This window comes from Orcinus orca, chromosome 15, assembly GCF_937001465.1.
Source record: "Orcinus orca chromosome 15, mOrcOrc1.1, whole genome shotgun sequence".
Classification (NCBI taxonomy): Eukaryota; Metazoa; Chordata; class Mammalia; order Artiodactyla; family Delphinidae; genus Orcinus; species Orcinus orca.
Window position 1 is genome coordinate 81,795,094 of NC_064573.1, and position 282,587 is coordinate 82,077,680.

The 282,587-nt window shown below is 49.6% G+C and overlaps 8 protein-coding genes, 1 long non-coding RNA gene and 1 pseudogene across 39 annotated transcripts; 7 read left to right on the top strand and 3 right to left on the bottom strand.

The window, feature by feature from the left end:
• The first annotated feature begins 10,727 nt into the window (after positions 1-10,727).
• Positions 10,728-59,544, top strand: TMEM120B (transmembrane protein 120B). 7 transcript variants are annotated; one of them, XM_049698108.1, is made up of 12 exons: positions 10,735-10,961; positions 32,068-32,186; positions 33,954-34,070; positions 38,091-38,150; positions 38,774-38,869; positions 44,628-44,717; positions 52,018-52,083; positions 52,598-52,659; positions 53,815-53,907; positions 54,776-54,840; positions 55,197-55,265; positions 55,859-59,544. In XM_049698108.1, exons 1-12 carry the CDS (start codon positions 10,893-10,895, stop codon positions 55,943-55,945), a joined length of 993 nt encoding a protein of 330 aa, XP_049554065.1. In that variant the 5' UTR covers positions 10,735-10,892; the 3' UTR covers positions 55,946-59,544. The 7 variants fall into 7 exon arrangements, with proteins under 7 accessions (XP_049554064.1, XP_049554063.1, XP_033296787.1 ...); XM_004276706.4 differs by having other exon boundaries at positions 10,738-10,961; positions 55,795-59,544; XM_049698109.1 differs by lacking the exon at positions 53,815-53,907 and having other exon boundaries at positions 10,734-10,961; positions 55,795-59,544.
• RHOF (ras homolog family member F, filopodia associated) lies at positions 57,489-81,940 on the bottom strand. Of its 22 annotated transcripts, none has more exons than XM_033440906.2 (9): positions 81,675-81,940; positions 81,222-81,264; positions 79,723-79,827; positions 72,059-77,768; positions 71,243-71,412; positions 70,866-70,953; positions 60,412-60,521; positions 60,190-60,324; positions 57,489-59,076 (listed from the first exon to the last, which is right to left on the bottom strand). In XM_033440906.2, exons 4-9 carry the CDS (start codon positions 72,369-72,371, stop codon positions 58,912-58,914), a joined length of 981 nt encoding a protein of 326 aa, XP_033296797.1. In that variant the 5' UTR covers positions 72,372-77,768; positions 79,723-79,827; positions 81,222-81,264; positions 81,675-81,940; the 3' UTR covers positions 57,489-58,911. The 22 variants fall into 22 exon arrangements, with proteins under 22 accessions (XP_033296797.1, XP_033296796.1, XP_033296803.1 ...); XM_033440905.2 differs by having other exon boundaries at positions 81,556-81,940; XM_033440912.2 differs by lacking the exons at positions 81,222-81,264; positions 81,675-81,940 and having other exon boundaries at positions 72,059-74,128; positions 75,411-75,480; positions 77,678-77,768; positions 79,723-81,055.
• Positions 81,941-82,029: 89 nt separating this feature from the next.
• Positions 82,030-105,768, top strand: SETD1B (SET domain containing 1B, histone lysine methyltransferase). The gene is given in 18 exon segments (XM_012535559.3): positions 82,030-82,264; positions 82,761-82,948; positions 83,202-83,300; positions 83,934-84,204; positions 86,321-86,433; positions 87,640-88,878; positions 92,477-92,671; positions 92,673-93,305; positions 93,761-94,022; positions 94,109-94,446; positions 94,534-94,639; positions 95,177-95,650; positions 97,012-98,271; positions 99,138-99,304; positions 100,445-100,576; positions 100,663-100,782; positions 100,862-100,999; positions 103,090-105,768. Coding segments are annotated over 17 exon segments (5,895 nt in total). The 5' UTR covers positions 82,030-82,264; positions 82,761-82,774; the 3' UTR covers positions 103,264-105,768.
• Positions 105,769-110,090: 4,322 nt separating this feature from the next.
• LOC125961271 (uncharacterized) lies at positions 110,091-136,285 on the top strand. Of its 2 annotated transcripts, XR_007471728.1 has the most exons (4): positions 110,091-110,230; positions 114,211-114,401; positions 117,102-117,296; positions 132,543-136,285. It is a non-coding gene; the product is annotated as an uncharacterized LOC125961271 (long non-coding RNA). The 2 variants fall into 2 exon arrangements; XR_007471727.1 differs by lacking the exon at positions 132,543-136,285 and having other exon boundaries at positions 117,102-117,633.
• HPD (4-hydroxyphenylpyruvate dioxygenase) lies at positions 110,101-119,710 on the bottom strand. The gene is made up of 14 exons (XM_004276703.4): positions 119,668-119,710; positions 119,522-119,548; positions 118,923-118,985; positions 118,479-118,583; positions 117,805-117,847; positions 117,530-117,612; positions 116,454-116,543; positions 115,412-115,515; positions 114,941-115,018; positions 114,243-114,405; positions 114,037-114,108; positions 112,078-112,200; positions 110,286-110,402; positions 110,101-110,211 (listed from the first exon to the last, which is right to left on the bottom strand). Exons 1-14 carry the CDS (start codon positions 119,668-119,670, stop codon positions 110,101-110,103), a joined length of 1,182 nt encoding a protein of 393 aa, XP_004276751.1. The 5' UTR covers positions 119,671-119,710.
• A 3,758-nt stretch (positions 136,286-140,043) lies between the features above and the next one.
• PSMD9 (proteasome 26S subunit, non-ATPase 9) lies at positions 140,044-162,671 on the top strand. 2 transcript variants are annotated; one of them, XM_004276701.3, is made up of 6 exons: positions 140,044-140,298; positions 144,123-144,225; positions 148,102-148,313; positions 150,381-150,482; positions 161,876-161,964; positions 162,285-162,671. In XM_004276701.3, the coding sequence occupies exons 1-6, from the start codon at positions 140,161-140,163 to the stop codon at positions 162,310-162,312; spliced, it is 672 nt and encodes a 223-aa protein (XP_004276749.2). In that variant the 5' UTR covers positions 140,044-140,160; the 3' UTR covers positions 162,313-162,671. The 2 variants fall into 2 exon arrangements, with proteins under 2 accessions (XP_004276749.2, XP_033296781.2); XM_033440890.2 differs by having other exon boundaries at positions 140,086-140,298; positions 144,126-144,225.
• LOC101278422 (60S ribosomal protein L6-like) lies at positions 153,131-154,047 on the bottom strand. Its single transcript, XM_049698113.1, has one exon. The coding sequence runs from the start codon at positions 154,035-154,037 to the stop codon at positions 153,183-153,185; it is 855 nt and encodes a 284-aa protein (XP_049554070.1). The 5' UTR covers positions 154,038-154,047; the 3' UTR covers positions 153,131-153,182.
• Positions 162,672-162,807: 136 nt separating the features above from the next.
• Positions 162,808-232,101, top strand: CFAP251 (cilia and flagella associated protein 251). The gene is given in 24 exon segments (XM_033440886.2): positions 162,808-162,948; positions 165,301-165,680; positions 166,333-166,743; positions 172,191-172,331; positions 174,705-174,814; positions 179,857-179,968; positions 180,287-180,367; positions 188,716-188,793; positions 190,082-190,132; positions 193,083-193,297; positions 196,042-196,236; positions 196,961-197,211; positions 197,547-197,698; positions 198,766-198,939; positions 199,952-200,136; positions 207,588-207,637; positions 207,640-207,701; positions 208,332-208,454; positions 208,456-208,496; positions 214,037-214,127; positions 214,338-214,481; positions 229,218-229,446; positions 230,552-230,653; positions 231,840-232,101. Coding segments are annotated over 23 exon segments (3,495 nt in total). The 5' UTR covers positions 162,808-162,948; positions 165,301-165,320; the 3' UTR covers positions 231,977-232,101.
• A 10,219-nt stretch (positions 232,102-242,320) lies between these two features.
• Positions 242,321-273,995, top strand: BCL7A (BAF chromatin remodeling complex subunit BCL7A). Of its 2 annotated transcripts, XM_004276699.3 has the most exons (7): positions 242,321-245,694; positions 246,138-246,233; positions 253,187-253,268; positions 256,724-256,820; positions 261,414-261,581; positions 268,696-268,880; positions 272,162-273,995. In XM_004276699.3, exons 2-7 carry the CDS (start codon positions 246,142-246,144, stop codon positions 272,231-272,233), a joined length of 696 nt encoding a protein of 231 aa, XP_004276747.1. In that variant the 5' UTR covers positions 242,321-245,694; positions 246,138-246,141; the 3' UTR covers positions 272,234-273,995. The 2 variants fall into 2 exon arrangements, with proteins under 2 accessions (XP_004276747.1, XP_004276748.1); XM_004276700.3 differs by lacking the exon at positions 242,321-245,694 and having other exon boundaries at positions 245,939-246,233; positions 268,696-268,817.
• On the top strand, positions 259,660-259,862 carry LOC117195402 (uncharacterized; annotated as a pseudogene).
• Positions 273,996-282,587: the final 8,592 nt, after the last annotated feature.

The window sequence follows — 282,587 nt, forward strand, 5'->3', positions numbered from 1 at the left end:
ACTGCGCCACCAGGGAAGCCCTCTTAGATGGCTTTTGAGACGAATTAGGAAGTGTTCAGTTTCTAAATCTTTATCAAGCACTTCCTTCCACTCACATCTCTTTGATAATGGCCACTGGAGGTTGGGTAAGTTTTCACATAAGAAAAAAAGACGTTTTAATCTGGACACTAAGCCAAAGAAAGAGATCAACGTACTCATCATCCTTCTCATTAAGATACACTTATTTGGGGGACTTCCCTGGTGGTCTAGTGGTTAAGACACCACGCTCCCAATGCAGGGGGCCGGGGTTCAATCCCTGGTCAGGGAACTAGATCCCGCACGCCGCAATTAAGACCCGGTGCAGCCAAATAAATAAATAAATATTTTAAAAAATCAAAGATTTATTTGGGGCAAGGTTGGCCTGAGGACTGGGGACAGGATGGTGGTGGCCATGGGAGATTGGTTACATATGAGGAGGAATGATCAGATAAGTAAATATATTAAGGATGACAGGAGCCAGGTTTCCCACTGCTGGAGAGGGGAATAGTGAATCTGGAAAGGGACAAACTAGAATGAACTCTGTGGACTGGAATTGGATATTGGTGTGAAGTCATGGTTTTCAATATTTATAAATAGAGTTATAAATAAAGGTGTAAATGTGTACATATATACATGCATAATATATAAATATAGACCCTAGATCTGTCCTCAGAGAGAAGAGAATAGTGACATCCCATAGTGATGAACACACACGTCTAGTACCCAGAACTTCGTTTCTAGGGAATTTCCTGGTGGTCTAGTGGTTAGGACTCCACGCTTTCACTGCCAAGGGCCTGGGTTCAATCCCTGGTCAGGGAACTAAGATCCTGCATGGCACAGCCAAAAACAAAAAACAAAACAAAACAAACTTGGTGGGACTTCCCCTGGTGGTCCAGCGGTTAAGACTCTGCACTCCCATTGCAGGGGGCCTAGGTTTGATCCCTGGTCAGGGACCTAGATCCCGCATGTCACAACTAAGACCTGGAACAGCCAAATAAATAAATATATTAATTAAAAAATCCAACTTGGTTTCTAAATGCCATTCTCCACTGGAAAGAACCAGGAATGCTTGGAGAAATGGCTGATTTCAGAGTTGGAGCCGGGAAAGTATAAGATGTGCTTGGAACATCTTTTTGTGTCAAAAAGTAAGGAAATGCGGGCTTCCCTGGTGGTGCAGTGGTTAAGAATCCTCCTGCCAGTGCAGGGGACACGGGTTCGAGCCCTTGTCTGGAAAGATCCCACAAGCCGCGGAACAACTAAGCCCGTGCGCCACAACTACTAAGCCTGTGCTCTAGAGCCTGCAAGCCACAACTACTGAGCCTGCGTGCTGCAACTACTGAAGCCCACGTGCCTAGAGCCCATGCTCCGCAACAAGAGAAGCCACCTCAATGAGAAGCCCGCACACCACAATAAAGAGTAGCCCCCTGCTCACCGCAACCTGCGTGGCAACGAAGACCCAACGAAGCCAAAAATAAAATAAATAGAAAATAAATAAATTAGAAAAAAAAAGTAAGGAAATGCTTGAAGAATGTTGGGGATCTATCAAAAAGACAGAAGTCAGCTAAAAGTGAATCTCAGTGGCCAAGTCTGTGACAACTTGAGCATCAAAATAGTTATAGTAATGGATTATAACTCGTTGACTAAGATAAAAAACATGAGTTCATGCTGATATAAATAAATGGAAAGTTTGATGAAGAACAGGATATTTACGTAGTTAGAGTATCTCCCATAAAATACTTGCAAAGGGAATAAGAGTAACTTGACAGGGGAGAAACCAGGAAAACACTACCTTAAGCAAAGTGAACGTCGTCAGTAGTGGGACACATTGGAATTCTGTGCCACCTGTTGAGCTGCAGTGAGGAGAAAATAGCATCACTTCTGCGGTTGTCCCAGCAAAGATACCTAACCTCAGTCTAATCAGAGGACCTATTAGGCAAACCCTAAGTGAGGAAAGTTCTACAAAGTAACTGTCCTGTCCTGTTCAGAAATTTCAAGAGCAGGAAGATGAAGGAAGATTGAGGAACTGTTCCATATGAAAGGAGGCTAAAGAGACATGACAACTACACACGGCAGGTGAGCCTGGATTGGATCCATTTACTATGAAGGACGTTTTTGGCACAATTGGGAAACTTGAATGGGGTCTGAGGATTAGAAGGAGTAATGTATCAGTGTTAATTTCTTGATTTTGATGCTTGTACTTTGGTTGATTAGGAGAATGTTCTTGATTGTGGGAAATGCCCACTAAAGTATTCAGGAGTGATGGGGTGAACTGGATGAGCAATCTATGCTGAATGGGTTTGAAAAATAAGTTATTTGTACTGTACTTGCAACTTTTCTTTAAGTTTGAGATTTTTTGGATAAGTTAAAAAGTATATGTATAGGGCTTCCCTGGTGGCGCAGTGATTGAGAATCCGCCTGCCAATGCAGGGGACACAGGTTCAATCCCTGGCCCGGGAAGATCCCACATGCTGCAGAGCAACTAAGCTCGTGTGCCACAACTACTGAGCCTGTGCTCTAGAGCCCGTGAGCCACAACTACTGAGCCCACGTGCCACAACTACTGAAGCCCACGTGCCTAGAACCTGTGCTCCACAATGAGGGAAGCCACTGTAATGAGAAGCCCGCGCACTGCAACAAAGAGTAGCCCCCACTCGCCGCAACTAGAGAAAGCCTGCGTGCAGCAACGAAGACCCAACACAGCCAAAAATAAATAAATAAATAAATAAAATTAAAAAAAAAAAAAGTATATGTATATAAATCAACACACAGAATGGGAAAAATAGGGACTTCCCTGGTGGCGCAGTGGTTAAGAATCTGCCTGCCAATGCAGGGGACACGGGTTCGATCCCTGGTCCAGGAAGATCCCACATGCTGCGGAGCAACTAAGCCAGTGCGCCACAACTACTGAAGTCCGCGTGCCTAAAGCCTGTGCTCTGCAACAGGAGAAGCCACCGCAGTGAGAAGCCCGCGCACCGCAACGAGGAGGAGTCCCCGCTCGCCGCAACTAGAGAAAGCCCGCGCGCAGCAATGAAGACCCAGTGCAGCCAAAAATAAATAAATAAATACATTTATTAAAAAAAAAAACCCACAGTGAGATACACTTCACACAAAATCACAAGGTTGGCTAAAATGTAAAACAGAGAAAATAACAAGTGTTGACCAGGATGTGGAGAAATTGGAACCCTAGTACTTTGCTGGTGAGGATGTAAAATGCAGCCACTTTGGAAAACAGTTTATTGCTTCCTCAATTGCCTCTGACTAGGCAATTCCACTCCTAAGTGTAATACAAAGTGAAAAGAAAACATGTGTCCACACAAAAACTTGTGCACAAATGTTTGTAGTAGTATTATTCATAATAATCAAAAAGTGGAAAAAAAATTTTCCATTTACAGTTGAATGGATAAACAAAATGTGTAACTCCAGTCTGAGCCTGAAGGCTTTAGAACCAAGAGAACTGATGGTGTAAATCCCAGTCCCAGGGCAGGAGACTGAAGTCCCAGCTTAACGGGTCAGGCAGAGAGAGAGAATTCTCTCTTCCTCTACCTTTTTGTTCTATTCAGACCCTCAGCTGATTGGACGAGGCCTTCTTACATTGGGGAAGAGAAGCTGCTTTACTCAGTTTACTGATCCAAACAATCTCTTCTGGAAAAACCCTTGCAGACACATCCAGAATAATGTTTAACCAGATACCTGAGCATTCGTGGCTCAGTCAGTTGAGACATAAAGTTAATCATCTTGATAGCTCAATAAAGCTATTATTAAATATATATACATTTTACTGTTCAAAACTGTCAAGGTCGTGAAAAAAACAAGGAAGACTGAGATACTATCACAGACCAGGAGAATATGGAGACATGATATTTAAATGTGGTGTCAGATTGAATCGTGGAACAGAAAAAGGACATCAGTAGAAAGACTGGTAAAACTTGAATAAATTCTGGAGTTTAGTTCATAGTAATATGCCTTTGTTAATTTCTTAGTTTTGATAAAGATGCCATGGTTATGTAAATTGTCAACATTAGGGGAAAATGAGTGAAGGAGAGTAAATGGGAACTCTCTGCACTATCTTTGCCGTTATAAAAGTACCCCAGGACTTCCCTGCTGGTCCGGTGGTTAAGACTCTGCGCTCCCAATGCAGGGGGCCCGGGTCCGATCCCTGGTCGGGAAACTAGATCCCACATGCCGCAACTAAGACCCAGCACAGCCAAATAAGTAAATATTTAAAAAGGAAAAAAGAAAAGACTCTGTGCTTCCACCGCAGGGGGCGCAGGTTTGATCCCTGGTCAGGGAACTAAAATCCCACATGCCGTGCGGCACAGCCAAAAAAAAAAAGTATCCCAAAATAAAATGTTTGTTTTTTTAAAACCCAAATATATAAAGTTAGTGCTTTCTGGTGCTTACATATCAGGCACTTTACCTACGTCATCTCATTTAGTCCTCACAACAATCCTACAGAGCAACCCCCAACTTACAGAGAAGGCGAATTATGTACTCGGGGTCACGCATCTGGCAAGTAGCAGGGCTGGGATTTGAACTCAGGTCTGTCTGACTAGTAAATCACACAGCCCCAGCCAGCCAGGACTTTACAGTCCCAGGTAGGCCCAGTAATGCAAATAACTGAATAAGGACATAAAGGACATTTTGATACCTGGAGAGTAAATATTAAACAAATAAATTTTTATAGATAATACTGTTTACATTATAAACCTGTGAATAGAAAGATAGGTGTTTAAAATTTCTATCAAACACCTGAACAACATTTCAGGAAAAACATTATAGGAGGGGTGGTGGTGTGATGAATTGGGAGATTGGGATTGACATATATACACTAATATGTATAAAATGAATAGCTAATAAGAACCTGCTGTATAAAAAAAATTCAAAAAAAAAAACCTGGGTTTAATCTACTGTGTTCAGACTACTTTTAAAACCCTTTTGCCTCTACGTTTTCCGTCTATCAAAACTGCTCTATTGGGGCTTCCCTGGTGGCGCAGTGGTTGAGAGTCTGCCTGCCGATGCAGGGGACACGGGTTCATGCCCCAGTCCGGGAAGATCCCACATGCCGCGGAGCGACTGGGCCCGTGAGCCATGGCCACTGAGCCTGCACGTCCAGAGCTTGTGCTCCGCAACAGGAGAGGCCACAACAGTGAGAGGCCTGCATACCGCAAAACAAAAAAAACGCAAAAAACTGCTCTATTTAGTGCCACCAATAAATTTTTGTTGCTTTGTTTTCTTCTTTTAAAAATTATTTTAACAGAAAAAAGAAAATTCCATCAGTTTATATGGTGGACTATTTCTTTTTTTTTTTCACTTGCCCCAATATTATTTTTTGGAAGAGAAATTCTTTCAATTCCCTTCTTTCCTTCTTCCCTCCCACCATATGCTGGACTATTTCTGTTATACTAAATTCACCCAATCTCTTTCAGGGTACACGAATGATCATAACTTTAATCAGTATATATACATTATTTGGAGATCTACTTTTTTACTTAAACATGCTTTAATGTACCTGTTTAAAGGTATCCATTTAGTTCCCATAATAATTTTTAACAGCCATATAGTATTACATGAAATAGACAGGTTATAGCTTTTTTTTTTTCCTGTTTTTTAATTTTTTGGCTGCACCTCGTACCGTGCGGGATCTTAGTTCCCCAACCAGGGATTGAACCCGGGCCACCGCAGTGAAAGCGCTCAGTCCCAACCACTGGACCGCCAGGGAATTCCCAAGACAGACTGCAGCTTACTTAACTGTTTTCCTCTTGTGGGGCACTTGGGATGCTTCCAGTGTGTGGCTGATCTGAAAAATGCTGCTATAACCATCTTTGCACAAATTGCTTGTTACAGTCTTGGGGACTATTTCTTTTTGTGGGAGGGACTATTTTGAGCAAGGGCGTTTGTGGGAAGCAGACGAAGGAAAAGTCCCTGGAATTTTCACTTCTCCCTGGGCAGCTGCTCTTATTTTAGAATAGGCTCTTGGCATCCTGCAGTGCATAAGTAACACAGCTACCAGTAGCTGGATGAGCTGGGGAAAGTTCTTTCACCTCTCTGTACCTTGGACTCTTGCTATTTCAAGTGTGGTCCTTGAACCAGTAGTATTGGCTGGGAGCTTGTAGAATTACAGAATCTCGGATCCTTCCTAGAACCTACTGAATCACAATATGCATTTTAACAAGATCTCCAGGAGGTGGTTTAAAGCACACTGAAAGCTGGAGAAACCATGCCTTAGAGTACTTACCTGTCGAATAGGGATAATAAAGGTCCTTCCTCATAAGGTCGTCGTGCATTATACATATACATGATGCATTAACACATATACATAAAGTGCATAGAAGAACGCCAAGCACATAGTAGGTGCTATGTGTTCCTTTATTTTTTGGCCACGCCACGAGGCTCGTGGGATCTTAGTTCCCAGACCAGGGATTGAACCCTAGCCCTGGGCAGTGAAAGCACCAAGTCCTAACTACTGGACCACCAGGGAATTCCTGTTTGCTACTTTTAAGACTCTCCCCAGCTGACTGAGCAAATTCTACAGCTGGTAGGTCCCTAAGTAGAGTGCCTTAAAATAAGCAAATAGGAGAGATTTCCCCCTGGTGGTGTAGGGAGGGGGTGGGGGAGGAATCTTGCAACGCACATTCTCACCATTCTCACGTATCATGGTCAAAATCCCTAAGAAGAGGCACATCCAGCCCCAGGAAGCTGATGAGTGAGTCTGAAAGCTCTTTGGGCAGAAACCGGGACAGGGTGGCAGCCAGGTAAGATCTGATACTTCTGGCACCTAAGCAGCTACACTGATGGGGGTGGCCAGCCTGTGCCATCTACAGAAAGGCTTGTGAATAATGCATGTAAAGTCCTGACCCCACAGAGAACAGTCCCTAAGATTTGCAACCTGACCGCTGGCCAGCTTGCAGAGAAGGTACATCTGCCTAGCTCTCCCTGGGGGGCAAGGCCAGCCTCTTCAGCCCAGGATCGAGCAGCTGCAAGCATAGGTAAAGGGGGATTGTCGTCCCAAATCCTCTGCTTGGTGACATTTAATTCATCCTTCAAGGCCCTGGATTTCCTTTTCTTTTTTTGCTGTACGCAGGCCTCTCACTGTTGTGGCCTCTCCTGTTGCGGAGCACAGGCTCTGGACATGCAGGCTCAGCGGCCATGGCTCACAGGCCCAGCCACTCCACGGCATGTGGGATCTTCCCGGACCGAGGCACGAACCCGTGTCCCCTGCATTGGCAGGCGGACTCTCAACCACTGCGCCACCAGGGAAGCCCTGGATTTCCTTTTTGATTCTACTAACCCCAATTAAATAAACTATTTTCTGTTTTTTCACCAAGTGAGTGATTTATCTGGTTTTGCAAACTTCATGACACATTGTATCAGGAGTCTCAAGCTCAGCTGTCTCCAGCCTACATGAAGTAGGCTAGGGCAGTACAACTGAGCCTGCAGGGGACTGTGGCAGCTGGCGAGCCTCCTGTGAAGTGGACATGTGTTCCTCTGGTCCAGCCCATTGCCGAGCACGAACATGAGCCCAGTGTGGCCAGATCTTTCCACTTTTCAAGAGAAAGTAAAAGTCTGGATTTTTATATGAAACTGTCATCTTTTTCTTAATTAAAAAAATTTTACATTTAAAAACTTACATTTAAAACCTTAATTTAAAAACTTTTGTTTATAATCCAGCCAAACTGGAAACATCCCAAAGTTACCTCAACTGGTGAACGGATAAACAAATGGATCCATCCATACAATGAACTACACTCAGCAAAGGGAAAAGGAATGAATTACGGAAACATACAATAATCATCTGAATCTCAACTGCATCATGCTGACTTCTGCTAGCCAAGATGCAGTAATATGGACCAGATTTACTTTCTCACCTGAAACAATAAAAGAATGGAGAAAATAAATATGAAATGATGTGTTTCTTCAAGACAGTGGACATCAGTCAATGGAGGACGGTGATCCCTGAGACACAGGAAACAAGTGGGGTTAGCCCTGTGATTGTCCAGCTTATTGTCTTTTTTTTTTTGGCTGTGCCATGCATTATGTGGGATCCTAGTTCCCCAGCCAGGAATCGAACCCGCGCCCCCTGCATTGGAAGCATGGAGTCTTAAGCACTGGACTGCCAGGGAAGTCCCCCAGCTTACTGTCTTGAGAGAGTTTCCAGGCCATGGTACAGGGCAGGGGGACCCCAGGTGGAGCCTGGCAGACTCCCTGAGTTGAGACGACAGAACTGAGGGTCCAGGGAAACCAAGGAGGTTAGAATTCTAGAGAGGAGACAGCTGCACATGGAGAATCCAGAGGTCTGCAAAGAGTCCCCTCTAGGATCAGCTGAGCCCTGGTCAACCCATGCTTACAAGTACAACTACCGGAGGCCAGGGAAAGAGCTACCTGAAATGATCAGAGGTAAGAGTGTGTGGCACCTACACAGGCCCAGGAATACAGCCTGTTCCTGCACCAGCCAGACTGGAAAACTTCATGATTCGTGGGCACTGGTCTTGCCTCAGTAGTGGAGAAAAATTAGCTCCAGACTGAGCACTCTTTTGGTCCCAGGTAAATGATAAAAGCAAGATTCAGGGCTTCCCTGGTAGTGCAATGGTTAAGAATCCGCCTGCCAATGCAGGGGGCACAGGTTCGAGCCCTGGTGCGGGAAGTTCCCACATGCCGCAGAGCAGCTAAGCCCGTGCGCCACAACTACTAAGCCTGCGTGCCTAGAGCCCATGCTCCTCAACAAGAAAAGCCACCACAGTGAGAAGCCCGTGCACCGCAACGAAGAGTAGCCCCCGCTCGCCACAACCAGAGAAAGCCCACGCACAGCAACGAAGACCCAATGCAGCCAAAAAAAAAAAAAAAAAGCAAGATTCAAAAGAATCAAATGGTTTCCAAATAACCACATCCAATATAAAGCTCAAGAATATTTTTTAGAACTACTAAAATACAAAAGAAGGAGGAGGAGGGGGAGGAGGAGGAAAAGGGAGGTGGAAGGCAACAAGGTCGACTTCACAACATCTGACATCCAGTCAACAATAACAGGCTTGCAAAAAAATCCTGTTTCACCCTTTTTGAGAGGTGTTGTTATGGGTTCAATTGTCTCCCAAAAAGATACGTTGAAGTCCCAACCCCCAGAGATGAGAATCATAAATCAAAGTTGGTCATTAATTAGCTGGGAATCTTGAGTAAGTCACGCTCTTTTTCACGCCTCAGATAAGAACTGCAAATATTTCTCTGTGTGCTCTTGTGCATTTTCCCCATGCAGAGTTCTCAGAGGGGTCTATGAACCCCAGAAGTTGAGAACCTCTGCAGTAGATGATCTTTAATGTTTATTCCTTCAACAAATATTTATTGAGGGCCTACTGTGTGCTTTAGGGATCCAATGATGACCAAAACAGAGACAAGATCCCTAAGATCTCATGGAGATTATATTATATACCCATGGAGGGAAACATGCAACCAACATGGAGACAAACACTTCCATATAATGGTAAGTTGTATGAAGGAGATAAAGCAGGTGAAATGTGACTGGGAGGAGGCATGACCCGTTGGGTGTTCAGGAACAGTTTTTTTTTAGAGATGTTGTTACAGGTTGAATTTTGTCCCACAGAAAGATATGTTGAAGTTCTAATACTCACTCCCTCAGAATGTGACCTTATTTGGAACTAGGTTTTTGCAGATGTAATTAGTTAAACTGAGATGAGTTCATGTTGGAGTAGGGTGGGCCCTTAATCCAAGGAGACTGGTGTCCTTATAAGAGGAGAGGACACACAGAGACAAGCACGTAGGGAAAAAGGCCATGTAAAACAGAGGCAGAGATTGGAGGGGTGAAGCTGCAAGCCAAAGAATGCTGAGGGTTGACCACCACCACCATAAGCTATGAAGAAGCAAGAGAAGATTCTACTCAGAGTCTCAGAGGGAGTATGATCTTGCTGACGCCTTGATTTCTCACTTCTAGCCTCCAGAACTGTGAGAGAATACATTTCTGTTGTTCAAGCCACCCAGTTTGTGGTACTTAACCCAGTTTGTAATTCGGGCAGCCCTAGGAAACTAATACAGGTGTCATTTGAACTAAGGCTAGAATGATGAGAAAAAGGCAACCATATGAAGATTTAGAGGGAAGAATATTCCATGCAAGGGTAGGAAGAAAAAACCAACAAAAACCGTGGCTGGAGAGTACTTATCGAGAGGGATAAGATAGGAGATGTGACTCGAAAACTAGGCAGGGATAGATCTTGCAGGACCACGCCCAGGAGGTGACGGAATTTGGATTCAATTAGCATTGAGGTGGTTATGTCATTTGAGCGACAGAAACAGCTGTCAAGAGAGTCACCTAGAGTCTTAGAGGGCAGGATCTAGGATGTATTGGTTGAAGTAAATAATGACAATGTGAGATGACAGGGCCCTCTCTCCAGGCCGTCGTTGGCTTTGGCTCAGTTAAGGCAATGCTCCCTCCCCGCAATCTCCCTTCTACCTCCCGATCCCAGACACCCCCAATACACACAATTTAAGTAAAATAAGCTCTACAAATGCGGTTTGCGGAGAAGTTCCCCACCCAAACTAGGCGAGAGAGATTCTGGAGGCGCAGAAGCATTCCCAAGGCGGGCAGCAGTAGACCCTACCAAGTTCTGCAAAGCTACAGCAACCCCCCGGCAGGCGCCCGACGCGCGGGGGCGGAGCCGGGGCGGAGCGTGCGCACGCGCAGGGCCTGACTCCCGGCGAGGGGTGGGGCGGGCACCAGGGCCGGGGCTGTGACGTCAGTTGCGCGCGTGGCTCCCGCTGCGCAGGAACAGCTGGTGCCTCGGAAGGCGGCCGGCGAGCGGACAGGCGTGGGGTGCTGGTGGCCGGCCGCGCCACGCTGCAGGAGCAACCGCCTCCGCCTCGCACCACTGCACCATGGCCGGCCAGCTGGAGCGTTGCGAGCGCGAGTGGCACGAGCTGGAGGGAGAATTTCAGGAACTGCAGGTAGGACCGGGCCACCTAGTCCTGAAACTCTGCTACCTGATGTGCAGGGTATTCCGCTTCCTGCTTGCCCAGCCCGAGCGGTGGGAACCATTAGGGCCCAGAGGTTGCCCCTGGCTAGGCCCTGGGGGCTGGTGGTCCGCGTGAGCCAGCCCCCTCCCATCTCCCAGTATTTCAGTTATTCATCCCCTTTGGGCGCCGAGTCGAAGCTCCCCATTTCCCCCGCCCTCGCGCCGGCTCTTTGCTCCGCGCACCTCCTTCGCTGCAGAAAGTTGGTCTATGGCCTCTGAGGGGAAGTTCCAGGCGTGTCCATGTGGGGGAGGCCGGAGGGGACAGGTATGTTTGGGGACTCAAAGAGAAAGCCCAGCGCCCACCTCCTCAGGGGTCTCCCCTGACCCCACCGCCGCCCTCCAGCTTTCGGCAGCTCCACTCGTCCTTTACTCTGGCGGGCCAGCCCTCTCCTCTGCAGCTCCATTTTGAGAGATGTGCTTGGGAGCCATTCACCTTGAACCCGTAGACTTTGCTTAGGGGTTAGAGACCCCTGTTCTCAGTCTTTGGGGCTCCTGTGTCTGTGCCCGCCTCTCCGACGCTGCTGCAGGCTGAGTTTGGCGTTGTGGATGACATCTGTCACTTGTGACAGCTGGGCTGCCTCCTTTAGTGATAGAGGCTGCTCCCAGCCCTCACCCATTTGGCCCAGAGCCTTACACTGGGTGGGGTGAGGGCGGGTGTAAGAGGCCCCTTGAGAGAATGGTATTGCCGCTGCGCGGGCCTGGCAGGAGAAGTTGTTTCTGATAGGAGGTTCGCAGAGGCCTCAGCTATCTACCTTGGTGACTAAAGACGCCTCAGGAAACCTTAGGGTTGGCCAAGAGGGATGCCTGGACCATTTTTGGAGATGAGGCTGTTCCCTCCGCAGCTACCGGATTGTGTCTCTTTTCTCCAGAGTTGGGCTCTGTTTGCCTTAAATCACATGGAACACCCCAGCCCGCTCCTTCCTTTCCTCAGCTGGAGCAGTGACATTTTCTCTGTCCATGTAGCTCTTGTCTGCAGTTTGGTTGGCCTCTTACTGTGTCCAGAGGAGGGGAGGGGAGATTGGCAAGGGTGTCTGTGATGGGTCTTTCTAGATATGATGTCGTAGGTCCAGATGAATAGAGAGAGGGTTGCTGGAGAGACTGAGCAGGAAGGCGGGTGCTTTTTCAGGCATGAGCACAGAGTAAGGTACCAGAACCAGAAGGGTACTTTTTCTTGGCCTGTCCAGCATGTGTGGGTTCGTGCCCTTTCCTTCAGGCCCAGGGCTTAGGGCCCACTCAGTTCCCAGGGGACCCTTCAGGCTCCACTGCCATCGAGAAGACTCAGCTATTTCTTAACGCTTTGTCCTGCTGGGCTCTCAGGTCATGTGCAGCTGTGGAGCCATGGAGGGTATTAGGGTGGGAAGTGCTTCAGAGCTATGCAATTAATGCACTTAACACCAATTAGATAAAGGAGACTTTTGACTTGTTGTTATGTTCTTACTTGGTGTCTCTGGGACTCAGGTGTGTGAGGGACAGAGAGGAATTGGGAATTAACCCTGGATTTTGTCCCCTGGTGCACAGCAAGGGCTGTAGAAGGGCTGACCAGGTGGAAACCGTGATGTCCCCTGCTCACGTCTTCGGCAGTGGGGGAACTGGACTGGACTAGGTCTGACTTCTCACCCTTCCCCCCAACCCCCATAATAAATGTAAGAGCTCTGAACTCCTGAGATGAACGTCTCTGGAAATACGCATATAAATAAGTAGGGTATATATTGTCATTATGTATGTGTTGGGTGGACTTTCAGATATGAGACATTTGTTGGGGAACAGGGAGGTCACAACAGGTAGGCAGGTGGGCAAGGTTACCAATAGGAAGGGTCTTTTTTTTTCACCAGAAAATCCCGGCCTATCTTAATTTGCCTATATCTGCCTCAGAATCTGGGATTTGTGGGTTTCATGTTCATATCTCTCTGATTCTGTCTTTCTTGGGATGATGTATAATATCTTTGTGTTTTACCTCTTCTTCCCTTTTTCCAGTGAAGGGAGGAAAGAGGAAATCTAATTTCAGATCCTAGAGGATTTGAAAGGTCTTTGGAATTCCTCCCCACCCCTAAAAAAGTCATAATCTCTGGGACTTTCTAGAGGAAAGGATCTGTTTTCTTTTGCCTGTGATTTGCATCTGCCAGGGCCTCTCTGGACTCGGGGGCAAGGTCGAGTCACCGTGAGGACTTTGGTTTTGCCTGGTTGCGGTTTCGGCCATGCCGGTGAATTGAGCATTAGTCTGAGACCAGTGCGTGTTTGGCCCTGTGGCCTGTGGTGTGACCACAGAAGGTCACTTACAGATGTGGTGGCAGGTGATTTAATGTGCATTTCCTGTCTTGCATCTCTGGAAACCTCGTCCCTCTCCACCCAGGAAGGAGGTGGCCCGAAGAAGCCTCTCCCTAACCCTGACCTCACAGAAATGCAGGGTAGGCCATTGTAAGATTTTTGGCTTTTGTTACCAATGAAACGGGCATCCCTCTGGCTGCTGTGTATAGAATAGACATGAGGCGGACGGGGTGGAAGTAGGAAGATAAGTATTATTTTATTAAAACCCTTGAAAAAAAAAAACCCTGTGAAATAGATCCTGTTATACCCATCTTGCAGAGTGAAAAATGTACCCCAAATCACACGGCTTATGAGTACTGGATTCAGGATTCAAACCCAGGCATTGAACATCAGAGTCTATACTCTTTTTTTTTTTTAATTTTTATTAGAGTACAGCTGATTTACAGTGTTGTGTTAGTTTCAGATGTACAGCAAAGTGAATCAGTTATACATATACGTATATCCACTCTTTTTTTTTTTTTTTTTTAGATTCCTCTCCCATATAGGCTGTTACAGAGTATTGAGTAGAGTTCCCTGTGCTATACAGCAGGTTCTTATTAGTTATCTGTTTTATATATAGTAGTGTGTATATGTCAGTCCCAATCTCCCAACTTATCCCTCCCCCCACATCCCCTGGTAACCATAAGTTTGTTTTCTATATCCATGACAGGGCCTGTATACTCTTAACTACTACCCAAGGCAGGTCTGTGCCCCGGGTACTCTTTTGTTTCTCTCCCATCTTGCATTGCCTTCTGGGCCTCTTTCCCTAGAAGTGGGTTCTGTGGAAAGAACTCCAGACAGGGAGTCAGGATTCCTAGGTTCAGGCCTGAACTCTGCCACTGCCTAGCATCTGACCTTTAGCAAGCCGCCTCTCTGAGCTTTTCTTTATCTAGAAAACAAAGGCTGACAATAATAGCAGCAACAATAAGAGCTGACTGTATGATACATGGATTATTCCATTTAATCTAAACGACAGCCTGGCTTTACAGATGAGAGTGAGGCTACGAGATGTTAAGTAACTTGAAACTCGAGGAGCCAGAATTTGAACCCAGGCCTGCTGTATCCATCAGATACTTTTTGGGTTCCTAACACAGTGGGCTCCAACAGTATCCTGAGACCCTTGGCTCTCGAAGGAAGCTTTTGGACTTGTGGGGACTCATTTCATTTGTACGGTGCTTTAACATGATGCGTTAGTAAGGATTCTTAGTGGTAAGTGGCAGAAACCCAGTTGAACCAGCTTTAAGCCAAAAAACAAACAAACAAAAATGTTTTATTGGCTCATGTAGTGGGAAGTCCAGTGGGAAATGGCTTCAGGCAAGGCTGGATCCAGGTGCTTCAGTGATGTCTGTGTGTGTGAGTGTGTGTATGTTTCCTCTATGTCAACTTCATTCTCAACAGTCTCTCCCATGTTGTGGCAAAGATGAGCATTGGCAGCCTCAGGCTGATATCTACCAGTTCAGCAAACCTCAGAAACAGAGCATCTTCTCTCCTGTAATTCTGGCAGGAGTCCCAGGGCTAACTCTCATTGGCCCGACTTGGGTCATGTGATTATCCCTTACTTAACCAGACCCTGTGGCACTAATTGGCTGGGTCTTGGTTAACATGTCTCCCCTGGAGCCCAGGACTGGGATAAGTGCTGTTCAAACCACGTGAAATAAGAGTGGTGGAGGGGTGGTCCCATGAAGGAAAATCAAAATACTGGTAGTAAAAAAAAAAAAAAACAGAGAAGGATGCTGGACAGGTATCTTTTTAGGAGTAATAGAAACAGTCTATATCTGTGCCTCACAGACTGTGTTAAGGCACCTCCAAGGAGCTGCAGCAAGCTCACAGGGGGACTGTGGGATAATTTAAATTTTCAAGGGAAACACAATATCTGTCATTAAAAAGAATGTTTCACACATCTTTTTTTTTTTTTCGGTATGCGGGCCTCTCACCTGTTGTGGCCTCTCCCGTTGTGGAGCGCAGGCTCAGCGGCCATGGCTTATGGGCCTAGCCGCTCCGCGGCACGTGGGATCTTCCCGGACCAGGGCACGAACCCGTGTCCCCTGCATCGGCAGGCGGACTCTCAACCACTGCACCACCAGGGAAGCCCCACACATCTTTTTAATGATGTCATATCTTTGTGAAGTTGGGTTTTGGGGGCTGATTAAAATCAAATACTATGTGAAAATCAATTTAGAACAAGAAATGAGGATGACAGTGTCCAATCTATTCCCAAGGTTTGAGATTTTGTGCAGAGCCCAACAGGCACACACATCCGTAAATAATTTTGGTTACTTCTGAATGAAATAAAAATACTTTTGTCAATTTCTGTGTATTCTTTTTTCCCCAAGAGGCTACTAAGTTGGTAGGACATAAATACTTTTCAATTATTTGGCTTAAGGACTCTGTGAAAAGTTTACTGAGACGCTAAGGGTGTGGTGAACCAACAAAGTTTGGGAACCTTTGTTTTATGTCCTGATTGTGGTGGTGGTTACACAACTATATGTATTTGCCAAAATTCGTTATGTATACCTGAAAATTGGTGAATTCGTATGTAAATTCTACCTGTAAAACTGATTTTCAAAAACCAGTACATGCCTGTTAACATATAGCTCATCCCCTAGCTCTTCCACAACTGAGGAAACTTAAGAAGTGGCAGACTCTGGACATGAAGGCAGTCTGACTCTCAAGCCTAATCACTTAACCATTATGTTATTCTGTCTTCCAAATGCCTGACATGCATGCTGATGCCCTCACTTACTGCTCCTATAACAGACATTACTAATCGATCCTGGCGCATGACTCAGAATCTTTCCCAGTATAGAATTGATACAGTTTAGGTGAAGTCAACTTGCTATCTTTGGTAGTGTTTCCATGGCATACTGAGTCTTAGTTCAGTATATTCAGCATTCAGAAATCTTTATTTGATGTTGATTCCTTGGAAGGAGAACTATATAAATGCAGTCTCTTGAAAACTTAGCACCAGCCACACCTGTAAGTGACCACATTTTAGTGGTGGCCATGGCTCTGTTGCAGTCTGCTGGGTTGCCCACCAACTTGCAATGTTCCTAGACCAGGGCCCTGTCTGAAAATGGCATATGATTCCATTGCTGGCAATTCTTTCTTTCTTTCTTTTTTTAAAAGTTTTGGCCGCACCGCGTGGCTTGCAGTTTCTTAGTTCCCCGACCAGGGATAGAACCCTTGCCCCCTGCAGAGTTCGGACTCCTAAGTGTGGACTCCTAACCACTGGACCACCAGGGAATTCTTGATTGCCGGCAGTTCTTGCAATAAACGTTGACTCAAGAGTTGTGACTCAGCCAAGTTGTGTTGAAAGGGCATCTCTAGATGTTTCACAGCTGTGCTGGCACCTGGACTCATTAACCTCATCTTCCCAGTGGGGCAGAGTTTGGGGCCTCAGAGGACAGGAGAGGTGGCAGATCTCCAAATCTTCCAGCAGAAATTCAATTGTTTGTGTCTCCCATACATGGTATAAAAGGATGGTAATCAGACATGTAGGAAAGGAGCTATGGGTATCTCAGCTTACAGAGCCAATGTTAGTGTCTGTCTCTCTCTGATCTATTCTACATTTTTATAAATAATACATATCCACATAGTTAAAAACTCAAATAGGAGATATGTATAAGAATTCTGTAACAGCTGAAAACTGGAAACCTAACTGTCCATCAGAATGGATAATTCCACTGAACATCCATAGAGTGTGGTATGAAGATCAGATGAATAAACTAGAGCTATATGTATCAACATGGATAAATATTTTAAAAAGAAAAGCAACATTGGGAGGAGATATGGGGATATATGTATATGTATAGCTGACTCACTTTGTTATAAAGCAGAAACTAACACAACCTTGTAAAGCAATTATACTCCAATAAAGATGTTAAAAAAAACCCCACCAAAACCTCAAAAAAAAAAAAAAAACAACCCAGCAACATTGTGTGAAAAGTTGCCAAGGGGTATGTATAGTATGACATGTATAATAAAGTTAAAAGCATTCAAAACAGCACTATGTTTTGCTTACTGATACATGTCTATGTAGTACAAATATAAAGACTTGCAAGGGAGTGATATGGGCCAGATTCAGTATAGTGGAGATTTGGGCAGGGCCCTGGCAGGAAGCAAATGACTCTTCCAAATGGGTGTCACTGAAAAAAGTCTAAGGAAGGGACTATTTACAGAGGTGTGGCAGTTTAAAGACGAGGTCCCTGGAGCTGGAACCAGTCCTCATCCTAAGGGGCAGAGGGAAGGGGCCGTCACCAGAGCTTGTTGCAGGGAAAGGGGAGCTGCAGGACAGGAGCTGCAGTGGTCAAAAGCTGTAGCAAAGCAGGGAGGAGGCAGGAGGAACCAATACCCCAGCCTCTCTCTCCTCCCGCTCTCCAGTCTTCTGTCCTGGCATCCCATTGGCTAGGTAGGAGGCAGGGCAAGGGAGCCTGGGAGATGCAGTCCCAGGGCACAGAGAAAGACAGAATTGATCTGGGGTGGGCGTGGGGGTGGACATAACCAGCATAGAGGTTCCCCTCATTGGGGGCAGCAGATGGGAATACCACGTAGAAAGAGTACATAGGGCCTTTCAACTCTTTGTGCCCTATTATTTCTTAAACTGAGGGTGAGAATATGGGTATTAATGTTATATTTGTTTTCTATTATATGATTTTCTATCTTTTTCAATATGTCTGAAATATTTCATAATAAAATGAGCAGGAGACCAAAAAGTAACCTAACAGTACCAAAAGACTTATTAAAAAAAATAGGCTCGGGCTTCCCTGGTGGCACAGTGGTTAAGAATCTGCCTGCCAATGCAGGGGACACGGGTTCGAGCCCTGGTCCGGGAAGATCCCACATGCTGCAGAACAACTAAGCCCATGCACCACAACTACTGAACCTGCGTTCTAGAGCCCACGAGCCACAACTACTGAGCCCACGTGCCACAACTACTGAAGCCCGCATGCCTAGAGCCCGTGCTCTGCAACAAGAGAAGCCACCGCCTGCGCACTGCAACGAAGAGTAGCCGCTGCTAGCTGCAACTAGAGAAAGCCCGTGCACGGCAACAAAGACCCAATGCAGCCAAAAATAAATAAATAAATAAATTTATTTAAAAAATAGTCTCAGTCATTTATGTGGTTATGACCATGCAAATATCATTTACTGAAGAATTGAGTAGTGTATGATGCTTGCGTTTTCTCTCGGAGAAAGAGAAATTTTTATTTATTTATTTATTTATTTTTGGCTACTTTGGTTCTTCGTTGCTGTATGTGGCTTTCTCTAGTTGCGGAGAGCGGGGGCCACTCTCCGTTGCAGTACACGGGCCTCTCACTGCGGTGACTTCTCCTGTGGAGCACGGGCTCTAGGCGCACAGGCTCAGTAGTTGTGGCTCGCGGGATCTAGAGCACAGGCTTAGTAGTTGTGGTGCACAGGTTTAGTTGCCCTGTGGCATGTGGGATCTTCCTGGACCAGGACCTGAACCCACGTCCCCTGCACCGGCAGGCGGACTCCCAACCACTGCGCCACCAGGGAAGCCCGAGAAATTTTTTTTTTTAATTAATTTTTTTTAATTAATTTATTTTTGGCTGCATTGGTTCTTTGTTGCTGTGTGCAGGCTTTCTCTAGTTGCAGCGAGCGGGAGCTACTCTTTATTGTGGTGCATGGACTTCCCTTTGTTGCAGAGCAGGGCCTCTAGGTGTGTGGACTTACGTAGTTGTGGCACGTGGGCTCAGTAGTTGTGGCTCGAGGGCTCTAGAGCGCAGGCTTAGTAGTTGTGGCGCACGGGCTTAGTTGCTCTGCAGCACGTGGCATCTTCCCAGGCCAGGGCTCAAAACCATGTCCCCTGCATTGGCAGGAAGATTCTTAACCACTGCGCCACCAGGGAAGTCCAGCATTTGATTCTTTGCTGACAATATTTACCTTATAACTATACTCTTTCCTCCTGCCTCCAAAGCTCCATCTTTAGATATTTTATCAAGTGCGTCTCTTTTTTTTAAAATAGATCTTTATTAGAGTATAATTGCTTCACAATACTGTGTTAGCTTCTCTTGTATGACAAAGTGAATCAGCCATATGCATACATATATCCCCATATCCCCTCCTTCTTGAACCTCCCTCCCATCCTCCCTATTCCACCCCTCTAGGTCATCGCGAAGCACTGAGCTGATCTCCCTGTGATATGCAGCTGCTTCCCACTAGCTATCTGTTTTGCATTTGGTAGTGTATATATGTCCATGCTACTCTCTCACTTCGTCCCAGCTTACCCATCCCCCTCCCTGTGTCCTCAAGTCCATTCTCTATATCTGCGTTTTTATTCCTGTCCTGCCTTTAGTTTCTTCAGAACCTTTTTTTTTTTTTAGATTCCATATATATGTGTTAGCATATGGTATTTGTTTTTCTCTTTCTGACTTCACTCTGTATGACAGACTTTATATCCATCCACCTCACTACAAATAACTCAATTTTGTTTCTTTTTATGGCTAGTAATATTCCGTTGTATATATGTGCCACATCTTCTTTATCCATTCATCTGTCGGTGGACACTTAGGTTGCTTCCATGTCCTGGCTATTGTAAATAGAGCTTCAGTGAATATTGTGGCACATGACTCTTTTTTTTTTTTTTTTTTTTTGCGGTACATGGGCCTCTTACTGTTGTGGCCTCTCCCGTTGCGGAGCACAGGCTCCGGACGCGCAGGCTCAGCGGCCATGGCTCACGGGCCCAGCCGCTCCGTGGCATGTGGGATCTTCCCGGACCGGGGCACAAATCCGTGTCCCCTGCATCAGCGCACATGACTCTTTTTGAATTATGGTTTTCTCAGGGTATATGCCCAATAATGGGATTGCTGGGTCATATGATAGTTCTATTTTTAGTTTTTTAAGAGAAATGCAAATCAAAACTACAGTGAGGTATCACCTCACGCCGGTCAGAATGGCCATTATCAAAAAATCTAGAAACAATAAATGCTGGAGAGGGTGTGCTGGAAAGGGAACCCTCCTGCACTGTTGGTGGGAAGGTAAATTGATACAGCCACTACGGAGAACAGTATGGAGGTTCCTTAAGTGTGTCTGTTTTCTTTGCTTGGTCTTGAACTAGATAGTTGGGGGGTTGGGACTTGCTTCGGGCAGCAGAGTAGAGTCCTTTCTTCCATAGCTGCTTGTCTGCTTTGGTGCCCCCAGCACTCTGGGTTATTTTTGGAGGTAGCAACTTGAAGTGGGAGTCAGTCACGTTTAATAAGCTGGTACTCCTTGCACTGTGTGCAGAGACCCAACTCCCAGTTTTCAGTGAGTGTCTCCCTTGCTCCAATACACTGCTGCCTAGTTTAGAAATAAAAATAGTGGTTTGGCATTCTGGCATTTTCTTTGAAAGTTAAACATATACTTACCATATGACCCAACAATTCCATTCCTAGGTATCTATCCAAGAGAAAGGAAAATAGGTATCTACACAAAGACTTGTACATGAATGTTCATGGCAGCATTATTCATAGTACCCAAAAAGTGGAAATAACCCAAATGTCTAACAGCTGGTAGATGAATGAACAAAATGTGATATAAGTGCTGAGTAGTAATAAAAATTGATACATACTACAACATAAATACACCTCAAAAACAGTATGCTACATGAAAGAAGCCAGACGCAAAGCCACATATTGTATGATTCCATTTATATGAAGTATCCAGAAAAGACATCTATAGGGACAGAAGGTGGATTAGTGGTTGCCAGGAGCTGGGAGGAGGGAAGAGTGGGGAGCGAGTGCTCATAGACACTGGAGATCTTACTGGATAATGGAATGTTTTAAAACTGGATGTGGTGATAGTTGCATAACTTGATAAATGTATAAAAATCACTGAATTGTACACTTAAAATGAGAATGTTATGACATGTAAATTATACTTCAATAAAGTTGTTAAAAAATGATGGTTTAGGGGCTTCCCTGGTGGTGCAGTGGTTGGGAGTCCGCCTGCCGATGCAGGGGACATGGGTTCGTGCCCCGGTCCGGGAAGATCCCACATGCCACGGAGCGGCTGGGCCCGTGAGCCATGGCCGCTGAGCCTGCGCGTCCGGAGCCTGTGCTCCGCAACGGGAGAGGCCACAACAGTGAGAGGCCCGCGTACCGCAAAAAATAAAAATAAAAATAAATGACAGTGACCAGGGCAAGAGCTTGGTAATAAAGAGTCCAAGATTTATGGCTTCTCTTCTTACCTGGTGTGGTTAACTTTGCCCAGATGGAAAGCTCTGTTCTTTGGCATGTTAATCTAGATTCTGACACTTGCCTCTTAAAAAGCCAAACAGAATAAAATGGCATTTGTTTGCTTACATTAATAGGGAAGTCAAAGGTGTACCGCCTTCAGATATAAGCCGATCCAGGGGCTTAAATGAAACCGTCAGGGCTCAGCCTTTGTTTGCCTCTCCATCCTGTTTTCCTCTCAGTTGGGTTCATTCCCAGGCAAGGCAGCCCCATTAGCTCTGCTAAGGTAGCAGGGGTAGCTCCTGCTACCTTGAGAACTAGGGGAAAAAGAGGTTTGGTTTTTTTTCCAACAGTTCTGATAAAACCCCACCACTGAGGTTCATTGGTTTTGAATGCTCGTCCCTGAGTCAGCCAGCCTGGTCAGGAGGCTGATATTCTGATTGGCCAGGCCTGGGTCATTTGCCCTGGAACCTGGGGTAAACCTGCTCCTAGCCAGATCTCATGGACTGAGTGTTGGGGAGGGATGGATCTCCAAAGAAACCATAGGGACATTAACCAGAAAGGGAACAGCTGCTGAGCTGGCAAAAACAACAGAAAGCTTCCATCTGGCGACTAGTTGCATTCAAGGACACAGGGCTGGCTGGATGAAAGGCAGGATTGGATTGCCTCAGTGTGGCTCATCCTCCTGTTCCTGGAAAAAAACATCTCAAAGCACAAGTCCAACTGAGGGTCTGTGGGGACTTCCCTGGTGGCGCAGCGGTTAAGAATCCACCTGCCAATGCAGGGGACATGGGTTCCAGCCCTGTTCCGGGAAGATCCCACATGCCGTGGAGCAACTAAGCCCATGCGCCACGACTAGTGAGCCTGCGCTCTAGAGCCTGCAAGCCACAACTGCGGAGCCCAAGTGCCACAAGTACTGAAGCCCGCGTGCCTAGAGCCCGTGCTGCACAATGAGAAGCCCGCACACCGCAGCGAAGAGTAGCCTCCGCTCGCCACAACTAGAGGAAGCCTGCGCGCAGCAATGAAGACCCAACGCAGCCAAAAAAAAAAAAAAGAGACAGCTGTTGTAAAATGGTACAGCCTCTCTGGAAAACGGTATGGCAGTTCCTTGAAAAAGTTAAACGTGGATTACCTTATGATCCAGAAATTCTACTTCTGATTATATACTCAAAAGAATTAAAAGGAGGGACTCGAACAAATATTTATCCACCCATGTTCATAGTAACACTATTCACAATATCCAAAAGATGGAAGCAACCCAGGTGTTCATCAACAGATGAGTGGATAAAATGTGGTATATACATACTGCAGGATATTGTTCAGCCTTAGAAAGGAAGGAAATTCTGCTACATGCTGCAATTTGGATGGACCTTGAAGCCATGATGATATGTCTAAATAAGTCAGGCACAAAAATTATAAATACTGTATGATTCAACTTATACCTAGAGGAGTCAAATTCATAGAACTAGAAAGTAGAGTGGTGGTTGCCAGGGGCTGGGGGGGGGGAACAGGAAATTGAATTATTCTGTGACAGGTTTGGAGTTTCAGTTGCAATGATGAAAAAGTTCTGGAGATGGATGGTGGTAATGGTTACTCAGTGATGTGAACATATTAGATGCCACTGAGTTGTACACATAAAATGGTTAAGATGGTAAATTTTATGTGTATTTTGTTACAAGTAGAAAAGTTTTTTAAATTTAATGATTAACATGGTAAATTTTATGTTATATATTTTTGCCACAGTTGAAAAAAGACTGAGAGACAGCAGGTCTGGAAAAAATTTAGAATCCAAGAAGTGAGTTGATAATCTTTCCTGCTGCTTGTGGGACTGGCATGAGGTAGAATCAGCAGAGACTGGGCGTGGGCAAGGAGTGCCCTGGGAATGGAGAGCGTGTCACACTAAGGGCCTTGTTTCCAGCCCCGCAGACCCCACCTTGTCCTCAAGACTGGCAAATCCTGAGCCTGGAGCCGAGGGCAGGGTGGACTGGACGTGTGGTCTCCAGTATCAGATCTCCCTTGGGAAGTGGTTCTAGCCAATGGCAGAGAGAGAGACGGAGAACTCTTAGGGATCAGGAATGATTGTATGTGCCAAGGGACAAAATTATGGGAAGGGCCATGGACTTCCTATCCCTACTCAGTCTGATGCCTTAGGATTGGGCAGAAAATATCACCAGTGAAGCATCGGAAAAGTGCCCTTAAGAAAGTCAGTGGGGGGAATTCCCTGGCAGTGCAGTGGTTGGGACTCTGTGCTCTCACTGCAGAGGGCACAGGTTCGGTCCCTGGTCAGGGAACTAGGATCCCGTAGGCCGTGCAGGGTGGCCAAAAAAAAAAAAGTCAGTGGGGATAGCAGTGAGTGTTGCTTGGTGAGGTGTGGAGGACAGCTGTCATATGCTGTGGGTGGGAGTGTAAATTGTCACAGTCACTTTGCAGGCAATTTGCCAAGATCTGTTAAAACTAAAATCAAGCCTGTACCCTGTGACCCAGCAATTCCACTTCTCTTCCCCAGAGACACTTGCACATTTCCCCAGAGAGACAGTGCAAGGATATTATTCAGTGCTGCATTGTCGGTTATAGTCAGAGACTGGAAACAACCTAAACACCCAGTGATAGGAAAATGGCTAAATAAACTGTTGTATGTCCACAGCATGAAGTACTGCACAGGTCTAAAAAAAATGAAATACATCTATATATTCTTATGTGGGTAGATCTATAAGACATATTGTTGAGTGAGAAAAGAAAGTTGTGAAATCATATCTATATTCTGATACTGTTAATATATTTTAAAAAATCAGAAGTATGTGCTTTAGGGTATAAGCTATGCTGCTGTAGCAAAGAGGTATCCTAATAAAAGGGTTTAAATGAGGTAGCTTCTTTCTTTCTTGCATAACAGTTCAGAGTGGGATGTGGTCCAGGGTGAGTGGTGTTCCAGTTATCTGTTGCTGCATAAAGCAACAGTTATTGCATTTTGCTCACAGAGTCTGTGGGTCAGGAGTTTAGGCAGGGCATGGTGGGGATGGCTTGACGGTGCTCCATGAGGTCAGCGGCCTTAGCTGGGAAGACGTGAATGGCTGGGAGTAACTCACATGGCTGGGGCTGGAATCATCTGGAGGTTTCTTGACCCTCATGTCTGGGACCTGAGCTGGAATAACAAGGTTTGTCTTAGTTGGGGCTATTGATCAGACTGCCTCCATGTGACTTCTCTATGTGGTTAGGGTTTCCATGCAGCATGGTGGCCCCAGGGTAGTTGAACATTTTGTTCCAAGAGCTTGTGTTCCAGCAAATAAGGCAGAAGCTACGTGGCCTTCCGTGACTTTTTCTCAGAAATTGTATAGTGTCACTTCTGCCATTTAAAAAAAATTGAGGTATAGTTGACTTAACAGTACTATATGTTTCAGGTGTACAATATAGTGGTTCACAACTTTCTTTAAAATAAATTTATTTATTTATTTATTTGGTTACGTTGGGTCTTCATTGCTGTGCACAGGCTTTCTCTAGTTGCGGTGAGCGGTGGGTACTATTTGTTGTGGTGCGTGGGCTTCTCATTGCGGTGACTTCTCTTTTGGTGGAGCACGGGCTCCAGGCACGTGGGCTTCAGTAGTTGTAGCTCACGGGCTCTAGCGCGCAGGCTCAATAGTTGTGGTGCACAGGCTTAGTTGTTCCGCGGCATGTGGGATCTTCCTGGACCAGGGCTCAAACCTGTGTCCCCTGCATTGGCAGGTGGATTCCTTTTTTTTTTTTTAACATCTTTATTGGAGGATAATTGCTTTACATTGTTGTGTTAGTTTCTGCTGTAAAACAATGTGAATCAGCGATATGCATACATATATTCCCATATCCCCTCCCTCTTGCGTCTCCCTCCCACCCTCCTTATGCCACCCCTCTAGGTGGTCACAAAGCACCGAGCTGATCTCCCTGTGCTATGTGGCTGCTTCCCACTAGCTATCTGTTTTACATTTGGTAGTGTATATATGTCCAAGCCACTCTCTCACTTCGTCCCAGCTTACCCTTCCCCCTCCCCGCGTCCTCAAGTCCATTCTCTACGTCTGCGTCTTTATTCCTGTCCGGCCCCTAGGTTCTTCAGAATCTTTTTTTTTTTTTTAGATTCCATATATATGTGTTAGCGTATGGTATTTGTTTTTCTCTTTCTGACTTACTTCACTCTGTATGTCAGACTCTAGATCCATCCACCTCACTACAAATAACTCAATTTCGTTTCTTTTTATGGCTGAGTAATATTCAATTGTATATATATGCCACATCTTCTTTATCCATTTATCTGTTGATGGACACTTAGGTTGCTTCCATGTCCTGGCTATTGTAAATAGAGCTGCAATGAACATTGTGGTACATGACTCTTTTTGAATTATGGTTTTCTCAGGGTGTATGCACAGTAGCGGGATTGCTGGGTCATATATGGTAGTTCTATTTTTAGTTTTTTAAGGCACCTCCATACTGTTCTCCATAGTGGCTGTATCAATATACATTCCCACCAGCAGTGTAAGAGGGTTCCCTTTTCTCTACACCCTCTCCAGCATTTGTTGTTTGTAGATTTTTTGATGATGGCCATTCTGACTGGTGTGAGGTGATACCTCACTGTAGTTTTGATTTGCATTTCTCTAATGATTAGTGATATTGAGCATCCTTTTATGTGTTTGTTGGCAATCTATATGTCTTCTTTGGAGAAATGTCTATTTAGGTCTTCTGCCCATTTTTGGATTGGGCGGTTCGTTTTTTTGATATTGAGCTGCGTGAGCTGCTTGTATATTTTGGAGATTAATCCTTTGTCAGTTGCTTCATTTGCAAATATTTTCTCCCATTCTGAGGGTTGTCCTTTTGTCTTGCTTATGGTTTCCTTTGCTGTGCAAAAGCTTTTAAGTTTCATTAGGTCCCATTTGTTTATTTTTGTTTTTATTTCCATTTCTCTAGGAGGTGGGTCAAAAAGGATCTTGCTGTGATTTATGTCATAGAGTGTTCTGCCTATGTTTTCCTCTAAGAGTTTTATAGTGTCTGGCCTTACATTTAGGTCTTTAATCTATTTTGAGTTTATTTTTGTGTATGGTGTTAGGGAATGTTCTAATTTCATTCTTTTACATGGAGCTCTCCAGCTTTCCCAGCACCACTTATTGAAGAGGCTGTCTTTTCTCCAGTGTATATTCTTGCCTCCTTTATCAAAGATAAGGTGACCATATGTGTGTGGGTTTATCTCTGGGCTTTCTCTCCTGTTCCATTGATGTATATTTCTGTTTTTGTGGCAGGCGGGTTCTTAACCACTGAGCCACCAGGAAAGTGCCTAGTGGTTCACAATTTTTAAAGGTTATATTTCACTTATGCTTATGATAAAATGTTGGCTGTATTCCCTCTGTTGTACAGTATATCCTTTTTTTTTAACATCTCTATTGGAGTATAATTGCTTTACAGTGGTGTGTCAGTTTCTGCTTTATAACAAAGTGAATCACCTATACATATACATATATCCCCATATCTCCTCCCTCTTGCATCTCCCTCCCACCCTCCCTATCCCACCCTTCTAGGTGGTCACAAAGCACCGAGCTGATCTCCCTGTGTTATGCAGCTGCTTCCCACTAGCTATCTATTTTACATTTGGTAGTACATATAAGTCCGTGCCACTCTCTCACTTCGTCCCAGCTTACCCTTTCCCCTCCCCGTGTCCTCAAGTCCATTCTCTACTAGAATATATCCTTGTAACTTATTTATTTTATGCATAGCAGTTTGTACCTCTTAATCCCCTACTCTTATCATGCCCGTCTCCCCCTTCTCTCTTCCCACTGGTAACCACTAGTGTGTTCTCTGTATCTGTGAGTCTGTTCTTGTTATATTCACTAGTTTTATTTTTTTAAGATTCCACATATAAATGATATCATACCGTGTTTGTCTTTCTGTGTCCCACTTATTTCACTAAGCATAATACCCTCCAAGTCCATCCATGTTGTTGAAAATGGCAAAATTTCATTCTTTGTTATGGCTGAGTAGTATTCCACTGTATATATATATATACCACATCTTTATCCATTTGTCTGTTGACGGACATTTAGGTTGCCTCCATATCTTGGTTATTGTAAATAATGCTGCTGTGCCTATATCTTTTTTAATTAGTGTTTTCATTTTCTTCAGATATATACCCAGGAGTGGAATTGCTGGATCATGTGGTAGTTCTATTTTTAGTTTTTTGAGGAACCTCCATACTGTTTCCACAGTGGCTGCACCAATTTACATTCCCACCAACAGTGCACAGGGGTTCTCTTTTCTCCACATCCTCGCCAACATTTGTTAATTGTGGTCTTTTTTGATGACAGCCATTCTGACAGGTGTGAGGTGATATCTCCCTGTGGTTTTGATTTGCATTTATTTGATGATTAGCAGTGTTGAGCATCTTTTCATGTGCCTGTTGGCTATCTGTATGGCTTCTTTGGAAAAATGTCTATTCCGATCTTCTGCCCATTTTTTAATCAGATTGTTTGCTTTTTGGGTAATTTCGACATATTTTATTGGTCAAATCAGCCATAAGCCTACTTTTAATGAGAGGGAACAGAGAACCCACTTCTCTATGTGAGGAGTGCTAAAGGCTTGGTGGTCTTGTTGTAAAACAGTCACAGGTGGGAAGCCCTGTCACAGGAGGTCACCCGGGATCCAGGTTCGTTTGGCTGAGGAGGGCACAGTGGGCTTTGTCATTTGTATTATGTGGCTTCCATCTCTGGTTTCAAGGTAACTGGATCCATTGTTGCCATATGCCAGCCAGGGAAAGAGAGAGTAGAGGGCAAGCCGTTCCTTATAAAAATGTGGTTCAGTTATTCTTGGCAGAAAATGTTGGCTTGACATGTGAAAACTGAATAGCTAGAAATGGCAGGGTGTAATGGTTAAAAAAAAAATGTGGTTCAGAACTTACATCACTTCTGCTTGCAACCCAGTGGCTAACTCTTGGTCATATTGCTACACCTAGCTGCAAGGGAGGCTGGGAAATGTCTGTAGCTGGACAGCCACATGCCTGGCTACCACTCAGTAGGGTCCTGTTATTAAAAGGATGCAAAGGAGAATAAGTATTAGGGGCAATTAGTTTTTGCAACAGTGTGTATTTTTCATATATATGTATACATAGTTAAGTGTGTGTATATAGAAATAGGTCTATGTGGAATATAGAAATACATAGATACATACAGTCTGGAAGAATACGTAGAAAAAGATCTAGAAGAAACTGGTAACAGTGGTTACTTCTGGAGAAGTGGGAGAAGACAGGATAGGGGTATATTCAAAGCCGACTCTAGCCATAGCTGCAGTGTTTTAATTTTTAACGAGGATGATGTCTTCATGTTTACTTGTGAAATTAAATATTAATTTAAACTGAAGGCCTGGTAAGTATCGGGCTGCCGATGTTTCAGTCTTGGTCTTCTCGTGCTGTGGTGGGACCCAACACCAAAGAGTGCCAGGAGGTGGCATGGCCCAGCTGGCATTGCTGGGGACTCTCAGTCCAAAGACCCCACATTCTCAAAGGCTGCTTAGTTGGGGGGTCTCTCTGCCCCCATCCTCCTCGTCCAGTTCTGGAGGTTTCCTTTGTTACCAGCAGATATTGGTTGAACATTGAGGAATGTTTTGGCACTGAAGCCTCTCTCTGTACAGATTACTTATTAATTACAGGTAGAAAGTTGGTCACTGTACAGTGGAGAAGACAGGTGGACACCACCTCTCCCAAGCAATCAAAGTTAACATCACAGACACCACGTCCCTCCTGATGGGAGACACTGAGGGCCCAGCGTCACTTTACTGGCATTTCTGTCCCAGGTGCATAACTAAAATTCAATCATGAGGAAATATCAGACAAACCAAGGTGGAGGGACATTCTCCAGAACAACTGGACCGAACTCTTTAAAAATGCCGATGTCACAAAAGACGGAAGTTGAGAAGCTGGTCTAGACTACAGGAGACCAAAGTGATATGAATAGTAATATAGGGCATCAAACTGAATCGGGTCCAGGTCTGGGGGGAAATTGCCTTCAAGAGATAGTTAGCATCCAAATTTGTATTTGAATTTGGATGGTATTGGAGGTGATAGTATTGTATTGTATCAAAGTTATATTTTCTGTATTTGATAACTGAATGTATAAGAGAATGTCATGTCCTTAGGAAATATGCACTAAAGTATTTAGGAGTAAAGAAGCCTGTTGTCTGCAACTAACTCCCAAATGGTTTAGAACAGGAGTAGACAAACTCTTTTGGCAAGAAGGTCAAGTAGTGAGGATTCTGGGCTTTGCGGGCCATGTGGTCTCTGTCACACTTCTCTTGCTCTGCTGCTGTGATGTCACAGACAATATATAAATGAATGGGCAGGACCGTGCTCCAGTGAAGTTTATTTATGGATACCGAAGTTTCAATTTCATGTACTTTTCACGTGTCAGGAAGTATTCTTCTTTTGATCTTTTCCAACCAGGCAAAAATTATTTCTAGCTTCCTGCCCATACAAAATCAGGGGGCCAGATTTGGCCCGTGGGCTGTAGTTTACTGTCGCCTGATATAGAAAAAGAATACACCCAACACACATAAACGCACACACACATGGGAATAAAGCAAATATGTCATAATGCTAACAGTTGGTGAATCTGGGTGAAAGGTATAGGGGAGTTCTTTGTACTCTTACAATACTTTTGGAAGTTTGAGATTATTTATTTTATTTTAAATTTTTTGGCCACGTCGCGCAGCTTGTGGAATCTTAGTTCTCTGATCAGGGATCGAACCCAGGCCCCCTGAAGTGGAAGCACCGTATGCTAACCACTGGACTGCCAGGGAATTTCCTGGAAGTTTGAGATTATTTAAAAATTAAAAGTTAAATTAAAAAAGAGACACAGTTTTCCTCTCTTGGGGCCCGGGAAGGAGTGAGGAAACTGTATAAGTCCAGGGGACTGAGCCCTCTCTTCTGGGGGCCAAGGGGGTCTCGCTCACAGCGTTCTTCCATGTGGCTCCGAATTGCTATCTGTTCACTTCTGGGCCTTCACTTTTGCCTTATTTTCTGGTTTAACCTTCATATCTAGGAACCTGCTTGACAGACATGAGAGTTTAGGCTGTGGCCTCCCTGTCTGACCATCCTCTTTTTCTCTGTCTCTCTGCTAATACAATTCTCCACCACCCAAGCAAACAGCCACTTTAAATATGTTCATTGCATTATTGTTTTTAATTTTATGGTCCCCATTCCCCCATATTGTTTTCTCCAAATTGTTGGTATTTGTCTTAGATTATCAAACTCTAGAAGAAACTGGTCGTTTCCCTGCATATGGCATTATTTGGGGGGAAGTGTGCTGTGGCAGCAATGTCGAGAAATTACTGTGTTCCATTCTCCCTGCATTGGGGTGAAGTCTCTTGTATTTCCTCTGGCCTTATGGCCCTGAATGGTTATTTCCAGGAATGAGATGTTGAGCGTATTGGAGTGACTGTGCCTGGGGTAGGGAGGGTTGGCTTTAAGGGAAGAGGTGTGTCCTTTTCTTAGTTGACTTAGCAAGAGCTCTCTTCATTGCCAGGATCAAAAACCCAACTCAAACTGGACTAACTGGAAAGAAATTTATTAATTCATGTAACTAAGAGTATCAGGTAGCATTACATTCAGACTCGGTTAGATCCAGGGGCTGAAATGGTGCTATGAGAATGCTGTCTCTTACCATGTCTCAATTCTGTTTTCCATTTGGCTTCATTCTTAGGCAGGCTCTCTCCACTCAGCAGCCCCAGGTGTACCTTCTACCAGATTAGCAAACCCAGGAGAAAGAAGGCATCACTAAACCAATACTTCTAGGTAAAAGTCCCAGGGCTGACTCTCATTGGCTCAGTTTGAGTCATGTATCCACCTCTGAACCAATCAGTTGCCAGGGGATTGGAGGATACTGATTGGCCAGGCCTGGATCACATGACCACTCTTGGCATGGGAACTGTTAGCTCTACTCAAACCATCTGGATTAAAACTTGACAAGAAAAAAAAAAAAAAAACTTGACAAGAGGTGGCTGACCTCTCAAAGGCATTTTGGTTGCTGTTCCCATCAGGAAGGATGGAACCTGCACAGGAAAAAAACAGTAGTTCCTTATTACAGAAATGCTGTGCTGTGCTGTGCTGCCTTCCCCAAACCCAGTCCCAATTTTATAAGCCACATCTTTGATAGCCACATCTCTCTCTTTTTTAAAAATTAATTTTATTGGAGTATGGTGGGTTTACAATGTTGCATTAGCCTGCACTGCCCAACAAAATGAATCAGCCATACACATACAGATATTCCCTCCCTTTTGGACTTCCCTCCCATTTAGGTTACCACAGTGCATTAGGTAGAGTTCCCTGTGCTCTACAGTATGTTCCCATCAGTTGTCTATTTTATACGTAGTATCAATAATGTGTAAGTGTCTATCCCAGTCTCCCAGTTCCTCCCACCCCACCCCTTTCTCCCTTGGTATCCATAGTTGTATCATCTTAACTGTGAAACTGTGATTGCTGTAGTCACATCCCCAGACACAAGCAAACTGAAAAATGACCCCATTATGTCCTCCTGCACATGCTACCTGGGCTGCTCCGTCCCTTAGGATATTCACAGGATCTACAGGCAGAAGCTGGAGGAGCTGACCGCACTCCAGACTTCGTGCAGCAGCTCCATCAGCAAGCAGAAGACACGACTGAAGGACCTGAAGCACACGCTCCAGAGGTAGGCTGGCTGCAACTCAAAGGCTCCCCTGAATCCCAACTCAAAACTGGCCCGGCTTGAGCAGAGAATGGAAATTTTAATGGAAAAAACCAGGAGTGGCTTCAGGCATCACTGGATCCAGGGGTCAAAGGGTGTTTTTAGGAATCTGTTTTTTTCCTCTAAATTCTGCCTTCCTCTAGGTTGGCTTTACTTTGGCTGAGATGGTCACTGAGATGGCCACCAACAGTGCCAGGCTTTTATCCTCCAGCCTTTCTTCCTACTGGCTCGGCCACACCAGCAGAAGTTCTGGGCATGATCCCCATTGGCTGGAATTGGTCACGTACCCGTCTGCAAACCAGTCATTGAGACTCTGGTTGGACAAGACTCGGTCATATGTTCACTTTATGGACCTGGGGGATGGGACAGCCCTACTTGAACCATACGGGATGGGGCGAGGATGAGGCATAGTTCCCCAGAGGAAAGGTGTTCTAATAAGTCCTACTGGGCAGGTAAATAGCAAGTATCCTTCTCACGGGTGTGGGAGCTCACTCCTCACCAGGCTCTCTGGTGGAGTGGGTGAGAAGTCTGGCATCCCTGGTGGGGATATGCTTGAGCTCATGACTTAGTTCAGTTCCTGAGGCCAGGATCACCTGTTCACTTCCTAATCCCATGTCTTCATGGCTTGAGAAGTGCTCTCATCCCCTGCAGGTGATACTGGATACTGTGACCCCCCTAGGGAGGCAGGAAAACATGCTCTGAGTGGCTCGTCCCAGGTCACTTAGCTGGGCCTCCATTCCAGAGTTTGTGACAATTCTGGAATCCTGGTCAATTCTTCCTTTTCCTGGTGGACAATTTTGGGGACAGTTACTGATTATACCCCTATCCTTGACTGACCATTTTGGAAATGGAGGCCTGGTAGTCATGGTGTAGAGTGTGGATGGTTCCATGTAATGACATCACCACCCTTGGAAAAACACATCTTACTGATGACAGGACTCAAGAGTCTTTCATCTGTCTAGGGTTTTTCAGTCGTGGCACTACTGATAATTCTTTGCTGTTGGGGGCTGTCCTGTGCATGATCGGACGTTTAGCAGCATCCCTGGCTTCTACCCACTAGGTGCCAGTAGAACCCTCTACCCCTGTCTTGACAACCAAAATGTTCCCAGACAGTGTCTTCATGGTTTGGGAAGTGCTCTCATCCCAGGTTTCCCCAGTTGAGAACCACTGAGTTAGAAGGTTGACCCGTGAGTTATGTTCTTACACCAAGGACCCCTGCTATTCTGAGAGTGTCTATGACTTGTTTTCCTGGTTTTGAGATTGTCACCAAAGAATAACAGTCAGACCTTGGTTGGTTGACTGATTATACTTTCAAAGCATCCTTCCTGTCTGTACTCTTAGTAATCTTCAGGTTGTTCCTATAGAGTAGCCTGGAAAGTAGTACTGCCAGTAGATATCCATTGAACTTGTACTTTGTGTCCGGTATTCTAAATGCTTAACATTGCACTTATTCACTTTATTCTCACATTGATATTGTCTATAAGGTAAGACTGATGGGATGTATCCCTGTGTTTGAGGTATGGAAAATAAGGCAGAGAGGTTGAAGGACATTCCCAAGGTCACAAGACTAGCAGGGAGTCAGCATCAAACGCAGAGAATACAGGTGGAGGACTGAGGTTGTGAGAAGTGTTGCGATGGCAAGATGGGAGGGCGGTACCCAGAGTTTCCAGATTCTTCCTGCAGTCTGTGTAACGCCCCTGCTTCTCTTTACGCCCACACCTCTGACCACAGGTACAAGCGCCACACCAGTCGGGAGGAGGCAGAGCTCATTCAGCAGTTGGGCGCCAACGTCAAGGAGCGGCAGAACATCTTCTTTGACATGGAGGCCTACCTGCCCAAGAAGAACGGGTAGGAGCTGGGGACCTACTCCCCAACCCCCAGCGCTGTGGGCAGATGCCCCGGCCTGGAGCACCTGGTCTGTGTGACTCCTGCCTCCCTGTTGGGGCTTGAGTTGGAGGTGAAAAGGAGGGAACAAGGGCAGGAAAGAGAAGGAAGCTTCCTTACACATCTCTCCATGGACCCAGGAGGGGACCTCAGCCCCTCCCGTGTGGTAGTGACATTCCTGGAAGGGCTTTTTCAGGGAACAAGATGAGAGATCTGGTTCCCAGGATCTGCCACATGCCTGATGCCACCTGGGGTCTAGAGGAAAGGTGTTCTCTCGTAAGAGAACAAACATTTATGGAGAGCGTGCTGTATGCCTTGCATCGTGCTGGGGGCTCTCCTGATGTCACTCACTTCATCCTCAACAACCTGGTGAGTCAGGTCCAGGAATCTGCATTCTTCAAGGTTCAGAGAAGAGACATTAGGGAATATCTTGCCCAGGTGGCTCAGACCGGGTGTGGCTGAGCCAGGATGTGAACACTAGACATTCTGACTCTAGAGCTTGTGTTCTTTCCATCTTCCTCCTTCAGAGAAGTCCCATCTCCTTCCTCAAGTGACATCACCGCCACCCTGTTCCAGAGAGAGATCCTTACAATATTGTATCATGACTTGACGTGGGCAGCTAAAAGTACGTCCTGGGAAGCACCCTGACTTTCTTCCTGGTTTGGCCTAGCCCTAAGTCAGAGCCTTCTACCAGAGCCCTTCCTCTTGTCTTCTTTTTTGCTGTATTTGGTTAAAAACTCTAGGCTTTGGGTGGCGATAGCTTTCTACAGAATGAAACAGCATAACCTCCTTTTAGAGTGTGGCTCAGATCCACTTTCCCAGCTCCAATCTCCCTAGTCCTCTGTGCATGTTACATTAGTCAGGAGTCCTTGGACTGTAAATGACAGAAAACCCAACTCAGAGTTGCTTAATTAAAAATAGGGGATTTATTGGCTCTTGTAACTGTAAAGTCCAGGTGTATCTATAGGTATGGCTGGATCCTGCTGCTCAAATGATACTGTTAGGCTGTGTCCCTCATTTAGCTTTCTTTTCACTCTCTTTTCCAGCGTATGAGTTTTATTCTTAGGCAGGCTTTCTCTACAAGCTAGCCCCAGCAGCTCTGGGTTTGCATCCTACCCACTTAGCAAATCCAGTAGAGAATGCCTCTTTGTTCTTTAGTAGTTCTGGGAAACGTCCTGTTACTGATTCTTATTGGCCTAGATTGTGTCACATGATCGTTATTGACCCAATCGGGAAGTTGCACCACCTTGGCTGAACCTGGGTCATGTGCCTTACCCTAGAGCCTAGGGGAAAAGTGATTCTCTGAAGGGAAATTGTACTGCCCTTCTAGGAAGTGGGGACTATATGCTAGGTGGGAAAAATGGATGGTCTTTTCACACCTCTGCTCCAGGTACACCAGATGGGAAATGCCCCTAGAATTTACTCATAGCTAGAAAGAAGGCTTTCCTGTTCCCTTTTCTCCTCTCAAACTTCTACTCATCCTTCAAAGCCCAGTTCACATGTTACCACCTCAGTGAAGCCTTTCCAACCCCCTCTCTCTCCTTCTGTGAAATTAACCCTTCTTCCCCTGAGATCTCATAACCCTTTATTTGCACCTTTATTAGTGTGTTAGAGTACAGGCTATTGTAACAGAAGCCTAATGGCACAATGGCTCAAACATGCGTGGTTTTTGTCTCTTACACACCACAGTCCAGAGGTGAGTGGACTCCTGAAGGCCGAGAGTGGTGGGCTCCCAAGGTCACCTAGGGACTCAGGGTCCTTTTCCAACTTACTACTTCACCCCCGCTTGGGGAGTTGTCCTCAGCTACATGGCCAAAGCCGGCTCACACCATCTCATTTTCAGGAAACAGGGAAGAGTCAGGCAGCAGAGGGCAAGCAGATCCCTTTTTACAAAAATGTTTGCCATTTCCTACTGAAGCCAAACACATACATACCATACGACCCAGAAATTCCACTCCTGGGGGTGTGTGTGTGTGTGTGTGTGTGTGTGTGTGTGTGTGTGTGTGTGTGTGTGTGTGGTGGAAATGAGTGCTGAATGTTCACAGCAAGGAAGCTAGACACAAAAAGCCACATATTTCATGAGTCCGTTTATACGAAATGTCCAGGATAGACAAATCCATACAGATGCGATGTAGATTAGTGGTTGCCAGGGGCTGGGGGGAGTGGGGAATGTGCTGATAGTGGGTATGGGCTTTCTTTTGGGGGTGATGAAAATGTTCTGGGATTAGGTGATGCTGATGGTTGCACAACATTATAAATATATCAGAAACCATTAAATTGTATAATTTATTTTTAATTAAAAAAATTTTTATGAGCTCACTTTATTATTTATTCTTTTTTTTTTTTAGTTCCAGGTACACATAGTGAGTTGATATTTCTGTACATTACAAAATGATTACCACTAAGTTGCATACTTTATTTTTTAAAATTTTTTTAATATTTATTTTATTCAACAAGTTTCATGAGCATCTACTTTGTGCCCAGCACCATTCTATGTACAGTGGATAAAGCTCCGAATAAGTCAAAGTTTCTGCGCTTTCAAAGCTTACATTCTAGAAGGGAGTGGGGGATGAAAATATATATGTACATACACACATATGTACATAATATAATCATAATTTTTTTTTATTGCAGTATAGTTGATTTACAATGTTGTGTTAGTTTCTGGTGTACAGCAAAGTGATTCATTTTTATACACACACATTTGTATATTCTCTCATATTCTTTTCCATTATAGGTTATTACAAGATATTGAATATAGTTCCCTGTGCTATACAGTAGGACCTTATTGTTTATCTATTTTATATACAGTAGTTTGTATCTGCTAATCCCAAACTCCTAATTTATTCCTCTCCCACCCCTTCCCCTTTGGTAACCATAAGTTTGTTTTCTATGTCTGTGAGTCTGTTTCTGTTTTGTAAATAAGTTCATTTGTATCATATTTTAGTTTCCACATATAAGTGATATCATATGATATTTGTCTTTCTCTGTCTGACTTACTTCACTTAGTATGATAATCTCTAGGTCCTTCCATGTTGCTGCCAATGACATTTCATTTTTATGACCGAGTAGTATTCCATTGTTCATATATATATATATATATATATATATCAATCACATCCTTTTTTATCTATTCATCTTAAATTGTATGCTTTAAAAGTGTTTAAAAGTGTGAATGCTATGGCATGTGAATTATATCTCAAGTTAAAAAAAAAAAACAAAAACATTCACAGCAGCTCTATTCATAATAGCCAAAAACTGAAAACAGGTCAAATGTTCACCAACAGTAGAATGAATAATTACATTGTGGTACCTCCACTCCATAGAATAATATACACAACGGGAAAGAAGGAACCACTGATGCAGACAATGTGGATGAAGCTCACAGACTTATTATTGAGGGAAAGAATCCAGACATAAAAGAGAATACATTGTATACATTTATGTGAAGTTCAGAAACAGGGAAAGCTAACACAACAGTGGGCATCCTTGCGGGGGGGGCGGTTTACTGACCGGGAGGGGGCATGAGGGCACCTCCTGGAGCTAGAAGCATTTTATTTGATCTGGGTGTTGGTTACATGGATATGTAAATATAGAAAAATTCATCATGTTGTATACTTAAGATTTGTATGCTTAGGAAGAGCCCTTTTTAAATTGACCTAGAAACTGTACACATGCCTTCACCTCATTGGCTGGAGCTTAGTCACGTGCTCACATTAGCTGCAAGGGAGGCTAGGAAATATGGTCTCTAAGCCAGCTGAAATGGGGAGAAATGGGTTAGTCATGAAGGTCATGTCACAGCTGTCACGTTCTCTACTTAATCATTTTCATTCTCGCTCCACATGAGGCTTTTACTGCTGAGCTTAGCACCCTGTTTTCTAATATCCGGTGCTCAGTGCTATGCTTATTAAGCTTGGATATTTTTGGTTGGGGACCACTCCTGGGGCTGTTAACATGGTGACCCTCACAGGTCTTTCCTTCCAGGCTCTACTTAAATCTGGTTCTCGGCAATGTGAATGTGACCCTTCTCAGCAACCAGGCCAAGTAAGTATCCCAGACAACCCTCCACTTGGCTTTACAGAATCCAGGCATCTTGCTCTTGCAACTCAGGAGAAATGGGACCAAGCTAGTATTTTTGCATAAATAAAAAAACGTTCACAGTTGGGAGTCTGGCTTTGGTCTTTTGGACGAGACTCTGAGGTCTCTTCCTCAGTGGGTAGACCACCTGGGGGAGGTTTCCTTCCTTCCTTTCACAGAGTCAATACCTGGGGTGGACAGGACTGCCAATTTCCCGTGAGAAATGGCCCCTGCTCCGTTCCACGCCTTGTTACACACATTCCTCCTGGGAGGTAGGCAGTCCAGTCCTGTCCACCCCAAATCCATCAGTTACCAGGGGAAATGGAGCCGTGGCTTTTCCACTGAAGTAGCTGGTCGGGGGAGGAGACCCTGTCTCTGCTTCCTGCCCATCACAGGCTTGGAACGTTAAACCAGGAGTCCAGGGACATGGAAGCTTTGCACACTGGCCCTCTTTCCCTAACTAATCATCACCGTTAATTCAAAGTCTCTCCCTTAGTGTGATCAGCAGGTCAAGATCTGACGGGGTCAGGGTCCTTCCCCCAGGTGGGCTATAGTTATGTGACCTTTCCTGGGGGTGTCTGTCTCTGCAGATTTGCCTACAAGGATGAGTATGAGAAGTTCAAGCTCTACCTGACCATCATCCTGCTCCTGGGTGCTGTGGCATGTCGATTTGTCCTTCACTACAGGTGATGGGGTGTGGTGGTGTGTGTGTGTGGGCATACGGGGGTGAGGAGAGGGCCATGAGAGAGGGATCCAAGATCTCTCTTGCATCTACAGCCTTTGGTGTGATAAGGTGTAGGGTAAAGAAGGACCATTTCTTTTTTTTTCTTTCATTTTTTAAAAAATTAAATATATTTATTTTTGGCTGCGTTGGGTCTTCGTTGCTGCGCGCGGGCTTTCTTTAGTTGTGGCGAGCGGGGGCTACTCTTTGTTGCGGTGCGCGGGCTTCTCATTGCGGTGGCTTCTCTTGTTGCGGCGCATGGGCTCTAGGCGCATAGGCTTCAGTAGTTGTGGCTTGCGGGCTCTAGAGCACAGGCTCAGTAGTTGTGGCGCACGGGTTTAGTTGCTCCGCGGCATGTGGGATCTTCCAGGACCAGGGCTCGAACCCGTGTCCCCTGCATTGGCAGGCGGATTCTTAACCACTGTGCCACCAGGGAAGCCCAGGAAGGACCATTTCTTATGGGAAATAGCAGTCCTGTCTGCCCTACATCTGTCCAACAAGTATCTACTAAACGGCTGCTGAAGCGACCTTTTAACGTAGTAGTTAAGAAAGAGCCCAAGTGGTCCACCCATACAATGTAATACTATTTGGCCACAAAAAGGAATGAAGTACTGACACATGCTATAACATGGATGAATCTTGAATACATGATGCTGAGTGAAAGAAGCCATATGCGAAAGGTCACTTACTGTGTGAACCCATTTGTATGAAATGTCCAGAATAGGCAGATACCATAGAGACAGAGAACAGATTAGTGGTTGTCAGGGGCTGCGGGGAGGGGAAACGGGGAGTGACTGCTCTGGGCGACATGGGTTTTTATTTTGGAGTGGTGAGAATGTTCTGGAATTAGATAGTGGTGATGGGTGCACAACTCTGTTAATATACTGAAAACCACTGAGTTGTATACTTTAAAAGGGTGAATTTTATGGTATGTGAATTATATCTCAGTTACAAAGAGAAAGGCAGTGGGGGGTAGGGTGGGGAGAAAGGAAGGAAGGAAGGAAGGAAATAAAAAGAAAGGAAGAAAAGAAAGAAGGAAATAGATTGACCACAGACTGCCCATGTTTGAATCCTGGCTTTGAAACTTACTGGCTGTTGCCATGGGCAGCTTCCTCTGGATGCCTCAGTCTCCCCATCTGTAAACGAGGGTGACACCAGGCCCTGCCTCCCTGGGTTGTCATGACAATTCAGTGTGTTAACACGGTGCGTGGCTCTGCCCAGTGCCTGGCACCCAGCATTGTGGTTGAGAGTGCCGGCTGCTCTGTTAGCACAGGACGAGGCCAGTGAGCTGAGGCTGCGCTGCCCCGGGGGTTTCGTTCCTCTCTCTGGCCCTGGCTTTTCTCCCCAAGTGTGGCTTGGGCATTTGGCCCACGTGTCAAGGGTTTATTTCCTGACAGGCGCTTGGCTGGGAGTCCAGTTGCTGGTCTGCCCACTTGAGTGTCCAAACAAAGGCTCTTTCAGGCCCTGGGCCCGTGGTGGCCTGCTGCCTCAGACCTGGCGCATTTCCCTGGAGGGCAAAGGCTGCTCACGCCAGTAACGCCTGCTCACATGCCCCCTGGAAGGGGTAGAAGTTCTTGATGTGCAACCAGATTGCCTTGCCCTGGGGCCTCTAGGGCCCTCAAAGGACAAACCTGTGGTGTGTTGTGGAGATCTAAGGCTCACTGAGGGCCTGGCATTTCCATGTCTCCCATCCCTTTCTGTATTCATTTCCTGGGGCTGTCGTAACAAGGCACCACAAGCTGCGTGGCTTAGAACAATAGAAATATATTTTCTCACAGTTCTGGAGGCCAGAAGGCTGAAATCAAGGTTGAAATCACAGTGGGCAGGGCCGTGCTCGCCCTGAAGGCTCTAGGGGAGGATCCTCCTTTGCCTCTCCCAGCTTCTGATGGTGACCGGCAGTCCTTGGCATTCCCTTGGTTCCAGACTGACTCCAGCCTCTGCCTCCGTCGTCACGTGGCTATCGTCCCTGTGTCTCTCTCATGGTCTTCTAATGAGGACACAGTCATTGGATTTAGGGCTCACCCTAACCCGGTATGACCTCGGGAATTTCCTGGCGGTCCAGTGGTTAAGACAACACGCTTTCACTGCTAAGGGCCCGGGTTCAATCTCTGGTCGGGGAACTAAGATCCTGCAAGCCATGCGGCATGGCCAAAAAAAAGTAACCCAGTATGACCTCATCTTAACTAAATTACATTTACAAAGATCCTATTTCCCAATAAGGTCATATTCTGAGGCTCTGGGTGGATATGAATTTGGGGGGGGGGGACACTGTTTAGCCCACTATGCCTTCTGTGGGTTAAAAATAGGGCAGGCGAGGGGGCCTGGATGGGCAGCTCATCTCTGAACCTCAGTTTCCTCATCTGTAAAATGGGAAGTAGTACTGTCTTAGTTTGGGTTCCCCCAGAAGAAACCACCCCCACAAGACAAGTATTTGAGTGCCCATAGTTTATTTGGGAGGTGATCCTAGGAAACACTGGTAGGGGAATGGAAGTGAGACAAGGAAGGGTTATCCTGTGGGCACCTGGAGTTCAGTGCTGCTGGGGAACTGTGGGACAGCGAAGGATGTGTCTCACTTATCCCACCCGAGGGGCGAAGGAGCAGGTGGTATTTATCCTCCGACTGCTGTCAGTCTAGGAAGGATTGACTCCCAGAGAGTGTTAATCCCTCTGCCCTCCTGCTCTGCCTCTGGCACCAGCAGGGTGAGCTCTGGTGGCCTGAGAAAGCCTCTAGGCGCACCAGGAGTTGCACGTTCCGGCTGTTGGAAGCCATGCAGATGGGAATGGGTGGGGTACATGCACCTGCCATGAGAGCCAGCCCTGTGGGGTTGTTCAAGGGTCCAGAGAGATCGTCCACGTAAAATGCCTGCAGCGTTGCAAGTTCCCAGTAGTTAGTGTTCGCCTAGTGTGTCAGGTTGAATAACGGTCCCCAAAGATGTGCGTGTTCCAGTCCTCAGAACCTGCGAACGCGTGACCTTACATGGCAGAAGATCTTTGCAGATGATTCAGTTAAGAATCTTGAGATGGGGTGATTCTCCTGAATTATCCGGGCGACCCAGTGTAATCACAGGGGTCCTAGTAAGTGGGAGGTAGCAGGGTCAGAGTCGGAGATGTGATGACAGAAGCAGAGGTCAGAGTGATGTGAGGCCATGAGACAGGGAATGCGGGCGGCCTCTGGAAGCTGGAAAAGGCAAGGAAGTGGATTCTCTCCTGGAACCTCCAGAAGGAACACGGCTCTGACCTGATGACCTATTTCAGACTCTGACCTCCAGGACTGTAATAGAATAAATGTGTTCCTTTAAGCCACTAAGTATGTGCTCATTTGTTACAGCAGCAACAGGAAACTCAAACACTTTGGCAGGGCAGACTGAGACCAGCACCTCAAGCATGTCCCTAACGTGCCAGCCATAAAACTATTTTCACTCCTCTCTTTACTGATATAGGAAGGGACCAGTGGAAACTATGCTGGTAACCACCGCTCGCTTCTGGGGCTGCCTCCTGTCTGGAGATACCTAAGTGACCCTCTGCAGTGGGAGGCCATCTTCACTCCCCCGTTTCCTGTTCAAGTCAAGTAGGCCTTTGATTTCCTCAGAGTTAGGCATATGAGACTCATTTCTTGGACTCTGGGCGCTCTGTGGTGCTTCCCAAATTATTATGACAGGGGACACCCATGGCTTCCTAGGCTGCAGGCACTGTTCTAAATTCAGCTGATGCTCACAGCAGCTTACCCGGGAGGTGCTGTGACTCTCCCCACTTTACAGATGGGGAGGTGACGGCACGGGAGAATCACTGACTTGTCCTTGGTCCCACAGCTGGGAAGAGGCAGAGACTGGATTGGAACTCGGGCCCCGTGTCTCCAGAGTCTGTTCCTGACCCTCCCGAGACTACCTCTGCAGGCAGTGGTTCAGCGGGGCTGAGAGTCTGTCATCTGTGACCATGAAACAGGGTCACATAGCTTAAAAGACACCTTCCAATGTCTTTTTTAAAGATAGCATTTAGTATATCAAATTGATTATTTGGTCTAAGATTTAAACAGATATTTTAATATACACATTTATGCAATATGTAGCATTTGTGCTATAATTGTCTACAAAATAAAAAGCGGAGCATGGGACTTCCCTGGCGGTCCAGTGGTTAGGACTCCACACTTCCAATGCAGGGCACGCAGGTTAGATCCCTGGTCGGGGAATTAAGATCCCACATGCCTCACACGGCGTGGCCAAAAGATAACAAATAAATAAGTAAATAATAAATAAAAAGTGGAACAATATAAGTGAGCATAATAGGTACAAGTATCCATTTCAACAGGTCAAATTTAGTTATTATCAACACTAATGAAAGCACATTTCCGTATATTTAACCTTCAAGGCCCTACTCAACTGTCATCTCTTCTTTGGGGACTTTACACATTTAAGTAATTAGGAGTCTCTCATCTTCATTCTTACAGACTCTCCCAGACGTCTCCCAACGTCTTTTATTATTGTTAAAGTTGTATCCTCCCATTTCCCTCCCAGGGCCTTTGTAGTTGGGGAAAAGGATCTCCCAGTTCAGGGATAGAATGGAGGAGATCGGGGGTGTTCTCCCTCCCCATGCAGTCATTTCTGTTCCCACGACAAATGGATCTGTGTGACAGCAGGAGGTACAGAGCTGCTTCCTGTTGGGGTCAAAGATAGAGTCTTTATCGAGGGCCCGTCAGAGAGAGCCAGTGGCGGGGGAGCCCTCTGAGGGGCTGTCTGTTGCTGGCTCTGTCCCAGGATCCTTCACCCAGGAATGCTCATGGAGGGGGTCAACCTTCCCATTGTACAGATGGCAAAGTTGAGGCCAGTCAAGGTCACGCACAGCATGTCTAAGGCTCTCCCCTCTGACCAGGGCACAGCACGACTCTAGCTGCCATGTTCTGCCTGCCTTTAAGGCCTGTTCTGCCCACTGTAGAGGAGGCAGGGTTTTTTTTTAATTTATTTATTTTATTTTTGGCTGTGTTGGGTCTTCATTGCTGCGCGCGGGCTTTCTCTAGTTGCGGCGAGCGGGGGCTACTCTTCGTTGCGGTGCGCAGGCTTCTCATTGCGGTCAGTGGCTTCTCGTTGCGGAGCACGGGCTCTAGGCACGCGGGCTTCAGTAGTTGCAGCACGCGGGTTCAGTAGTTGTGGCGCACAGGCTTTGTTGCTCTGCAGCATGTGGGATCTTCCCGGACCAGGGCTCGAACCCGTGTCCCCTGCATTGGCAGAAGGATTCTTAACCACTGTACCACGAGGGAAGCCCAGGGAGTTCTTAAGTTCATCTTTTTGTATGTGCAGCAAAGTTTACAGACGGTTTAAGGGGATGGAAGGAGTTTACACTGGAGTTAACACTGCAGATAGTTTAAAATTGCAAATTAGGTTTCCTGCTTAAAGTCCTTCTCTTGTCATCCCACCAGAAATTTCATATCAGACAGATGTCAAATTTAGAAGGGAAACAGGTTGTCGTGGGCTGAGCGGTCAAGGAAGGAGGGGAAACCTCAGCTAGAGCCTTAAGGGCGGGTAGGATTCATGTAGAAAGGTGAGCGGGGGGATGGGCATTCTAGGTGGAGAGAAGACACGCCGCCGCCTTCCCGGGGTCACTGGGGGTTTCTGGAGGCATGCCTCTGTGGGCGGTTCTCATCCTGGTTTGCTGTCCAGCTGTGGTGGCGGGGACAGCCGTCCCTGGTTCTCATGCCTGCCCCCCCTCCCGGGCGCTGTTTCTCTATGCCAGGGTGACAGACGAAGTCTTTAACTTCCTGCTGGTATGGTATTACTGCACCCTGACGATTCGGGAGAGTATTCTCATCAGCAATGGCTCAAGGTAATTGGGGGCCCAGCTTTGTGGCGGGTATGGGGGAGCCAAAGGGAAATCTGTCATGGAGGTGAGGGCTGTCACCCTCGCCTTGCGTTCCCTTCCTCCTTGTGGGGGTGGGGTATTCATGACCGTTCAGACCCAGGGAGGAGGAAAACGGTATCGGCTGCTGCACCTCATTTGCTGTGCTCAGTCTCTTGCTTACAAGAAACCCTAACTCAAATGTACTACTTAACACAGTAGGAAATTTATATTCTCATATCAAGGAATGGGTCCATTGGCACTGACTTCAGGTAAGGCTTAATCCAGGTGTTCAGACAATGTCATCAGGACCCAGTGTCTCTCTGTCTCTCACCTTTGCCTTCTACTGTGCTGTTTTTATTCTCAGATTCCAGGTAGGAGCCCCCAGCCGCTCCAGGCTCACATCTTTATTTCTAGCATTCCCAGCAAAATAGGGCACGTTCCTCTCTTCCAAGAGTCTCACTGGGTCCTACTGGCACTCACTGATCACGTGCCCATCTCTGAACCAATCGCTGTGGCCAGCAAATGCGCCGCTGTGATTGGCTGGTTGTGAGCCTTGTGCCCACCCCCAGGGCTGTCAATGAAAGCCTAGAAGCTGAGTGTCAGGAGAGGAATGGTTTCGCAGAGGAAAATCAGGGTACTGTCACCAGAAGGTTGAATGGATTCTGGTGAGAAAAGTGGATGGTCCTCTCACAGGGCAATGAGAGTCTCGGGACTGAGTTAAGATCCACGACTTGCCACTTGCAGGACCCATTTTCCACAGGTCGGATGCCTTTTGGGGGTGTCCATTTGAACCTCTGCACACCATTCTTGTCCGTTTTTCCTGAAACAAAAAGTAACAACCTCCCACCCCTCCCCACTTCCTCCTTCCTGGGGGCTGGTAAGGAACGGCCAGGAGCTGTGTGTTTAAGATTGGGGTGTTTGCCAAACCCCCAAATAATTTGCCACCATCTTACTTCTCTGCCCAGTGGTCTCTTATGGCATATCCCTGCCCTGCCGGGCCTTACCCTGAACGTAGAGCCAAGAGGTAAGGACCAGGGGAACAGCAGTTCTTAGGTATGCAGCCCTGTAGCATGTAGCCCTTTAGAAAAGATCAGTGTTTCTCAAACTGCATTCATTCTTGTCCCATGCACACCATTTTTACCATGTCCAATATCACCTGGATGATAATTTTCTCACATTTTAAATCCATCCTTCCTTTTTTTTTTCTACTTAAATAAACATTAATTTATTTTAAAAGGGAACTATTTCACCACCATATGTGGAAAAGCAGCATCAATTGCAGGAAAGAGGAAATAGTGTAAAAATAGATTTTCATTTTCATTGTCTAATTTATTGAAGTCAGTAATCTTCCTTCCTGAGGCCTGCTATTTCTCTTCAGCGTGTGTATGTGTGTAAAAAGGGAGATGAGCAGATCTCGAGAGGCATTAAAGGTGTCCTAGCATTTAACTGAGACTCTCTCCTTGACTTAATCAGGAGAATGGAAAGAAGAGAAAACATGACTTCTCACCACGTGATTCAGTATCATCTAGTGTTACACTCAGGTACCATCTAAAACTTGGTGGTACATGCCCCATGCTTTGGGAAACACTGAAGTAGAAAATCTTACCAAATAAATAACATTTGTAGTTTTCCTTAATTGTAGTGAATAGTGTCTTCCAGCTTTTGGGTGGGGTCGGAGGGGACTCAGAGTAGTACATAGTGGGGAAATGGGCCCAGGACAATGGGCCAGGCTTTCTTGTTACTAATTCTCTTTGTGCATCCCTGGGCTTGCTGTTGGCCTTGGAGTTTCCTCCTTCTGCTGGACTCATATTAAGAGTGTTCAGGGACATGCTACATCTCTAACAGTCACTAACACTTTAGTAAGAGTTATCCTGGTCACTTTTTTCTGTGGATGTGGTTGGGGAGGGGGTGGTGGTCCCCGAGAGGAGGGAGCAGGACTGAGTGGAGGTGCCTGCAAGTGTGGGGCACACCCAGAAAACAGGGAGGAGGGCTGAAGGGGGAAAGTGGGGTTCCAAAGCCCCCTCACTTTCCTGACACTTTAATGGGGCCTTTTCTGGGGCCTCCCTAGGGCTTGTGCTCTGATGGGACAACAGATGTGTTGGTGGTGGGAGTGTGGAATGAGTGGGGTGGGCCCGTAAAGGTGTCTCGTTTTCTGGAATGACTGTGGGAGTTGTGGCCAGTTTGTGGGGGAGGGAGGCACGGCAGGTGGATGGAATCTGGGTGATTAAAACTTGTGACTCATCCTCAACATCTGTTGCGTATTTAGCCTCCATCCTCCCCCAGCTCCTTCTCAGAGCTGATTCCTCTCCTGGGGGCGGGCAAGGGAGATGCCTGTGAGGTTTCCCCTCACACTTGGCACTTATTAGGGAATAGCTAAGAAACCCTTTCAAGAAAGCACAGTGAGGAAGAGGGAGTGGGTCCGGATTGGTATGAATACTACCTTTCTTATTTCTGAAGCGTCTCAGGGCTACCTCTGGAGCTCACAGTCGATACCCAATAAACACCCCAGGGTCTATGTAGAAATGAATTGAACCCAAGCTCTGCAATGAGGGGAAGGTCATTGGGGCCATACCTGTGTTCGAAAGACAGCTGGAACTGAGCCATATGGGTTTCCTGGAGGCCTGCTGCCCAAGTTTTGGCCTGACGGGGCCTTTTTCGTCCTGTTCCCAGTTGCATCCGAGACCTGAATTAGGGGTGTATTGGGGGAAGAAGGCCTGGAGAGGTGGGGTGTGGGGAGGGTGCCCCCCATCATGGGCTGGAGCCACCCTTGGTTTGTGTCTGATGCTTCCCATGTGAGATGTAGCTCATTAGCTCAATTAGTGTAATAAGCAGGTCAACCTCCCTTGCAAATTTTGCAAATGACAGAAAACCACCTGATAGGAGTAAACATGAGGGGTATTTATGGGAGCATATGAATAGTTCAAGGAGGTCAGAAGGGCTCAAACAATGTAACAGCCCCCCTCCTTCTCCTTATTCTGTTATCTCCTTCACTGGCTCCCAGCAGCCCAGGCCAGCATTCTACCAGATCAGCAGTCCGAGAGGAAAGAGCATCTTTCCTCTACTGGCCTAGGGGTGATCTTGAGACAGACTTCCAATTGGCTAGGTGCAGGTCACATGCTCATCCCTGCCCCAATCACTGTGGCTGGAGGGATGCAGAGCCCTGATTGGCTGGCTCTGGGTGATATGCCCAGTTACCTTAGCTCCACTGAGCCACCCAGACTGAGTGTGGGGGTGAGGTGATTCCCCGAAGGAACGATAAGGGGGAGAACCAGAATAGGGAGTGATTGACAGGCAGGCAAAACAGATGTCCTCTGCCCTAGTTCCGGGCCAGAATGAATAATGAATCAGGAATCACGCTGGCTTTTCTGGCAAGCCAACCCACCAATGCCTAGATCTGATGGGTTTTTATAAGGGCCTTTCCTAGGATACAGAGGTGTAGGGGTGGCAGGGGCAAGAGGGTGCCTCCGTGTAGAAGCCATTCCCCCAGCCGCCCAGATTGACCCGAAGCTCAAAGCCAGCCAGGGGTTGAATAGTGACTGGTGCCCAGGTCTTATGCACACATGCACACATGGCTGAAGGGCCCTGAAGGGAGCTCTCCGGCCACAATCCCCAGATACCAGGACATGCTGTCCCTACATGCTGGCCATGCAGTGTGCCACCCTTCCTGGGGCATCTACCGTCTGCTCATTTAAAAAGCCCACAGGCTCCTGCAGGCTTCGTTTCTGTGGCAGAACGGGCCAGAGGGTGACTGCTAACGGGTGCAGTCTGTCCGGGGTGATACGGGTGATACAAAATGTCCTAAAACTGATTGTGGTCGTGTTTGCACAACTCTCTGAATATACTGAAAACCACTGAGTTGTATACTTTAAATGGGTGAATTGTACAGTGTCTGAATGACATCACAGTAAGACTGTCATATAGACACACACATGTGAACGAAACCAGCCCAGAACCCTGGGGTGTGCAGATGGACCATGGGGCTGCTGAGTGCACGCTGGGGAAGAGGCCATTTTTAGCCTCTCCCAATGCCGCTGAGCTGTGTTTATTGGTGGCATCTGTCAGCGCTGGGCTTTGGGCACAGTGAGCTGTGAAATTGAAAGCTGCTGCCCAGCCAAGCTTGTGGCCCAGAGCCTGTGTCTGCCTCCCGCCGTTCCCGTACAGAGAGGGCATTTCTCAAGGGACCTTTGCGGGGTAGGACAAAGGACAGTGGGGCTTGCCAGGCCTCCGGGGCTTGCAGAAACTTCTTGGTAGCTCTTCAAGCTGAAAGGCTAAGGATGGGGCCAGCTGTGTTTTCAGTCAGAAAATTAGAGCCAGGGGTCCTTGCAGACTCTTGACGGGCAAGACAGGGACACAGGGAAGGGGAGACTGGGAACAAACAAGTGGACGGATGTCTCATCCTGTCCCGTGAACTCCCGTGGCACCTGCATCAGTCTCCTGTCACCTCTGTGCTGGTGGCATCTAGACCAGCTGCACCTCCTGGACATCACTTTTTTCGTTTCAACATTTCTTGAGTACCTACTGTTTACCTGATGCTGTTAGTGCTGGGAATAAAGAGCCACCTAAAACCTTGCTCCTCAGCACAGCCCCTCAGGCATCCACAGGCCATCGCCTTAACCCCCAGTTTATGGCCAGAACTTCTTCTTTTTTTTTTTTTTTGGCCACACCCTGCAGCATGTGGGATCTTAGTTCCTTGACTAGGGATCGAACCCACGCCCCCTGCATTGGAAGCACAGAGTCTTAACCACTGGACCGCCAGGGAGGTCCCTTTCATTTCTTTCTTTCTTTTTATTTTAATGGCCAGAACTGTTGAAGGGCTGCAAAGAGAAGACAGGGGTAAGATGCTGTTCCTGCTTTTATGATGTCTGTGTTCGGGCTGGAAGGTTTTAAGAGCAGTCAGATCCACTTATGAGGACAATGCAGATTAAAGCCTCCACGACACACCAATCGTCACATAATAAGACTGGGAGAAATTTTAAAACTGGGTATCCAGCATTGGTGAGGGTTTGGGGAGCTCGACAGGCTCTACTGAGGATGGGAGTGTAAATGGGGATAGCCGTTTTGGAGGGTAATTTGAGAAGTAACCACACACGTGCCCACCGACCCAGCCATCCTGCGTACTTCCTGGTAGCTGCCGTGGAGAAACAGCGTCATCGCACGGGGGGCTTCCACAGCGTGTCGTGGCATCATGGAGCATGATAGCAACATTTCAGGAACAGCAGAGCCACATCCTGAAATGTCGTGTCGCATTTAAGAAGTCAGTGACAGGTCCACAGATAGCTGCCTGGGAGTCAAGACAAGAAAGCAAGTTGCAGGTTGATTTTAGTTCCAAAGAAAAGTCTAATCCAGCAGCTCGTCCCCCAAACCAGCAGACCCTCAGGTGCCACCGTTCGGTGAGCAGGAGCGTCCTGGACCCCATCTCCCCACTTGGCTGCACTCCAGTTCTCTCCTGAGAGAGTTCTGGAAAGACAAAGGTTGAGTGCTACTCCCACGTGGATGCCTCGGGGGTCCCAATTCCTGGCATCCCAGGGTGCATTTGACAGGGCAGATTGCTGCCACATCATGTTCCGATAACTGAGCTCCTGGAGAGGGGCCGGAGAGCCCAGCAGAGGCCTGAAACACTCGGGGACTTCGAAGGATAAGGGCTGCCTGTGACACTGCGGAGCGGGTGACAGCCAGACTCCCTGTCCTGCTGTGGAGTGAGAGCCCTGAGCTGGGGGACCGCTGGGCTCTGACGGCACGGTTCCCGCAGCTTCTGGACTGACTGGGGCGAGGGCCTGCTGTAGACGGAGGAGCAGATGAGCCTAGGGCATGGGGCTCCCAGAGAGAAGCTGCGTCGGGGATGGTGCGAGATGCAGTGTGTACAGCCCGTTGTCTTTCTGCATCTGTGTGGGGTAACGTAGGTAGCTACAGCTCTGCATAAACGTGTGCGAGTGTTCTGTGTTTATTCAACACGTTACTGAGCACCTGCTCTGAGCCAGGTGTCACAGATGAACAGACAAAATCCCTGCTCTTTTGAGCAGGGAACGGGGTTCAGGAAACAAATGAGAAGAAAATAATTTCAGATAGCGCGAGCACCATGAAGAAAATGAAGCAGGGTAGTGTGTTACAGATCGGGGCTGTCTAGCTGTTTTATTTATTTATTTTTAACATCTTTATTGGAGTATAATTGCTTTACAATGGTGTGTTAGTTTCTGCTTTATAACAGAGTGAATCAGCCATACATATACATATTCCCCATATCCCCTCCCTCTTGCGTCTCCCTCCCACCCTCTCTATCCCACCCCTCTAGGTGGTCACAAAGCACCGAGCTGATCTCCCTGTGCTATGCGGCTGCTTCCCACTAGCTATCGATTTTACATTTGGTAGTGTATATATGTCAATGCTACTCTCTCACTTCGTCCCAGCTTAACCTTCCCCCTCCCCGTGTCCTCAAGTCCATTCTCTACGTCTGCGTCTTTATTCCTGTTCTACCCCTGTCTAGCTGTTTTAGATAAGGTGGTCAGGGAAGGCCTCTTGGAGGAGGTGACAGTTGGTCCGAAATTTGAACTTGGACCAGGAGCCAGGCAGGCCAAGGTCTTGGAGCAGAGAGGACAACAAGTTCAAAGACTTTGTTAGTCTGCTTGGGCTGCCATGAAAAGATACTACAGACTAAGGGACTTGGAACAACAAAAATTTATTTTCTCACGACTCTGGAGGCTAGAAGTCAAGATCAAGGTGCCAGCAGGATTGGTTTCTCCTGAGACCGCTCACCCCTGGTGTCTCTTCCTCTGCTTCTAAGGACACCAGCCCTGTTGGATTAGGGCCCCACCCTTATGACCTCATTTAACCTTAATTACCTCTTTAAAGGCCCTGTCTCCAAATATACTCACATTTTAAGGTACTGGGGTTAGGACTTCAACGTAGGAATTTGGGGGGGGGACACAATTCAGCCCATAATAGACCTCGAGGTAGCAATGGGCCTGGCAGATTCAAAGAAAAGGATGCTTGGAGCCTCTTAGAGTGGGGGGAGGGGGGATGGGGAGGCGGGGCTTGGGGTCATGAGGAGGTTAGGGATGTGTTCTGAGGGTAGTGGGAAGCTGCTGGAGGCCCGAGTGCGTCTCTGGGTCTCTGTGTGATTGTGCATCTCGTTGGACAGAAAGAGAGAAGTCCTGGCGTGGGTACGTTTCTTCCTCCAAGGAGCTGTCTCTGGGTCACAGGGCACCCCCCCGCAGACACAGGCTGGGAAGCAGGGAGACACTTGCGTTTCTCTCCCGGCCTGAGCTCCTTTTCCTTCTCTTCTTTTAAGAATCAAAGGCTGGTGGGTGTCTCACCACTACGTGTCCACGTTCCTGTCTGGAGTGATGCTGACCTGGTGAGTGTCCCCCGCTGTGCCCCAGGGCCTCTGCTCACTCTCCCCAAGGAGCCAGTGAATTGAGCACTGGTGGTGGCCGAGGGGTCCAGATGCAGGGGCCTTATGGCCTGACATCTGGGCCATGACGTAAAGCGTGAGCTTACGATGGGGCTGCAGGGACACCCCAAGTCGGCTGGGGACTTCTCCGAGGAACGTCCTGTCTGCCTCCTGGCCGGGGTGACAGCAAGCGAGTCTGGACAGAACAAGCACAGGGACGAGGCTGTGACTGATGGAGGGTTAGGGGGAATCGGTGGGAATTTAGGCTTCAAGATGCCTGCCTGCACTCCCCTGGTTGTAGAATGGATTAAAGCAGTGATGGAAATTACCTGGTCCAGCCCCAGGGACATGGCGATAAAGAAGGTAGAATTGGGTTTTAAATCTTCTTTTCTCTTCTGGTTGGAACAGAGATGGGGTGGGGATGAACAAATGGTTTCAGAGCGGGGGCTCATCTTTGCTTTCCCCCCCTTCTCTGCAGGCCTAACGGACTGATTTATCAGAAGTTTCGCGATCAGTTTTTAGCGTTCTCCATTTTCCAGAGTGAGTGTCTCTTGCTTGGATTCAGGGGAGGCTTGATGTGGCTTTCACCGATGGAGTCTGTTTTGTGAAGGGTGTGTCTTGTGTGGAAGGGAGGTGAGACTGGGGGAAGTCCCTGGTCGGCCAGGGACAGGGGAGGGTCCCAGAAATCCAGAAGGAGCCATCCACCCCCCATCAACTCCATCCTGCCGCCCAGCCCCTGGCCTTAATAGAGCAATGTCTGACCCACACCCACGCCCTGGATCTCCAGCCACTGCCTTTTTCTTCCCTGGATCAGAACTGGACCAATTGTACCCTTCAGGAACTGAGGGGTGTTGGGGGCACTAACTCTGTTTTCCTCAAAATGGAAATTTATGTTCTTTTTCTCATTTAAGAATAGCTCTGGATTTATATACAACGAGGGGTTACCTCTGAGAAGCAGAAATTGGGTGGTTGGGGGACAGGGAGAGAGTTTTACTCTCTTTACTGTTTGTTCCCCTTAAATTTGATGCCAAGTGCATATTACCTATTCAAAAAATACAATTTAATTTTTAAATAAAACCCTGCTTACAGGCAAATACAAACATAAGCCAAGAAGGAAAATTACATATAATTACATATAATTCCACCCTTAGGGTGTTAATTGATCTATGTCCTTTCAAACATTTTTATTCATAAATATATATATATACACACATATACTGCATTATGTGTAGTCTACAAACATGGGATCCCTCTACACAGCTTTGTTTATAACCTAGTTTATATTCTATTAACAATTATCGTGGGTATTTTTCCACGTCAACACGGAATTCTGTCTCCTTAATTTTTAGTGACTACAAAGTACCCCATTGTATGGAACTGTCTCTTCCATGTCTTGGTGCTGGGAGCACACAGCTCCCAGCATGGTGCCACCATTCCAGCAAGCATCTGATGAGTGCCAACTGCATGCCTAGGAAAGCTCCAGAAGTTTCTAGCCTAGTTGGGGCTTAGTTGCAGTCTCAGATAACCTGAGCTCTCCTTGAAGGACTAAAAGCAGGTTCAGACCTGTATGTGTGTGTGTGTGTTTTGGGGGTGGGAGGAGGTTGTACCCTCTGGGCAATGGAGACCTGCCAGCCTGCAGTGGAGGTGTCGCTGGGTCTTCCAGTCCCTGAGCTGGGCGCTGTGCTCCCCCTGCAGGCTGTGTCCAGTTCCTGCAATATTATTACCAGAGGGGCTGCCTCTACCGGCTGCGGGCCCTAGGGGAGAGGAATCACCTGGACCTCACGGTGGGTGAGTAGCCTAGCCTGGGGGGTGGAGGGGCAAGCACCGGCCCTCCCTGCTCCCCCAGACCTCGCCCTGCACTCCTCACTGGGAACAGGTGCCAGTAAGAACCTGACAAGACCTGCCACACGCGAAGCCAGTCTGCCGACCTCACCCCAGTTGCTTTTCTTTTTTTTTCTTTGGTTTGACATATATACACTAACACAGTTGCTTTTCATAATTCGTCGTGGGATTCCATTTCAGCTGACAAGTGCGAGACCAGCTGTGGGCCAGGCCCTGGATGCTGGCCTCTAGCTTCTTTTTAAATGGATATTTTTTGTCTGTGTCTTATGTACATAATCTTAGTCTAGTGTTTTTACACTTATGCAATTTATGTGTGCTTAACTTTCACTCAGCAAGGTGGGTGCCCCATTAGGAAAAATCGGAGACTCCTCATCTAAACTTTCAGGGGAAAGTGTGGTTAATAAAAACCTTCTATCTTTTCAGATGGTCATTTCCATCGAATTACTCTGCACAGTAGGCTCTATTTCATCAAGACTCGATTGAAGTGATGCATGCAAAAGCCAATTATAAAATGCAAAATCCCGTGCAAATTAAAGAAATTACTAGAAAGCTAGTGCCGGCACGTCAGTGTTCTGTAAGAGTTGTCAGCCCACTTGGTTCACGGTGACTTGAGGCGTGAGGGCAGTCAGGCCTGGTGGCAGGTGTTCTGCATGTTTTTTCCTGGGTTACTTTCCTAGTGAGCGCTCACCCACCTGGAGGAGGTGAGGGCTGTGCCCCTCCCCCATCCGTGCGTTTGAACCTGGCTAATCTCAGAGTGACTGGCCTGCCTGGGCCACCTCACACGGGCCCTTCGCTCCCTCCTTCCTCCCCACAGAAGGATTTCAGTCCTGGATGTGGCGAGGCCTCACCTTCCTTCTGCCCTTCCTGTTCTGTGGCCACGTGAGTCCCCCTGGAGTTTGTGGGTATCCCCTACACTGGGCAGACCTCCCGGGAACAGAAGGTCTTCAGGGCTCTCCCTCTCTCACCAGCCATCCCCGAGCTGGGCCCCACGGGGTCCTGGGGCTGAGACGGCCCCAGTGTCCAGGGATGCCAAAGGCAAGAGCCGGAATCGGCCCTCAGCACCAGCACGCCCAACCCCAGGCGGGGTGCCCCAGTTTCATTTTGGGGGGGCTGTCAGTGTCTCAAGGGCAGTTGACGGCAGAAGCTGCGGGGCTTGGCGCTCTCCCTGGGCTTTCCCACGTGGGTCTCCAGGGGACTCCGGTGGGCTGAGCAGTGCCTGTCTCCCCTCTCTGCAGTTCTGGCAGCTCTACAATGCCATCACGTTATTTGAGCTCTCCAGCCACGAGGAATGCAGAGAATGGCAGGTATGGTGTTTTTGTGTGTGTGTGTGTGTTGTGTGTGTGTGGAGCGTGTGTGCGTATTGGTTGGGGGTTTCCTGAGGAAGGTTGGGGCCGCTCGGGGAGAATTCCTTCCTCAGCTCCCCCTGCCCCCTGCCTGCCCTGTAGGGCCCTGCAGTCCAGAGCTCGCTGCAACTGGGGCCTGGGAGACCGTGGGAGGGAATTCGGGAGACCAGGGAGCCCCTCAGTGGTCTGAGAAACCCAAGGAGGTTCGCGCTAGGAGGGGGGCCGCGGGAGGAGCCCCCCAGGACTCTGCCTGACCCCGTAGGACTCACACCCTTCACCCAGTTAGCCCAGATCTCTGCCTTCTGCTGGCAAACGCTGCAGTTCGCAGGTAGCTTGTGCCAAGGGGGTTCTGAGCTCCCGGGGGCCGCGGGGGGCATTTCAGCAAGGAGAGCTGACCCAAGCCGGCGCGGCCTTTGCCTTCTTTCTCTTGTGCTTTCTGCCTCGCCTTCCCTGCCCTGGGCACCCCCTTCTCTGCATGCCGCCCGCCCAGGTGTTCGTGTTGGCGCTTACGTTCCTTGTCCTCTTCCTCGGCAACTTCCTGACCACACTCAAAGTCGTGCACACCAAACTCCAGAAGAACAGAAGCGAGGCCAAGAAGCCGTGAGCCACGGGGCTGGCGCCCCTCGACCCCCGGACTTTGAGACTGCAGGGGATCCCTGGCGACACCCTCGCTGCCGGGTTCCTCCCAACCAGTGCCAGTGGCCACTGGCAGCAGTGACCTCAGGGGCCAGCGGCATCGCTGGGAGCAGAGCCGAGGCCCCGGTCCCCGGCCGGACAAGAGGAATGTGACCCCAACCTGTCCGTGCAGTATTAGCCCGCCCCAGCCTCCCTATTTATGACATATTTAATATCGGCGCACCCCCTTCCCTAGAATCTGCCGCTCTCTTACCCCGCTGCTCTCCGCGAGACTGCGTCAGTCTTCCTGGGGGGTGGGGGAGGCTTAGCCTCAGGGTCCCCCTCTGTCCTCCATCCTGTCGTTTGAGCCCTTCAGGTTGGGCTTCGGACGTGCCTCGCTGGGGTTGGGTTTCCGCTGACCTGCTACTTACTGAGTCCCAGGCGGGTGGAAGGAAGCCCTTCCGTGTTCCGGGGAGCCGCCCTCCCCGGGGCACCGCTTCTGCCGTAAGCTCCCGGCCTCCGCGCGTCCGCCGCGCGGGTGTTCGGGTTCTCGGAGAACCGCTGTCCGTGTCTTTGTGCCTCGTACTCTTTGTGCTTCCTGAGTCTGCAGCCTGCTGGCCGCCAGGTGGCCCTGCCTCCCACAGGCCCAGGGCTTGGCCTGAGGCGGGAGGGTTTTCTGAGGGTCACCACCAGAGGGGGCCCCTGCATCGTCTGGCTGGTGTGAGGGCTATTTTTTTTTTTTTCTCTCTCAAAGTTTGGGTCCACTTTTGGGGGCTTCATGACTCCCACCCCTCAGCCCACCTTCCCAGATTCTCTCCGTGAGCACTCAGGGCGTGGGGTCAAGCCCCTCGGCAATGGTTGGGACGTAAGCCAGCGTGGAGGTCACCCACGCTCAGGCTTCCTCCCTTCACCTCAGAGCTTCTGGAACGTGGGGGGCGTCTGAGCAGGCTCACTTCGAGGCGGCGGCCACACTCTAGAGGCCAGGGCAGGTCTGTTGGTCACCTCATGTTAGGTTCTGTATCTGTGGGGAGGGTGAAGAAGTGAACAGTTTGGCTACATTTTCTGCGTCTTCTCATATGGGCCTCAGCCGTCCTTAACGACTTACTTAGAAATCCCTGTCGACCAGAGTACATAGATGGTGTCCCTAATCATGCTCTGGGTGTCAAAGGGGTTTAAACTTTTAAAGTATGAAATTTCCCCTCCCCTCCCCTCCCCCCAGTAAGATTCCACATAAAAATCCAGATTTCCACTTTCCCTAGAGAAATGGAAAGATCTAGAAACATTCCCACAGAGCAGCATCTGGCTGGGCTGAGCTGCCTTGTCTAGGGTGGGGTGCTTGCTTTCTAATTTGCCACAGGCCCCACCACTCCCTTTCATCCCTGCCCTACTTCACTCATTTGGGTCTCCCATCTGGCCCCTTAGGCACTTGGGTTTGCCCTAGACTAGGAGTTGGCGAACTTTTTCTGTGAAGAGCCAGATGGCAAACATTTTAGGCTTTGAGGGCCAGATGGTCTCTCACTCTAGTCTGCAACTGGAGGGCAAAAGCAGCCAACGCGTAAACGAATGGGCTGTTTTTCACTAAAAGTTTATTTACAAAAATAAAGATTTGGCCCACAGACTGTGGTTTGTGGACCTCTGTCCAAGACCATCATTTGTCCACGGAGCCTTGGACCGAATGCTCTCTTGATTCCCCAGGGCGCGGCAGGGCCTTGGGGAACCTAGGTGGGGTGGGGTAGACTTCAGAAGTCTCTTTCTCAGGCCTAGTGGGCGCTGAAGCACTGGGCGACGGAGGAGGCTGAGGCAGGAGATACCGGGGATGGCAGGACCACCTGAAGCCATTATCTCATCTTAGGTAACGCTGATCCCTGGGCTTACTCAGGAGCCACCAGCTCTCAATCTCTGGGGCATCAGAATCACCTGGGGCACTTGTTTCAAAACTCTTGGGCCCCTGACCCCAGACCTTCTAGGAGGTTCAGTGAATCTGCACTGGGGGTTAATCAAGTCTGTTCTCGCAGGAGGCCAGGATGGCCTTGGTTCCAGATCTCCACATCTTGGCAGAATTGGAGGCTGTGAGAGACGGGAGCTCGATGACTCTTTAAATGAGCCAGTGCCGTCCTTCTGCAGACAGTCTGTAGAGAGACCTGACTTGCCCAAGATCACTCGGAGCTGGTGTCACTTTTCATCTCGGGTTTCTGGCAAGTAGTGGCGAGCGGAGGGGTTGCAGGTGAGGAGACACTGAGCGAGGGCCACATGGATCAGCCAGATAATACTTTTTGCTTTTTGAGAGAGGTTCTTCTCTGCCTCATGTGCGTCCAGCTCTGGAAAGATGGCGGCCAAGCCGAGGGCTGAGACTTAAGTCCTCTGTTTGGCAGGGAGGAGGGAGGGGGCTGGTGCCGGCCCCCCACGTTTGGGGCTGGGGCCTGTGTTCTTGTGATAGGCCTCGGTCCCATCCTGGTGCCTGAGTTCCTGCGGGGAGGAAGCAAGAAGCTGGAGGATGCAGCCGTGCCTATCTCAGGAAACCAGGGAGGCGGGTGACTGGGGAGAGCAGGCTTGGGGGCCGTGTGGAACGCTGCCAAGTCCACATTTATCCTCATACCAGACGTCATTTCTCATCTCAAGCACAGGCTTTGAGGACCTATTGGGTGTGCAGAAGGGGACACACAGCTGGGGGTTGGTAGTGATGAGGGCACTCCTGAGTCCTGGGGACAAATGCTAGTTCCAGGGTACAGAGGGACTGAGTCCAGCACCCTCGCTCACCACCACCATGCAGGCTGGAGGGGAGCTCGTGGTCAGAGCCCCAGCTGGGAAAGGAGAGAGTTCCAGAATGTTCCAAGAGCCTGGCCACAGGCTCCAGACACCAGGCCCTGGAGACGCCCGACTCCGAGTGCCCTTCGAGAGCTGGGGAGGGTGCAGGATCCGGGGAGTAGTCTGGAGCTGGGGACCTGGGTCCTCTCAGTTCTATCGTGAGGGCCATGGGCCCCGCCGGGAGGTGTCAAAGCAGCAGGCACAGGCGGTGTTGTTTCTGCCGCTGTGCTTTCTTCAGAGCACTGAGGGCAACTTTGGCGGCCTCTCGGAAGACGTCCTCCACGTTCTCCCGAAACTTGGCAGAACATTCCAGGTAGAGGGCGGCTTGGATCTGCTCGCAGGCGCTCTGGCCCTGGTGGGGGGAGGGGCCGCGATTAGACGAGGGGCCTGGAGCATGCGGTCTCCTGTGAGACCCCTCACAGATTTGGGGGCTTGCTGGGGGCGGAGGCCTCGGTGTGGGGACGCTTCACCCCAGGGCCAGCACTCCCCAGTGTGTGCGGATGGACCATGAAGGCCAGTGTGGTGGGCCTGTGGGCTGTAGCTGCTGGGAGCTCTGTCCTGGCCTCCTGCCCACGCTTCCCCCGAACTCAGGCAGAGACGGGGGCTGACTTCAGCTGAGAACTGGGGTGGTGTGTTGTGTCTGCCAGGCCTGTGAGGAGAGTTGAAGGCCTCAAGACAAAAGGGCTTCCTACGTGCTTCTCTCCCCTGCTCTTCCCGAAAGCGCAGTTAGGGCAACTGAGCTGGCTATTAGAGTAAAAACGGTATTTCTAACACAAATTTATTAATGCCTGTTCCTTTTTATTAAACTTCATTAGTTTTCCTTCGTGTTCCTTTTATTCTGCCATGCCTTACCCAGAAGGCCGCAGGGTTTGGTCAGGCTCATGAAAGGAACCCTGCTTTCCAATGCAGGCCTGCCCTTCCAGGCCTCTGGGGAGATGGGACAGGGTGGTGGTTGAGGGCTCAGGCTCTGGGGCCAGAGTGACTGGGATGGGATCTTGGCTCCACTTCAGGTTAGCTGTGTGACCCTGGGCAAGCTACTTAACCTCTCTGAGTCTCCATCTCTCCTCTGTAATATGGGGGGTGCTAATAGTACCTGCCTCAAGGTTATAAGGATTAAATGAGGTAAGTAATGTAAAGTGCTCAGGCAAGTGGCCTATCATTATTAATATCTAAAAATTATTATTCTTAACCGCGGCAGTCCAGTGGTTAGGACTCGGTGATTTCACTGCCGTGGCCCTGGGTTCAATCCCTGGTCAGGGAACTAAGGTCCTGCAAGCTGCTCGGGGTGGCAAAAAAAAGAAAATCATTATTTTTAGAATCCTGCTGGCTTCAGCTCCCGAAAGGCTGCTAAGGCACACCAAATGCAGAGGCCAAAGACCTGGGAGGCTTTCTGGCCATGGCTGTGTCCTGGGCTCCTGGCGATGGGGTGCAGCGGAGCGGGGCGGGGGAGGGGCCCCTGGCCCACCTGCGTGTAGGTGATGGGCTCCAGCTGGGCCGCCCGGAGCTTGCGCAGCTGCTCCTTGTCTTTCCTCAGGTCTGTCTTGCAGCCAACGAGCAAGATAGGGATCCCACGGCAGAAGTGGGTGACCTCCGGGAACCACTGTGGAAGGAGAGGGCGGGCATCAGGGCTGGGGCCCCGTCCCTAGCCCCTCCTCCAGAGGCAGGCGGGCTGGGAGAGGGGCCTTACCTTGATGAGAACGTTGTCATAGCTGGTGGGGTTCATGACGTCATAGCAGATGAGCACGAGCTGGGTGTTCTGGTAGGACAGGGGCCGCAGCCGGTCATAATCTTCCTGCCCTGAAACCAGACAGCAGGTGGAGGTCAGGGAGGTACCACTTACTTCTCTACCTGAGTCCCCTGTCTGGCCTCCGATGCATGAGGGGTTGGGGGTCTCCTGGGCAAGAGACTCTAGGCCTCGGTTTCCCGTCTGTAAACCAGAGGTGGCGGGCTTCCCTGGTGGCGCAGTGGTTGAGAGTCCGCCTGCCGATGCAGGGGACACGGGTTCGTGCCCCGGTCTGGGAGGATCCCACGAGCCGCGGAGCGGCTGGGCCCGTGAGCCATGGCCGCTGGGCCTGCGCGTCCGGAGCCTGTGCTCCGCAACGGGAGAGGCCACAACAGTGAGAGGCCCGCGTACCGCAAAAAAAAAAAAAAAAAAAAAACAGAGGTGGCAGCCCGCAGTCCTACACGAGATAAAGCCATGCAGGGACTTCCCTGGTGACACACTGGATAAGACTCCACGCTCCCAGTGCAGGGGGCCCAGGTTCGATCCCTAGTCAGAGAACTAGATCCCACATGTATGCCGTAACTAAGAGTTCACGTGCCACAACAAAGGATCCCACGTTCTGCAACTGAGCCTGCCTGCTGCAACTAAGACCCATCACAACCAAATAAATAAATATTAAAAAAAAATAGCCATGCAGTGATCAGAGATAGGCCTGATTGCAGGGTAAGTGCTGGAAAAACTGCTAGTAATCATGCCAGTGATGATCACCCCTCCCTCCCATCCTTATCCCTGGTGCTCAGGTTAATAGCGCAGACTCTGAAGCCAAATCCAAAGTGAAGCCTCCCCTCCCTGAAGTTTCAGACCAGTGGGGTTGGGTAGGCCCAGGACACTGCAGTCAACCGTGGAGTGCGCCCCCCGCCCCCCCCCCCCCGGCTGAGAGGTGCATGGTTGAGCTCCTCCTGCCATTCCTGCCAACACTAGGAGGAGGGTGGGGGCATGCTAGAGGTGACAGACCGTGCGCCCATCCAGGTCCACTCGGCACAGTGGCTGCCAACCCCTCTGCATACCAGACTCACCAGGAAGAACTGACAACTTCTGACACTCGGTCCCTCCCAGCACCACCTGAATCAGAACCCAAGGCTGGGCTTGGGCGACGGTTGGTTTAAAAAAAAAAACTTTTTTAGTAATTTTTTATATTGACAATTTCAAACTTACAGAAAAATTACAACAGAGAGCACAGAACTCCCTTACTCAGATTCACCGAGGCCTTACGTTTTGCCCACTTGCTTTATCTGTACATATACACTTTGAATCACGTGAGAAGGAACTGCAGACCTTCGGCTCCCCCGCCCCCACCCCCACCCCCACGGGAGAGTTCCTATGCGGTTTTTCTAAGAACAAGGACGTCCTCTCACCTACTCAGGACAAGTATGAAACTCAGAAACCAACACTGACATTGTACTCTTCTAATCCAATCCATAAGCTGTATTCAGATTTCACCAATAATGTCCTGTAGTATTTTTTTCCCTAGTTCAGAAGCAGGCCCGGGATCACACACTGTGCGTGGTTGTCATGCCCTATTTTTTGTTTAAAACTACCACAGTGAGAACTGAGAGTCTTTCAGGCCCTATGGCGACCCCTGGCCACCTCTGCAGAAAGACCCAGGCGGTGACTACCTTCCAGGGAACACAGAACTCAGCCCAGGAATTCCTGCCCCTTCCTCTAGCCTGTGGGTGCCAGGGAGGTGCCACCTGCCCTCTGATCCCTCCGTGCCAAAGGCCTCTCAGGACAAGCAGCCTCTCCCAAGAGCACAAACAGGACTCATCCTGCTCCCAGACCCCTGCTGATGACAGGACATGGCCGCCATCTCCTTTCCCACTGGCCCTCCTCAGCCCAGGGATCCTTGATGGTGTGCAGTGACTGGGAACCCAGATCTAATGATGGCTGGGCCGGGAGGACTATCTGTGCTGTCACTCAGCCAAAGTTCCCTCAACACTGGAGAAGGGGTGAGGGGTAGTCAGGGCCCCGCAGACTCAGGCCCTCCTGCCCTCATTACCAGAAAGCTGGAGAGATCCTTGTAAGATGGTGGGAAACCGGCCCAACGTGCTCTTCCAGCCCATCTCCCCTTCCCATACATGTCCCCTCTCCTGACCTTTGTCCACATCTTTCTGATAGGGTAGTCACTAGCCCCATGTGGCTATTTGAGTTAATTAACATTAAAAATTCAGGTTCTCCGTTGCATTGGCTACATTTCAAGTAATTAACTGCCCCACGGGGCTAGTGGCTACCGTAATGGGCAGTGCGGGTGTGGAACATCTCCATCATTGCAGAAAGTTCTACTGGATGGCATGGCACTATCCTCATCCAAGCCACCGTCAGTCTTCTGTGCCACCTCCTCCCTGGCCTCCTGCTGCCCCTCAATCCATTATCCACCTGGCAGCTGGATGGATGGTGACACAAGTAAAATCACACCCCTCTCCCCTCAACTGAAACACCTTCAGTGGCTCCCTACTGCCCTTTGCAGAGAATCCAAGCCTCTCCCAGTGGTCCACATGACCCTGCTGCCCACCAGTCTCGACTTCATCCCCCTTCCTCCTGCCCCACTCACTCGCTGCAGTACAACCAAGGCAGCCTCCTTGCTGTTTCTCAAACCTATCAAGCTCTTGTGCCACACCTGGAATGCTTTTCCCTCATTTTTTCCCCCATTTCCTTCCTAGCATTTCATTTTTAAACATTCAGACTGACCATCCACAGTATTTCCTTCTTCAAGATAATTGCCTTCTCTCTACTACTTACTGGTAATGCCACCTTATACGTCACACTTTTTCTTTTGGCGACCGCGCGGCCTTGGGATCTTGGTTCCCCAACCAAGAATTGAACCTGGGCCCTTGGCAGAGAAAGCCCAGAATCCTAGCCATTAGGCCACTGGGGAACTCCCATCACACTTTTTAGAGTGCCTTTGCCTATAAATGATTAAGAAACCTTTACAGGAACTTCCCTGGTGGCGCAGTGGTTAAGAATCCACCTGCCAATGCAGGGGACACGGGTTTGAGCCCTGGTCCAGGAAGATCCCACGTGCCGCGGAGCAGCTAAGCCCGTGCACCACAACTGCTGAGCCTTCGCTCTAGAGCCCGCAAGCCACAACTACTGAGCCCGCGAGCCACAACTACTGACGTCCACGTGCCTAGAGCCTGTGCTCTGCAACGAGAAGCCACCGCAGTGAGAAGCCTGCAAACCGCAATGAAGAGTAGCCTCCGCTCACCGCAACTAGAGGAAGCCTGCGCGCAGCAACGAAGACCCATGAAAAGAAAAAGAACAGCAAAGACCCAACGCAGCCAAAAAAAAGGAAACCTTGACAACAACCACCTGCCTGATGCGCTAGTCAGGGATCTTATGAATACTCCCATTTACATATAAAGAAACATGAGACGTGAACTGACCCCTCTGAGGTCACGGAATCAGAGCCAGGCCTGACTCCACATTCATTCAAGTCCAAGGCCAGCGTTCCTTCTGCTGATACGCAGCAATGCTCTATTCTGCTCTGTAGTGTGCAAAAACAGGTTCTGGGCCTCTACGATGTAATGATGCGGCTCAGAATTCTGGCCTCACATACACTCTGATTCCCTTTTAGAAACACGGCAGGAGAAGACAAGCAGTTGTAAAATGGGGCTACGGTGTTCTGACGTCTCCTCCCATCTTGCCCGGCTGATTCCTCAGAGAGGCCTTCCCTCACCACGCAAAGTCCATCCACAGCCTGTACTCACACATTTGTTTACCGCCTGTCTCCCGGGAGACTGTAAGCACCCTGAGGGCAGGGTCCATGTCTGTCTAAAAATCATTCCTGGCACAGGGTAGGTGTCCAGTCACTATTGGCTGGTGGGTGGTTGAGAAGTTGTTCATCTCTTGTCAGACTTAGCAGAGACGAGGGCTGAGACATGCCACTGGGCTTTGCAATTAGGGCCTGTGCTGACTGCAGCAAGCTTGATGAGGGCGGAGCCAGACTGCAGTGGGTTGAATGAGGAAGTCAGACCAAGCCTGCTCCTGGCTCAGGGCCTCTCCCTTGCTGTTCCCTCTTCTAGAAGGCTCTTCCCAGGTAATAGCATGGCTCACTCCCTCCTTTCCTTCAGGTCTCTGCAGAAATGTCACCTCTTCCAAGAGAACTTTCCAGACTGCTCTGAAACAAGAGCCTCCTTTGCAGTCCGTCCCATGACCAGCTATGGCTTTATTTTTCTTCCTAGCAAGTATCACTACCTGACATCACAGTTGTTTTTGTTTGTGGGGGGAGATGTCCCTCATGAGCACGTAAGACCCTGAGGACAGGCCATCTCTGTACTCCTCACTGTTAGATCACCTGGCGCACACAGGCTCTATAAACATTTGGGGAATGAATGAACGAACAAACGAGCCGGTGAATAAAGTGGAATAATCATCTCTATGGCTTTCAGGTTTGCAAGGGCATTTCACTTCCATCACCTGTTAATTTTTTTTTTTTTTTTTGGCCGCACCTCGTAGCGCGCGGGATCTTAGTTCCCCGACCAGGGATCGAACGCGTGCCCCCTGAAATGGAAGCGCGTATTCCTAACCACTGGACCGCCAGGGAAGTCCCACCCGTGTTAATTTAAGCAGTCGCCCCCACACACACCCCCCGGGAAGCTGGGCGGGCAAGTTCTTCCTGTTAGGAGCCCACGTGGCTGGGGGTGGGGCTGCAGGTTTCAAGGTCACTGACAGGCTCCCTGTGAGCTGAAGCACCAACGCGGTTCCCAGCTCCAAGGCCAGTTTCCTGCCCAGACGCTGTAAAAGCTCCAGTCCTCCCGGGAAGCCTTCCTAATTGGGAATTAATCTCTGGACCTCAGTTTCCTCATCTGTGAAACGCGTATGTGAGGAGCAGGTGAGCCTCGATAATAACAGTAAAAATGGTTAGTATCAACAATATTTATTGGCAGTGCTCTCACTCATCACATGCCAGGCCCCATTCAAAGCCCTTTACCTGCATAGACTCATCACTCCTCACTATGATTCCTCACTACTGGCTACTGTTTTTGTTTTGTTTTGTTTTGTTTTTGTCGAGTCATGCAGCTTGTGGGATTTTAGTTCCCCAATCAGGGATTGAACCCAGGCCCTTACCCGTGAAAGCGCGGAGTCCTAACCACTGGACCGCCAGGGAATTCCCACTACTGCTATTGTTATCACCAATTTACAGATGCAGAAACTGAAGCACAGAGAGGTGAAGTGACTTGCCCAACGTCACACAGCCAAAGGGAAGCTTCATAAAGGACAGAAGACCATAGGTAGAACTATTGGGGTGCTTCTCTCTCAATCCACCCCAGAGGATAGGGAGCTGTCCTCACTCTACAAGCCCCAACCCTGACCCAGTGAGGAAAGGCTGCCAACAAGGGGATCTTGAGAGGGAGGGACTCTGGGAGAGGATGGGTAGCCAGCCCAGATCCCATCGCCTCTTCCCAGTTCTCTTTTTTTTTTTTGCAGTACGCGGGCCTCTCACCTTGTGGAGCACAGGCTCTGGACGCGCAGGCTCAGCGGCCATGGCTCACAGGCCCAGCCGCTCCGCGGCATGTGGGATCTTCCCGGACCGGGGCACGAACCCGTGTGCCCTGCATCGGCAGGCGGACTCTCAACCACTGCGCCATCAGGGAAGCCCCCAGTTGTCTTCTTGACTTGACTGTGCCTGGCTCAGCTTTCCCCAGGAGTTCAGTGTGAGCCTCCACATAGGGACCACGCCTGCAGACTATGGACTTCTGGGTGCTGTCGACCTCATGGCTCCTTGGGAGGAGTGGAGTGTCCTGGACACCCCACCCCTATGAGTCAGGACAGCCAAGCTCCACTCAGACTCATTTTCCATGATCTTGGCACCTTCCCTCTCTGGGCCTCAGTTTCCTTATCTGAAAAAGGGGGTGATAACCCTGCCCTTGATATTGGAAGTAAAGGACTTGTAGGCTGAGCAATGCTGGGCAAAGGTGTGGGCCTGCGGTTACTATTGAAATAGAAACTGAATGGGGACCTGGGTGGGGGATTCTAACCGCAGATCTTGGGACCCACGAGCTCTAGGAGGCCTCCCATCCACTAGGTGATACAATTACCCTCCCCATTTACTCACAGTGATGCCCAGGCTTAAAGGGGGCAAAGTCATCTGCCCAGAGGCGAACAGGGGTCCCACTCTGGCCTCTGCAGATGGGCTTGAGAGGTTAAAAAAGCCCCCCGAGGGCTTCCCTGGTGGCGCAGTGGTTGAGAGTCCACCTGCCGATGCAGGAGACACGGGTTCGTGCCCCGGTCCGGGAAGATCCCACATGCCGCGGAGCGGCTAGGCCCATAAGCCATGGCCGCTGAGCCAGCACGTCCGGAGCCTGTGCTCCACAACGAGAGAGGCCACGACAGTGAGAGGCCCACATAACGCAAAAAAAAAAAAAAAAAAAAAAAAAAAAAGCCCCTCGGGTTATGTGCAAAAGGACACATTTGCTTCTGGAGAGGAAAGGTCTTCTGATCCACAGCTCCCCCGGAAGCTGCCCATCTTCCTGAAGCTGGCGGTGCCGCAGGGCCTGAGGAAGTGAGGCTCACGCGAGCGTTATTTCCTTTGTGGGAAGCTCTGCCATGACAGTCATCTTCCCGGGGGCATGGTCTCTAAGACCTGGTGCCGGGTAGAGGAGAGGGTGTCATTGGGCCACAGTGGTCCCCAAATCTGCCAGAGGACATCTACAGGGCACGTGGTTCCCATCTCTGGCCGGGGTGTTGGTCAGGGGAGGGAGGGGTGCAGGCAGCGTGAGAAGGGGAAGCTGCCAGAAGAGGAACCCACTTTTACTAGTGCTACTGGGGCCCGCCCACCTGTGTCTCCTAACCGCAGTCTGGAGCTCAGACCACGCATGCGCCATAGACCCACAGCGTCCGCTCCCCCGCCTCCAGGGCTCCTGGCTCCTAGGCACCCCTCTTGTCCGTGATTCCTGTCTCAGCGACTTCTTTGCGCCCCACTTTTCCTACTGTTCCCATCTCTGGCTGGGAAGGGGACCACAGCTCCCCGACCTCCCGGGGCAACTCCAGCCAGTCCTGTGATGCCCCACCCCAAAGCCCAGATAGCTCTGTCTCCGGTTGGTGTCTTAACATCCCACCTCGCCCCCACCTCCCCTCTCTCTGCCCAGGAAACTTCAGACTTCACCGCAGCTTCCTGCCTCTGAGGGTGTCTGGGCAGGCAGATGAGCTGCTAGGGCAATGGGTGCTCACAGCGCCCGCCCCCTTCACCTTTGCGCACTGCACTGAGAGCTCCATCACCCCTCCATCCACCCTCCCGCCGCAGTGGTGTCTGTAACTGCTTCCGCAGGACGGAGACAAGTAGCCAGACTCTCCTCCCACACGGACCCCTGTGGCTGAGGTCCTGGGTGTGGAGAAATTCAGCCTCTCGGGGGGGGGGGGCCACCCCATCCCACAGCTCTGAGCACCACTGGTTGGCTGGAAAGATGCTCGCTCCCCTGCCCCCCACCTCCCACCATAGGGTCTAGCCCATCAGGTTCTAGAACCTTCTACCATAACCTTTACTAGACTTGGGGCTTCCCTGGTGGCACAGTGGTTAACAATCTGCCTGCCAGTACAGGGGACACGGGTTCGAGCCCTGGTCCGGGAAGATCCCACATGCCGCGGAGCAACTAAGCCCGTGCACCATAACTACTGAGCCTGCACTCTAGAGCCCGTGAGCCACAACTACTGAGCCCGCGAGCCACAAGTACTGAAGCCTGCATGCCTAGAGCCCGTGCTCCACAACAGGAGAAGCCACCGCAGTGAGAAGCCCACGCACCGCAACGAAGAGTAGCCCCTGCTTGCGCAACTAGAGAAAGCCCACACGCAGCAACAAAGACCCAACGGGGCCATAAATAAATAAATAAACAGATAGATAAATAAATAAATAAAACCACCATTACTCATCTCTACCTGGGCCACTCCCTTCACCCTGTCTCTATCTTTTTCTAGTTGATCACCTGGCCATTCTTTCTGCCACTTTCTTCGGATATCTGTTCACCCCAGAGAGAGAGACAAATCTCATCACCTTTATCACAAAGGACCTTCTCCAGGGGTGTCTCTGCACCCAGGTTTCTTTTTCATTCATTCATTCCACAAGCCTCGCTCTAGGACAAGCACCACGCTGGGCACTGGCGTGTGGAAGAGGAGTGACCCAGGCTTTCCTTCATGCTCCTCCTGACAGTGGGGCTTCCCAAGTCACAGCGGGACACCCTTGAGGGAACAGCCACGTTTCTTCCCCCCAGAATATCCCTCCTGGGCCGTCCTGCTGACTGTGAGGCCAGTCTACTCCCCCAGGGATGCCACTGAGAGGTTCAAACCCCAGCTCTGCTTTTCTGCCGCCTGGAACAGTCCTGCTGGGAAAGCAGAGGGTGGGGGCCGGCACAGAGCTCTGCAGGCAGCGAGTTCAAAAGAATAGGCTTGGGCTGGGGCCTGGGCCTGAATGGCAGGAGGTTAAAAAATCACAATGACAGTGAGCCCTTTGCAAAAGCCAGGCCCTGCACTAAGTGCTGCATGTCACATGAATTTGATGTAATCCTCACAACTATTTTAGCCTTGATTCCAGAGAAGGAAACTGAGGCCTAGGTGCCCCCACTGACACGCAGCCAGGGGGGCCAGCATCAAAGCCCAGGTCTGACTCCAAAGCATGTGGCAGGAAGCTGTGGACAGGTAATCATCGCCCTGAGTGGTCACTGCTCCTGGTGATTTGGGAAGGAGCTCTCCCCATCCCTCCCACAGTAGCTCTTAGTGAAAATCATTCCTTATACCAAGTAGAAGCTTTCCAGAACCTCTACAGGACAATCTACGCTGATAAGTTCTTTGAGCATCTTTCTCTGGGTGAGGCCAGAAAGACCAGAAGTGATCCTTACTCTGGGTCCGATGAGGGAGGCTGCGGTGAAGCCCTGAGGGCAGAGGAAGGAAGAGAGTGAAATCTTCCCTCTGACTCTCCCTGCCCCACCAGCACTCCACCCACAAAGTGGGGTTAATGAACCTGCCCCCACCTGGGTCCCGGACAGGAAACATGTGAAACTGAAAGTGTCCCAGACACACCATGATTTTTACTGCTCTTGTGGCCACGCCCTTGGGAATTCCTCAGACGCCTTTGGCTTTCCCAGTTCAAGGGGCTGGAGGCATGGCCCTGTTCTGGGGGCAGCCCTGCAGGGCCCTCATCCAACAAGAGAGGGCCCTTAGAGGCCACTATAGGGGGGACACACCCATATGGCAAAGTCAGGAATGAAGGAGGGGTTTGGGGCTGGGAGAGGCCCTTTCCTGAACCTCTCCAGAGTGGAATGAGAGATGTTACTGGCAGCCTTATGGAGCGGTGGGCAGGAGGGGGTGGTCCTGGATTTTGGCCCTATCCAAGACCAGCTGGAAGACTTGACCTCATACATACAAGGCTTGGCCGACAGGGGAAGGGACACCTGATGACATAGTCCCCTGCAAATTACTGAACACTGAGTCACAGAGGCTGGGTGAGGCCCCAGCTGGGATCCTGAGCTTTGCTCCCCAAAGTTGATTCAGCCCAGAGGGGCGTCAGGGCAGGATGGAAGCTCCCCAAGGGTACCAGTACCAGCAGTGTTACCCAAATCCTCCCGTTGGCTGTGCTCCTCCACCCATCCCCCAACAATAGGAACGCTGATGACTGTGACGCAATTAGCATAAATACACTTGCCTTAGGAGCTGCAGGTGGCAGAGAGAACCTTATTTTGAAGCTACATTCCCTAGAGCTCTGTTCCTTCTTCAGTGCCAGGAAGAAACAGAACTGTAGCCACAGAATCCTAGAACCACAGGCTCAAAATTATAGACCATAGAATTCAGAGTCATGCACCATAGTCCATGGAATTCCAGACACATGGGACTCAGAATGTGTAGCTCTAGGGCCCTAGAGCCTCAGGGCTGTTGGCCACAGAATCCTGGAGTCACAGGCTCTGATCTATAGCCCAAAGTATTCTAGAACATAGGACCCAGAAATGCAGCCCACTGAACCCTAGCACCAGGGGACTCAAATCTGCAGCCCACGGAATCCTAAGAGACCACAGCATGTAACACGAAATCCTGGAACCATAATAAGCAGAAGCAAAGCCCACGGTTTTCTAGAGCCATAGGAGAGGAAGGAACCCGTGAGCCCTCAGAACATCAGCGCTAAGAGGGTGGCTCAGGAACTCACCTCTTCCAAATACCCTCCTTTTACAGATGGGGCGCCTCTGTCGGCCTCCAGCACCACCCAGTCAGGCGGTGGTCAACCGGTTCCCAGCCAGCGCCCCTCCGCGGCCTCCAGGAGTGACGGGATGTCAGGGCCCCGGGAGAGGCAGAAGGGCGGGCGGGGATGCCCGGCGGGGAATGCCCCTCAGGGGAAACGCTCCTGGCGGACCCTAGGACCCTCGCCGCGCAGACGCACTCACCGGCGGTGTCGTATAAGTTCAGGGTCACCTCCTTGCTGCCCACGGTCACGCTGGCCGTGTACTTCTCGAACACGGATGGGGCGTAGTGCTGTCGGAGAACGGGCAGTGTTGGTTCTTAAGAGATGCGGCGGGGACCCAGGGTCCGACTGGATCCCCACCCCCACCTTCACCCTATCCGGCTCAGCCCCCCTCACTCTGCTGGGCTCTGGAATTCCCGAGGGGGCGCCCCGGGGTGACGGCCGCCTCTCCGTGCGCAGGACGCCAGGGACCTGGGGTCCGGGTTCGGGGCGCAGGCTGAGGTCTGTCCCTCACCCCCAGTGGTCCCAAGCCCGTCTCCCTCGCCCCCAGCCTGCTTCCAGCCCCCCGGCGGGCCTCACCTCGGGGAAGGACCCCTGGCTGTACACCATGAGCAGCGAACTCTTGCCGCAGCCGCCGTCGCCCACAACCACGATTTTCAGCTGCTTCTTGCCCGGGCCCGGGGCGGCAGTCGGGGCTGGGGCCCCAGGGTTGTCCATAGCCGGGAGCAGGCAGCACTGGCGGCGGCGCCCTGAGGAGAGCGCTAAGGTTGAGCGATCCGGGGCGGGCGGGGCGCGGGCTGGCCCCTAGGGCGGGGCTAAGAGAAGCCCCGCCCTCGAAGCCGGCACCTCCTCCGCCAGGCAGCCAGCCGGGGTCGACCTCCCAGACTATTTCCTTCCTGCTAGGCTCTCGGCCCAGCGTCTTCACCTCTCATTCCCAGGGAAACTGAGGCAACTGAGAAACGGAGTGCTCAGCGGCAAGCGCAGCTCCCATCTCTCCTGCGAGTCACGGCGCCCCCCCACACCCCAACCAGCAAGATCTGATAGTTTCCGCCCCTTCCCGCCTGGCACCCTTGATTGGCAGTCTCTGTCTTCAGGCAGGGACCCTCTGATTGGCCGACTCGGCCTCCTCCATCGGGCAGCGTCTCTTTGATTGGCGGACTGCCCCCCAGCCCTCGGGTTCGAGGAGCCTTGGTCTCAAGCTCTGGGAAAAACCCCCCAGCTTCTCCCCGCCCCAACTATGTGGCCTCGGGGAAGTCCACTCTGACCTGTTTTCCCCCAGAAGGTAGCGTCGGTGGTTCCAAGAAAGATCCTGGCATAGGGGTCCTGTCTGCCCACGTGGTCTGGCCCTATGGGAGTGAGCCCATGTGTGGGTTGGGGAATAGCGGTTCCGCTTACCTATCACCCCACCTCCCAAAGGTGGAGATCTGGCGCCCTCTGCCGGGCGATGGCCTCGGCGCAACTTTGGTAACAGGTGAGTGGCCCCAGAACCCTTTCGAGGGTTGGCCCCAAACCAAGCGGGCGGGAACCTCTTTCTAGCAAGGCCCAGAGGCGTGGGAACCAAGCAAGACGCCGTCGAGAAGGGGAAGGGGAAGGTCAAGGTAAATCTAGTTGAGATCAGCTGGGCCCCCTTCCGTCCACTTTGGAGACTGATAACCCTGCTCCCACCAAGAAATTTGTGTTCTCCAGCCAGCAGCCACATATCCTTCATCCCAAGCTTTCTCCTCAACCCCCGGACCCAAACTGCTATTTACTGAGCATTCACTCTGGCCAGGTACTATCAGGGCGTCTGGGCAAAACCACCCCTGCCTCCCACCCCTTCCCTCCCTTGGACTGTCTTTTGCACAAACCAGGCCAGTGGTCAGGAGTGGCAGAGGGACCCCCCAGGATCAGGCATGTACCAGGCAGGCACTGGGACATGGCTAGGTGAGAGAGCAGAATCTTTCCCAGCTGGGGTAGGACATCTGACAGTTTCCTCAGAGAAGGGCTGGCAGGATTCAGGATCTTCTTGCCCTCATCCCACCCAGAAGATTCCCCACTTTCAGGTACTCAGCAAGGATCAGGTAAATTTTACTTCGGAAAGGAAATCGTCAACCTGGCACCATAAATGCCAGGTCAACGTTTTCAGAGAATGCAAGGCATAATCTGACCACCAGATGGCAGCAGAGACTGCCCCAGGAAGCCCCCAAAGAGCCCAGAGCTGGGAAGACCCAGCTCCAGGTTCTTAAGCGGAAAGCCCTACTCTGTCACCGGGCCAGAGGGCATCTGCTGGGTCAAGCACCCCTAGACAAATATACAGCAATTCATTCATTCCTTCTTTGCAGCACACGTTTATTGAGAGGCAATTGTGTTCCTGCCTTTGAGGAACTCAGTCCTGGGGGAAGCAGTCTAAAGGAGTCTGCGAGATGAGAACAATTCAGACACCGAAGCCCCCGTGGGGTTCAGAGGAAGTTGAGAGCTGGGCAACACATGAACTAAGCTTGGCAGTGCTGGCAGGAAGGGCCAGTGGAAGTAGGATGGGTACCCAGCCTGAGTAAATGCATGGTGGCTGGAAACCCCATCAGGTTTGGCAGTGGCTGGGGCATGAGGAGGGAGACCAGACATGGTTGTCAAGGTGGTGAGGGTTAGATCACAGGGGCCTGGCTATCAGGCTCAAGATGGGTGTCAGACAGAGGCTCTGAACAGAGGAGCCCAGCCAAAGCTCTTTCCGGTGACCAGGGGGGAGCTGTGATTGGCTGGTGAGGACAGAGCTGGGGCCATCTCTACACAGTGGCAGCCTGGGGCTGGCAGAAGAGGAGGGGGAGGAAGCCATCACTCAGGGAGAGGGAGGATGGAAGAGGGCTTTGAGGGAGGGGAGGACCACTTACCTTTGAGCCAGGCACAGGCCTGACCTCACATCAGATACCCTGAAGCTCAGGGAGTGACTGGGAGAGTAAGACTACCTCATCTGGGAAGGGCCTTGAGAGAACTCACTTAGAGTTTGCCCATTCTGAGCAAACTGTGGGAACTGCTCCAGCCCGTAGGGAGAGGGCACTTAACTTTTCCTCAAAATCCTCAGACCTCGGTTTCCACCTTTTCTGTCTAACTAATGGATTTCAACTTATAACAGAAAAAATGACTTACACGAAAGCAGGTCTTCCCAGGCCGGCCCAGGTCCAGGCAGGACAGCTGACACTGGCCCCAGCCTGCCCACCCACCCCTGCCTGGCTGAGAGGCTGGCACAGAGCCCCAGCCCCACCCTGCCTGGAGCGTGTTTGATTTGGACCTGGCTCCAGTGGTGGTGTAGGGGCTGGATCTGTAGCTAAAAATACCCAGCAGCCAGGCCAGCTGCTCAGAGCTTCCTTGGAGGTGCTGTGCCAGGGCAGGCCAGCTGAGGCACTGGGAACACCCACGGGCCCGGGGAGCCCTACTCCCTTACCTGCAAAATGTTCCGAGGACCCATGCCATTCTTCTATTCACCAGGAATTCCTGGAGAGATTTAGGAGGGTAAGAAAAAATTCTTTAAACTGGTTCTTGCCACAAAGCTGTTGAGACACAGAAGCCTAGGGGAGCTGGCAGGTGGCACCTGCGGGGGTGAACTGATTTGTGCTCACATCTAGGCCTGGGATCTAGTGAGGCCAACTGACCACAAGAGAGAAGTAGGGCCAGATCCACTTCTGTCTTGTCAGGGAAAGGTCCGGCCAACACAGGTCAGGACTGGGACGTTAACGACAATGCTAATGGCTTCCACTTCCCTGGTGCCTCAGCATACTCTGGGAGGTCACTACACACCTGAGGGGTCATCCACCCCACGTGAGACAGAAGTAACTGACCATCCTCTGGGGCCCCAGGGATGGGAGGTGGCCCAGCGCAGCCTGGGGGATCAAGGCTGTCTATCCCTGTCCCAGGACTCTCTCCAGGCTCAACATGTGGTGGTGGGCTCAGGGGAGTCACCACCAGAGTACAAAGAGCTACCTCCACAAAGCCAGACTCAGAGACAGGTCAAAGGTTATCTGCCAACCTCCTCCTCCTGATTCACAGGAGAGACCACGACTCCTGGAGGGGTAGGAACTCATCGAGGTCACTGGCCAGATGGAGACAGCACTGGACCCAGGCGGCCTCTGAGATGGCAGGGTGCCCATCTCCACAGTCCAGGCAGAGGTTCAGTTTCCACCCAGGGGGTCCAAAAGGTCGTACTCCACGCCTCGGCTCTCGCCCAACGGGCCGGAAGGGGCGGGCCCCTGGCGTCCAGTAGGAAGGCAGGTCCGGCCACCTCCGGCCGCCCTTCCGCTGGCGTGGCCCTCTCCAGGCAGGCTCCACCGGCTGGGCGCCAGGAGCAGCCCCGCCCCGAGCTTGCTGGGCGACCGGTGGGTGGAGCCACGCTCTCGGCAGAGGAACCAGTCTGAGGACTGCTAGGCTGCCCCGCCCCTCCCTTCACCTAGGAGGTACTGGCGTGCCAGACAAAGAAATTAGAAAGAGGGGGTGAAAAAAGGAAGCGGGGAGGGGTACGATCCTTCCAGGTCATCGGGACCCCTCTCCCTTCCAAGAATCACACCCGGACCACAATGGAGCGCCTCATTGTTCCCTAATTGGTCCGAGGGCGGGAGTGGAGGAACTGGCTGTAACCCTCCAAGCTGCTGCTGGGAGGGAAAGGTTTAAATCAATTATTTAACTATCCAACGCCCACGGGAGATAAAGACCCCAGCCCCGTGGAGCCCCAAGGGCTCTATCAGAAGGGATGCAGGACACCCTCAGGGGGCAGAAAGGTCACCTGAGAATCCAGGGAGTTGAATGAACTCATCAATGGCAGAGCCGAATTTAAACCGCCGGATTGGGGCAGACTGTGGAAGGAGGGAAAGGCTCGTATGATACTAATAATGTGAGCCTCGCCAACTTTTACAAAGTGCTCACCCTGGGTAGGGGGAAGGGAGTCTGGTGCCAGGTGCGGTCGGCTGCACCCCTTGCCCCCCAGCAAAAGACAGCATGGACCAAATCCAGCTTATCTGGAGACCCTCATGGCGCCAAGGCATGGTAGCCAGAAGGACCTAAGAGTACCACGCTGGTTACTTTCAACCAAATAGCTTTCCCAGCTCCCAGGCGGTGACGCCAGCAGACAGCTAGCACTGGCAGGAGCCCAGAATAACCCAGCAGCTGGGGCGAGGGGGTGCCATGCACACAGGTGCTGGGCTGGAAGACACCTGGAATCTCATCCTGACTGCCGGTGGTGACCTCCTGACCTTGGGTGAGTCACGTTACTCTCCGGGTGGGGGGAACCCCCCAAACCATGACCCATCATGGAACAACAGCCTGTGGACTTGAGGAAGAGCCACCATCCCAACTCACACACTGGAGTAAAAATGGAGCTGGCTCCCAGCCTGCAGAATGTCAGCCTTCCCCTTTGCCCTGAGGCTGTGCCACGTGCTACGAGGTGGGCTGGTGGGGGAGGAGCTCTCGGACAGCCCAGCCCCACCCCCCGCAGCCACCTCCGAAGGGGGGCCAACTGGTGTGAAGCCTGTGAGGCCGGCCCCCTTAATCCCACTTCATCCGCCCTCCACCCTTTACTGCAGGCTTCATTATCATCACTTTACACAGGAGACTCGCCCAAGGTCAACCAGCACAGGGGAGAGTCAAACCCACAGCTGCCTGCCTTAGAGCCTCCCTCGATTAAGCACCAACACGTTCCCAACAAAACCTCTGGGTCAAGCCCTACGGCTCCCCCAGTCCTCACTCCAGCCCCCAAACTGAAGGATGGGATAAAAGTGAGCAGAGCCTATTAGACCCGGAAGTCAAGCCTCGGCCCGAACGGGGGAGGCGGCGCAATCAGCAGCACCTGGACCCAAATGGCTCATCAAAGTAATCACAAACTAAAGATCACGTGGGAGAGGGGTCAGAGATCAAGGGCCGCACTGTCTCCAGCTGCGGAGCTTCCTGGAGATAAAGAGAAGGGGAAACTGCATGCTGTCAGCTTGCGTAAGGAGAATAAGGAGAGAGCTGCCATCTCTACGAAGCGACACCTCCGCACCAAGAAATAGTTCGGGGTTCCAAGAGCACATGCTTGGATCCTCACAACACCCCAGGTGTTACCTGGCCCAAAGGTTCTCAAAATGTCTCCACAAGGCAGCATCAGCATCACCTGGGAACTTGTTAGAAATGCAAGCTCTCAGGCCCCACCTACTGAATGAGAAACTCAAGGACCGGGCCTCGGAGTCGATTCTAATGAGCCACCCGTGTGATTCGGCTGCACACTCAACTTTGACAATCACTGACCCATCTGTGCAGATGGTGAAACTGGGGCTGAGGATCTGTGCTGCTTACGCAAGGTCACAGCAGGTGAAATGGCTAGCCAGGTTTCAAATCCGGGTTTCTCCCGTTCTACAAACAGGGCTTTTTCTTTTTCTTTTTTTTTTTTGGTGGGGGGGGGGGGCCTGGGTGAGGTGGAATCGTGGGAATTCCCTGGAAGGGGAAGAGTCAAGAAACCTCTTTCTTAAAGAAAGCTGGCCCAGATCTCAGGTCTTTCTGTTCTTCACCTCCCTAGCAGCCAGACATCAGAGGGGAAGAGGCCAGCTCACACAGTCACCCCACACGCCCCCAGCGGAGGCCGGAAGGGAGGGCCAGGGCCGGGCCCGGTTTCCTGGCAGTTGCCTGTGTCTTTCAGAAGAGGCATCCAGAGCACTCCACCCACCAAACACACAACTGGGAAATATTGGGTTGGCCAAAAAGTTCGTTCGGGCTTTTGTAAGATGTTACGGAAAGACCCGAACTAACTTTTGGGCCAACCTAATACATGCAAGTGCAGCCTCTCCTATGCTCCTAAATATGGCAAAGAATTGCACGCCCCAAACTCCTGACAACGGAAGCTGACAGGCGGGGATGGATGGACCAAGCAGGCCCAGCAGGCAGCCGATTTCAGTCCCACACATCTGTGGGGGGGAAGGGCTGCAGAACCAGACTAGCAGGTTTGGGGTGCCCGCCCTCCCTGGGCTCCAGGCCAAAGCCCCCCAAATATCTCTCGCAGGCTGGGAAAGGGCTCACACCTACCTTAGTGGGAGGACTGTCAAACTAGGCCTGCTTCTGTCCAAAGGAGGACGGTCCACTCTGGGGGTACCGGGCCCCTTCTCCGGTCATGATCCTGGGGGGAAAATCGGAGGGTGTTTTAGGGCGTCGATGGCCACAAACCGGATACGGTCTCCATGAGGGAAGGGGAGCCTTACAAATGCCTCTCCCCCCTTCCCAGCTGCCAAGGCAGCCCTCACTCCAGAATGAATAGGAGGGGGGTGTGGATGAATCACCAAGGTTCAGCCGGGGCGCCGAGCAGCAGGCGGCGGCTCATCTGCATTTCCAAAGGCCCGCCCCGTCCGCATCCCCTCCCCCAGGAAGGGCCGGAGATGCGAGGGTTTACCCCAGAGCCCTCCGCCTCTGGGGATCCCGGGGAAGGCCCGCTCGGCTTTCCCAGGCCCCAAACCCCACCCCACCTTCCAGAGCGCCGGCCGGCTGGCTGTGCCTGGACGGCCACCTAGGGACGTCGGTGGCCAGCGTGAGGGCCTCACGCCCCAAGTGGGGACAAAAGGGGCCCACCTGCCCCTCGGGCTCGGCTATCAAAGGGCGGTTGGAAGCCGGACGTGGGCGCCGAGGCTCGGGGTGGGCAGCAGGGACGGCCTGGGATCAGGGACGGGCCGCGGGGAATAAGTCCACGGCCTCTGGAGGAGCCGGTCGGGGTCAGGGGGTGGCCTCGAGGCCCCGATTGGCCCGGTGGCCCTTTGCTACTGGCTCCCGCGCGGGAGGGAAGAGAAAAGACCCCGCGACCGCGCCGGCCTCCTCGTGCCCCCGGGGGCCCCCAGGTCGGGAGCGGGGTCCGAGGACGTTGCGGAACCCGCGCTCTTCGTCGAGGTTTCCCCGGGCCAGGGGCGTCCCCGCAGGCGGAGGCCTGGAACGCGGGCGGCGCCGCGGCGGCCTCCCCTCCCCCCACCCGCGGCCCCGCCGCCTCCTTCCCTCCTCCCGCCTGGCGCGCGGCGGCCGCCACCGCCCGAGCCGCGGGCGGCGCGCGAAATGGCGCCCGTCTGACCGCCTCGCCCAGCAGAGGCGAGCGCGAAAGCCGCGGCGCGCGACGCCCCCAGGCCCGCGGCCCCCAAAACGGCCTCCGTGACCACCCCTCGACCCGGGGCGCTGTGTCCTGCGGGCTCTCGGGGCCCGGCCCGGCCGAGGGGCCGCCGCCTGCTCCGGGCTCCTAACGACAACCGGGAAAGGAGGGAGGAAGGAAGAAAGCGGCCGCCATTAGCCACCCGCAGTCCCGCCCTGGCTCCTGCCCCGGCCTCGGCCTCAGCCCCGGCCCCGGCCCCGGCCCAGCCGGCGGCTCTGCTCTGAACCTGAAAATAAAACTCGTGTTCGGGAGGGAGGAGCGAGCGCGGCCGGGAGCACAGGCAGCGCTCGGGCTGCAGGCGGGAGAGATGCTGCGTCATGGTGCCAACATGGACGCCGGCCTTTTGTCCTTTTTCGCTCAGGAAGCGCAGGCGCACCCCGGAGCCCCGAAAAGCCGGCTTCGGAGGGCGAGACCCCCACAATCAAAAGGGAAAGAGACCCCAGGCCCGGAAGGAGAGGCTTCCTCGGCTTTTGTGCCCGCATTCCCCAAAGCACTTCAATTTCTTCTCCCCCCAAGGCTCAGACCTAGAAAAGCGAGGAGGACGAGCGCAGGCGGCTCCGTGGATGCCCCACGTCGCTGGGGAGACCTTCCTCTCGCCTCCGGGGCAGAAGGGGCAAAAGGGTCTGAAGAGCTCTCCTCGTCCCCACCCCCCCACCCCTCCCGATCCGGCTGCCAAACATGAAGCTCCTGAAACCTTCTCCCCTCAGCTCCCAAACATTTGCAGCCCTTGGCCTGCTCGAAAAAACATTTCCTCGAAGGGGTAAAAGGCAGTTTTGTTGTTGTTGTTGTTGTTGTTTTTACTTACCCGCTCAGCCCGGTGCCATGGAGTCTGGAAGATCAAGCTGGGCGGAGGTTTTGGAGGTGTTATTGTAAAAAATATCTTTTAGGGGGATTGTTTAGTTGGGAATATTTGGAGTAGTGGTGGTGTCTTTTTTGTTGTTGTTACCTTTTTAAAGTTACACTCTCATGGCATTTTCAGCTCCTTCCACTTCTGCAAATTTTCCAGGGTTGGGTTGGCAAAAGGCGGCTTCGCTGAGGACTGTTTACTGCTCTGGATATAGCAATGGTGTGACCGTCATTAAGAGACAAAAGGCGAAAATACACAGTCAAATCAAACAAAAGGCAAAAGACGCACCGGCCATCCCAACCACCATAGAAAATACCCCCGAGTTAACGATGGTGTTTGGCTCGAACCAGCTAGGACTTGTTTTCCAGTTTTAATCTAGTTTCCTGTGACGGCTTTAGTCTCTTTACACAGAGGTCTTCCTTTCCCTCACCCACCCCCCTACCAAGACGAGAAAAACAGAGATGTTTTTCTTCAAATAGATAGATTTTCAAAGAAAGTGTACATGTTACTGGGAAGAAAGCTGACTAGCATTTATTGCTATAAACATTTTCAAAAGCTTAAAGCTAAAACCCTAGCTGTATAAAAGCAAAATCGTCTAAAAGCATTTTAACTGTTTTATGTTAGACAAGAGCGACAAAGACATACATGCAGATGAAGGTTCAGAAAATTAAGGACATCTCAGCAACATTAACAATGAAAACTGCACTGCGTAAGGACAGAATGGACTGGGTACTTACAATGTAAAAGGTTTTTAAAAAACTTAAAAGAGTAACGACTGCTTACAATTTTTTGTTGCTGCCATTTCGCTAGTCCTAAAACTATACATTTAAAACATTACCTTGTTAAAAAGAGAGCAGAAGGAGTTAATAAGATGGCCAGGTTTAAGTGTTTAATAGAGGAAACTATATATATATAAAAATTTATTGTTCAGTCAAGAGAATACAGATTAAGACAGCTCCAAGCTCCCCCCACCCACCCAAGAAAAAAAAAAAGAGGAAAAAAATTAAATATGTCGTTTACTTAGGTTTTTTGGAATTCAAAATTGTTAACTGCTGACATTAATGGTGTGCTATGACCTAGTTATACAAGACAAAGATGGATTCCAAGTCATAAGGAAAAATCCAGATCTTTTTAAAAAGTCTTCTTCATTCTTCCAATTGTGAGTCCTTTAGCCTGTTGACAAATGTTAAACACAACACTGAGGCGTCCTGAACTGGATGGTGGAGTCAAAGGAAAAACATTCCCCATTTGCAACAAAGGAAAAACCCACTTGGCCATTTAATTCCATTGCAGAAAAATGGCTCCCCTCATCTGTTGGCCTCTCCTTGGTGTCTGATGAAGGATGTTTTGAGAGCAGCGTCTAATAACTCAAGCCCTATAGAAGCCGCGCGCTGATTGGCTGCCGCACCCTGCCGCCCTGCTCCAGCCAATTACCTACCCACGGCCAAATTACAAACCCCGAAAAGAGCCCCAATGTGAAATACACCACCACGAAGCCCCAGCGAGGCGACTTCCTCGCCTCGGCCGCCCGACAGGAGAGGCAGAGGGGGCTACAAACGCGTCCTCGCGAAGCCCGGGAGCCTTGGAGTTGAACTCACAAAATGGAAGCCGCGCGCTGATTGGCCGCCGCCACTCCCGGACCTTTAATAAAGAAAGGGGAAGGAAAGATAAATGCAAAAAAGGGGGACTCTCTCCTTCGTCGGTGACTGGAGGAAGGGGGGGTGCGGGGAGAGAAGCATGTGTTCACAATTACAGGGCGCTCCTCTCCAAAAATAAAAACAGAAAGAAGCTTCTATCACCCAGGTCCAGGCAAGGGCTGCATCCTCCCAGGAATGTGAATGCTAATTTGGTTAAAATCCTGGTTTCCCTTCCCCAGCTCCGCTCTGGGGGGAGGGGGTCGCGGGGCAGAAGAGGAAGCCGGAGCCGAGATACCTCGATTGCAACTCGTCTTGGAGCCTCCTTGCAGCCCCTCACGGCTCCCAGCGTCCAAACACACAATCAGACACACACCCCAAAACCCAGCCCTTTCCCCTGAGCCCCCACGCGCCCACCTCCGGTTTTGGCAGTTTGGAAACAGTTTTGGAGGCCCCAGGCGCACGCCGCGGCGGCCGCGGCTCGGAGGGTAACCCCAGCCGCGGGAGGTAGAGCTCGGGGAGACCCCCTCCCCCGCCAGCCAAGCCCCCCACCTAAGTCCCAGCAGAATAAATAAATTAAAAGGCCTTCCCCCCGGGAGGGGGGAGGCAGTGTGGGAGCGCGAGAGTGAGGGGTGGGGGGCCGCTGGGGCCCGGTGCTTTGGCGGCGCAGCTGCCGCCGCCGGGAGAGTGCCTGGGGAAGCGGCGAGGAAGGAGAGGGGAGGAGGAAGAGGAGGAGGAGGAGGAAGAGGAGGAGGGTGAGCGCTCGGGTCGGGCTCCTTAGCGGTGTATTGTGGGATGTGCGGCTACTGGGAGCCGAGCCTCCGCCGCCAGCCGCCTCCCGGGCAGCAGCAGCAGCAGCAGAGGCGGCGGCAGCAGCTCCGGGCCCGGCAGCCGCGGCGGCGGCGCTCCCCCCTCCCGGCCCCCAGTCCGGCCGCCCCGGCCTCGGTTCCCGCGGGGGACACCATGTACTGGCTGGCGGCGCAGGGAGGCCGGCGCCCGGCGGGGATGTAAGCGCGGCTCGGGGAGGGAGAGGCCGCTGCCGGCAGCCGGGCGGCCCGAGCCCCCAGCCCCCAGCCCCGGCCCCGGCCCCCGCTCCGGCCGAGCGGGCGGGCGGGCGGGCGGCGCCAGGCCTGCCGCGAGCCCCGCGCCCGAGCCGGGCGGAGCGAGCGAGCTAGCGCCACGCCGGGCGGCCGGGCGGGTACCATGGGCCGGAGCCCGGGTCCTCCGGGTGCCCCGGGCCCCGCCAGTCTGCACCAAGGACCCCCGGGAGCCCCTCGCAGCCGCCCCGAGATGGTGGCCGAGCGGGCGGGCGCCTAATTCTCCGGAAGGGTTATTCTCTCGCTCCATTCTTATTTTGGGGGGAGCCAGCGAGACAGCTCCTTTTGGGGCGCGCTGGTAAGGTGGGAGGGGGTGGGGGCTGGACGATTTGATTCCTTCGCGTGTGTGTAGAAGCGGCCGCCGCCGCCACCGCGGCGGAGACGACAACAACTTGCTCGTTTTCAGGTTGGGTTAACGGCATGGAGAACAGTCACCCCCACCACCACCACCACCAGCAGCCCCCGCCGCAGCCCGGCCCTTCGGGCGAGAGGAGGAACCACCATTGGAGAAGTTACAAGTTGATGATTGACCCGGCTTTGAAAAAGGGGCATCATAAACTGTACCGCTACGATGGGCAGCATTTCAGCCTGGCGGTGAGTAGCCGGCGCGCCTCCCCGCCGCCCGCACCCACCCTCCGAGCCGTGGCGAGGAGGGTGGGGGCGGAAGGGTCCGATCGGCCCGGGGACCCCCCTCCTGACCACCCGGCCAACTGTCAGCCGGGTCCGTAGTCCTGGAGTTTGACAAGTGCCTGGAGAAGGGCGGGGGGGGGGGGGGGCTTGCCCCTGTCCCTGGGGAGTTGGACCAGGCCACCCATTACGTCCCCCCCCCACCGCTTCCTCCCCACAGATGTCCAGCAACCGCCCGGTGGAAATTGTCGAAGATCCCCGGGTCGTCGGGATCTGGACCAAAAACAAGGAGCTGGAGCTGTCGGTGCCCAAATTCAAAGTAGGGCCCCTCCCCCCTGCCCCGCGCCCCTGACCCCCCTCCCCAAGCCCCGAATTCGAAAATAACGCCAGTCTTGACCGAGCCCAGCCGGATTCTGAGTTCCCGCCGTCCGGGGCCTGGGAAGTTTTGGCGGGGAGGGGGAGATGGCAAAGAGAGGGGTGTCCCCTCTCGGCTACTGTAAACAGAATAACACTCGGTGAAACTGTAATCAAGGCGCTGATACAGTATCCTGCCCGCCCAGCTGGGGGCTCCGGGTCCCCACCTGGCTCCTGCCAGCCCAAGGGCTCGGCCCTGGGACCCGCCCCCCTTCCCAGCCTTGTGGCTTTAGGGGTACAACTTCCTAGCCCAAGGGGTCGCCCCTGCGCTGGCAGCAGGGAGAGGAGGATAGAGTAGGGGGTGGGGAAAGAGAAACTGTTTCTTTTTCCCCTTTCCTTTCGAACCCAGAGGACTTCCACGTTCCAAACGATTTAATCCTCCGCTTCCCGGGCCCGCCCGCGTGCATTTTTTTTTTCCAAAAAAAAATTTTTTATTTTTTACCTTTCATTGTTTTCAAAGGGCGGGCGAGTGGGGAATTTTGTGTTTTCCATTCGGTTTCAGTGTTCTCAACCTCCCTTCCCCCTCGTCCCCTGCCAGATCGATGAGTTCTATGTGGGCCCGGTGCCTCCGAAGCAGGTGACATTTGCCAAGCTGAATGATAACATCCGTGAAAACTTCCTGAGGGACATGTGCAAGAAGTATGGGGAGGTGGAGGAGGTGGAGATTTTGTACAATCCCAAGACCAAGAAGCACTTGGGCATCGCCAAAGTGGTCTTTGCCACGGTCAGGGGAGCCAAGGAGGCGGTTCAGCACTTGCACAGCACTTCGGTCATGGGCAATATCATCCACGTGGAGCTGGACACCAAAGGTGAGTGGAGGCCCGCTCAGGACAGCCATCGCGGAGTAGCCACAGGACCTGTCAGTGTGACCCCTTCCTCTCCCAGAGCCCCTCTTGCAGTGTTGGGGAGCCCCTCACTCTTCCTTAGGTGCCCCCTACAACCTTTTCTTTTGCCCCCTCCTGAGGGTAGAGTCACGTGGAGCCAAATGTGTTGTCTGTTGCTAGGAGACAAGCTGTAATTTACCAAATGTGCCGGTCCTTGGCCACTGAACCCCAAGGGACCACCCGGAGGCTTCCCCACCGCTGACACCCCCTCGGGCCCCGCGCGGAGCCCTGGTGGCCTGGGTTTAGGCAGTCCCCAGTGTTGCCGTCTGTGTTAGGAGAGAAAGCAGGGTTCGTTTATTTGTGGTGGGGGCGCTGACGGAGAGCCACTAGAACGCCTTTAAATATCCAAAGAGTACGTCCCTCCACTAAAAAGAGAGTCCTCCAGGGATCTGGAGTGCCCCTCCCCCACAGGCCGCCCCTTCCCCTTGGAAGTGGGAACCAATCTGGGCCCAGAGTGTGGTTTCATTGATAATGCTCCGGTTGGAGCTGGGCGGGCTGCTCCCGGTGCTCTAGGGTTGACACTGTCTTCCCTCCTCTCTCTTAAAGAGACAGCACCACCTCCCAAGCAGCGGAATCCCGCTCTTTGCTCACCGAGCCTCTGAGCGGCTGCTGGGAGAGCCGGGCTGGGGAAGCCATACCTCCCACCCTCAGGGTCCTGGGAGGCTTCTCCTCCGTGCTGGCTGGGGGGCTGGCAGGACTCTAGGGCCTCCCCTAAAGTTTGCCTGTGACCTCTCTAGAGAAGTTCGTACCAATACAGAAGAAAGTGCCCGGTGCTCTGAGGCCCAGCCAGCCCTGTGACTGGGCAGGGACTGTTGGGTCCAGAGCCCCTGGGACGTCCCCTGGGAGACCCTGCATGGGAGGGTTTAGGTGAGTGGCTTCCAAGGGTTTCGTGAGCACGGGGTTTAGGGGCAACCCGGGCACACCAAACCCAAGACTGGAAAATGTAATCCTTTCTTTTTCGCCTTTAATAATGAGCACATATTGACTGTCTCTAAGACCTTGCTTGGGGATGCGGAGGGATACTGCTTCTGGGTGGGCACAGTTATCCTATAAACTCTTGCCAAACTTGTGCCTAATTCTGAGGTTCCTCAGGGCACAAGCCAGGTTCCTGTTCCAGTCACAGCGCCCTTCACCCCCCTTCTCTAGTTTCTCAAGTCTGTTGGGGAGACCCCTTGGGTGGTTGCAGGCTGACCTCTCCCTGAGAATCAAATGTAGAGCCCCTCTCCCATCACATGCCCATTTTAAGGAGTAGTCAGCCCTCACCAAAATTTCATTTCTGCAAAAAAAAAGAAAAAAGAAAAAAAGAAAAGGTCCTTAGAGACTGCCACCAAGTTTGTATTTCAAGAAAGAGACCGGTAAAGAGTAGCTCAAGGAATGCGTCTCCTTTGCATATGTAAGCAGCTGCCTCAGAGGGCTCTATAAATATAGATAATCTGGCCCCCTGGTCTATAGAGGCCTCTCTCTGCCAGGGGGTGGGGCTGGGGTGGAGGGTTACCAGAGTGGCTCAGTGGGCCGGGGGAGGACCTTGTGGAGTTCACAGTAACGCAGTACTAGAGTGCATTTTACAAACTCTGACAGGCACCTGAGAGAGTTAACAACAAAACTGTCACTCCTGTGTCACTGGGTTTCCTCTTCACTTGCTACAAGGCCCTGGATGTTAAGTGGGAAGGTGAGAGGATGGGGATTACCCCTTTCTTTGGTGGCATGGCCCAGGTGACAGGAAGGGGCTTTGTGTTGGGGCTGGCATTTCTGTATTTGGGGGAGTCCCAGCGCCACGAGGCATTAAATTCTGAATCTCAGGATCAGAAAAATCATACAGTTTAGGAGCTTCATTGAACAGATCGGACTCCGGAGTGAGGTACAAAGAGAGAGAAGTGGGAACTTGGTCAGGGTCACTTAGCTTCCCTAAGCCTGGGGTCCCAGGCACAGGGGCCCCAGGCACAGGGGCCCCAGGCACAGGGGCCCTACAAGGATGCCCACCTGTGCGGGCTGCCCCATCCTGGAGCCTCACTGAGTCCTCCCTCCCTTGCCTTTTCCACAGGGGAAACCCGCATGCGGTTCTACGAACTGTTGGTCACGGGCCGATACACACCCCAAACCCTCCCAGTGGGCGAGCTGGATGCTGTCTCTCCAATCGTGAATGAGACCCTGCAGGTGGGTTTATGGCTGTCAGTCCTTTCCCCGCCTCCCCACCCCATCACCAGCTCCCTTGATGTGGCTGGCCCCCACCCTACTTCACCATCTCCAGTGTCAGACACCAGGAAAGGAGCCTGGCTGTGCCCACCAAGGCTTCCAGCAGGGGGTCTGAAAGCCCTGTTTGCCAAAGCTGTCCTCTGGCACGGCCCCCAGCCCTCTCTCTGCACACGCTGGGATTCCCATCCCAGAGATCCAGAGTCCGTGTGCTTTCCACGTTAATGCTGAAACACTGCTGTGTCCAGGGTCCTAGTCTCTGGTGTCCCGTGCACCCCTCTACCCCTGCCCCCAGAAAGCCGAGTTCAAGTCCCTCCTTCCAGAGCAAGATGGATTCCTTCCCCACCCACCGCCTCCCAGGACCTCACCTGGACCACCATCTCACGGGGAGGTTCTCATCCCAGCTCCTACCCCAGCATCAACCCAGCCACCCTCTGGAATAGCTTTTCCAGAGTGAACAGTCTTTGCTTACTTGCTGGTCAGCTGTTTATCAGGCACTTTACGTGTTACACTATTTTTTTTTTCTTTTCCGGTATGCGGGCCTCTCACTGTTGTGGCCTCTCCCGTTGCGGAGCACAGGCTCCAGACGCGCAGGCCCAGCGGCCATGGCTCACGGGCCCAGCCGCTCCACGGCATGTGGGATCCTCCCGGACCGGGGCACGAACCTGTGTCCCCTGCATCGGCAGGCGGACTCTCAACCACTGTGCCACCAGGGAAGCCCTACGTGTTACACTATTTAAACCCTAAAACATCAAGAAGTTGGAGGGACAAGGCCCTTGGCCACCCCCTCACTTCCAAGACCATCGTCTGCTATCTCTACCTGGAAGGTCTTTGATATCTGACAGCCTGGGGCAGGAAGGAAATCCCAGTTCACACCAAGATGTCAGGGTCTTATCTTTACTCTGCTTTAGGGATTAGGAAAAACCCTCAAGGTTCTCTGAGGATAATTGGCTACCCCAAGATTAGAGAAGGTGAGGACCATCCAGACACTCCTCTTAAATCTCCCCCCTTCCCTCTGCCACCGCTGCTTCCGTTCACTATGCTGCAGCTCTAGAGTGACCAGTTTGGCTCCGAGCTCCCCGGTAGCTGGAGTGAGAGGGGAAAACAGTCCCATTCTATTGCATGTTTTCCCCCCAGTGATCTCAGACCTGTCTCTCTCTCTCTCTCAAGCTGTCAGATGCCCTGAAGCGCCTCAAAGATGGTGGCCTGTCTGCAGGCTGTGGCTCTGGCTCATCCTCTGTCACCCCCAATAGTGGTGGGACACCCTTCTCCCAGGACACTGCTTATTCCAGCTGCCGCTTGGACACGCCCAACTCCTACGGACAGGGCACACCGCTCACGCCGCGCCTGGGCACCCCCTTCTCGCAGGACTCCAGCTACTCCAGCCGCCAGCCCACGCCCTCCTACCTCTTCAGCCAGGACCCCACAGTGACCTTCAAGGCTCGGCGCCACGAGAGCAAGTTCACGGACGCCTACAACCGCCGCCACGAGCATCATTATGTCCACAACTCTTCTGCAGTCACCGCAGTGGCAGGGGCCACAGCCACCTTCAGGGGCTCCGTGGACCTCCCATTCGGGGCAGTCAGCAGCAGTGGGGGCGGCAGTGGCCCTCCATTCAAGGCCCAGCCACAGGATTCAGCCACGTTTGCCCACACTCCACCGCCTACCCAAGCAGCCTCCGCTCCTGGAGTCACATTCAAGTCGGCTTTCTCTCCATATCAGACTCCTGTACCCCCTTTCCCCCCGCCCCCTGAGGAGCCCGCTGCCGCAACCCCCTTTGGGGCCCGTGACAGTGGGGAGTTCCGGAGAGTACCTGTGCCCCCGCCCCTGCCGCCCACTGAGCCCCTGACAAAGGAGAAGCCAGGCACGCCACCTGGACCCCCGCCCCCTGATGCCAACAGCATGGAGCTGGGCAGCCGGCCGACCTTCGGCTGGAGCCCTGAGCCCTGTGACAGTCCTGGTACGCCCACGCTGGAGTCGTCGCCTGCAGGGCCCGAGAAGCCCCACGACAGCCTGGACTCACGGATCGAGATGCTGCTGAAGGAGCAGCGCACCAAGCTGCCCTTCCTTCGGGAGCAGGACTCAGACACCGAGCTGCAGATGGAGGGCAGCCCTATCTCCTCCTCCTCCTCCCAGCTCTCCCCACTGGCCCCCTTTGGCGCTAACTCTCAGCCTGGCTTTCGAGGCCCCACACCACCCTCCTCACGCCCATCCAGCACCGGCCTGGAGGACATCAGTCCCACACCACTGCCCGACTCAGATGAGGATGATGAGCTTGACCTGGGCCTGGGGCCCCGGCCCCCACCCGAGCCAGGCCCCCCAGACCCTACCGGTCTTCTGGGTCAGACAACTGAGATGGCCTTGGACCTGGCTGGAGACAGGACCCCCACCTCAGAGAAGATGGATGAGGTACCATGGTGTCTGTCCATCTCTGTCTGGGATTGGTTTTGTCTGTCTTGTGGCTCCCTCTTTCCTCCTTGAAACATTCTCCCCGTCGGATAACTAGCTAAGACACAGAAGCAGCAGGGCTAGGGCAGCCAAAATAACAGATCACAAATAAAAAGAGAATGAAAAGAGGATACGAAAAGCACCAGGGGCTATGACTGAGCAGCTGGTTTGCTCTGAGCTCCCTAGCAGCTTTGGTGAAAAGGGAAACATGACCTAGATCTGTTGCTCTCCTTGCTAGGTATGGGAAGTCAAGACCTTTTTCTGGGGATAAATTCTGACTTGAGCTTCTTTGGTTGGAGTTTGCTGAGATCCCAGAGAGGTGGACTGTGGTGATGGTTTGGGGCCTCCTTCTCTGTTGGGAGGCTGGGACCTGATCGGGACTGGTCCTGACACTCAGGCAGATTTGGGAAGAGGGATCAGCCAGAGTGTTCTGCTGAGCTAGGTCAGGTGGCAGCTCTGGAGCACTGTCTCCTAGAACCTGGTGCCCTCTGAAGAGATGGGAAACCATGGTGGGCAGGGAGGACATTGAAATGTTCCTCCTCCCTCTCCCCCTGCGTCCAGGACTGAAGGAGTTAAGGGCTAGCGCGGGGGAGGGCCACAGCCAGAACCAGGCTGAGTTGACCACCCCCCACCCTCTGCCCACCCAGAGATCCTCCTCTGGGGTCTCACTGCAGCCTGAGGGTTGGGGTGGGTGCTGCTGCATGCCACATTCCCTTGGGGGAGGATTCCGTCATCTTCCTTGGCTCTGCTCCTACCCCCTCCTGGTCCAGGCACCTGCCCTGGCCCTCCTGGCCTGGCAGGCATGAACAGCAGGAGCTCAGACACAGCTCTTCGCCCCCCGTGGGCGGTAGGGAGGAGGGTCCCTCCTCCCCGAGTCCTTTGATTAGGCCGATGTGGCCGCCTCAGGGAAGAACAGAGAGGAACTTGGCTTGCCTGGGAGGGGATTGCAGGTGGCTGGGGCTCCTGGGGGCCTCCAGGCTGTTCTGGGGAAGTGGTTTCTGGCGCTAAGGGGTTCAGGCAGGGAGAGCTGACAGGTGTGCAGAGGTGGGGGGGCTGCTGGCCCTGCTGCCATCCTCCCTTCTTCCCTCCCTCTCCTGCCGGAGGTTAGGGGATGTTTATTTAACCATGCTCACTGGCTGATCCAGGGCCGGGAAGCCCAGAGGAGCCAGAGGGAATGAGCTTTCCCACGGTGTCACTGTAGGAAAGGGGAGACTGAGGCCCAGAGAGCTGGGGTCGGGGATGCCCCGGGACATCAGCCCAGGGAAGCCCGGGAGTACTGATAACCTCCAAGATGGCCCTCGGGAGCCCCCTGCTGACAGTCGGGAGAGCAGCTCCCGGGTTCCTCCGGCCTGAACCCGAGGGAATCCCAGCCTAGGCTGACCACATGGGAGAGCAGCACAGGGGGACACTCCCTTTCTTCACAGAGGCTGATAGTTAAAAGTTCCGGCTCCAGTCCTTAAGTCTTGAGCCCCACCCCTGTCACTTACTGGTCATGTGGCCTTAGGGAAGTTACTTTCCCTGCCTGAGTCTCAGTTTCGTCATCTGTGAAATGGGATAGTGAGAGTAGCTGCCTCACACTAATCTCGGCTTAAGTGAGGTGCCACCTGGGAAGCTCCAGGCACGGCTGGAGCTGATGCCGAATATTCAGCCGCCAGTTCCCGCCGGTTCTCTGCCCCCCGCCCCCGGACGCGGGAGGGGCGGAGGGAGGGGCAGGGCCGCGGGCTGGGCTGGATCAGGGTCTCCTTGTGATTGGCTGGCAGCCGTGGCGGCGTTAACCCTATGCGTGCTGCGCCTGCCTTGCTGGGCGCTGTCCAGGACTGATCTGGCGCTGTCCCTGAGAATCAGGCTGAGCCTGCCAGTGCCTCCCTCGGCATGTGTGTGGGTCCCTGAGAGGCAGAGTGTGTGTGTCTGTAGAGGGGACAGAGCAAAAGCGAGGGCTTTCTTCTGCCTTAGGTTTGCTTTTCCTCTTCTCTCTCCCCCGCCCCCCATTTCCCTTTGAAGCCTCCCTCACCTGTACGTCTGACCTCTGACCTTACAGCCTGCACAGACCCTGCCCCCTCAGCCTTCAAATGCACTCCCTGGCAACCTACAAAGGCTCTGTCTTCCCAGCCACGTTCATCCAGGCCAGGGCCTGAGCCCCCTTCTCGCCTTGGGTCCTGACACGAGAGCCTGGGGGTAGCCCATCCCTCCTCGCCCTACCCCTGCTTTGCCTTCTTGCTCCACCTCTACCTTGTGGACCCCGTGCCCCGCTCCAGTTCCAGGCCTCTGCATCCACCCCCCCAAAGCCCCATGTCTGAATGAAAAGAAGTCCTTTCCCGTTTCACAGACAGGTCATGCTCGACTCCTCCCATTCACGTGGTGCCACGGTCCTGGATTCCCACAACAACCCCCTGACGCCTCGCTCAGCAGGCACCCTGGGCTCGCATCCCAGCCCTCTTTCTGACTGGCTGGGCCTCTTGGGCCAGTGATTTATGTATAGCTCTCTGAGTGTGTTTCCTCACCTGTCAAAAGGGATTGGACTAGAGCCCTACGTTGTGAGGTTAGGGTGCAGATGAGAAATACGAGATATTATGTGCTGACAACGCTCAGCCCCACTGCGGCCCGTACTAAGACTATATGAAAAGAGTAACTAAGGAAAAACGTAAAGACATACCTCCTATTCGTGCACCCTCACTACTGCTAAACGCCGCTGCTGCTCGTGTCACCTTCTCTGCCAGGCCCTCTCTGCCACAGTGAAGATTACAGGCCAACTGGGAACAAAGGCTAGTGAGACACTTCCTGGTTCAAATCCGGGCTCCATCTCTTAGTGGTTGTGTGGCCTGGGCAAGTTACTTAAGCTCTCAAGTGTTCCAACTTCCTCATCACTAAAACTGGTGATAACAGACCTACTTTACAGGGTTGTTCTGAGGATTAACTGAGTTAAGGTACGTAAAGTGCTTAGAAAGGTGCCTGGCCTGTAGAAAAGGCTAGAGAAGTTTTAACTATTAGTATTATCTTCTCTGAATTGAAACAGAGTCTCTCAAATTGAAACAGAATCTTTTTCCCTCTTCACACCTCACTCCCCTTCCCAGCTTTCTTTTTCTCCATGAAGGACTATATATTTCACATTCCTCCTAGTTATCCTTTGCCTTGTCCCTCCAGAAGTTCAGCTCCAAGACAGCAATAATTTCGTCTGTCTTGTTCACCACTGTGTTCCTAGCACCTGGAACAGTGCCTGCTACACAGCAGGTGCTGAGCAAATGTTTGTTGAATGAATGAATGAGTGAATCTGCATGATAACCCCGTGAGGCAGGTACTGTGGTGCTCATCATGCAGATGGGGAGACTGAGGCTTAGAGAGATTAAACGACTTGCTTGAGGCCACGTGGCTGGCAAGGGAGGGGACCAGGATCAGAGCTGCGGAAGCCACGTTGCTCTCTCAGTCTTGTAGGAAGCCACGTTGCTCTCTCTGTCTTGTAGAAGGCTTCTTCTCTGACCTGCGGGTGTTCAGCAGGGGCATCTGGGAGCCTGCTGGGCCACCCGGGCTCACCCTCACCTCTCTCTCCTTGCTCTCCCTGTAGGGGCAGCAGTCCTCGGGGGAGGACATGGAGATCTCAGATGATGAGATGCCCTCGGCCCCCATCACCAGCGCTGACTGCCCCAAGCCCATGGTGGTGACCCCCGGGACGGGGGCTGTGGCAGCTCCCTCTGTGCTGGCCCCGACCTTGCCGTTGCCCCCGCCTCCTGGCTTCCCACCACTGCCCCCGCCCCCGCCGCCCCCCCCCGCCCCAGCCTGGCTTCCCCATGCCCCCTCCTCTGCCCCCGCCACCGCCCCCACCGCCCCCAGCCCACCCCGCTGTGACAGTGCCCCCGCCACCGCTGCCAGCACCACCGCCCGGTGTCCCACCCCCGCCCATTCTGCCGCCGCTGCCGCCCTTCCCACCGGGGCTGTTTCCCGTGATGCAGGTGGACATGAGCCATGTGCTGGGCGGCCAGTGGGGCGGCATGCCCATGTCCTTCCAGATGCAGACGCAAATGCTGAGCCGTCTGATGACGGGCCAGGGCGCTTGCCCCTACCCGCCCTTCATGGCCGCCGCAGCCGCAGCCGCCTCCGCTGGGCTGCAGTTCGTCAACCTGCCGCCCTACCGGGGCCCCTTCTCCCTTAGCAACACTGGCCCTGGCCGCGGGCAGCCCTGGCCACCCCTGCCCAAGTTTGACCCGTCAGTGCCACCACCAGGCTACGTGCCACGCCAGGAGGACCCGCACAAGGCCACGGTGGATGGTGTCCTGCTGGTGGTGCTCAAAGAGCTCAAGGCCATCATGAAGCGGGACCTGAACCGCAAGATGGTGGAGGTGGTGGCCTTCCGGGCCTTCGACGAGTGGTGGGACAAGAAGGAGCGGATGGCCAAGGTGGGTGGGCGGCGCGGCCCTGCAGGGGGGCGGGCGGCAGAGACCCGGCCAGGCAGCCTCTCTCCTACCCAGGCACGTACTGGAAACACCGCCACCCAGACCCCCAAAGCAGGATAGTGTGAGTGTTATTTTGTGAAAGCGGTGTGTCGATGACACAGGTGTGTACTTACAATGCGTTCCTTTTGGGTTCCAACCTCCAAAGCGCGAGGTCCCCTGCTCCGGTGCGGGCAGCTGTAGTAGCCGCTTTGCAGGTGAGGAAGCCGAGGGTCAGGGAGGCAGAGTGGGGCCCTGGGGGCGTCCTGAGTAGTCGGCACAAAATGAGGTAGGTTCCAGGAAAGGAAGTGCCCAGTTACCACGTGGCTGTCACTGTTGAGAGGACGGCAGGCTGCTCAGGGGACAGGGCTGGTGGCAGCGCCGTAACCATGGTCACCTCCCCCTCCTCTCTTGTACCCCAGGCCTCGCTGACCCCGGTGAAGTCCGGTGAGCACAAGGACGAAGACAGGCCGAAGCCCAAGGACCGCATCGCCTCCTGCCTGCTGGAGTCGTGGGGCAAGGGCGAGGGCCTGGGCTACGAGGGCCTGGGCCTGAGCATTGGGCTGCGCGGGGCCATCCGCCTGCCCTCCTTCAAGGTCAAGAGGAAAGAGCCGCCGGACACCGCCTCGTCTGGCGACCAGAAGCGGTTGCGACCCTCAGCCTCCGTGGATGAGGAGGATGAAGGTTTGCGCCCCTCCGCTCGCCGGGTGCTGGGGTCTCCTCCTCTCCCGCGCCCCTGGCCCAGCTCTGACAGCCCTCCTTCCCCACAGAGTCTGAGCGGGAGCGGGACCGCGACATGGCGGATGCCCCCTGTGAGCTCGCCAAGCGGGACCCCAAGGGCGTGGGTGTGCGGCGGCGGCCAGCCCGGCCCCTGGAGCTGGACAGTGGCGGGGAGGAGGACGAGAAGGAGTCGCTGTCGGTGTCCTCATCGTCGTCGGCGTCCTCGTCCTCGGAGTCCGCGACAACCTCGCCCTCATCCTCAGCCTCCGACAAGGAGGAGCGAGAAAGCGCGGAGGAGGAGGGGGAGGGGGAGGAGGAGGAGGGGGAGGAGGAGGAAGGCCCCAGGAGCCAGATCTCCTCCTCCTCGACCTCATCCCTGTCCGATAAGGTACCGTTCGGGCTGGGGAGGCCTGGGGTGCTGGGCCAGGGGAGGGGTCCCTTCGGCTCACCTTTCCTCCGTCCCTCCCCCCCCCAGGATGACGATGATGAAGACAGCGATGACAGGGACGAGTCTGAGAATGACGACGAGGACGCAGCCCTGTCGGAGATGAGTGAGAAGGAAGAAGGGGACTCAGATGGAGGTGAGCGGGGCTCCCGGCCCAGCCCGGGGTCCCTCTGCAGAGCGCAGAGCCCGTGCAATAGTCAGCTATACTCTGGGGGCAGATCTCTTGACTTTGAAGTGTGAACTCAGTAAAGCACAAACAGGGCATGCCCTATGATTCCTTTCCCGTGAAGTGTCCAGAAGGGGTCAATCCAGAGAGACAGAAAGCAGACTAGTGGTCGCTGGGGTTAGGGAACGGTGGATAGACGGGTGATCGCTAAAGGGAACGGGCTTCTTCTAGACAAGGGCTAGTTATCCACATTGTGAATATACTGAATACCACTGTATCGTTTACTTTAAGACGGTTAGTTTTATGTTATGTGGATTTCACCTCAGTTTAAAAAAACGTGATGACTAGTTAGTACCGACACATGCACGCGCACGCGCACACACACACACACACACACTCCTGAGGGCTATGTTCAGCCCAGTGCCGCCAGTTGTGAGACGTTTGGTGAAGTACCTGGCTGGAGCACAGCAGATAATGACAGCGCCCCTGCCTGTGTCCCCCGCCCAGAGGAGACAGTGAGCATCGCCACCTCCAAGGCTGGAGCTGAGTCCTCCAGTGAGAGCTCTGAGTCTTCTGACTTCGAATCAAGCTCCGGGTCCTCCTCATCACCTTCCGAAGATGAAGAAGAACTGGCAGCAGGGGAGGAAGATGAGGCGGAAGGGGAGGAGGCAGCTGCAGAAGAAAGCGTGGCTCCCGCTGCCCCTGACGAGGACTTTGAGGACGTGGCCACAGGAGCACCCGCGACGGAGTCGCTGGTCCCAGAAGAGGAGGTGGACATCGAAGCTGAGGACGAAGCCTCCGAGGCGCGGACCCCGATGCTGGAAGAGCCTCCCTTGCCTGTGGGTGTCGAGGAGCTGGCTGGCTGCAAGGAGCCCCCCGACGAGCCAGGCCTGAACCAGGAAGGGGCCAGGTTGCTGTCTCCAGAGCCCCCTGCTGGAGAGATGGAGGCCCGGCCCCTGCCATCCCCGGAGCCCACCCCAGGTAACGCTTGCAGCCCCTGGGAGGGCGGTGGGCATGGAAGCAGGATGTCCTCACCGTGAGAATGAGCCCAGCCTCCTTGATACTAATCACTTCACCTTAACTAGTCAGTTTCCTCATCTGTAAAACGGGATCTGTGGACTGTGCTTCCCCTATGAGGTCATGTGGGAGGACAGAGTGAGATGACTTATGATGTGCCAGCATGGAGCCTGGCACCTGTTAGATCCCAGAGGGGTCTGCTGCTGTCACCATTCCTCTGTCAGTATTCCCCTGGGGTTTAGTCCTTGGACCATTAATTAGTCCCACGAGATGCTCCCAGGAGAGGGGGTGTGGGTGCAGGTGTATATGGTCATTTCCGTGACAGAAAGCAGCAGAGAAGGCCTCAGGGTGCTGGGCCAGTTGAGAAGAGGCCATGGACGCTGCCCCCTCCACCATCTTGGTGGAGCTGCACAAAGCATGTTAAAGGCTCTAACAACGCTGTCCAATGGAACTTTCTGCAGTGATAGAAACGTGCTGTCCAATAGAACTTTCTGCGGTGATAGAAACGTTCTCTCTCTGTCCTGTCCAATACTGTAGCCACTAGACACCGTGTTGCTAAGAGCAGTTGAAAGGTGGAGAGTGCCACTGTGGAACAGAATTTGTGACGTTGTCTCATTTTCATTAGTATAAACTTACATAGCCACATGTGGTTAGTTTGTACCGGTAATAGTCCTTGAGGAAAGAAACCCGTTGTATTTTGTTTAATTCTGTGTTATTTGGCTATAGAACCACAGGTCTTTGAATATTGTTAAACGTATTAATTGGGCCTCTATTGTCGTCCCCAGTACTGTTTTACGAACTGATAATACAACAGTGGACCAAACAGACAAAAATACCTGGGGCTTACACTCTGGGGCAGGGTGATGGATGACAGCAGATAAGTTAGAAAATGTATTCTGTGACAGTAGAGATAAATGCTAAGAGAAAACCTTACAGGCTCTGAAAAGTCCTGCAGCAAAGAGACTTGTTGGATTTTATTTGATAGAGCTCATTTTCTTGGTCCATGGGATGTTCCCGGTTCACAGGAACACCGTTCTAAAGACAGTGTCGAGGGCTACAACCATGTCTCCTGCATCTTTGATTTACTTCCACCAACATTTATCAGACACCTACTGTGTGCCTGACACTGGGCCGGGTGCTGAGAGGTCCTTGAGCGGCTTAGCTGGAGGGGGACAGTCCGTATACTCACAGAACCCCTAGGGACCCAGAGGGTATGAGTGCATACCCAGAGACGTGTCAAGTGCATAGTAGGGCAGCATAAGTAGGGTGCTGAGGGACATCTGAATCAAATAATAAAGGTCTGGTTTTTGCCCACCTCTCTGCAGAGAACAACCTGGAAGCGGAGCCTGCGCCCCCCGCGCTGCTCTCCTTACCCCTGCAGCCACCGTTGCCGCCCGCTCGACCACCCCGGCCACCCAGCCCACCACCAGAGCCCGAGACCCCAGACCTCCCGCTCCCAACAGTCCCTCTGGAGCCTCCCCATGAGGACCAGCCCCCACGTACTCCAGGCCTCTGTGGCAGCTTGGCCAAGTCGCAGAGCGCAGAGGCCGTGCCGGCCACACCGAGTGGGGAGCCCCTGCCGTCGGGGGGCAGCAGTGGCCTGCCCCTGAGCTCCCCGCAGCTGCCAGGCAGCCCCTTCTCCTACCCATCCCCATCCCCCGGCTTGAGCAGCGGGGGCCTCCCGAGGACACCTGGCCGGGACTTCAGCTTCACACCCACCTTCCCTGAGCCTGGTGGACCCCTGCTCCTGCCTGTCTGTCCCCTCCCAGCTGGCCGGCGTGATGACCGGTCTGGCCCCCTGGCCTCCCCTGTGCTCTTGGAGACAGGCCTGCCGCTCCCTCTGCCCTTGCCCTTGCCCCTGCCCTTGGCATTGCCCGTACCCGTCCTGCGGGCCCAGACTCGGGCCCCCACCCAGCTGCCACCCCTGCTGCCTGCTCCACTGGCCCCCTGCCCACCCCCCATCAAGAGGAAGCCGGGCCGGCCCCGGCGATCCCCGCCGGCTGTGCTCTCCTTGGATGGGCCCTTGGTCCGGGCGCCAGGAGGGCCCCCCCTGGGCAGGGACCTCCTGCTTCTGCCAGGCCAGCCACAGACCCCTGTCTTCCCCAGCACCCACGACCCCCGGACCGTGACCCTGGACTTCCGGAACGCGGGGATCCCGGCTCCCCCCCCACCCTTGCCCCCCCAGCCTCCTCCGCCCCCACCTCCGCCACCTGTTGAGCCCACCAAGCTGCCCTTTAAGGAGCTAGAGAACCAGTGGCCCTCTGAGGCCATCCCTCTGGGTCCCCGTGGGCGCGACGAGGTCACCGAGGAGTTCATGGACCTGGCCAAGGTGCGGGGGCCCTGGCGCCGGCCACCGAAGAAGCGCCACGAGGACCTGGTGGCCTCAGCCTCCCCCGAGCTCTCACCGCCGCAGCCCCTCTTTCGGCCCCGCTCAGAATTTGAGGAGATGACCATCCTGTATGACATTTGGAATGGCGGCATCGACGAGGAGGACATCCGCTTCCTGTGTGTCACCTACGAGCGTCTGCTGCAGCAGGACAACGGCATGGACTGGCTCAATGACACGCTCTGGGTCTACCATCCCTATATCCTGCCAGGCAGGGTGGGGGGGCTGCACCTCCCAGGATAGCGCACATCACTGTCACTTACGGAGCAGTGTCTATGCCGGCACCGTGCCAGGCTCTGTACAGAGTCATCACTGGCACTTTTAAACACTGCCCTCTGTGCCAGAATTGGCAGGTCTGGGGGCTAAATGTAACAATGTGATTGTACAACATGACAGAAGCAGGGGCTGACAGAAGGTTCACTCTCCCTGGCTCCCTCTCATCGCCTAATTTAATCTTCCCAACAGCCTAGTGAGGTAGGGGCTGCTATTATTCCCATTTTATATCTGAAGAAGCCGAGGCTCAGAGAGGTTAAGTTACCTGCCCGAAGTCACACAGCTATGAAGTAGCAGAGTAGAGATTTGAACCCAGGCAAATGTGGCTCCAGAATCTGCGTTCTCAGCCACGATGCCACGCCACAGTCGGTTGTTACCACAACCCTATGAAGTTGGCGCTGCTTTTATCCCTGTTGTACCAAATGAGTTTATTGAGTTTATTTACTGTGTGTCAGGAACTCTGCTAAGCAGCCTAAGCATCTGTAGTCATTCCACGGGGCATCGTCATCCCCAATTTGCATATGGGGAAACTGAGGCAGAGGGTGGTTTTAAAAAAAAAAAAAAACACCCAAGGCCATGCAGCTGGGTACCTGTCAGAGTTCTGACCACGGTGGAGTTGGCCAGTGGGCAGGTGCAGGGAAGTGGTGTAGGTGTGGGCCGTGGAGCTGGGCGTCCTCGGCCTCCTGCAGATGGGTCTGAGGGTGGAGAGCCCAGGCCCGGGAGGGCGGGTCTCCAGGCAGGACTGGGAGGGGCTCTCCGAGAATGTCCATGTGGCCCTTGACCCACACCCACCCACCAGCCTCTCTTCAGCTAAGAAGAAGAAACGGGACGACGGCATCCGGGAGCACGTGACAGGCTGCGCCCGCAGTGAGGGCTTCTACACCATCGACAAGAAGGACAAGCTCAGATACCTCAACAGCAGCCGCGCCAGCACCGACGAGCCCCCCACGGACACCCAGGTATGGCCATCGGGGCCTGGACACCCCGGAGCCTCCCGGGCTGCGCAGAGGGTGGGGCCCTCCTGGAGGGGGTGTCAGGCACCGGGAGCGGTTGTGGAGCCAGAGGGGCCGGTGCATGGAGCACGAAGCGTGCCACTCCCCTGGGTGCTCAAGTGTGAGAGGTGAGGTGAGGGGCGGGTAGGGGAGAGCCTCCGAAGGGTTTTAATCAGGGATACGAACAGAGTTGAGTTGCATTTCCAGAAGTTTCCTTCTTCTTGAAATTAAGGAAATAAATTGGGTAGGTTGGACATGGGGGGCCGTGTGGGAAAAAGAAGATGCATTTGAAAGACTCTCAGGAATATTCGAACATTAGAAGGTCAGATGGATGGGACTGGGGGGCCTGACTGGTTACAGGAGGCAGAATGGGGTGGGACGCTGCTGGGTCCGGCCTTGGGGACTGCGTAGCTGGATGCCAAGCACTGAGGTGAGAAGGAAGGTGGGACCCCCACTTTGGGATGGTTTGAGTTTCGGGGTTTGTGGAACATCCAGGTCGTGAGGTCTGGCGGACGGTTAGATATATGGGTACAGTAGAGAGCTTGGGAGAGGGACGTCTGGTCTGGGGACCTAAATTTGGGCATCATGAGGATGGAAATGTTAGCCAAAGGCCACAGCAGGGGTGAGCCGACCCGGGAGAACATCTGGAGGGGAGTGAAGCTCCAGGTGTCAATGGTGGGGACAGAGGAAGAGGGAGGCCAAGAGAGGGAAGGGATGCGAGGCTGCTGGGAAGAACCGTGATTTTGAATGAAGCCACGGGGTGTTAGGTAGACAGACACCCACCATCTCTGTCCAAAAAGCGGAGATGCTTTCAAATCTAGCTGAGAAGGGAAACGACAGCAAGAGTGAAGAGAACGCTGCGTCATCTTGTTTAAGATTAGAGGAACTTGATCACGTTCAGATTCCGACGGGAAGGACCCCGTAGAGGAGAGGTGGCTATTAGGAAGCTCGGAGCAAGGAAGCTGGGAAGCTAGGGCCACAGAGCTGACGGTGGGGTTGCCAAGGATGAGACGGGGATGCGGGTTCCCTGTGGCCAGCTCACCCAGGCGGCCGCGCCCCTCTCTGATCCGTCACCCGCCGTCCACATCCTTGTACCCATCCTCACAGGGCATGAGCATCCCAGCGCAGCCTCACGCCTCCACACGGGCCGGCTCGGAGCGGCGTTCCGAGCAGCGCCGCCTGTTGTCCTCCTTCACTGGCAGCTGTGACAGTGACCTGCTCAAGTTCAACCAGCTCAAGGTGAGGCTGGGCCCCACCTGGGGCGGCCGGGGCAGCCACAGAATCCGGAACCAGGGCTCTCACCCCCATCCCCTTCCCTCCCCCAGTTCCGGAAGAAAAAGCTCAAATTCTGCAAGAGTCACATTCACGACTGGGGCCTGTTCGCCATGGAGCCCATCGCAGCCGACGAGATGGTCATCGAGTACGTGGGCCAGAACATCCGCCAGGTAAGCGCTGCCGGCCAGGACAGGTGTCGGGGTGGGGCTGCGGCCAGTCCCGCCCAGACTGAGGCCTCTTCCTGGCCAGGTGATTGCGGACATGCGGGAGAAACGTTACGAGGACGAGGGCATCGGTAGCAGCTACATGTTCCGGGTGGACCACGACACCATCATTGACGCCACCAAGTGCGGCAACTTCGCGCGTTTCATCAACCACAGCTGCAACGTGAGTGCCCGGCTCAGGGCAGCCGCCCCTGCTGCTGTGCCGGGAGGACCCGCAACCGGAGGGCACAGGAACCGGCGCGGCCTCCTTCCCGAGCTCGGGGCCCACAAGGATAGCGGGGAGGGAGGTGGAGGTGTGAGGCCTTATCCAAGGAGCCGTTCTCCTCTGAGCTTCAGTTTTCTCATCTGCAAAATGCGCATAATGAGACCAGAGGTGCTCGTGACATGGTCCATACAGCTGGTATTAACAGAGTTCCTTCCCCGTGCTGGGCGTTTTCGATGCCTCTGGGGCATTGCTGGCCAGTAGAACTTTCGACAGTGACGGAAGTGCTCTGCATCCTTGCTGTCCACTGATATACACGTGTGGTGTTGAGCGCTTGAAACGTGGCTAGTGTGGCTAAAAAACTGAGTGTTTTTTTTTTTTGCGGTACGCGGGCCTCTCACCGCTGTGGCCTCTCCCGTTGCGGAGCACAGGCTCCGGACGCGCAGGCCCAGCCGGCCATGGCTCACGGGCCCAGCCGCTCCCCGGCATGTGGGATCCTCCCGGAGTGGGGCACGAACCCGTGTCCCCTGCATCGGCAGGCGGACTCTCAACCACTGCGCCACCAGGGAAGCCCCCAAAACTGAGTGTTTAATTTAACTTAAAGAGTCACACTCGGCTACTGACGGCTGACATGGCACAGGTCTGGGTGTGGAGGTGGGCGTTGATAACAAGGGTGGTCCTCTCGTGAATATAAGCACGGGGAGCTTCAAATGGAGGACAGGCACCCCTGGCTGTAGGTTCAGGTCTTGGCATCGCTACTTAGTGAGCGACTGTAGGCAGGTCACTTCATGTCTCGGTGCTTCAGTTTCCTAATCTGTAAAACTGGGATGATAACAGTCCCTCCTTGTAGGGTGTTGGGAGGACGAAGCGGGTTACCGAGGGCAGGCCTTCTGTGCAGATACAGCGGGCGCTCAGTACGTGCCAGCTCGCACGACTGTGACTTGATCATACCCTGGGGCCCGTAGGGACTTCGCTGTGCGTCTCCTGTGAGAGCTGAGGGGTAAGAGGGAATTACCTGGGTGCGGTCATGAGTGAGTGAGGTGAGGCCTGGGGCAAGGAGGGAGAACACCTGTTTGAGGGGCAGTGGGATGAGGTAGGGGGCAGAGGGCAGGGTGAGAGGATGAGGTTGGCGGGGTTGGTGGTGGCTGGGTCACTCAGCCTTGTAAGCAGAGCTGAGAACTTTCTCTAAAAGCCGAGGCCGGCTATTGCCCTGGGGTGACGGGATTTGCTGTCCCTTTGGAAACATTTCCCTGGCAGCTGGGTCAGGAGTTATTCCGAGTTCAGAGAGGCAGCGGGAGCCGCTGCAGTCCAGGCAAGTGATGACAGAATCAAGAGGCCCTTTGAGGCAGAAGCCGCTGGGCATGGTGGGCTGGATCCAGCACTGCTAGAGGGGAGGCGGGGGGCAGATGCTTGGGGGACTGGGTGCGTGGAATGGCCGCTCCCTAGGTCTGAGTTTACTGACTCAAAGTTGTCTCCTTGAGCTGCCAAAAGGTGGATATGGAGCAGCTAGTTGGATCTGGGGGCCTGGAGTGCAGGCAGGCAAACCTTTTCTGTAAAGGACCAGGTAGTAAGTATTTTTGGCCGTGTGGCCCAGACCATCTCATAGCAACTACTTAACTGCCATTGTAACAAAGGTAGCCATAGGCAATATGTAGTGAATGAGCGTGTGCCAATAAAACTTTATTTTCAAGAACAGGCAGCTGGGGGCCGGAGTTTGCTGACCCCTTCTCTAGAGCTCAGAAGTAGGGCCTGGGCTAGAAACATAAATTTGGGGATCACCTGCGGTATAAAAGTAAATTGGATATTTCCCTGCAAAATTTATTATTATGACAATCATGATTCTTATTTAATATCAGAGACAGGGGGCCCTGGTCCGCCAGATGGGGGAGCTGAGGCCTAGGGCAGGTGGCCAGTGGGCAGTGGGGTCATGGGGCCAGTACATCAGGCCTTGAGCACGGGGCTCGGTCGGGTTTGGGGGACTGTGGTCAGGGAGGGCCCGGGTGGGGTCCCAGGTGGGTCGGCTCACCCTCCCCCCCACATCCCACCCACAGCCCAACTGCTACGCCAAGGTCATCACCGTGGAGTCGCAGAAGAAGATCGTCATCTACTCGAAGCAGCACATCAATGTCAACGAGGAGATCACCTACGACTACAAGTTCCCCATCGAGGACGTCAAGATCCCCTGCCTCTGCGGCTCCGAGAACTGCCGGGGGACCCTCAACTAGGCCCGGTGCCTGGGGATGTCAGCCGCCCCCGGCGCCCGAGCGTGGACCCCTGGCCCCGGGGCCAGACCCCACCTCCCACCCCCATTTCAGGTGCTGTCCCTCTACCCAGCAGCCGTGCCAGGGCCTGGCGCCCCCAACACTACCCCCAGGACCCACCGCAGCTCCGGCCCCTCAGTGGGAAAGGGCTTCTCTGTCTCTCAGCCCATGTCTCTTTCATTTTTTTAAAGAAATGCTCCTTTCGGGACTTTGGTTTCCGGTGTAAATGTCTCCCCCCAACCCCCTACCTCCCCGGCGTCTCCCCTTCCTCCACCTCTTTCTCTCTGTCTTCTCTGTCCAGCCTTCCCTTCCCGGTCAGCCTCTTCCCATGAATGCTGCTACGTTGTTTTCGTCTTCTCATTCTTTTCTTCTTCTTCATGAGAAAAGACGCTTTAACCATTGAAATGTGAAGGCAGAATCAGAGAGTGGGGACCCCAGGAAGGGGCTGCGTGGTTTGATGGTGTGTCGGTCCACGTTCTGGAACCCTCCGGGCCCGGGCGCCGGGCCAGGTGCTGCAGAGGAGGGGGGTCGGGCCAGGCGGCTTTGACCTCAGAACACTACGGAAGGCCCGCTCTCTGCCGGCGGCGGACTCAGTGAGAAGACCCCCCTCTTTCCGACCCCCCTCCAGTCTCTTCCTTCCCCAGCAGCCTGGGGGTACCTTCCCCCCTCCCCCAGCAGACCCTGGTGGAGCCACGCTGGTCCCAGGCAGGAATTTCCCCTGGGGCTCTCCCTGCCACCCCACACCCCTCCACCCCCCAAATCTTGGGTTCAGTGTTTACTTTCTCATTCGAATGCCAGCGGGGGGGCGGGGGCTGGGGGGAGCTGGAAGGGTTGTGTTTACTTACCCTCTCCTGCCCTCACCTTCACCCCCAGGGGAGAGAAGCACCTCCCACCAGGGCAGGCGGGTCCTGAGTCCCGCCACTACGGGTGTCTGACCGAATGCCTGACCGAATGCGCGTGTGGCGTATTTTTGTTTGCTTATAAGCTTCACCCGCTCGCCCCCAGCCTGTAGCCTGACTCACCCTGCCAGCAAGCCCCTCGCCCCAAGAAGTCAAGAGCATATTTATTTTCAGAGTGAGAAGATGTATTTCTCCCAGAGAAAGAAAAATCTTGGAAAAGATTTAAAAACTCAGATCTACGTCTGACAGGTTTTTGGTTTTTTTTTAACCCTTGGCATCATCTTCTTTAGAGTTCCTTTCCATGGATTTTTTTTTTTCTTGTGCGTGTATAAAATCAAAACAAAGGGGGAAAAAATAGGTTTTTGAAGTTCAGAACAGATTTCTGTACATAGGCTGCCATAAAGGACTTTTTTTTCGGGAACATTGTTTCTTGTAGAAACATGTGGGAAGACTTTTTTGCTTATTTCTTTGTACTTCCAAAAAAAACCACACACACACACACACACACACACACACACACACACACACAAAAGCAAGTCCCCCGCACCCCAGAAAGCAAAGAAGGCATGTAAATAATTTATGGAAAGTGACTGTTGTGACCAGGAGTCATCCTCACCAAGACGGGAGAGCTCCCGGCGGGGCTGCCCCGACCCTGCAGATGCAGGCCCGGAGCCTCTGGTATCTCAGCTTGTGTCAAGCTTGTTATCATGTAAATTCTGTACAAAGAATTGTTATTTTTCTCTTTTTTTTTTTTTTTGTCGTTGGTGGTTTTGTTGTGTTTTTCTTTTTTTTTTTTTTTTTCAATTTCTTTACCCCATGCCCTCTCTGTTTGAGACTATGCCCACCGGTTTCAATCTTCATGAAATCGGTGGCATTAAGACACGGAGGGGGACCTGGGCACAGCGGCAACCTTCTCTTCCTTTTGCGGTTTTCTGCCTCATTGTGCAACTGAGGAAATATTTATTTTTCACATGAGGAAATGTGTAGTTTGTAGAGATGGCCGATTTAAGTTACTTCTGGAGCCCCCAAGGGGCTGTCTTCAGTCTGTCCCCTCCTCCCGTAAAAGAAGTGGGGCAGGGGTAATGTGAGGAAACCAGGGTCCAGGGTCCTGCCTCACCCCTCACTCTGGCCTCACCTTGCCCAACCAGCCTTCCCTACGGGCGAGCAAGGGCCTGGACCCTCCCTGTCCCCAGGAACCACCCCCGCCCCGTCCCACCCCTGAAATGGCTTGCAATAGCCAGAAATGTGTCAACTCATTTTTCTTTCAATGCCTTCATTTTCATTGAACAAACCTCTGCTTTTGAAGAATTGGGGGTTTCTGCTTTTTCTTTTTCTTGTCCCTGCCCCCCGCCGCCTCCCTCCTCCAGCAAAGAAGAGAACCCATAAGTTTTAGGGATGTTTGTGCATATAGATTCTCATCGTACGTAACTTGTTTTGAAGAGAAGTGTTTCCGTTGTGGGTGTGTCTTGCTGTAAATATTTGTTCATATTTTTGTGAATTCAATACTATGTACCATTGTATTATAGTAACTTTTATAAAGCAAACCATAAATATACTGACTTTTCTTACAGATACGCCATCTCCCTTGCTCTCCTCTCTCTTCTCCTCCTTCTTTCTTTCTGTTGGGGGCACACCCTGCTCGCTAAGGAGCGGGTGCTCCGGTAGTCAGGGGTAGGGGTGGAAGGAGCTAGGTGGGGTGTGGTACATTCAGACCATCTGCTTTTTTAAAAACCTATATATATTTTTCTTCCACTTTTATTGAGCTGTAATTGACATACAGCACTGTAAGACCAGCTGTTCTTAAACTCTAAGCCTGTAGGTGGATTCTTTGAACTGGGACAAGTTATAGTCAGACTAGACCTTCCACAGCTTTCAAGTTTTCCTTCTAGAACTCTTCTTAAAGCCTTAGGTATCTAACACTGCTAATGGTCTACAATTAAAGGAAACAAGATCAAATATCCTATTTCTATTACTAGAAGATCTTGGAAAGGTGGTACCTCAGAAATGATTAACACTAAGGGGACATCACTCCGGTCTGTGAGGCAGGAGGGGGCTGATAAAACAGTCACCAGTTGAGAAGAATTAAATGTATGCAGTGTTGTGGGTATTCCACAGGTTGTGTGCCCCATAGGTCTCAACTCTGCCTGATCCAGTGGTGGGGTAACTGAGGGACCCACGGAGAGTTTGTTAGAAGATGTCCACTTATCTTTGAGAAGGACAGGCTCAGAACCTCAGCAAAAAGCAGCGTGACTGAAAAGAAGTTCACTTCTTACTAAGGAAGCGCAAATTATACCATGATACCACTTCCCCTGTCAAGTGGCAGATACCAGTGTTGGTGAGCGCGGGGTGAGGGGCACTCACGCACCGTTAGTGGAAGCATTAGTTGCTGCAACCTTTAGGAGGAAAAATTACATGTTAATGATCAATATTTAAAATGCACATAAACTCTTGGCCCAAATGTTCCACTGTCAGGAATTGAACCTGAGAGCCACGAGCAGGCAAGGATACTGTACAAGGACGTTCTTTGCAACCTTACTTGCGAGCAAAGAAATGAAGGCAAGGGAGGTGTCTCATTGGTGGGCTGTTTTCTTGGAATTGTCCATCCAGACAGGTGGACACCACTAGAGTTGGATTCGTGGGAACAGAAAAGGAGTTGACAGGCAGGGCCAGAAAAGAGAAGGTAGGGGCAGCTGCTGGCCATGCGCTTATTCATTCAACCAATATTTATTGAGCACCTACTATGTGCCAGGTACTCCTCTAGGCACTGGGGCTACAGGAATGGAGAAAACATACTTCCTGTCTTCACAGTGATTGTGTCCTTGTGGGTGAGTCAGGCAAACACGAAGAATAAATGCTATGATAAGGAGAAAAATAGCTATGAGAAGTGGGTGTCAGTGGGAGAGAGGCGAAACTTTAAACAGGGTGGTCAGGGAAGCCCACTTACCTGACATGTGAACAAAACTCAAAGGAGAAAAGGGAGTCAGCCCTGTGGAGACCCAGGTCAAAGGAGATAGGGAGTTAGCCTGTGGAGACCTGGGGGAAAGGTATTCCTGGCAGAAGGAACAGTGAGTGCAAAGGTCCTGTGGCAGAAGACTGCCCGGTGTATTTGAGGACCAGCAAGGAGGCCTGTGTAGCTGCAGCTGAGTGACGGGGAAGGGTGAGTAAAGGAAATGAGCTCTGAGAGGTAGACCTGGTTGGGGAGTGGGGGAGGCAAACGCTGCAGAGCCTTGCAGGGCAGCACAGGGACAACCCAGGGCCTCCAGCCCAAGGCTCACCAAAGAAACACACGTGCAAATCTGAGTTTGCTTCAGCTTTCCTCTCCAACCTGCTGCTGTATTTTCCACCTTGATCAATGGCGTTTCTATCTCACGCCTCCACCCACAACTGCTGCCGCTGGTTACCTAAGCTCAAAGGCTGGAAATCCTGGGCTTCTCCTTTCCCCCAGCTACCAAGGCTGATGGTTCTTCTACGGTATTCAAATGCATCCACCTCTCCCTCTGTCCCTCAGTCCCACAGGGAAAGTCCTCTCTTCACTGCTTCTGCTGTGGGGGCCAAAGCGAAGCCTCAACTCAACACGTCTGCGTCAGAGCAGACGGGGCTGTGCTGGAGAGGGGCAGGTGCCAGGTAGACTTGGGCGAGAGCCCCTCATCCAGGCCCCTCTCTAGGAATAACAAGAGCAAACACATAGCACTGACGCTGTGCCAGCAACAGTTTTAAACATCTTTGATATCAAACTCACCGTAGTGCAGGACTCCCCTGGCAGTCCAGGGGTTAAGACGCCGTGCTTCCACTGCAGGGAGCCCGGGGTTTGATACCTGGTCCGGGAACTAAGATCCTGCATACCACTCAGCCACAAACAAACAAAACGAACAAAAAACAACAACCAAAAAACAGTAGCGCTAGGAGGTATTATCCTTATTTAACAGACAAGGGAAACCGAGGCACTGAGAGATCAAGTAGCTTGCCCAAGACCACGCACAGCTAGTAAGCGGCTGACCAGGTAGTGGGGCTCCCTAGTCTGTGTTCAGCTAATGAGGGTCGGCTCTGTCCATGCCCCATCTGAAGAGGCACCTACTGCCCTGTGCCAGCTGGTTGTCACTGCACAGGAAGGCAAGGCCAGAACTGCACTGTCCCAGGTGGAACCAGAACCGTAGAGTTTGTATGTGAAATATCCTGACCTTCTGAAAGGTTGACTCGAATTTGTTAAAATCAGGCCGACGAAATAAAATACATCTGTGAGCCCGATCTGGCCCGTGAGCTACCAGTTTGCAGCCCCCTGTGTTACAGAATTTCCCTTCTTTGCATGAACCATGGGAAAATAGAGGGAGGGTATCTTTGGCCAGCAGCACCGGCCTGGGACCTGCCGTTGTTCCTCTGGTTTCTCACTGCTGTTCTTTTCATTTCTGAATTCATGATCCTAGAAGCCCTGATTTCTATAACCTGAGGGGGGTGGAAAAATTCCTCCCAATTCCTCCATTACACCAACTCCGATTTTTTTTCTAACACTGAGATCCACCTGCTTCTAGTTCTGAGTTGACTCCTCCCCAGGGAGGGTTGTCAAGCATCAGAAGTAGGGAATTCCCTGGCCGGCCGGTGGTTAGGGCTTCGCACTCTCACTGCCCAGGGCCGGGGTTCGATCCTTGATTGGAACTAAGATCCCACAGGCTGTGCGGTGCAGCCAAAAAAAAAAAAAAAAAGAAAAAGAAAAAGAAAAGAAAACGAAGAAAAAAAAGAGAAGCAAAGAAAGAAAAAATCAGAAGCAGAAGAGGTCCTATTTGCCCCCACCTCCTCTTCTCCAGTTTTGAAGAAAATTTTCCTTCTGTTTTAGGACCAGTAGCTCCTTTCCCAACTGTTGCACTCTTTTTTGCAAGGGCCATTCACACCTGAGTATGAAATAGGCTCTCTTCAAATGGAGTCCACGTCTGGAGCAGGGTTGGGGGGAGTAGAGCTGCACAGGGGGTGTGGGGGAGTAGGCACTGGTGTCTGCCGTGCTGCTGGTAGAGGGCAGAAGCTGAGGGGCGCAGATCCCTTCTACCAGCTCTCACACCAGGAACCATGTGCCGTGGGTGCTGAGCGAGGATGATGCCCCAAAGTCCCTGGACTAACACTTTCCTAAGTCCAGAGGTTTGGGTTCAGGGCAGCAAAGTTGGGTACAGCTCATCCTTGGAGATCAGAACGCCATCAGACAGGATGCTGCCAAGCTTTGTCCCACCTTAGGGCCTTTACCCTTGCTGTACCCTCTTCCTGGGATGCTCTTTCCCCAGATTTTCCCATGGCTGGCTCCCAAATGTCACCTCCCAGAGGGGCCTTCCCTCGATCGACATTAGTCCTTCCTCCCACCTTCACCTCTACACAAGCTCATCACCCGCTTTATTTTCTTAATAGCATTTACCACTCTACAAAACGCTATTGTCTGTCTTTCCCTTTAGCGTGTAGGCCCTCTGCACCTCTTGGTTCCAGAGCTCCCCGCAACCTGCGCGGTCCTACTCAGCCCAGCGCTAGCCCCCGGCGCCTCCTCGGCTCCCGCAGCCTCTGAACTCCTAACGCGGATGTCTCCTACAGTGCTGCCGCCCTGAGCTCCCCCTGGCGGCCAAAGAACCTCACTGCTCCAGCCCGGCACAAACACGTGGACACCGCCTTGGACCCCAGTCCGCTTTATTCCGGAGGGCGGGAGACTGAACAGCCCAACCGAGGGGGCGAGTTAGGAGGTAGGCGGAGTCTTGTGTGTGGGGGAGGTCCCGGAGGCGGCTGGTGGGCGGGGTCTAAAGGGAGCGGCCAGTAAGGAGGGCTCGCTCGCTGTTCAGGGCCTGTGGAGTGGGCGCGTTCCAGGACGAGGGGGCGTGGCCCACCGTGCGCCGGTAGGTGGGCGGGGCTTCGGTGGGTCAGGCGGCACCAGAGCGGCCTACATGCTGGGCACAGTCCCGTTGGTTTCCATGTCGGTGAGGTTGCCCCGCAGGTCCTGCTCCTCCTCGAAGGCCTTGAACAGTGAGTTGAAGTTGCCGGCTCCAAAACCCTGGAGCGGGAGAAAGGAGGTGAGCTGCGGACCCAGAAAGCCAACCACTGGGGACAGGCGGTCCTTAGTGGTACCTGGTGGTTGTAGCGCTGAATGACTTCCAGGAAGAGCGTGGGCCGGTCCTGCATGGGCTTGGTGAAAATCTGCAGGAGGTAGCCTTTCTCGTCGTAGTCCACCAGGATTTTCAGCTCCTAGGTGGGAGACAGGGGACTGGGTAAGGGGGAGGCTGGCTGGCCCCTCTAGCCTGAAATGGTGGGATATTTAGAAAGGCCATGGGGGCTCCTGCACCCCCAAAGCCAAGAAAAGACCCTTTTCTGCAGCAGTTCCAGACACCTCCACCTCCCCGCCTCAGCCCCTGTGTTAGCCACCCAAGGCTGGCCTGGACCACCCAAGTAGCACCCACACAGCTCTCCCTGCTTCTGCTCTTGCCTCCTTACAATCCATCTTCCTCACTTTCAGGGATCTTTCAAAAATCAGATCATCTCACTCCCCTGTTTAAAACTCTCCAGTGCGGCTTCCCTGGTGGCGCAGTGGTTGAGAGTCTGCCTGCCAATGCAGGGGACACGGGTTCGTGCCCCGGTCCGGGAAGATCCCACGTGCCGTGGAGTAGCTGGGCCCGTGAGCCATGGCCGCTGAGCCTGCGCGTCCGGAGCCTGTGCTCCACAACAGGAGAGGCCACAACAGTGAGAGGCTCACGTACGGCAAAAAAAAAGTAGAAGTAGAGTTACCATATGACCGACCCAGGAATTTAACTCCTAGGTATCTACCCAAGAGAATTAAAACGTATGTCCACACAGCTACTTGTTACCCAGATGATCATAGCATTATTCATGATAGCCAAAAAGTGGAAACAAATGTCCATCAACTGATGAGTGGGTAAGCAAAATGTGGTCTATTCATCCAATGGAATATTATTCAGCTATAAAAAGGAACAAAGTACTGACACGTGCTACAATATGGATGAACCTTGAAAACATGATGCTGAGTGAAAGAAACCAGTCACAAAAGATTATGTGATTCCATTTATATGACATGTTCAGAAAAAGCAGCTCTATAGAGACAGAAGATCAGTGGTTGCCTAGGGCTGAGGGTGAGGAGGTGGAATGGGGAGATTGAGAGGTGGTTTCTAAGAGGTTTCAGGTCTCCTTTTAGAGCGATGAAAATATTCCAAAATTGATTTCAATGATGGCTGCATAATATAGTGAAGAGCCAAAACCCACTGAATTGTGTATTTTTAAAAATGATGTATGTTATGTGCCTTAAATATCAATAAAGCTGTCAAAAACAAAACCAGAAAAACCTCCAATGGTTTCTGGCCACAGAAGAACAAAATCCGAACTCCTAAATAGCCTACCAGAGGAATCGGCTCCTGCCTACCTCTTTGACCTGGGCCACTCCTCAAACACGTCCTTTCATTCACTCTGGCCCTCTCTGTTTCTCAAATACTCAGAGCTTGCTCTTACCTCAGGACATTTGCACTAGCTGTTCCCTCTGCGAGGACTGCTCTTTCTCTAGGTCTTCACACAGCCAACTCCCTTTCATCATCTTGATTTCACTGAAATGTCACCTCCTCAGAGAGGCCTTCCCTGACTGCCTCCTATGTAGCAGCCCCAGATCACTCTCTGTCATAGCCTGTTTTAAGTTTCTGCACAGCACCAACTCTCTCTCTCTCTCCAATGGTGTTTGTGTTATTTATTTGTCATCTGTCTTCTCACTAGAATGCAAGTTCCATGACGGCAGGGACCTGGTCTCCTTTCCTGGCTGCATCCCAGTGCCTGATGCAAGGTTGAGACAGCATTTGTGAGGCAAGATGGAACTCAGGGCTTGTTCTCCTCGTCTGACCGAGGATCCTGTTCGAGGCCTTACCTCCAGAACATCAATATTCTCCTTCACCCGGATCTTGGCCGACTTGAGCTTCTCCCGCAGTTGTTTGTAGTATGTGGACGGAACAGCCAAAAACTCCATGCCTCTCTCTCTCAAGTGGCGAATCTGTCTCAGAGCAGGGTCAAGGTCAGTCCTCTCTCCATGCTCAACACTCCCAGCCAGGGGGAAGTGCTGGGCCAGGAGGAGGCAGGGTCCCTACTCCAGCTTCCCCAAACTGCCAGGATGCAGTGTGACCTCATCCCCTTCCTTCTTTGGGCCTTGTGGGTCCCGATGGAAGAACAGCAATCACTAACATTTATGGAACCTCACTACGTGCCTCTCTCGAGCACTTTCTATGTACTGTCTCATTATGTCGATGCACTAATCTTTTGAGACATTTAGATGATTGTTCTCCCCATTTCATAGCTGGGAAAACTGAGGCATTGAGAGATTAAGTATTAATATCTATTCTCAACATAGGAGCCAGAGGGATTTTACTAAAATACAAGTCAAATCATGTCACTCCTCTGCTTACCAACGGTGGTGTCTCAGAGTCAAATTTAAAGTCCTCACTATCTGCCCCCACTCCTACCTTCTGACCGCATCTCCTACCCTTCTCTTCCTTGTTCATTCTGTTCCAGCTGTTCCTTTAACCTTCCTCTACCCTGGATGTCCCTTATTCCTGGGGCGCTTTCCCCAGATTTCCACTGCTTCCTCTCTCCTCTGCATTTTTTTTTTTTTTTTTTTGGGATACGCGGGCCTCTCACTGTTGTGGCCTCTCCTGTTGCGGAGCACAGGCTCTGGACGCGCAGGCTCAGCGGCCATGGCTCACAGGCCTAGCCGCTCCGCGGCATGTGGGATCTTCCCAGACTGGGGCACGAACCCGTGTCCCCTGCACCGGCAGGCAGATTCTCAACCACTGCGCCACCAGGGAAGCCCAACGTCTTCTGCATTCTTAAATGTCTCCTTCTTAGCGCCAGGACTTTGGTGACCGCCTAATTTAAATATACAAAGTCCTGGGACTTCCCTGGTGGTCCAGTGGGTAAGACTCTGCCCTCCCAGTGCAGGGGCCTGGGTTCGATCCCTGGTCAGGGAACTAGATCCTACATGACGCAACTAAGAAGCCCACGTGCCACAATGAAGATCCCGTGTGCCGCAGCTAAGACCTGGCACAGCCAAAATAAATAAATAAAAAAGAAAAAGAAAACTTGAAATTAAAAAAAAAAAAATGTCCTTCACCCTCCCTCGCCCATGGCCCTGCTTGATTTTCCTCTAGAGCACTCACTGCCATCTAACAGAGATATTTTACTAATTTTGTTTTGTGCCTCCGTAAGGGTAGAAACTATTGTCTTGTTGGCTAATGTGTCCCAAGTACCTGAAACGGTGCCTGGCACATAGTAGGTGCTCAATAAGCATCTGTTGTGTGAATGAATGAATGAAGTTGCTATGGTCATGGTGAATTCTTGGTTGGGCCGGGGCTGAATGGGACAGGCCAGGCTCTTGTCCACTTGGTCGTACTGCCACATTAAGAACAGGTAGGACCCAGCCTCCCCAAGGGCTGGAGCCATAGACTCAGGACATTTAGTTTGGATGAAAGGACCTAGTGGATCTTGTAGCTTAATATCCTCATTTTCAATTTGATGCAGCTGAAGCCCAGAGAGGGGGTTGAATCCCCCAAAGACTCACAGTATGTTACTGGCAGAACCGGGTCTAGGGCCCAGGCTTCTTGTTACTCTGGCACTTGCTACTTCTGTAGCAGAGAGACCAAACTCTCTAGGGTGGGAATATGCCTGCACATGAATGGCACGAGCCAGTAAGGGAGCCCTGTCAGCCGTCTGGGCTGACGAAGGGGACCCAGGACTGCCCCTCGTCGCCCCCATCCCCAGCCTCTGACTCCGTTTTGCAAAGTTTGGCTCTGGAGCTGAATGGGAGGTGAATTAGGACCAGGAATGGGCTTCTAACCGCTGTGATGATGTCTTCAGTCTTGAGAGCAATGTGCTGGACCCCAGCGCCCCCGTTATAGTCCACATATTCCTGTGGGAGGGAAGCAAGGAAACCATTGTCAGTGGCCCCGTCACCCACACCCCTGCCCCTGCAAGAGCCCTCAAACCTCTTCCCTGCTTCGTTCTTCCCCAGCCAAGGCCCCCGGGGCCCGAGGGAGGCCCCACCTGGATCTGGGACTTCTTCCTGCCCGGCGCTGGCTCGTTAATGGGCATTTTGATGGACTCCTCGTAATTGGCCACCACGATGGACCGCAGAGAGCTGTACTCCGTGTGCACCTGCGTGTCATCCACGGACCAGAAACGGTGGAACTGCAGGTTCTTCAGGTACCTGTGGGGGGTGGCCGAAGGGCACAATGGCTCTGATGTTGGCCTGGGACCTGCCCCCTGCCCCTATTCCACCTTCCAGAATTTGTTCCCTGAGCAGGATCCAAAAAGGGTACCACCTTTCACATCACGCACATCATAGGTTTGTACCTTTATTATGACAATTTTCCTTTGGGTGGAAGTAAAGCATCTGATAACAAGATCCGTATACATGGCACCGCTCCAACAGATGGAGGTGCTTTTGAGAAAGGGTACTTGCTTCTAATTTGCACACACGTGCTCTTTGGGTAGTGACAGCCTTCCTCCAAGCCTCCCTGGACTATGACACCCCCTGTGTTGATTCCCCAAGGTTCCTCAGAGGGAGGACCGGTGGGTCACTTTGGGCCTTAAATCCTCTGGTCTCCATAGTGACAGGTTTTCAGGGAACAGATGAATCAGTGACCTCAGACTAACCTGGCCCCACCTCGTGCTCTATTTCCTGACAACACCTGGGAGTGGGCCTGTCACACATGTGGGAAGGGCTTGGGCCAGGGACTCACCATTCTGAGGCAGACAGCATCTCCTGATCAGGCTGGTTTCCCACAATGTGATCAATTCTCTCGAGACTGCAGTTGGGCCTGGGAGAGGGAGGCAGTTAGGGGGTGAGGAGAAGGCTACTCCCTAAATCTCTTCCTTCCACCAACCCCTCAATAACAGTAACTGCTCATTATTTCCATAGCACTTACTATAGACACACTATCTCCATCAACTCACGCACTATTACTAGCCCCATTTTACAGATGAAGAAACTGAGGCTTAGAAAAATAACTTGCCAAGGTTAAATAGCTAGTAAGTGACAGAGCTGGGATTTGAACCAAGGCAGTTGGGTTCCAGACCCTAGGCTCTTGGCCTCTATGCTGCCTCTTCAAGCCATCCTGGGATGCTCAGGGGCTCCCCAGCAGGGACCAAGATGCTCTGTCCCTTCTGCGTGGAAGAGAGGGCACCCCACCCTTGCCCCAAGGGGCACTCACAGCTTGGGAAGTAGGGGGTCGACGAATGCTGGGGCCTCGAATCCAGGCAGGAACCAGCCGGTGTAGTTCATCTTCTCCACCAGGGTGTGTGTAGTATCCCCATACTGTGGGTGGTGAACAGCCTGAGGTCCCATCCCTGCTGAGGCCAGGCTGCATTTCATGGTGCCAACACAGCCCTGGGTTCCAACCCAGACCTGGCCCTAACTCCAAGTGTGATTTTGGGCAAGTCACTTCCCCTTTCCAAAATGAATTGCAGTCTGACATTTGGGAATTTGACAGTCTGTCTGCCCCACAGGACCAGAAGCTCTGTGGAGGCGGGGATGCCGTTTTGCTCATGATGCTGTCCTAGCACATAATAGGTGCTCGATTAAAATGTGTTGCCTGAATGAAGATGATGAGGGTGTTGGATCTAATTATATGGAAGGGCCTTTTCAATCATTCTAACAATCTTTGAGTTGTATTAAATCTTGAGGAGGAAGGACCTATGATTGTATCAGGTGCTAAACAGACTTGGTAATCTTTGCTGCGTGTCTGTGATATGCCAAGCGCTGTTGTTCTAAGTGCTATACACGAATCATCTCATTTGATCCTTTAAATGACCGTGGGAGGAGTTATAGCTGAAGAAACAGGCACAGAACGGTTAATTAGCGTGTGGCAGATCACACAGGTGGACCACGCAGGTGGTAACTTGCTCATTTAAACGGAGTCCCAGGGAGGTGAAGTGATTTGCCCAAAGTCACATAGCTTGAGTGGGGCGGGGCTTCCCTCCCACCTTCTTCCCCAGACCCACCCATCTCCTTCCTTGCATCCCCATGCTATCATCCCCCACTGGGGAGGAAGGGAAGCCCAGAGGCGTGACTGGTAGCCCTCCTCAGCCTCTGCACACCAGCCAAGAATACAGGAGATCAGGGTCCAGGGAAAATGTCTGCACTTTGAGGCACAAGTGTGGGATGGTATAATGGAGTCAGGGGCTGGGGAGGGGGGTCCTGGCATCTAAGTGGGTGCTGACGGCAGGAGAGGTGGGGCACTGAGGTTAACTCACCGTCTGCAGCACAGCAAACTTCACCTTCCCAAACTTATCTTGCTCTACCCAGGGTTCCCGCACGATCTTGGCGCCTCGTTCCCGGGCTTTCTGCAGAGGAGATGGGGTGGGGAGGTGGTCAGTGCTGGACCCTCAGTGCTGGACCCTTTGGCTGCCGCTGCTGGATCCCCTCTGCGTGGTCCTGCCGCAGCCTCCTCCAGTTTTTCCAGCCCCAGGCAGGAACTCCAGCGAACTTTAGCTGTTGCCCTTGACACCCATGGCTCATGCCCATTTGGCAGATAGGGAAACTGAGGTCCAGGCCCAGAGCTGGGGCTATTTAAGACAAACCAGGTGGGGGTGGGGGTCTGTCCTGCCTGTCCTGTGCTAACTCACTCTGTGGCCCTTCGCCCTCTCTAGTCCTCAGTTTCTTCATCTGTAAAAAGGGTGGTTGGATAAGACAAATACAAGCTGACATTTATTGAGCACCTACTATGTGTCACACCCTCTGCCAAGTGCCTTACATGCATGAATCATGTATTTGATATTTAGCAAAACCTTATTACTGCATGTCTATGCTTATCACATGTCAGGCACTGTTGTAAGTACTAGCCTCTTTAATCTGCACAGCAACATTACATGAAAGACACTATAATTGTCTCTATTTTATAGATGAGAACATTGAGGCACAGAGAATTTAAGTCACTCACCTGAAGTCACACAGCTAATAAGATAGAGACCCAGCAGTCTGCCTCTGGAATCTGCACTCTGAACATCTAAACTGCCTCTTGAATACAGCGTTTGGTACAGTCATGCCCAAGAAATGATAATTGTGACCTCGTTTCCTCTTTGTAACAACTCAGTGAGGTAGGTGGTTATCCCCATTTTACAGATGCAGAAACTGAGGCTCAGACAGAGGTTGCACGGCTACTAAGGGGCAGAGTGTCACTGGAACTCAGGTGTGTGTCAACCAACATCTGGGCACATCACTCCAGCGTGGCAGTGTCCTCCAGCCCTGACTGATGGGGGTCCCTGTCGCAGACAGAGGGCAGGCCGAGCCTTACTGCTTCGTCTCCGCGCCAGCCCAGGTGCGGCCTCACCTGCACGATGTAGTCACAATCCTCCACCTCGAAGGCAATGTCCTTCACTCCGTCGCCATGTTTCACCAGGTGATCGCCCATCTCTGTGGCCGGCAGGGGAGGCAGGTGGCGCTGGAGTCATGGCCCCTCCACTGTACTCTCAGCCTTCTGAGCTTCATCTCCTTCTAGGCTGAGGCCCCCTCCCTGAACCCTGATCCACCCCTGTGTCCCTAACCCCCACCCACAATACCATGTCTCCACTCCCTGGCACCCCGAACCCTCTGGGGCCCCCTCACCTTTGTTCCAGGGGTTGAGGGCAGAGGAGAAGATGAACACAATCTAAGATGTAGAGGAGAAGGGAGGTGTGGCTGGTGGCTCAGGTGAGCTTCTGGAGGTGCACCCCCGGCCCCCCTCCCTGCCCACCAGTGAGATACCCCTGGTGGGACATTAGGACAAGACCCGTCTTCCCAGCCAGGCAGGACTGTTGACCCTGGGTTCCTGTCCTTTCTCAGCCTTAGCTTCCCCTCTGGTCCTGAGGCATGGGGGCTTCTCCCGTGACAGACCCTCCTGGGGCCTTGGGATGAGCTGCCAGTCAAGCCTCCCAGTGGGGACAGCCCCAGGGATCCATGGACCAGGGCACTGCTTAGATTTCCAGTCTGACGTCTGAGGCCTTTGCCAACTTTTCCTGAACATCTGTGAGACCAGCGTCGGGCCAGGCCGAGAAGTAGACCAAACCAAGAAGGTCCCTGTTGCATGTCGTACGAAGGTGCCGGTGGAGGGCCCAGTGAAGGCTGACCTCAGTGCACGCTCCGCTAACCACACCGGGCAGCCTGGAAGAGCACTGGGCCGCCTGGAGGAAGGGCTTCCTGGCCTCCTGCACCCAGAGGTGCCAGAGCTGTCAGGGAGCTCAGAGACCAGCAGGGAGAGAGATGGCCCTCCTGGATGGGTAGGGTCCTGGGTGGAGACTCACCTTCCCTTGCTTGATCACGTGGCTGACCGTCTCCCGGGAACCCGTCTCCAGGCCCTTGTAGGCTAGGGATTCAAAGCCCATCTTGCTGCAGTAGTACGACGCAGCCTGAATCACAGAGTTGCAGATGGGCCCGTGAGGGTCGAGGGGCAGGCCCCCAGTCCCCCAAGCCTATCTGCCCTGTTGCCCCAGCTGCTGAGATCCTCCTGCGAAGAAAGCCTGCTCCCTGGCCCACGCTGATCTCAGATAAGTTTCCCACTGGGGTCCGTGGCCCTGATTGTGTAATTAGGATCCAAAGAGTGACTGTCCATCCTGGGACTCTCCCAACATTGGCCCTGATCCTCCCGTCCCAGGGCCCAATCACAGACCCAGCTGGAGACCTGCCCTTGTCCTGGAGGCCCCCTTGCCTGCCCTCTATCCACTCCCAACACCTTGCCCAGCTTTTACCTGCTTCGCGTTGCCAACCCAGAAGGTCACAGAGTGAAAGTGGAGGAATCGGCCTCTCTCAGGCTGCAGAAGAAGAGAAGGGGAAAGGCTCAGTCCCTAGAAGTGGGTCTAGAAAAGTGCAAGTGGAGAGGTGTCCCCTAGCCACCTCCCTTGTCCCACCCTCAATCCAAGAACTGAGGAGAAGCCAACCCGCCCCACCCTGCTGCCCTGAAGGCTTGCCAAGCCTTGAAAGGTTTCTCATGTAGAAATTGAGCTCCTGTGGGCTCAGGATTGGTGAGCCCCCCTCTCCCCCGGGAGGCCTGCCCAAGTTTCACAGGGGGAAACAGCCTTATGCTGCAGCGACACAGATTTAAGTTAGACCTTAGAAAGAACTTCCAGACAGGATTAAGGGATTGGCAGGAATTTAAGAAGAGGTAAAAGTTTTTCTTAGGAGGGCAAGGTTGAGTCCAGCTCAGTCTAGACGTGGCAGGGGGGGCAGAGATGAACTTGAGTGTGCATCCAGAACGTCACGTAACCCTTGTAGCTATTATTCCTCTTCTGCTCCTTGCTAGCATCCCGGTCTCCCGGGGCCCTGACCCCACATTTCCCCTCCTGCTTACCTTCTCTCCTTTGTTGCTGTAAGTCGTCTAAGGAGAAAGAAAAGGACAGTAAGACATGGAAACTTGGACACAAGGTGCTTCTGGAAATCTCACTCCAGATCCGTGGCCGTTGGCAAAAGCTGCCATGGCTCCAGGCAGGCTCTTACCATGACTGATCTTGGTCACACTTCCTCCTGGGAAGACTGGGATGAGAGGCCAGCAGAGTGCTGGACAGAAATATTTAACACCCAGCAAGTCCCGCCCCTGGCCTCCTGGCCTTCCTGGGGGTGGGAGGTGATCCTGGAAGCTCCTAGGCCTGGAAGCCTCTGATCCAGGCACGGCCTCATTGGACAGGGTGATGCTGTCAGGCCTAGAAAGGGGGAGTGACTCGCCCAAGGCCACCAGCCAGTTGGGGGCAGAGCCGGGGCCAGAAGCCAAGGGCACATTCTTTCCAGGACCCTGGGCTGGGACTGCGATCTTTGCCCTCCAGAATCCAAAGCTGAGAAGCCAAGGCCAGCTTGGGTGCAGAGGTGGCTCCAGCATTCTTATTCAGGGAGAATTTGAGGGGGATTAGGGACTGGTCTTGAAGCCAGCCACTTGTTTGCGTAGCAAGTGTATGGTTTATATTTAGGTAAAAAGCTTGTATTCAATAGTGGTTAGAGGCATGGGTGTGGGGGTTTGGATCCTGGAGGTCTACATACTATGTGACTGGGGAAAGTTACCGAACTCCTCTAAGCCTCAGTCTCCCATCTGTAAAATGGGAACAATAGTAGTGTAGCAGGGCATTAAATGAGATAAACATAAGTTTTTGGAATAGAATCTGGCACACAGTAAGATCTCTGTTAATGCTGGTTATGATTAGTTATGTTTCTTTGGGGCTTTGCGTGGGGGGCTGATGGAGAATAGGGAGACCTTGGCGTTGCCACAGCCTGGGTGTTGGGAAAGAGGTTGTGGCCCTACTCCTGGCCCAGAGTGGTGGGAAGGGGGAGCTTACGGCCCTGGGAGGAGGAAGGCCTGGGTTTCTCCCCAGCATCCCCCATACCCGAATCCTCAAGGCTCACTTTCCTGGAAGATGGAGTGGTAACTGCTGGCCAGCTGTGGCATTTACCTGAGGGCTCCAGGACAGCCCCCTGCCTCTAGCTCCACGTCCGTCCCCAGAAACTCTGTTGCTGAGACATCTTCCTGGGGAACTGACTTCATCAACTATCCTCTTTGCCTGGAAACTCTTCCAAGACCCTGAAGCTGGCAGTCTCAGCCAGGGACTGTGCCAACCCCACCCTCTTGCATTTTGGCTCCCTAAATGTCCTGCATTAGCCGTTTTTGTTGTTGTTGTCTTTTGAGAGTAATATTTATTTTGTCCTAATTATAAATAACTCATAGGTTTTCTTTCCCATTTATTTAAACTAAAAAAAAAAAAAGTTTATGGGACTTCCCTGGCAGTCCATTGGTTAAGACTCTGCGCTTCCACTGCAGGGGCCGCGGGTTCGATCCCTGCTCGGGGAACTAGATGCCACATGCATGCCACAACTGAGTCCATATACTGCAGCTAAGAAGCCCGCATGCCACAACTAAAGATCTGAGGTGCTGCAACTAAAGATCCTGCATACCACACCTAAGACCTGGCGCAGCCAAAATAAATAAATAAATATTGAAAAAATATTACACTGTGTATATATATACACACCACATTTTCTTTATCCATTCAGCCATTGATGGGCACTTAGGCTGCTTCTATATCTTGGATATTGTAAATAATGCTGCAATGAACATGGGGATGCAGATATCTTTCTGAGTTAGTATTTTTGTTTTCTTTGATATATACCCAGAAGTAGAATTGCTGGATCATAGTTCTACTTTTAATTTTTTGAGGAATCTCCATATTGTTTTCCATAGTGGCTGCACCAATTTACATTCCCACCAGCAGTGCACAAGGGTTTCCTTTTCTCCACATCCTTGCCAATGCTTATGTCTTGTCTTTTTTTTTTTTTTTTGTGCGGTACGCGGGCCTCTCACTGTTGTGGCCTCTCCCGTTGCGGAGCACAGGCTCCGGACGTGCAGGCTCAGCGGCCATGGCTCACGGGCCCAGCCGCTCCGCGGCATGTGGGATCTTCCCGGACCGGGGCACGAACCTGTGTCCCCTGCATCGGCAGGCAGACTCTCAACCACTGTACCACCAGGGAAGCCCATGTCTTGTCTTTTTGATGATAGCCATTCTAACAGGTGTGAGGTGATAGCTTATGGTGGTCTTGATTTGCGTTTTCCTGACGATTAGTGATGTTCTGCATCTTTTCATGTACCTGTTTGCCATCTGTACGTATGTCTTTGGAAGAATGTCTAGATCTTCTGCCCATTTTTCAATCCGATTATTTGTTTTTTTGCTAGTGAGTTATGAGTTCTTTATATTCAGTATATTTTAGATGTTATCCCCTTATCAAATATATGATTGGCAAATATTTCTTCCCACTCAGTAAGTGGCCTTTTCATTTTGTTTATGGTTTCCTTTGCTGTGCAGAAACTTTTTAGTTTGATGCTAGTCCCACTTGTTTATTTTTGCTTTTGCTTTTGGTGTGAGAAGCCTTTTTTTTTTTTAATACAGAAAAACATAATCTTGGCAAGTTATGACCTCTTGGATCATTCAATCCAACATTCTCATTTCTCATATGAGAAAAACTGACAAACAGCAAGAAGGTGCCTGACATTACTCCCCTCTTTTCTTCCTCCCCTCTTTTCTTCCTCCCCCTCCTCCCTCCCTGCCTCCCATGTCTTTCCCTACCAACCAGGGAGCAGAGAGGGGCTTGTAGCAGGGAGGAGTCCCCCTCCCCACCCTCCTCAGCAAAACCTGCTAGGTCCCCTGGGCCACTCTCAAGTTTCCACCTCTTCCAGGAAGCCCTCTCAGAACTCCCCAGCCCCAGGTCAGAGGTTCAGCTGCTTAGTTGCCATGGGTCAGCTTTAGTCAGCAACCCCCGAGGTGGGGCCCAGGACAATCAGAGAACTTTCCTAAGCCACCCAGTTAGCAAGTGGCAGAGTAGAACTGGAATGGGAATCAGGCTATTCTAACTCCAGAGCCCACACTTTTCACCTCTGTCTTGCCTTCTAGACAAATGGGAGATATTGATCCCCCAGCTAGACAGATGGGGAAACCAAGGCTTGGAGAGGGAACATATGTCCCTGGGGTTGTGGAGCTGGTAAGAACAGAGATCCAAGCTCTGGCCTATTTGCTTCTGAAGCTGGATCCCCTTCCAGCAGTCCAGACACCTTTTTCCTTTTCTCTGTTTTCTGGGCAAATCTGGAGGCAGGCGAGGAGGCCCCACCTCCTTATCCTGCCCCTGTTGGGCCAGCCTGCCCTCAGTGCCCACCTTGGTCTCCCGGGTCTAGGTTTCCAACCGAGAAAATGGGGGTGGAAGTGGCCCAGAGTGGCGCTCACGGGCCAGAAGGTTCCACGGTGGGCAGGTGTCTCCGTGCAGCCCTCCCGTCCCGGGTGAGGGGGACCTCGGCAGCTGACTCAAACCCCCGCTCGCGGAACCTGGCCTGGCCTGTGTCCTCGGCACAGTCAGTGTTTGCTGAATCAAGGAAGCGTGTCAGCAGCAGCCTTGGATGCCAAAGGCAAGTGTCCGGCTCAGCTGGCCAGGGCTGTTGTCTTCGTCCCTCCTACCCTCTGGACTTTGCTCCCGGAAACACTGTGGGTCTCAGTCACGCTCGGGATACACCCCTAGGTGCCTCCCCCATCTGTGGGCAGGGGTGGGGGAGGGGGGGCCCGCAGGACCCAGTTTTTGGAGACCCCGTGTCCCCTCCCAGATGCTCCCTCTCAGGCTGGGCCCAGTTGGAGAAGAGGTTAGCGGCGGGTGGGTGTGGCTGTCTGGGCTCTTCGTTCCCGAGTGGCCAGTTTACGCCCCTCCTGAGCTAGGAGCTGGGTTCCAGAGGCCTTGCTCAAGGAGCCCACTGTTCAGCTGGGCTCACTGACTCACCCTCCACTGTGCCCTGGTGTGTAGAACAGGGTGAACACAGCAGGCTTGAGGCTGCTGTTTGTAGAAAGACCTGCTTGCGAGGTTGAGCCTTGGTTGGCATCGAGGAACTTGGGTTTCAGGAAGGTTCCCACCATCCCCAGAAATGATAAGAGGCCTAAACTGTACAGACAGTGTGGCTTCTGCCGAACACCTGCTTGTCTCCTGGGAGCCTGGGACTTTGGTACGTGCTGTGCAGTGGGTGCCTTCGTGACCAGCCTCCCATGAAAACCCTGGAGCTTTAGGCTCAGGCCCACTTCCCTGGTAAACACTTCATAACCTCTTGCTGGAGGAAGTAAGTGCATCCTGTGCGACCCCACTGGGAGAAGACCCTTAGCATCTTGCCCCTGGTTTCATCTGGACCTTACCCACACTTCTTTTCCCTGGGCTGAGTTTGCTCCTTTTGCTGTAATACAACTTAGCCGTGAGTATGACTATGTGCTGGGTCCTGTGATCCTTCCTCATACATCATCAGACTTGGGGGTGGTATTGGGAACCCCTGACACAGTGGTGGCAGCCATGGGATTCTCCTGACAGACCCTCGACTCACTGAAAGATGGCAGAAATACTGTTTTGGGAAAGGAAGGTTGGATTTGCAAGGGATGTCCTTCCTAAGATGTGAATGTGAGTTTCCTAGCTGTGTAATACTGTCTCTCTTCTTCCTCATGACCATGACCAAGGTGGCCTTGGCCCTGAGCTCCTTTCTGAAGACCTTGCTGAGCACTCAGTACCTGCCAGGGGCCTTCGGGTGGCCTGCGTGGCCTCCCGGGATGGTTGACCAGCCTTTGATGCCTGGGTGGCTGTGGAGTTGCCGGCAGTGTGAGATAGCAGCTTAACTACAGCCGAACCTGTTGTGAGGTAAAAATTACCTCTGGGGTTTGACGGCAACAGATGGAGCCCCGAAAGAGCTGACTAGCTGCATCCCCGTGGTTTCTCCAGGCTGCACAGACCAAAACGAGGGGGAAATGCCCAGTGTGGGTGTTGCCTTTGGTTTTTTGTTCTCTCCTCTAGACAGGAGGAACAGCCCAAACGTTCCCAAAGGTGAGCTTTAGGTGGCCCCCCAGATGTTGAAAGTTTGCATTAGTTTTTCCTCTAAGGGGGAAGAAAAAAGTTAAATCTGTTCCCAGAGCTGGAGAAAAGCTTTAGTTAAACCAGAGGGGAAAAAAGGGCAGGGGGGGATGCTCTAGCTGCTGCTGCCACAGCCTCGCCCACCCGACCCCCTGCCCCCCTCCCGCCCCTGCCGTGAATGTTGAATTTATTGCTAGGGGTTTAAATAGATTTGCAATGAAAATAAAGGGGGAGGAATTTTTTTTAATGGCTTTGTGTTTTATAGCTATTACATATGGATGTACGATTAAAGCAGATATAAAATGTTACATGATTATAATTTCGTAAGTATGAGAAGGATCATCATTAGGGAGAGCTGCAAGAAAAAAAAAAAGCATCACTGGGACAAAACTTTCTTGCATTTTGCCACATGGGCAGCTTGGAATTTGAGTTCTTTGAGTATCGGAAACAGAACAATTATTACTATGATTTTTGCCTATTGGATCCTTCTGAGAATAAAAAGGAGACAGTGAAAAAGAGAGCCAATCTCTAAATGGAGATACACTTTTGAGGTTTGGAAACAGTCTTTAGTTGCTAATGAGCTCCTGTGAAATCACGTCTGACTTTAGAGACAGTTTGCCATGACTTGCATATTCTTGAGGGACTCAGCTTGTGTTCTAAGGCCAACATGACAAAAAGGGCATGGGAGGGCCTCGGTTGTCTCCTGAACTTGGGACACAGCTCTCTGGTTTTGCTGCAGCAGAAGAGAAGCTGCTGTTCCCCCCGACCCCAGCTTTATTGAGGAGTAATTGACAAACTACTGAGAAGAGAAGCTCATCAGGTTTAAACTCCACAATGTGGCTTATGCAGATCATCTGCTTGCCTCTGGGAGTCCGGAGTTTTGGTACATTGTACCAGGCAGAGGCTTCGCAGGATTTCCAAAGATGTTCATGGCAAAAAAAAAACAAAAAAAAAGGCATAAGATCTCACGCTATAGCTACTACCCACGTGAATCCCCACCCTCATTTATAAGCCTGTTCATTTGTCTTGGTTCATCTGCCATCATCGAAAATACTGTAAACAACTTAAATGTCCATCAACAGGGGGTTGGTTAAATACGAGGAAACATTAAGTAACTATAAGAGGAAACATTAAGTAACTATAAAACGAATGAAGAAACTTTCTATGTAGTGGTGGGGAAATACCTTCAAGATACATTGTTAAGTTAAAAAAAAAAGGCACAGAACAGTGCCTTTTATAACTTTTTATAACTTACCATTTGTAGAAAAAAACCACTGTTTATGGATCTTTTAAAATTTTGTTCTTTCAGTTTATTTGAATTTTCCACAGTGTAAAACATGTCATTGATTGTCAGCCACTGAATGGAATTTATTTATTTTTAAGTTTTATAACTTTAAGTATTTGTTGATTTTAAGTGTAGTTGGAGTATAGTTGATTTACAATGTTGTGTTAGTTTCAGGTGTACAGCAAAGTGAATCAGTCCCAAATGGAATTTAAATAAAGAGAACCAGTTCAGCCTTGCCCTTTGGAATCCTCTTCTTTTGGGAGCACCCCAGGCTGTAGTTTGTTTCCTTCTCTTCATGTCTAATTTCCCTTCTGGTTCGGCAGCACAAAATATTTGCATGATTTACATGATTTCAGAAGTTTTAAAATGGCTTCTTGAGGGTCCTAGTTATTGAAGTGTAATTTATATGGAGTGAAATTCGCCCTTTTCAGCATACAGTTCTATGAGTTTTGAAAACATATAGTCATGTGACTGTCAACCACTATCAAGATATAAAGCAATTCCATTACCCAGAAACATACCCACCCCCCCATTCACCGCTGTGTACCTTTATAGTCAATCCCTCCCCCACCCCATTCCCGGATAACCATTGATCTATTTTCTGTCTACATAATTTTGCCTTTTCCAGCATGTCGTATAAATGAGTCAGACAGCAAGCAGCTTTGTGAGCCTGGCTTCTTTTACTCAACATCATGCATTTGAGGGTCCTCCATGTTGTTGCCTCTATGTGGACTGTATTTCTTTTCATTTTTGAGAAGAGTTTCGTAGCATTGGTCTACCAGAGTTTGTTAACACTCTTATTAACTCTTTAAAATCAGCTGACTGACAAATCGAACAAGACTTGAGTCTTGGTTACAAGACAATATAAAAGTAGGGACTGGGCTTCACTGGTGGTTGAGAATCTGCCTCAATGCAGGGGACACGGGTTCGAGCCCTGGTCCGGGAAGATCCCACAGGCCGAGGAGCAACTAAGCCTGTGTGCCACAAATACCGAGCCTGCACTCTAGAGCCCACGAGCCACAACTACTGAAGCCCGTACGCCTAGAGCCCGTGCTCCGCAACAAGAGAAGCCACCGCAATGAGAATCCTGTGCACTGCAGCGAAGAGTAGCCCCTGCTGGCCCAAACTAGAGAAAAGCCCACGCACAGCAACGGAAGACCCAACGCAGCCAATTTAAATTTATTTAAATAAATTTTAATAAATTTATTTTTTAAAAAACTTGCAACTTAAAAAAAAGTAGGGGCTTAGAGACACTTTCCTTCATCTTACAAAGAGAAGAGTTTATGCTATGCTCTCTAAACATGTTACCTCAAACAGAAGTTTCAGAATTTTATTTATTTATTTATTTATTTATTTATTGGCTGCACCACGAGGCATGCGAGATCTTAGTTCCCTGACCAGGGATCGAACCTGTGACCCCTGCAGTGGAAGCGTGGAGCCTTAACCACTGGACCGCCAGGAAAGTCCCTAGAATTTTATTTAAATCAATAAAAGCAATTGAAACCCAACTAAAATAAGTTGTATGGAAGCAGGGAGTGGAAAGGGGCAAAGTTGGTGTGAAAAAGTCCTTTTTCTTAAAAAAAAAAAGTCTTTGTCCTTCATAATAAGCTGTCAGTGAGTAGGTAAGTCCAGAAAACAAAACAAGAAACTCCCAAATGAGTATGGCCTCTAAGAGGAGGAGGGAGGTGTATGGGAGCAGGGAGGGAGGCCATTTCTATTTCGTAAAGTCCTTTTATTTTTATTTTAAAAAATTTATTTAGGCTGCACCCAGTCTTAGTTTCGGCATGCAGGATCTTCACTGCAGCATGCGGGATCTTTAGTTGTGGCATGTGGGATCTAGTTCCCCAACCAGGGATCGAACCCGGGCCCCCTGCATTGGGAGTGCGGAGTCTCACCCACTGGACCGCCAGGGAACTCCCTTAAAGCCCTTTTAGAGGACAGTGACCACAAGGGTCACAATGAGGGTTTCTGGGGTGCTGGGAATATTGATTACAAAGTGTGTTCACTTTGTGAACATTCATGGAGATGTGTGTGCCTAAGATTTGTGTACTTTCAGGATGGATATTATCTTTCAATAAAGAAAACTATTGTGGTGCAATACACATAATGTAAAATTTACTATCAGTGACAATATATTCACAATGTTCTGCAAGCATCAATACTACCTACTTCCAGAACATTCTCCGTATCCCCCAGAAGAAATCCTATACCCCTCAGCTGTCACTCTCCAGTTTCCCTGCCCTCTAACCCTAGACGACCACTAATCAGCTTTCCGTCTGTATGAATTTGTCTATTCTGAACATTTTATATAAATGGACTCATGCAATGTGTGGTCCTACGTGACTGGCTTCTTTCACTCAGCACAATATTTTCAAAGTGCATCCATGTTGTAGCCTGTGCCAGTTCTTCATTTCTTTTTATGGTTGACTATTCCATCATATGCATATACCACATTTTTGTTTATCCATATTCATCAATTGGTGAGTTGATTTTTGGCTATCATGAATAATGCTGCTAGGACTGTTAGCATACGAGTTTTTGTGTGGACATACGTTCTCATTTCTCTTGTGGATATACCTAGGAGTGGAATTGTTGGGTCATAGAGTAAGTCTGTGTTGAACATTTTGAGGAGCTGCCAGATTGTTTTCTACAGCGGCTGCACCACTTTACATTCCCACCAGCAATGCATGAGAGTTCCAATTTCCCCACATCCTCTGCTAACAGTTGTTGTCATCTACCTTTTTTATTCTAGCTGTTGCATCTCTTATTGAAGTGGTCTCCCCCACCCCTTACCCCCGACACTGCACGTCTTGTGAGATCTTAGTTCCCCGAGCAGGGATCAAATCCATGCCCCCTGCAGTGGAAGTGCGGAGTCCTAACCACTGGACCGCCAGGGAAGTCCCCTCATTGTGGTTTTGATTTGCATTTACCTAATGGCTAACGATGTTGATTATTATGTGCTTATTTTTAATTTGCATACCTACTTTGGAGGAATATCTGCTCATATCCTTTGCCTACCTTTTAATTGTATTATTTGTCTTTTTACTACTGAGTTGTAATGGTTCCTTATGTATTCCCTTTTCAGGAATCAAGTCCCTTGTCAAATATATGATTTGCAAATATTTTTTCCCATTCTGTGGGTTGTCTTTTCACTTTCTTGCTGGAATCATGGGCAGCACAATTTTTTTTAATTTTGGTGAAGTCTGACTTATCTATTTTTTCTTTTGGTGTTGTATCTAAGGAGGGGGGCTGATTTTTTAACTTAAAAGATCTTCAGCTGAAGGAGTGTGATCTGTCTCAAATTGTCACCTCTGGAAGCAGAGCACTTTAAAAAAGATAATAATAAGAACAACAAAAACTCAGATTTTCTGGTCGCTTTGTTTTATGTGCCAGGCACTGGACTAAGCATGCTAAGTGCTGTGTCCTTTATTTTTATTTTATTTATTTTTTATAAATAAATTTATTTATTTTTTGCTGCGTTGGGTCTTCGTTGCTGAGCGTGGGCTTTCTTTAGTTGTGGCTAGCGAGGGCTACTCCTTGTTGTGGTGCGTTGGCTCAGTAGTTGTGGCGCACGGGCTTAGTTGCTCCACAGCATGTGGGATCTTCCTGGATCAGGGCTCAAACCTGTGTCCCCTGCATTGGCAGGCAGATTCTTCTTCTTTTTTTTTTTTAAAATGGATTTATTTATTTATATTTGGCTGCGTTGGGTCTTCGTTGCTGTGCGTGAGCTTTCTCTAGTTGTGGCAAGCAGGGGCTACTCTTCGTTGCGGTGTGTGGGCTTCTCATTGCGGTGGCTCCTCTTGTTGTGGAGCACGGGCTCTAGGTGCGCAGGCTTCAGAGTTGTGGCACACGGGCTCAGTAGTTGTGGCTTGCGGGCTCTGGAGCTCAGGCTCAGTAGTTGTGGCACACGGGCTTAGTTGCTCCATGGCACGTGGGATCTTCCCGGACCAGGGCTCGAACCCGTGTCTCCTGCATTGGCAGGCAGATCCTTAACCACTGTGCCACCAGGGAAGTCCCTATGCCCTTTAATTATTAAATCCTCTAACAACCCTGTGAGGTAGGGGCTATCATCCCCATTTTACAGATTGGAAAATGGAGGTTTACAGGCGTGTCCTTTAGACCACAACTAAAAAGTGACAGAACTGAGAATTGAACCCAAGCCTGACTCCTGGACCCTGGAGAAACTTCCTCTTCCTTTGGCGTGTGGCTGACTGGGAAGGGTTGGCTTGGCGGGGGTGCAGGGAGGGGATATGAGGGAGGTAGGAGCACTGCAGGCCTGCAGGGGGGCTCTGTGGACAGGCTAGTGGGGAGCAAAGCCCTGGTGTAGGCAGAGGTGGGGACTCCTGCTGAGCAATCTTGGGCAAGTCACTTCACCTCTCTGAGCCTCAGTTTCCTCATCTGTAAAATGGGAATTATAGTAGTACCTCCCTCATAGGGTTGTTACGAGGATCATCTGAGCTAGTGTACGTAAAGTGCTTTGCTTGATGCCTGGCACACGATAGACTAAATTAACAGTTACCGATTATGCTTATTATTATAAGGAATGTGGGAGGGTCTCAAATATCAGGTTAGGGGGCTTGGGCTTTATCTTTGAGAGAATGAAGAGCTTTTGAAGATTTTATAGCAGAGTTGCAACATCATCAGGACTTTAAAGGCTTCTGCTCAAGGTCAGCACAGGGAAAAGCTGTGGATAGCTGCTGTGCTTGGACTGGAGTGGCCCAGTGGCCTATTTGTGATTCTTTATTATATTTGAGGAACATAAATAAACCAAAAGGCTTTTTTTACATTTGAAAATTGGACCTCCAAACAGTTAAACAGCCCTGTGCCCTGTTTCCTAGAATCTACAACTCCAGACTCCCAAACAGACAGAACTAATGAGGATTCAGAGGCACAAGCCTGTGGATAGAACCTCCCCATCCTCTGTCAGGCTCCACAGACTCCCCAACAGGGCTGAAATAACAGTTGGGGAACAGAGGGTGTGAGGGCTGGCCAGGGTGCCCAGCTGTTATCAGGGCTAGTGCAGTGGGGCAGGGCCAGCTGGGTGGGTCTGGTTCTTATCTCCTGGGGCACAGAGCCCACGTGCCTGAGCTTTGGGGTGACAGGCAGCTGTATCACCAGGCATCAGTGGTGGCCTGGAGGGTCCAGAGAGTTGATGGCATGGGATACGGGATCCCTGGGCTCTGGAGACAATGTGATCTTGGGCCACTTCCAGCTCCTCTCTGAGTCTCAGTGTCCCAAACTGTGTAAGCAATGGGTGCCCAGCGTCTGATGTGCCCAGGACAGAAGGCTGTCTTCTGTGCTTGGCTTTGGGGCATTGAGCAGTGTCCTGGATTTTGTTGGTTTTGCCTCTCCAGCATCCATTCCTCCTTTAACTACAGCATCTCACTTTTCCTTTGAGGAACCATCCCTTTCCCTTCTCTGTCCATGTGGTTTGGGGGCATGTGAGCCAAGACTGGCCAATGAGAATCTCTGTGATTGGTTCAGGTTTGGGTGCCTGACCACAGCCAGCCAATGTGGGTTTGCCCTGGGACTTTTGCTTGAGAAAGAGCCTCTCTCTGAGCTCTGGGTTTGCTGAGCTAATTGAACGGTGCTGTGGTGCCCATGTCTGACTCCATGGAGGGCAAATGTGCCTGTGTATAGAGCCAGCACAGCAAAAGCAAGGATGAGAGAAGGAGACAGATTCCTGATATCTGAGTGACCTGTTTCAGGCATGCTTCTGGGTGAGCCAAAATTTCCCCTCCTTGGGACTTCCCTGATGCTCCAGTGGTTAAGACTCCGTGCTTTCACTGCAGGGGGGCATGGGTTCAATCCCTGGTTGGGGAGCTAAGGTCCCCCATGTTGTGCGGCATGGCCAAAAAAAAAAAAAAATTCCCTTCCTTTGTTTAAGCTACTTTGAGTTGGATTTCTGGTATTTACAACCACTAATCCTGACTAACACAAAGAGACTAAGACTAAGAATAATAGTAACAACAACGACACTGTCTATGAGCACTTATTCAATATCAGGAAGCAAGGTGGGGGGCAGTGGCAGTTGTCTGTTCAGCCACTGGCATTGATATTGTTGAGATTTGCTGGCACAAAATGATAAAGTCAACAGACTTCTAGCAGTTTTTATTATTATTATAAAATTCTCTATGGACAGTGCAGCCCTGGGGTAGGCATAGAGATAGATATTCTGTTCCACCTCCCTTCAAGGAAGGACTTGCTGCCCAGGTGCGGGGGTGGGCATGGGGGGAGTGGCTGGCTATCAGCTCCTATGGGATCTCCCGCAGCTGCACGGACTTTGCCCGAGGTCGCCTCTTCCCAGGGCAGCCCACACCTGGTGGCTGAACAAGGCAGGGGTGGAAAGGTGGCCCTTTCAGCCCAGTGGGGGACAACTCAGACCCACAAGTCTGTTTCCAGAGCCCCTGGTTGGGGTTGGCCAAGGCCTGTTGGGCCTCCACCACTGACTACTCCTTCTCCCCAGTCTGGCTTCCCCGCTTCATTTCACTGGTGTTGACACCTAAAAACATCTTGTACCCCAAACTCTGTCTCCGCCTCTGCTTCTGGAGAACCCATTCCATGACCAGCCTTGCTACCTGCACCTGGGGTGGGCAGCACCCCCTGCCTTTCCCCACTGGGTGTGCCACTCCCAAGCACTGTGCCTATTTTATCTTCTCAACTCACTATTATTTCTCCCATTTTACAGGTGAGGAAACTGAGACTCAAGAAGATGAAGACTTGCCCAAATAATAAATTGTCGGGACTTGCCTGCTAGCTCAGTGGTTAAGAATCTGCCTCCCAATGCAGGGGACATGGGTTCGAGCCCTGGTCCGGGAACATCCCACATGCCGCAGAGCAACTAAGCCTGTGCACCACAGCTACTGAGCCTGCGCTCTAGAGCCCTCGAGCCACAACTACTGAGCCCGCGTGCTGCAACTACTGAAGTCCACACGCCTAGAACCCGTGCTCTGCAACAAGAGAAGCCACCACAGTGAAAAGCCTGCGCACCGCAATGAAGAGTAGCCCCCGCTCGCCGCAACTAGAGAAAGCTCACGGGCAGCAGTGAAGACCCAACACAGCCAAAAAAAAAAAAAGCCCGTGCACTGCAACGAAGACTCGCCCCTGCTTGCCGCAACTAGAGAAAGCCTGCACACAGCAATGAATACCCAATGCAGCCAAAAATAAATTAAAAATTAATTAATTAATTAATTAAACAAAAACCAGGCTGTGAGCAAAAAACCAAAATAACAGACAAGCATCCGTATTTGGACAGAGAGCCAATAGTTTGCTCACCCCTGCCCTAGACAGTCAATACAACAATTAAGCATTAGTTTGTAGCAGTTGCTGAATTCTGTGGTATAAGTACCCCTATGGCCAGTTTCAAACTACCAACGTAAGGCAGTTTGAACTTGGAGTTGAGAACAGTATAAGTAGTAACATATCACACAAAAATAGGCAAAAGCCTAGGTAGTACTAAAATGTAGTGAAATAATTAGGAAATGATGAGATTTGAGCATTTATTACCTTTGTTTTCATGATAGTTTATTTAGATGTAAGTTTATATTAATTTTTTCTGCTTTTTAATGTAATTTTTTTAATGTAATTTTTAATATACGTAATTTAATTTTAAGTAATCTGGTATTTAAAAAAATTTTTTTACAAACTTCCTGAAGAATTCACAGTGGGCTCTCCTGAGCCTGTAGGAACTGCTCTGCTCTGCTTGCCTGAGGTTTAGGGGGCGGGAGGCCCCCATGACTGGGGAAAGGGCAGAGGACATCAGTGGCCCTGAAGGAGGAGCAACTGCTATGACATCAGGGCCCAGGGCACATCAAAGGGTTTTCTCTTTCCTCTCTGGCCAAACAACTATCTCGTCAGTTGCTCCATTATTTGCATAAGCCCAGGGTGCAGTTACTCAAGATCAGCCATTGATCCCTTTCGAACTGAACCTGTGTCCCTACCATCCAAAGTCCCTAAACTTTTGAACATCTGACACCCTTCAGTTCAGAACACTGACTTTCATTCTTCACAAGGGCAATAGGGGAGTTAGCTTTGGCCTTCGATTTGCTGTGTTGCCTTCAACATATTGCTTAACCTCTCTGAACTCCCTTTTTCTATTTCTGAATATTAGGGAGCGCTCTTATGAGTCTTTGGTACCTACAGGAATAGAAGTGACCATGTGTCCAATGCTTTGCATTTAATATAACAGCCCTATGAAGTAGGTGTTATTATTATACCCATTTTACAGTTAAGGAAACTGAGGCTTGGAGAAGCTAAGTGGCTCATACTATAAGTGGTAGAGTTGGGATTCATTCCCTCTACTCCCAGTCCAAGTTTCTCATTTTTTTCTGGTGTGTCTGCCTGCATCTGGAGATCTTCAAGATTTTTACAGATGAAAGGAGTCTGAGGGCTTCCATGGTGGCACGGTGGTTAAGAATCTGCCCCCCAATGCAGGGGACATGGGTTTAAGCCCTGGTCCGGGAAGATCCCACATGCCGCGGAGCAACTAAGCCCGTGCGCCACAACTACTGAGCCTGTGCTCTAGAGCCTGCCTGCCACAACTACTGAAGCCCCCATGCTCCAGAACAAGAGAAGCCACTGCAATGAGAAGCCCACGCACTGCAACAAAGAGTAGCCCCTGCTCACGACAACTAAAGAAAGCCCGCAAACAGCCTAAATGCCCATCAACAGACAAATGGGTAAAGAAGATATGGTACATATATACAATGGAATATTACTCAGCCATAAAAAGGAATGAAATTGGGTCATTTGTAGAAACGTGGATGGATCTAGAGACTCATACAGAGTGAAGTAAGTCAGAAAGAGAAAAACAAATATCGTATATTAATGCATATATGTGGAACCTAGGAAAATGGTACAGGTGAACCGGTTTGCAGGGCAGAAATGGAGACACAGATGTAGAGAACAAACGTATGGACACCAAGGGGGGAAAGCAGCGGTGGTGGTGGTGGTGGTGGTGAGATGAATTGGGAGATTGGGATTGACATATGTACACAAATATGTATAAAATAGATAACTGATAAGAACCTGCTGTATAAAAAATAAATAAAATTAAAAGCCCACGCACAGCAACGAAGAACCAATGCAGCCAAAAATAAATAAATAAATTTATTTTTTAAAAAAAGGCGGGGGTGTCTGAGTAGTCATTAGTCCTGGGTCTTGAAACCCAAATGCCCCAGAAGCCAGGAGAGTGACGTAGAAGAGAGAAGAGCTGGGTGGAACTGTGGAGTCGTAGGCTCACGCCTTGTCGACGAGGGTGATGATTACTCAGCTTCAGCCAGTTATCCCCTGTGGGGATGTGGGCTAGTTTGGCCAGATTTTGTTCAAGAGAAGCTGGAAATTTGAATTTTTATGTGAAATCCATTGATTTAAAAATTGTTCTGTTTTGGGGAATTTCCTGGCTGTCCAGTGGTTAGGACACCGCACTCTCACTACCAAGGGCCTGGGTTCAGTCCTTGGTTGGGGAACTAAGATCCCACAAGCCTCGCGGTGTGCCCCCCCCCAAAAATTGTTTTAATTCCATTAATAGGAAATACCCAGAATAGGGAAATCCATAGAGACAGAATGCAGATTGGTGGGTGCCAGGGGCTGGGGGGAGGGAGGACTGGGGAGTCACTTCTAATGGGTATGGGGTTTTCCTTTTGGGGTGATGAGAATGTGTTGGAACTAGATAGAGGTGGTGGTTACACGACGTTGTGAATGTACGAAATGAATTGTTCACTTAAAATGGTTAATTTTATGTCATGTGGCTTTCATCACAATAAAAGAATTGTATTCTAACATTTTTCTTTCTTTCCTTTTTTCTTTTTTTTTTTTGTGGTACGCGGGCCTCTCACTGCTGTGGCGTCTCCCGTTGCGGAGCACAGGCTCCAGGCGCGCAGGCTCAGCGGCCATGGCTCACAGGCCCAGCCGCTCCGCGGCATGTGGGATCTTCCCGGACCGGGGCACGAACCCGTGTCCCCTGCATCGGCAGGCGGACTCTCAACCACTGCGCCACCAGGGAAGCCCCTAACATTTTTTATGAGTGTGTTTTTTGATATTGATAGAAAGTATTTTTATCAAAGATTAATAATACACACAGAAAAATGCAAAAAGTATATGGCTTTCTGAATTTTCACAAACTGACCACACCTATTTAACCAGCTCAGATATATATTTTATTTTGTTTTTTGTAACAGAATTAATGCAAGTTGATATAGAAAAAAATACACATAATTAAAAGTGAAAAAAAAAGAGAAAAAAGGAAAAAGAAAGTAAAGAAAACTAACCCATTCATAATCCTTCAACCACAGAAAACCACCATGGACAATTCGGGCATATCCACCCAGACCACTTTCTAAAAATGTATAAACATTTGATACTTTTCTGTGACATTTTGTGTATATTTTGTAAACACTGTTCATGGTAATAAATACCTGTGTTGATCATAAATGTGGGTGTGTTTCTTTGAAAGGCTGTGTCGTGATTATTTTAACCAACTCTAGAACCAAATGTTTAGGTTGTTGCCAAAATCTTGCCATTAGAAACAGCATCTACAATGATCTATCTCACTTGAAGTTACAGTTTTGTGCTCTTAAACAATTATTCCTGTGTTAAATTACTCTGAATTCATATTAGCAAATATCCTATTTTCTAAATTGCTTTCTCTCCTGCCCTTTCTACTCTGCCCAGCTACTAAATATTAACGATCTCACATGTATAATCCCCTACCTTGCTTCATGCTTAGGCAATCATATACAAGCATATTACGGGCACATATAAGGGGGAAATGACTTTGTTGTATGAAAACAGTATCATGCACTATGTGGCTCTCTGCACCTTACTTTCCCCAATGTTTAAGTATTGGCATTTGTGCTGGATATTCTGTGTGCCCCTCCAAGGCTCTTCGCTCTCTGTCTTACTCTACGCCCTAAGCCCCTTTGCTCTCCGGCAATCAGAGGCTCCAGCAGATGAGAGGAGACGGGAGGAGACTGGCAGTGGGGAGATGGGGGGTGGGGGAGCCCCCTCTGCCAGATGTTTTTTTTTAAATATTTATTTATTTGGCTGCTCTGGGTCTTAGATGCAGCATGTGGAATCTTTAGTCGTGGCATTTGGAATATAGTTCCCTGACCAGGGATTGAACCCGGACCCCCTGTATTGGGAGCATGGAGTCTTAGCCACTGTGCCAGCAGGGAAGTCCAGAGCTGGATGGATCTTAAAGGAGGAGCTGAAACCAGCCTGACCTGAGATGATGTCCTAGAGAAGGGATGAGCAGGTGCTAAGACCCAGTGCTGAGAGAGACTGAGCAATAAATGTGCCAGAAACTGCTGGCAATTTAGTGTGGCTGGATGTGTGTGTGTGTGTTGGGGGTGGGCGTAGGGGTCAAAAGTCAAGCAGGGATCAGAAAGGTCTTGAGGGATAAGAAAAGGTGCTGGAAAGCCATTGAAAGCTTTTAAGCAGCGGAGTGACCATGTTATTCCTTGGGTAGGTTATTCTGGCTGCTGTGTGGAGAACGGATGGAAGCGGCAGCTGGCAGCTGAGACAGGTTGAGGGGCCTCGGAAATCTGGGGTGGTGAGATGAGAGCAGAGGTGGAGGTGATGGAAAGGCTTTGAGAGCTATGAAAGCATATGAAGGGACAGGATCTAGGTCCATTATAATAATAACAACTTAATAGTGACTTAAAAAGTGACTTAAACAATAGCTCTGGTTTCCGACTGTATAGGAAAACAATTTTTTTTTGGAAAAATAAATTTCAAACCCTCACTGAGATTTACCTATTGTTACATTTTGCCTCTTTTTCTCGCTCTCTCATTTTATACATACATACATACATATGTGTGTATAGCTTTTTTTCCTGAGCAACTTGCAAATTTGTTTCAGAAATCATTGACACTGAACCTCTAAACACTTCAGCATTTATTTCCTTTGAATAAGATTTTCTAATATAATCACAATACCATTATCTTACTAAGGAAATTTAATAACCATACACTATAATATGAAGTCCATATTCAAATTTCACCAGTTGTCTTTTTTTTTTTTTTTTAATTTATTTGGCTGCACCAGGTCTTAGTTACGGCATGCCGGATTTCTTAGTTGTAGCATGCATGTGGGATCTAGTTCCCCGACCAGGTATGGAACCTGGGCCCCCTGAACTGGGAGCGTGGAGTCTTAGCCACTGCACCACCAGGGAAGTCCCCTAATAATGTCTTTTAAAGCTGCTGTTTTTTTTGTTTTTGTTTTTTGCGGTATGCGGGCCTCTCGCTGTTGTGGCCTCTCCCGTTGCGGAGTACAGGCTCCAGACGCGCAGGCTCAGCAGCCATGGCTCACGGGCCCAGCCGCTCTGTGGCATGTGGGATCCTCCCGGACCGGGGCACGAACCTGCGTCCCCTGCATCGGCAGGCGGACTCCCAACCACTGCGCCACCAGGGAAGCCCAGTTTTTTATTTTTAAAATTCAAAGATTGTGTGTTGCAGCTAGTTATTGTGTCTCTCTCTTTTTTCTTTTCTTGCATCAATGTTAGAAATGTTTACTTAAGAGATAATTGAGGCAGGAGTTCCCTGGTGTTCTGGCGGTCCAGTGGTTAGGACTTGGCGCTTTCACTGCAGTGGCTGGGGTTCAGTCCCTGGCTGGGGAACTGAGATCCCGCAAGCCATGGTGTGGCTGAAAAAAAAAAAAAAAGAGATAATTGAACAAAATGTAGGAGGCCTAATGTAATCAGTTCTACTTTTTTCTGTGTAAAGGTTATTTTAGCAACTTTTTATTTTGAAATAATTTCAAAGTTACATAAAAGTTGCAGTGATAGTACAAAGAATGTTCCTATATGTTTCACCCGGAGTCACCAATGATTTACACTTTGTCACATTTACCTTTTCATTCTCTTGTCTACAAATCTATCTACATGTATATATAGAGATTTTTTTCTGGACCATTTGAAAGTTAGTTGCTTCTCTTGCCTCTAAATACTACAGGGTGCATTTTCTAAGGACATTGTCTTAAATAACCCAATAGGAGTATCAAAATCAGGGAATTTAACGTTGGTACTATATTCAAATTTCCCCAGTTGTCCCAAGGATGTTCTGTATAGTGTTTTTTTTTTGTTTCTTTTTTTTTAAGGGAACCAGGATCCAATCAAGGATCACATATTGCATTTAATTGTTGTGTCTCTTTAGTCCTTAATCTAAGTGATTGCCTAGTTTCTGTGTGGATATTTCACAATAATGACCTTTTTGAAGGGTTCAGGACAGTTGTTTTGAAGAATGTCCCTCAATTTGGGTTTGTCTGCTTGTTTTTCATGACCGGATTCAGGGCAAACATGTTTGACTACGACATAGGTGATGGTGTATCCTTTTCAGTGCAACATCTTAGGGGGGACATGTTAAGATGTTAAGTTTCACCATTTGGTTAAGCTGGGTTCAAATTTGGGCTGTTTATTTTTCTAGTTGGGCAAGTGGATTATTGAGATGGTTTTCTCAGCTGTCAAATGAGGGTAATAATAATCCTCATTTATGAGGTTGTTGAATTCATACACATAGGGCCCTTAGAACAGTGTGATGCACTGTAAGTATTTGATAAATTATTAGTATTACTATTACTGTCATCATCAATACTATTTGTACTAAAATTTATAGAGACCTTAATATGAGACAGGCACTGAGTCCAGTGCTCAATACTTTACCCCTCCAGTACCTAGGACAGTGTATGGTACAAAGGAGGCATTCAATAAATATTTGTTGGCAAAATGTCAGCACTATGAGATAGATTGCTATCAATACCCAACCAACTCACAGATGAGGAAACTGAAGCTCAGAGGAGTGAAGTAGTTTACCTAGGTCACTACTGGCAGTAAGAGGCAAGAGCCCAGATTTGAACCCAAGCTTGTAGGCTTTGTGAAACAGGGCATGAGGAATCTGACTATTTTGTAAACCCTCAAGCGCTGTGTAGATGCAGAGCTGAAATGGAGCACCATGCACAGTGCTCAGGTACATACATGCAGTAGGCGCTCAATACATAGCTGAATGAATGAGGAAAGAAAATGAATTAACTAGGAAGAGTTCATCATGTCCTGGTCGCGGCCAGCGCTTGGGTGGGACAGGGAATCCTTCCGTCTTTATACCTCCCCTCCACGAGTCACCACAGGACCGCGTGTTCCCGCATTGTGGGGCTTCCGGTGACCACGCCCCGTCGACAAACCACGCCCCTCGCTTTTCCAGGCTCCCGCGAAAGGCCGCGGTGTTTTGGCCCGCGGGCGGAGCCGTAGGCACAGTTTCCTCGGGCGTCCGGGGTCGGGAAACCCGCAGTCAGGGCTCCCGGGCCGAGGTTCACGATGTCGGAGAAGAAAAGGAGGGAGAGCGGAGGCTCCCCGGAGGCCAGCGGGGTGACTGCCAGCGACATACAGGAACTGATACGGCGCAAGGAGGAGATCGAGGCGCAAATCAAAGCCAATTATGACGTGCTGGAGAGCGTGAGTGTGGGCACGGGGCTTCCGGGCGGGCGTGGGAGGCGCCCGGAGGCCTTCCCAACCCGGCCCCCAGACCCGGGGCGGGGACTGAGAGACCAGGGCGGCCTCCGCTTGAGCTCTCAGCTGTGGATCTCTCCCTCCCTGGGAGGCCCAAGGCGCAGCAATTGTGGCCTCTGTGGGCAGCAGACAGTGAGGCAAATAACGTGAATAACTAGGAACAGTTAGAATTGATGTTCTAGCAGGTATTTGTGGAATTCTTGTTGGGTGCTGGGCGCAGTTGTTAAGCGCTTGACATTGGTTAACTCGTTTAATCCTCCCAACAACATTTTGAGGTGAGTTCTGTCATTTCCCCCATTTTAGGGATGAGGCAACAGAGGCATTACTTAAACCTGCCTCAAGTCACAGGGCCAATAAGTTTGCAGAGGCAGGGTGATAATCACCTCTATCATCAGTCCTTGTTGAACGGTTACCAGATGTCCTGTGCTTTACTAACCACTTTACCTCAGAGCTTTTTAAGCTTTAGTGTGTATTCGAATCACCTGGAGAGCTTGTTAAAATTCAGATTCTGTTGGCGGACAGATGTGTGGGAGCAGCTACTGCATTTCTAGCAAATTCCCAGCGATGCTGATGGCACTGGTCTAAGAACCCAGCTTTGAATGACAGGAAAGGCTCGTTATCCTTATTGTATAAGGAGGAAACTGAGGCCCAGAGTGGGGAAAATCCTTGCCTAGGGTCAGGTAGGTTGGAAGTGGCAGTGGTGGGGCTAGTTCTTAGCTAGCCACACCCCACTGGCTCCAAAACGGATACAGTTTTTCTTAAGCCACCTAGTATAAAACCACAGATCAATTTACCGGGGAAGAGTAAATGAATTACATTCTATGTAGGGCGGATGGAATGCATTTTAGGTGATGGGAGTAAGATGAAGTATCATATGGAGGTCAGGGTACCATTTTACTGGGCGCTGACTATGTGCCTGAAGTGGGCCGGTTTATGTATGTGTTATATCGTGGAATCCTCTCAACTACTCTGTGAAGTTGGTTTGTTACCCTGAGGTTCAGAAAGGGGAAGTCACTTGTTCAGAGTCACAAAGTGGGATTCAGATCTTACGCCTGTTGAACCCAGAATCTGTGCTTTCAAGTGTTGTGCCAGCAACTTCTCACACCTTAGTTACTTTGCTACTGCAGGCAGGATATGCTCTATCTGTATACGTCCTGTACTGTTACTCCCTTGATATTTTTTTTTAAGTTGCCTCACTTTTTTACTTAGTTTTATTTTTAAAGGAAATCTTATAACTTCACAGCATATGAAAAAATGAGACTCTCTTTCCTTAAATATAAAAGTGTATATCAAGGTGATCCCTTCAACTCTCTGTCACCTGATAAATGGATAGCTGAAATGTGGTCTATCCATACAACGGGATATTAGCCAATAAAAAGGAATGAAGTGCTGGCACATGGCTACAAAAGTGCATGAATCTTGAAAACGTTATGCTAAGTGAAAGAAGTGCATCACAAAAAACCACACATTTTATAATTCCCTTTATATAAAATATCCAGAATAGGTAAATCCATAGAAGATAGATTAGTATTTGCCAGGGGCTGAGGGGAGGGGGGAATGGGAGTGACTGCTAGTGGGTCTTGGGTTTTTTTTTGGATGGTGATGGAAATGTTCTAAAATTGATTGCGGTGATGGTTTCATAACTCTGTGAATATTCTAAAAACCATTGAATTGTACACTTTAAATGAGTGGGTTGTATGGTGTGTTAATTATATCTTGATAAAGCTGTTAAAAACAAAATGGAGAGGGCCAGAGATAACAAGTGATCTGGAGGTGATATAAAGACCAGCACCAAATGGAGACTTTCTCCCTGATTATTGAAGGGTTGAAGATAATTAGAAAGGGAATGGGTTATTTAATGCCCTGTGTGTGAGTTGCCAGTGGTGTGAGTCCCAACTTTGGAAAGCAGTGTCTGATGTGGTATTGACTTGGAGAGGCCAGTCAACTCTTAGTCATCATGGGCAGGCATGAGGCAGATACAGATATTTAGCCCCTGGCACATTTATGCTGTATCTATAGAGAGTCCTGCGCTAAGAGAGTATACGAGACCCCCTTCCCCGCGAACAGGAAACAGTAGGTGTAACCCAGAGGCTTTCAGAGAGAAAGGGACAGACATGAATGGAATCCTTCCTCCGTGTACACTTTCAGAGAGAAAGGTACAGACACGAATGGAATCCCTCCTGATAGCACGTGTGTACACTAGGCAGCTGGTCTCCGTGCTGATGATTACAGCCATCACCTATTACTTTCTATGTATATTAATTTCCTAGGGCCATCATAACGAATTACCACAGCTTGGTGGCTTAAAACAACAGAAATTTATTCTCTCACAGTTGTGGAGTCCAGAAGTGCGACATCAAGGTGTTGGCAGGTTTGAGTTTTTCTGGGCGCTCTGAGGGAGAATCCGTTCCATGCCTCTCTCCTAGATTCTGGTGGCTGCTGGCCATCCTTGGCTTGTAGCTAGCTGCATCACTGCAGTCCCTGCCTCTGTCTTCACATGGCCTTCTCTCTGTGTCCCAAATCTCCCCCTCCTTTCTTTTATCAGGATACCCGTCATTGGATGTAGGGGCAACTTTAAATCTAGGATGATCTCTTCTCGCTGATCCTTCACTTAATTATATCTGCAAAGATCCTTTTTCCAAATAAGGTCACATTCACAGGTTCTGGGGTTTAGGACTTGGACATATCTTTTGGGGGCTGCTGTTTACCGCTCTGTGAATGTGCCTGGCACTGTGCTAAGCACCCTACATAGGTCAGCTCGTTAATTCTCAGAGCAGGTGGGAAGGGAGGTAAGTGCCGTTATTCCCATTTTATAATTGAAGAAGCTGAGGCCCAGAGAGGTGAACCTCTTAACCAAGGTCACCCAGATTGTATGTGGCAGAATTGAGCTTGAAATCAAAGTCTGACTGAAAATCCCTGAAACATGTCATATAACATGTTTCATTGCTTTTGTGCACCATGCTCTGACTTATGTAGGAAAAGACTTTAAAACATTAAAACAAGGGAATTCCCTGGCGGTCCAGTGGTTAGGACTCTGCGCTTTCACTGCCAAGGGCCCAGGTTCAATCTCTGATCAGGGAACTAAGATTCCACAAGCTGCGCGGCACAGCCGAAACAACAAACAAACAAACGTTAAAACAAATGTATTGTTTTCCATAGGGAATACATTGCCGTGGTCAAAATTCAAAATCTACAAAAGGATACATAATAGAAAGTCTCTCTCCCTCTGCTGTCCCCTAGCCTCCCCGTTCCTCTCCCCAGATGGCAACTGGGGTTCCAGGTCAGTGTTCCTTCCAGGGATGAAAAGCCTGTTTGAAGGCCCCTTTACATCTCTTTTCATTTTCAGAGAACCAAAGTCCTGCCTCAGCTGGGTGCTCTTTGAGGTTTTTACTCCCCTCCAGCTTCCAAGGCCACCAGCCAGGTGTCAGCTGCCCATAGGAAGGAGGGTTTGGAGGAGTGGAGGAAGAGGCTGGCCTTGGGGGTGATGCTCAAAGGAGTCTTTAGTTTTATCTGCACTGCTCTAACTTCAAAAAAGGAGAATGGATTCGTGCATTACTGGTATTATTAAAAGTCAGTTAAAAAATGGTGCCCACCACAGAGAGCAGTCATGAGAGGATGTGGGAAAGGACCTGGTCTGTGCCAAGTGATCAATATATGGCCTCTCTCGTTACCGTCACCTTTATTATGACTGCAGAGGACGAGAGTCTGGGGAAAGAGGCCCGAGGACTTCATACCTGTGAAATCTTTTTGACCTCATTTCTTCCCTCCAGCAGAAAGGCATCGGGATGAACGAGCCACTGGTGGACTGCGAGGGCTACCCCCGGGCAGACGTGGACCTGTACCAGGTCCGAACCGCAAGGCACAACATCGTCTGTGAGTGACCCTCTCTGGGGATGTTCCCCCACCTTGCAGCAGGGGATGTTTAAGGCACACAGAGAAATCGCCAGTGTTCCATATTATCTACTTCCTTGGCTTCTGCCTTGATGGGATCATCTCACTGTCCCCATCGAGGGACTGAGAACTAAGGGGGCGGGTTAGACTCTAGGGGTCTGTCTTTATGGTTTCATTTTTCATTTTGTTTTTAGGGCCTTTGCTTCATTGCGGAAACTTTTATTGCAATAACAACAGAAACCCAAGTCAGATATTGCTTACGATCCCAATCAAATCAATTACGTCTTAGGAAGTACGTTTAGCTATTAATGATAGTGACCTAACTATGGTCACTCAAACAGAAAATAGCTCAGTTCCTCAGTAAAGACATTTGGAGATAGGCAGCGCAGGGCTGGTCATCAGAAACTCAGGCTCTGCCATCCTTAGGCAATTCATCCATCTTCAGGGTCACCATGTCCATGTTCCAGGCAGGAAGAAAGGGAAGGAAGAAGGTAGGAAGGGCACAAGCTCCTATGCCAGCTGGCACCCCTCCTGTAAAGGATCTGTCCTGCGAGTCCCACTCCCACCCCCTGCATCAATTTCTGCTTTCCTCTCATAGGCTCCTCTGCCTGCAAGAAATGTACCCCACAATGGGCATGTTGCTATCCTAAATAAACTCTCTTATTTATGTGTGTGTATATGTATTGTATGTATGTATATACGTATGTATTTATTGTCAAGGAACAGAGAGAGTAGAGATTGGGTAGTTTATTAGTCTTCTGTTTCTGCTGTAACAGATCATCACAGACTTAGTGGTTTAAAACGTCACAAATTTATTATAGTTCTGGAAATGAGACATCCAAGTGGGTCTCACTGGACTAAAATCAAGGTGTCAAGCAGGGCTGTGTTCCTTCTGGAGGCTCTAGGGAGAATCCATTTCCTTGTCTTTTCCAGCTTCTAGAAGCTGCCCACACTCCTTGACCTGCAGCCCCTTCCATCTTCAAAGCCAGCAGTCACATCTCTCCAGCTTCTGGGTTTGGCATCACATCTCTTTCTCTCCCTCTCCTGCCTCCCTCTTTCACTTATAAAGACAGTTGTGATTACGTTGGGCCCACCACCTGGATAATCTCCCCATCTCAGGGCCCTTAACTTAATCACACCTGCAAAGCCCCCTTTGCCATGTAAAGTAGCAAATTCACAGGTTCTGGGGATTTGGATGGGAACCTCTTTGCGGCCACTTTTCACGCTGCCACAGGTAGGCAACCAGCAGTCTCTACCACAAAATCATATTAGAAGGGAATTTATCATCCACCTTTCTCCCTTAATGACTTCTGTTTTACCTGTGAATCTTGACTCTATATACAGCGTGCTTTGGTCTAAGGCCAGGTTTCTCAGCGAGAGTACAGGTAGCCCTGGGGTGAGACACAGCTGAAGATGCCAAAGTTTCCTCAAAGTCACACTATGATCATAGGACTTCTTAGAGCGTCACTTTTCCTTGAAGATGTTGGGAAAAGAAGCATGCCATTTTAATATTAAAACAAATAGGAAGATACAGAGTAGGGAAAAACCGTGTTAAGACAGTCAGACTGGAGGGAAATTTGGGGCTTTTGGCTAAACCCTTGGACGCCCCAGCGAAGCAGTCCACTTGCTCCCCAGTTAGGAGGATTCTGGGAGAAATTTGAGAAGCCCTAGCCCACAGTGTGAGGGCGGGCACCGACTTATTTTTTTCCAAATGGTTGGCCTGATGTTACAACACCATTTAGTCTGTTCTTTCTCCGTTAATTTGAAACACTAACAATATTGCATATTAAATCTTTAGACGTGCTTATGTCTCTTTCTGGGCTTTTTGCTCTGTTCCGTTGATCTCTCTTTTTGGGTGCTAACATCATGCCATCTTAATGACTTTAATATGCGTAAGAGTCTGTTTGAGCGATTCCTTATTGGTCTTCTTTTGAAAAACTAGTCTCACAAGTTTATTTTATTTAAAAAATAGACTTTTTTTAAAAAAAATTATTTATTTTTGGCTGCATTGGGTCTTTGTTGCTGCGTGTGGCTTTCTCTAGTTGTGGTGAGCAGGGCCTACTCTTCGTTGTGGTGCGCGGGCTTCCCATTGCGGTGGCTTCTCTTGTTGCGGAGCTTGGGCTCTAGGCGTGCGGGCTTCAGTAGTTGTGGCTCTCGGGCTCCAGAGCTCAGGCTCAGTAGTTGTGGCACACAGGCTTAGTTGCTCCACAGCATGTGGGATCTTCCCGGACCAGGGCTCGAATCCCTGTCCCTTGCATTGGCAGGCGGATTCTTTAAACACTGTGCCACCAGGGAAGCCCTAAAAAATAAACTTTATTTTTTAGAACAGTTTTAGATTTACAGAAAAATTGGGAAAATAACACAGAGAGGTCCCGTATACTCTGTACCTAGTTTTCCCCATTACTAGCATCTTCCCTTAATATGTTGCATTTGTTATAATTGCAAGTTTGGTTTTTGAAATGTACTTTGGAAACATTTTGTTCAAGGAAAAAAATTTTTTTGAATTCTGATTAGAATTGCAGTATATGGTGTATGAAGTCATTCATTCCTTTACCCAGCAGCAGTAGCTTGAGACTTACTATGTGCCAGGCCTCTCTGAAGGCTCTGGGGTCCTCGTGGAGCTTATCACCTGGGGGACCTTTTCTAGTCAGAGTGACCGTGTATTATACTGACACCATTTTAAGTCTTCCTGCCCAGGTTTATGTCTTCATTTATTCAAGTCTGGGCTCTTTCTCGTGTCTGCACCAGTGGGTTGAGTGCTAGAGGCTCGTAATGCCTGAGGGCCTTACCTGTTCTCCAAAGTGACAGGAGCAGAGGAACAAGGTCAGGTAGCCTTGCGTGCCCACAGTCCAAGGTGCCTGGAAAGTCTGAAAGTCTGTGGCCTATGGATGCTAGACGTGGATTGGCAGGCAGTGCTGGTTTGTTCAGGCCTCTGGAACTCTTCACAGGGAACTGGCTTTTTTTTCTTTTAAGTTTTTTTTTTTTTTTTTGATGTGGACCATTTTTTAAACGTCTTTATTTAATTTGTTACAATATTGCTTGTTTTATGTTTTGGTTTTTTGGCCACGAGGCATGTGGGATCTTAACTCCCTGAGCAGGGATCAGACCTGCACCCCCTGCGTTGGAAGGTGAAGTCTTAACCACTGGACCACCAGGGATGTCCTAGGGAACTGGCTTGAATGAGGTGCCGAATCCAGAGCCATAGAGGAAGTTGTCTTTAGGTTAAAAAAAAAGTTAACCCAGCTCCCAGCCACTCTGGTAGCCCGGCCTGCAGAGATGACTTGCTTGGCCCACACAGTCCTTCCCAACATCCTGAGTTGACTGTCAGTACTGAAAAAAATCTGAAGGTTTCACCCCCAAACTCCTAATTTCCAGCTTTGCTCCCTGTTGCCTCTCCCAGACTGAATATCACCAGTCACGTGTTGGTAGACTTGGCATCATTTTTTCTTCTAGAGGCATTACGAGAAAAGCGAAAGCCTTCTTAGCCCAGCCTGCTTTACTCGTGTTTGACCCTTGTGAGCGTTTGAGTTTGTGGCCATGGATTCACCTGGTCAGTTCCCTCCTTCTGCTCACCTCTCAGGTCTCAGCTGAAACGGTGCTGCCTTTGGGGAGCCTTCCCTGATCTCCTAGTCATTGAAGTCATCAGGTGTCATTGCAATCACTTGTCCCACAGCTGCTCTCCTTGCAGGACTGTAAGCTTCATGAGGGCAGCCCCTCTGTCGTGTTCACAGATAGGTCCTCAGCTTCTAGCACAACGTCTGGCATATAATAAGTGCTCGTTGAATAGTCAGTGAATGAACGTGTGGGTCTTGTGTCCTCAGCTGTCTTCTCGGCCCCTGACACGGTGCTCTCCTCCAGGCTTGCAGAACGATCACAAGGCGGTGATGAAGCAGGTGGAGGAGGCCCTGCACCAGCTGCACGCTCGCGACAAGGAGAAGCAGGCCCGGGACCTGGCCGAGGCCCACAGGGAGGCCATGAGCCATGGCCTGGGCCAGAGCCAGGACCTCAGCCCTGCTCAGGCCTTCGCCATAGTGAACAGCATCAGCCCCGGCTCCCCTGCCAGCATCGCAGTAAGCCAGGGCCTGGCCCCGTAAATCCACACCCCAAGGGTGCTTGGGGGCGGGGGTGGGGGTGGGGGTGGGAGGCTATGGACAGACAGACCCACACTGTCACCAGTGCAGCAGATGCCGATGAAGGCCCGCTGCAGCCCAGCAGGAGTCAGCCCCTGCTGCCCACTCAACTAGCTGCAGAGAGACCCTGGGACACAGGGTGACCCCGGAGAGGGAAAGAGGCTCTCTTCTCAGGGCCGATTTTAGCTGGGCGTTGAGTAATGGACACGAGAATGACAACAGTAGCTGCCACTTGCTGAGCCCTTGCTTAGCACCACGTATCCTGCCAAGTGAGTTATAGCTTCCCTGGTGTCTTTAGAGAAGTTTTAACAGCTTTATTGGGATATAATTCACATACCATAACTTTAACCCTTTTAAGGTACATATATGATTCAGTAGCTTTTAGTGTATTAACAGTCAATTTTAGAATCATTATCCCAAAAAGAAGCCCAGTGTCAATTTGCCATTACGCCTCAACCACCCCATTCCCCCCAGCCCCTGGCAACCACCGGTCTGCTTTCTGTCTCTCTGAACTTGCTTATTTTGGACATGTCATATATGTGTAAATGGAATCATATAATATGTGGTCCTCTATGACTGGCTTCTTCCTTTTAGTATCATGTTCTCAAGGTCCAGCCATGTTGGAGCATGTATCTCAACTTCATTCCTTTTTAAATTTTTTTTAAAATTTTTACTTTTTATTTAAAAAAATTTTTTTATTGGAGTATAGTTGATTTACAATGTTGTGTTAGTTTCAGGTGTACAGCAAAGTGAATCAGTTATACATATACACATGTACATGTATCCACTCTTTTTTTCTTTTTTTTAAGATTCTTTTCCCATGTAGGCCATTACAGAGTATTGAGTACAGTTCCCTGTGCTATATAGAAGTTTATTATTAGTTATCTATTTTATATATAGTAGTGTGTATATGTCAGTCCCAATGTCCCAGTTTATCCCTCCCTCATGTTCATTCCTTTTTACTGCTGAGTTTAATGTGCTGTCTGGATAGACCACGCTTTGTTTATCCATTCCTCAGTTTCCATTTTTTGGCCATTATGAATAATGCTACCGTGAACATGATGTACAAATTTTTATGTGTACCTGCATTTTGTTGTTGTTCAGCCTTAGTCTAGTCTTTTTTTGAATTTTATTTTGTTTATTTATTATTTATACAGCAGGTTCTTCTTAGTTATCCATTTTATACTTATTAGTGGATACATGTCAATCCTAATCTCCCAATTCATCGCACCATCCCCCACCACTTTCCCCCCTTGGTGTATGTGGACCTGCATGTAATATTTAATCCCACAGCCGTTCTCTGGGGTAGGTACTAATCTACCCCATTTCACCCATGAGGAAAAGCCTCAAAGACCTGAAGTACCTTGTGCCAGGACGCACAGTTTCTAGAAGGTGGACCTGGGTCCTGCCAGTCGTCTTTAGTGATCACAAGACTGCAGGTTACACACAAGCTCTGTTTTATTCACCACTGTGTGCACAGCATCTGGCACAGAGCTGTCGTCAGCCTGCGACGAGTATTTGTTGAAGGGATGGGTGAATTGTGATCTGTGCTCTTAGAGTGACAGGATCACTCTAGTCCTGGGTCAGTGTTGTGCCCGTGGCTGCTTGCCTGGGGGCTTTTAGGGCCAATGCATCTAAATTCTGACCCCTGAACAAAATAGGCCAGATGGGCCTGCCTCTACTTGCCCCCAAACCTGGGTCAGGACCCCAGAGAGCTTTTCCCCATTTTCCTCCAGGTCTATACAACTGCCAGCTTTTCTCAGACACTGGGCAGACCTGGCCACCTTTTATTAGACCTGCCCCTGGAGGAACCCCCAGAGGAGGTGGCCCAGTTATCCACTGTCCCTCCCTGCCCGAGGTATCTAAATCCCAGCCTCTTTGCATCGTGCCTGCCGTTCTCCCCTGTAGAAAACACGCTTATTAAATTGGGAGCGTATGGGAGGGTAAAGAACACCAGAAGAACATTTAACCTCTAGCCTGATTTTCTGTTTTCCCTTCTCTCTTTAGGGTCTGCAAGTGGATGACAAGATAGTGGAGTTTGGCTCTGTGAACACCCAAAACTTCCAGTCGCTGCAGAACATTGGCACTGTGGTCCAGCACAGTGAGGGGGTGAGTTGGAGGTATTACATGGCATCTGACCAGTAACCCTGGAATTGCCGGGGCCAGGAAACGTGGCCGGGGCCTTTGACAGCTGCCCTCAGAGTGCCGTTTCTCAGGCACAGTCCCTGCTCGGGGCTTTCGCATTTGCTGTTCCCTCTGCCTAGAATGCTAATCTTCTTCCCTTACCCCCTCACCTTCCTTCCTTCCCTCCCTCCTCTTGTACAAATGCCACCTTCTCAGTGAGGCCTTTCCAGCCACCCTGTCTAAAATACCCCTCTCCTGCTTCCTATCCCCGTTTTCATTTAACAAGGTTTCTTAGACATCTTTTCATTTGGGCACACACCTCGCTCTTTTTCACTGCTGCATAGCACTCCATGGTATGAATGGATAGAAGTTTGTCCACCCGCTGCCTTATCAGTGGATGTCTTGTTCATTTCCAGTTTTATGCCAGTGTGAATAGTCGTGCATACTTGTTCACAACTGTGCACACCTGGAAGTAGAATTACAAGCTCTCAGCAAATGCACACTTAAGATTTTAATAGGTAATTTGAAAAAGTTTTATGAATTTGTACCCTGACCAACAGTATGTGAGTCCAGTCGTCCCTCAGTATCCACGGGGGATTGGTTTCAGGACCAGTGCAGATACCAGAGTCTGTAGATGCTCAAGTCCCGTGGTTGGCCCTCTGTATCCACGGATTGTGCAGTACTGTATTTATTGAAAAAAATTCACATGTAAGCGAACCTAAGCAGTTCAAACCCATGTTGTTCAAGGGTCAACTGTGTATCATATCATCAGCAGTACTCCATTACTGATCTTTTAATAACTTTGCTAAAATGCCATCTTGTTTTAATTTGTATTTTCCTGACTACCAGTGAGATTGAGTACCATTTCTATGAATTGTCTGTTAGTCTTTTTTCCCCACTTATTTTCTATTGGGTTATTTGTCCTTTTTAAAAATTGATTTGTAGGAACTCTTTCTATATTCTATATATTAAATCTTTGCCTGTTTATACATTGCACATGTCTCTCCTGATTAGCTCCTTTTCTTTTAACTTTCTTTATGGTAACTTTGATTACTTGAAAGTTTCTTTTTTTAATTCACTTAGATATCCATTTTGTTAAATTTATTAATATTATAGGGCTCTTTGCTGCCAAAACCATCCCTGAGGATTAAAATAAAGAAATATAGTACAGTGCATAATAGTGTAGTACTGTTCAAACAGTAGTATATTAGAACTTGATTTGTGTGCCTTTTGATAATTTCATTCCTTAAAGATATAATAAAAGTTGAAATTCAAAATAGGCTGCAGCCTTCTAGTTTCTGGCAGAATATGCCATTAAAAAATACTTCCACGTAACCATCTCATCTTGTTTCTCAGTAATGTAACCCAAACCAAACCTTTTTTTGGCAAAGATCCATACTTTGCAGGAGAAATATGGGGCTCAAAGTACAGAGAAATTACTAAAGTTTTTGGTTCCCAAATGAAATCTTCAGTTCAACCGACAATTCTTGGTTTGTCTTGCACCCACACAGCCCCCACTTGGCCACACTGCTCATCCATGTGTAACTCATCAGAAGGCAGGCATCAGGCCAAGAAACAGTTGGCCAGTGTTGGCGCCCTGCTAGAGGTCAGGCCCTCATTTCTGCACTGACTGACACCTTCATCAAGTCTGTACTTATGTGGAAGTTTAGAATTTTGATTTTGTCAAATTCATCAGTTTTTTGCTTTACGGCTTTGGCATTTTGTGTCTTCTTAAAGAAATTCTTCTAGTACTTTTGTCTTTAGCTTTTCTTTAATCCGTCTGGAATGTATCTTTTATTATTATTATTATTTATTTATTATTATTTTTTTGGCCACACCGTGCAGCTTGCAGGATCTTAGTTCCCTGACCAGGGATCAAACCTGGGCCCCCTACAGTGGAAGCTTGGAGTCCTAACAACTGGACTGCCAGGGAATTCCCTATTATTGTTTTTTATAACAGTTTAATTGACGTACAATTCACATACCTTATAGGTCATCCATTTAAAGTGCATAATCCAGTCGTTTTTAGTCTATTCATAGAGTTGTGCACCCATCACCACAATCAATTTTAGAACATTTTCATCACCTCAAAAAGCCTTGTACCTGTTAGCAGTCACTCCCTATTCCCCCCATATATACCAGCCCCTGGCAACCACTAAACTACTTTCTGCCTCTATGGACTTGCTTATTCTGGACATTTCATATAAATGGGATCATACAATATGTGATATTTTATGACTACTTTCACTTAGCATAGTGTTTTCAGGGTTCATCCATGTTGTAGCATGTGTCAGGAACTCATTCCTTTTTTTAAAAAATAAATTTATTTATGTATTTATTTTTGGGTGCGTGTGTCTTCCTTGCTGCGCGCAGGCTTTCTCTAGTTGCAGCGAGCGAGGGCTGCTCTTCATTGCGGTGTGCGGGCTTCTCATTGCGGTGGCTTCTCTTGTTGCAGACCATGGGCTCTAGGCATGAAGGCTAAAGTAGTTGCGGCATGCGGGCTCAGTAGTTGTGGCTTGCGGGCTCTAGAACGCAGGCTCAGTAGTTGGGGCGCACAGGCTTAGTTGCTCCGCGGCATGTGCGATCTTCCTGGACCAGGGCTCCATCCCGTGTCCCCTGCATTGGAAGGTGGATTCTTTTTTTTTTAATGGACCGAATTATTTAATTAGGTTCTTTGTAAGAAGTTTAGAACACTACTTTGTGAGGATAAATTCTGTTTGTAAGAGCGAACACAGAGCGGAGGTAGCCCTGGAGTTGAGGAACAGCTTTGATTCTTTGCAGAATTTGTGAGTCCACAGCTTTCTGATCAACCTTCCGCTGCTCTGTAATCTCGTATTTCTCTCTCTCTGTGTCGAAGATCTCACCTTCCTGGTGCCTGGGCTTATGCAGTTTCTTCTTCTTGAAGTAAGTACCAGTGAGATGTTCTGGGATTTTCACACCACTGATATCAATTTTGGTGGAAGTGGCAATGACAAATTTCTGGTGTGTTCTCCGCAGAGGAACTCGATTGAGGGACAGAGGCCCAGTCACAAGTAGCAAGCCACTGCTCAGCTGCTTCAGGAAAATGACCCTCTTGCCTTTGTGGCGCCCAGTGAGGATAATCAGAATGGTTCCAGGAGTGATGCTAGCGCGCAGTTTTCTCACGTGCTTACTGAAGGGTTTCTTGCCGTGACTCAACAGCTTTCGAGGCACATCTTCAGTAGGATGATACCTAGGCATTTTGCGAAGTTTAACCACCCGGGTACCACCATTCTTGTCACCACCAACTGGTTTTGTGACAGTAGCAAGAAGCTTCACCTTCTTTTTCTTTTCAACCTTGAATTTAGCTGCTGAATACTTCCTCTTGTACAAGGCCTTTCTGGAATACATAGCCGATAGGGAATATCTGCCAATTCCTCTGACCAGGACAGGGTTTCGGCTGCAGTGGGGCTTCCCCTGCTTCCCCTGCTTCACCTTTTTAACCTTGCCACCAGCATCAGCCTTCTTGGCTTCAGATTTTTTCTCCTTAGTATCTGGCTTCTCAGCCTTTTCACCCACCATCTTGCAAGATGGGAAAAAAGGGCAGGCGGATTCTTAATCGCTGCGCCACCAGGGGATCCCAGGACTTCGTTCTTTTTTATGACCGAATAATATCCCGTTGTATGGATAGACCATATTTTATTTATCCATTCATCAGTTGATGACTATTTAGGTTGTTGCCACTTTTTCGCTATTGTTATAGGGTCATACTTCTGTGAACATTCTGTGTAAGTTTGTGTGTGGTCATATGTTTTCATTTCTCTTGGGTTTATAGCTTATCTGAAATTAGTTTTTCTGAATGGTGTGAGGCAGGGCACCAAACTTAATTTTTTTCCCCAAATGGACAGTAGTTGTCCCAACACCATTTGTTGAAAAGTTAGTACTTTACCCACTCATTTATATTGCCACCTCTGTTCTATAATTCTTATGTGTGCAATTCTTTATTCTGTTTCTTTGATCTGTTTGTTTGGAGCCTTTCTGGGTTCCCCGGAACAAATCCATTTGTTCCTGCTCTGCTTCCCTTTAACCCCTGGCTATAAAGGGTGTACTATTTGTCTATTGGTGAGTGAGAAATCACCCCAGAGCTTTAACAGCTCGAAGCATCAAGCATTTATTATCTTATACAGTTTGGGCGGTCAGGCAGCGTCCAGGAGCCATGTAGCTGGGTGGTTTGGGCTCAGGGTCTCTCATGAGGTTGTGGTCAGGATATAAGCGGAGGCCATAGTCATCTGAGGGCTTGACTGAGGTTAGAGAATCTGTTTCCAAGATCCCTCACTCACATGGCTGTTGGCAGGAGGCTTCAGTTCCTCATCACAAGGGCCTCTCCACAGTGCTGCTTGAATGCCCCACAGCGTGGTGGCTGACCTCCCCAAGAATGGGCGGTCCAAGTGAGAGCAGAGAGGAGTCAGCAGCACCTGCTCTGACTCAGTCTCTGAAGATTCACACTCTCACTTCCACTTTATTCGTTAGAAGCGACGAAGTCCAGCCACCACTCAAAGGGAGGGGAATTAGGCTTTAGCTTTGGAAGGAAGGAATTTCAAAGAGTTTATCCTTGTGGCATGGTACCTTTGTTACCTCTTTACTGTCCAGTCATCATTTTAGTGAGATTTCTAGAGATGATGCAGATGTAGGTTCATTCTGTTATGTTTACCCAAAGTCTCAGTTTTTCTCTCCTTCCTCCCCACCCCACCCCCAGCTTGCTAGTGTGTCATAGTTTACTCACGTCTCTTGGGTACCTTGCTGCACATACTTTTAAACTTTGTAGTTGTCTGGGCTCATTGTTAGTGGTTTGCTTTGTAAATACGTCTTTTTTTTTTTTTTCCTGGTAGAGGTAATACAAACACATGGTAAAAACAGAACCAAAGAACATGGAATGAAAAACCTCCCTCTCCTCCAGGTGCATTTCCTGTCCTCCAAAGGCAGCCACTTTCCAACTGTGTGTCCTTCATACATCAGCACACAGAGCTACTGGTTGCTTTCATTAAGGTCTAATTGACCCACAGCAACATTCCCCCTGTTCAGTGTCCAGTACTGTGAATTTTGTCAACTGTATGTAGTTATGTAAATGTCACCACATGAAGATACAGAGCAGTTCTACAGCCCGAAATGATCTCATGCTTTTGTAGGTAAGCCCTCTCTGCACCCCCATCGCCCGGAAATCACTGATCTGTGCTCTATCCCTGTAGCTTTACCTTTTCCAGAATGTCATATAAGTGAAACTGCAGAGTATAAAGCCCTTTAAGTCTGGCTACTTTCACCCAGTGTCATGAATCTGCCGTTCTTCCACATGGTCACGTGCATCTGTAGTTCATCCCTTTTCACTGCTGAGTAGTGCTCCACTGTGTAATGAGCCCCAGACTCTTCATCCATTTCCCAGTGTGGGGCATTTAGGTTGTTTTCCAGTTTTTGGTGATTACTCATAATAGCCACTGGTTTTTAATTTGTCTTTTCCAGTTAAATATATTCTTAGGCTCTTTATAGGCCTACAGATCCTTTTTTTTTTAAAAAAAACTGAGGTATAACTGACAAATAACATGATATTAGTTTCAGGTGTACAACATAGTAATTCAATATTTGCATATATTGGGAAATGATTGCCACAGTAAGGCTAGTTAACATCTGTCACCATACATAGTTACACATTTTTTTCTTGTGATGAAGACTTCGAAGATTTACTCTCTAGCCGCTGTCAGATATGCATAGAGCATTACCGTATACCAGAATGCACAGTGTGGTGACTATAGTTAATAACACTGTATAAGGCCTTCTTTACAAAAGTAGTCATTGAACGTTTTCTTTTTTTTTGAATGTTTTCTAACAACAGAACCTTTTCTTCAAGTGAAATTTCCTGGGGAATTCCAAAATATCAAACAGATAAAAGCTGAGCTGCTGGGATAAGCTAGAGGGGGTGGGGGGACCTCACGCCCTCAGGGCCCGGGGTGCTCCTGGAACCAGAGCCCAGCTTGAGAATAAGGGGTCTGGGTTTTTATGGTCTCTGCTCTATGAATTAAAAAAAGTTTTTTAAAACCCCACAGCATTCTATTGTTAGACTTTTAGGTACTTTCCAATTTTATGGGAACCTGAAAATTAACACTCTTGTAGACAAAGCTCTGTTTCCTTAGATAATTTTCTAAAGGTGAGTTTCTGGAATGCATATACTTTCAAAGGAAAAAACCCTTAAATTAAAATAATTTTTCTTTATTATAAAAATAATGTGTATTTCATTCAGCCATAAAAAGGATTGGTGTACCGATATGCTATAACATTAACGAACCTTCAAAGGACTTCTGGTAAGTGAAAGAAGCCGAACAGAAAGGGCCACATATTTAATTAATTAATTTATTTAAATTTATTTATTTAATTTATTTATTTTTGGCTGCGTTGGGTCTTCATTGCTACACGCGGGCTTTCTCTAGTTGTGGCGAGCAGGGGCTACTCTTCGCTGTGGTGCACAGGCTTCTCGTTGCGGTGGCTTCTCGTTGTGGAGCACGTGTGGGCTTCAGTAATGTGGCATGTGGGCTCAGTAGTTGTGGCTCACGGGGTCTAGAGCGCAGGCTCAGTAGTTGTGGCGCACGGGCTTAGTTGCTCCGCGGCATGTGGGATCTTCACTGACCAGGGATTGAACCTGTGTCCCCTGCATTGGCAGGCGGATTCTTAACCACTGTGCCACCAGGGAAGTCCCAGAAAGGGCCACATATTTTAGAATTCCGAAATGTCCAGAATAGGCAAATGCACAGAAAGCAGAGACAGAAAGCAGACTGGTGGTTGCCAGGGGCTGGGGGAGGAGGGAATGGGGAGTGATTGCTAATGGGTATGGGGTTTCTTTTTGGGTGATGGAAATATGCTCTGAAATTAGTGGTGATGGTTGGACAAGTCTCTGAATATATACTTTAAAATGGTGAATTTATTGTATATGAATTATATTTCAATAATAAAAATAATGTGTTTTTATTGTGAAAAAAACTCACACAATGCGAACGTATTTCAAGTAAGAATAAAAGTCCTGGATTTCTCCCTCCCTTGTAGTACCTTCCCTGCTCTGAGTCCTGGGCAAGGTGCAGGCGCTACAACAGGGAACAAAACAGGTCAACCAAGGGTCCGTGGGAACATTTTAGTGGGGGAGATGAGCATTAATCAAATAATCACAGATGTGTAATTGTACACTCCAGTGAGTGCTATGAAGGGACAGTTCAAGGTGGCTAGGAGAGCAAATAGTGGGTTTCTGATGTAGTTTGGGGTTGAAGGAGAGTGTTCCTGAAGACGTGGCCTCTAAGTGTATTGAAGTTTATCAAGACTGGCAGGGAGAGGAGCCCACCAGCAGGGTCAAGGCCCTGAGGTGAGAGGATCAGAGAAGGCTGATTGGAACCCAGAGCAAGGAAGAGGGGGAGAGGGGAGGAGGCAGGGCCCTTCTTCAATGTTCCCGAGCAGCAGTAGAGAGCTTCTTCCAAGCTGGAGAATAACAGCTGTAAGCAGCTTCGTGCCTTGAAAAGATTTCTCCAGAGGCCAGGTAGAGAGCTGATTGGAGGGCTGACAGAGTTTTAGCAGCCAGGTCAGGAGATGATGGTGTCTTTGACGAATGGGCTGGAGGTGCAAGTGGGCAAATCAGAAAGACATCTAGGACGTGCCATAGGTAGAAACCCTCTGGATTTCTAGCTCTCCCAGGGCCATCATTTCCAGAACTGGAAACACATCAGTGAAGCTCTCACACATTTTCTGGGTGTGGATGTGTATGTCTACAGTGATTGCTTTTTGAAAAAGAAGTCACAAAGAAGACCTACTCTATGTACCGTTCTCGATGTTTCTCCCTTTGAAGGGATTTCCATGTTGGTACACGTGTATCGGTACACAATGTACCATGTTCCCTGGCTTGGTTTCTCATCGTTCGTTTAACCAGACCCCCAACCTGGACATTTAAGCCATTGCCAATATTTGGCCACCACAAATAGTGGTGTCGTGAATATTCTTATCTTGTGTGAGGGTTTCTGTCAGATTTCTAGAAGTGGAATTACTGGGTTAAAGGCAATGCACATTTACCGATTTGATAGGTGTCGTCAAGGTGTCCTCCCAGAAGCTTGCGTTAGTTCATGTTCTCTCCAGTAGTGTATGTGAGTGCTTATTTCTTGACCCTCCCCAACTGTGTTATTGTCAGTCTTTTATCCTGTGACAATCGAGGTGGAAAATGGTGTCTTTTTTTGTTTTTCATCATGCTTTATTTTTTCTGATTCAGAGATCCCATTGATAGATCTGCCTTAATTTTTTAAAATTATGGTAAAATGTACATAACATAGAATTTACCATTTTTAAGTGGCATTAAGTACATTCACATTGTTCGGCAGCCATCTCCACCACTGTCCCTAGAACTTTTTCATCTTCCCAAACTGAAACTCTACCCATTAAACACTAACTAGTCATTCCCATCTCCCCAAGGTTCTGGCAACCACTAATCTACTTTCTGTCTCTATGAATGTGACTGCTCTATATACAGCCCTCTAAGTGGAATCACACTATATTTGTCCTTTTGTGACTCATGTGTTTCACTTAGCATAACGTCTTCATGGTCCATCCAGGTTGTTACATGTGTCAGAATTTCCTTTTTAAGGCTGAATAATAGGGACTTCCCTGGTGGCGCAGTGGTTGGGCATCCGCCTGCCAATGCAGGGGACATGGGTTTGAGCCCTGGTCCGGGAAGATCCCACATGCCGCAGAGCTACTGAGCCCGCGTGCTACAACTACTGAAGCCCGCACACCTAGAGCCCGTGCTTCGCAACAAGAGAAGCCAACCCAATGAGAAGCCTGCGCACTGCAACAAGGAGCAGCCCCCGCTCACCACAACTGGAGAAAGCCCGCATGCAGCAACGAAGACCCAATGCAACCAAAAATAAATAAATTTATATTAAAAAAAAAGGCTGAATAATATTCTGCTGTGTGTATATACTACATTTTGTTTATCCTGTAATCCATTGATGGCCACTTGGGTTGCTTCTACCTTTTGGCTATAATGCTATTCACCATTTTGGTGAATAATGCTACTATGAAATGGGTATACAAATTATGTGTTCAAGTCCCTGCTTTCAGTTCTTTGGTTATATACCCATATGTTTAATTGCAGGTTGATATGGTTATTCTATCTTCAATCTCTTAAAAGATTTATTTATTTATTTATTTTGGCTGTGGTGGGTCTTTGTTGCTGTGCGCGGGCTTTCTCTAGTTGCAGCGAGCGGGGGCTACTCTTCATTGCAGTGTGCGGCCTTCTCATTGCGGTGGCTTCTGTTGCGGAGCGCGGGCTCTAGGCTCGCGGGCTTCAGTAGTTGTGGCTCGCAGGCTCTAGACCGCAGGCTCAGTAGTTGTGGCGCGTGGTCTTAGTTGCTCTGTGGCATGTGGGATCTTCCTGGACCAGGGCTCGAACTCGTGTGCCCTGCATTGGCAGGCAGATTCTTAACCACTGCGCCACCAGGGAAGCCCTATTTTCAGTTTTTTAAGGAATAGTCATGCTGTTTTCCATAGTGGCTGCACCATTTTACACTCCCACCAGCGGTGTATAAGGGTTACGATTTCTCTACATCCTCACTGACTCCTATTATTTTCTTTTTTTCTTCTTTTTTTTTTTTTTTTTTGCGGTACGTGGGCCTCTCACTGCTGTGGCCTCTCCCGTTGCGGAGTACAGGCTCCGGACGCGCAGGCTCAGTGGCCATGGCTCACAGGCCCAGCTGCTCCGCAGCATGTGGGATCTTCCCGGACCGGGGCACGAACCCGTGTCCCCTGCATCGGCAGGTGGACTCTCAACCACTGCGCCACCAGGGAAGCCCCCCTTTGTTTTTTTTGATAATAGCCATCCTAATGGGTATAAGGTGATATCTCATTGTGGTTTTAATTTGCATTTCTCTAATGATGAGTGATGTAGGCCATCTATTCATGTGCTTATTGGCCATTTGTATATCTTTTTTGGAGAAATGTTTAAGTTCTTTGCTCATTTTTTAATTGGGTTGTTTGTTGTTGCTGTTGAATTCTTTATATATTCTGGATATTAATCCCTTATCAGATATATGATTTGCAGATATTTTCTCCCATTCTGTGGGTTGCTTTTTCACTATGTTGACAGTGTCCTTTGATGTACAGAAGTTTTAAAATTTGATGAATCTTGTTTTAACTTGTAATTTTCTTTGGTATATATTGTACCTACTTTAATTTTTTTGTTAAGGTAATACGTACGCATAGTAAAGAAGAAATAATGGTACAGAAAGATAAAAAAGTAAATGTCTTCTTCTCTTACTCCAAACTGCTAGTGCTTCTTTCTGGAAGTAACCACTGTTAACAGTTTATCTTCCAGAAAACTTTGTATGCACCAAGCAACACATATGTCTATTTATTTATTTAGATTAATTAATTAATTAATATTATTTTTGGCTGCATTGGGTCTTTGTTGCTTCGCGCCGGCTTCCTCTAGTTGCGGCGAATGGGGGCTACTCTTTGTTGCGGTGCGCGGGCTTCCCATTGCGTTGGCTTCTTTTGTTGCAGAGCATGGGCTCTAGGTGTGCGGGCTTCAGTAGTTTTAGCACGCGGGCTCAGTAGCTCCGCGGCATGTGGGATGTTTCCGGACCAGGGCTCAAACCCATGTCCCCTGCATTGGCAGGAGGATTCTTAACCACTGCGCCACCAGGGAAGTCCTATGTCTATTTATTTATTTATTGAATTTTTAGAGCTTTTATTATTATTTTTATTATTTATTTTTAAATTATTATTTTTAAATTGAAGTATACTTGATTCACAACACATATGACCTTTTAGGACATATATTCAAATGGATTCATACTTTGCTGGTTTTGTTTTGTTTTTACTAAACAAACTGCTATTCACTATACTGTATTTGACCAATACCTTATTGAGGGATATTTTGGGTGTTTTCAGTTTTTGAAATTTATAAACAGTCCTGGGATAAATGCTTTGTTCATATATCATCTTGTACTTTTGCAGAATATATCTTATATGCACCTTTTAAAGATGCTTTGTTGTTGCTGGGGGCAGTTGTGTTCTTCCAGGAAGAAGGTACCAAATCTGTAGCCCCACTGCCTGCCCCCAGAGTGCCACATCCTCCACATTCTCACCAGTTGTAGGAATTATGCCTAAAATAAGCATCCTTACTACCAGTCTGGTGGGTGGGACTTCCCTGGAGGTCCAGTGGTTAAGAGACTCCACGCCTGCACTGCAGGGGGTGTGGGTTTGATCCCTGGTGGGGCAACTAAGATCCCACATGCTGCGCGGCCAAAAAAAAAAAAAAAAAAAGACAGTATCTCAGCATTCTAGTATGAATCTCTTTGAGTACTAAGGAGGTTGAACATAAAATGAGCTCATTTTCCTTTCAGAAGCCCCTGAATGTGACAGTGATCCGCAGAGGGGAGAAATACCAGCTTAGACTCGTGCCGACACGCTGGGCGGGAAAAGGACTGCTGGGGTAAAGTATCCGTGTCCGTTCATTCACACTGCAGCGTGCACTGCATGCTTGCTAGACACAAAGCTGCGGGCGGGAGGTGGGGTCGTTGGGAAATGAAGGGAATTTCCAGACTGCCTGTAGCAACTCATGATAAGTCCTTGTGGCGGGAATGAGATTCCAGGTATGGAGGTGGAGGGAGCCCTGGTCGCTCTGGTTCTTTTATTAACTGGACGTTTGCTTTGAAAGAATGAAAGCATGTAGGTGAAAAGCTCAGGACGGCTCACTTCTGATCTTCCTGAATGGAGCCACAAACTTACACTGTTCCTTTTTTTCCCTTCCAGCTGCAACATTATTCCTTTGCAAAGATGATTGTCCCTGGGGAACAGAAACAGGAAAGCATATTCCCTTGCCCCAGACTTGGGTCTAGTGGGCATTTCCTCCTTCTCTTCTCTTCCTGAAGCTCAAGGATCTGGAAGAGGCTGGGAGCCTGAACTTCTAGGTGGTGGAAACGCTGTGGCCTCCCAGTGTGATCTCTTGGGATTAACGCATTGTTAAAAACTAGATTTGTGTTTAGCATCTTCTGCAAATTAGGCCACGGCCCTACATGGGAATCCTCTGGATTGTGAGCAGGTGGGTGGGAGTTATTCTGGTAGGTGCTGATGTGACTTTATGCTTCTAGAAATTTTGTTTTTTTCCCCCAAATAAACAGTTTTACAGTGTTGATATGAGCATGTTATCACCCCAGCTGAATTTCCTATGAACTTCTCAAACCAAAGCTCAGGTGGGAGTTAGATCAGCCTCAGGAAAGTTGGGCAGAACAAACTAACAATTGTACCGAAGTCAAGATTTGACCAGCAACATCTCTGGGACGTCATCCTTTAGTGAATGGGGGTTCCAGACGCTCAGGCTGCACCTGCGTTTGCACTGCGGCATTGCTGCTCTGGATACAGGATAATTGAGTCTCCTGGGCCTGCCCTCGGATCAGCACTTTTGTAGACTGCTAAGGTGTGTTGACATTGCTGATGGGAACCAGCAGTGTGTGCAGCGCTGTCTTCTTGCAAATGCTGATTCCTCCTTCCTTCCTTCCTTTTATTTTCTCTCTTTAACATGGCAAAGTGAGTTTCAGTGATTCCTAGTGCCTCCGTGCTTTACTTTTTTTCTCTCTTCACCGTATCACAGTGTTTTATTTCCACAGTTCTTGCAGACCACTTTCTGTTTCAGAGGGCATCTGGCACATTCTACTGAGGCATGCTTGGGTTCTTCAGGCCTGGATTTGCTTGGCTTAGATGCAGATATCAGCTCGCCCTGACGGGAGTCAGTACTGGGTGTGCTTCCAGCCATGGGTGCTCGTGCTCGGCTGGAAAGCCTTCCTGTTGAGTGTCTGCCCCCAAACACCATGTACTCTAACCGAATGTCCACGTGGATTTCCCCCCTTGTAGCCACAGACGTGCTGTGTTTACCAGTGTTTAAATTGTTTTTCTAATTCCACGTGTTTTCCAATCTTTTATAAGCCCTAGACTATAATAAACACAGCTTGCCCCATCCAGCAATCCCTTTTATTTTTTTGAGATGTATGCAAATGCAGCAACCAGCATTGGGGTATGAGGGTGGGGTGGGGATGGAGAGACTCATTCACATCCTCCTAAAACGATAGCAGCAGAGAGTCTTCTGCATCAGTGCCTTTGGCTGGTTTCCTGCAAGCCCCCCCCCCCCGCTTCAGAAACCTCAGGATGGCCACGCAGGTGGGCTGTCTTTTGTGAGGTTCTAGTGGAGAGACACTTGGAGGTGGAATCATCCTAATAGATTTAACAAACTGGTTTGGCAGAAACGTTATGTGATAAGATAACGTAACCTATGAAACATTTAATCCCAGCTGGCTAAAATTTTCTGTACAACATCTAGTGCCCGGGCGAGGAGGTGGGGAGGACAGCTGTGTGCTGCACCAATGAGACCGGGAAATTTAGTTTGCTTTTGACAAAGAGAATTTTATCAAACCGTTCGTACTTCTTCACATAACTTTGTCAAGTCTTCAGAAAGTCAGAGTTGCTAGGATTGGCCGCTGCAGCTTCTCATGGGATGGCACCAAGGGAAAACATGGGGGAGAGTGGGAGGGGAGGAGAGAGGTGAGAGGAAAGCCAATTTTACCTCCCAAGTCGCGGCGGCAGGGGGCGAGCTCGACCAGCTCCCCGCTCCCGCTCCCGCCGCTTTCTGGGCACGTGACCTCTGTCCAGCCTTCGTGCTTTACGGCCCGTCGCCTGCAGGCGGCAGCGATTACCATGGAGACGGGGCTTGGGTGGCGACCGTAACTAGGGAGCCCTTGGAGGAGAAAGCGGCGGCAGCTGGAGGCCGGGAGGTGGACGAGGGGTTCACGCGGCGGGAAGACCCCGGCCTTTGAGGACCAGGGTGGGCGCGCTCTGTGAGTCAGGGGCGGGGGCCCCGGCAAGGAGGGGCCTGGTGCCTCTTGGCGGGCGCTCACCCCACCTGGGCTCGGCCTGGGGCAGCTCCAGGCAGACCTGAGCTGGAGGAAGGGGCCACGCCTGGGCTTTGTGCCCCCACGGACGCACACACCTGCTCCCCGCACCCCCCATGAGGAATTTGGCAAAGTTTGGCAGTCGGAAGAGGCTCTGTACTAAGGGCCCTAGACTTGAAATCTTAGCAATTTTTCAGATGGCGGAACTGAACATTGAGAGGTCTGCTTCTTACTCGCTGTATGATCTTGAATAAGTCACTTCACCTCTCAGAGCTTCAGACTCTTAAGTTTGCTGTAAGAAATAAACGAGAGAACATGTTAGGCTTTTTAACTTTCTAGACTGCTACCATTTCTCAAGCAGTCTGTGCTGCAACTGGAGCATTTTACATATGTCATTTCATCTAATCTTCACAACACCCCCAGAATTTAGGGTTATCATTTTAATTTTGCCTGTGAGCAGATTTAGACTCCGAGGGGTAAAGTGACTTGCCCAAGGTCACAGAGCACCTGAGTGGTGGAACTGGGATTCAATGCCAGGAGAGGCTGACTGGAAAGCCAACACTTTTAACCGCTAAGGTACCTGCTTCTTCCCCTATTCGTATTATTAGAACTGTTGCTAATGCCTGGGTTATCATTTTGCTGCCTGTGGGAATACGAATATATATACACTGAGTTAGAGGGCTCTAAAATTATCCTCAGAAAGATGAGGCCCGGGATCAATATTTTTAAAGATTTGAGACAGGCTTTCCCAGGAGTATGGCATTCTTTTTATTCCCATGGAAAGGAACAGAGCTGGTATTGCACATTTCATTGATGGGTTTGTGGACCAGGAAATCAAAATGGAAAACAGAGGGCCCTGCTGACTTTTATGCTCAAAATTTCTCTAGAGACATCTCCAAAGAGAAGAATGTCAGATGCAGAGGAAAACCCACTGGAAGAAACAGAAGAATATGGAGAAATAGAAATGGAAGAAGGAGAAGAAGAAGAAGAAGAAGAAGAAAAATATCCAAATGATGAAGGGCTAGAAAATATGCAGCAGGAATTAAAAGAAGATAACACATTAGCGTGGAGAGGGTCTCAGGAGGAGGGGGAAGCGGAGGGAGAGGGAGCGGAGGGGAAAGAAGAGGGGGAAGAATTTGGGAAGGAGGAGGCAGCAGGAGCACAGGAAGAAACCACAGTGAAGCCCCAAGAAATCACCAAGTCCATGATCAGTTTGGAGAGACTTACACCAACTGATTCCCAATCAATCTTGTCAGGAACACTCCCAGTAAGTAGGAATTTTCATTCATTCAATCATTCGTTTGTTCATTCATTCATTCCTAATCATTAATTGAATGCTTGTTACCCACTTACCTGCCAGGCTCTGCGGATATAAAACCAAGTAAGACACAATCCATTCTCTTAAGGAGCTCTAGGGTATGTAGGGAGGCAAACATTATAAAACTAAGTGCAGTGATTGAGAGGTACCTAGGAGATATGTATCTATATAAAGGCCACTTGACCCAGCTTGGAGGATGATCAGGGAAAGCTTCCTGGAGGAGGTGTGTACCAGGGCTGACTTAAAGGACAGGGGTTAGCTGGAGTGTGCTTGTCTAAACAGCCTGTAGAAATCACCTCTGGTCCAAGGAGAAGTGACTCTCTGTGGCTCTGTGGTGCTTTTGGAGGCCACCAGTGCCACTTAGAAGAATAATTTTGCTGTTGTGGGTCTGCTAGTAGGCCAAGGATAAACCTGACACACCCACGATTCATGTTATTTGAGTACAGAATGTCCCAGGCTCTTTTTAAAAAGTGCTTCATAATTCCGATGTGAGGCTAACACTAAGACTGGCTGATTAGGAAGAGAAAGGAAACTAAATGAGGGCATGTAGCAGCGTGTACTGTATTTGGAATCACAATCTCCTTTCTATTTCTTTTTTAAGAAAACCTATAGTGGTAGAGAGTCAAAGCATTCATTACAATCAGAGCTTTTGGAAACATTCGAACTTCCAAGCATGGCCTCGCAATTAGAGTTTCTTGATTTGGATCTAACCACTTCTGCGGAACAACAGCTTAGTTCCCCTGAAAAGCAGCCTTCGGGCGAGCTTGCAGAGAGAACCGACCAGAGGCCCCAAGATGAATTGGGACAAGAAAAGAGACACTTGGAACCAGAAAGGGGAGACTTGGAGCCAGAAAAGAGAGAAGGGAGAAAAGAAACAAGAGTATTATACGTAAATGAGAAAAAAGAAAAAGAATTCCAGCCCAAAGCAAGGATCCCTAAGGGGTCACTGGTCTCCACTGCCACCGAGGACATTTTGTTCCAAAAGGATGACGGTGCCAACGTGTATCCCTTGGTAAGTGCAACATGCTTTTAAATTTCCCCCAGTGTTTTGAGAGTATTGTGAAATAGGGGAATTTTATGCATATGGAAAAAAATACCACCAGAAAGCTCCTTTTTAAGCTAATCACAGACCTGTGTCTTTGTAAAGTTCAGTTTGGAGCTGTGGCTGGACATGTGTGACAGTATGTGGACAGGAACGCTGCATCTGGGTTCAGCAGCGTTGCTCTGCAGGCAGGAAATTCCACACGTGCTTTGTCCGTTGTATAGGACGCTGTTTTCTTGGGGGAGACTCAGAATCGACCTCTCCCCTTTCCCCTCTCTTCTCGCTCCGTCTGTCTCTCTCCCTCCCTTTCCCTCTCTCTCTCCCACATCATGATACTCCTCCTCCATACCACCAATTCCTTGCCTTTCCCTCCTCTCCTCGCCTCTTCTGCTGTAACTGGCTTGATCCCTTTACCAGCTCCTAAAACCACCACAGGTTCCTAAAACTATCCATCCCAAGATAGATCAGTAAGTCAAAGGTCTGGAAAAAGTGAAAGCCGCCGGGAAAAGCACCAGGCGGTCCAAAGGAGTCTGCCTTTGCTGCCGCTGACAGTGTTCCAGGGAGGCGCCATCTGCGAGGGTAAAAATATTATCATTTGCCAAGAGAAGGAAGAGGAGGGTTTTTTTTTTCCCTTCTCCTTCTTTCTTCCTCCATCTGCTACTTTCTGAAAATTGTTTCCTAGGATTCATCTTTTTTTCTCCCCCCACCGTAGATTCATGCCTTTGGAAGATTTGTAAGTGATGGACTGTGTGTACTTAATGCAGTTCCTAACACAGAGTGAGCACTTGACAAGTGTTAACAACTAGGTGATGGTGGTGACGGTTGTGCTGGCGGTGGTGACGGAAGGATGCCGAGGGGGAAGTGCAGAGAACTGACAGCCTCCTTTCTGTAGATTTGGCTGACTTTGAGCAATGGAGTTAAAGGTTCAAGCTTGCAGTTGCTCAGTCTGAAAGAAAGAGTAATTGAGTTTATTTATTTATTTGGCCACACTGAGCGGCATGTTGGATCTTAGTTCCCCAATCAGAAATTGAACCCTTGCCCTCTGCAGTGGAAGCTCAGAGTCCTAATCACTGGACTGCCAGGGAAGTCCCAAGAATAATTGAGTTTTAGAGCCCATGAAGACATTTGTCTTGTTTAGCCAACTAACCAGAAATCAGGTAACGTCACTAATTAGAGCAAGCGACCTTTTTATCCAGGCCCCAGCTACCTGGACTTGACAAAAGCCACTGCACAGGTCTGGGCCCCCGTTAGCCTTGGACTCACCGCAGAACCAAACTTTCCTAGGCCTTCTCTCTTTGCAGGTTTGCTTAGCTCTTTGGGTGCGCCGTCTTTCTTTTTCCTTTCCTTTCGCCTTTATTGTTTCTTCTTTTTGTTAAAATGAATTAGTGCTCTTTATAAATAAAATATACAAAGGCAAAGATTCCTCTTCTCGAACACACTCCCATCCCAATCCCATTTTCCTGAGGTGACTACTGTTGCAGTTTGGTATAACTATCTCTCCAGACCTTTGTTGGTACATATATAAACATGTATCTGTGCGCACACACGCACACGATTTGTGTTTTTAGTTGTTCGTTTTTGCAGTGAGGTATTCTGCATTTGTGCATAAATGTTTTTGCACTTAACATGTCTTAGAGGATTTTTTGTATCAGTGCGTGTATATCCACTTCCTCATTTTAAATTCGGCTGTTTCCTTATTGATGGCCATTCATGCTGCTTCTAATTTCTTGCTCTCACCAAAGGTGCTTCAGTGAGTGTGTGCCTCTCCATCTCTGTGCTCGCAGCATCCTCCTTTTCCTTTGGGCTCCCCCAGCTTATCCCAAAGGCCTGTAATAACTCGCAGTGCTCATGGTAAATAGACCTAACCGTGAATACCACCTCCAGCCAAGTAACAAGGTATCGTGTTTATGAGAAGGAATCATATAACTATCAAATACAGTGAAATCTGATTTTGACAATAAAATTTTGTTTTCCAGATGACCATGTTTTAGAAGAAGATTGTTGTAAGAGGTGGCTGTCTCCATCATCATTCGCCATGAGTGTTAAAACTAGTGCGAAATGCGATGAGTGTTAGTACTGTGTGATTTCGGTTAACGTGAGGGCTGCTCAAGCAAGGAAGTTCTGTTACTACTGAGTGAGGTCAGCCTAGTTTTGACCTTGAAAGAGGTTTACCTGGAGACAGGAGTCTAGTTAAGAGTGTTTTCTTTTTATAACTAATCTGTTAAATCTCAAAATAAATTTCCAGGACGACTATAAGGCCTTTTAGAATTAGCAGGTTTCCAAAAGAACCATCTCACTTGAAGAAATTGGCTCTTAAGAACCAGCCAGATATGAAATAGTTCCGTTCCTAGAAGTTGCAGCTTGAGGCAATTATGATTCCGTGATTCTACCACTCACACCCACACAATAAAAGACCTAAATATAAATATAAATTACAGCAAATGAGCAGATGGAATCAGGAGAGAATGGGGAATGAAGGGTGTAGGAGAGAGAAATCGGCCACGTTGCCCACTCTGTCTTGGGAGAAATATACGGTACATCAATTTAACCTTAAGTATCATTCAAAGATCAGAAAGGAAACTCACCAGATTTCATTTCTTTATTTTTTTTTCTTTCGGTCGTGAGGCATGCAGGATCTTAGTTCCCCGACCAGGGATGGAACCCGCGCCCCCTGCAGTGGCAGCTCAGAGTCTTAACCATTGGACCGCCAGGGAAATCTCATCACCAGATTTCATTTCTATGCTCCAATATAACCCACTGATTTTTGGTAACTAATCACTTAGCCATCACTTTAAATACTCTACCACATCAGCCTTGGTTAATTTTTTAAATAGACTTTATTATTTGGGGGCAGTTTTAGGTTTATAGAAAAATGGAATGAAAAACACAGAGAATTCCCACATACTCCCTTGTGCCTCCTTCCCCCCTCGTCTCCTCTATTATTACCATCTTGCATTAGTGCAGTACATTTGTCGCAATTGATGAGCCAATATGGATGAATTAGAATTACCTAAAGTCCATAGTTTATACCTTAGGGTTCACTCTGTGATGTACATTCTCTGGGCTTTGACAAATGCATAATGACATGTATCTACCATTGTTGTTTGATACAGAGTAGTTTCACTGCCCTAAAAATGTCCTGTGCCCTACCTGTTCATCTCTCCCTCCCCCTTATCCCCCCCCCACAAGCCCCTGACAACCATTGATTTTTATTGTCTCCATAGTTTTGCCTTTTCCACAGTGTCATGTAGTTGGAATCATACAGTTTGTGGCCTTTTCAGGCTGGCTTCTTTCACTTAGCAACATGCATTTAAGGTTCCTCCACATCTTTTCATGGCCTGCAACCTCATTTCTTTTTATTGCTGAATAATATTCCATTGTATGAATGTACCACAGTTTATCCATAATTTTTGTAAGAGACGTTGAATACAAAAATATACATAAACAAACTACTATTGAATTGGAAGCAGTAGTTGGATTTATAGTACCTATTATTTTTCATTTCATGAAATTTTTATTTTGGACTTGTTCCTGGCAGTGTGGAATTTTTAATCCTCCTGAGGGAATTTTGTCTCTTTTATACTTTATCCTTCCAGGGAAAATCGTGTATAAGGAACAAATACCCAGGCTGAATAATTGCCTTTCTTACGAAGTTACTTAGTGACTTTATTATAACTTGTCCATTCTATGTACTCTCGTTCAGTAAATTGAATTTCACGACATTAAGTGCTCACTGTGTGTCTGGTACTGAGCTGGGTCTAGGTCCTGGGGAGAAGATGAATAGGAAGTTGTTTCTATTTACTGTTGAAGACTTTCTTTTTTTAAAGGAAACGTCTTTATTGAAATATAACGTATAAACAGAAAGAGCACACGCAAGTGTAGAACTCATTGAATTCTTACACAGCAAACACGCCTGTGTAAGCACCACGTAGCTTTTCTTTTCTTTTTACATCGAGGTAGAATTCCCATCCATAAAATCCACCCTCTTAACTTTTTCTTAAAAGATTGTGGTAAAAGGCACATAACATAAAATTTACCACCTTAACCATTTTTATGTGTAAAAGCTCAATGGTATTAAACACATTCACATGGTTGTGCAGCCACCATCATCACCCGTCCCCATAACCCTCTTCATCTTGTGAAACACACACTGTACCCACAAACACCAGCTCCCCAACCCCACCCCGGTCCCTGGCTAACTGCCCTTCTACTTTCTGTCTCTATGAATTTGACTACTCTAGGGACCTCATATAAGTGGAACCATTCAGTTCATATTTGTCTTTTTGTGACTGGTGTATTTTACTTATATAATATCCTCAAGGTTCGTCCATGTCGGAGCATGTGTCAGAATCTCCATCCCTTTGGAGGCTGAATAATACTCACCTTTTGTTTATCCATTCATCTGTTGATGGACACTGGCTTCTTTTCCACCTTTTGGTTACTGTGAAATATGCTGCTATGGACGCGGGTGTACACATATCTCTTTGAGACCCTGTTTCCTGTTCTTTGGGGTAGATACCCAGAAGTGTAATTGCTGGAGTATATGGTAATTGTATTTTCAGTTTTTTGAGGAACCTCCATACTGTTTTCCACAGCAGCTGCACCATTTCACACTCCCACCAGTAACGCACAAGGGTCCCAGTTTCTCCACATCCTTGTAAAGTTTACCCTTTAAAATTAAAAAAAGTTTTTAAAATTTATTTTTGTTGAAATATAGTTGATTTACAATGTTGTGTTAGTTTCAGGGGTACAGCAAAGTGATTCATATGTGTATATATATATATATATATATATATATATATATATATATTCTTTTTCAGATTCTTTTCCCTTATAGGTTATTACAAGATATTGAGTATAGTTCCCTGTGCTATACAGTAGGTCCTTGTTGGTTATCTATTTTATACATAGTAGTGTGTATCTGTTAATCCCCAACTCCTAATTTATCCCTCCCACCCCCCCTTCCCCCTTTTGTAACCATAAGTTTGTTTTCTATGTCTGAAAATTTCCCTTTTCCAGTATACAGTTGATTGGTTTGTAGCCTGTTCTCAGAACATTTTCGTTGCCCCAGAAAGAAACCCATACGCAGTAAGCAGTCGCTCCCCATTCCCCCTCCCCTCACCCCCTGGCAACCACTCATCTGCTTTCTGTCTCTACGGATCTGCCTATTCTGGACATTTTATGTAGATGGAGTCACACAGTGTGTGGTCCTTTGCATCTGGCTCCTTTCACGTAGCATCACATTTTCAGGCGTCATCCACGGTGCAGCGTGCTCTTGAGGACTTCTCAAGGTGATGTCTCTTCATTGGCTGATAATGTGAATCCTTCTCCTCCAGGACTCAGGCCGGGAGTACCCGGCATCACAGCTCTGGGTTCGTGCACCGTAGCGTCTTCCCGATTTTACCTTTGTCTTCCAGGCCATGACCTGGTCGTTCGGATGGAACAGTTCCCTTCCTGTTTACTACATTCAAGATGAAAACCAGAGAGTTCTTCTGTATGCCAGTGCTCACACTGCGGTCATCTACAATGTCTTCAAGAATAACCAGCACCATCTTCAGGTTTGCAGGTTTTCTTACTTCAAGTGAAAGAGGTTGTTTTTAACCTGAATACAGCACTTTGGTTGTTATTGTTGTTGCTTTTTAATTAATTAATTAATTAATTTTTGGCTGCGTTGGGTCTTTGTTGCTGTGTGCAGGCTTTCTCTAGTTACGGTGAGCAGGGGCTACTTTTTGTTGTGGTGCGCAGGCTTCTCATTGCGGTGGCTTCTCTTGTTGCGGAGCATGGGCTCTAGTTGCGCGGGCTTCAGTAGTTGTGGCACGTGGGCTCAGTAGTTGTGGCTCGCGGGCTCTAGAGCGCAGGCTCAGCAGTTGTGGCGCACGGGCTTAGTTGCTCCGCGGCATGTGGGATCTTCCCGGACCAGGGCTCGAGCCAGTGTCCCCTGCATTGGCAGGTGGATTCTTAACCACTGTGTCACCAGGGAAGTCCAGCACTTTGGTTTTTATTTCAGGGGTCAACTTCATTCCATCTCATACACATTTTCCCTCTTCTCTTCTGAACCATAGCAAATTTTTTTTTAGGAACACATTTTATTGTTCATTTTCTCTCTGATTCTAATCAGAATAGCAGTTGACTTTAATTTTATAGTAACTAGAATCTAAAGCATCTGTATTTTTTACATTTCTGTAAAAACGTGGTCAGGAGAGACCATGTTGTCTCCACAGGACTATGGTGAGATGCAAAGGGCAGGGATTCGGACCTAATTAACACTCAGACTCCTTTCCAGGGCTCAAAGGGCTTTGATCCTCCTACTCCTGCTGAGAAGTGAGTGTTAATATTCCCATTTCACAGGAGAGGAAACTGAGGCTCAGAGGGATTTAGCTGACTTGCCCAAGGCTGTGCTAGCAGATGCTGAAGCCAGGTCTTACATCCAGGTCTCCTGACTTCAAAGCATTAAGTGGGTCAGTCTTTCCTCCTGTCTCCTCCCTCCAGCACCTGGCTTTATTTACACCCTGCTCTGTGCCTCCCCAAATGCCCCACATGCCTGCCTTCCCCTCAGTGCTCTGCCTCCTCTGTTCCGGATGTTTTTGACCCCTTTTTCATCATTTACCTGTCCAAATGTCACGTTTTCCTGGTGTCCGACTTTCCACTAGTTAACCCGGTAAACAGTTCCATGTTACCCTTTTCAGTTGACATATAAGGACCTTCCTTAGTCAATGCCTAGATCAGAAACTTCACAAAGTATTTTCCAAGAGCTCAGCCAGTATTCAGCATCGTGCCAGGGATCCAAGACACGTGGGTGTAACTTAAGGAATTTGCTTTCTAGAAGTCCTGAAATACACACACAGTCAGCAAGCAGCCCTTCTCAGAGCTTAGTTGAATGTGTAGCACTGAGCACAGAGGTAGCGGCAGGGGGAGAAAGCACAGTGTGGTGGGCAGGCTCAGAGTCAGGGGGGCGGGCGGGGCAGAGGGGCTGAGAAGTAGGAAGGCGTCCAGCCTCCACAGAGTTGGATGGCTGGGAGTGGCCTTGGCCATGTGTTCGTTCGTTCATTCATCCCACGTGTATTTATCATAACCACTATGTTTCAGGTGATGGGTCTGTAGTCATGAACAACATAGATCTAGTCCCCCCTCATGGAGAGACAGTCGTTAAACAAGTGAACACAGAAGCATATACCTAAAGATTTTAACAGTTGCTCGAAAGGAAACGTGAAAATGCTCTAAGAGGGAAGCATCAGGGTGAGAGGAGATTCCTCTGGATTGGGTGGGCAGGGAATAAAAAAGTGCTGTTTGTGCCAAGATCTGAAGGCTGAGCATGAGCTAGCCCGGGGCCGTTTTGCCGGGGAACAGCATCCCAGACAGACAGAGCTCCGAGTTTTCAGGCCTTGTGCATGAGGCCCAGACAGAGGCCAGAGTGAACGAGGGGTGACACGGAAGGAGGGAAACAGGGGTTGTTTCCCGGCTGCCATCTTGTTTGTGTTTCCAGAAGATTCCTCTGTTGTGTGGGGAAGATCGTAGGAGGATACGAGTGAAAGCAGAGGCCCGTGAGGAGGCTTTGGTTCCAGAGCTGCTCAGTGACCTGAGTGAGCAGTTTTGGGGGAGATGAGGCTGGTAGGGAGGTTCGAGGGGGCTGGAGGTGGGGGGACCTGGACATGTATTCTCAACGTGGGCTCAGAGTCGGGTATACGCCTCGACCCCTAGGAAGCCACTGTTCTTGCAGGGAGTGCAGCTTACCCTGAGAGTGTTTTGAGGGGAAGTTTGAAAACCTCTGGCTGTAGAGAAACACCAGGGAAGGCGGGTGGGAGTAGGATTTTCAGCCAGCGGCATCTGGAAAGGGAGCTCAGGTGTGTCTCCGGGGCCCCGCCTTTCCTGCTGGTGCCAGGGCTGGCCCCCCCCAACCCCTGTCTCAGAGCGACTTCTCTCCACGTCTGCAGGGCCACCCCAACGTCATCTCCTGCCTCTGCATCAGTGAAGACAGGCGCTGGGTCGCCACGGCTGACAAAGGGCCCGAATGCCTGATAATCATATGGGACTGCTTCACGGGGTAGGCATGTCGTAGCCACTTCCCCCCGCGTTTTTGTACAGCGTCTGCCACCGTGACCCGCAAAAAAAGGAGTCATGCCGGTCCAGGGATACAGAAGCTGGTGCTGGGAGGCAGGGCGAGGGGCGAGGTTCTCAGGGGAGGTTGTCTTACTGCCTCAAGGCCTGTTGGGATGACATTACTTTGGTGAATTTCCCATGGGTGATTCTTGGCTCTCTAAGCCCAGAAACTTGGTTTGTCGGTGGCCCCCAGGCAGACAGGGTTGAGGGAGGCTAACTCACACTCACCCAGCTGGGAGACCCGGAGAAATTATGTGACTTTCACCATCTGCCCAAAAAAAAAAGAAAAAGACTAATCGTACTTACTGTCTTCATTTCCCTGGGCTCTGTAAGAAATTACCCCAATCTGGGTGGCTTAAAATCACAGAAATTTATTTTCTCACTGTTCATGAGGCCAAATGTCTGAAATTGGGGAGTCTGCAGGGAGCTCCTGGGGCCCTGAGAGAGAATCTGTCCCATGCTCCCCTCCTCCTTTGGGTGGTTGCTGGCATCCTTGGTGGTCCTTGACCTGTAGACACGTCACTCCAGCCTCTGCTTCCATCTTCATGTGGCGTTTCCCCCTCTGTGTCTCTCTGTAAGGTCTTCTCTTTTATAAGGACTCCAGTCATTGGGTTTAGGGTCCACCCTAACCAGTATGACCTCATCTTAACTAATTACATCCGCAGAGACTCTTTCTGTATAAGCTCGCTTCTGAGGTTCTGGGTGGAATGAATTTCGAGGGGGCGCTATTTGATCTACTTTACTTACCCTACCGGATTGTTAGGAAGATCAGAGCACAGCACCTGGCCCAGGATAGATGCTCACAGATGTGTGTCCTTTCGTAATTCCTGGTCCTGGAGGCAGAGAGTAGTGCTAGATTCACTGACAAGATTGTAAGGCCTTGGTTGGGTGTGTAGGGGGGTGGGATGGGGTGAGGTGGGGGGTGGACGAGTCCAGGTGGAGAAGAAGTTTAGGAAGAAGTTATGTTGAATGTTCTGTGACACAGGAACTGCTCTCTCCCAGGTGACCAGTGGCCTCCATAGGGCCATATTACCTAATCATTTCCCCTGGCCCCTCTGACACCATGTCCCCTGGTCCTCATCCTGCTTGCTGTCTGTTCCCTCTCAGACTCTTTTCAGCCTCATCCTCCTCTGGCCATTCCTTAGCGGTGGCCTCAGGGCGTGAGGATGCTGTTGGTGATGTTCTCCAGCCAGGCAGGAGCAGAGCCAGGGTTTGAAACTGCGCCATCTTACTCTCAACAGCCGTCTCAGTGTTTCCTGTCTGCTGATGGGGAAGCTGCTGGAGGACAGTCCACCTGCATGTCCTGTGGGCATCTCCTGCTAAAATGTCCAAAAGTCCTGCGCCTCCACCTCCAAATAACTTCTGAACCCACATCCACTGCCTCTGCCCACCCTCTCCTGCTTGGGCCATTGCAGTAGCCTCCTGACCGATCTCCCCCACTGCAGTTTCGCTCTTCAACCCAGCCTCCGTGACACTGAACCACTTTTAAATGTATATACAATTCACTGGCATTAATTACATTCACAGTGTTGTGCAGCCATCACCACTATTTCCAGAACACTCACAGCACCCAACCAGAAAATCTGAACTAATAAATTCCTCATTCTCCCCTCCCCTCAACCTCTAATCTACTTTCTAGCTGTAAAGTTTTGCCTATTCTGGACATCTCATGTCCGTGGAATCATACAATATGTGGCTTTTGTGTCTGGCTTCTTTTACTTATAATATTTTCAAAATTCTTCCATGTTGTAGCATGAATCAGTACTCCATTCCTTTTTTTAGCTGTTTAAGATTCCATTGCATGGATATAACACATTTTGTTTATCCATTCATCTGTTGATTTTTTTTTTTTTTTTGCAGTACGCGGGCCTCTCACTGTTGTGGCCTCTCCCGTTGCGGAGCACAGGCTCCGGACGTGCAGGCTCAGCGGCCATGGCTCATGGGCCCAGCCGCTCCGCGGCACGCGGGATCCTCACGGACCGGGGCACGAACCCGCATCCCCTGCATTGGCAGGCGGACTCCCAACCACTGCGCCACCAGGGAAGCCCCCTGATGTTGTTTTAAATGCACATGTGTAAGGGGACTTCCCTGGTGGTCCAGTAGTTAAGACTCCGTGCTTCCACTGCAGGGGCCACGGGTTCGATCCCTGGTCAGGGAACTAAGATCCTGCCTGCCTCGAGGCCAAAAAAAAAAAAACACATGTATGGCCATCATCGTATATCATCATATGGTTTTTCTCTACAACATTTTGAGCGTGGTCTTTTCCCATGGGCAAAATCCTAACGGGCTCCCCTGCTGCCCGTTGTCAGCTCAGCCCTTGTTACAGGGAGTACACGCTCACATCCTAGCCATGCGAACACTTCCCCCACGAAATCAAATTCCCGTCTGCTTGCCTAGCGGTCATCTCTAGCGATTACATGCTTTTCAGCTGCAAGAAATGGCACATCCACCTGACACACACGAGGGAAAGTCATCTCCTGCATCAGGAAGTCCTGAGGCAGGAAGGATGGGCCCCTCTGGTGCCTCTCTTCTCTCAAGCCTTTGCTGACAGCTCCCCTGCCCCAGGCAGAGCTGGCCTCCATTCAAACAGTGTTTATCCTTTGCTTTTTTTCTTGTTTATAGAGCTGTCTCCCCCACTAGACCGGAGGTGACTCTGGCAGTCATTTTTTAAAATTACAAAGTGAAGTGTATCTGTGGTTAACAATTAAAATGATATGTCGATATGAGTTTTATGATATTGCAAATGATGACTCTGGGAACCCAGAAAGGATTCTCTGGTTTTAGAATTAATATCCACCTTATTAAAGTGATAAACGGTACTTCTTCCTTGAGATATTAGTTCAACTTAAATCTTACTCCGTAAATCTAGCGTATTTTTGCAATTGCCTATAAGGGGGCTTTGATTAATGTTTGGTCTCACAAATTTTATTAACTCCTTTTAAACATTTTAAACTGCATTTAGAAATTGAATATATTCAGTTTCATCTTTAAGTTCTTTAGTAGTCTGATAAATAAATCCTTCACCAGTACTTAAGTAATTTTTGTAAATCTAATAAATTAGACATAAATATGGCAAGTCCTAAGTTCTCTTAAGTGTTCAAGTATTGTTTATAAACCTAATACAATTTGAATTTAAAATCACAAGTCTAAATCAACTACAGACTTTCAATTAGAATCACAAATTAATCTGTTAGAGACTCTAATATGTTAAATTCTCTTAAACATGACCCATTCTTAAAAAAAGGAACAAATTCTCTTATCACAAATATGTTAACAGTACAGGTCCAACTGACTTATCTTCTCTGCATTTAATTCTAAATATCCCTGGGGATGAGATACACCTTCCCACGAAGAACGTCATTATGTCATTCCCAACAACTTTAGGACTCCCTTCCCAAGGCAATTTTTGGGGCCACGTCTCAGTGGGATAAAATATCTCAAGTGACAGAGAACCAGACAGGTCCTCAGCTAGGGCACAGACTTGGTTCCAGCCAATTGGGACACTGATGTGACATACTGAGGCCTGTGTGACATACTGAGGCCTGTGTATATTCGCTGTAACAAGGTCTCCATAATGAAAAACCAACGGGGGGTCTGCATAGCCTGCGTTCCGGGATTAAGTCTTCCTACCACCCACTCTTCCAGTGGGAGTCGGGGACCCCCACCACATCACAGCTTACTTCCATCATTGCTTCAGCTGTTTCTTGCATTTCTTTGGCTCTCTGGTATTCAGATATCATCTAATTAAATTCTGCGTGTGTTAAGGCTTTGTCTGCATCTTACAGTTCTAAAGTCTTGCCAGTGACACAATACAGACGTGTAAGAAAAAAAAAAAGTAAGTCCCCCTTCACCCAAACCTATATCCAGAGTCACCATGTAGTTTGGAGTTCATTCCTCTAGACTTTTTTCTACACACACACACACACACACACACACACACACACACACACTCTCTCTCTCTCTCTCTCTCTCTCTCTCTCTCTCTCTCTCAGGATGATGCTACGTCTACTGTTTTGCTATTTGCTTTTTTCCACAAAACTTTGGTCACTTTCCCAAATCTACCTCATTCGTTTTGAAGGTGGCATGCTTTTTCATTGTATGGTTTACCATGATATTTTTTAAACAAATCCCATATTAATGGATATTTATGTTTCCAGATTTTTGCTATTAAAGCAGTGCCACGATAAACATGAACTGGCATTTATCTCTGTTTACTTTTGCTATTATTTCTCTAGAAAAAAAAAGTTGTAGAAGTGGAATTGGCGAGTCTTAGGGTCTGTGCATTGAGGATTTTGACAGATGCAGGGAAGGTGCTGTCGAGAAAGCCTGTGCTTGTTTACACTCCCCCTTCTGGAGGAGGACGCCGGCTTTCCTGAGAGCTAGGATGGTGTCCTAGACGTCTTGTTTCATGTTCTCATCCTTCACGCCTGGCACAGAATCAGCGCTCGATAATGAAGGAGAGACTAGAGCTCCAGGAGAGAACAAATAGCATGTTTACGTGCTGCCCTGAGTTAGTTTTTGTTTTAAATTTGAGGTAAAATTCACATAACATAACATAACATTCACATAACATAAAAGTAACCATTTTAAAGTGAACAACATATACTAAGTATATGCACAGTGTGGTGCAACCACCGCCTCTTATCTGGTTGCAGAACATTTTCTTCACCGCAGAAGGAAACCCTGAAACCATCAGCCTTCACATCCCGCTCCCCTACCCTCTGGAAAACACGCACCTGCTTTCCGCCTCTATGGATTTGCCTGTCTTGGAGGTTTGATATAAATGGACTCATACAATCTGTAGCCTTTGGTGTCTGGCTTCTTTCACTCAGCACCATGGTTTCAAGGTTCATCCGTGTTGTCGCCTGTGTCAGTGCTTCACTCCTTTTTTATGGCGGAGCAACTTTCCATCATGTGGGTGGACCACGTTTGTTTCTCCGTAGCTGTTCTGTTCCTGACCTGGGTGTCCCCCGTCCTGTCTTGCAGCATTCCTGTGCACACGATATTCGACAGCTGCCCAGAAGGTGGCGGCATCAGGGCCATGGCCATCACCCACGATGCCAAGTACCTGGCGACCATCTCAGACGCTGAGATCCAGGTACAGGGCTTGTCACGGCAGCTTCAGCGGCTGGCCCGCCGTCACAAGTGTCCCCGCAAGCAGCTGTGCTCAGGCTGTGTGGCGTCTGTGGTTCTCTGGGTGGAGGGGGGTGACCGGTCAGGGGCTCCTGCTCAGGCCATGTGGCTTCTGTGGTTCTCTGGGTGGAGGGGGGTGACCGGTCAGGGGCTCCCTGCCTGCAGCTTAGCTCACCGTGCTTTGCTTAGTTAGCGGAGGTCACTGGCTTACCACAAGAGGTGTAGGTTCCTCCAGTACCCTTCAGGAATCTTCTCACTCTCCTCTGTCTGCCATCACTTACAGAAAGTTTGCATCTGGAGGTGGACTTTAGCGGTGGAAACACCGGCCTGCACTCTTAACCTTCCCAAAGAGTATGGTTTTCAGGTGAGTTCATTTCGAGCCTGTGAAGATCCACCTAAAGGTACACTGAAGCCAGTTCAAAACTACTTTTTGTTTTACTGGAGCTTTGTTACGGTGTCCAAGAGCTTTTAAAAAACTCCTGTCCATGATCTCATTTTATTTTTGATGATAATAGCTAATTTTTTTCTTTTCGGTACACGGGCCTCTCACTGTTGTGGCCTCTCCCGCTGCGGAGCACAGGCTCCAGACACGCAGGCTCAGCGGCCATGGCTCACGGGCCCAGCCGCTCCGCGGCATGTGGGATCTTCCCGGACCGGGGCACGAACCCGCGTCCCCTGCATCGGCAGGCGGACTCCCAACCACTGCGCCACCAGGGAAGCCTCGCTAATTTTTTTGATCACCTCTTATGTGCCAGATTGTGCTAAGTTCTTTGCATACAGTATCTCATGTAATCCGTGCAAACATGCTGAGAAGATGTTACTGTGGGATTCATATTACTACGATTAACTATCAAATAACTGGTCTAAATTCACCCAGCTAGCAGCCTTTCTTATTCTAGAAGCATGTTCTGAACTGCTCTTCATATAGGGGAGTTATTATTCTCGATTTGCATGAGGTGACCTGCCGAGGGCACCCAGAGCATTGACTGTGCTGCTCTGCATCGTCTCATTCATGCTCGCAGCCGTCATTCACCTGCATTTATTGAGTACCTACTGTGTACCAGACACTGTGGTAAGGATGTACATGGCTTGTGTGAACCAGAACCCAAGCAGGGGGTCTGGGTGACTGGACTCAGCAAGGCACACATCATTATCAGCTTTATGTCTCTCCTGCTCTCCCTCCGCCAACATTCCTTCTGCTCCCTCAAAAAAATTTCCTTCCTTGTTTTTTTTTTTTTTGGCCACACCGCATGGCTTGTGGGACCTTAGTTCCCCGACCAGGGATCAAACCTGCACCCTTGGCAGTGAAAGCGCGGAGTCCTAACCACTGAACCGCCAGGGAAGTGCCCCCCACAATTTCCTTACTTCTCAAAGCTACCAGCCATACCTGGGTATTTAGGATGGGTTTTTCTGTTGCTACCAAAAATGCGTTGGGGATTTTGATAGAGATTGCATTGAATCTATAGATTGCTTTGGGTAGTCTTGTCATCCTAACAGCATTGTCTTCCAGTCCACGAGCATGGATGTCTTTCTGTTTATTTTATTTGTTTCTTTTTTAATAGATTTATTTTACTTATTTATTTATTTATGGCTGTGTTGGGTCTTTGTTGCTGCATGCGGGCTTTCTCTAGTTGTGGCAAGCAGGGGCTACTCTTTGTTGCGGTGCACGGGCTTCTCATTGTGGTGGCTTCTCTTGTTGCGGAGCACAGGCTCCAGGCGCACGGGCTTCAGTAGGTGTGGCGCACGGGCTTAGTTGCTCCGTGGCATGTGGGGTCTTCCCGGGCCAGGGCTTGAACCCGTGTCCCCTGCATTGGCAGGCGGATTCTTTGGTTTTTTTTTTACATCTTTATTGGAGTATAATTGCTTTACAATGGTGTGTTAGTTTCTGCTTTATATCAAAGTGAATCAGTTATACATATACATATGTTCCCATATCTCTTCCCTCTTGCGTCTCCCTCCCTCCCACCCTCCCTATCCCACCCCTCCAGGCGGTCACAAAGCACCGAGCTGATCTCCCGGCAGGTGGATTCTTGACAACTGCGCCACCAGGGAAGCCCCTGTCTTTCTGTTTATTTACGTCTTCTTTAATTTCTTTCAGCAGCAGCAGCATTTTGTAGTTTTCAGCGTACAAATCTTTCACCTCCTCGGCTAAATTTATTCCTAAGTATTTTTTTTGATGCTATTATTAAGTGGAATTGTTTTCTTAATTTTCTTCTCAGAATGTTCATTGTTAGTGTATAGAACTTCAACTGATTTCTATACTGCAACTTTGCTAAATACACATGGCTATTGAAATTTCGGGAATTCCCTGGCGGTCCAGTGGTTGGGACTCCGCATTTACACTGCAGGGAGCTCAGGTTCAATCCCTGGTTGGGGAACTAAGATCCCCACAAGCCGCGTGGCGTGACCCAAACAAACAAAAATGGAAATTGATTAAAGTTAAAGTACAAATTCATTTCCTCGGCTTCACTAGCCACATTTCAGCCACTCATTATCCACATGCGGCTGGTGGCTACATTGTTGGCAGCACAGGTGTTAGAACACCTCCACCCCAACGGGAAGTGCTGCCGGACAGCACCACACAAGCCCCCCCAGCTCTGGGTGAGCCCCACCCTCAGCCTCCTCTGGACCTGGACCCCAGTGGGCTGAATGCAGCTGGGGAGAAGCACCCAACCCAGCGGATTCATCCTACTTGCAATTCAGTCACGAATTTCAAGACGGCTCTGGGCCTGGCTTGGCCGCTCTGGTCGGCTGTGACACTTTTCATTTCCAGAGACGACAGTTTCACACCTGCTCGTCCCACTTCCCCACTCCCTGCTTCCCATGCTCAGCGGGTGACCGCCCCCAACCCCGTGTTGCATTGAGAAAACGGAAGCCATCAGATACAAACACGGGCCTGTTCTCCCTCCCCAGCCTGCAACACACCTTCAACCCCGCCATCTTCTCTTTTCCCCTCTGACTGCGGCGAAGGGCCAGCGCACTAGATTTCCCCCCCCACACCGCTGGCTGCCTCAGGGCCCTTCTCCTGCAGCTGTCAACTCTCCCTCTACTGAGAATAAACACGCTTCAGGACCACCGGTCCTGAGAGAACTCCTCCGACCCCACGTCTCCTTCCAGCTATGCCCTCTGCCCCTCTTCCCAGGGAAACTTCTCAGAAGCACTGTCCACACTTGCTTTCTCTACTTCCTTGTCTCATTTACTTTTTTTTTTTGCAAGAAATAGTTGACTTCTTTACACTTTATTGCTAAATAAGGCATACATGCAAAATGTGTACATTTTAAGGAAGAAAATAAAATGTACCTGTGTGCTCACCACTGGATCATGAAATAGAATGTTACCGAAACCCTAGAAACCCCTGTGTTCCCCTCCCCGATCTCATCCCAAGCTTTGCGCCCGAGTTAACCATTATCCCAAATTTTGTGTTATACCTGCCTGTGCTTTTCTTTATACTTTTCCCCAGTGATGTATGTATCCTTCAATACTGTCTTCTTTCATTTTACCTGTTCTTGACCTTTCTATGTTTGGAATCAGACTAATTGCTTCATCTGCTCAGCATTGTTTCTGAGATTCACTGATGTCGATTCTTGAGCTGTAATTCCTATTCACTTTCACTGCTGTACAGTTTTTTGTTCTTTGAGTGTCACACAACTTATTTATCCATCCTCTGTTGATGGACATTTCTGTTCTTTTCATCTGTCCTCCACCCACCCACAGCTCTACCAGAACTATGCTTATCACGGTCACTGGTGTTCCCAAATCAAACGGACATTGTTGTACCCTCATCACACCCTTCCCAGTAGGGTCACAAGACGCTTCTCCTGCTGTCTCCCCGGCCGTTCTTTCTCAGGTTCCTTTGTGGCTTCTTCTTTCATTTTACACCTTCTAAATCTTGGCATTCCTCAGGGTTTGGTTCTGGGAGCTCTTCTTCTGCCTCTTCCTCTTCTTGCCATGCTTGCTTCTTGGGTATCTCATCCCAATGGCTGTAAGTACCATTTATTTCCAAGGTCGATGCTGGACTCCTTCCTCTCCTCCCTGTCTGCACTGCCACCATCTAGTCCAGACCACAGTCACCTCTGCCTGCATGACCTCCGCATCCTCCCAGCTGATCTCTGCTGCACCGTGCTGCACCCTTGCCAATCTCCCCACAGCAGTCAGAGTGATATTTTTTTTTTTTTTTTTTTTTTGCGGTACGCGGGCCTCTCACTGTTGTGGCCTCTCCCGTTGCGGAGCACAGGCTCCGGACGCGCAGGCTCAGCAGTCATGGCTCACGGGCCCAGCCGCTCCGCGGCATGTGGGATCTTCCCAGACCGGGGCACGAACCTGTGTCCCCTGCATCAGCAGGCGGACTCTCAACCACTGCGCCACCAGGGAAGCCCCAGAGTGATATTTTTTAAATAAGCAAAATGGATTATATCATATCACTCCCTGACTCAGAATCCTTCAATGCCTTCCCTTGTCCTTAGAATAAAACCCAGACTCCTCACTATGGCCTTCAAGGTATGATCTCTTCCCTCTATCCATCTCCCAACATCGACTCTCCTGTTTATTAATGTTACTTTGCATATTTTAATGAATTTTATGAAATAGACTCTTTGTGGAGGGCTCTGGCTTCTTTCACCCAACATAATTTTCTTTTAAAGATGTATTATTTATTTTTAAAATTTTTATTTATTTTTATTTTTGGCTGCATTAGGTCTCTGTTGCTGCGCGTGGGCTTTCTCTAGTTGAGGAGAGCGGGGGCCACTCTTCGTTGCAGTGCATGGCCTTCTCATTGCGGTGGCTTCTCTTGTTGTGGAGCACGGGCTCTAGGTACGCGGGCTTCAGTAGTTGTGGTTCACGGACTCTAGAGTGAAGTCTCAGTAGTTGTGGCGCACGGGCTTAGTTGCTCTGCAGCATGTGGGATCTTCCCGGACCAAGGCTCGAACCTGTGTCCCCTGCATTGGCAGGCAATCCTTAACCACTGCGCCACCAGGGAAGCCCTATTTATTTATTTTTATTATTATTTTTGGGCTGCCGTGGGTCTTCGTTGCTGCGTGCGGGCTTTCTCTAGTTGCAGCGAGTGGGTGCTAGTCTTTGTTGCGGTGCGCAGGCTTCTCATCGCGGTGGCTTCTCTTGTTGCGGAGTACAGGCTCTAGGTGCACAGGCTTCAGTAGTTGTGGCACGTGGGCTCAGTAGTTGTGTCTTGTGGGCTCTAGAGTGCAGGCTCAGTAGTTGTGGCGCACACGCTTAGTTGCTCCACGGCATGTGTGATCTTCCTGGACCAGGGCTCGAACCTGCACTAGCAGGCGGATTCTTTTCTTTTTAAATAAATTTATTTATTTTTTATTTTTATTTTATTTTTGGCTGCATTGGGTCTTCGTTGCTGTGCGTGGGCTTTCTCTAGTTGTGGCGAGCGGGGGCTACTCTGCATTGTGGTGCATGGGCTTCTCATCTCAGTGGCTTCTCTTGTTGCAGAGCATGGGCTCTAGGCGCGCGGGCTTCAGTAGTTGTGGCATGCGGGCTCAGTAGCTGTGGCTCGTGGGCTCTAGAGCACAGGCTCAGTAGTTGTGGCGCACGGGCTTAGTTGCTTCACGGCATGTGGGATCTTCCCAGACCAGGACTTGAACCCGTGTCCCCTGCATTGGCAGGCAGATTCTTAACCACTGTGCCACCAGGGAAGTCCTTTGTTTTTTATTCTTTATTTTTCTCCCACCCTATGCTTTATTCACTTTTTTTAATACATCTTTATTGGAGTATAATTGCTTTACAATGTTCTGTTAGTATCCCCCATCCCCTCCCTGTTGAGCCTCCCTCCCACCCTCCCTATCCCACCCCTCTAGGTCGTCACAAAGCACTGAGCTGATCTCCCTGTGCTGTGCAGCAGCTTCCCACTAGCTATCTATTTTACATTTGGTAGTGTATATATGCCGATGCTACTCTCTCACTACGTCCCAGCTTCCCCTTTCCCCTCTGTGTTGTCAAGTCCATTGTGTACATCTACATCTTTATTCCTGCCCTGCCACTAGGTCCATCAGTACCATTTTTCTAGATTCCATATATATGCGTTAGCATACGGTATTTGTTTTTCTCTTTCTAACTTACTTCACTCTGTATGACAGACTCTAGGTCCATCCACCTCACTAAAAATAACTCAATTTCCATTTTGTGTTTTTTAAACCATTTTTTTTTCAGATCTAGAAGTTCCACTTGATTTTTAAAAAAAATAGAGTTATCTGATTTCTGATCATCAGGGAAAGGCAAATTAAAACCCCAGTGAGATATCACCTCACACCTATCAGAATGACCACAATATAACAAATATTGGAGAGGATGTGGAGAAAAGGGAACCCTCGTGCACTGTTGGTGGGAATGTAAATTGGTGCAGCCACTGTGGAAAACAATATGGAGGTTTCCCAAAAAACTAAAAATAGAACTTCCATATGACCTAGCAATTCCACCCCTGGATATATATCTGAAAAAAAACAAAAACACTAATTCAAAAAGATACATACACCCCAGTGTTCGTAGCAGCATTATTTACAATTACCAAGATATGGAAGCAACCTAAGTGTCCATCAACAGATGAATGGATAAAGAAGATGTGGTACATATATATAATGGAATACTACTCAGCCATAAAAAATACCTGGATCTCCTGGGGGTCTCTTTCTGTAGATTACTTTTCTCCCTTGTTTTTCAGTCATTTGGACATGTCTCTTGCCTATGCCTGGTTGTTTTTCATTGAATGCTAGATGTTGTGCTTTAAAAAGCATAGGAATAATTTGAGGCTCAGGTTGATAATAACTTACTCCAAGGAAGACTTACTTTCGCTTCTTAGAGGGCTTTGGCAAAGTGGTGGCCTCGATCTAATCAGAGATTGAGGTGATTTGAGGCTGATTTTCAGCCTTTGTGAGGCCTCATCCATGCACTTGCTTTCACAAGTTCTTCACCCCACCCAGGCCTTTGTGTTGTCCTGAAATTGATCATATGACATTGGCATTGGTAGTTTACATTCCTGAAATGAGGCAGCAGTCAACAGGCAAGGAATAGGACATGGGGTGGGAGAGGCAGGAATGGAACTTAAAAAGCATTTCTCGGAAAGCAAATACCATATGCTAACATATATATATGGATTAAAAAAAAATGGTTCTGAAGAACCTAGGGGCAGGACAGGAATAAAGACGCAGATGTAGAGAATGGACTTGAGGACACGGGGAGGGGGAAGGGTAAGCTGGGACGAAGTGAGAGAGTGTCATGGACATATATACACTACCAAATGTAAAATAGATAGCTAGTGGGAAGTAGCTGCATCGCACAGGGAGATCGGCTTGGTGCTTTGTGACCACCTAGAGGGGTGGGATAGGGAGGGTGGGAGGGAGACGCAAGAGGGAGGGGATATGGGGATATATGTATGCATATCGTTGATTCACTTTGTTATACAGCAGAAACTAACAGAACATTGTAAAGCAATTATACTCCAATAAAGATGAAAAAAAAAATCAAAGAAAAAAAAATATTTCTTGGGACTTCCCTGGCAGTCCAGTGGTTAAGACTTCACCTTCCAATGCAGGGAGGGCGGGTTTGGTACCTGGTTGGGGAGCTAAGATCCCACATGCCTCAGTGCCAGCAAACCAGAATGTAAAACAGAAGCAATATTGTAAGAAATTCAATAAAGACTTTAAAAATGGTCCACATCCAAAAAAATCTTTAAAAAACAAACGAAGCATTTCTCCAACCCATCTCTCATCTGTCTCCTGCAGCCCTCCATGTCAGGCTGCAGCTGCCCGCCTCCCATGCATATATCATTTCAAGACTTATGCCTTGTCTCCCCAGGGATTTCTCACTTGTTACTTAGTTTCTGCATTTCAGGTTTCCTTCACTTCTATAGTGTCTGCAGGGTTGATTTTTGGGGAGGGAGCCAGGCAACCCATGCTACACACCATCTTGGCAGGAATCAGAACCCCCTTCCAATATTTTGCATTCATTCCAAGTTCCCTTGTGGCCCTGTTAAATTTAGAAATGAATACACAGCAGTCTTTGTCCAAAAGGACACAGAATAAAGGTTATTGGTGAATATACTAGTTTACTTTTGCTTGCTCCAATTTATAGATGATGAATTATAATAAATAAGACTAAATAAGAAAGGAAACACGTTTGAGACCATTAATTTTAACACTCAGTATTTAAATTATATTCCTATTGCTTACAAAATGCCATGTCTTTTTTTTTCTTTTTTTGTTTTGTTTGTTTGTTTTTGTTATTTTGACCATGCCACGAAGCATGTCGGATCTTAGTTCCCTGACCAGGGACTGAACCTGTGCTCCCTGCAGTGGAAGTGTGGAGTCTTAACCACTGGACCACCAGGGAAATCCCCCATGTCTTTTCTGTTTTATATTCCTACTCAGTTATTTAATTAAAGATATTATTTAGGGCTTCCCTGGTGGCGCAGTGGTTGAGAGTCCGCCTGTCGATGCAGGGGACATGGGTTCGTGCCCCGGTCTGGGAAGATCCCACGTGCTGCGGAGTGGCTGGGCCTGTGAGCCATGGCCACTGAGCCTGCGCGTCTGGAGCCTGTGCTCCGCAACAGGAGAGGCCACAACAGTGAGAGGCCTTCGTACTGCAAAAAAAATAAAATAAAATAAAATAAAATAATTTAACTTTAACATTCAGCTTAACCAGAGAGAAACAGAAAATGTATTATAATGTAACATATTTTTATACTTTATATTTCAGAGCTACCTTACTTTTAATCCAACAAATAATAAAGAATTGGTGAGCAATAGTAAAACACAAGCAATATATTATAAGTGGGTAAGTAGAAATATTTTCATTTGTTTTAAATGTATAAACAAGTATGTGTTTATTCTTTAAGTACAGATCTTTTGGTAATGTAACAATATAGTATCTACTTAGAAAGCAATAAACATATATTAAAATGTTTTGATTTAATTATAGCATTTATTTTAGTCCCATTGGAAATTAGCATATTAAGTCAGAAGCAGATAATTTAAATTTCATTTAAGTTTTTAAAGTAATGTGGCAGATATTTATGTGAATATATTTAAGGTCTAAAATATATTCAAGATCAAGGGTTTTTCAAGATCTTGGACTTTATTCCCTTTCAAAAAGGAATTAACAAACAGATTGGTCATATGTATACTGACACAGGGAAAAATCATGAGATTAAAAAAATATCAAAAGTTAAACATAAAATTACCATATGACCCACCAGTTTCTAGGTATATACCCCAAAGAATTGAAAACAGGTGTTCAAACAAATACTTATGCACAAATGTTCATAGCAGCAGCATTATTCACAATAATCAAAAGGTAGAAACAAATCAAATGCCCATCAACTAATGAATGGATAAACCAAATGTGGTCTATCCATATATGGAATATTATTGAGCCATTAAAAGCAATGAAGTACAGACGCCTGCCACACCGTGGATGAACCTTTAGAACATTATGCTGAACGAAAGAAGCCAGACACAAAAAGCCACATACTCTATAATTCCATTGATATGAACTGTCCAGAATAGGTAAATTCATAGAGACAGAAATCAGAATGGTGGTTGTCAGGGGCTGGGGGGGATGGGAGGTGACTGCTTAATGGATAGAGGCCCTCCTTTGGGCTGACGAAAGTGTCCTGGAACTAGAGGGAATGATGTTTGCACAGTATTGTTAATGTACTAAATGGCACTAAATTTTACACTTTAAAAGGGTTAATGGTTAATTTTATATTAAGTGAATTTTCCTCAATTAAAAAAATGCTAAACAAAAATGCTTGGAATTGCTGATTTTCAGTGATATTCATTCCTTCAGGTATTAATTATAGCTTCAAAGCCTTATAAATGTAGAATTCAGATTTGCATTAACTACCACTTAGTCACAGTCATTTGTGGCGTTTTTTATGTATTTACTTTTTTTTCAGAATGTTTCTAGATGTCCCTAGAGACAGCAGGTTATCCTACCTGTAGAAATTGCAAAGCTCTGACGCTGTTCAGATGCATTTGTTTTGATTTTTGCTGTTATGTAGCTCTTCTTTTGGAAACCAAGTCTTTTTTTAGTAGTGATTTTTTTTTTCTGTGCTTATCAGTATGAAGAGGGAGATATACTTGTTCACAGTGCCCCACTTTTAACAGAAAAAGTGAGTATGCCTGTTGTGCTTTTTTTTACGTCTGACTGTGGAGAATAAATATGTGTGTGTCAGCTTAGTCATTTTGGGCTTCTCTTTGTATGTATCTTTATATTGCAAAATAATTTGAAATTTTTACTTAGGTCCTTTACCATACTGAATGGCCAGTTAAAAATAATGGACGGATTGTTCAAAATAATATGGATAAAAATAAATGGCAGGGACTTCCCTGGTGGTCCAGTGGCTAAGACTCTGCACTCCCAATTCAGGGGACCTGGGTTCGATCCCTGGTCAGGGAACTAGATCCTGCATGCCGCAACTGAGTTTGCATGCTGCAGTTGAAGATCCTACACGCGGCAGCAAAGATCCCTCGGGCCGCAACTAAAAACCAGCACAGCCAAATAAATATTTTAAAAATAGATAGATAAATAAATAAATAAATAAATGGCAAAGAAAGTTTACTACCATGAGAAAATACCCAAGAAAGTGATGATTTTTATAATGTATGTGTGCTCATGACAAAAGATGAAAGTTAATTTGGGGTGAAATAAGTAAAGTAGTTGAACATGAGTGGATCCCTTTAAGCTGCTCAGTTTTCAGAGCAATAAAAATGATACTGGGTGCACTTCCCTGGCGGTCCAGTGGTTAAGACTCGGTGCTCCCAATGCAGGCAGCGTGGGTTCCAACCCTGGTGGGGGAACTAAGATCCTGAAAGACGCAGGGCCAAAAATAAGTCAATGGTTGGATAGATAGATAGGACCTTTTTTTTTTTTTTTTTTTGCGGTACGTGGGCTTTCACCACGGGGGCCTCCCCCGTTGCGGAGCACAGGCTCTGGACACGCAGGCCCAGCGGCCATGGCTCATGGGCCCAGCAGCTCTGCGGCATGTGGAATCCTCCCGGACCGGGGCATGAACCCGTGTCCCCTGCATCGGCAGGCGGACTCTCAACCACTGCGCCACCAGGGAAGCCCGATAGGACCATTTTTAAAAGATGATGTTGGGTATTTAGATGTTTCAGAGCCAGTAGAAAGGTGGTGAGCCACGTGTTGGGGGGAACGTTTTATCGTTCCTGCTTTCCTTGAGTGATTGCACCTGAGGTGGACCTTGAGTCCTGTCTTCTGCAGCAGTTTCTGCTTTTGATACTCACATAACCTGCTCTCACTGTGCAGCTGACAATGATTTTTCTGCTTCCCTTCTTCACCTTTGGTTTGACCAATAAAACTTTATTTTTCAAGAGGGCATGCCAAAAGACGATGGACACAAGGCAAGATTATCCTGTCTGCAAACTTTGCTTTTCATACATCAAAGTATCAAAAAAAAAATACAGTCAGTTCTCATTATTTGCAGCAGTTATGTTCTGTAAGGTCTCTGTAGACCTGAATTAGCGGATGCTGAATCATTGCTCCTAGGAGAGATACAGGAATAGGCTCCTGCCAGCCTAGGGTCACAGTACTTTCACCGACTGACAGATACATGACCTTGTTTTATGTATGTTTCTGTTTAAAGACACCATATTTAATATATAATGTTGGTTCCTTAATGTTGGACTCACTAGATAGAACTCCTGTCTGAATGAGGCTTATCTAACACAGGTGTATTCTCTGTAAGGCACGTCACAGCCTTCTTGGGCTTAGGAGCACTAGACAGCATTTCAGTACCATAGTCAGGAGCCAATTTAAATACCAAAATCACCAACAAAAAGCACCAAAAAGGGCTTCCCTGGTGGCGCAGTAGTTGGTAGTCCGCCTGCCGATACAGGGGACACGGGTTCGTGCCCCGGTCCGGGAAGATCCCACATGCCGGCTGGGCACGTGAGCCATGGCCGCTGAGCCTGCGCGTCCTGAGCCTGTGCTCCGCAGCGGGAGAGGCCGCAACAGTGAGAGGCCTGTGTACCACAAAAAAAAAAAAAAAAAAAGCACCAAAAAAATTTAGAACATCACATTAAACAGGCTAGGAAAAGGACACTTGTCTCTCGTTTGAGAGCTGAAACAAGAAGGCACAGAGTTGCCTTGTTTGACCTCAGCTGGGAATGTCACGTTTTTCACCACTTGGCACATGCACACATCTGCAAATGATTGTGAAAGTGCCACAAGGATTGACTTGGGGGCTACAAATAAATATCAGAAAGTAGGTAAATTCACAAATACCGAATCCACAAAGAATGAGGATCAGCTGCAGTTTGAAATGATAAAAATGCCTCGTGTTGAAACAGGGCTGTTCTTAGAAAGAATATGATGTCCTTGCTTGACCAATTGTGCTTCTACTGACCCTCTTGTGTTCAAGTCAAAGAGGTCCACCTTAGGATCTTCTCTGCCTAAGTAGAGAGTCAGGCAGCAGACTTACTGTATCATATGACAGATCGCCGAGTTTCCTTCATGTATTCATTCAGTAAACATTCACTGAGGGTTCACTCACTGCTCTGGGTTCCTTCTATACTTCATCTCTAAGACACTCTCTAAGAAAGATGGCCTAGTGCCTTATCCTACGTAGCACACATTTAATAAGAAGTCTTGGGGCATTTCTATGTACAGCACTTAAATTTCCACTGATGGGAAAATAATTTATGATCAAAAATAAACTGAGAGAATTGTTTTATAATGTTTTACAGCTGGAGCATGCTTTGTCCACGACAAACATTAGTTTCTTTATCAGTCTCTGAAACCTCAGTAAGAGAAGTTGAACAGATATAAACGATGATTAATCACTCCTTCATTTGCTTTAAGCAAACAGTTTAATTAAGCCAGTATATAACCCTTCACTTGCTCTTAGCAAACCTTCAGAGGTTCAGAATTGCCTGATCGTGGCAATCCATGGGGGAGGGTTTTTTAAAATGATTTTTTCTTTTTTACTTTATTTTTTTCCAACTATATTTAGGTAAAACATTATAAAACGTCGTGTTGATAAATGTTTTGTTTTATATTTACTACCAAAGGTAACTCATAACCTGTCTCTTGAAATGCAGACATTCAACAAGCTCGTGGGAAAATTTAGCCAGTCAGTCTTTCATTTGAATTTAACCCAAATACTGTCGGCGACAATGGAAGGGAAGCTGGTTGTCTGGGACATTTACCGCCCACCGCCGTCTGCCTCCACCTCTTTGGGCTTTCCCCACATCACACCTTGTAAACTGGTTCATTTGCAGAAGGAGGGTATCACTGTGCTTACTACAGTTGACAGGTACTTAATTAATTAAAAAGTAGCTATAGATGATTATAAAATTATTTTAAAACCCTTTTGGAGGTATACACGTATGTTGTATATGCATGGATTGTTTCTGGGGAGAGCCAATTAACTGGAAACACTGGCTGCCTCTGAGGAAAAGAACTGAGAGCTAGGATCAAGGGTGGGGGTGGATTTACTGCTTTTTATAGTCTCATTTGTACTGATTGGTTTGCTTTTTTTAAAAAAAAGTAATGGGCATGTATTTTTTTTTTAATAGTAATTTAATATTTTATTTATTTATTTTATTTTTGGCTGCGTTGGGTCTTTGCTGCTGCACGCAGGCTTTCTCTAGTTGCAGCGAGCGGGGGCTACTCTTCATTGCGGTGCACAGGCTTCTCATTGCGGTGGCTTCTCTTGTTACAGAGCATGGGCTCTAGAGCACACGGCCTTCAGTAGTCGTGGCACGCAGGCTTCAGTAGTTGTGGCTCGTGAGCTGTAGAGCGCAGGCTCAGTAGTTGTGGTGCACGGGCTTAGTTGCTCTGCGGCATGTGGGATCTTCCCGGACCAGGGCTCGAACCCGTGTCCCCTGTACTGGCAGGTGGCTTCTTAACCGCTGCACCACCAGGGAAGTCCCAGGCATGTATTACTTTTAACAATCCTTTTGTGTTGGTGAAACAAAAAGTAACTAATTTTTTTTCTTCTGCCCTAATTATACTTATTTTGCCCATACTTTAAACTTAAGAAAAGGACATAAATAGCTATATATTTTTTTCTGATTACAGAATAACATTTACCCCTCATGAAAAGATGAACCACAACATAACTTTATAAAGTTCCCTAACTCTTTGATTTTGAGAGGCTGCGGGAGCACATAGATGATCTAAGCCTTATGCCTTAGCCTCAGACATAAAGGGGTTCACATTGCCAGATGCATCCCTTCCTTGCCAAGTGACCTTGGACAAGGGACTTAAATGTGCTGAGCCTCCAATCTTCCATCTGTAAAGTAGGCATAACAATACTGTCCCTCCAGAGTGACTCTGTGAGGATGGCTTGCGGAATCTTAGTTCCCTGACCAGGGATTGAACCCTGGCCCCGGCAGTGAAAGCTCTGAGTCCTAACCACTGGACCGCCAGGGAATTCCCAAGCCTTGTAAAACTCTTAGCATGTCATCTGGTACAGGGGAGCTCTAGGTAAAACAGCCATTATCAGTGTGCTGGAGACGATTGCCTCGTGACAAGAACCCTGCCCACATGGTTGGAGTCACTGTGCCATCTGCTTCCCAGAAGCCCATTGCTTTCTTGACCCTTTCTTTTAATACAGAGGAACAGTGAGGTCCTGGCGTGGCTTTACAAAGACAAATGCAAATCGTCATCTTCACTCACTTGATGAGAAAAGACAGTAGTAGAATTGCAGTTGATGATGCAATCAACTTTTAATTGTTGGGGGTTAGGACCCAGGGAAGACCAGGCCTGGGTTTCCTTTTCTCCATGTTAAATAAAACCCAGCCAGGACCCCAGAGCCCTTGCTGGAAAAGGTCTCAGAAAACACTTGGATTGTTTTGCCATTTCTGTCCAGCAGAGGGCTGTGAATGACATTCTCGCCAATTACTCGGCCCACCTGCCTTGCTTATTAATCAGAAACCTCATTTAATCACTTTGTGTATATAAGAGAAAATTCATCCCACACCTCCCCCCGCCCCCCATGATTAGAATTATGTCAGAGGCTTTAAAAAAAAACAGGCTCATTTGGGATGGCTCTGAGGACTGGAAATAAAAGCTGTTTTGTCACGCAGCACTGCCTTTGGCTGTGGTGACTGGACAGGGTTTTATAATCGATTGCTCTCACAGCAGTGTCCTCCTGTATCTCGTTGCCAGCCTGCGTGATTTCAGAGGAATGGTTGATGGACTCTATTGTCATCTGTAGTCTTACGGCAGAGGATGTAAATCACTGCCCACTGCCATTGCATGGGGCTGATCTTGCGGGGCAGGGAAGAGGAGAGCAGAGAGCATGGACTTTGCATAAGATACACCTGGATCCCTGCATAGCCTAGCCACGTGGCCCTGATAGGGTTGCCAGGTTTATGTACGTCCCAAATGTTGCATGGGGCAACTGCATTTGGGACCATGCAATATATGGGACATACTTATTCTAAAAATTTACTCATTGTTCATCTGAAATTCAAATTTAACTGGGTATCCTGCATTTTTATTTGCTAAATCTGGCAATCTGAGGCCTTGAGCCTTAAGTTTCCTAGATGTGAACTGGGATGACAGTAAAATCAGCCACATAGGGCAATATTTTTTTTTTAATAAATTTATTTATTTGTTTTTATTTTTGGCTGTGTTGGGTCTTCGCTGCTGCGTGCGGGCTTTCTCTAGCTGCGGCGAGTGGGGGCTACTCTTCATTGTGGTGCGCGGACCTCTCACTGCAGCGGCTTCTCTTGTTGTGGAGCACAGGCTCCAGGCACGCGGGCTTCAGTAGTTGTGGCTTGCGGCCTCTCTAGAGCGCAGGTTCAGTAGTTGTGGCACATGGGCTTAGTTTCTCAGCAGCATGTGGGATCTTCCCAGAAGAGGGCTTGAACCCGTGTCCCCTGCGTTGGCAGGTGGATTCTTAACCACTGCACCACCAGGGAAGCCCAGGGCAGTATTAAGTGAAAGTTTTTACAATGCCCGGAGTCCAGGGGCTGACATATAATTAGGTGTTCAATAGATGGTACTCATTACCATTATTTAACAAACCGACGTTATTCTCCATTTCAGCTATGTTGTCACAGGTGACATTCGGGGTAACATCAAGTTCTACGATCACACCCTGTCCATTGTGAACTGGTACAGCCACTTCAAACTGAGCTCCATAAGGAGCCTGTCCTTCTCAAAGACCCCGGCAACTCCTCCGACTGAAAATACAAACTATCCTCCAGACTACACTTTAAAAGGTGACCTTTTTATTGTAAGGTGAGTTGTTAATGAATCTCATCATTTGCATGGTCAAAAAGTGATGTCTCCTTTTAGTTTGTGTACAGTGGGATCTTCTTCCTATTCCTGGGATGTGAACTCGAGGGTACTGGCCTCCCTAGTCAGTCCTTTACCTGCCTTGCAGACGGATCTCCTTGGCTGGTCACAATCACTATTTAATCCATTTTTTAAGTGAAACATCATTCTCCTGTTAAGAATGTCTAGTGGTGGGAAGCTGGAAAGGGCTCTAATCTCTGTTGCCTCTGGAGTCCTTCGCTATAGGTTGGTCTCCTTTCTCGAAGCTGAGTTTGTCCTAGCACTACAGTTAAAGGGATTTGATAGTTAATAGCCATAACATTTCAAGACAGAATTATCTGTGAGTCTGCTTAATTACCCTTGTGGTATTTGCAGGCACATCTGTATGTGTGCACCAAACTCCATATTTGCATACACAAATGAATATTTGCATGTGCAGATTAGCTAATTGTACAACTGACTGTCCATCTGCATACTTAATGACTCAATTTACATGTAGAAATGTGGGCTTTTTCACTTGCAAATGGAGGCTGTTGGGTATTGGTGGTATATTTTTGGAGATGTTGGGTTAATAATGTCACTAAATTACAGACGACAGAGGCGTTTCATGTGCAATTAGCAGCAGAATAGCTGGCGTGCCCCATTCCCTGCAAACACTGATGCTGTTGGGTCTCTCCTTGGCAAACAGGAATTTTATCATTGGAACGTCGGATGCGTCAGTGTACCACTTAACAGCAGATGGGACCAAACTTGAGAAGTTATTTGTAGAGCCCAAGGATGCCATTTGTGCCATCTCCTGCCACCCGTACCAACCCCTCATTGCCATCGGGAGTTTCTGTGGGATGATCAAAGTGTGGGATTATGAACAGAAAAAATACCTCTTCAGCAGGATCTTTGAGAAGGGGCTTGGAGTCCAGAGTCTGACCTACAACCCCGAAGGTATTTTCATTTTGTCAGCCTGTCTTAGGTTTTAAACTGAAAACAGATCCAAATGGCTAATCCCTTGGCTGTCACAGCTCCAGGAAGGTTACCTTGACCCTCTGCCCGCACCAGGCCAGATGGGACGCCTTCTCCCCCTGGACGCTGCAGAGCTCCGTACCGCCTGGTCTCATCCCACGATGCCATGCTTTCCAGTTTACTTCTCCTTCTCAGGACCTTGTCTGTCGTGTTCGTTGCTGTCTCCTTGGCACGTAGAACAAGGTCTGGTGTGGAGTCGATGTTTCTTGAGTGAATGAAGTCCTTTTCGATCATTGTTCTCTGGCTTGTGATTTCAGGAGCTCTCCTCGGAGCTGGCTTCACAGAAGGGACCGTTTACATTCTTGATGCAATGTCCTTAGAAAGTGAAACCCCAGAGCCTTTCAAATATTCCAGAACCAGTGTGACTCACGTCAGCTTCTCCCATGACTCCCAGTATATGGCGACCGCTGTGAGTATTTTCACTGAGTGCTGTCCAGGGGCTCAGCAACCTTAGTTAAAGCCACAAGGGGGAGGGGCTGGGAGTTAGGGGGGATGGGGAGTAGCTGCTAGAGGGTACAGGTTTCTTTTGGAGGTGATGAAAGTGTTCTAAAACTGTGATGATGGATGCACAGCTCTGTGAATATACTAAAGCCCATTGAACTGTACACTTCCAGTGGGTGAATTGTGTGGGAGGTGAATTATATCTCAATAAAGCTGTTATAAAAGGAGAAAGGGGTGGGGGAAGTGGGGGGACTTCTGCCTGAAAACAAGACCACGGCCTCAGAACTTCCAGACTTGGATTCTGCTACTCTGACAGCTCATTTTGGTTTGTTAGTTTTTCGGAACCCTTTCTCTGCATCCAGGGTTTTATCTTTCCCTTTGATTTTTGACGAGATGACATTCTCATTTAAGCGGAGTCTTCCACCGAGCATTTCAGATTCTGGTCCTTCCCTCTGTGAATAGGGCTCTTAATCTCAGTAAAGATTTTTCTGGGACCCCCCCAACCTCTCCCTTCATGCCAGTTCTCTTGGGGGATGGGGTGGGGTGCGGGGAAGCAGCCGGCTTCACTTGAACCTCTGTCCCTCACACGCTTCCCAGCAGCACACTGACTCAGGCGCCCCAGGTCCCTTCAGGCTGCTCCCGCCCTCTCCCCGACCCCTGTCACTCTCAGCCATCATGTATATATTTTTTAATCGTACCTTTTAAAATTTTGTGTAGCCGGATAAAGAGAAGGGAGGACAGAGGCAGAAAGAGTCAGGGTTTCAGTTTCCAACAGAGAATGAGGTGGGGACCAGCAAGGAGAGTAAGACCATAGTGTCAGACAAATACCGTCTCTCCCTGCCCCCACCTTCCTACTTTGAACCTTGATTTTCTCATCTGCAAAACGGGCATTATTTTACTACTTGCTCCAATAGACAAAGGTTTTCCTTTTGCATAAAATTTCTAAAAGCAAAGTTAGTAGGAAAAACATAGTGATGATTCTTAAGTTAACAAAATCTAAAAAGGAGCAACTTCTGCTCTTTCGCTCATACTCAGGATGTAAGTTTCACTGTGGCCGTTTACGTGGTGAGAGTCAAAAATGGACGAAGGGTCTGGGAGTATTTGGCAAGACTTCGTTCTCATCGCAAGAGCATTCGAAGTGTCCTGTTCGGGGTTCATCTGGATAGCAACGAGCCGAGACTGCTGAGCCTCGGGAGAGACAGACTCTTGGTGAGCTGTTTCATTTTCCTTTGCCTGGTCACCAGGAACATGTCTCGTTCTCGTTACCTCCCTGGCTTCTGGCACAGAACCAGACCCACAGTACTTGTGTTTGTTTGAGAAAATGCATGTATGACAAAGTAGCGAAAACCTTTCTGAGTTGGCACTTGGCCTTCAAACGGCTCTGACACCACACAGGGACCTGTGTCCTGAGTAAGGAGGCTCCTGGGAAGTGGCACGTTGACGGCGGGGTGGGGGTACTCCCCACAGCACCGACAGCTCAGCCACCCTCGCCTCTCAGTGTATGTTTCGAAGCCAACACTTACACTTTCTGTGTGTCTAGGGGACAGGGCCAGGCTTTTACCTCAATGTGACAACTCAGAGAATATCAGAGGGAAAGGTAGAGACAGCGGCAAATGCAATATTACATGATCGAGCCAAAAGATTCAAAATCAATCGATCTATCTGTGCATCCATCTTAACTTCCTTCCTTCCCTCCCCCCGTTACTTCCTTTATTCTATCCATCCTTCCTTCTGTCCATCCATGCTGGTCTGGCCACCAAAGCCTACATATGTGTGAAATTCAGCAGGCTGCTAATTTATGACTGTCAAGTGCTGAGATTTAGATATGAATTAGTTCCTACCCTCAAAAAGTTCCCAAGATAATGATAAGTGAAGCAGTACAACATAACTGTAAGAGTTCAGGTTTTGGAGTTAGTTGGACCTAGATTTGAATTCTCATCCTCCCACTTCTTAGCTGTGTGACCTTGGGGAAACCACTGAACCTCTCTGAACATCTGTTTTCTCATCTGCAAAATGGGCACAACAGTACTGCTTTGCTGGGGAGTCGTGAGTATTAAATGGCATCATCTTGCTCATAATGGATACTCCGTATTGGTAGCTTATTAGAAGTTTGGGCAAGTCTTCTCCTAGAAGGCCTGATGCTGTCTCTCCGCAGAAAAGGACTGTTGACTGACTTCGTTCACCTCAGTCCTCATGCGTATTCATCTGGGCTTCTCTGTAGATCGAGTATAATCTACTCAAGAGCTACAAAGACCACCTGGAAGTCCTGGACATTCAGCGAACTGACCAGGGCAGCTACCCCACCTGTATGGTCTGGTACCCGCCACTTACCAAGGAGCTCTTCCTGCTCATTTGCAACAGTGGCTACAAAGTGAAGCTTTTCAATTCAACCACAAAAATGTGCAGGTAAGCACGGGAGCTTCCCGCTAATGGCACGTAAATCAGTTTCTCAGCGCCTGGCTTACTTCAAGTCCCACCTTAAGGACCTGCAAGCAGCTTGGCTACCATCACAACCCTCCTCCCTTTGCAGAGGAGGAAACTGAGGCACAGATAAGGGGGGAAGTTCTCACCAAAGGTCACATGGTTAGGAAGTGCCAGAGTCAGGATTCAAACCCAGAGCCCTTGTTTCTGAGCCCAGCACTGCACAGGGATAAGGTACCCAGAGCTCAGTGCCTGAGGCTCAGGGAAGGAACTGGACCCCGAGGCTCCGGAGAAGTTGCTGATGTGTGATAAAACCTTCTGTTCTTCCCTCGTGGATAAAAACCGATAGTTTCAGAATGGACTTGAGGACATGGGGGGGGGAAGGGTGAGCTGGGACAAAGTGAGAAAGTGGCGTGCACATATATACACTACCAAATGTAAAATAGGTAGCTAGTGGGAAGCAGCCGCATAGCACAGGGAGATCAGCTTGGTGTTTTGCGAACACCTAGAGGGGTGGGGTAGGGAGGGTGGGAGGGAGACACAAGAGGAAGGAGATATGGGGACAGTATGTATGCGTATAGCTGATTCACTTTGTTATAGAGCAGAAACTAACACACCATTGTAAAGCAATTATACTTCAATAAAGATGTTAAAAAACGACAAGATAGTTTCACCTGAATACTACCAGTTGTTTAATTTTTCTTATTCTTCGTTCTTAAAGGAGTTTTAAGTTCAACTAATAGCATTCTTTGTTCTCTCAGCAACTATTTACTGGGCCCCTACCTGAGCCAGGTGCTGTTCTAGGTGCTGAAGATGGAGATGAAAACAAAACAATGTTTCTGTCACCATGAAATTTGCATTTTATTGGGGAAGTGGAGTTCATGTTAGAAGCTGGGCTGGAGACCCATGTTTGAGGTCAGCACACCTGGTGGTTTAAAGCCATGAGATGAGAGAAGATTCCAGAGGGGAACGGTAGATGGAGAAGCGGTCAAAGGACCAAGCCCAGGGCATCCAAAACTTAGCATCCTAGAGCAGTGGTTCCTCCATCCCGAAGTAGGTCTGCATCTATGGCTGGCCTCTTGTGCTGCTAGGCCTGTGGGTCCAGGCTTTGCCTCTCGTGATCAGCACTGATTATGGTGCACGATCCCTGTGTCGGGGCCCTGCATTTGTCATCCCGTTTCATCTGCAATAACCCTGCAAAGGATTGTGTCACTGGGGATCAGAGAGGTGATAAAACTTGCCTCAGGTCAAGCTGCTGGTCAGGGCAGGACTTGACCCTTGAACCAAGCTGTGACTTTGTCGTCTCCTGGGCATCACTGGGCCCTGCTGCAGCCCTGGCTTTGGAATCCTAGCTAGTCAGCCCTGGCAGGCAGCCTCTTTCTGCCTGTGGTTTGGCTGCCTCGTGGGTATGGCTGGGAAGATCAGAGTCAGGAGAAACTGGAGGTGAGAATGCTTTAGTGACCCCACCGAGGAGGCGGAAGTCGAAAAACACCACCAGCAGCTGGCCCCATGCTTGAGGAGGACCTTTTTTCGGAAATGTATCTCAGATAAGATAGGTCCTCAAAAGGCCAGGATCTTTTTTTTTTTCCCCCCAATAACCCTTTTTAGAAGGGCCCAAGGAAAAATGACTGAAAAATGCCGTTTCATGTGGCAGGGACAGGAGAGAAATCCAGCACAATTTTTTTTTTTTAACTATTAAAACACTGGGAAGGAGACATTTGAAAGAAATATGTAAAAAGGAGTTTTAGGAAGATTTCAGAGTCTTTGTACATCATCTTTAACGGACACAAACTTTTTGGACAAGGAATATCCCACAGATGTGCCCAGTTCTGAGAACCTCTGCGTTGGCTGAGCAGGTGTCTGGGGGATGCGGGATGGAGCGGCCCAGGCTTGGAGTTGCTGCTAACAGTTAGTAACAGCCACAGAGCCAAGCGGTGAGGAGCTTCTGCCACTGAAGATCAAGGGGAAATTAGCATAAAGCAAATTTCTTTCCTTTTTTTTTTTTTTTTTTTTGCGGTACGCGGGCCTCTCACTGATGTGGCCTCTCCCGTTGCGGAGCACAGGCTCCGGACACGCAGGCTCAGCTGCCATGGCTCACGGGCCCAGCCGCTCCACGGCATGTGGGATCTTCCCAGACCAGGGCACGAACCCGTGTCCCCTGCATCGGCAGACAGACTCTCAACCACTGTGCCACCAGGGAAGCCCCTTTTTTGTTTGTTTGTTTAAATGTTTCCATCCATTGCATTTTTTGTTGCTATTATTTTTTTCTTCCAGTTTTATTGAGAGATAATTGACATACAGCACTATGTAAGTTGAAGGTATACAGCATAATGATTTGACTTACATACATCGTGAAGTGATATCACAGTACGTTTAGTGAACATCCACCAGCTCCTATGGGTACAAAATTAAAGAAATAGAAAAACTTTTTTTTGTATAACTTTTTATAACAGTTCTGTTTTTAAAAATTTATTATTTATTTATCTTAATTTTTGGCTGCGTCGGGTCTTAGTTGCGGCACGCGGGCTCCTCTCTAGTTCTGGTGCGTGGTTTTAGTTGCCCCGTGCGGCATGTGAGATGTTAGTCCCCCGACCAGGGCTCGAACCCGCGCCCCTTGCCTTGCAAGATGGGTTCTCAACCACTGGACCACCGGGGAGGTCCCTAGAGAAACATTTTTTTCTGTGAGATGAGAACTCTTAGGATTTACTCTCTTAACAGTCTTCATGTGTGACACACAGCAGGGTTCCCTCTATTTACCATGTGGTACATCACATCCCTAGGACTTATTTATCCTGTAACTGGAAGTTTGTGCCTTTTGCCTGCCTTCATCCGGTTCCCCCTTCCCCCAACCCCTCCCTTCTGGTAACCACAAATCTGATCTCTTTTTCTATGAGTTTCTTTGTTTCTGAAGTATAATTGACCTATGACACTATATTAGTTCTCGTTACACAACATAGTGATTCTGTATATTTATGCATACTTCCATTCATTTCAACGTGATCACTACAATATGTCACCGTACAAAGATATTACATAGTTATTGACTATATTCTCCACGCTGTACATTTCATACCTGTGACTCATTTATTTTGTAACTGAAAGTTTGTACCACTTAATCTCCCTCACCTATTTCTTTCCTCCCCCCATGCCTCCTCCCCTCAGGCAGCCACCAGTTTTTTCTCTGTATCTGTAATTCTGTTTCTATTTTGTTACATTTGTTCATTCGTTTTGTTTTTTAGATTCCACATATAAGTGAAATCACACAGTGTTTGTCTTTCTCTGTCTGACTTATTTCACTTAGCATAGTACCCTCTAGGTCCATCCATGCTGTCACAAATGACAGGATTTTTATTCCATTGTGTATCTTCTTTATCCATTCATCTTTTGATGGACATGTAGGTTTCTTCCATATATTAGCTATTGTAAGTAAAGCTGCAATGAACATAGGGATGTGTATATCTTTTCGAATTAGTGCTTTCATTTAGAGCCATGAAGTTAGGAGTTTCTGCCGTTGAAGATCAATTGGAAATTAGTATAAAGCATCTTTCTTAAAAAAATAGTTTATTGAGGTGAAATTCACATAACATAAAACCAACCATTTTAAAGTGAACAAATCACTGTTATTTAGTCCATTCACAATGTTGTGCAACTACCACCTCTATCTAGTTAAACATTCTCATAGTTCCAAAGTAAAAACACCTTTGCATAAAGCATCTTTTAAGTTGTAGGAACAATAAAGCCCTGTAACCACAACTTAATTGGGAAGGAATTGCCTTTTGATGATACATCCAAAATGATTAAAAAATGCATTTAAAAGCATTTGGAAGAACGTGAAGAGGCAGTTCACAGACAAAGGCCAATAAAACCTATGAGCAGATGCTTACCAGTACATCAAAGATGCAAATGAAAACAAGACATCATTTTTCACAAATCAGATTAGCAAAGATAAAAATGATGGATAGCGCCCGGCGTTGGCAAGGGTGTAAGGGAACCAACCGGCTGTTGGTGGACGGGGTTGGGGGGTGTGGGGACAGCAGTTTGTTACTCTCTATTAAATTATAGCCTGTCTTCTGACTTCTAGGAATGTAGCCCACAGAAGTACTCACACAGGATGCCAAGACATAAGTAAAAGGATGTCTTGTTTGAAAATATTTTTAAAAATGGAAACAATCCAAATGTCCATTAATAGGGAATTAGTTAAATGATGGCTCGTCAGTACACTGAAACATGATGCTGCTTTTAGAAAAGGAAAAAGAGAAAAAAGAGATGATAGCTCTCTGCATAGTAACACGGAAATATCTCCAAGGCATAATATGAGATACAGCAAATTGCCAAATATGCATGAATATATTTTCATCTAAAATTATATTTATGTGGCTTATATATTTTCATCTGAAATTATAATTATATGGGCTAGAATATATATAAAAGAAATCCTCGAGTCGCATACACCAAACTATTACCCGTGATTATCTTGGGATAAATGGTGCAGCCATGTAGAGTTATGGGTAGATTTTCTACTTCATGTCTCAATACTTGAAAATTTTCACAATGAATATGTAAAATGTTTTCAATCAGAAGAAAAAGATATTAATTTTATGAAATTGTTAGAAATTTTGACAGTACTAGGTAGCAGTTATATAGCTCCTACTATGTGCCAGGAACCGTTCTGAGTGCTTTATATATATTAACTTATTTAGTGCTCACTACAGTCTTATGGGGTAAATACTGTCATTATCCCTATTTTACCAGTGAGGGACCTGAGGCCCAGAGGGGTTGACTAGCTTGACTTTTTTTCTTTTGCTTATTTATAATTTAAATTAAGGTATAATTCATATACCATAACATTTACCATTTTCAGTGGCTTTTTACTATATTCACAAAGTTGTATAACCGTCATCACTATTTAATTCAAGAACATTTTCATTACCCCCCAAAAGATACCCCAAACCCATTAGCAGTCACTCCCCATTCACGTCCTTTCCCCACTGATCCCCCACTGCTCCACCCCTGGCAACACCAGTCTACTTTCTGTCTGTATGGATTTGTCTGTTCTGGACATTTCATGTAAATGGAATCATATAATATGTGACTTTTGGTGTCTTGCATCTTAGCATCATGTTTTCAAGGTTCATCCATGGTGTAGCCTGTGTCAGTTCTTCATTCCTTTTAATGGCTGAATAGTATTCCATTGTATCCACAGACCACATTTTGTCTATTCATCCATCAGTTGTCAGTTGGGTCGTCTCTACTTTTTGGCTATTATGAACATTTGTGTATCAGTTTCTGTGTAGACATCTGTTTCATTCCTCTTGGATGTAGACCTAGAGGTAGAATTGCTGGATCATATGGTAACTATATTTAACCATTTGAGGAACTGCCAGACTGTTTTCCAAAGTAGCTGCACCACTTTACATTCCTGCCAGCAATATATGAAGGGTTCCAGTTCTCCACAACTTGCCCCTAATTTTTAAGGGTCAGAGCTGGGATTCAAACCAGAGCCTGTGCTCTTAACCATCCTCTTCCCTGCCTCATACCCACTCAATGATATTGGAGGAAAGTCCTTAAACATTTCTACTCAAACGACTAGAGAAGGGTGACCTATAATTAGCCGATGCATTGTCTACCAGCTGGTTTTAGTGTTTTTACCATTTCACCTCAATCCTCTGTGCACGTAAACCTGATGCTGGGTCGTCCAGCCTGATACTCTCCTGCGTCCTGCAGCCCAGTGGTCACGGTCAAGTCCGCCTTCAGAGTTCACCTCTGCTCACCTCTTCGGTTTTACCTCCCTCCACCACCAGCCTTCTTTTTCCTTTACGGTTTCTGCAGTTTTCAAGCAATAGTCCACGTCCCATACCTTTGACCTCCTGTGCCCACTGCCCTGTTTTTCCGTTACCTCCGTATTTTCTCTGCCTTTCCAATTCACCCCTTCCAAACTCAGCTCAGATGTCTCCTCATAGATGTCCCATCACTCCTTCCTCAGTGCAGGCTCTGTGCCGGGAATTTGCCTGTCATCTCACTTCTCCCCTCATGGGTGCTTCCATGTCTGTTGTTCCTGCCAGGCTGTGAGGTTAGCAACAAAATCTCACTCATTTCCGAGTCCCGACCTCCCGTCATGGTGCCTGGCACAGAGAGGTGCTCAGGAGAGACATACAAGGAGCGTCTCCTCTTCCCACCAGACACGGGCTGGGTGCAGGGGACACGGGGAGAAAACACATCCAAACGATGAGGGGCTTAAAATATAATAAGATGAAATAGCTACCGTCCTTACCCTAGGGCAGACCCAAGTTTGTGGGGTGTGAAGTGTATTTGCTTTGTGGGTCCTCTTTTTAAAAATATATATATATATAATTAAGAATAAAAAGTGGGGACTTCCCTGGTGGCGCAGTGGTTAAGAATCCACCTGCCAATACAGGGGACAAGGGTTTGATCCCTGGTCCGGGAAGATCCCACATGCCGTGGAGCAATTAAGCCCGTGTGCCACAACTACTAAGGCCTGCGCTCTAGAGCCGCGAGCCACAACTGCTGAGCCCACAGGCCACAGCTACTGAAGCCCGCACGCCCTAGAGCCTGTGCTCTGCAACAAGAGAAGCCACCGCAGTGAGAAGCCCATGCACCGCAGCGAAGAGGAGCCCCGCTCGCAGGCAACTAGAGAAAGACCGCGTGTGGCAGCAAAGACCCAACACAGCCAAAATAAATAAATTAATTAATTAATTAAAATAAGCTACAAGGATATACTGTAAAAAATATATATAAAAAAAAAAAGAATAAAAAGTGGCTAGTGCCCCTCCCAGGCCTCAGGAGGTATGTGTGCAAGGAAGATGCTCAAGTCTGGCCAGCTTCAGGGAAAATCCACCTCTGGGCTTGAGGTCCTGTCCGGGAGCCTCCCCTGAGATCAGATTCCTAATTAGCGTAAGAGTGTCCTGAATTCAGAAGTCGTTCTGCTGCGAGGGTGCGATTCATTACAGTTTTATGCGCAGATGGATTTTTGGGGATCCGCGCATTGCCTGTAGACCCTGCTGTCAGCTGTCTGGACACCAGGCTGAGGTCTTGCCCCGCTGTGGGGATGGGGGTGTTTCCTCGCACCCTGCTGACGTTCCTCCCGTCCTTGCAGCATTTTTCCATCCCTTGTTCGCATGCACGTTCTCGAGGGCATAATGTTCCCTTCACTCAGCTGTCAAGGAGGAAAGTCAGAGCCGTGGCTGTGAAGAGCATCCTTCACAAGCAGAGTTTCCCCAGAGAGTTTGCCGTTTGGAGCTGTTGCCCCTTATTTACGGCCGCTGTTAGCAGTTGAGGGAGAGGTTCTTACAATGAGCTTAGCAGCAAGACAGGAAATTCAGAATTTAAAAAGTATAGGGCAACGTGAAAGGGAGTGAGTCATAAAACCTGCGTTGGGATTTGTGGAATTTAGAAAGCGTTCCTTTTTTCTCTTGCAGAAAGACACTCCTCGGGCCAGTTTACGGATCTCCCATTGAGCAGATACAAATCCTCCAGTGAAAACCCCTCTGGAACTTCAGAAGCGCTACATGGTGTTTATTAACAGGGACAAGGTACCAGCCCTTTGCTCTCTGCCCGTAAGGTGACCGTGTACTTGGAGCCGGAGGCAGTCTCAGGTATTGCAAGACTCAAGAACGCCGGCTTTCACAGCCAAGCCCGCGACTCCCATCCTGCTTCACAGTGAAAATGGCCATGAATGAGCGGGAATGACTCTCAGAAGAGTCACCTCATTTTCTCTACTCCCAAAAGTACAAGACACATGGTCCACCAAGGGGTTTTTCTTTTCTGATTTCTTTACAAGGAAATAATCTTATAAAGACATACAAGTTAGTTACACTTAGTTGTATATTTGATGACTAATCTATATGGGAAGGCGTAAAATCATAAGATGCCAGAATTGTCCTGGAAAAGCCTGGACATGTGACCATGAAGATAGGAGGGAAGCTTCCTTTCTGTGTCCCTGGTGGAACCTGCGTCTCTTCTCCCAAGGGACCACCGTGCAGGGCACAGTGTATGCGAAGCCCCAGCCATGTGAAATGCAGCTCTCACACACTGAGTATGTCTGGTTCTAGATACACAGGTCCTTCCCTTAAACAGATCTGGAGGTTACAGGTGACCCTGCCAGGCCCGGCCTGGGGCCCGGTTATCTGAGTCTGAATATCTAGTTACATCTTCCTTCCTAGGTTGGACTTCAGATCTTACCAGTTGATGGCAACCCACATAAGACATCTGCTCTTATATGTCACCCCAGCGGGGCAGCTGGAATGGACGTTTCCTATGACGGCCGCTACACCTTCACAGCAGGAGGGGCAGGACCGGTCGGTGGTGCAGTGGGAAATCAATTTAAGGTACGTGATGCAGCGAGAAGCTTGGCCCCATAAGAAGGGTGTCAAGTGGAGGACCCCTTCTTTTCACTCAGGAACAGCAGGCAGGTATTAAACCCCTACAACATGCCAGCACTGTGCTAGGCCTGCGGGTACAAAGATAGCCAAGACTCAGGCATTGCCTTTGGCGTGCTCCCCTGCGACACCCGCTCATATTAATGTGCAGACAAAAGGTTACTGTTCTGTCCCAGGGACCCATGGTATTTGCAGGTGAGGCCATGTGATTCCACCTTGCTCACCCGGGCCCCATGAGTTACTTCTCACCCTGTCGCCGCCTGCAAATTCACACCAGTTAGAGAGATCTAGCCTGAATCTCCAAAGAGTGTGTTACAGAAATAGTAAGAGTATCGTTTGAAATGTGTATTTTCAGTCTACTCTTCTCACCCCCCTGCCCTGAGCTGAGAATCTCTGCCTAGGGCGAGGCTGGAGAATTGCATGGTTGAGCATCAGAGAGACACAGACTTTGAAGTCAAAGAGACAAACTTTGAAGTCAAAGAGACAAGGGTTCAAATCTGAAGCCTACTCTCTGCTAGCTGTGGGCCCGAGGGCAGGTTTCTTAGCAGCTCTGATCTTTGGATTCCTTGTCTGTGAAATGAGGGTACATGGGGGTAAAAACAGGGACTTTTACAGGATCCTTGTAAGGATCAGGTAGGCTGATATATGTAACGCACACAGCACAGAGATAAGGACTCAGCAAATTAATCATTTCCTTTTGTCTCTTCTTCCTTATAAAGGCATTTGCTTATGAGCTCAGGATCTTTGTTACTAAAAAAGGGGGCACCCACTGTGGTGGTCCTCTCATCTCCCCATATTCAGCGAGCAGCCCCAGGGCAGAGCCAGTTCCTTGCCTGACCACCTTCTCCAAGCCCCTGCCTCTCAGCCAGGGTCCCATTGAGGAGCTGGGTAAAAGCAGCTGGGAGACACCAAGCTTCCTAAAAGAACGAACCTGATTCATGGCTCCCAGTAAAAGCAAACCCCTTACTGTCTGCCACGTGCACATCCTTCTTCTGTGCAGACATCGAAGCTTCGCCCCTTAACCTGAATAGGAGCAAGAACAGCCAGGTTAATCCGCTTTGGAACCGCGGGGGTTTCAGTTTGCATTTGCAGCTCTGACCTTCACCTCTGCCTTCACCTAAGAGGGCAGATCTTGGGAATTTAGAAGCTGGAGGTGAGCTCTCCCCTTGAAAAGAACCTCCTGATCACATCCCCAGAATGAGCTGCTTAATTCTTGGACACTAGCCTGTTACCTGGACTGATGGGGCAAGCAACACCCTGGTGAGAGAACAGAGTCTTCCTTTTTTCGTTTTTGTCCTCTTCTCAATCATCTTGGGATCTGCACTAGTAGAGATTTAAAAAAAAAAAAAAAAAGCACCCACTTTCCAGTAGCTTTCCTGTGCATGGCCAGAGTCCAGGCTTCTGAGAATTTCAGTTTAATCTGTTTCAGGGACAAAAGATCATTATAAACTAATTAGCACTTCATTGCTGCTTCTGGTGTTTTAATATGTTCAGTGCTTCACTAATGGGAAGAAATATAAAAACCCTAAACAAGTAAACAAACAAAATTCCCTACCAGATCTACTGATGGTGAGTCGTAGGGTGAAATGAAGATGATAAGTCCTCTCACGTTCACATTATTTTAACCAGTGCACTCCTAGGCCCCCCAAACTATCATTGCAGCATCTCAAACTTCCCCTGGGAGACCCCTTCCCTCATCTTTCCCCCTGTCTTGTCTGGCAGGCCACCCTCTTTCTCTCCTTGTCTGGCATCTGTTTTAAAATCCCCCATTTTTGTGCTCAACCTCACACCCCCCTGTAATCCTGCTGCCTTGCTCAGACAAGAGCAGAAAGACCTGGATTCAAATCCCACCTCCCCTACTACTTGCTGTATGACCTGAGGCAAGTCCCTTCCCTTCCCTGAGTCTCAGTTTCTCCGTCTGTTAAATGGGGATATTATCACCATGTTCAGCGCTGTTTTGAGGGTGGTGATTTCTACCATTGCTATTCCCCCTCCTCCCTACCCCCTCGTCCCCTCCCCCTCCCCTCCTCCCCCTCCTCCCCCTCCCCTCCTCCCCCTCCTCCCCCTCCCCTCCTCCCCCTCCTCCCCCTCCCCTCCTCCCCCTCCTCCCCCTCCCCTCCTCCCCCTCCTCCCCCCCTCCTCTCCCCCTCCCCTCCTCCCCCTCCCCTCCTCCCCCTCCCCTCCTCCCCTCCTCCCCTCCCCTCCTCCCCTCCTCCCCTCCACCCCTCCCCTCCTCCCCTCCTCCCCTCCACCCCTCCCCTCCTCCCCCTCCTCCCCCTCCCCCTCCTCCCCCTCCCCCCTCCTCCCCCTCCTCCCCCTCCTCCCCCTCCCCCCCTCCCCCTCCCCTCCTCCCCCTCCCCTCCTCCCCTTCCCCCTCCTCCCCTCCTCCCCCCTCCTCCCCCCTCCCCCCCTCCCCCTCCTCCCCCTCCCCTCCTCCCCCCTCCCCTCCTCCCCTCCTCCCCTCCTCCTCCTCCTCCCCCTCCTCCCCCCCTTCCCCCTCCTCCCCCCTCTTCCCCCTCCTCCCCCCTCTTCCCCCTCCTCCCCCTCCTCCCCCTCCCCTCCTCCCCTCCTCCCCCTCTCCCCTCCTCCCCCTCCTCCCCCTCTCCCCTCCTCCCCCTCTCCCCTCCTCCCCCTCCCCCTCTCCCCTCCTCCCCCACCCCTCCCCTCCCCTCCCTCCTCCCCCCTCCTCCTCCCATCCCCCTCCTCTCCTCCCCCTCCCCTCCCCCTCCTCCTCCTCCCCTCCTCCCCCTCCCCTCCCCTCCCCCTCCTCTCCCCCTCCCCTCCTCTCCCACTCCCTCCCCCCTCCCCCTCCTCTCCCCCTCCCTCCTCCCCCCTTTTTTTTGCAGTACGCGGGCCTCTCACTGTTGGGGCCCCTCCCGTTGCGGAGCACAGGCTCCGGACACGCAGGCTCAGTGGCCACGGCTCACGGGCCCAGCCGCTCCGCGGCACGTGGGATCTTCCGGGACCGGGGCACGAACCCGTGTCCCCTGCATCGGCAGGTGGACTCTCAACCACTGCGCCACCAGGGAAGCCCCCCCCGCTTTTGTTGTGTTGTTGTTGCTGCTAACATGAAAGCCTTTGTTTTTAATTTGGTTGATACACATTTGACAAAATATTTTAGAATAAAATAATCCATGAACAGGCACAAGGTATTTACAGTAACAACTGTGAAAAACATAAAACTGATGTATTCTTAAACAGTAAAGTCTATTTATAAATTTTTTTGTCGTGAATCCGGAAGACTTTCAGTTCTGCTCATTACCCTGGTCTGAAGCCCCGACAGATGGTGTGTAAGGCCCAGGAGTAGGAGGTGCAACTCTAACACATTTGGCAAGTAAGGACCATCTGTTGGTTTGAGCTCACGGGGAAGTGAAGGGCCAGATCTTGGGGTTAGGTGCCCTTTCTCCTCCCCCTGCTTTCCCTCCTCCCCCTCCCCCTCCCCCCCTGGGGAGCATTTACTGGGCTCTTGCTATATGCTGGTTGCTGTGCTCACTGTTTCTTGGGCTTTAGCTCATTCCCCACAGCACTGAGTATATTTCTGGGCACACACACAGTAGGTTTTCAATAAATGTACCTCCATCTTGTGCCTCAATGACCTCTTTTTTTGTGGCAAGCATTAGAACCCAACTTAGGCAGAAAGGGGAAGTTACGAGCGGGTCCTGGGGTCTCGGGTCACCGTACTGCGGGGAGAGCAGACCAGCCCGCCCTCAGCGTTTGCTCTCAGCTTGCCTCTGCTGTTGCTGTCACTCTCTGCAGAGCTGAATTTCGTCACTCAGTGGGAACTCGGCCACTGACAGTCCCCAGATTTCACACCAGAGAGAGGGAGTCTCTTGCCCGAGCTCTGGTGGGACAAGCCCAGCCCTGTCCCTCTATCTCAGGTCAGCTGAGCTGACAGTGGCCAGGAAGCAGGGGACATGGTGTAGTCCTGACTGCTGGAGGACCGTTCCCAGAGAATCCAGAGCTCTGTGAGTCTGTCCCCTGGGGCCTTCCAGGTGGTGACAGGCTCCTCCATGTCACTTGGGCCTTTACCTGGCCCTGCTTCAGAATCAAATGGCCAATAGTGGCCTCACTGCCCTCAGAGCCTGTTGGGATTGGGCCTGGGCCTGGCCTGGAGGCCACAGAGCGGGAGCCCTCTCAGCTGGACACCTGCCTCGATGGGTAATATCAGAGCCAAGAGCCAGGTGAAGACTGAGCCCTACTGGAGACGGTCCTCAGGCCCGCCTGGACCCCAGGCCCACCTGGAGAGTACACCAGCTCCATGGACCTCACGCAGCCTGCTTGGGTGGGGCTTGTGCGGGGCTGTGACAAGAGGACCGAGGACTGTTCTGTGGCTGACTCTTGCAGGAGAGCTGTAGGTGTACCTCAACACCCAGTTCAACAGTAATCATAGTCCTGAGCCAGGCCCTGGGCTTTCCATGTATTGTCTGATGTGTCCCCACAGCCATCCTGTGACGTAGGCACTGTTGGTATCCCTGTTGTACAGATCTGGAAACTAGCTCCAAGGGGTTCAGTGATCTGCCCAAGCTACGGAGTAATGTGCTGGGGCTGGGATTCGCATCAACCCCACACCTCAACAAAGATTCATCACAGGAGAAAAATAAAGGGCTTCATGTGGAATCCTTTCTGTGCACTCACTTTAATTCTCACAACAATCCCCTGAGGCAGACCCTGTAATTATTTCCATTTTACAGAATAGGAAGCTGAGGCCCTGAGTGGTTAAGTCACTTGCCCATGATCACCCTGCTTGCAAGTGGCAGAGCCAGGGCTCACAGGCATGTCCCTTTGACTCCAGCTTCTGTATACATAACCACTTCCCCGCCATGGTCTGCACAAAGTGTGTCTTAATAACCCTACAAAGCGGCTAATGGTCTGATTAGCAAAAATCCAGTTAGTGGATTATTAAGATGATTTCATATTATTATTAGCATTTTGTATGAGGTAAAGTCAGCCTCATACAAAAAGTAGGTTTTCTTACCACTTAAAGGGCCTATTTTTGGAAAAATCTGACCCTGTGTTAGAGAGCAGAGGGCTATTTTTATCTGACTGGCGTGGGTCCCTTGCGGCCTCCAGAGTTTTTATGGAAGCAATTAGCGACGGCCATCCACCTGTGCCACGTCCCATTCTTCTGGCTCTGGTCACATGCAGATCTAAAGTTACAGGAGGGCCACTGGGGAGACTGTGGACTCACCACCCTCCCTCCCTCCCTCCCCCCAGAGATTTCAGACAAATTGCCAGGCATCTGCCCTGTCATCCACGAGAGAATATCATCGTCATTAAGGCGGGTGCCCTGTACCACCGGGTTCCACACTTGAAATTGAATTTTCCATTTGCAGCTTCATTTTGGAGGGAATTTACTTAACAAGTTTACAGAGACCCTAATCGTATCCTCGCTGTAATACCCTCCGGAGGTCCGCAGCTGGGCAGCCTTGCGGTGCATTGTGTTCCTGACTGACTGCTGGCTAATAACGATGTTTCTCTCATTGTTCTAGTGCCCTGGAGGCAGCAGTTTCTCTTGGGGGCGAAGACCTGACCCCATTCTATGGTCTGGTGTCTGGTGGCAGGGAAGGAAAATTCTACAGGGTAACTATCCTCAGAGTAAACACTTCCTGGTAACATCTAGTTAAGTCTGTAAAACAGATGTGCCCGGGGTTAACCTTCTTGCTCTTTGCCAAAGCTGTTTTCCCCACTGAGCTTAAAATGTACTTTCTAGAAAATGTCCTTGAAGTCTAAATGGCTGCTTCAGACTTAAGCCAAAAATGCATGTTGTGTTTCCACTTCATTTCCACATAGGAGCTGGAAGACTATTTTTACTATTCTCAGCTCCGTAGTCAAGGTATTGATACAATGGAGACCAGAAAGGTGTCGGAACACATCTGCCTGTCGGAGCTTCCTTTTGTCATGAGAGCAATTGGCTTTTACCCATCGGAAGAGAAGGTAGGTAGAATGAAAACAAGAACAGCCGTGCGATGTGTTATTTATAAAAACGACCTCAGGGAGCAATCATTATAGGTCAAAGTAAAAATTTAACACTATTCTTACGTAAATGGATCAGAAAGGAGGTCCTGGGCATAGCAGATGCACTGCTTAGAAACAGACTTGCCATAAAGATATTCTTGTAAGGCGGATTCCTTACCAGAGTTTGATGTTGGTAAGAGCATGGGCTTTGGAATTAGACAGAAGGCCCCTAGCTACATGAGGACCAGCCTCATCCAGTTCAAAGAGTTGATGCCCGCACAGCACTTGGCACAGAGTAGGCTACGTAGGAAGAGCTCAGTAAATGCTCGCTGTTGTGATCCTTTCCCTGTAGTTGCCATTCACCTGGCCTGTGTGAATGGGCTGCTCCTGCGAGGTGGGTGCTCATCCTGGGCTGCGGATGGAGCTCAGGAGATGCAGCCGCTCCTCAGAGCCTCGTAGCACACCCCATCTGTAAGGGGCTCCCAACAGGGACCAGAGGAAATGGTCCTCGTGGAAACTGGGGCTTAAAATGCAACTGATTGGGTTCTCTTACTGGAAATGCTAACACATTCTTATCGTAGAAAGTTTGGAAAAGATACACAAGTGGAATGAAGAAAATAATTACCTATAATCCCAGTACACAGAGACAACAGTTATTGGTATCTTCCTGGATTGATTTATATATAATGTGTATATATATATATATATATATATATATATATATACACATAATTTTAAAAAAACTAATGGGTACCATATTGAATATATATTTTTATCCTATATTTTCACTTGATATTATGTAATACGCATTTCCCATTTCATTAACAATTCTCTGAAAACTTGATTTATAAAGGATATAGCTTAATTTTAAAACTTTGTCTGATTTAGAAAATAGACCTGTAAAGAAGAAAATAGAAATGCCTCAGAGGTAATCATTATTAACATTCTGGTGGACTTCCTTCTATTGTTTTATGTTTAGATATAGATAAACAAAGGATTGTCATTATATGGTGTATATAGGTATATACGTCAACGTTTTGCAGAGTACGTGTGTATGTATATGTATACGTGTATAGCAACATTCTCAGTAACTGTTGTTTTGTGAGCATGTGGTGAAAATTCCTCGATAATATGCTTTTTACCCCTGGCTTTATTAAGGTATAATTGACATATAACATTGTGTGCATTTAAGATATTCAATATAGTGATTTTATATACGTATAAATTAAAAAATTATTACCACGGTGTGGTTAGTTAACACATCCATCCCCTTGCATAGTTACAATTTTTTGTGTGTGATGAGAACTTTAAAAATCTACTATGTTTGCAACTTTCAAATATACTGTACTGTATTGTTAACTAGAGCCCCGATGCTGTACCTTACATCCCCAGGACATGTGTATCTTATAATTGGGAGTTTGTACCCTTTGACCACTTTTCACCCATTTCTCCCACTCCCCACCCCCTGCCCCTGGCAACCACCAATCTGTTTCTATTTCTGTGAGTTTGTTTGTTTTTGTTTTTGTTTGCAGTATGCAGGCCTCTCACTGTCGTGGCCTCTCCCGTTGCGGAGCATAGGCTCCAGACGTGCAGGCTCAGCGGCCATGGCTCACAGGCCCAGCCACTCCGCGGCATGTGGGATCTTCCTGGACCAGGGCACGAACCCGTGTCCCCTGCATTGGCAGGCAGACTCTCAACCACTGCGCCACCAGGGAAGCCCTCTTGTTTTCTTGATAAAAGCCATTCTGACAGGTGTGAGGTGATAGCTCATTGTGGTTTTGACTTGCATTTCCCTTATGGTTAGTGATGTGAGCACCTTTTCATGTACTTATTGATCATTTGAATATCTTCTTTAGAAAAATGTCTATTCAGGTCTTCTGCCCATTTTTTAAGTGGGTTATTTGGCTTTTTGCTATTGGTTGTGAGTCCCTTATGTATTTTAGATATCAACCCTTATCAGATATGTGTGGTTTGCAAATATTTCCTCCCATTCTGTAGGTTGCTTTTTCATTTTGTCGATCGTTTCTTTTGCTGTGCAGAAGCTTTTTTTTTTTTTGCGGTACACAGGCCTCTCACTGCTGCGGCCTCTCCCACTGCGGAGCACAGACCCCAGATGCACAGGCTCAGCGGCCATGGCCCACGGGCCCAGCCACTCCACGGCATGTGGGATCCTCCCGGACCGGGGCACGAACCCGCGTCCCCTGCATCGGCAGGCAGACTCTCAACCACTGCGCCACCAGGGAAGCCCTGTGCAGAAGCTTTTTGGTTTGCTATAGACAACATGCTTTCGAAAGGCTGTATACTCAGTTGATCCCTTCCCCAGTTGACAGACACATAGGTTGTCTGAAGTATTTTGGCTGTCAGAGACATGGCTGTGATGCACATCTCTGTGTATGGTTTTTGCATACTTCTCTGATTATTTTCCTGGGTCAGAGTCCTAGAAGTAGAATTACTGGGTCAGAGAATATGAACTTTAAGGCCCATTGCCAAATAGTTTTCCAGAAATGTAGCATTTTGCAGCTCACCATCAAACATACATAACTCCTGAAACCCAGCTAAGACTCAATGTTCACATTAGGTGTCCGAGCACATTTTAGTGATGTGAGCTGTGGTCCCAGTCATTTCCCTTGGCTTCAGTGGCCTACCCAGAATCACCTTTTTTTGGGTGCTCCAAGTATGACTGGAAGGTGACTTTTATTCTCCAAGTAGCATCTGGAGAAATGAGTTTTCAGAGCCCATAAACCCAGCTGAGTCTTGAATGAGTACCTTAAAAACATCAGGGGGACTTCCCTGGTGGCGCAGTGGTTAAGAAGCCACCTGCCAGTGCAGGGAACACGGGTTCAAGCCCTGGTCCGGGAAGATCCCACATGCCGCAGAGCAACTAAGCCCGTGCACCACGACTACTGAGCCTGTGCTCTACAGCCCACAAGCCAAAACTGCTGAGCCCCCGTACCACAACTACTGAAGGCCATGCGCTCTAGAGCCCGTGCTCTGCAACAAGAGAAGCCACAGCAATGAGAAGCCCGCGCACCACAACGATGAGTAACCCCCGCTCGCTGCAACTAGAGAAAGCCTGCGTGCAGCAGCAAAGACGCAACGCAGCCAAAAAAAGAAAAAAGTCAGGGATTCTTTAAGCTCCTCAAAAGGTCTTTTGACCAGTGTTCATTTTGTAAAAGTATATGGTCAGAAACAGAAGCAACTACCCGTAAAGTTTGTGCGACCCACATAAAAGTGTTCCCTAGAGCTGTGTTTCTAAAGCATGTTCCTTAGAACATTGTTTCCCAAACTGGCAACCTGCAACAGAATTACCTGGAGCATTTATTAAAAAATCAGATTCCTGGGCCCCATCCCAGACCTAGCCAATCAGAATCTCAGTGTATGGGGCCTGGGAGTCTGCATTTTCCACTTTGCCCCTTACCTGGTAGTCCAGCCGGGAAGAGGCCCTCCTCCACAGTGCCGCAAAGACTCAGTTGCTACCTGCAGTGTCTAAGGATCATATTCATATGAAACTCACCAAAATGCCATCATGGGGGCTTCCCTGGTGGCGCAGTGGTTGAGAGTCCGCCTGCCGATGCAGGGGACACGGGTTCGTGCCCCGGTCCAGGAAGATCCCACGTGCCGTGGAGCGGCTGGGCCCATGAGCCATGGCCGCTGAGCCTGCGCGTCCGGAGCCTGTGCTCCGCAACGGGAGAGGCCACAACGGTGAGAGGCCCGCGTACCGCAAAAAAAAAAAAAAAAAAGCCATCATGAGCCAGATGTCTCACATTTCCTGTAAGCACTCAGGAGCCTCTCTCTGATGGCTGCAGATCCAAGCCTTCCTACTAGGGAAGCAGCACTGGGTAGCGGCTGGGAGCACAGGCTCCTGGGTCAGGTGGCTCTGGGTTTGACTCCTGACTATAACCACTTGCCAGCTGTGAGACTTGGTCAAGTTTCTGAACCTCTCTAAGCCTCAGTTTCCTCATCTGTAGAATGGGGCTAATAGTAGTACCCAGCCCCTGGAATTATTGTGACGATTAAATGAGTATCTGATTAGTACAGTACAGGGCACATGTTAAATGTTTGAAAAAACACCATCCAGTGTTATTACCTCCACCATCCATCCTGTCCTCGTCTCTGGATGTGTGATTATAAAAGGCCTTTAGATGAAGGTCTCTGTGACCCTGTGGATCTTTGTTTATAATACCCTCTCTAAAATCAGTTTTTTATTTTCTTGATTTGTCTGGTAAAGAGACTTTATGTAAATGGCCGAAAGTCATCATGCTGATGGCAGCCTTCTCACTCAGGATTCTTGATTTTAAACCCTGGGCCCGTGTAAATGTGTCCTCTGCAGTCCTGCTTTGTCGATAAGGGAATTCTGGGTGTTTATCCTTTGTGACTGTCACCCACCTGCCACATGAATCACTGAAGGAGGAGGGTGGCACAGAGTGGCTGTGGTTTTTCTGCTTCCTCTAGAAGTAAGAAGTGTAATTACCAAAGGCTCACTCCGTTGTCCTATCATTGGCCAAAAATAATAAAGCTTAACAACCTATCGAAATCTTGCTGATGAGTAAAAAGTACCCAGAGGGACTTCCCTGGTGGTCCAGTGGTTAGGTCTCGCTGCTTTCACTGCCAAGGGCCCCGGTTCAATCCCTGGTTGGGGAACTAAGATCCCACAAGCCACGCAGCGTGGCAAAAAAAAAAAAAAAAAGTACCCAGAAAAAAAGGTTAGTCTGCAACAAATGTTATAAAGTGACATGGAATATTATTTTACCCACATTAAAATGGTCATTGCAAGGTTGTCACTGACTGTTGTGTCACTGACTGTTGTGTCCCCCCCCCACCAGCTGCTAAAAAGGGGTTTCAGTGCCCCACTCAGTGTCTTCATAAGTCCCCTGGAGTCCAGGGTTTTTAATCCACTTAAAAAATAAATTTACTCTTTGGAGATGTTTTCTGAAGGCCCCCGATCCAGATGTGGCCACATCTGAGTGCAAACACTGTTCGCTGATGAATTAGTTTATATCTGAAGCTCCGAGGGGAGAACTTTTTGATCTCTAGTTTCCATCAGATTTATAGCGATTTTAATAAAAATGTTTTCGGGGCTTTGAAACTTTTAAACCCAGGCTTCGTCATGGTTAATGAAACATTTCCTCTTAAGATGCAGCTGTTCCCCCTCCCCCGAGAAGTGGCATGAAGAAGTATGTGCCGCTGATAAGAGTATTTTCACACTTGGTTACTTGAAAGACTTAGAAACACAGACTCAAGCCAGCCCCCCAAGGCTCTACATTATTTATATCTTTTCTTATGTCATTTTAACTGCCTTGGGGATTTGAATCTAGTCAGTGTGGTAGATTGAAGCCAAATTATACAAGAATGTAACCCTCCCCAAAGAATCCCTAACCATTCCCATCTTCTGCAGAACACAGCCAAAGAGGTGAGGTGGGCTGCTCTTACAAATCTTCATTTTTTTTTAAAAAGAAAGATCTTCAATGTTTATAATGTTATAAACCCTAAGTTTGGGTTCCTAAGTTAGGGCTCTTCACAGTTTGTATAGCTGATTTCACATATGAGAAAGTGTCATCTTCCAGCTTTACAGATATATTTTCCCCCCCGGGACTTTGGAATATCGTGTTGGGGCCTGTGCGTCACGTGTGTCCCCTGGTCACTTGTGGCTATGTTTCTATTTAGCTTGCAGAGCGTTACAGATTCTTGATGGGTTTTTGCAATGAATTAACAGCAGTTCGACCACTTAGTTCTATAAATTGAGGCCAATCCTGGCAGAGAGGTGTGTGCCCAGCAAGAGCTCACATCGTGGAGGCTCAGCAGATCTTGGTCGGACGAGTACACGAATGAACGATATGCTCACCAGTCATGTTTGACTGCAGAAACAATAAGGAAGACAGAATCCCTGACATTATTGTTTGATCTCAGAGTAATGAATAGTAGCCCTAACTATTTGGTATACTCAGCAGCTTTAGCCTTGTTTAGGAGGGTTTGGAGAGGAAATAATCACTTAACTTTTTAAACGTGCTTACCTTTGGACCCAGCAATTCTGCTTTTAGGAGTATATCCCGCAGGAAAACTCAGGCAAGCGTAACAGTGATGTACTGCGGGATAGTTTGTAATAGTGACAAATTAAAACGACCTTAAGGTCCGTTGATAGGAGATGGGGTGAATCAAGTAAGGCACACCTACACTCAATAGTTATTAAACAGTGAAATTGACCTATGATTCTTTTTTTTCTGTCCTCTTCTTTTTTTTATTTTTTAATTTTATTTATTTGGCTGCCTCGGGTCTTAGCTGCAGCGCACGGGCTCTTTGTTGCCGTGCGCGGGCTTCTCTCTAGCTGTGGCACGCGGACTCCAGAGCGCGTGGGCTCAGTAGTTGCGGCGCATGGACTTAGCTGTCCCGTAGCATGTGGAATCTTAGTTCCCCGACCGGGGATCGAACCCACGTCCCCCGTATTGGAAGGCGGACTCTTAACCACTGGACCACCAGGGAAGTCCCTGACGTATGATTCTTGACTCAGAAAGAATGTGCTGGTTTTGTTGTTAAAGGACAGAAGGAAAGTTGCAAAAGAGTATGTAAAGCATGACCTCATTTCATTAACAATAATATATAGATCTCATATATGCCTAGCAAAACTGAAAGAACTTCTTCCAAACCTTTAACGACACTGACCTCTGAGGCACGGGATCCGTGAGAACTTTTACTCTCTACTTTCTACATATCACCCCCGTCAGCTGGGGCCTCTGGTACCAGCTGGAACCCAGCCCTGGCTCCCACCCATAGTCTGAGCTCGGGGCTGCCCTGGGGGCTCGCGCTCTCCTGGCCTCGGGGCTCCCCCGTGTGCGTGTGCACACTCCAGGTCATTCCAGACGTGACGCTCAGCATCTTCCTCCTTTTCCACAAACACAGAAAGCCCACCCACACAAGACAGCTTCCCTGGAACACTGGGAATCACCAGAAGGATTCACGCATAACCGCCTTCCGCAGCAGCTTACCTAAAACTCATTAGACCTTCTCCCCCGTGCCGATGACCACCCCCAGGGGGGCTTCCTTGCTGGTCTTGACCCCCCACCGAGCTCTGCTCCCCCTCTTCCTTCCCTGAGGAGCACCCTCTCCCGTCCCTCTGCTGGCCGTGCCAGTTCAGCTCTTAGCTTCTATTTCTAAATCTGCAGTATAAGCCCATCTCTAGGGTTTACAAATGAAAAAACTTCCCATTTAGTCGCATCCACTCTCCTTAGAAGACCATCGTGGCTGTAAATTGCCGGGGAGAGGGGAGGCTCATACATGCATTTCTGTAGAATTTAATTTTTCTTAACTACAAGCAGTAGCTTGTATTGCTTTTGTATTCAGAACAAAACCCAGAAAGATAAACGAACAAATCCTCCCCAAGCCTTGTGTGCTAATCTTTGTGGCTAAACGGCAGTCCCAGCTGGGATGGAGGGAGCGTAGCCAGGTGGCACAGCCGCCCACCGTAGGAGGAGGAGAAATTTGAGCCAACGGTCATGGGCACAGTTTCCGCTCTGATGAAGACCCCAGGGGAATTGGGAAATTTGCACTTTGAAGAAAGGTCCTCAGTGGGTTGGATTTGTTCTGAAGCATAAATATCACGAGGTGTTTCCATCCTGAAAGTGAGAGAAATGGCCCACTGCTGTCGGGAGGCCTTCCTGGTCCACTGAGAACCCTACTCCAGGGAGCACTGCTGTTGTCACACTTACAGCATCTAAAGAAAGAAATACTAAAATGCTGCGCGGCCACTAAAAAAGAATGCAGCTGATGATATCAATAACACCAACAGCGGCAACAGCAGACCAGCCCTTCTCGCTTGAGCGCTCGCTGAGAGCCAAGGACCGTGCCAGCCCCCCTGGCGTTTAGTCCTCACGGCAAGAAGATGCTTTTATCACCTCCATTTTACCAACCAGGACAGTGAGGCTTAGGGGGATGAGGAGGCGTGCACGGCCACTCGGGGCCGCGGTCTGTACCCCAGCTGGCTGGTCTTAGTGCAAACAAAAGTCAGGACATCAAACACTGGCTATTGCTGAGGGATGGGGAATGGTAGAGCACTTTACTTCTATTCTTTACATCTCCAGTGTTTGCATTTTTTATAACAAGCACATATTCATCTTTACTGGTTTTATGATGGTAAAAGAATAGATCATAGTCATGGTGAAAATTACATTTTTAAAAACTGATGGCATTTGCTTTGTTACGTGCCTTTGCCATTGCTTCACCTCTGTATTATATTTCTTTTTTTTTTTTGGCCTCACCGTGAAGCATGTGGGATCTTAGTTCCCCGACCAAGGATCAAACCTGCACCCCCTGCATTGGAGGTGCGGAGTCTTAACCGCCGGACTGCCAAGGAAGTCCCTATTTTTCTTCCTTTTGTTATTATTATTATTATTTTTGGCCACGCCTCATGGCTTGCGGGATCTCCCCTGACCAAGGCAGTGAAAACGCAGAATCCTAGCCACTAGACCACCGGGGAACTCCCTATTTTTTTTCCTTTTAATCAACTTTATTGAGATATATCACATATCATACAATTTACCTATTTAAAGTGAGTCAGTGGCTTTTAGTATGTTCACAGGGTTGTGCAACCATCACCACTATCGAATCCTAGAACATGTTTATCACCCTAAAAAGAAACCCTGTACCCATTAGCCGTCACTTCCCATCCCCCCTCCTCAGGCCCTGGCATCCACTAGTCTACTTCCCATCTCCGGATTTGCCTCTTCTGGACATTTCATATAGATGGAATCATGTGATGTGCGACCGTTTGTGTCTGTCTTCTTTCACTGTTTTCAAGGTGCATCCATGTTGTAGCATAATCAGTACTTCACTCCTTTTTCTAGAGGAGTAAAGAAAAGAGAAGCCACTGCGGTGGCTTCTCTTGTTGCGGAGCTCGGGCTCTAGGCGCATGGGCTTCAGTAGTTGTGGCTTGCGGGCTCCAGAGCGCAGGCTCAGTAGTTGTGGCACACGGGCTTAGCGGCATGTGGGATCTTCCTGGACCAGGGCTCGAACCCATGTCCCCTGCATTGGCAGGCGGCTTCTTAACCACTGCACCACGAGGGAATTCTGTCATTCAGATTTTAAAACCTTTAAAAACATTCACCTGGGGTGGGGAAGAATTCCCGGAAGTGCTTGCAGCCTGGGCCCCATGAGGGGCTGGGCAGAGGTCACCATAAAAGGCGCTGGGAATGGTGGTGTTGTCATCTCTGAGTCTCCCCCCGGCCGGCAGACAGCAGGGAGAGAGCGCTGTGGCCCAGCACCAATGGCTGGCCTTCTCCTGGGTCGGTGTCCAGTGGGCAGGACCTGACGGGAGGCAGCTGTTGTGCAGATAGTTACTGGAGAGGGGGGCAGTTGTGAGTGACAGAGTGATGCGCCAACAGCAGAGGCATCTGCAGCCCTGGAAGCTGCTGCCCAGACCCTCCTTCCCTGCCCCAGGTCAGTGCGAAACGCCGCCGCGATGGACCACACGGAGGGGGTGTGAGGCGAAGAGGATGCTGTGAGGAAAGACTGTCTCCTCATTTGCCAGGGACGGTCTAGAGAGCACTAGGTGTGTCTAAGGAGGAGGGAGAGTCCTTCCAGCCCGCGAGTCTATGAAACTATCACAGAAGAAACCGACGCGCACCAGGAGCCCCTTTATAAAGACGAGGAATGGCGCCAGTTCAAGTGTATCATGTTCCTCTCCGTTTAACAGGGAGGTTATAAAACTTAATTATAAGACACAATTCTAAGGCCATCGGTGGCTTCCTGTGGCTGACAACAGGATCGCAAACCCAAAGGCCTATGGGGAGAATGACAGCGGCAGGAGTAAAGCAGTCCTGGGCCAGGGGACCCCGGCCCTCCAAGGACAGGCCACCCTCACGTCTCAGGGCCTGGGCAATGGGTACCAGCAGAGGTCCAGGGGCCGACTGTGTAAATGTTTAAAAGTTATAAATCAGGAATTCCCTGGTGGTCCAGTGGTTAGGGCTCTGCGCTTTCACTGCCGAGGGCCCAGGTTCAATCCCTGGTTGGGGACCTAGGATCCTACAAGTTGCATGGCGCGCGGCCAAAAAAAAAAAGTTATAACTCAAATGACAAGCTGTTGAATAGATACTCGGCCTCGACAGTTCTACCTTTTTTTAAAATTTTTTAATTAATTATTTTTGGCTGTGTTGGGTCTCGTTGCGCACAGGCTTTCTCTAGTTGTGGCGAGCGGGGGCTACTCTTCGTTGCGGTTCACGGGCTTCTCGCTGCGGTGGCTTCTCTTGTTGCAGAGCACGGGCTCTATGCATGCGTGGGCTTCAGTAGTTGTGGCTCGCGGGCTCAGTAGTTGTGGCTCACGGGCTCTAGAGCGCAGGCTCGGTAGTTGTGGCGCCCAGGCTTAGTTGCTTCGCGGTATGTGGGATCTTCTCGGACCAGGGCTTGAACCCGTGTCCCCTGCCTTGGCAGGAGGATTCCTAACCACTGCACCACCAGGGAAGCCCCCTTTTTTTGAGTTTTAAGAGAACTTCTTCCATGGCCTCATTGTGCCCACGGTGTTTCATTCATTCAGTAAACGTTTCTCTGGGCCCCCACGATGTGCCGGGCTCTGAGCAAAGCTGCTGTGGAAATAGAGATGAACACTATTGCTACAGCTTAATGGAGGAGACAGATGTGGGCCTGAAGAATTAGAATATGCCTCACAGCTGCCACCCACCATTGCTCTGTGATGAAAATCACAAGCCGGATGCTGATTCTTTTTGGCATGAGCGTCACCTCCGCTAGCCGCTGTGGTGTAAGAGCTGGTTCTCAAAGCTGTGGCCCCGAGACCAGCAGTCTGTGCTTTTTCTTTTTTTTTTTTTGCATTACGTGGGCCTCTCACTGCTGTGGCCTCTCCCGTTGCAGAGCACAGGCTCCGGATGCGCAGGCTCAGCGGCCATGACTCACGGGCCCAGCCGCTCCGCGGCATGTGAGATCTTCCCGGACCGGGGCACGAACCCGCGTCCCCTGCATCGGCAGGCAGACTCCCAACCACTGCGCCACCAGGGAAGCCCCAGCAGTCTGTGTTTTAAGGGGCCCTCCTGCTCATGTTGATACCTGATAAAGTTTGAGATCCCATGCCTTAAAGCCATACTTCTCAACCTTGGCCACACATTCATATCCCCTGGGGAGCTTTTAAAAACTATGACTGCTTATACTCCACCCCAGAACAATTAAATCAGGATCTCTGGGAATGGGGCCGAGGCCTTAGAATGTTTAAAGCTCCCTGGGTGAATCAAAGGAACCACTGCCTTAGTGCATGACAGGCCGGCGTGAGAATGCCAATAGTAGGCCGGGCTGAGCCAGCCAGAGCGCTCTGGGCGACCGCGGGGCCTGGGAAGGCTCTGGGCATTCCATTCGGGCTCCGAGGTTCCTCTCCCAAGCACGAACCTCGTTTAGACACGTAGCAGCACCTGCCTCTTCAACTAACCCAGAGTAGGCTCGGGAAAGAGACGTCATGATGCTGAAGCTGCCGGCTCTCTGCCTGTGGAGCAGTGATCTTCGGCCAGTCATTTGGGGAAAGAGAGTAAGAGGTGAGTCACCTACAGAGTGGTTTGTGCCAAGAATGTTCCCTGAGATCTTTGGAACGCTCCGGGTGTGAGTAACTCCAGGCACGTTTGGATTCCTTCTTTGTCCTCTTCGGGTTAGTCTCCTATTTCTCAATTGAGTTTGAATCGTATATCGCGTTTGTAAAGTACACGTGTCATTTACGTTATAATTTATGTATTTATAAATTATAATTTATGTTATAATTACATGCATTGTAATTAGCAAGGGCATAGGAAGTTTAGGAATCACAAGAACAATTACTGCCGGTTGAGTGCTGACTGTGTTAGGCACTGTGTCAGCACTTTAGATACATTGTCACGGTAAGCCTCAGATCAGCCCACTGCAAACGGTTTACCATGTTACTCCCTTTTTCAAGACAGGAAACTGAGGATAAGGAATGTTAAGTTACTAACCCGAAGTCACATAGAAAATGGCAGAACCAGGTTTTGAACCTAGGTCTGCCATCAAAGATCATAGTGTTAGCCCCAGTCTCCTTTGGCTCATAGTAAGTGGTGGCACATGCATTTACTAATAGTATTAAAATCACATAGTAGAATCTGTAAATAATATATGCTACTGGATAGTTTTATTTATACACAAAATTGTACATAATTTAACATGCAGCTGTACATAATATAAACTCAACAAATGCTGTATATGAAAATGTTACCAATTAGAGCTACTTGCATAGTACCAATTACGGTTCGTTTGTATCCATAACCAATGATGTTATATCTAAAGACCATTCCTGGAATGTTGCATTGAAGATATATGGCTTCTTTGAAAATATTAGGCGATTACTAAGATACAGTGTAAAAAGGGGAAAAGCAGGATACAAAAGCAGGATACAAAAAAGGATATATACACGTACCAGTTTTGCAAAAAAAAATAGACACATGTGTTTTATATGCATGGGAAAAAGTGGAAGGAAGGTACCCCAGATCTTTCACAGAAATGATGGCTGGACTGCAAGAAGTTTGTATTTTCTTCTTGATACTTGGGGCAAGACCAAGACACTAGGCTGTTCCAGACAGGCTAATATTTGGCGTTGCTTCAAACTGGTGCTCTTTCCATTTTTGTTCTACATTTATTTAGTGGACAGGGAGAAATTGGCTATCTATTGATAAATATTGTGTACAAATATAGATTCTCTTCCTGATTCATTCCTACAGACCAAAGAAGTTCAGGTTCTGGGGGAAAAAAATTATTTCCCACTTTTCTGTGGCTCTTATTCTCTCTCTCTCTCTCTCTCTCTCTGTAAAATTCAAAACCCTGCAATTTGGAGGGACACATATTAGTTTCAAATGTAGACACTAAAATAAATTACTCATTTCTAGCCCTTTGTCAGGCACCGTTCAGGTTTCTGAATTTTAGCCGGCTGCAGTGTGCGTGGTACAAAAATACTGCACAGAGAAGGCTGATGGGAGTGGGGAGTGGTTTCGTTTGTTTCTGTGTTCTATTTCTCGCCTCCTTGCATTTTGCCAGTTACGCAAGGAGCCCTGTGTGGAGACCTGCATTAACTGGCGCCACATTTCCATTTGAATCCACAGACATGTCAGCACTCTGCTCATTCTAGGAAATTTGGAAAATACGCAAAGAGTGACTTTCCAAATCAGAAAGCAGCCCTCACAGAATGAGCTGGGAATTGTTCCCTTTTCTTATGTTTTTGGGAGAGTTTGTGGGGGATTGGTATTCTTTAAATATTTGGTAGAATTCACCAATGAAGCCATTTGGTCCTTGGTTTTTCTTTGCGGAAGCTGTGAAGTTACTAATTCAATCTATTTACTTGTTATAGGTCTGTTTAGATTTTCTCTGTCTTCTTGAGTCAGTTTTGGTCATTTGTATCTTCCTAGGAATTTGTCCATTTCACCTAAGTTATCTGATTTGTTGGCATATAATTGCTCATACTCTTTTTAATCTCTGTAAGATTGGTACTGGTATTCCCTCTTTCATTCCTGATTTTAATAATTTGAGTCTTTTCTCTTCTTTTTCTTGGTTAGTCTCGCTTAAGACTTGCCAACTGTGTTGATATTTTCAATGAATGATGGCTTCTTAGGTCTTCAATTTAAAAATTATATCACATAAGTTGTATGTATGTTACATAGAATCTTTTGAGTATATAAAACATTGCAGGATAAAGATGGAAAAGAAAGAAAGGAGAAAAGAATCATGGTGCAGTTAGTTGCCTTAAGAAACTTACCACAGCCTTAGGTCCTGTATTTGAGTTTCACACTGAATTATTTGCTTGTTCATCTAAACTAATTTCTAAATTCTTCAGGATTCCATCTTTTTTCTTTTTCTTTTTTTTTTGCGTTACGCGGGCCTCTCACTGTTGCGGCCTCTCCCGCTGCGGAGCACAGGCTCTGGACGCACAGGCTCAGCGGCCATGGCTCACGGGCCCAGCTGCTCCGCGGCATGTGGGATCCTCCCGGACCGGGGCACAAACCCGTGTCCCCTGCATTGGCAGGCGGACTCTCAACCACTGTGCCACCAGGGAAGCCCAGGATTCCATCTTTTAAATGAAACTAATATCTTCTTCACAAAGCAAGGATGTAGTAGATACACTGTGAGATACTTAGGTGAAAAGTGAAGAAATGAAACACTGTTCATGCCAATGCTAATAGTATTGACCAGTTGGACAGTGGATCAAAGCTGCTGTAAAATTTAGTACCACAAAGTGGGTGGCTTCACACAACAGGAATTTATTCTCTCATGGAAGTCTGAAATCAAGGTGTCAGCAGGGTCATGCTCTCTATGAAACATGTAGAGGATAATGTGTGTCCTTGCCTCTTCTATCTTCTGCAGTTACCATCAATCTTTGATGTTCCTTGGCTTAAGCTGTATCCCTCCAACCACTGCCTCGGCCATCACATGTCCATCTTGGCCCTGAATGTCTCTTTCCTCTCTTTATGAGGATACCGGTCATGTTGTATGAAAGGCCCACCCTCCTCCAGTACAACCTCATCTTAACTAATGACATCTGCCCTGAGGGACTGAGGGACTGGGGGTTAGGACTTCAACCTATCTTTGTTTGGAGGGGGGATACAGTCAACTCATAACATACATGTTCTAAGCTAACGGTGAACATTTGTCTGTTACTCTCCAATTCTTAGAAGTCTATCAAAGTGTCTTTTCTGCTTACCATGGTCTTTTTTTTTTCCCCCTAAACCTCTTTCCTAGATTGAAGATATGTTTAATGAAATCAGATTTAGTGAGTATGTGGACACTGGAAAACTAATTGACAAAATCAACCTACTGGATTTCTTCAAAGTTTACCTTAATCACAGGCCACCCTTCGGTAACACCATGAGTGGCATCCAGCGGAGCTTTGACATTCTTGGTTTTACCAATTCAAAGGGAAATAAAGCTATTCGAAGAGAGGATTTTCTGAAACTGCTTCAAACCAAAGGTAAATACCTAAATAGGTATATCTCGTAACACCCTTGAGCCATTCCCACTGGAGAGAACTGAGCTGGGAGACAGAACGCCCCCCCGGCATCTCTAATTTGACTGGACTTCAGCCACGAGGATGCCGCTTACTGACCCACGTGGCTGGCAAACACGGGGTAAAGGGAAGGATGCCGGGAACCAGAAGGATGCAGTTTATGTTTCAACTTCCTGGAGCTGCAAGATTCAGGGCCTTCACTCGTAAAGCAGGAATACAAGTGCCAGCCATCAACCTCACAGAGCTACTACGAAACTGGGTTGCATTTGTGAAATAAAACCACACCAAAGTAAAACTTTTCATTTTTACCTATTCTTTTCCTCATCGTACTTTTTAAAAAAATACATTTATTTATTTATTTTTGGCTGCTTTGGGTCTTTGTTGCTGCGCTCGGGCTTTCTCTAGTTGCGGCAAGCGGGGGCTACTCTTCGTTGTGGTGCGCAGGCTTCTCTCTTCGTTGCAGTGCGTGGGCTTCTCATCGCAGTGGCTTCTCGTTGCAGAGCACGGGCTCTAGGCGTGTGGGCTTCTGTAGTTGTGGCACGCGGGCTCAGTAATTGTGGCTTATGGCCTCTAGAGCGCAGGCTCAGTAGTTGTGGCGCACAGGCTTAGTTGCTCCGCAGCATGTGGGATCTTCCCGGATCAGGGCTCAAACCCATGTCCCCTGCATTGGCAGGCGGATTCTTAGCCACTGCGCCACCAGGGAAGTCCTTCCTCATCGTTTTATGTGAGGAAGTCAAGTAGCCCTTTTCTCTGGGCGATCATTTCATCTTAGCCAAACTGCTGCTTCTAATGTGAGGGAATTTGAAATGAAGCTAAGCACAGTCTTTATCAGAGTGCTGTCTTCTTTCTCTGCACAAGCCCCAACACAGCCCCCTGGGTTGGAGTCCCATTTTTAGCACCATATAAGGAAGTCTATGTGACAGTAACATGGGACTCCCTAGAATGTTTTTGGGTCTCAAGGAAACAGTGGAATCATTCTCTTGAAGACCCCAGAATGATGATGCTAAACTCTGACGTGAGGCTCAGTCCCATGAGCTGAACAGCCCCCTTTTCCCTTTGTGATGCCCAGGTGAGCACATGACGGAAGAGGAGATGTCTGACTGCTTCGCTACACTGTTCGGACTGAATCCTGAGGGCTGGAAATCCGAGCCCGCAGCCTCTTCTGTCAAAGGTACTACAGTGGGCTCTGTCTGGACACGTAGCTGAGCTGCACTAATTTGTTGGCGACTTAAGTGCATTTAAGTCTTCTAACTGGTGCAAGCCACTCTCCTTCATACCATGCACACAACAAAGCAAGTCTGTCGGGAACGCAACATGAATAAGTTATAAAAAGACCAGGGAGTGTTGGTCATGTCTAAGAGATGAAAGCTTTTGTTCTTGTGCTCCGTCCTTCCTTCGTGTCTCCCAGCCTTGTTTCTTCCCTTTATACCCCCGATTCAGTCCTCATCTTTCCAGCATGGGTAGGCGAATCTTGGCCACTAGTAGAGGATACAGTTCGGAAGCTCTTTCAGAAGAGGTATCGTCATGAGAGCCTTGGATAAGGAGCGGCAGGGACTCGGCAGGCAGGCACGAGCCCGACTTCAAGCTGCCAGAGCTTGAACATCTTTAAAGATCATCCTGGGACTCCCCTGGCAGTCCAGTGGTTAGGACTCCGCGCTTCCACTGCAGGGGGCGTGGGTTCGATCCCTGATCAGGGAACTAAGATCCCGCATGCTGTGCAGTGTGGCCAAAAAAAAAAAATCCTCCTCTCCTTTCCTGTCTGAGGATTTCCCACCTCCTTCTTTTAGCTCACTGACGCCCTTTTGCTGGAACGTGTCCATGGACAACCCCGAGTGCTGCCCTGCTGCCCCCATGGGGTCGGGAGCAAAGACTCCTCACCAGGCTTCCTTCTCCCTCTCCTTCTGTTGTCTGTTCCCAATTTCAAATTGAACAGAGTTCCTAACACAGATAGTTCTAGACTCCAGGAGCTGATTGGTCATTTCCAACCTGCAAGCTCCTCTATGCCATTCCTTGTGTACCTGGGATCTCAGAATGTAACTTTCCCAATTGTTTTATATACACACACATGTATACAGTGTTCCTAAGTGTCTCAAAACAGTAAAATCAATGATGCCTTGTAGTTGAGGCTTTCCAGTGAAGTGTGCAGAGTTTTGGGTAACAGTGCTCCAAACCCAAACCACAAAGGAGGGATTTTAACCAGCTTCCACCCAAAGGTTTTCAGGGAATCAGGGCCAAATCCCAGTACAAAGCTCCTCTCACTTTTGTTTAGTATCATTTCCTCATATTTTTGGAAAATGCTTCTGAGTTAGAAACCTAATTGTTATGAAGGCATTTGCTTTCTTTTCTTGTTTGGTTAGGTTCAGACATTTGCTTTGAAGAAGAACTTCCAGACGAAATCACTGCAGAAACATTCACGACTCAAATTCTTGGCCTAACCATTTCCCAAGATTCTGGACAAGATCCTACGGTCAGTGAAGTTGAAAGGAGTGCCTGAAGCACAAAGGACTTTGTGTGTGTGTGTTTTTTCCACAGGGCACTGCTTTTCCCACATTTCCCTACCCCTACTCTAATCTTCAGAACGTTTAGACATTAAAAGCAAATTTCTGTTAAGCAATGGAATTCACAAAGTTGGACATTCCACTGTTTCTGAAATAGAAAAGTAGGTGGAGGCAAGAAAAACGATGGCAGCTGGATGGAAAGGGTGTCTGGAGACCCCGGCCGCCATTCTCATGCCTAATCCACGGCAGTGCTGCCTGGAGGGGGTTTGGACAGGATGAGAAGGTGGCGTGGTCCCCGGGGTCAGAAGGGGCCTCAGCCAGCAGCAGGCCTTCCTCGTGGCAAGTGTGGCCTTATTTCTATCCCCTCAAGTGGCACCTGGACCCTTAGCCTAATGTGGCCTGATATGGGTCATCCCAGCCTGCTATTGGGCGGGGGCTTTGGGTGCTCTGGGCTCCCGAGAGCCCCGGCTTGTGGCTTCTTATGAGCAAAACCCCTGAGCAGTTGTTGTGTGCGACCGTTATGAAGAGCATCCCCGGCCATGCTTAACGCTGGTGGCACCTGCCAGAGAGAATGCGGAACAGCAGCCCCGGAGCCCTGTGTGTACCGCACCTGGACCAGAAACGGCCGGCCGGCCTCCCCGGGGCAGAGCTCAGCAGACGGGAGCCGCCCCCTCACACAGCGCACGCGCCGCAAGGCCAGCGTGGTTGATTCGCAGCCTTGAACTCCGCTGGGCTGCAGAACTCGTAGCAGGCGAAAGCAGTTCCCCGCCGCGGCTCGGGGTGTTGAGGGAACGTGACTCAGGCTTCAGCAGCATTCTGACCTTGAAGATAGGGTACCCTCGTCATATAAACAGATGGAAGTTATGGTCTGATTTTAAGAGTTTTGTCCTCAGTTATGAGGTCTCACTCAGGCAAATGGGCCAAAGGTTATTCTCCACACGTGCTTGGTCCGACACAACCGCCGGCCAGTACCAGCTCCTTCCCCGGAGAAACCAGCCTTTGAGATGATGTTTCTGACCCCCGGAGCAGGGGTCTGTGTGAGAGAAACAGAACGGCTGCAGCACCCTCCTCCAGGCACAGAGCCCCCTGCGTGGCGGCCGTTTGGAAACCTGGCTCTGTGGGTCCTTGGGACAGCCTGGAACACAGAACAGAGCTGTATCCCCCACCGCGGCTGTGTCACCACCGCCTCGGGACAGCCGGCGCCCGCTCGTCACACTGTATACCTCCAGGGCTTTGCAACCTGGTTTACATTTGGTTCTTTTTGAAAAACACGAAAAGGAAAACAAGCTTTGTGAATCAGCTTTGCAGCTGCTGAGGGCTTAGGAGAGACAGACTAGCAAGCCAGTTAAAAAGTTCCCGGGGACATGTTAGGGAGCAGAAAACTCTCAAGTGACTTGTTCTCTTCAGAAAATAACTCAGAATGGGATACACTCTGGACACCCACCAGGGGCTTCTTTCATCAGGTCCGGCGCCCTCTTTTTGATTCTTGTTGACGACATATATTGGAGTCATCGTCTGGAGCAGAACCGGCCCGTGAGCAGTTGGACCCGCAGCGGCGGGGCTGGTGAGCGGGAACCGCCATCAGGCCCAGGCTGAGCCGCTCGCTCTGTGCTGAGTCGATAGGGGAAGGGTGAGGGTCAGGGTGGCCGTCCATCCGGGAAGGCGCAGATAGCAGGGGACCGCAGCATCCGTGTCAGCGGCGTTCCCACCCTGCTCCCAGCCCAGCCAGGCCGCGGGCGCCCCTTCTCACCCTTTCTGCTGCTGCTTTTCTTGGGGGAGCTCTCAGCTTGTCCGACCAGGGTGAAGAGCAGCTTACGTGCACCTTCCATCCCCGGCGAGGCGTCTTCACCTGCTGGCCACGCAAGTGGTGGCGAGGCCGGGCCCCAGCACCCGGGTCCAGGGCAGGAAGATGAGGGCTGCCTTCCTGCCCAGAGAGCAGAGAGCTCAGACTCTCCCAGCCATGTGGGTAGCAGAGCAGCAACACCAGAAATGGAGGGAGCAGAGACCCAAGACGGACGGTCTCGCTGGGCTTGTACATCGGACGCAGGGGTGAGACGCTGGACCCCAAAAAGCACCATGTGATGTTCTTTTGAAAAAATAATACTGTTTCAGATGGGGCCTCTGGCTACCGACCTCTGCATCCTGGCCTGTTGCTTCCAGAGTTCAGGAGCCCGTGGAAAAGCCATGATCGTCCAGGAACCACCCAAAGCTTCCCCCGCCCCCCACTCTCTCCTCCAGACCCCCAGGCCCCTCCTGGGCAGGATGAATGTCTTGTTTGCACAGCACCAGCCCAAGGGCCGGGCCGGCCTGGGCTTGCACCCTGCCTCTGCCATTTAGTAGCACCCTGTGTGCCCTTGGGTGTGGCTAATCTCTTAAACCTCAGTTTCCCCCTGGAACAACTCCTGGGGTGGTGGTGAGGATTAAAAGAGATATTGCAAATAAAAGTGTTCCTGGCATAACGTAGTGCTCAAAGTAGGACAGCAGCTATTATCACTGCAGGCAGAAACTGTGCCTGAGACTGGGGAAGACGTTTGATGAGAATTAATCTCTCCTGACTCCAGGGTTTTAGCATCTGTTAACACTTGCTCAAATAGGGGTCTCTGCAAGCTTTGACAAAGGACCCTTGATAAATATTTGTGGAACGACTGAATGAAAGAACGTGAAGCTTCAGTGCTCTTTTAATAGCTGACTTAGCTTTTGAATCAAAGTGAATCCGGCCCCCGCAGGCCATCTGCATCAGGGTCAGCAGACTCTCTGGAAAGGGCCAGAGGGTAAACAGTGGGGATCTGTGGGCCGAGTGGGCTGGTGGATGCCTCACCTCGGCCGCTGGAGCACAAACGCAGCCACACAGACTCTGGTCCAGGAAAGAACGAACGTGGCCCCCTTCCAATCAAACTTAATTTGTGGACACTGAAACTAATTTGGATTTCATGAGAATTTCCACATACCGTGAAAACTTCTTCTTCTGAGATTTTTTTCAACCACTCAAAAACGTGAAAGCCAGTCTTAGCTTGCGGACCACACGGACACGGCAGCCCGGATCTGTCCCGCAGGTTGGAGTTTGCTCCACCTTCTAGGCCAGGATGACTCTTTCCAACGGAGTTTTACAAATACGACGTACGTGTAAAACACCTGACTAGTACTCTTCAAAAAAGCCCAGGTCATGACAAACAAGAAAAGGCTGAGAAACTGTCCCAGGTCGGAGGAGACTAAGGCGACACGATGACTAAATGTGAAGCAGGATCCTGGGTTTCTGGAACGGAAAAAGGACACTAGGAAGAACCCGGTGAAACCCAGAGGAAGTCTGTGGTTCAACTGATAGCATTGGGCCAAACTTAATTTCTTAGTTTCGATCAATGTATCTTGGTTGCCTAAAAGTGCACACGAGGGAAGCTGGGCAAAGGGTCTGTGTTAACTCTCCATACTACCTTTGCAAATCTAAAATATTTCAAAATCAAAACTATATTTAAAAATGAGGGAATTCCCTGGCAGTCCAGTGGTTAAGACTCCGTGCTTTCACTGCCGGGGCCCGGATTCGATCCCTGGTCAGGAAACTAGGATCCCACATGCCTCGCAGCGCGGCCAAAAAAAAAAAAAAAAAAAAATTCCTGTACCACCTTTCTGCCTCAGCCACCCCTGAGTTGTTTCCACGAGCTGCCCTGTGCCCCACAGCTCTCAAGCCAATGCTCTTGAAGCCAGTCCGGGCCCCTGCTCGTGGGTTGCCTCACGTGCCAGCTGTCCTCTGTGAACCCGCTGTGCTTCGCGACAGTGTAGACAAAAAGGGGCTTTTTTTTTTTTTTTTTTTCAGAAAGATCTGTGTCCTAAAGCCATGGCTGCCCTAGACCCTGGGGTTTTTGGCCTGACCATGTTCTTGAGAGATCTGGATGACAGAGGTTCCCCTGCAGGCAGTGGCTCAAAACTGACTATAATGAATAGACACAGGACACTGGGACTCAACAGTAAGTTGCCACCCTATTCATATGTCATATAACATCCTCTGCTAGCTTAGCTTAAAGGAATATCTCACACACACACACACACACACACAGGCACACAACCCGAGTTGATGCAACATTCTTCCAGGGCAGTGTGATGCTGAGTGTAGGGCCCAAGCTCGCGGGACAGTAAACCCGTCGCGGGGTTCTTTACCGTGTTTCCTGGGCTGCTGATGCCCGAGGCAGGCCTCTCGCCCCCGCCGATAACCATGGGTATTTATCAGTGCCCAGGTGAGAGGCATCAGGCCCCGAAAATCACTCTCCACTGTTGGCAACCCTGCCTTTTTCTCCATAGTTTGAAATCACCAGCTGTGAGTGGGGAAGCTCAATACCAAGGTCGCCCCCATGGAAGGGAACGAGCCATTGTGTTTGGCCCTGCACCCCCTCTTGTTCTCTCCTTATTTGTTGATGGGAAGTCACAAAACACTTCAATGTAAACATGGTATTTATTTTTTTAGATCTTAGTCGTTAAAGCAAGTGGGTTTTTTTCCTTTGGGCGGGGGCGAGTTTAGTTCCAACAACCACGACAAGCTCTTTGCCAGCACTTCAGACAACACACAGCGTGTGCTGTGAAGGGTAGTCCCCACAGCGTGTCTGTCCTGGTGGAGGGAGCAGTGGGCGGTATTGTGGACCCTGGTTCTGATGCAGAGAGAGAGCATCAGGTGTAGGCGCTGTCTAAAGTGCTGGCCGCCACCCAGCTTCTCCTCCGTGTGCATCTGATTGCTTCGGAGATGGACTTCATCCATCCATTCATTCATGAATTCAGCGAAGAGTGAGTGTGCGCCAGCACTGCGGTAGGGCTGGGGGTACAGGGGTGGACAAGACGGGCATGGCCCTTGTCTTCGGGGATCTCTGATTAAACAAACACATAACTATGTCGTTGCAAACTGCGGTCATAGAGGAAGAGCCAGGGGCCTATGAGATAGAATATCATGAGGGAAATGTGCTTTAGTTAAGTGATCAGGGCCGGTCTCTCCAAAGATGAGGCTTGTAAGTTAAGAGACAGTCATGGAAAGAGTGGGGAGAACCTTCCAGACCGAGGGGACAGTGCCACCAAGGCCAGAGCATTCAGTGAACCAGAGGTTTGTGTGGTCAGACCCTAGAGAGGGACGTAGGCTCAAGGTGGGGTCCTCAGGAGTCTAGAACGACCTCTGGCATTCCTTCAGCACTGCCGTTGCATGGTGCTTCCTCTCGAGTCCGAACAGGAATGTTTTCACGTGGGCGATGGGCAGGAGGAATGGAGGGAGGCCAAGTCTTCAAGAAGATGATCTGGCCTTTCTCATTCCTTCACTTTCAAAGAGTCTTGATGTGGGACTTCCCTGGTGGTGCAGTGGTTAAGAATCCACCTGCCAATGCAGGGGACACGGGTTCGAGCCCCGGTCCGGGAAGACCCCCACATGCCGCAGAGCAACTAAGCCCGTGCGCCACAACTCCTGAAGCTCGCGCGCCTAGAGCCCGTGCTCTGCAACAAGAGAAGCCACCGCAGTGAGAAGCCCTCCACCACAGCAAAGAGTAGCCCCTGCTCGCCTCAAGTAGAGAAAGCCCGTATGCAGCAACAAAGACCCAATGCAGCCAAAAATAAATACATAAATAAAATTTTAAAAAATTTAATTACAAAACCTTGGAGAAGCTTTTAAAAACAAAACAAAACAAAGAGTCTTGATATGGGGTATGCTGCCGCTCAGAGGCTCCCAGGAAAGACCATAAATAAGTCTTGTGAGGAACCAGCCCTGAAGCTGGTGTGTTCTCTCACGTGACACTGGACAAAGGTGGGAAAGCTCCCAGTGGGTTTCAGCCCCGTAAACCTTAAACCCTGAGTCGGCATCAATACATCCTTCTTAGTTTTCCAGGGATTTCGACATTTTAAAAAGATGTAACCACAATTTTCTCCGTGATCTTGTTGTCCCTTTGTGCACAACCATGTTTAACTACACAGTCCCCTGAGTCGCTGGTGGTATCCCAAAGGCAGCCAGGTGTACAGCGAAGCTTCACCAGAGCTGGCCACGTACCCCTCCCTCAGTGTGCTGTCCGTCACCTCTGCCTTTCACGAGGATAGATGAGAGAATAGCAGTAACTTGTGCCAGATCCTCTAACAGTGACCTCAGTTGAACTCTGTGTGCCCTGGTGCTAAGGCCTAAGATAAAATGTGGCGGGAAGCATGTTTCTTTCCCTTTAGAAGGTTATATTGTAGCGAGGGAACAGACCTGTCAATAATAATACAGTATTTTGTGATATGACATAGGGGCGTCCAGAGCAGATGGGGCAGGAAGGAGGAGGCGATCAGGGCGGGTGGAGGAGACATTACATAAATGAGCCGCTCTAAGCCCATCTGAGCAGTGCCGGGGAGCAGTGGCAGGAGAGCAGCCCAGAGAAGTCAGTGATCACATTATAGCTGGCCTTGTGTGCTGAATCAGGGAGGTTAGGCTTGATATGAAAGGGAAGGGGGAGAAGTGGATCAGACTTGGATCTCAGAGGCGTAGGGCTGGGTGATGGGCAAGAGGGATTGGCTGGGGAAAGGGCCCACGGCGAGGGGATTGTTATAGTAGTTTGGGGAGAAGTGAAAGATTGCAACAAGAGAAAAGACATTCAGGAAGGATAAATAAGTATACAGACTGAGAGGCAGCTTAAATAGGGTATCAGCCATGATCTTTGGTTTGGAGCAATAGAAGTTGGCTCTGGTTAGCTTCAGGGGAAAAGGGACCTTATGTGAAGACTATCAGGTAACTCATAGGCTCAATGGAGCGACTGAAGAAGCAAGCTCTGAAAATGACCAGGAACCAACGGCAGCCAGGATGCCAATGGCGCTGCCACCACTGGGAGCTCAGCGCCTCCGATACTTAGGCTCTCCAAGGGCCACTTCTGCTGGAAGTCATTTCTCCGCTGCCCCTGCACACCCTCAGACATCAAAGTCAAAATCAAAACCACAATGAGATACCGCTTCACCGCCACAGGACTAATATGAAAAAGACAGACGATAACAAGTGTGGGTGAGGATGTGGAGAAACTGGAACCCTTGTACGTTGCTGGTGGGAATGTAAGATGGTGCAGCTGCTTTGGAAAACAGTCTGGCAGTTTTTCAACATGTTAAGTACAGAGTTACCATATGACCCAGCAATTCCCCTGCTGGGTATGTAGCCAAGAGAAATGAAAATATACATCTGCACAAAAACCTGTATACTTATCATCATAGCAACGTTATTCATAATAGCCAAAAAGTGGAAACAACCCAATGTCCATCAATGAATGAATGGATGAACAAAATGTGGTAAATCCATGTAATGGAATATCATTCAGCCATAAAAAGAATGAAGTATTAATACATGGGATGAACCTTGAAAATATGCTAAATAAAAGAAGCTACGGGGCTTCCCTGGTGGCGCAGTGGTTGAGAGTCCGCCTGCCGATGCAGGGGACACGGGTTCGTGCCCCGGTCCAGGAAGATCCCACATGCCGCGGAGCGGCTGGGCCCGTGAGCCATGGCCGCTGAGCCTGCGCGTCCGGAGCCTGTGCTCTGCAACGGGAGGGGCTACAGCAGTGAGAGGCCTGCGTACCGCCAAAAAAAAAAAAAAAAGCTAGGCACAAAAGGACACATATTGTATGATTCCATTTATGTAAAATGTCCAGAATAGGCAAATTCATCGAAACAGGAAATAGACTCTTGGTTGCCTAAGGCTGGGGGGGAGAAAGAATGACAGCAAATGGGTAGAGGGTTTCTTTTTCAGATGACAAGAATGTTCTAACATTGATTGTGGTGATGGTTTCACAGCTCTGCGACTATACTAAAAAACACCTTGGGCTTCCCTGGTGGCACAGCTGTTGAGAGTCCGCCTGCCGATGCAGGGGACACGGGTTCGTGCCCCAGTCCGGGAAGATCCCACATGCCACGGAGCGGCTGGGCCCGTGAGCCATGGCCGCTGAGCCTGCGCGTCCGGAGCCTGTGCTCTGCAACAGGAGAGGCCACAACAGCGAGAGGCCCGCGTACCGCAAAAAACACACACACACACACACACACACACACAATACACCTTAAAAGGGTGAATTTTGGGACTTACCTGGCTGTCCAGTGGTTGGGACTTCGCCTTCCAACGCAGGAAGTGCGGGTTCAGTCCCTGGTTGGGGAGCTGGGATCCCACATACCTTGGGGCCAAAAAAAAAAGGCCAAGACATAAAACAGAAGCAATATTCTGGCGGGTTCAGTGGAGACATTAGAAATGGTCCACATCAAAAAAAAAAAAAAAAACCAACCAAAAAAAGGGTGAATTTTATGGTATGTTAATTATATCTCAATAAAGCTATTATTTAAAAATAATCGACTGGCAACCCAATTAAAGAAATGGGCAGAAGACCTGAATAGGCGTTTTCTAAAGAAGACGTACAGGTGGCCAACAGGCACATGAAAAGATGCTCAACATCGCTAATCATCAGGGAAATGCAAATCAAAACCACAAAGAGACATCACCTCACATCTGTCAGAATGGCTGTCATCAAAAAGACCACAAATAACAAATGTTGGCGAAGATGCGGAGAAAAAGGAACCAGTCACTATATTATATTCCTCAAACATATTATATTGTAAATCAACTATACCTCAATAAAAAAGAAAATCAACCTACTAGACCATCCACCTGGGTAAGGTTGGGACCCATGCCCAGGACCTAACCCCCTGGGAAAAAGAGGGACAAGCCACCTCTAGCTTCTGTAGTGGGGGGCAGCCTCCATCCACAAAGGCTCACCCAGAACTAGGAAGGGTATTCAGATGCTGGGCGGCCAAAATGACTGCACACGTGGGAGCGAGAGAAGACATTCGGGAAGCCTCCTGGATTTCTGACCTAAGAGCTCACCAAGCACATTGGTAGATGCATTCCAACTCTGCTCCAGGTCACTGGGTCATGACCGGACTTCTGTGTTTAATCATTCATTGTTGGAAGAGCCTGCGTTACACCGTCTCACCTCTGAACACATCTGTCTCTTGAAGCACTTTATATCTACTATCTCTTTGTTTCTATATGGCCTCAAGTGGCCCAACTTTTAGGCAAGCCAGTGGCTGCATGCATGGATATACAACTTGCTAGTCTATTAGTATTTGAGCTGGTGACCATTTTTAGAGCTGTAATTACAGGCAAGAAAAAGTAGGCAGAGAAGCAAATTGGAGTATTTGATTTATCAAAGAAAATTTTTTTAATGGCTCCCCAGTCTACCTGAAATTCATCATCAGGCCCACATTGTGGGGGAGACGTTCCCTACGATAATTCGGGATCCCGTTGGGCTCCACCAGTGGCGTGCTGGTATATATTTACCCGTCCTCTCTGGGTGGGGGAGGGACAGGAGGGTCCTGAGAGCACTCCCACAGGGCTGATTTACAACTCTCCACATCCTGATGACTGTGGAGTGGGGAGCACCGGTCCAGAGACACAGTCAGGAGAGCGGGGCTCTGGCCCGAACTCTGCTAACTGGCTGTGTGACCGGATGGTAGCGTCCCTTTTTTTTTTTTTTAATATTTTATTTATTTATTTATTTATTTATTTATGTATGTATGTATGTAGGCTGCACTGGGTCTTAGTTGCAGCACGTGGTTCTTCGTTGCGGCATGTGGCATCTTTGTTGCGGCGTGCAGACTTCTTAGTTGTGGCACGCATGCGGGATCTAGTTCCCTGAACAAGGATCGAACCTGGGCCCCCTGCATTGGGAGCACAGAGTCTTACCCACTGGGCCACCAGGGAAGTCCCAGGAGCATCCTTTTCTGTGAAAGGAGGGAGGCTTCAGCCTCCGCAGCTCATCCCTTCTGTTCCTGTCTCCGAGTAAGGGACTGTATTTCATTCTGTGGTTGGAGTGTTCCCTTCATAGTTTTCCCTCTTGGCTGGGCCTTGCTAACGACCTGCTCCCCAAACACCAAAGCACCTCTGTTTATGAAAACAGCGCTCGGTCACAAGTTGCTAGGCAAGGACCAAGGTGCCCAGAAGCGCCAGGGCCGGGCCTGCATTTTCCTCACAATCACCCATCTCCATCTCTGTTCCAGAGTTATCCTTCCCCTCCCCACACCTCCCACCCCATGGTGAATGAGCCTTCATCCCGGAGGAGGAGTGACGTAAGGGTTGAATTTACCAGCCTAGGAAGAGTAGTGTGACTTCAAACCCCAGTGTGGGGCATACTGATGCAAAGATCGTCCAGGTCTGTTATTTAACAAATGCTTTCTGGTATCTAGCAGTTACTGTGTGCCAAGTGCTGTTCTAAATTCTTGACAAATACTGTTTTGTTTTTTGTTATTGTTGTTGTCGGTGGTGGTTTTTTTTTCGGTACGCGGGCCCCTCACTGTCGTGGCTTCTCCCGCTGCGGAGCACAGGCTCCGGACACGCAGGCTCAGCGGCCACGGCTCACGGGCCCAGCCCCTCCGCGGCAGGTGGGATCTTTCCGGACCGGGGCACGAACCCGTGTCCCCTGCATCGGCAGGCGGACTCTCAACCACTGCGCCACCAGGGAAGCCCTGTTGTTGTTGTTTTTAATTGAAGTATAGTTGATTGACAATGTCGCGTTAGTTTCAGATGTACAGCAAAGTGATTCAGTTATACATATATATGTATTCTTTTTCAGATTCTTTTCCCTTATAGGTTATTACAAAATATTGAGTATAGTTCCCTGTGCTATACAGTAGGTACTTGTTGGTTATCTATTTTATATATAGTAGTGTGTATATGTTAATCCCAAACTCCTAATGTATCCCTCCCCCCACTTTCCCTGACAAATACTGTTTTTAATTCACATAACTCTGTGAGGCAGGTCTTATTTTCATCCCCATTTTACAGATGAGGCACAGTTAGGTCAAGACACAAGCCATGACTAAGTAACTCACCTCTGGAACCCCACGATCACTCCTTTAACGTGTCTAAGATTATCACAAACATTCAGAGAGAGCTTGACTTCCAGTCTCTGGTAACTAGTTATTCAGACCAACGCTCAAGCTGAAAGCAACTAAAAATGCTAGAACATATGCTAGAAAACATATTTTAAAAAATCCTAAAAGCCACCACATGCTGACAAGATAGCAAGGAATAGGTGAAACTGAAGGAAAAAGAGAACCCTGACAGCTAATCCAGCAAGGAAGCCACTCGAACCCTGTAGATATTTGCCAAGTCTGGCATATTTGAACTTCAGTGTGAATGGTTTTCTTGAGGCAAGAGGTCGGAAATCAAAGTCCAGGGTCCACACTGGGTGGGAGATGAGACCTTGCCCAGTGGTGTGCTGGTAAATGCTTATCACCAGCCCTTGGTGGGGTTGGGAAAGGGTCCTGATGTATTATAGCATTTGCCAATTTCCATAGCGTAAATGTTCCGCCATGGCTGATTCAGAACTATTGATAGGAGGTCACTGAACAGAGTTGGGAAGCGCAGGCTTGGCAGTCAGCTGCAGCACATCACTGACCCCACCCTGGGTACAATAAGCAAATCAGTCTCACTCACTTAGGCAACCTATATTGGCATCACCTGGGGGTCCAGGGACCCACGAGCCCTGAACTTGGATGTTGGTCATCCTGCACTAGCAGTGCCCTCAGGAGTCCGGCAGAGCAAATGTAAAGCAACTCGAGAGGAAGGTAACTTCACTCTAGGCCTCAGATTATCCCTATAAATAAATTTTAAAATACAATGTCCAGCAAGGTCAAGGAGAACCAGACAGATCACAAAGAAATAGGACACCATGAGTAAGAACCAGCAGAAACAGACTCTCAGATACTTCAAATATCAGAATGATCAGACACAGACTATAAAACAAGTGTGCTTTGTTGAAAGAAAGAAGTGTAAAACTATCCACAGGGGACAGGAAACTATAAAAAGTGCCGTACTACATTTATAAAGAACATTTGTAGAGAGCCTTATAGTTTAATCGGAGATCAAACACACAAACACCTTCGGGGCCATGTGGTAACACAAATGAGTACAGTGACTGGGTGACACATTGGTGACCTAGTGAGCTCTATCTGAGGGGCACAGGGCTTCTCGGCTCCAGCTGACTGTTGCCGTGTGGCACGTGGGGCCCAGTTTGCAGGTCTTCTGCTATCTCTAGAGAAGCTGGATATTTGGATTTCTTTGTATGGTGGCAAAATACACATAATGTAAAACTGGCCACTGTAACAATTTTAAAGTGTGCGATTCAGCGACAGAAAGCACATTCACAATGTTGTGCAGCCATCACCACTACCTACTTTCAGAACTTTTTTATCACCCCAAAAGGAAAACCTGTACCCATTTGAAGTCACTCCCCATCCCCCCCCCCCACAGGGAGCGGCTATTAAGATGTCATCGATATCATCGTACGTCTGTCTGGCTTTCTGTCTCTAGGGATTTGCCTAGTCTAGATAACTCATATAAGTGGAATCATACAATATGTGTCTTTTTGTGACTGGCTTCTTTTACTTAGGATGTTTTCAAAGTTCATCCATGCCGTGGCGTGTATCAGTACTTTATTCCTTTTTGATGGATGAATAATATTCTGTTGTATAGATATGCCCATTTGTCCATTCATCATTCAGTACTTGGAGTTTTAAATATATGTTCCCATTTTTAATTCAAATATATGCTTTAAAAAGTTCTGTGTAACCTTAAGCATGTATCTGCTGGCCAGGTAAGTCAGAGGGCCAATGGTATGAGACTGCTGTCTTATGACCCACTGTTACATGTTTTCCCATATAATCCTCACGTCAGGAACTTGGGGTTTGGGATGATAAAAGGACATGCATAGGAAAAGGCCTGCAGTGCAGCTTCCACTCCGTATCGCCAGAAGCTTTTCTCCCCCAAACCAAAACCTCAGGGGAAAGGGCTTGGTTTTAGAATGAGCGGAAGACAAACATCTAGCTCATGGCTGTGTCCTTGAACTTCCCTGGGACTCAGTTTCCCTCCATGTAAAATGACTGATGTTGGGTTAGTTGATCTCCAAGGCACTGGGCTTGCTAACGGGGTCATTCTTTTTCCCCAGCATCCACCTGGGCACGAATTGGCTCTGGTCAAGATAATTTAGCTGCAGCTGAACATAAGGTTGAGGCCCCTGGCTTATCCTGGTAATTGCAGATTCGTGCGGAGCTGTCGTAAGGCACCACGGGGAAGAAACCAGCCCAGAAGTCCTCCTTGTCGCTGGCCAGTCCATTTTACCTGCCAGGGTCATTTGTGAGGTGGCAGCACCTGGGCTGAGCCTGGGACTTACATCAGGAGTGACTTAAACTCAACTCGTGGTTCTCGAACAGAAACCCCAGTGTGGGCTCCCTGACCTTATTTATGGCGAGGGCAACTTATCACTAGGAGGAAAGATCTAAGAGCCCCTGTTGAAATGCTGATAAATAATCATCGAGCTTTTACTGCGCCGAAAGCTCTTTCATAAGCAAGGTCGGATGTCTCTAGTGGTCACCCCAGGCACCTTTCCTCCCACCCTCGTTTTCCAAAAGGACGAAGGATAGGGAAGCGACGTCCTAGCTCGCGTATTTAAACCGGGCAGAGGGTCAGCAGAGGTCCGCGTTTCTCAACTCTTTCCAAGAGCGCCTCGCGTCCCGAATCGGCGCCTTCAACTCGGAGAAGTCGGGAGCCCCACAGGAAACTTCCATTACTGCAGACGCTGCCACACACCCGGGGCAGCGGATGGGCTGCCGCGCTGGCTCCCCAGGAATGCGCTCCCTCCACGGCCGGCCGCCCCGCCGGCCCGCCCTCTCCCGGGGAGCCCCCGGCACCTGCGGCCTCCGAGTAAGTGTCCGCGCGCACGTCCGCCGGCCCGCCTCCCCTCCGCGTGCCCGGAGCCGGGGGTCGCCGGGTACCCCTCGCCGCCTCCCCGGGGAGCGTGGGGTCGCGGGCGCCTCCCCCGGGTGGGCGGAGAGGCTCGCGGCGCTGCCCCGCGGCGGCAGCGGCGCCCGGAGGCCGCACTACCGGCGGCCGCGGCGGCGCTGCTCCCCCTGCTCGGTGCAGCTGCCGCCCGGCGCTTGCGCACTGGGCCCTGGGCGCGCGGCGGCACTAGGCTTTGTGTGTGTGTGTGTGTATGTGTGCGAGTGTGTGTGTGTCTGTGTGTGTGTGTGTGTGTCTGTGTGTGTGTCTCTGTGTGAGTGAGCGGGCGGGCGGGCGCGAGTGTGGCCGCCGCGGAGCGCGAGCAGGACCCGGCGGGCGCGCTCCCCCAGCCTCTCTCTCCCCGCCAGAACCATGTCGGGCAGGTCGGTTCGAGCCGAGACCAGGAGCCGGGCCAAAGATGATATCAAGAGGGTCATGGCGGCTATCGAGAAAGTGCGCAAATGGTAAGCGGAGGCGCCGGCTTGTTCTCTCGTTCGGTTGCAGGCTCGCGCCGCGGCCGCCCCGAACCCCGAGACCAGATACAAAAAGCCGGCGGGGCGCAGCGCCCCGGGCCGCCCGCGGGCCCAGGAGTTGGAGAGGGCGGGCGGCGCGCGAGCCGGGTCACCTGCGCGCGGCGGGGGCCGCGGCCGCTGCCCAGGTGCGCTCGCGCCTGTCGCCCACCTGGCGCGGCGGCGGCAGCCTGGAGGCGGCGGGCGCCCCGGGCCGGGCGGTGGAGCGGCGGGCAGTCCCCGGCGCGGCGCTCGGCTCCCGGGAGGGGGGCTCGGGGCCGGCCCCAGAAGCCATTTCGTTTTGTGCAAGTCACATGAAAGCGGCTTCCCGCGCGCCGGGGCCGCGATGCCGGCGGCAGAGGGGAGAGCGCGAGCTCCATTGTGCAGGCACCGAGCGGGCCGCCGCCGCCGTCTCCGTCTCGTACCCGCGCGCCCCGGGCGGCGCAGCGCCGGCCCCCGCGCCCTTGCCCGCGCCGGGCCTCCCTCTCTCCCTCCCTCCCTCCCTCCCTCCTCCCCGGCCGGCTGGCTGGCTGGCTGGCTCGTTCGCTCCCCGCCTCCCAGGCCCGGCGCCCTCGAGTCTGCGGAGTTTGCAGAGCGCGAGCCGTTTAAATTTAGCGCTTTGGACTGCCTGGAGCGAGGGCTCTTGGCGAGGAAGAAAGATGGGGGCGAGCGCGAGGAGGAAACGTCGGCGGCGGCCGCGGGGCCCGGGGCTCCGGGCTCCCCCCTCCCGCCCCGCTGTGCCCGGAGCCGGGCGCGGGGGTCTGGGCAAGCGAATGTTGGGGGCCAGACCCCGGTCCTGGGCCGCGTCTGCCTGTCCGAACCCGGCAGCTTGCGTTTGTTTTGCGGAGACAGCCGTTGTTTTTGTTCTCTGCGCGGGGGGCGAGGGGGACTCGGTGTCGGCCGTGCGGTTTCTCCAGCTCACGTGAGATTCCGTCCGGCGTGGCCTGGTTGTAATTAATACGACTGAACGTTTCCCCGGCCTCGTCCGGGTCTGTCTCGGAATCAGCCCGAGGGCCAGGCCCGAGGCGCGAGCCGATCGCCAGGTTGGGGCGGACTTGTTGAAAACTCCCAGCTCCCGGATTTCAACTTTATTATTTTTTTCCCACGGCCTCACCAGGGTCAGGGAGGGAGAGGAGCCGCAGCGCCGTTCGAGTGTCAGCGCCCGCGGGCTCATCCTGACCCTTTATTTAAAGCCTGCAAACCCCCGCAGGCCCCGTGGCGGGCTCTGTTTATGTTTAGGGGTGTCATTTCTTGAGTAACGCCTCGCCTCGGTCCCTCAAAACCACTGGGGGCTAGCCTCCAGTCTAGCCGTGTCACAAGTTAGCTGTCCTTTCTGAGTCAAACCCAACAAAAAAGGCAAGAGGAAAATCAATAAAGTCCACGTGCTCCCGGGCCTCCTATGGAAAGGGCTGTCTGCAGATGGCCGGATGCCCGGCCGAGGGCTGGGTTTGGCTCTAGTGGGACAAAGAATTTTCAGAACCGTGAGAAGGGAAGGCCTTCCAAAGTTGAGATCCAAGTCTTCCCTGCCGTGGGAGCTCCCCTGGTGCGCAGGGCGCCCCGTGCCCGGACTGGAGCCATTTAAAAATGGCAGAAACAGCTGCAGGCCAAAACGCACACGGGAAAACAAGCCCACCACTCCCTCTCCTGCGGGATTCCCAGAGGGAAGGCTGGAGTGGTCCCCTGCCTGAACGCCTGTGCAAAGAAAGAGCTGTTGTCTGGGCCTGAGTCCCTTCTGTCAGCAGCCTGGAGGTGAGAAAGGGGTGGGGGCCAGCTGCCTTTCCGTGCTGCGGGAGGCTTGGCGGGGCCTTGCGCTCCAGGTTCCCAGCCTGGCGGAGGCTCCTGCACCCTGACAGCTGCTCTGCTGGGAGGGCAGATGGAGCTGTGTGGGGTTTTCCACCCTGCCGGCCCCAGAGCAGCCGGTGGTGGCCCTCAGTGTTGCTTAGCCCGCTGCTGGCGAGGCCTGTGTTTGGGGGGACGAGAGGAGAACGTGTCTCCCTTCCTTTTTTGTGTCTTGGGAAACTACGAGTCAAGTCCTCTAGAAGACCTCAGGCTTTGGGATCTCATGGCTGGGCTTCCAGTGTGACCTTGGGCTAAGCACATAACTTCTCTAACCACGACAAGAGGTTCCTGTGCTACCTTCTCCCCTTCTGGAATAGCATCATGTCTCAAAAAGCACTTATCCTGCACACAGGAGCAGTCATTAAATGCGGTCCTTACTGTGGGGTAGAAACTTGCATTTTGCTGATTTTTTTTCCTTTCTTTTTCTTTTTCTCCTGCCCATTCTAAGTAAAAAAAAGGCTTCGCCTTGTTTCCTGGGTTTCCCCAGCCCCGAGAAGCCAAATCTCACCCTCGCTGTGCCTTCAGAATGCGTCTTCCAGTCAGCCCTTGTGGTTTGGGGTTGTTTATTAACTGTGTGGCCACCAACCGTGCATTTCACCACTGGCTGGGACACTGGGTTGCCAGATTTAGCAAATAAAATTACGGGACACCCAGTTAAATTTGAATTTCAGATAAACAAAGAAATAATATTTTTAAATACTTCCTTTTTTTTTTTTTAGTGTAAGTATGTCCCATGCACTAATTGAGACATACTTACACTAAAAAAATTATTCGTCATTTATCTGAAATTCCAATTTAACTCTGCATCCTGTTTTGTTTTGTTTTGTTTTTTTAAATCCAGAATGGAGGTGCCTGGCATACCACTTAGCCTGTAAGCCTAGGGTGGTATTTCTCCTCAGTCCCAGGGACCCCTAAAAATTCCCCCTTCTGCCAGCCCTACCCTTCCCCTGCCCTGGAAAAAGCCAGCAGCCAGCCGTGGCCACCCTGTCGGTAGCTGCCGGCCGTTTCTCCTCTCCTTTCTGTGTCCTAGCAAGGCAGGTTAGTGGAGTGAGAGGCAGCTAGAACAAGAAGGAAGAACGAAATGGTGGGCTCCTTTTGGGGAAGCTGGGGCAGGGTTAGGAGGCCCCGTGTGGGCGGAGAAAAGCAGGGCAGGGGGAGTCCCTGGGCGGGAGGCAAAGCCTTGAGCCTCGAAGTAGGCTTAGGCCTGGGACCCCTGGATCCGTGGTCTGAAGGGTCCCTCGGTGGCTTGTGAAGACAGAGAGGCCTGTTCCCCGAGACTTCCCGCCTGTCTCTGGGGGCAGGGGGAGGTTTGACTGTGCCTAAACCCTCACCTTGGTACTTCCAGGGGCACCCTTCTACCAGGCACAGGGCAGGTCAAGCGGGCCTGGGCCTAGTTAGGATGAGGCCAGCTGTAGCCAGGCCTCCTACGGCATCAAGGACTAGCCCTGAGAAGTGGATCGGAAGTGAGGGGTTCGGAGCCCTCTTTGAGGGAGTCAGGTCACCCTGGCTGGCTAGCCCTTCCTTGGACCTGACCTTGGGGGAACATTAGAAATTGCCCTCGGCCTAGAGAATCTGGGGAGAAGGGTGCGCACAGTTTACACAGGAGCCTGTGCTGGGGAGGAGCGTTTGGGGCTCTATTCCTACAGCTGGGACCTCATTTGCTTCTTTTGTCCAGGAGCCCAAGCCTGGTGGGGAAGAGAGAGGCACTTAAGCCTGGCCTGGTTACCAGGGGCCAGCAAGGCAGGAGGAGGGCTCAGGCCGTGCCCAGGGCAGCTTCGTGGCAAGGTTGGGCTGCGGCCTGGTGGTTGTGGTGAATCCGAGCCCAGTGCCTGCAGGTGGCGAGACCTGGGGGATCCGAGGGAGCCCCAGGGCCCCATCTGGAGAGAGTCAGTGCTCCTCGGGGCATGTGGGCCCCTCGTGGCCAGGACGTGTTTTTGAGAGTGGCCAGGAATCTGCATTTTAATGTGGGGTCTGGCTTCCTTTTTTTTTTTTTAAGTCTGGTAATTGATTCAAATTTTTAAAAGTACCGTGCGGGCCAGACAAAACACGCCCGTTGGCTACTTGTTTGCCACTGCGGATGTAATTAAGTACAGCTTAATACCTTCCTTTGGGCTTGGGGGGCTGTGTGGTCTAGGGTGATGGATTTGGAGGTGGTAGTGGGAACTCTCAGCTGCTCTCTGGAGTCCCTGTGTCATTTCCCACGGCGCTGCCAGGCCGCTGGCTTGATGACACACCCGGCGCTCCCTGGATGTGTCTCCGAAGTACCGGCTACTCACTCAGTGACTCGCCCCTGAGCTCTGGGGCCTGTGTCTCCCTGGGTGGCTGCTGGCCGGATACCAGGCTGAGGTCGGGTTCTCAATGCTCTTCCCTCTGTCCCATGGCCCCTCAATGCCCACACCTAGAAATGCAACTGGAGAACGGTTTCTAATCCCTGGGATGAGTTGGGAACTCGGACCAAGGGAGGCACCAGAACCTAGCTGTGTTCAGGTCCGAACCTGCAGGGCCTGTAACCTCTCTGGGAAGCTACCTGCCACTTGATACATTCCTCTTGGCTCAGGTGTGGGCTGCGAAGCCCAGATCTGGCATACTTTCTGCCCTGAGAGGTGTCCTGTGTATGGCAAGTCAATTACTTTTTTTTTTTTTTTTAACACTATCAAGCCTTGGATTTGCTGACCTACTGGGGCCCGGGCCAAAAGAAGCCAGTTGAGGGGCTTGTGAGTAATGAGTGCCTTTGGCCATTTGCATGGGATTTGGGTGATTTGTCCAGCTTCTGTCACCGATGTGCTCTGTGGAGTCATTTCTTAGTAGTTTTTCATGGGAGACAGAATAGCAGGGGTCAGAGCCCGTGTCCAGTCCTGGTTCTGCCATTGACTAGCTGTGTGACCGTGAGCTACTGGTATAACTTCTCTGGGCCTCCCATTTCCCCATCTATAAAGTGGGGTGACAGTAGTCTCCCTCTCACAGGTCTGTTGGCAATTGTCGGGAGAGAGGGCATGTAAGTAAAGTGCTTGGCACGGAAGCCCTCAGCGCACAATGGCCATTAGGATTGTTGCTTTGTCACCAAGGTTGTTTCTTGGAATGTCTCTGTCCCTTCCAGGCACCTGCTGATTATTCAGCATGAAGGTGGGGAAAGACTGGGGTTGTGGATCGTCCATCCTGCCTCTGAGAGGCTGGGGACAGGTGGGTGGTGACTTAGGTGCCTGACTTTGTTTAATTCTCTCAGGGCTAAACGGGGCAGGGATGGGGCAGGGGAGGTTCCTCCAAAAAGCAGTGCGGCATGGAGCTTTGAACACCGGCTCTGGGGAGAATGACTCCACCTCCCCCTGCCTCAGTTTCTTTATCTGTCAAACAGGAAAGGTGAGAGGTACTGCCGCGAGAGGTTATGGGATGATTAGAGTGTGTGCAGTGCTTAGCACACAGAAGGCACTAGAAATGGTCATAGTAGAATAAGGAAAAGCCAGGCCCTCGCTTCCGCCAGCCGGGGGCTTTGGGACCCGCGCAGGCACAGTTTGGGGTATGGAAGTGTCCGTGGTTTGGCTCAGCTGGTTTTGAGTGTGCTTGGGCACCCGGAACCCCCAGTGGTGAAGGGGTGCCAGGTGGCGGTAACGTGTCCCACCAGCTTGGGAGGGCTACTTGCCCATGGAGGAGAGGACCCAAGGCCAAGGTCTTGGTGGGGAGGCTGGACGAGGCGCCCACAGCCACACGTAATTCTCGGCTCTGGTGGACCCCGTGTCGCTAACATTGCTGAGGGCTCCCGGCCGCTATGCCACCTACAGCAGGTGTACGTCTGGCTGTCCCGTCAAATCGTGGACTCCAGAGCCCAGCTCCCTGGTTGAAACCCCAGCTTTCCTGCTGAGGGGGGCTCTCCCTTAGCCGTGGTGTCCACAGGCACGCGGCCTCTGGCTGTCACTCCTAGTACTAGGGGCAGGAGGTGACAGGACCTGACTCGTAGGCTGCCAGAGGTCGAGGACCGAAGTTGGGAGGCTGGGGTGATATAGCTAGAGAAGGACGATGCTCGAAGCAGAGAGGTAGGAGGAGAGAGTGGTAATTACCATCATTACCCTTAGTGGAAAGCAGTCACCCCCTTTCCTTCTCGTGGCGTGTGATTTGCTTCTCACCATCAACCTGCCTTTGGCAGCTGGGGGCCCCTGGGCACTGTGCCCCAGGAGTTTAAGATGCGGCTGGGGGTGGATGGGGGGCAGCTGTGCAGACGTTAGGAGCTGAGACCCTGGAACTGAAGCCTGTCTCGGAACCGACGTATAGGGTCTCGGGGCAGGCAACCTCCCGGCCGTGGCTGCCCGCAGACGGGGCTGTGCTTCCCTCTCGCAGCCCCTCGGTTTCAGCATCTGGGGACTGCCCTTGGGGCCGAGGCCACTGGGCATCCAGGTTCCCCCCTGCTCTCCATTCCCCGGGGCTGATCTAACTGGCGTTTGCCCGGAAGAGCCTGGGGTGGTTACTCATGCTGTCAGCTCCTGCTTCCCTTCCCACGACCTCAGAGGCAGGGTGCAGGGTGAGGGGGGCAGGGTGAGCCCCTGGGTGCCCTTGGGGAAGACCCTCCCACCCCCACGGAGGAAATGCCCTGTTGGTCTGAAGCCCTGTCTGCTGCCCAGAGGGTCTCGGGTGGCCCAGTTCGCCGGCTCTGGGGGGGTGAAGGCTGGAGGAACCCGGGGCTGATTCCCTCCATCCAGAGGAATCATCCCAGTGGCAGCCCCGCCCTCCCCTCCGGTCTCACGAGGCACTCTTCCAGGCACAGGAAGCAGTCGACATGCGACATGCTTTGTCTCACTCGCGGCAGCCTGGAGAGATTGACGACCCCATGTGGTCTAGCAGATGGGGAAACTGAGGCTCAGGCTGGCGAAGTGACTTGCCCAGGGGCCCCCAGCCAGCGAGCGGCAGAGCTGGGATTCAAGCCCTCGTCTGTGTGATCCGGAGATGTTCTCTCAGCCCTGCCTGGAGCTGTCACTGCGTCACAGCTGCTCCAAGGGAGTGCGGCCTGTGCCCCCCGCCGGCGTGAGCAAGAGCCTGCCCCCGAAGCCCCCTGGTAATGGGTTCTTCCTCATCCTCTGCAGGGAGAAGAAGTGGGTGACTGTGGGTGACACATCCCTGCGAATCTACAAGTGGGTCCCTGTGACGGAGCCAAAGGTTGACGATGTGAGTATGTGGGGCCGGTCCCCTGGGGTGGGGCTGTCCATCCACACTCCCTCCCATCACAGGGAGAGGGGGCTGTCCACTGCCACCCACCATGCGGGGACCGTGGGGCCAAGGCCACTTGGGCAGCAGAAGGACCCAGCTTAGGGCTGGAGAGGCTGCTGAACCTGTGTCTACCCCTCCCCCCATCATCCAGCCCCAGAGTTTGGCCCTCAGAGAGGTGGGGAATGTCCCCTGTAAGTCACCTCTTCAGGGCTGATAGCCCCATGGTTTGCCAGTGGGCACACTGCTTAGTGCAGAGTTATCCTCTCCCTGAGGCCCTGGGCACCAGGGCTTTGCGGTGGGCTTGGCGGTACCTGCAGACGGGTACCTCCCCCATCGTTGTGGTGTCATTCCTGGCACCTGACCATCTGCCAGGCACTACTTTGTGGAGTGAGCTCTTCATCCACTCTGGACAAGGGAAGACACAGGCTCAGAGAGGCAAAGCCGTTTCCCCAGAGTCACACAGCAAATGTCAGGTCTTTTGACTCCAAAGCATATACTCTCCCCTCTTGGAGAGCCTTCTGGTGGTTGGAGCTGCTGGTGAAGGGTGACCCCAGCGTGAAAGTTTGGTGCGGAGAAGCAGGGGCCATTGACAGGGGAGGGTTCCAGGAGGGGCGGCGACTATGACTGCTAGAGGAAGGCCTCGTGGCTGTGCTTGATCTCAGGGAGGCATTGATGACAGACCTGCCCCGCATCACAGATAGTGTTTCAGCTTGGTGGGTCCCAGGCCAATTACCCTCAAAGACCCCCAGGTCAGCTGCTCTCATTTCCAGTCAAAATCCAGAATGGTCCCACTGACAGGCCTTTGCACGGGCTGTTCGTCCTGCCTGAGTGCCTTCCCTACCATGCAAGGATGGCTCAGTTCACACTGACCACATGCCTCCAGTCGTGACAGTGGGCATGATTGGTAGGTTTCTAGGGGCCATAAAGCGGGGCAGAGACTTCCCTGGCGGTCCAGTGGTTAAGATTCCACAGTACCACTGCAGAGGGCACGGGTTCAATCCCTGGTCAGGGAACTAAGATCCTGCCTGCCGTGTGGCGTGGCCAAGAATAAAAAAAGAACCGCGGGATAAAGCCTCCCTCCACAGTCTCCAGTGACCTGCCCCACGAGTCGTGGGTCTCCTGGCAGGGCTGAGGCTCCATTGTTGACCCTTTGATCACATGCAGCCCCTGGGTGGGTCGGTGCTGGGCTGAGAACGTGGGGGCTTGTCATCCCCTCTGGTCCTCGCCTGGGCTGGTTCGTGGAGCCACCAGGGCTGCTTTCCCCAGAGGCACCGACATAGACTGTCCTGGCCTTTGGTGCCGGCCGTTCCGGAGGGAGAGCAGAGTGCAGCCAGCCTCCTCGAAGGCAGCTCCTGGCTCTTGCCCACGTCTGCGCCTTGCACATCATTAGGTGTTGTATAAACGCCGGTTGCGTTTGAGAAGATGTGGTCCCTGCTCTCAAGGAATTTATAATCTTGTTGGGGGAAGATAATTATAGAATAGCATGAAACAGACATCAGGGAAGTGCCAAGTGGATTGTGACGAAGGAGAGAATGTAATATATGGGCTGTCAGGAAGGACAGGGCAGCCTGGGGCTGGGCAAAGACCTCAAGATTTGGATTTGGACAGACTACCCCCAATTAACCTGTGATGCCAGACGGGTGACCCCACCTTGCTGGGTTAGTTCCCTCTTTTGTGCTGCAGAACAGTAACATCCAGCTCCTGGGGTTTCTGCAACAGAGCAAAGGCAGTATATCATATGGGAAGAATTTAGCTCAGCACAGCTGTGCAGACAGTGCTCGGATGCTAATTCGCTGTCATCTCTGAGCCAAGATGTACAATACTCCTCCCCCCTTCCTCTAGGGTGGTGGGTCCCGCGCCTGGCTGAGCCTTAGATCCCCTGGGAGTCTCTCAACAAAATGCAGGTTCCTGGGCCTCACCCTGGATAGCTGGATCCGAATCTCTGATGGTTGTGGCCGGTAATCTTCAGTGGGAAGGGATAACTTTCCATGTTTTTGTTTTTGGTTGGTTTATTTTTGGCCGCGCGGCATGTGGGATCTTAGTTCCCTGACCAGGGATCAAACCCACGTCCCCTGCATTGGAAGCGTGGAGCCTTAACTACCTGACCGCCAACAGAAGTCCCTCTTTTCTTGTTTTCAAACACCCAGTAATGACGTGGTTACATCATTTTTTTTTTTTCTTCAGAACTCTTGAAAATTGTCTTCTCTTAAATAGGTAAAACACGTTACAAAATTCAGTTGTTACTTTAAAACTCTTTTTTAAAACTAAAACGATTCACATGCCATAAAATTCACTCTTTTAAAGTGTGCCAGTCAGTGTTGGTATATTTACAGTTGTGCAACCATCACTGCTATAATTCCAGAACATTTTCATTACCCCGAAAACAAAACGCATACCCTCCCCAAGATCCTGGAAACCACCAGTCTACTTTCTGTTTCTATAGGTTTGCATATTCTTCAAATGTTACTTTTTTTTTACAGTCTTATCTTTTTATACATCTGCTTCCCATCCCGGCTGAACACCCCCAGCCCCATCCAGCTCTTTTCCTTGGAGACAACCAGTATTTGTTTATCCTTCCAGAGAGCTTGTGCACGCAAAAATACAAACACACGCTCATTTATGCTCTTCCTTTACCACCAGTGGCAGCATCCTGTTCACGTGTTCTGCACCTTTCTTTAATACATCTTGGAGATACTGAAATATTTTAATATGTGAATATTTCTGCGGATCCTTCCATATTAGTACAGGAAGAGCTTGTACTTGGACTCTGTGATTGTCACATCCCACTGCGTTGAGTGAATGTACTGTAATGTGTTTAACAAGTCTTTTACCAATGGACACAGGTTGTTTCCACATTTCCATTCCATCCGTAAAAAATGGAACCATGTACAAAAGCATCCGCTTGACCTTTCCCTCCTCCCCTGGGCTTTCCCTCCTCACCTGGTCCCCAGTGTCGGGCCGGAAGTCAGCTGACTGTCTTTGAGGAAGGCAGTCCCAGGGGCCTGAAGATGGTGGAAATGTGTGAGCTGTCTTTTCCATCCCTTACCTGGCATCCCTGTACTGTACCTGCTTCGGGCAGGGTGACCATGGCCTTTTCCCCAGAGGAAATTCCCGCCAGCCAGCGTGTTTGCATACCTGCGGGGCTGGCCCCAGAAGCAAGGCAGCCTTACCCGCAGCCTCCCAGCGCAGCCCCGGAAGCCTCCCCTCCACAGGGCTCCTTGATTCCAAAGCAGGTGAGGCTTCTCCTGGGACATGTTCAAATGCGGGCCAGTGGAGCCCTCCAGAGCCCTGGGGGCTCCAGGATGAGTCAGCGGAATAAAATATTCATCTCGCTCCCTGGGTCTCACTCGTGTGTGCACACACACACACACACAATTTGATGACTCGGTTTCTGCATCATTTTTCTCCTCCAGAAAAACAAGAACAAGAAAAAGGGCAAAGATGAGAAGTGTGGCTCAGAGGTGACCACCCCGGAGAACAGCTCCTCCCCGGGAATGATGGACATGCACGGTGAGCTCCCCGCAGCCAGCCAGCCAGCCGGGCCCCTCTCCTGCCCGCAGCACTTGGTTGTGTTTTTGTTTTACCAGCAGGTTTGTTCACATTCCAGTCGAGGGGTAGGAGGGCTGGGCAGGACCGGGAGGCTTCTGTGCCAAGGAGGAGGCTCAGCAGAGGAGAAGAAGCTGCTTTTCCCAGAGCAGCAAAGCCAAGAGTCATAAAATGAGCCAGAGACATTAAATAAGACCTTCTCACCCAGTGACACAAATGTCACAGGACGTGTTCTGTTAGCCCCATGTGCCCAGGAAGTTTTTTTGGGGAATCTTATCTTTTTCCCTCCTGGGCCTGACATATCATATCAATGATTCTTATTTCCTGTTTTGCTTGGGCTACTGGGAAGCTCTAACTGGATTTCTGACTTCATGTGAATCAGTCTGGGACCCTAGGGCCTTCCCTTCTACATCGACTGCCTAACTTCCTTTGCTGTCTTGTTTCAAAAGTTGTAACCAGTGTCCCACTGATCAGATCCAGGCTGTTGACATGCTTTAGCCAGTCTGCAGTTGTTTTGATGCTGCTGGTGGGGTTTTTTTTACCTTTTTATCTGAGAGGAAAGGCACAAGTCGTAAGTGTGTGGCTCCATGAGATGTTCACAAACTGCACACACCTTTGTCACCAGCCCAAATCAGGACAGAATGTTCCCGGCAATCCCTGTGTTGTCCCCTCCCGGTCATTCCCCAACCCACCATGGAAAACCACTACCTGACTTCTAACCTCAGAGAGTTGAACCAGAAGTTTCTAAAAAATTGAGTTTCTGATATTTATAAATCAGAAAATTTGCATTTCTCCCATCCTTTGAGAAATCAGATCTGCCAGCCCTTGGGCGTGTTCTTCCTCGAGGCCGCAGCCCGCTGCAACAGGAGCAGCTGCCCCTGCGGGGAGAGCATGGCCTCTCCAGGCCCACCAGGCTCACCTCCTGTTCTGTCCCCAGCCTGGCCCTGCCGGTCTAGGAGATCCCAGCACTTGCCTTTCTCTATCTTGATCCCAGCTCCAGTGTCTTTGTACTTCTGACCACCCAAGCCTTTTTGCGCAACAAGGTGATGTTAGATAAATAAACAAGTAAGTCAAGAGGGAATATTGGTTGGATCTAGTTTGTAACCCTCCAGATCCGGGCTGTCTTACTCTGGGGGAAGGGAGGCCAGCAAACTTCCCCATTTGCTCAAACTGACTAGTCTGGAAAACAGTCACAAGCTCCAAGGGCAAGGAGTCTTGCTTGTTGCTGAATTGGCTTCAGAGAAGCACAGGGGGGGTGTTCGCTGACAGTTAACGTGTCAAGAAAGTGTCTTACACACACACACACACACACACACACACACACACACACCCAACAACTGGCCGTATAATTTTAGTCGGGATGCATTTCATTTTCAGAAATAGGTATTTGAGTTGGGACGCACCCTGTCCCTCTGTCACCGGTTAGCATCCCCACTCTCTGGGGACCGAGGAGGCCCCTGGCCTGGCTCAGTTTCAGTTAATTCATAGAATTACAGGTGAGAACCTTTTCGAGCAGAGGGCAGGATCCCACCTGGATTCTAATGTGACTCTCCTAGGATCTCCCCATCATGGCGTGATCCTGGGCTAGGTATTGAACACGTAGCCTTGGGGTGGTAATGCCTACTTCACAAGGTCGTTATGAATATTGAATAAGATAATCCCTTAAAGGCCTTGGCGTATCAGTAGCTAACATTTAAGAAGCCGTCGCAGTGTGCCAAGCATCTTGCTCAGCCCGTTTTGGGCATTACCTCATTTAATCCCAGTGATGAGCCACCTTTGTACAGACGGTGAAGCTAAGGCTCGAGGAGGCGAAGTAACTTGTGCAGAGTTAGGAAGTTCATAAAGGCCAGTGCTGGCATCTGCAGTCCTTTTGGAGGAGGCAGAATTCAAGTTCACGGCCACTAGCCCAGAAAAATCTAGAATACTGAGCAACCCAGGTCCCTGACTCAGGAACCATGCTCACCTTCCATTTCAGTACATGTGCAGCCAAGAGAGACCAAGTCCGCCTGCAGGGAGTGAAAGCTCAGGGAAAGCTATGGGCCCGGTTAGGGTTATCTGGAAGGCTACAGGCGGGGGGATGGCCACAGGAGGACATGAAGGGACAGGGCATCTGTCTCCAGGATCCACCTGAGGTCAGCCCAAGCATCAGGGTCACGCCGTTACCAGGTTACCAGGCAAGGCTCAGGGCAGCTGACTTGTTAAACATTAGCGCTTACTGTCCTTAATGAGCACGACCTAACGCTGGGACCCAGAGGCTGAGCCTCCGCCTTCCGTGCTTCCAACACACACGGCCATGTATCTTGGCATAGGAAGGAGGCTGAGATTTTCTCGAAAGGTGAATCGAGGGAGTTTATATCTTTTTTTTTTTTAAGTCCCAGAATTCACGAGAGGATGCTTTTGTGTAATGAGCGCCCCAGAGTACACTTAAAATAAGATGCAATTTACCAAGTCAGGGCTGCAGGGCTGCCTGGCGCTTCCTCACCAGGTTGAGGTAGAGGAAAGACTCGGGGTTTGGGGCTGGGCAGACCAGCCCGACCCAGGGGCTCTGCTGCTGGGACTCAGTTTCCGCATCTGGGAGGTTGTTGAGATTAAACGAGGTGACTGTAAATGCCCTGGCATGTAGTAGGTGCCCTGGATGTGTCGAAGTGCTTCTCGTTTCCTCTCCTCTCCTTCCTTCCCTGTCTGTTTCTTTCTTTCTCTCTCTCTCATTTTTACAAAAATGGCCTTGATCCCAGGTGCACAGCATGGCCCAGGAAAGCAGGGTAACACCACATGGGTATCTGTAGTTTAAAATGACTCTTTGCTCGCGTCTCGGCCTTTCGGCTAAGATCGAGTGTAGTATCTGTTCTTATCAGTTTAATATCTGATACGTCCTCTATCCAAGGACAATATATTGAATGGATTTTTGGAGCAGGTGGTTGGAATAGGAGCTTGCTGTGTGTGGATGTGTGTCCCCTCCACACATCGACCTGGTATTGTAGTACCCCCAGGAATGGTGCACCCCCTTGGGGAATAACTCAGTATCAAAAGGCAAACTGTGGGGCCTTCCCTGGCGGTCCAGTGGTTAGGACTCAGCACTTTCACTGCTGAGGGCCTGGGTTTGATCCCTGGTCAGAGAACTAAGATCCCACAAGCCTCACGGTGCGGCCAAAAAAATAATAAAATAAAATGACTCTTTGTGCCCAAGAAAGGGTGTCCAGGGCAAGGGGGGGATGTGCCCCAGGATCCCCAGCTTGGCCCCCCAGCTCAACCCCTAATGCCCTTGCCCAGCTAACTTTCTTCCCCTTTTCCTTTTTATTATGAAAAAATGTCATAATAGAGAATAGTAGAGAGAATAGTATGATGAAACCCATGTGCCTACCCACCTAGGTTTTCATAACGTTATGCCACATTTGCCTCATCTATTTTTTTGAATGTGTTAAGTTTTTTAATTGAACTACAATTTACAAGTAAAAAAATGCACAGCTCTCGAGTGTAAAATTCAGGGAATTCTGACAATTGTGTGCAGCCCATGCGAGAAGATTTTAAAGTACATTTCCCCACATCATGATACTTAAGTCTGTACCTAAACACTTCAGCACGCATCACTGATAAATGACATTTCTATCTACCCACTGTACCATTATCACTCCTAAAAAAATTAATTCCTTACTTTTAAACTCCAGACTGTATTCAGATTCCCCATTTGTCCCAAAATGTCTCTCAGAGCTGGCACCTTCAAAACAGGGTACAGATAAATTCCATACGTCATGCCTAGTTGTGAGGTCTCTTAAATTTCTTTAATCTGTAATACGACAGTAATCTTCTCTCCTTCTCCTTTTTTTTTTTTTTTTCTTTAGTTGCGTTGACTTGTTGGAAAGCCTGGGCCGGTTGTCCTGTAGAATATCCACTTTCTGTTGTGAACTTGTTGCCCTTTCTCTGCCTTTTATTTTGTATCAAGTGGAATTGGTCCACAGCTGGATCAGATCCGATGAAACGGTTTGACAATGCTGCCTTGTGGGACCACTTTGGCCTTTGCAGTGCTTCAGAGCCAGGCCCACGAGATGTCTGGTTTCTTCACCCAGAACGAGACCTCACGTGACCCCCAAAGATTTTGTTTTATTTATTTATTTTTGGCCACACTGCGTGGCATGTAGGATCTTAGTTCCCCGACCAGGGATCAAACCCGAACCCGTGTTGCCTGCAGTGGGAGCTCGCATTCTTAACCACTGGACTGCCAGGGAAGTCCCCCTTTTTTTTTTTTTTTTTTTTTTTGGCCCAAAGATTTTCAATGTGCCGGGCCACCGTCTGCAGTCGGCTGCCGCTAACACAGGAGTCCCCTCAGTGAGTCAGGGAGGGGGAGCTCAGATGAGCCTCCACCCCGCGCAGGACGTGTGGGGCGGCCCTGGGTGGGCAGCTCAGCGGCCTCAGGAGGAAGAGGTGTCTCCTCCCCCAGGAGAGCGTCCTGTAGGGCTGCGGGCAGCAAGGCCAGGGGGACTGAGCCCCCCCCCACGCCTTGAGTCAGCAGCCGCGGCGTTTCATGCTGTGGTTCTGTCCCCCCCACCCCACCCCGTGCAGATGATAACAGCAACCAGAGCTCCATTGCAGACGCCTCCCCCATCAAACAGGAGAACAGCAGCAACTCCAGCCCCGCCCCCGAGCCCACCTCGGCCGCGCCCGGTGACGGCACCGATGCCAAGGCGGATGAGACCCAGGCCGACGGGAAGGAGCTCCCCGGGGCCGAAGGTATGTGCCCTCAGGGGCTGGGCTCAGAGGGGGCCTCTCTCCGGCCAGCCTTCAGCCAGGCAGTTGGAAGGGTCTTTAAGGAGGTCCTGCCAAGTGCCGGCCCCCAGAAGGTGATGGTAGAAGAAAGGTAATGCCTGGAGCTCATATTCTTGAGGGGCAATTAAAAAGAATCATACAATGTAATATTTGGAAAATAAGTGCTTTGGAGAATTATAAAGTAAGAAAGGGCAGTGGGTTAGGGTTGCATTTTAAATAGGATGGTCAGGGAAGGCCTCACTGAGAAGCTGACATGAGAGCAAACGAGGCTCAGGTTAGGGGAGGGAGCAAGCCAGGTGGGAGAAGAACATTGGGGGCGGTGCAAAGGCCCTGTGGCAGGAGCGTGCTCAGCGTGGCTGGGGAAGAAGGCATGAGGGTCTCAACAAGCGAGATGAGGTCAGAGAGGAGGCGGGACCTCGAGTGTCGGGGCTCATAGGCCACTTCACAGACCCGGGTCTTTATGCTGAGTGAGACAGGAGCCCTTGGGAGTTTGAATGCCGTGATATGAAGGATCACCTTGGTTGCTGTGATTGAGATCAGGCGATGGGGAGGCCAGGGCGGAGGCAGGGAGACCAGCGAGGGGGCTACTGTAGTTGTCCAGATGGGAGAGGATGGTGGCTGATGAGGTGGTAAGAAGGGGTCTGATTGCGGAGGACGTGTGTATACGTGTATATGTGTATTTATAGCTTGGTTTATTTTGAGGCTTCTGGCTTCTCTTTATTTATTTGTTTAATCTTGAGTCTTCTATTTATTTATTTATTTTAATGTTTGTTTATTTGGCTGCACTGGGCGCGCAAACTCTTATTCGTGGCACGTGGGATCTAGTTCCTCAACCAGGGATCGAACCCGGGACCCGTACGTTGGGAGCGCAGAGTCTTAGCCACTGGACCACTGGGGAAGTCCCTCTGGATTCTCTTTAAGTGAAAAATTTTCCAGTATACAGAAAAATTGAATGAATAGTATAATACTCTCCTGTATACCCACCAGCCAAACTCGTCAGTTGTTAATGTTTAATGTTTTGGGGGTTTTGGTTTTTGTTGGAGGGGGGTTGTGGTTTGGTTTGGTTTTTTGTGTTTTTTTGTGTTTTTTTGCTTTGCTTAAAAGTATTTTTTTCTGAGGCCATTTGACATTGAGTTGTAGACCTTATGACGTTTTGTCTCTAAACACTTCAGCATGCATCTTTTAAAAATAAGGACATTCTCTTACGTAGTCACGATGACCATTATTGCACCTAAGAAATTGAACAGTAGTCCCTGATTGTCTAATATCGAGGTGTGTTTCGGGGGCAGAGGTGAGAGTGTGTTCGATGGGCGGTGTGTGGGCTGTGAGAGAGGGGACTGGAGAGTGACTCTCGGCCCCTGGAGGGACGGCCTTGCCCCCACCTGTGATGGGAGAGGTGGAAGGGCTGGGCCAGTGGGGTGTGGAGCGTGGAGGGGCAGGGCCAGGGCCATCTGGAGTGCCTGCAGATGCCCGAGTGCAGAGTTGGGGGTTCCAGGGAGAGGTCCGGGCTGATATGCTCTTACCTGGTGGGGCAAGGCAGCTGGCCTGGAGTCCGGGCTTCCAGATGCTTGGGGAGGGCGTGCATCTCCTTGGGAGAAGGACGTCCTGTGTTGCGGAGTTCATTCACATCCCCTTCCGTTCTGTTCCACACACTTCACCCACGTCAGCCCCATGCAAAACTCCATGCCAGTCCTGGGTGACAGTCAGCTGAGTCCCACTCCTGACTCCCAAGAACTCATGGGCAAGACAAGCACTGAAGCTGAGAATTACAGTCTACAGAGGTCGCAGACAGACTAGATCGAGCATGTGGTGTGTGGGTGTGACCATGGAGCCCAGTGGTGTTTTTATTTTTAATTGGAACTTGATGCCGAAATTTTTTTTTTATTGGAGTAAAATTGCTTTACAATGTTGTGTTAGTTTCTGCTGTACAGTGAAGTGAGTCAGCTATATGTATACCTGTATCCCCTCCTTGGACCTCCTTCCCCCCCATCTAGGTCATCACAGAGCACTGAGCTGAGCTCCCTGTGCTTTACAGCAGGTTGTCGATGCCGAAATCGAAAAGTTGAGCGATTTCACTTAAAATAAGATCGATTTCCAGCCTCTCTTGAGAAGTGGGAAGATCTGGCAATACTGGACCTGCACTTCCATTGAGCAGCAACCAACTAGAGCAGAGATGTGTCTGCCTCTCCAGAGAGGGCCAAGAGGACCTACATTCACCAGTTACCACACTCCCCACCACACCCTATTGTCTCCCTGACGCTGAGGCCAAAGGCAGTTGCCATGTATTACACCGTGAGATCACTGTTGTTTTCTGTTTTTGTTTGTTTGTTTTTTTGGCTATGTGGCTTGTGGGATCTTAGTTCCCCGGCCAGGGATTGAACCCGGCCACTTGGCAGAGAAAGCGCAGAGTCCTAACCACTGGACCGCCAGGGAATTCCCTGTTTTTCTCATTGTTGATTTAAAAGGAAAGTTAATATGTTTCTTGAACCTTTTTCTCTAGTAGGAGTGGAAAAGTAAAAGGCTGAGAGGCTGGGGGAATGCACATTTCTTTGAGGAGGAAGAGAATATTCCTTTAGATTTTCTTTAGAAAGCTTATTTGTGTCGGAATTAAATATTTGTCTCATTCATGGCACTGCCTGGCCCCTAAGGGGGCTTTTGAGCTCACAGTGAGATGCAGTAAGGAAAGGGAGCCTGGAAGGCTTCCCAGAGGAGGTGCTGTCTGACTTAGTCTTAAAGGATGAGCAGAGATAGGAGGGAACTGAGCAACCCAGGCAGAAGGGACTGCAGGGCAGTGCCTGGGGACCTGCGGGGGAAGATGCCCATGTGCCAGGAGCACCTCTGTGAAGGGGGTGCAGGTAACCCTACACAGGGGAAACAACCATGAATTAGGATGCAGATTGAAGTGCGCCCCCAGCTCTCCAGGGTCGTCCCCTTCCTCAGGGCGGACCACTGCTGAGTCTGTTTTGTAGCCTTCCAGAGACAGTCTGCACCTAGAAGCATCTGTATAAGATGATAACCTTTCTCTTTAGAACGCTTTCGCTTAGCCATCACCATGGAGATAATTCCACGTTAGGACACACGGGTTTGTCTTATTTTCTTTACCAGCCTATCATTGAATGACGTGAATGTGCCATGATTTATTTAAATAGTCCCCGCGTTGGTGGTCATTTGGGTTGTTTCTGTCTTTTTCCTACACCGACAGTGCTGGAGGGAGTCTTGTGTGCACGCCTCTTTGCTTCTTTGCTCAGGTGTGAGTGGGTGTGCAGGACGCAGCCCTGGAAGGGGGCTGTGGAGATGAAGGGCACGCCCTCTGTAGGCCCTGCGGGGTCTTCCTCCAGCGAGCCGGTGGGCGGAACGGCAGAGCAGGGCCTTTCAGCCTGGGCACTGTGGGCATGTGAGGCCGGATGAGTCTTTGCTGTGGGGAGTCCTGTGCGTGGCGGGGTATTAAGAAGCACCCCTGTCACTAGATGCCAGTGGCATGCCCCACCCCCAGTCGTGACACCAAAAATGTTTCTAGATGGGGCCAAATGTCCCCTGGGGGAGCAGGGGATAGAATCGTCCCCAGTTGAGAACTCTGTCCCAGGGACTTTGGCGCCGCCTTCTCCCGTGTACAGCACGTGGGCATCCCCTCTCGTTCCCATGGGGCCCCCTCGCCCAGGCCTGGCGGGGGGAGGTGCTGGGACGGGGCCGTGGACACAGGACAGCTCGTCACATCTGAGCCGACCCTTGCTGGCCGAGTGGCCTCAGGCCAGCGGCATCACCTGCGTGCCTTCCTGCTTCCTTGTTCATAAGATGAGACCAATAAAAGTTGCCTCTCCTCAGGAGGCTGGAAAGGAGGCGGGGCTCGCGGGGGTGGGGCAGCGGGAGGGCGGAGCGATCCTGGGGGAGCTGGGGCGGGGCCTGCGGGGCCCGGTGCGGACCACTCCTGGCTTCTTGCTTGCTGGGTTTGTTTGTTTGCTTGTTTGTTTTTGCATTGGGAGTCTTAACCACTGGACCGCCAGGAAGTCCCAGTGGCTTCTTACTTTCTGGCCATAGCCTCGTTTCTCCCATGTTTGGGGTGTGCGGCTGCTTTGCCCTAAAGGGTCCAGTAGAGCTCGGCAGCGGGATTACGTCTGGGGTCGGTGCTTCCATAACCTCTCCCTACCATCGACAACCCCACGCCCCATCACAGGTCCAGGTGGGAGCCACACCGGGGTCCCTCCTGGCCGGGCCAGGCCTCTGGGCCGGCACAGTTGCCCAGCTTTGACCAGGCGGGACCGCGCTGGCGGCCAGGCCTGCCTGCCCACAGCCCGGGGCTGCCGAGCTCCTGCGGGAAGGACAAGAGGCGGACCCTCGGGCCTTCCCAGGTTGGGGCCTACTGCCTGCGGGACAGGGCGGGTTGGTCGCCAGCTGTTGACCTTGCTTTGAACTTGTTTACTGCTGAGTGAGTTCAGGGAATGACATAATGTCCAAACTCCCTGGACTAAATTTAGGCCCTCGGAAAATAATTTCCCCTGAGCTGGTTCCAGTGCTGTTGGGTTAAGAGAATCAGGCTGCTGCAGTGAGGCCTGGAACGCTCCGCCAGCTCTAAGGCCAGTTCCCACTGCGCTCTTGGGCCGGTCAAGGGATTAGTGTGACTTTCTGGGTGACCGGCCACCTTCATGATTTCTAAGCCTGCAACGGGGCCCTTACCTTCCTCTCCACTCTGCAAAGCCCACCGGGTAGGGCAGAAAAGGATCTGTAGTCACAGATAAGGAGGACGATAACAGCTGCAAAGGTTTGTTAAAGCAAACATATATTATGAACTAGAATATAAGGTTAACATGGATATTTTCTTTTTTTAAATTGAGATGAAATTCCCATAGCATAAAAGGAAGCATTTTAAATTGAGCAGTTCAGTACCGTTTAGCACATTCATAATGTTGTGCAGTCATCACCTCTGTCTAGTTCCAAACTGTTCTCATCACTCTAAAAGGAAACCCTGTATCTTTTGGCTGTCACTCCCCATTCCCCCCAGTCCCTAGCAACCACCAGCCTGGTTTCTGTCTCTGTGGACAGAGACAGAAACATTATCTGGACATTTCATATATATAAAGAGAGTCATGGAATATGTGACTTTTGGCGGACTTCTTTCAATCAGCATCATGTTTTCAAGGTTCGTCCACATTGTAGCCTGTGTCAGTGCTTCATTCCTTTTTATGGCTGAATAATATTCCATTGTGTGGATGGACCACATTTTGTTTATCCGTTCATCCGTTAATTGACATTTGGGCTGTTTCCACCTTTTGGCCGTCGTGAATAGTGTCGCTGTATTTGTGTACAGGTATCAGTTTGAGGACCTGTTTTCAGTTCTTGTGGGTCTATCCTACAAATGGAATTGCTGAGTCGTACAGGAATTCTATTTTTAAATTTTTGAGGAACTGCTGTTACATGGATTTTAAAGGTAAAACTAAAAATATCAAAGATATGTCAGGTTTATGGGGAGTTTGTTTCTCTGCCCTAGATAATCCCTCATTTACTCCCACCTGGGATTATTTTGCTGCTTGGATACTTCTGTCTTTCCATTTAATCCTCACAGCGGCTCAACGGGGCGGCTACTGTCAACCTTGACTTGACGGAGGGTGAGGGATCTGAGACCCAGGAACAAGGGGCAGAGGCAGTATTAGAACCCAGGCCGGTTTCTAGACCCTGTGTCCCCCTCCCCAGACACCAGCTTGTAGGTATAGCCCAGGGGCCTCAGTGAGGTGGACCCCTGACCCTCCCCGTGGTGGCAGGAGAACCCAGCTCAGACCCTGGCGGGGTGTCGGGTTGCCTGGCACTGCCCTGAGCGATCAGGACTGCTGGTTTAGGGGAAGTGAGAGCGTGTGTTGACTGAAGCTCCCCTGGGCTCCCCTGGGATGGATGGGCTGAGGGTCAGCCTCCTTGGGAGGAGGGCTGCAGCTCCTTCCCGCCCTGTCCCCAGCCCTGGAGTGCTGCCTGCTTTCCCCCATTTCCCCATGTTGCTTGCCTGCTTTAGAACTTAAGCCTGGAATTTTTTTCCCCTTTGTTATGCCTCTGCCTCAGAAACCCCAGAAAGTAAGGCGTTCTTGAGTATTTTAGTGCACTTTTTACACATTAGGGTGACATATGTTGTTGGTGTCTCGAATGCAAGCAGAGCTGAGCCCTGGGCGTGATGTGGCTGCTCCCTCCCTGCGCTCTGTGCCCAAAATAAGCTTCAGGTACGACGGCCGTTCCCCCTTCTTCCAAAGCCACATCACCTCACACAACCCGCTAAGGCCTGCACCTTCCTTCTGCTGAAGGAACATGGTGGGGGGAGCAGGGAGTCCGATGCATGAGAAACAGCTCAAATGACTGGCAAAACGGGACTCATTAAATAAGCAATTGCTTGATAGAATGCTGTGCGGCCATCTTGGAGGCTCTTGTATTTACAGAGTTTTTGAGGACATGTATTTTGGAGAAAGTCTTCCAAAATACTATGAGATCCCTAGTTGGGGAGAGTGTAGAACTGTATGCATGTAAGGAGAAAACATCTGGAAAGATGGATCCTCTAAATCCTCTAAAATGTTAGTGGCGTGGTAGCTGTGGATGGCAAGATAGTTGGTGATTTAATTTTTTTCTGTATTTTCTGTTTCTTGCAATGACAATCAGAAAAATATCCATATTATTAAGAGAAATGTTTACAAAGGGGCAAGTTACCTATGTGGATTCCCCAGCTGGAGAAGGCAGGCTCCCTAAAGGAAGAGGGAGGAGTCAGCAGCCATGATGGTTGGAGCGTGCTGTGTCCACCAGAGGGCGCCAGGTGCACGCAGCACAAAGCATCCTGTAGCATCCTTTAGGTGGCCTCTCAGGGCATTGGGTAGGTAATAGGTGTGCAAGGGGAAGGGTCAGAGGCCGCAGGGCTAGAGTGGGGCCTGGCTGCTTAAAATGAGATCCCTAAGAATAAGCAAGGCACTTCCCAAGCCCCCCAGCCTCCTTGCCGTCCTGACAGACCGCCTGGCCACAAAACTACCCAATTCCAGGTATTTTTAGTAGTTGGTCCATCTGGCTCCGCATCTCCCGTGTCTGAAAACAGCTTCTGTCGTCTTGCTTTTTCCCTCAGATGCTTCTGACGAGCAGAATTCACAGTCTTCAGTGGAAAACTCGATGAACAGTTCAGAGCAAGTAGAACGGCAGCCATCTGGAGATGTGGGTCTGGCCGCAGAGACATCCACAATCTCTCAGGTACCTCGGTCGAGGTCTCAGAGGGGCAGCCAGATCGGCCAGGAGCCCGCAGGGGTGTCGGGGGTACGTCAAAAGGCGTTTTGCTGTTCTGTTGCGTTGTTTGCTCTTTGGACGATTGGAACTGTCTGGTACTCATTGAGCAGGATGTGTGAGCATCCTTCTGTGTCGGAGCTGGTCACTGGGGCCCATGGAGAAGGAGGAGACACACGGGTCTGGCCCTTGGGGTGGGTCCTTTATCCCAGCCTGAGCCTCACCACTTTGTTTATTTGGGTCCACAAAAGCACTGCCCGGTCGCAGTGACCCAAAGTCAACTTCCCTTAGAGCTGGGAAGATAAGACTTCAAAATCCTAAATGCCTGATGAATCATCCTTTGGAATTTCGCGGCCGACAACACTCCCCCTGCTCGGACCCCTTTCTGGGTCATCACTGTTTGCCACAATCTGGTCTGAATCAGACAGTGCAGACTCAGGTGGCTTTGTGGACAGGAGGAAATGTCCCGGGTTCGAATCCCAGAGCCTTCACTTGGCACACATGAGCCTCAGTATCTCCGGCTGCTAAAATGGGATCACGGAACTGTCTTGGGGCCAGGCTGCGGGCGAGAGGAGAGAATGTGGCTAACACACTTAACACAGAGCTGCGCGCACGAGATGCACCCGTGTTGCCTCGGCCTCCGTGGTGATTTTTTTACCATCAGCCCTCTGTGCTTATCTAAGAGGTCTGAGGACTCAGGTATCAAAACTTCAACTAATAAGATTGTTTCCACTTTGCTGAGTATTTTCATACCTGGGGAGAAATTGACAAGTAGCAGAAAGAAGTCTATACTTCTGTCTGTCTGTACTCTGGGGAGCCTTCAAGCAGGCCTTCCGCAAAGGAAAGTGCCTCTCAGATTTTCACATCGCCAACCCTTGGATCTGCAGTCCCCTTTCAGCCTATAGAACACCCTTCCAAAGGCCCAAAGACCCAGAGGTGGTGTTGATGAAAGATGCCTTTGCAGTGGCAGAAAATCGGCCACAACCTAAGTGTATTGGAAGGATTAAATAAATCTGGGGTCATGGATAAAACAGCCGGCTATGCAGCTGTTAAAAAGAGTGTGTTGACCCAGGTACAGATAGAGAACAAAGAAATATTCTCACAATGTGAAATGGAAAACACAAGGCAGAGCCTGGAGCATAGCACGAGCCCATTTGATTAAAACTACGATACAAGTCAAAGCCTCCTGTAGATAGAGCTGATAAAACCAAGAAGCAGCTGGGGTCTCCTGGCCTCTTGAACTCAGTGGAGGAAAGATAGCTTGAAACCTTGATCCACACCCTGGGGGCATGCAAGGCTTTCCACTGACATCTGAAAAGTCCAGGGGTCTTCCATTCTAACACGCCTCCGCCACTCCCATTTCCGGGGACCCAGACCTGAAATGGGATCTCTTCTGCCGTTTTCATGCTCACATAGACATGCCACCTGTCTCCAGAGCTGCGAGGTTTGTGAGCAAGGCGAAGGGTGCGCCGCACTAAAGCAAACAGCTTGGCATTGGTGTGCAGCCATTCCTGTTTAAAAAAGAACAAAGCCTCCCCGTCCCCTTTCTCAGCCCCTCCCTCCTGCCCTCTCCCTTACGCAGGACAGTTGTCTTGTCTCCAGAGTCCACTCCCAAACTCACATACTGTCCCCCACCGCGCCCCCCATGCGAGTGCTCTGCAGACACTTCACCCGAACGGGATCCACCTTCCCCGGAAGGCAAGAGCTTTTAGCACTTTAATAAGGAAAAGGGAGGGGTGCCTCCCTGCTGTCCCTGCTCTCAGGGTTTTCCTCAAGAAACTCATACACATCCTACATCAAGGCCCAGGGCTCTCTGTTTCACATTTATTGGGTACCCACTGTGTGTCGGGCAGTAAGCTGGGTACGAGGTAGCCCGGGTGAGCCAGCAGACATGGTCCCCCAGCCCTCGCGGGGCTCACGATGGGGTTGGCGGGTGTGGGGGGGGCGAGACACAGCTGGGAGACAGCAGACACAGGTGGGCCACGGTTCATGCCGCAGGAGGACGGGAGTGGGTCAGTGAGGAGATGCTTAATAGGAGCAGAGTGCCCTCCTGGATGGCGTAAGCGGGGGGCAGTGGAGGGCTGAGAAGTTAGGGAGGCGAGGGCAGGCTTTCTAGGCAGAGGGGACCGAGGGTGCACAAGCCCGGAGACAGGAGCCGTCCTGAGGAGCGGAAGGGGAGGCTGGACGAGGAGGGCGGGACGGAGGGGAGAGTGGGAGGCCGCCTCTGCCTGGCGAGGAGCTGGGCTTCTGTTCTGAGGCCAGTGGGACAGCAGTCTATGTAGAATCCCTACTTTGAGAAGCTCTCTTGGGCTCTGCTCAAGGCCGGGTAGGGCGGCCGTGGAGCGGCTGCTGCACCAGCCAGATGAGGGTTGGAGGCTCATGTGTGGACAGGGTGGCAGGCAGAGGGCAGAGGGGGTGGGCCGAGGGTCTCTGGAGTTGGAGTTGGGCATGCGGGCATGGAGAGGAGGGAGGGCTCCAGGGTCCACTGTATCCCAGGCAGACAGTGGTGCTGTCGCCAGCTGTGGGAGCACCGGTTAGGACGGGCAAAGTCAGGAGCTGGATTCGGGTGGTGGGTCAGGTTGGAGCTGCCTGGGATGGTGGCGTGAGAAGGTCGAGGGAGAGGCAGACGAGTGAGCGTTGAACTTTTTTTTTTTTTTTTTGCGGTACACGGGCCTCTCACTGTTGTGGCCTCTCCCGTTGCGGAGCACAGGCTCCGGACGCGCAGGCTCAGCGGCCATGGCTCACGGGCCCAGCCGCTCCGTGGCATGTGGGATCCTCCGGGACCAGGGCATGAACCCACGTCCCCTGCATCGGCAGGCAGACTCTCAACCACTGCGCCACCAGGGAAGCCCTGAACTTTCTGATTTTTGAGTCCCGGGACTTCTTGGGAATTTGGTGGCAACGATGGACCCTTCCCCCAGAATAACAGACTTGTGTACATTCCACAGTGCTGAGTGTCTGCCCCGGGCCGGGCACCTGTGCTGAGCCCTGGATGAGCAGTTGTTAACACGGCCAGATTGGTCTAGCCTTCGAGCTTGCAGAGGTAAACCTGAAACTGCGGATATAATTACCCTGCAGCTGATGAGAGATTGGAAGACATGAGTGACATGGGCTTGGTGGACACAGGAGCAGCTTGGGTGTGAGGCTCCCCGTGGGTCCACGAACCTTTTTAAGTCCACGAAAGGGTCACAGGGTCAGAACCGCGGACACCCGCCCTTGGGTCCTTCCTGGGCTGATCTGCAACCTCCCGGCTGACCTGAGTCGCTTTCCTGGGGTCTCAACCTGTGTTTCTCTTTTCTTCTTCTGCCCCCAAGGACCTGGAAGGAGTGCCACCCTCCAAAAAGATGAAACTGGAGACGTCGCAACAAAACTCCGAGGAGATGTAGACACCGAGTTCAGTCCTCTGATCCACTTCTCACGGGAGATGCATCAGCAGGCCTAATTCTAGAACAACCTCACCCGAGCGGATCCCTGTTGGGTGCGAAGGGAACTACTAACTTTTCAAGTTTACCAAGTGCAAATCCAAGAAAACCTAGAATGGCGTAACTTCTCAGACACTGAAGAACTTCTTGCTGTGAAGCAAAACACTCGAATCTTGAAGTGACTGTCCCGGGGAAGGCGGGGTCGACAGCTCAGGAGCGTCTGCACACTGTCTCTGAAGCCAAGATTACATTTGTGTTGCTGCTGTATTTTTTTTTCCCATTTCTCTATTTAAGGATGTAAGCTATCTGAGGGTGGTACCGATCAGGAATTCGCTTTTTCATCGGGGCTTTTCACTGTTCAACTGATTCCTTCCACTTTCTTTTTTTGTGCCTTGTGCCCTTGAGGTGACCTCTGGCATGTTTTCCTGGTTGTTTTGCATCTCCCCTTGCAAGTGCCCTCTTGGTTCAGTTCAGGCAGCCATTGCCCCGGTCCTCACATCTCTCTCCTCCCTGCCCCAGGACTTCAGCTGGAGCGGACCAGGCAGGGACAAGGAGAGCCCGAGGCTGCAGAAGAGCAGGACCTCCCCGGCAGCCTGACTTCCCGGTCCAGGGGGCTGAGGGACACACCCTGAGCCCCAGTGGGGGACAGCACCAGCCTCCAGGGTCCGAGGAGTCTCCGATGTCTGGGCACCGTCCCTAAGGGCTTCCGCAGAGCCCTTCGATTGTCCTGGCACCTCCCCCTCTGCCGCCACCACACCGCGTCCTCCCGCACCTCCGAGGATGGACTGGCTTCTGCCGCTGACTGCAGGGTTGTCTCCTTAAGACGATAAAGGGGCGGAAGAGGCTGGGAGCAGACGGGAGGAATAGCTGGTGCTGAACTTTCTCTCATAGGACGTTGCTTGGATTTCAAATCCACAGTCACCTGCTGCCCTCTGCTCGCCGCCCTCCCCCCCAGCTCCACCCGTCCCCACCTGCAGAGGAGGCGAGGTTGCAGTCGGCCAAAATCCAAAATCCGCTTGCTTCTACATACCGTTCCGACTCCCAGAGCCAACAGTTGGATCGTGTCTCATTCCCGGATGCGCCGACGCTCCCAGACGCTGCCACGGGGGAGCGGGCCTTGAGGGTTGGACCTCGAAGGCCAGAAACGAGGCACGGAGCACCTGGAGAGCTTTGCGCTCCTCCAGAAAGGGGCAGCCGGGTCCCTCCCCCGCCTCCATCCCCTGCCTGCACTGGGACAGCTTCATCTCACTAAAATGGAGATGGCCCCCCCCCCTTGGACAAACTGCCTAATTGTTGGGTTCTGAGGCCTGGTTTGCTCTTAATTCCTACACGGACTCCTCAGACCTTAACCCTTTCCCTGAGCTTTCTTTACTGCACTGGAGTTCCAACTCCCTTTGAGTTGTATGGCGGGGAGGGAGGGTTCGGGGGTTTGTTGGTGGTTTTATTCTTTTTTTCTGTTTGTTTGTTTGTTTTTGTTTTGGCTAATTGGTGCATATTCAGGTACCACCTTGTTCCCATGTGGATCTCTCTCCTGACCACCGTGGAGAGCGTCTGCCAGATTCCATTTCTAAGAGTGTCTGAGGGTGAGGCTCTTGTTTGTTTTTTAAGGGAGCCAATCTATTTCCTGCACTTCAAGAAGAATCAAAATGTTCCTGAATTTCAAATACCTCATGCAAAAATGTCTCCTGAAACAAGGGAAGAAAAAAAAAAAAACGAACTTTGAAAATCTTAATGTTGAAGTTAGCGATGCCGAAAGGTTTCTGTCTTAAAAAAAAAAAAATCCTTATCAATTTTGCCCCTCAGGCAGGCAGTTCTGCGGAGAACTGTGTCCTGCGTTACCTCTCAGCGTATCTCAAGGCGGCTTTACCTCCAGACCCTATAGAGTTAGAGTTAAGTTTTTCCTTTGCAGCAAAACTCCATTTGGATGAAAGATGAATTCGGATATTTATTTCCTCTTCTTTTTTGGGAAACGAGAGGTTACAAGCAAGACAGCTGAAGGAGAATCACACACGCATCCGTGGAAACAGCAGGGTCCTCTCGACAGGCAAGGGGAGTGGACACGGTTAAGGATGAACGAAGAGGACACCCAGGATACGAGGCTGTCATTAGTTTTTCTCTGAAGTGCCTGAAGGTAGGAATGGGCCGGGGGTCGGGACCGACGGGGCCCCTCCACGGCCATGCCAGGCAGAGCGCCAGCGGCCCTGCACTCCATCCACGCCGGCCGGGAAGGCCTTCCACGCGGGATGATGAGACTGCAAAAATCCAGACGTGCTTCCTTCCCCGACGCGGCTCGCTCCTCAGCCGCCGTTCCCCACCCCTCGCCCCCAGTCCCACCACAGAATCTAAGACCTTTCAGCCGGCGAGCCAGAGGCGGGGGTCCTAAGCGAATGCCTTCCGCGGACACCAGGCCCCGCGGCCTAAAGGGCTCCCGGGGCAAACTTACTCCCCGAAAAACTTGAAGTTGGGGATGCTGCAGCTACACATTCCACAAAGTGCTGGCACTTAGCCCCATAACCCGAAGGCGGTAGACCGACTCAAAGGGTGGTGACCTCCCATTACCAACGATGTCATGGTTTGGAATGTTCATTATCAGCCAAGGACCTGCTTAGAGGTATAAAGACCTTTTTTCACTGTTACCTAATTTTTTTTTCCTTAAGATTTTTTTTTTTGGTGTGTTGTACAGCAGTATAATTTTTCACTTATTTATTCCATCAGTAGATATGGTTTGTACAATGTACAATGGTTCCATTTCAGAAAATAAAAACTCAAATCATGAACACGATGCGATTTTTGTAGCATCATGATACAGAGTAAATAAAATCCAGTGGATGGTGAGAAGTTCCCCCACCGGCTGGCGTCTCCTGCACGGCCACGTGGCCCTGACTTTGTACACGACTTGCACGCAGGCACTGTGGCCTCCGCCTCCTGTGGTCGGTCGTGATAGCTGCCATCATTAAGCACCAGCTGGATGCTGTGGGCGGGTGTTGTTTGCCATCTTATGCAGACAGCCTCTTGCCGAGTCAGCGCCCCAGTGTAAATTACAGCCACGCTTGGCCCCCCAGCCTGGATCCTGGCCCAGGACACAAGTTTGCTGCGTCCCTGACTTTGGGAGGCTCTGGCCCATGGCAGGGACTCTGAGGTGTCAGTTCACAAGCAGCTTTGTCTTGACTTGTCTTAACTCGTGGTCAGGCTGGAGGCAGAGCTGCCCCAGGGCCCTTCTCCCGCACCCCACCGCCCACCCCCAGCAACTCAGGCCCTTTCTCCCACTCAGCTCAGACTCCCTCCCCCAGTGGACTTTTTCCTTTCTTCTCTGTGCAGTCTCTCCTCTTCCAACTCTCGCACCTGAAACCGGGCCCTGGGGGTGGGACGATTGTTCTAGTGGAGGCCTGTGCTAAGTCACCCATGTTGACCGTTGACCGACCTGCAGGCAAGTGTTCTCTCCTTTTTGTTTTGTCTGACTCTCTTCCCCACCCCATTCCTTTTTAACATGTTCCAGTGTTTTTACCGGGATTGGTTGCTCAGCAAAATAAACTGATACAGAAAGTTCAGCCTGACAAAACACAAATTATAGGGGCCTTGTTTGCTTAACAACAAAAAAAAGTGCCTTAGCGGGCACACTTTTACTCTCTCCGGTGCTCCTGTGCTCTGTTCCCTGGGTCTCGGTCTCTGGATGAAGGTCCCTTCCTTCCAGACTTGTCTCTCTGGATCTCCCCCCTTCGCTCTGCCACTCTTGTCTCTACCCCCGTGGGTCTCTGTCTCAGGCATTCTGCTTTACCTTCTCTGTCTCAGCTCCCTGTCTGTCTCTGTGGAGGTGTCTGACTTCTCATCTCCCTCAAGGAGCAGTTGTGCCCAAGGACGGGAAATTTAGGCTTTACAGGCCTTCGTTGAGCGCCATCTGTGTACTGGGCCCTGGGCAGCAGTGCCTCAAACTTGACCCTTTCTCTCTAGGCAGTTAAGCTGGTGCATTAGGATGCCCAGCACAGTTTGGAATTGGGGGGGAGGTGCATTTTGATGGCAGGGATCAGGGAGGCTCCTGGGATGGTGAGGAAATCCAGGCATGGAGCTAAGAAGCTCATTTTTCCTTGTGGACGCTAAGGAGTGGTTGGAGGTTTCTGAGCCAGGGCTCTGCTGGACTGGGGGCAGTGTTGCTAGTGAATGGCATGGATTGGAAAAAGCCAGGCTGGAGATGGGGGCAGGGCAGCTATGGAACTGGACAGTAGGTCAAGCAGGAGGTCAGGAGTTGGCAAGAGGGCCCGTGTGCCCACAGGTGATGTGAAGGCAGTCAGCACTGCAGCCAGGTAGGGTGGGGACAGTTTGGGGAGGAGGCAGGCAGAGAAAGCTCTAGTCCAGGTCCAAGACTGGACCAAGATAAGTGTCATAGAAGTCCATGGTTGGGCTGAGGAGGGATTGTAATCCCTAAAGACCAAGTCTACCCCCCCACCTGTCTGGTGAGGAATGCATATTTTCTTCCAGAGGCTCATAGTAGACGCTGGTTGTCTTTGCCAGTTGCATTCCCTTCTTCCAGTAGGGGTCCCCCTCACCCACTGTCAGTCCCAAGTCTGGCCAAGTGACCCAGGCCCCTCCCCCTGGCAACAGCAATTGGGTCAAGGATGATCACATGACCTAAAGTGGCCCAATGAGAGTCAGCCCTGGGATTTTTGTGGGAACTGTTGGGAAAGAGTTCTGCTAGAGTGTTGGCTGGAGTTGTTAAATGGAGCCGCTGGGGCCACCTTCGCTCCAAGGTGGGGAGAAGCCTGCCTGAGAATGAAGCCAACACAGGAGAGTGTTGAAAGATGGTGAGTGTGAGCCTCCTGAGAGCAGCATTTGAGCCCTGGGACCCAGCCAGCCCTGAAGCCAGCCCTCCTCCTGCACTTTTCTATTTTGTGAGCCAATAAATGCCCATGATAGTTTAGGTCAGTTTTCACTGGGCCTTTCCCCACCTGAGCCCCCACCCCTCCACCCAAGGGCTTGGAGAGTCTCCTGGACAAATCCAGAAAGAGGGATGGTTGCTAAGATGGTAGCTCTGACTCCTGACTGGGTGTCATTTTCTTGGAGGGAGTGTCTCTTTCCTCCAAACTTTGCCCTTTCAATGCTCCCATATGAGAAGAACTCGGAAGTTTCACAGCTGATGACAAACAAGGAAATAAGCAGAGACTAACATGGACCTGTTTTGGACTTCTGAAGCAGCCTCTTCTAGAATCCTCAGAACTCCAGCACTTCAGAGCTGTGTGACCTCAGGTAAGTATCTTAACCTATCTGGGCCCCAGCTTCCTCATCTGTAAAATGGAAAGAATAATTGTGCCTGCTCAGGTTGCTGTGAGGATTAATACATGTAAATTAATAAGTACATGTAAAGTGCTCGGGACAAGCCCTGGCACATAGTAAATCTCAGTGTTAGCTGCTGTTGTTATTACCATTGTAGTTATTATCCTCAGGCACATCTAGACTCCAGAAACCCAGCTGCTAGAAAATGAAGCACAGGGACAGGCATAATCGCCCACTCCCAGCTGCTTTGGGCTTGCGCTCTGAGTTACGCTTTGCTCCCTGAAGACTCACCTCTCCCCCAAATGATTGACACTGGAGTTATCCACCAAGCTCGCCCCATGTGATCCAGAGCCTGAGTGGTGCCTTGTGGGATGACTAGAAGCCCACCAGGAAACAGGCAGAAGGGAAGACATTCCTGGTCGAGGGAAGGGCTTGAGCAAAGGGCTGGAGATTTGACAACACATCCCCGCTGCAGGCACTGGCTGCTCTGTAAGACACGCCCAAGCAGGGAGCTTCAGGCCCGGGTCTCAGAGGAACAGCTCACTGGGGACTCATTTTTCCAGCCTCTCTCCTTTACCATTGCTCTCCCTCCACAGGCTCTGGGGGGGAAAGGCCTCTGGGAGGCAAGAACCAGAATGTGGGGCCAGGCCTGTGGATCCTGTCTCCCTCTGGGGTACCCCTGGGTACACTGGTGCCCGTGGTTGCACTGGATGACTTGGAGTCAGTGGCTTGATCTCTTTAGACTTGGCCAGAGATAACAATCTGCTTTGCATCAAAGAATCTCAAGAGACTCTTAAATCCCGCTTTTCTCCCTCAGGGCTCTCTCAGTCATGAGCTCATTTGACCTCCTTGTCACCCTGGATAGTAGTTTAGAGCAGGGATCAGCCTCCCCATTATACAGATAAGAAAACTGAGGCCAGGGAAGTGACTGAACAAAGGTCCTGCAGGGACTCAGTAAAGAAGGCTTTGGAACCCAGCCTGTCTTCCACTAGACCAGGGGTCAGCAGATCCGGCCTGCCAGCTGTTTTTGTAAATAAAGTTTTATTGGCACACAGCCATGCTCATTCACTTACATATTGTCCCCAACTGCTTTCATGATACAACAGCAGAATTGACTAGTTGCTACAGAGACTGGCTTGCAGAGTCGAAACTATTTACCACCTGGCCCTTTGCAGAAAAAGTCTGCCAACCCCTGCACTTGACCACAGTTTCCTGTTGAAACACTGTGTGGCTGAAAGAATATGATAATAATAATGATATTAATGATAATAACTAATAATTACCTACTATGTGCCAGGCACCAAGCAAGACTTTCCTGAATTTTTTATTGATATGAAAGGGCATAGCTCAATGAATTTTCACTGAGTACACCTGCAAAACCAGCACCTGGATCAAGAAACAATATTACTAACCCCCTGGATGGCCCCTCCTACCGCTTCTAGTCACTACCCCTTGAAGGGTAATCACTACCCCGACGTCTCTCTTCACAGATGTTTTCTAAACTTTAACATTTTCTGAACTTTCTATTCATGGAATCGTACAGAATGTGCTCTTTTTTTTTTTTTTTTTTTTTTTGCGGTACGCGGGCCTCTCACCCCTGCGGCCTCTCCCATTGCAGAGCACAGCACAGGCTCCGGACGCGCAGGCTCAGCGGCCATGGGTCACGGGTTCAGCCGCTCCGCGGCGTGTGGGATCCTCCGGGACCGGGGCACGAACCCGTGTCCTCTGCATCGGCAGGCGGACTCTCAACCACTGCGCCACCAGGGAAGCCCCAGAATGTGCTCTTTTGTGTCTGGCTTCTTCCACTCAACAAGGTGTTTGTGAGATTCATCCATATTGTTGCATGTCATTGGAGTCATGACACTCCTGCTGATGGGCATTTGGCCTGTTTCCAGTCTCCATGGAGTATTATGAATATGCAAGATATTGGACCTCATTTCACCCCGGCTTCAACATGAGAGGGGGACCAATTAGCCTCATTGTGCAGATGTGAAGACTGACGTTAGAGACCATGGTGCCCGTGAGGTGACACAGCAGGTAGGAAAAGCCCTCGGCGCAGGAGTCCCTGCCGTCCTGGCTCTCTGCCTTCCTCGTTAGATTCTGGCTTGGAATCCCGCTGTGACTACAAACTGTTAGATCCCATTTATAAGAAATTTCTAGAAAAAGCAAAACTATGGAAACAGAAGGTAGAGGCTGAGTTGTTTGGGGTTGGGAGCAAAAGACTGACCCCAAAGAGGCAGGAGGGAATGATTTGGGGCAACTGAATTGTGAGAATAATTACACAACTGTATCAACTTATTAAAGCTCGTTGAATTGTACACTTAAAATTGGTGAAGTTTATGGGATGTAAATTACACATCAATAAAGCTCAAAAAAGAAAAAATCCCAAACCCACAGGCATCTATTTCTTCACCCCCCGCACTCACCCCCGTGCCTGGATTTTCCCTAGAGGTGTGAGAATGGCTGTGCAAACTGTCCAGAGCTGTTGAGCCGTGGAACTCTTGTCACTCCCCACCAGTCTGGCCTCTCCCTGCAAAGGCACGGGGGTCTCCCTCGCAGAGGTTTCATCTGAAGCAGTGGGGATCCTGTTTGGCTTTGCTATATCCGACCTGCGCCCGGCGGGGGTCAGAGAGCCACGCGCAGCGGATGCACCGGCCCCAAACTGTTTCTCCAAGTAGTCCCCAGAGATGGCCGCTGCCTTTCAGTTTCTGCACTTGTTTATTTTCAAAGGGACGTTGCCAGACCGCTAGGCCCCCCCTGCCCTTTCATGGTTTGTTTTATGCAAGAGATTTCAGGAAGAAAGAGAGGAGGTAAAGTGACCTGAGACCAATTATTCTGCCGGCAGAGAACGGCAGCAGGCCCCAGCTGATAGGTTTGAGGGTTGTGTGGGGTCAGAATGCTCCCTTGTTGCCCCCAGAACAGGAATCCTGATAGTGTTAATAATCATTGCAAGGAATTCCCGGTGGTCCAGTGGTTAGGGCTCCACACTTCCACTGCAGGGGCACGGGTTCCATCCTTGGTTGGGGAACTAAGATCCCACATGCTGCACAGCCATAAAAAGAAAAAGAAAAAAAGAAAGAAAAGAAAAGAAGAAAAAAGAAATCACTGCAAATATTCAACAATGGACACTGGAAGAGTTGGACGTGCATGTGCAAAAGGAGTGACTCTCAGCCCATTCCTTACATCTTATTGCAAAATTCACTCCAAAAGGCTCATAGACCAAAATGTCACTCTAAAAATTCTAGAGGAAAACACACGAGAGGATCTTTGTGACCTTGGGTTAGGCAAAGCTTTTTTAGACATGACATCAAAGGACTAACTATAAAAGAAAGAATTGATAAATTGGATTTCATCAAAATATAAAACTTACGCTCTGCTAAGGACATTGTTAAGAGAATGAAAAAGAAAAAACACGGACTGGCAGATAATCTTTGCAAAACGCTTATCTGATAAAGGACTTGTATCTAGAATATATGAAGAACTCTCAAAACTCAGTAATAGGGCTTCCCTGGTGGCGCAGTGGTTGAGGGTCTGCCTGCCGATGCAGGGGACACAGGTTCGTGCCCTGGTCCGGGAAGATCCCACATGCCGCGGAGCGGCTGGGCCCGTGAGCCATGGCCGCTGAGCCTGCGCGTCCGGAGCCTGTGCTCCGCAGCGGGAGAGGCCACAACAGTGAGAGGCCCGTGTACCGCAAAAATTAAAAAAAAAAAAAAAAAAAAAAAAAAAAAAACTCAGTAATAAAATAGCAAACCCCCTGCTCTCACCCCTGCCCCCCAAAAACTAGCAAAATATTTGCATAGACATTTCATCACAGAAAATATACGGGGACTTCCCTGATGGCGCAGTGGTTAAGAATCTGCCTGCCAGTGCAGGGGACGTGGGTTCAATCCCTAGTCCAGGAAGATCTCACATGCCACAGAGCAACTAAGCCCGTGCACCACGACTACTGAGCCTGAGTTCTAAAGCCGGCAAGCCACAACTACTGAGCCCACACGCCACAACTACTGAAGCCCGTGCACCTAGAGCCTGTGCTGTGCTCTGCAACAAGAGAAGCCACTGTGCACTGCAAGGAAGAGCAGCCCCTGCTTGCCGCAACTAGAGAAAGCCCGCGTGCTGCAACGAAGACCCAACGCAACCAAACGTAAATAAAATTAAATTTAAAAATATATATATACGGAAGGCAAATGAGCACATGAAAGATGCTGAACATCATTAATTATTAGGGAAATGCAAATTAAAACCACAGCAAGATACCATTATACTCCCACTAGAATAGCTGAAAAGACCAGAATACCAAGTGCTGGTGACAATGCAGAGCAATGAGAACTCTCCTCCACTGCTGCTGGGATGGTAAAATGGTACAGCCATCTGGAATATCATTTGGCAGATCCTTATAAAGTTAAGCCTAAACTTACCCTACAACCTGGCCATCCAACTCCTAGGTACTTACCTAAGAGAAATTAAAATGTACAAAAGCCTGTTTTCGTAATCACCAAAAACTGGAGACAACTAAATTGGCCTTCCACTGGTGAGTGGATAAATAAATTGTGATACAGTCATAAGGTAGACTCAGCAACCAAAAGGAATAAACTACAGACACCCTTGGCAACAGTAAAGCATCTCAGATGCGTTATGCTAAGTGAAAGAAACCAGACTCAAGGCTGCTTACTGAATGATTCCATTTATATGACATTCTGGAAAGGGCAAAACAATAGGGACAAGAAGCAGAGCAGTGGTTGCCAGGGGCTGGGGTGGGGAGAGGGGTTGACCGCAAAGGGGTGAGACGGAATTTGTGTGTGAGACAGTGTTGGGAACTATTCCACTTTTTTTTTTTTTTTTGGTCACACCACATGGCATTCAGGATCTTAGTTCCCTGACCAGGGATCGAACTTGTGCCAGGGAAGTCCCATCATTATTATTATTATTATTATTTTTATTCCACATCTTGATTGTCGTGCTGATTACACGATGGTATATGTTTGTCAAAATTTGTGGAACTGTACAAAAAAAAAGAGAGAAATTTGTGTAAATTATACCCCAACAAAACAAGACA

Excerpts from the sequence above, each read along its gene's own strand:
- TMEM120B (XM_033440896.2), top strand. The coding sequence starts at position 10,893 with ATGGCCGGCCAGCTGGAGCGTTGCGAGCGCGAGTGGCACGAGCTGGAG. Across the intron at positions 44,718-52,017 it reads CTCATCAGCAATGGCTCAAG|AATCAAAGGCTGGTGGGTGT; the intron begins GTAATTGGGGGC and ends TCTTCTTTTAAG. Across the intron at positions 53,908-54,775 it reads TCACCTGGACCTCACGGTGG|AAGGATTTCAGTCCTGGATG; the intron begins GTGAGTAGCCTA and ends TCCTCCCCACAG.
- RHOF (XM_033440906.2), bottom strand. The coding sequence starts at position 72,371 with ATGAAGGATATGTGGCTGCTGGCTGGAGAACACAAATTTCTTGGTGGG. Across the intron at positions 71,413-72,058 it reads TTTGGGAGGTGGGGTGATAG|GGCGCCGCCGCCAGTGCTGC; the intron begins GTAAGCGGAACC and ends CGCTCTCCTCAG. Across the intron at positions 70,954-71,242 it reads GCCAGGGGTCCTTCCCCGAG|CACTACGCCCCATCCGTGTT; the intron begins GTGAGGCCCGCC and ends GTTCTCCGACAG.
- HPD (XM_004276703.4), bottom strand. Across the intron at positions 118,986-119,521 it reads ACAGCAACAAAGGAGAGAAG|CCTGAGAGAGGCCGATTCCT; the intron begins GTAAGCAGGAGG and ends CTTCTTCTGCAG. Across the intron at positions 112,201-114,036 it reads CTGAAGACATCATCACAGCG|ATTCGCCACTTGAGAGAGAG; the intron begins GTTAGAAGCCCA and ends GCTCTGAGACAG.
- PSMD9 (XM_004276701.3), top strand. The coding sequence starts at position 140,161 with ATGTCGGAGAAGAAAAGGAGGGAGAGCGGAGGCTCCCCGGAGGCCAGC. Across the intron at positions 140,299-144,122 it reads ATTATGACGTGCTGGAGAGC|CAGAAAGGCATCGGGATGAA; the intron begins GTGAGTGTGGGC and ends TCTTCCCTCCAG. Across the intron at positions 150,483-161,875 it reads TGGTCCAGCACAGTGAGGGG|AAGCCCCTGAATGTGACAGT; the intron begins GTGAGTTGGAGG and ends TTTTCCTTTCAG.
- LOC101278422 (XM_049698113.1), bottom strand. The coding sequence starts at position 154,037 with ATGGTGGGTGAAAAGGCTGAGAAGCCAGATACTAAGGAGAAAAAATCT.
- BCL7A (XM_004276699.3), top strand. The coding sequence starts at position 246,142 with ATGTCGGGCAGGTCGGTTCGAGCCGAGACCAGGAGCCGGGCCAAAGAT. Across the intron at positions 261,582-268,695 it reads GGAGCTCCCCGGGGCCGAAG|ATGCTTCTGACGAGCAGAAT; the intron begins GTATGTGCCCTC and ends TTTTTCCCTCAG. Across the intron at positions 268,881-272,161 it reads AGCCCGCAGGGGTGTCGGGG|GACCTGGAAGGAGTGCCACC; the intron begins GTACGTCAAAAG and ends TCTGCCCCCAAG.